The 288,358-nt window shown below is 42.0% G+C and overlaps 2 protein-coding genes, 1 long non-coding RNA gene and 1 pseudogene across 26 annotated transcripts; 2 read left to right on the forward strand and 2 right to left on the reverse strand.

Annotated features, from left to right (window-relative positions):
* Positions 1-45,621: 45,621 nt before the first annotated feature.
* Positions 45,622-49,192, forward strand: LOC101085321 (annotated as a pseudogene).
* An 18,790-nt stretch (positions 49,193-67,982) lies between these two features.
* On the reverse strand, positions 67,983-168,502 carry LOC102899458. 22 transcript variants are annotated; one of them, XR_002736804.2, is made up of 13 exons: positions 164,844-165,116; positions 130,606-130,747; positions 124,115-124,193; positions 122,681-122,853; positions 122,063-122,108; positions 121,846-121,982; positions 117,935-117,985; positions 113,711-113,891; positions 110,152-110,343; positions 106,471-106,536; positions 77,043-77,267; positions 72,697-72,870; positions 67,983-68,779 (listed from the first exon to the last, which is right to left on the reverse strand). It is a non-coding gene; the product is annotated as an uncharacterized LOC102899458 (long non-coding RNA). The 22 variants fall into 22 exon arrangements; XR_006586952.1 differs by adding an exon at positions 165,487-168,502 and having other exon boundaries at positions 121,846-122,853; positions 164,844-164,970; XR_006586960.1 differs by adding an exon at positions 121,565-121,716 and having other exon boundaries at positions 121,846-122,853; positions 164,844-165,120.
* A 2,665-nt stretch (positions 168,503-171,167) lies between these two features.
* On the forward strand, positions 171,168-173,786 carry ADO (2-aminoethanethiol dioxygenase). The gene has a single exon (XM_003993968.6). The coding sequence runs from the start codon at positions 171,531-171,533 to the stop codon at positions 172,341-172,343; it is 813 nt and encodes a 270-aa protein (XP_003994017.3). The 5' UTR covers positions 171,168-171,530; the 3' UTR covers positions 172,344-173,786.
* A 4,182-nt stretch (positions 173,787-177,968) lies between these two features.
* On the reverse strand, positions 177,969-184,561 carry EGR2 (early growth response 2). 3 transcript variants are annotated; one of them, XM_019813157.3, is made up of 3 exons: positions 184,441-184,561; positions 181,770-181,878; positions 177,969-180,447 (listed from the first exon to the last, which is right to left on the reverse strand). In XM_019813157.3, exons 1-3 carry the CDS (start codon positions 184,537-184,539, stop codon positions 179,195-179,197), a joined length of 1,461 nt encoding a protein of 486 aa, XP_019668716.1. In that variant the 5' UTR covers positions 184,540-184,561; the 3' UTR covers positions 177,969-179,194. The 3 variants fall into 3 exon arrangements, with proteins under 3 accessions (XP_019668716.1, XP_019668718.1, XP_019668717.1); XM_019813159.3 differs by lacking the exon at positions 184,441-184,561 and adding an exon at positions 183,515-183,597; XM_019813158.3 differs by lacking the exon at positions 184,441-184,561 and adding an exon at positions 181,979-182,502.
* Positions 184,562-288,358: the final 103,797 nt, after the last annotated feature.

Genomic DNA, 288,358 nt, shown 5'->3' on the forward strand with positions numbered 1-288,358 from the left:
GTAATCACATGTGATGCTCGCAGTTACCTGAACATAGCTCAGGTAACACAGAGAACAGAGTGAACAGCTCTGTTTTGATGAGGGAGGAGGGCTGCTGAGGAGTCACAGCTAGTCAGGGAGTTTTCCCAAAAGGACAGAATGCTTGAGTTGGGTCTTGGTGAATGAGTAATTCACCAGCCATGGAGGAACAGAAATAGCATTCCAGGGCAAGGGGACACAGCAGCAAAGACATGAGAAATGAGATAATGCAGCACACTCGAGCAGCTAAAATGACTTTGTTTGACTAGGGAGGAAAACACATGTGGGATGCGATGGGGAATAAAGTAGGAGATGTAGGAGCCAGGTCATTAAAAGACTTTGAGACCTCAGGCAAGTCACTGAACCACTTCATCCAGTTTCCTCAGGCATAAAAGGAGGGTGTTCACCTAGACGAGGAGATGACTACCAACAGGGGCTACCCTGCAGCCATCCCTTGCAGAGCTCCAGCTGGAGGTTCTGGCTCCTTTGCAGGACACGGAAGTTTCCACGGGAAGTACCACCCTGCCCAACCCCACCTCCCTCAGTTTCACACTGCATGGCGTATTCCAAGGACTGCGCTGGCATTTCAGTTTGAACACTAAGTGGTGACTCAGAATGAACAGAAGTGTGGACAACTGTTTACTAAGAAGGCAGCCTTTGGTGTGACAAATTAGAGTGGGCTGCTGGATTGTGCAGTACTCATGAGCTAGGCAGCTTGGAAATAGCACATACCATTGCACTGGGCAATTGATTCATTTCTTGTCCTGTCTTGCCAAGCAGGGTATCACATGCCAAGCCAGTCAGACCCACAGTCCAAACAGGCCAGAGAAAGCGTCTGTTCTTCTGGACAGTGCCCCAGATACCCTGGGATGTTCCCCCAGCATCCTTTGTATCTTACAATTCTATCATGCAGGAATACACCACTTTCTTGAGACTATTCATACTTTCCATTTACTTAACCTCTCAGAGCCAAGAGACTGCAGCCTGTAGAGAGCATCATTGTTTTAGAGTCAGCAAATGAGCTTCTACATCTTCAGACAATCTCAATACTGTTCCTACTAGAATGATTAAAACCAACAAATATTTTGGTATCTGTTAGTTACAAGGAAGCAAGGGGTTAGATACCACTGGAGACACAGATAATGAAGATATCACTCCTGTTCAAAATAGTCAAACTCAGGGCTCCTGGGTGGCTCAGTCCGATAAGCACCCGACTTCGGCTCAGGTCATGACCTTGCAATTCGTGACTTCAAGCCTCACATGAGCCCTTCATGAGCCCGCATGGGGCTCTCCGCTGTCAGCGTGAAGCCTGCTTTGGATCCGCTGTCTCCCTCTCTTTGACCCTCCCCCATGCGCGTGTGCATGCATGCTCTCTCTGTCTCAAAAATAAATAAACATTTAAAAAATAAAATAAAATAGTCAAACTCATGAAAACACAAGAGTAGAATGGTAGTTGCCAGGGACTGGGGGAGGGGGAATTGGGCAGATGTTGGTCAAAGAGTAGAGAGTTTCGGTTATGCAAGATGAATAAATCCTGGAGATCTAATGTACGTCATGGTGACTATAGGTAACCACACTGTATTGTATGCTCAAAATTTATTAAGAGGTATATTTTTAGTGTTCTCATGACAGAAAAAAAGGTAACTCTGTAAGGTGATGGCTATGTTAACTAGCTTGATCGTGGCAATCATATACCAATGTATGCATACATTCAAACATCAAGTTGGACATCTTAACCACATACATTTCTAATTGTCAGTTGTACCCCAATGACGCTAAAATAAAATTTTAAAATTATGATATATAGCAAAACCTGAAAAAAAGATGTGATTGCTGACCTTGAACTTAGCATAGCCATACAGCCTAAGTGTATGCTCTAGGCTAGGAGGCCAGCAAAGCCACACAGCAGGTGAATCAGGATTCAAATTCCAGCTCTAGCACTGACAACAGGTGCTAGCTTGACTGATCCCCTTAACCTGTCCCAGCTCCTGCTACCTCATCCCATAAAGAGGATAAGAGGACCTGCCTCCATGGAGGGTGTGATAATTAGACATAATATACGTACCCAACAACTGCAGGGTGGAGGGGTGGAGGGTAGTTGCTCATAAATGAGAGCCATTCCTATTACTCTTAAGTGGAAAAGTTAAAGAATTCAAAGCAAGTGCAAAAAAAGGCATCAAATGTGGCAGTGCAAGAGAACTGCTGAATTCGTGGCTTCTGTGCCTACACATTATTCCCGTAGGTCTCACTACCACTCTGTGACGAGTATCTCCCTTTCCAGATGAGGAAACAGGGTGGAGAGAATTGAAGTAGCTTGAAAACATCTGGTAAGAGGCAGAGCTAGGATTTGATTCTGTGTGCTTTCCATGCTGTGAGAGCTTCCTGCCAGGTGAGTGAGGGCTTCAGTTCAGATGATGGAGAAATCCAGAGGTGGACTGGGAAGGCTTCAGAGGGGTAAGCCCATCATTCCGTCCACCAGTCACTGCCTGGCACCTACTATTGGCAAAGCACTATTCTCAGCAAGACAGACAAGATTCCTGCCTCCATGGGGCTTGCCGGGGAGGATTCGAAGAGATTGGGGGAGGAAGAAGAGAAAGGACACCGCAGGTGTAGAGTGAGTACCCAGACTCTTCAGTGAACCTGTCCACCTCACACACCCGCCTCTCTGCCTCCAGTGTTGTCGGGGCCAGTTCCCAGTTGGCTATTCCACCACTCCTTACTTTGCTTGTCCTGGTTTCTTGACTCGCATTTTGCACCTTGCCCGCATGGCATTCTCATCCCGGCTCTGCCCCTGCAGGCTCTGAAGTATTGCACCTGAAGGAATAGACCCTCAGACAGTGTGCTCCCTTCCACCCCTGTGGAGGTCGCTGCGCTCACCCACCATATCACAGGGGAGAAGCAAGTAGGCAAAGAAAATGCCAGAAGTATTTGTTGAAGATGACAGAACCCACAGGCTTACAGATGTACACGGGCGCACCTATGCGCACTCGGAAATCAATCACCAAATTTGTGTTTGCCTGTGTGTACGGGTTAGATAAAACGTCGTTTTCCCCCGTTAGGAAGGAAGCTCCAAAGCAGAGATTTGTGTCTGTGTTGTTTTCCAGAAGAGTAGCCCAGCACAAGCTAGGCCTCCGACAAGCCCACGGTGAACGAGTGGATCTGTGCCGTCTATGCGGACGCCCTTCGCAGTCAGCCCTGCCGGGGCTGAGAAACGGGGTCTGCCTGGAGCAGAAGGAGCCTCGCGGGCTGAGTGCCAGGCTGACGCCCCTGTTCCATGAAGCAGTGGGAAACCTCTTCAGAGTAAAGGGGCAGGGCTTGGACGTTACAGGAAAACATCCAGAAGAGAAGGCGGGAGGAAGTGGGAGCTGAGCTGAGAACTGCTTTGGGGAAGAATAACGGGAAACGAAGGCCCCATTGAAGGCCCTGTGGTAAAGCCGTTGGGAGGAGAAGAAATTCGTCTAAGAGATCTCATGATCCAGATGCCTGGTACTGTGTGACGTAACTGACCCCATCCACCTGCCTTCGGAACCACCGGGCGCACCTCTCGCTGCTTCGCTCCACTCTGGAGCAGGTGGGGGTAACCCGCGGTGAGCAGGGAGAGCTCAGAGAGGAAGGCAGGGACTGCAGCCAGCTGTGGGTCCGCATACAGACTCACAGACGCCCCCTGCAGGGCCCGGCAGAACACACCCAGCCCTTCCAGAACACACTCCTCCATGGCCCCAGCTGGCCCTCTTCTTCCAGACTCTTCTATGTTCCACATCGTTCTTGTCCAGTGCTGGTGGACTGAAGTGGGTATCGTCCTTGTTTGGAGGCCCTTATGACTCTTTGAATTCATTATGTTCAGTCTCTGCTAATGTGGTTGCTGTCAGGTACCAAGCGTTTATCAGTTGGGTTTGTAGTTTCGTTGGTTCTCCAAATGAATTCTGAAGGACACAGGCTGCTGGTCTAGTACATAACCTAGAAATGGCTGTGCTAAGATGAATGCCCGCTGTCACTTTGGCAGGCTTCTGCCCCATTGCCTGCCTCCCTACAATGACCAGAGAGTCATTCCTGATTGGACTCCGGTGGGAACCTACATCCCCAACATATAACACCATAGCTCTTCCTGCTTAACGCCCTGAAATAGAAGTTCCTGCAGCAGAAGCCCAGGGACTTATCCAAGCCATTCCAGGCCAGGGAAGGAATAGGGCCTTCAGAACCTGCTTCAAAGAATACCTGAAGATCCACCAGTGTCCCCCCTGAGCAATTCTGTGAACCCTGGAACAGGATGCCAAGAAGTTGCCGAATAGAATGGCTGTAGTTATAAACTTAAGTTTGATGAACAGAGGAGCAAATGTTGAATTAATAGGTAACTTGGACTACAAGTTCTGTTATTCTTCGCTTTTAAATTTTAAATGTTGGCTTTTATTTTTCCAGTGAGCATGGGGAGTCATGGTCTGAGAGACTGTTGTATAAGGGGTCCCAGACTGCAACTTTCTGAATCTAGACCCCAAGCCAACCTTGCTTCGCTGCTCTAGGGGGCATTCTCAGAACCCATGTTCCAGACTCTTGGACATGATATAATCCTGCATGAAGGAGAAGGAAACCCAGAGGGAGCCACTTGGCTTTCCAAGTGTGGCTAAGTACCGTTCTGTGTTGGAAAAAATGGAGTGTCTTCCACAGAGAGACAACAAATGAGGTATCTGAATTTATCCTTCTTGTGTTCAAAGCTGTGAAATTCTTTTTTTATCCATCTTAAAGTTACTTAAATGGACTTTTATTTTCCAACTAGGCAGAGTCTGGCCTCCTCTTTTATTCGGCTAGATTATTGCATTGCCAGGACCCTGAACAGCAAGGTCACTTTGCAGTGTTAGTAATATACTGGCAGTGAGTGGAGATGTATGCATGGGGAGCCCAGAGCATCAGCTCATGAGGAACTCAGAGAGTGGGTTAATCTTCATTCCTGAGCTGCTGGTGCTTCCCTGCCTTGCAACTGACACAGAGCCTCAGGTGCATTGTCCGTTCCAGCTAGCGGCCTTCAGCTGAAGTTCATCTAAACCCCAGGAAGTCTGTGTGCATCTATGAAACTCCACCTAAGTTATCTTAGTGGCTAGGGAAATGTGCCATTCAGTAAACCATTTTATGCCAATTCTACGTGAAGAAATCAACCAGACCAACTCTTCTCTGCTATTGGGAAACACCTCTTGGTTCTGGGTCTCCTAGTCCATTCTTTTTCCTCCTTCCCCTTAGTTTAGGCAACATTTTCCATTCCTAAGGACTTGAGAACCACAGTTCACTGTAATGATACTGAATCATTACTAGAAAACCACTATCTTGGGTAGACAGCACTTCCAAAGAACTCAGGGAAGTTTGACAACATGAATAACGAACATGCATTGGGCCCGCTTCCTCTATGCCAGGTATAAATGCTCTATTTGAGCCATCTAATTTTCCTTTTTTTATAAAAAAAAAGTGTATTTATATTGAGAGAGAGAGAGAGAAAGAGAGAGGCAGGGAAGGGGCAGAGAGAAAGGGAGAGAGAGAATCCCAAGCAGACTTCACGCTGTCAGTGCAGAGCCGGATATGGGGCTCGATCCCTCAAACCATGAGATCATGACCTGAGCTGAAATCAAGAGTCAGATGCTTAACTGATTCACCCACACAGGTGCCCCTGAGCCATCTAATTTAATTGCCACAATTTAACTCACACAAACCACATTAGTTCAGTTTTTGCCTGAGCCTAAGAAAGGTTAAGTAGCTTGCACACAGTAGTCGCATAGCTATTACCTGGGACTCCAACACCTGACTTCTCGTATTCTAGCTCCTGCACTCCTGCGCCCGTTTCTGGGAGGCGAGCTGCTGCCACCATGGAGCCTCTTTTACTCAGAGGAAACTCGAATTAAATGACCTGCCCAAAAGCTCAGGTCAAAACTAGAGTCCCAGGCAGTGGTTACTAACCCTGGCTGCTTGTTAGAATCACCTGGAGAGTTAAAAACACAACCAAAAATAACGCCCAAGCTGCATCCTTAACAATCTAATTTAATTGTTCTGTGGAGAGGCCTCACCATTGGTATTTTTAGAAGGCTTCCCAGGGAATTCTAAAAAAATGCAGCCAGGTTTGAGAATCTCTGACAGATCTATCAACTCTCAGCCTAAATCTCAGCCAACCAAAATGCTTCACCTTATCTCACACACCAGCCCAGCCAGTCCAGCTAGGAAGTGCCTGCAGGTGGGCATCCGGGTTGCCCACCTACTCCCGTGGGAGCTGAGAACATTTGCCCAGTTTGCTGATCTGTAAAATGGGGACAAAGAGGTGGTGCCGAACTACTGATTCCGTCTGAGGCTGTAACGTGCCCTTCCTGGCACAGAGTCAGCACTTAGTGAATGCGCGTGGTGAAGACAGATGCCACAGCCTTAGGGGCAGTAGTTTTGTGAACCTCATCCAGATTCCACAGCCCAAGGCCAGCACTTGGTTAGCCACAGGCACTCGAAACAATTGCTACCGCTTTTGTGAACATTAAGTTCTTCGAGTCAGTCCTGAACACACACACACGCACCACATACCAGTCTTCACACCAGCATATGTGCCCAGGAAGTGGCCCCTTTAGCCACATTCTCTGTGGATGATCCCTGATGACAGATAAGTGAGGCATCCTGGGGTTATCAGTGCAAATCATGGCCGTTTTTACTGTTGGTCTGAGTGTGCTGAGGCACAGGCAGGACGTCCCAATACAGAGGAAATGCAGAGAGGAATCTCTTACTACTCGCTTGCTTAATCATTTCCATTTAACACACAGTGAAAGCAGAACTTTGTGACACACTTGCCCTGTCTGGGCAAAGGTTCTGCTTTTTCTGGGAGATCTGGAAAAAGAAAAAAAAAACCAAAAAACAAAAACCTTGTCCATGAGGGAGGGAGAGTATCTCAGCCTTTCATTCATTCCACTAGCATCCATGGGCCGTTTCCTCACGTGGGTGCCCTTGTGTGCACAGCGCTGTGGTGGGGGACAAAGACCTGAGCACAGGTTAGAGATGTCACTGCCCTGGAGTCAGCAGTAGTCCTGGAGAGAAGATGGAGGCATACAGGCAACCCCCAGTTTGAGCTGCTAGGACTCCTTTGCTTGGCTACCTGAGAGGACTTTCCATCCTGTCAGGGAACCTCCCGGCAATGCTGATATTTTGCAGTATGCACCAGGACAGCTGTATGGTTACCAAACTACTGAGATGCTTCTGGATCAGTGGGCAAATTGCTGCTGCCCTCCCTCCTCCCCTGCTACCCTCCACTGCTCCCTTGAAAATGCCGCACTGAAAGTGTTAACTCCTGACACACAAGAGGTCTTGGGACAATGTTCTGGCATTATCCCAGCCTTCTGATTGGGCAGTGCCCATGATGAGCAAGTTGTCTGACACTCCAAAATGTGCCCCTACCTCTTGATAAGCACAGCTGTGGGGTTTCCGTATAGAGAGATCTTAGGGTCCATAATCAGCTTGCAAGGTAGAGATTAGAAACCTGTCTTGAAGCTGCATATGGTTCAAGGGTTTTACTGCAACTGTATGTCTATTTGGGATAGCTTAGGGGAGCTGATGGCTATTTTAAGGGGCTAACATCCTTACCTCCACAAACCACTTCCTGGCAATTCTTCCACTCTCAGCTTAAAATGTTAGCATGCCTAACACATCCCCAAAGGCAAGGGAATTAAAAGCAAAAGTGAACTATTGGGACCTCATGAAGATAAAAAGCTTCTGCACTGCAAAGGAAACAATCGACAAAACTAAAAGGCAACTGACGGAATGGGAAAAGATATTTGCAAATGACATATCAGACAAAGGGCTAGTATCCAAAATCTATAAAGAACTCACCAAACTCCACACCTGAAAAACAAATAATCCAGTGAAGAAATGGGAAGAAAACATGAATAGACACTTCTCTAAAGAAGACATCCAGATGGTCAACAGGCACATGAGAACATGCTCAACGTCACTCCTCATCAGGGAAATACAGATCAAAACCACACTCAGATACCACCTCACGCCAGTCAGAGTGGCTAAAATGAACAAATCAGGAGACTATAGATGCTGGAGAGGATGTGGAGAAATGGGAACCCTCTTGCACTGTTGGTGGGAATGCAAACTGGTGCAGCCGCTCTGGAAAACAGTGTGGAGGTTCCTCAAAAAATTAAAAATAGATCTACCTTATGACCCAGCAATAGCACTGCTAGGAATCTACCCAAGGGATACAGGAGTGCTGATGCATAGGGGCACTTGTACCCCAATGTTTATAGCAGCACTTTCAACAATAGCCAAATTATGGAAAGAGCCTAAATGTCCATCAACTGGTGAATGGATAAAGAAATTGTGGTTTATATACACAATGGAATACTATGTGGCAATGAGAGAGAACAAAATATGGCCTTTTGTAGCAACGTGGATGGAATTGGAGAGTGTTATGCTAAGTGAAACAAGTCATACAGAGAAAGACAGATACCATATGTTTTCACTTCTATGTGGATCCTGAGAAACTTAACAGAGACCATGGGGAGGGGAAGGGGAAAAAAAAAAGGTTAGAGAGGGAGGGAGCCAAAACATAACAGACTCTTAAAAACTGAGAATAAACTGAGGGTTGACGGCGGGGGGGGGGGGTGATGGGCATTGAGAGCACCTGTTGAGCACTGGGTGTTGTATGGAAACCAATTTGACAATAAATTTCATATTAAAAAAAATGTTAGGATGCCTATATTTCCAGGAAGTCCCCCATCATAAAGAAAAAGAAGACCAACTCAAAATATGGAAATCCAAACAAATACATTTTTTTTTAAATTGCTATTCAGAAGGATTGATAATGGCGTTCCTTTGTGTGTGAGCCTTGGTCCGACTGGGAAACTTATCAGGAGTGCACTCACTGGCAAACTGTGGCACAGTCCCCATAGTTGATACATGACAGGCAGCTCTCATGCTTGCTAGCAAGAGATTAATGTGTTCTGCCAGGACAGCAGCACTGCCTACAGGGGCACCAAAGAAATGAGTATTTCATGATGGACAGCATGGTCACTGAGCCTTGTTCTTCCCCTGTTTTGGCATCTCTCATCCCCAATGTCTCCTGGCTTCTTGCTGGGTTTGACCAATGGGAGGGATTGAAAGGTGATTGGACAGTGGGAGTGAAGGCAAGCCAGGGTATTTCACCACCTTCCTCTCTGCCTCAGTCAGCATCCCAGGCTGCCATCTCTAACGTTGGCGGTACCAGTTCCCACAGGACAAGTCTTCCAGCATCTGCCAGGACAATGACTCTAGGCTCTCACAATTCCACCTCCTCCTTCCTTTCCTTCCAGCTGGGGTCATTGGCTTTCTGCTGTTGGTATTGTTGGGTTGCCTCACTAGCCTCTCTTGGCTTTTCCACATCCCCATCACCTGTGTAACCAATTCCTTGCATGAAATTCCCTCTGTTGGTGGTGGAAATTCTGTGTGGTGTCTCTTTGCCCAGTTGGACTGTTATTGATCCACTGACTAACTGTCCTCCTTAGAACATTCCTTCCCCTCCCTGGGCTTCAGTTTCCTTGTTTGTAAATGAAACTGGAGGAAGTATTCACCAAGCTTTAGTTAGCTTCTTGGCATCTATGGGTGTGGGACCCTGCCTGCTGGAGACCTACAACGATTGAAATGCCCTTCACACTTCAGAGTGGTCTGGGAACAAGAACTTCATTTTGTTTTTTCCAAAGCAGTTTTCATTTTAAGCTGCAGCTTCAAATCCTTTCTTTGGAAACAGGCAGGGTGTAAATAGCAAGGAATATATTTTAATTATGCCCTTTAATAAGCAATAGATACACTGTTTCTTTCTTACCCATTTCATAATTTGACATTTCCTTATCTTGCCTTTAAGTGCTGGAGGTTGAAATGGTTTCCCTCTATTCTCAATACTGTGCCATTTGGTGGTATGGCTTGTGTTTGCGACTGTTTTCTCAATTCCTTTTGCCTTTTTTTTTTTTTTTAGGTTTGTCGTTTTTGGCCATCTAAATCACCATTTTTCCAGGTTGAGAGATTCTCACCATTGAGTTTTTCCATAGAAGTTCTGCATGGATTGTGGTTTGGCTACAGAGTGGTTCTGTTGGCTTCCCATTTCCCCCCTCCAAGAACTAGGTTTTATGCAGTCCCTCACCTTCCTGCCCCACATACTCCCCCGGGGGCAGAAGTTCTGCTGCAATGGCAGGGAGCACCCCCTGCGGGTCTTGAGGAGCCCTCTTGTGCCATCCTGGTGGCAAGGCCCATGAACTTCCTCAGCTGCCCCCTGAGCTTGGGAGGAGGCAAAACCCAGGCAACTGGAGAGCTGGAAGCACATGTTCTTCATAGCCAGATCCGTCTCGGGAGTGATTCAGCAGGCAGTGACACATCCACTTCCTAGAACTCTGCTCTGAGAGGAAGGACAGGGATGGCCACACACATGGCCTCACAGATGCAGCCCAAAGGTTTTGGAATCAGTCAACATTCCATCACGTACTCACTTTGCAAACTTCTGTAATAATAATGATCAGCATTGTTTGTTAATCTCTAACAATGTGACATGTACCGAGTAAAGTTTTTCTGCTTGCATTATCTTGTTTGATCCATAGTCATATGGGATAGATTTTACAGGTGAGGAAGCAGGCTGAGAGCAATTAAGCAACTTGTCCAATACCATATAACTAGAAAGTGATGAAGCCAGGAAAAACCAAGGGTCTGGTCTACTTTCCTAGTCTCTTTGCCATACTGCAAATGAATTACATTTTCTAAGTGTCTGGTATCTTGTTACCTTGTCTTTCACATCAGGATATTAGTGCCTGTCTTGCAGCATTATTTCATTCTCTCTCTGTCTTTCTCTCTCACTTAGCATTTATTGAGCTACTATTTTATTTATGCCCTGACTTACATCTGGATAACAGTAGGACTCACTAGCCAAAACACACACACACACACACACACACACCACCACCACCACCAACAACAACAACAACAACAACAATAACAAAGAATGTAATTTCAATAATTCAATAAAGTATGCAAAATGTACCTGTTGAATGGGAGGTATTTGGGGAGTCTCTGTTAGGTGTTAACACAGACCTGGACTCTGGACTCAAGTGGGCCCTCAGAATGCACGTAAAGAATTCATAACATTGCATCAAAGCAATCTTCAAAACTGGAGTTATCACAGTCCCAGATTTCAAAATATACTACAAAACTACAGTAATCAAAACAATATGGCACTGCAAAAAAACAGACACATAGATCAGTGGGACAGAATAGAGACCCCAGAAATAAATCCACACTTTATATGGTCAATTAATCTATAATAAAGGAGGCAAGAATATACAATGAGGAAAATACAGTCTTGTCAATAAGTGGTTTTGGGAAAACTGGGCAGCAACATGCAAAAGAATAAAACTAGACCCCTTTCTTATACCATACACAACAATAAACATGAAATGGATTAAAGATCTAAATGTAAGACCTGAAACCATAAAACTCCTAGATGAAAACATAGGCAATAATTGCTTTGACATTAGCCTTAGCAATATTTTTCTAGATATGTTTCCTCAGGCAAGGGAAACAAAAACAAAAATAAACCATTGGGACTATACCAAAATAAAAAGCTTTTGCACAGTGAAGGAAACCATCAACAAAACAAAAAAGGTAACCTACTGAATGGAGGAAGATATTTGCAAGTGATATATCTGATAAGGGGTTAATATCCAAAATATATAAAGACTTTATACAACTCAATGCTAAAAAGAAAGAAAGAAAGAAAGAAAGAAAGAAAGAAAGAAAGAAAGAAAGAAAGAAAAACAGTTAAAAATGGGCAGAGGATCTGAATAAACATTTTTCCAAAGAAGACATACAGATGGCCAATAGACACGTGAAAAAATGCTCAACATCACTCATCATCAGGGAAATACAAATCAAAATCACAGTGAGATATCGCCTCATGAATGTCAGAATGGCTAGACTCAAAAACACAAGAAACAAGTGTTGGTAAGGATGTGGAGAAAAAGGAACCCTCATGCACTGTTGGTGGGAATGCAAGCTGGTACAACCACTGTGAAAAACAGTATGGAAGTTACTTAAAAAATTAAAAATAGAAATACCAAATGATCTAACAATCCCACTATTGAGTATTTACCCAAAGAAAACAAAAACACAAATTTGAAAAGATCTATGTACCCCTATGTTTATTGCAGCTTTATTTACAGTATCCAAGATATGGAAGCAGACCAAGTGTCCATCAATAGATAAATGGATAAATAAGATGTGATACACACACACACGCACACACACACACACACACACACACACACACACACACACACACTGGAATATTACTCAGCCATAAAAAATGAGATCTTGCCACTTGCAAAAACATGCATGGACCTAGGGGGTATTATGCTAAGTGAAATCAGTCAGACAACAAAAGATAAATACCATATGATTTCATTTATATGTACAATCTAAAAAAATAAAACAAACAAAAACTAGGCTCTTAAGTATAGAGAACAAACTGGTGGTTGCCAGAGGGGAGTTGTTGGGGGTGGAATGCACAAAATAAAGGGAAATAAGATACAAACTTCCAGTTATAAGACAAATAAGTCATGGAGATAAAAAGTACAGCATACGGACTATATTCGATCATATTGTAATAACATTGTGTGGTAAAAGATGGTGACTACACTTATGGAGAGCACTGAGTGATGTATAAAATCGTTGAGTCACTATGTTGTACACCTAAAACTAACAAAACACTGTATGTTATATATACTTCAATAAAAAAGGGAGAAAAAGAATTCATGACACTGTGAAACAATGGAGGCCCACACCCCATTTGCACATGTGGAGCATGGTCCAGCATAAGCAGAGAGCAACTTGCAGGGCACGTGGAGCCATCAGATCTTCTCTGTCTTTTTCTGTCCAAAGCTCTGATGGAGAACTAGCTGAGATCAGAGCCTGAGGCAGCGGGCTGGAACTGAGAAGCTATCTGGAGGTAGCTGGAACCAGGCATGGTGGCAACACAGCAGCCCCTTTCCATTTGGGAATTTAACATTCAAGGTCTCTATAGTTCAGCAGCATAGTGAGGGGTCTCTGAGAAAGAAGAAAAGGGGTCTCTGAGGAAGAGTGGGTAGGAAGATGGGTGGAGCGCAGATAGCAATATTTGCAGGGCCACCACCTGACTCACTTTCTCTAGAAGATAGTTGCATCTTAGCAGTAATGAGCTATCCTGCACTCCTGGTTGCTAGTGGAAGGAACCCTTTAGATACGTAAAACCAAACTTATGGGTTGGCGGGGAGGAGCCATCAAACAAAGAGATAACGGAATGAAGGACCTTCAAGCATCAGTTCATGTGAGGTGTTAATGGATCCATAGGCCCTGAGAGATGACTACAGAGGCACTAGCAGAACATTTCTGTACTTGACTTTCTAGGTTTTGCTGACTTACTAGACAACTGGGTGATCTGTGTACTGCTTTACGGGAGAATGAGGCGTTGCCTGGGTGCCTTCAGGAGAGTTGTGTCCTAGCTGGAGGTCATAGATCTGGACCATGGATTGTACATCCTTCCTGAGCCATGTCAGATATTAAAAGTTCCCCTTCTTGGGGCACCTGGGTGGCTCGGTTGAGCATCCAACTTCAGCTCAGGTCATGTTCTCACAGTTTTTGAGTTTGAGCCCTGCATTGGGCTCTGTGCTGACAGCTCAGAGCCTGGAGCCTGCTTCGGATTCTGTGTCTCCCTCTCTCTCTGCCCCTCCCCCACTGTGCTCTTTCTCTTTCTCTCTCTCTCTCAAAAATAAATAAACATTAAAAAAAATTTTTTTTAAGTTCCCCTTCTCTGACCTCTGGAGGTAGAATGCCTTTTAGGCAAAGAGCAATCAATTTGCAGCTTTGGATGCATAATTGCCACTATATATATAATATATATATATTATATATATAGTGGCAATTTTACATTCATCTTACAGTGGACAGCACCAACCACTTGGATTCCTTAAGCATTGTAACCACACAATCTGTGTCTTTGCTTTACATACAGCTCGAAGCAAACACGAACTAGAGGGGGAAGGATTTACAAACAACAACGACAACTTAATTGGCCCCCAGAGAGAGTAGATGCCAGAGAAAACACCATGTTAGGTAGGCCATAGCAACATTTAGACTACTATTTCCACCAGTCTGCAAAGGAAGCCATCTTTCTCCAACAGAGAATGGGAAGCCTGGGGAGAGAGGCAGAGAGGAGATACAAATGGGGAGATAATAAAAGAGGGAAAAGATGAGGAGGTGTGTTGTCTGGGGAAAATATTTCTAGAATAGCAAACATGCCTGTATTCACACCAATTCCTCCAAGGCCTCCCTCTCTGGGGAGACTTCTTGGAGCCTCTGGTCACTATTCCCTTCTCTAAAGGCCCAGAGCCCTCTCTACTCTACTCTGTTCTCTACTGCATTGAAATGATTTTTTCAACATGTGTCCTCACTGTTAGAATCTGAACTTCCTGAGAATAGAAAAATATGTCTTCCACGTGTTGGTGTTACCTGTGTGCATTGCTGTCCCTGACACAAGGGCTAAAACGTTGATCGCTCAGTGTGCTTTTGTCGCATATAGGACTCTGTTTGTGAATGACCCTGTGCCTGTACTGTAATCTGCTAGTGCAGAGCAGACAGGGCCATCTGTCCCTTAGCTATAGGGCTAGGTCCCCATAGCGAAGTGAGTAGTCTCACCCAGTTAGATCTTCTGTTCTCCCCAAGTTCTTATGTTTGTAACTTTAACTTCTATATTAATACAAGCTACAATTGTCCCACATCATTGTTACGTTTTAAGGATCAGTGGAAAGGTATTAGAAAGTTTGCTCAGAGCTTGAAGATTGTTTTCATCCTAACACTAAGTGAAACACAAAAGCCAACCTCCATCTTGCGTCTATAGAAGGTCACGTGTACATGATCACATCTGCTGAAGATTCCAAAATTGAAACTGATTGAGGAATTAGGATGGTGAGAATATACACTTGTAGTTTTTCTCTTTAGGAGAAATTGTCTTTGTGGTGTTTTCTGTATTTGTACAAAGATAAATGAATAAATATGCAAACAAAGAAGTGTACAACAGATACATCGGCAGAGGGGGGAAGACCAGGGTCATGCTTCACTGTCCAAACTTCTTTTCCTGGATTAGCAAGCAATGCTTTTTTTCTAGCTGCACAGAAAAGGGCAGATTATTTAGAATAGGACAGTTCCTGGGTGCAAGAGGTTTTAAGAGAAAGCATCTGAAATTCATGTCACTCCTCCCTTTGGGGTTGTGAACTACAGTTCTAGTGGTTGATTGCACTGGTTCACTCAGTATCAGGGAAAGGGCAAGAATTTTTCTATCCATTTCTGGTTGATGACATGCCCATTAGTCATCTCTTTTCTCTCTACTCAGAAACAGCGAATGTGCTGTGTTGCACAATGGCCTCTGGGAACTTGGGCAAGGCAACAGTCTAATGCTAGCTGGCCTGGTTCCGGGTGTGAATCTTGCTAAAAATCAAATGAACTTCATGAAACTTCTGTGGTTGCTAAGAGACATAGTATCTTTAAGTGTCAGTTACCATTTCCCTCGAAATTGCTCAAAAATCATCTATTGTTTGGCTTTAGAAGTTGCACGATATGCTACATTTTAAATGACATGGGTTAAAATCTTGACTTCACCATTTTCTGGCTGGTGACCTTGGCTGAGCTACTTCTCTCCAAGTCTCATTTTTCCTTCTCTGTTAACAGGGAGTGGTGATAGGGAGCAGTTTCATACACTGCAAAACACTCCACCTATTAAACAACTCAATTCACATCAGATATGGGAATGTACATGATAAAGGTTGAAAACAGAAAAGGCATCAAAATATAAATGATTATCATAGGAGTCCCTGTGCCTCATTGCTTGAATATTATTTCTACCATATTTGAGACAGTAGGGGATGTGAACAAGACGTGATCTGACACCTCAAGTTGATACTTAGGTTTCAAAAAGGAATTTGGGAATGATTTCATAATAATTCTTCACTTTACCGAATAATTAACAGTGGCTTGTTACTGTCATTATTATTATTTTGTATTGTTATATGTTGTTATAATTAATGTCCTTAAGGAACCAGCTGTCCTAGTTCATTTTAAGTATGATTTAATTCCCTAAATGTTGTTTCGAGCCCAATTTGCAAAGCCACAATATTGCAGCAGACCAGGTACATGCTAATCTTTCCAGTGGACATGGGTAAATGAGACTTCAAACGCCAGATGAAAAGGAATTGCATTTGCCCCCTCCGTGGTCTGTAATGTATACCTCTATCGTGTGTATGCTGATGTTGGCTGTGGAGCCCAGCCATGGTGTATGCAACTCTTTGCTCTGGGCAAATAGAAAAATCCCTTCCCTTGATCCTTTCCTCACTGAGCCCTTTCTGGGCTCATCCTCTGGGCTGCATCCCTCACACCTGTGTCAGGGAGCCTCTGGTGGTCCTGGAGGGCTGCCCAGCCTCTGCCCTGGTGCCTTTGTCTCGGTTCCAGTTACATGTTGTATTGACACACCCTGAGTCCATGCTTTAGAGGGTCCTTGTAGTGTTCCTCCTGCTTTTCCTGTCTGAGAACCATGACTTTAAGTCACTAAATAGCAAGCGACTTGGAATCCAGCTGCTGGGACTTTGGACTTCAACAACCTGGCTGTGATCCTGACAGTGACAGTCGTCAAGTACTCATCTGGGGACCCTGGGCAAGGTTACTTCAACATTTGAGAACTTGATTTTCCTCATCTGTAAATAGGGTAATAACATCTATCACATAATTTTTCCTATTATGAAGATAGGTGTTTTTAGCATGGTGCCTAAGAGTTAGCAAGCTAAGCAAGTAAGTTAGCAAGTAAACTATGAGTATCATTGCCGCTATTGTTATTATTACTATTATTATCATCATGTTAAGATCATCTTACAAGAACTATTATCAAGTAAATATCATTATGGTCTTGGTGCAAGGACTATTACATAGGATTTTGTGGCTAGAGATTTTGTAAGTTTACATACAAATGTGTATGATGTCCCCAAGGGCAAATGGATGACATCTATACTTACATAGAAACCCAAAGCAGGATAACTAACAATTTCTTTTTGACTTTGGAATGCCCTACACAAGTGTGTGTGTGGATGCACTGACAAGCATGGGCACACCCAGGCTTACCTCCAAACTACTTTTAGCTTGGTTTAACATAGAAGCAGATGAGATCTGTGTTCCCCAACATTCATCAGCAAACTTAGGGATGAGAGTGGTCCAGCCTAGCTGAGGGACAGAGAAGAAAATGTTATTGCATTTAGTTTACACACTTGGATTTAGTCCATATATGGAGAGTCAAGGCAGCTTGAAACAGAGAGAAAGAAGAGGAATGGCTGATAATGCTCATAAATAAATAAGTAGATAAACAAACAAACCAACCCCCAAAAAAGGAATTTAACTGAGCAAGACATCTGCACTTTTCTTGCGGCTCTGTGAGAGAGCTAAGAATGTTTGCCTGGAGAGACTTGAAGAACCCTGGTCTCTTTCTTCCAAAGTTTGAGGGCCATCATGCCCATCATGTAGAGGAAGGCGTTTGTTTTGTTTTGTTTTGTTATATTTCCTTACTGGATAAACAGGACCAATGAATGAGAGTAAGAGAGATCAAACTGGGCTCAATAGAAGGAATAACTTCTTAACTGTAATCAGTGATCCTCAAAATGGACTGAATTGCCTCTGGGCCTCTAGTTTTAAGTTTTGTTTTGTTTTATTTTTTCTAATGTTTATTCATTTTGTGAGAGACTGAGAGATACAGAGCATGAGGAGGGGAGGGGCAGAGAGAGAGGGAGACACAGAATCCGAAGCAGGCTCCAGACTCTGAGCTGTCAGCATAGAAGCCAATGCAGGGCTTGAACTCACAAACTGCGAGATCATGACCTGAGCCAAAGTAGGCCGCTAAACGAACTGAGCCACCCAGGCACCCCGGGATCCCTGGTTTTTGAAGGGTTCAAGCAGAAGTTGGGTGCCCATGTCTCAGGGATGTTGTAGATGAGTGGAGGAGGGGATGGTTGCAATAACCTCTCTGATCCTCTTTAAGATTAAATAAAATTTTACCTCGATATAGAATTTCTATGCTTTGTTTTCCTGAACATTAAAATAGATACGATGTCACTTAACAATCCCATCAAATGGGTTGTTCCTTATTAAAATGTGCAAGAAATGGAATTTGCAACTATGCTATATAAATAGATATTATCTTTGAATATTGAAAATACATAATGTACAGAAAACTAAATTATTTTCAACTTTCCAAAATAGGTTTGTAGGATCTACCTAGGAGAAGAATCTCTAAAAATATCTTTCAATTCTTTATAACTTAAAAAAATATATAATATAGGCCATCCCAAAGACATGACAGAATTACCGACTGTGAGTTGTATCAGCCAAATCTTTCAGAAATCCTGATTTATGATAAGGCATCCCTAATGATTTGTTCATAAAAAATCCCATGTGAGGATCTGTATATGTCTCATCTGATTCTAGCAGCTCCCCATGAGGTAGATATTTTTAGTGTTCCCATTTTACAGAGGAGAAAAACAAAGTTCAGAGAGACCAGGAAACTTGTTCAAGGTTACCCAGCTAAATGTGGAGCTGCCTGACTCCCTAGCCCCTGCTCTTTCCACTATGTCACACTTCGTGACCACTTCCTGTCTTGCCTGAACAAACACAGTTCAGGTCAAACATCCAAGCAACGATGACGTGCCCCTGTCACACCTCCCAATTAAACCCTATAATTTTGAAGTCTGAGTTGGAAATCCTTTGGCTCTGTGTTCTTGTCTGGCCTTCCCAGAAAAAAAAAAAGAAGTTTATTTTTGAGATATGCCTCTCTCAGAACGGCTAGATATTTTCAATGGCCATTCATACATGGACCATGTTGAATTGGAAATATAAGTCATCACTTCACCTCACAACAGAGACTGCCCCTTTGCCCCCTGCTCCCAATTTGGGGGTTTGTTTCAAGGAGGGGGTTAAGGCTATTAGTAGGTCCACGGAGGCTATAAATAGAGCCCTGGGCTTCAGCCAGCTCACCATGTTTATGTTTTGGGGTTGCACTGCAACCGTTGTTGGTAATTATAGACGCGTGGGTGAGGATGGGTACTGATGAATAGTTCCTCCTCTTGGTTTCCTTTTTGCACAAGCCCAACACTGGGGGTGTCTGAACTCACAATCCCATCATAAGGTCCCTCATGTCTATTCACTGCTGTTATTTCCTGGCCAACTCAAGGAACTAGAGAGGCTGAAAGATTTCAAGATAATCCGCAACACCATGGGCATCACAACCTGTGAAGTCAATGCCTTCCTAAAAAGAAATAATATGACACCAAAAGAAAATTGTTTCTCCTGCCTGCGGATAGTATAAACAAGATTTCCGCCTTTGTGATGACAAAGCATTTTCCAGATAAATGCGGATAAATGTGTAAAGAGGATTCACAGGTCTAACTGAAATGATGATCTGCAAGGGAACTCAGTGAATCATAGTGCTTTATGTCCAGTAAATTGTTATAATCTGTTATATCATTTCTTTGGGTACTCCAAGGGTACTTGCAACCTCTTAGCCAGTGAAGTGGGGAAGTTACCTTTTCCAGATATTCTCTTCGTTCTCTGGTGTGCCTAGAGAAAGGGTTGGTCATAGCTCCAGGATGCTCCCCAAGCCAACCACGAGGCTACCAGAATAGTCAGGCACATCTGATTCTAACCAGTGGTACATGGTTCTAACTGGTGGTAGATGAAGCCAAGAGGAAGATACTCATACAGTGTCCAAGGACAAGGTTCTGAGGTCAGGTCGTTAAATGATAGGTAAGCAGTGAAAGGAGCCAGTCACAAAGGACCACATATTGTGTGATTCCATGTGTATGAAGTGTCTCGAACAGGCAAATCTATACAGACAGGAAGTCGATTAGTGGTTGTCTGGAGCTGAGGGGCACAGGAGGTTGGAGCGTAATGGACAGCTAAGGAGTGTGGTTTTTCTTTTTGGGTGGTGAAATGTCCTAAAATTGATAGTGGTGATGGGCATACAACTCTGTGGATACACTAGATGCCACTGAAGTGGCTTTAATTGGGTGAATTGTGTGGTATGGGAAGTATATCTTAATAAAACTATTAAAAATAAAGGTAAGAAGTAATACATTTGGGGAGCCGAGCTGTGAAAAAACAGAAAAGTTGGATGAGGAGCAGTGAGATGGAGAGTGCTAACAGGAGGTGGTCTGCTGGGTGGTCTTGGGAGGGAGGTCAGGTTACTCTGGGCAGAGGGTTTATGCAGTTACAAGTACAGCTCGTGTGTTTTGAAAAGGACTGAGGTGGATACTGCCCTCATATAAAAGGCCTCTGGAGATCACACCAGGATTACTATAATCTACTTCTCCCATCCTAGAGGAATAAATCTGTTTAAAAATCATATCTGGTCAGCTTGGTGGATCTTACTCCTGTGATAGGATTGTGCCTATGGATAAATTAACTTCATTTTTTGGAGCCTGATTAGAAATCTAGTTTGTGCATCGTTATTTTCAAGGGGTTAATAGTTCTTCCAGATGGTGGTATTTTTCTGTTTTTATTTTATCAGAGAACTCAAAGAGTTCCCAAGTTAGCCCATCATTAGAGTAGGAAGGTTGTTTTAGTTACATTTGAGGGAAAATAAAAATTACTGCAGTATTTCAGCAATAAATAATGGCTGAGGAGCCATTTGTACACAGTCCAGTTCCAGATATGATGATTTGAGATTTTTTTCATGTAGTATTTAGCATGCCTTGGTCCTTCTGTAACCCTTCAACCTTGACTCCCACTCTGTCTCACAGAGATTCAGAACTGCAGCCCCATACGTTTATCTACATTTTTGCTTTTGTTGTTCATTCTATCTAAATCACCCTTTCTATTTCTCCATACTTGGCTAATTCCTACCTATTCTTTAGAAATCTTCCAAGAAGCATTCTCCAAATTTTCAGGATCGACTGGGAGTCCTTCCCTATATTCCCATAGTATCCTGTTTATACACATTAACTGAATTATAAAGGAATTATCTGTTTGTCTGTTTGTATCCACACTGGTCTGGAAGCTCCTTAGGGCACAATCACTATGTCTCTCTGTCCTTAGCCATTGGACTAATTCCCAGAACCTAATATATCTTAATAAATGTGAGCTGAACCCCTGTGCAATGGCCACCTGTGAAGTCTGGCCAAAAAAACTTGATGCCATCCCTCTTAATCCCAAAGATCACTCCAATAAATGGGCCCATTCAAAAGTCTCATGGGCTACAGGTCATTCTTAGTGTCCACAGGCCTAGCACAAGGCAAAGCACACAGTAGACCCTCCTTAAACATTCACTAAACTGATCTATTTATAGTCCTTGACTGTCATATGTTTAATGATCATACTGCCCACACTTTCAATATCTTAGACACTCCTACCCCTGAATTGTTTTCCGCATGCTGCGTTCAGATACTCATTCATTAGCTGACAAAACAACACTGGGAATTTTCCTGCCACGGAGCTGTGTAACTCTTCAGTTTTGACAGTGGTACCATCTTAGTAATGGAAGGTTCATGCAATTGTCTGATCATTCAAATATTCATTTATAAAAATGAGTGGGAAACAGAAAAAGAAAATGCTGATATTAGTAAAAATAAGCAGAGAGGTCCCATCAGTTTAATAAAATTAGGACAAAAATAGAAATGATTAGATATGCTAAAAGTGGCCAGTCTTTGGTCTCAATTAGATGTTCAATGAAGGATAGGTTGATTATATGTTCAGTTATGAAGAAAAAGAACAAATTAAACCGCACAGTGAATATGGATGTGTGGTGTCAAATATAGTATCTAGAAGGCAAGGCATAGTTGCATTTTTATAATTATTTTTTAAATCTCTGGGAGTCCTTCCACCCCTTAAACTAATATCTAAGTCTATTATTTGATATCCATCCTTTTGATTTTCATATGTTTTCATGAATGCATTATATATCAAAGAAGGAAGTGACTTATGTCAGATTAGAGATTCCTGAAGCTATGTCCAGTACCAGAAATCTTTGGGAGGAGTAGTAATACTTTAAGAGGAAATAGCCAACAGAGGACAAAACTCAAAGATGATATCTTGGCTATAGTCTTATTGCTAAGTGACTAAAAGCACAGACATAAGGAACGTAAATACATCTGGATTACCTAACAATGTGTCCTGATCAAGTTACTTAATCCCACAAACTTCAGTTTCTTCATCTATAAAATGGGAGTGGTAATAGTAGCTATCCAAGTAGATGGCTGTAAGATACAAATGAGTGAATATGTTCAATATGCTTGGTCCAGTACCTGGTACTTCCTCTGAGCTTATAATATAGAAACCATTGTGTAGGAGGGAGAGAGAATGGTGGAAGGAGCCATGGGAGGAACTAAACTTGGCCTACTTCACACACTGTCTAGGGCCCCGCTGGATCCTGAACTCTATTAAAAACTCGACATGGGAACACTTAACAACTTCTATTACTTCTCCCAATCTACCCACTGGGTCATTCTGGCTTCTGCTGGGTTGAGTGGGAGTGTGCTATTTATTCACCTAATGACTCCTTCCAAGTTAGAGAAGTTGGAAACCCTGACGGTTGTTCCACCCGTTACTTCTTTCAGTTCACCACCTCTGCACTCAGGAAGGTGTGTCTTCTGTGTTCTTGTCAATCTGTGTCTTGATTTTTCAGTTGTCTGAGGCTCCCAGTTCTTTGAAATAGGTGATTACGACTCCACAATTATACAAGTAGAAGAGGCGGGTTTAGGATATGCTGTTAATAACAACACAGGGCAGGCAAGCTCTGTGTGATGGGTACAGGGCACCATCACCTCCTGGGACACACATTCACCACCCTGACCCTCTGGCGTGTCGGGGCTATACCCTCGTTTCCACTCTGACAGAATTCTTGCCTAGGCTCTTCTTTCATGGCTTATTAGGGTTTAATTACATGACTTATTACTGTTCAACACTTATTATTATTTTTACCCCTGTAAAAGTCTTGGACTTCTCTGGTTGCATCTGGATCTGGAACGCCCTCAGGGAGCAAGTCCAGTTTCAGCAGAGATGGGGAGGGGAGCAGCAGCGGAAAACATGGAAGAAAATGAAAGACGAGATGAAAGAAAAATACTCAGGATTATGATGGCAAAGGAGCCAGCCCAGGGCCAAGAACACAGTGGAAAGTGCTCAGTGGTTTAAATGTTCACCTTTAAGTCTTTCTCCTCCCATCCAGCTGCCCTAGCCTTTTCGCTTGTGAAATAACTTGCAGACAAAAATCAGTAGTTCAAAATATTTTGGCGAAGGTCTCTCCTTTTCATAGGCAAGCCTTTCACATGCATTGTCAACACTCACAGTCTCCATTTACTCACCTCCCACCTGCTCTTCCCCCACATCTTGTCCTCCTTTCCTGGTGCCCCACTGTAGCCACTCTACCTCAACACCACTGATGGCCTTCTCCAGCAGGCTTCTCCTGTCCACACCTCAGTGGCCTCCCCCAAGTGTCTGACATTGTGGATCATGTCTTCATTTCAAAACCCTCTTCCCTGCCTTCTTGTATCCAGCTCGCCTTCCTTCTCTTCTATAGTTTCCCTTTCTGGGCCCTTTTTCTTTGCCCACTTCTTCCAGTTGATGAGTCCAAAGATCTGTCCCTGACTTTTGGTCCTTCTCATAGAACATGGCCATTCTCAGCCATGGTTTTAACCACCTACATGTAAACAACTTTCATGTTTTCTTCCTCACCTCTGACCTATTTTCTTGAGCATCAAACCCACTTAAGCAAGTGCACGCTGGGCCTCTCCACTTGGGCAGCCCACAAGCATCTCATATTGAGGAGGCACAAAACTGAGCTAGTTCTCTTACACTCTCTCCTCCCCATGTCATCTCTGGTCACTCAAACCAGAACCCTGGGCGTTGACTCGGCTCTCTCATCTTCCTTCACCTCCCAACCGCTCCTTCTACCACACGGCCATCAAGTCTTGGGGATTCCAGCTTTCAAAAACTTCTCTACCCCTTCTCTAACCCTTTCACTGTCACTGCCTCAGCTTCATCTCTCATGTCTTCTGTGAATTATTTTGATAGCCTCTCAGCTGGTTTTCCTGAGTCTTTCAGACCCATTCTCCTCTTGGTTACCCAAGAGACCGTTCTAAAATGAAGGTCTGTTAAGTCACTACCTTACTTAATGTCTAGCCAGTGGCTTCCATTGCTTACAGGGTAGAATAAAAACCCCTTTGCACGGTCTGCAAGGGGCTCTTTCACCTTGTCCCCATATTTCATCTCTAATCTTCTCCCTTTCCTCCCTCCAACTTAGACCCTAGCCGTCAAACTTTTAGAAGTTCCCCCAAAGCATCATGCTGTTCAACCTATTTGCAAATGTGTGTGTGTATATATATATATATATATATATATATATATATATATATATATTGCATGTGTACCTCATTGTCGCCTAGGCAAGTACCTATTTACTCTTGGAGACCCAGCCTATGCATTCTCTCTCTCTTGTCTTCTCTAACCACCTCCTTCCCCCCCCCCTCCTTAGAGAGCGGAGTACTTTCTCTGATCTGCACAGTCTATCTTTGTAAGGTATCTACCACACTTGTTTATCTGTCTGTCTCTCTGCTAGACTGAAAACTCCTTTGGGGTAAAGGTGATGTCTTACCAGTCATTAACCTCACCCTTGTGCCCAGGGCCTGCCATAAAACAGGCATTTTTTCCCATGTATGATCGATAAATGAACACAGTGCCTCATTATCCTTCTAATCAGCCAGAATGGAAAACTCAAGCAGCCACCTTTGACAGCTCCAGTTTCAGTCTTGGTTGCTCCGTCTGGGCAGCTGAGAGCAGCTTCCTGGGCCTTCCGCCAGTTCAGAGAGCATCCAACCTGCTACAGAGTGTGCACTGTCATTTGCTGAGCAGGAGTCAACAGTGATCCTGCTGATAGGGTGGCCTTTGCCTCCTTGCGCCTCAATCCCACACCCTACGGACTGCACATCTTTAAAGGTCATGGTCAGGGGCGGTCCTTATCAATCAAACATCAGTAGACAAAAAAATCCCACTCTGGGATATGGTGAGACACACTGGTTTCAAAACATTGCAGATCGTTAAATGAGTAATGTTAATGTGATCTCAGAATAGTAAACACACCCCCACATGGATAATGATATTAGTTGCATTATCTGAAAAGGAACAAAAAGCAACATTTGGCTGCAAGGACTATGAAAGAGATGTCTGTATGGGTAATTCAAGTTCAGTTAGGGCAGAAAAATTACATTTTTTTAACTCCCCACCACCCCTGGTGGGCACACAATCCAAAATCAAATCTTTTCTCTGGGATAGGTATATGATTTGGGGGAAGGGAAGTAAAGGAGGGAGCACATGCTTAGAGGAAGAAAACAAAGGCCTTCATTTTCTAAAACTGTCATTCACTCTGATTGGGAAAGAATTTCTCAAGAATTGTGAATGTCCTGCACAGGAAGTAACACTTCATCACACGGCTGATAATCAGCCTCGTGCTTGCCAGGGATTGGTTTTTCCCTTCTGTGGTGAAAGGATAGTCTCAGGCAAGCTTGGACATCTTCCCCACTGGCCTGATAGTCATTTAAACATATCTAGCACCTCTCTCCCAAAATGTTTGAGTGCATTGGTCCTGTGGCATCATATTCATATGGAAAACTCACAATAGCGGGTGGGGGTTGTCTGCAGTTTCAAAGGGTTTCCATGGAGCCAGACCAACACCGTCCCCCAAATAGCCTTTTCTAAACAGGGCAGCTTGCATGGAGCCTACGCATGTATCAAGTGTAACAAAATGTACTTCTTTCACCCTCCAGCTAACTTGCCTGTCCCCTTCTCTCTCTGATACTCAGTTCTTCCTCCCCCCAGAAGTCAGCATCTCAAAGGACTTTTATCCTTAAAGAAAACAACCCAGTCAGTTAATTCACTCTAAGATGCTGGCAACTCAATATGACTAATGTTTACGTTTAGAAAAAAGATAAGTACTTTATCCAAAGGAATGGCTTGCTAATGGTGAAGTTTCTCACCTTATCACGGGAACTGGTGGGGTTTTCCAGTGCCTCTCAAGCCTATTACATTGGTGGCCATCAATGATGAGGATACATAAGCATGACCCTCATGTCTGGGTCATACTTTATTCCCTAACAAGAGGCTGGTAGCTTTCTTCATGATTGTCAAGTTGCCTTCATACAGTGCCTGTTTTAGCTTTTTTCAGAAGCACAGAGCAGAGTAAGTTAAATCCCAAGTCTCCTTGCCCCATACCCAAAGATCCTTAGCATATTGCTACTCTATGCTAGACTTCTTTGATAGAGAGGACACTGACTAAGAAGGGATAAGGAAGTTGTCATCACATGAGCCCTTAGGTATGTCATTTTTAAGATGCCAGTCATATGGTAATCTTACAACAGATACATAAGGGTACTCATGCATCTATTTACTTACTAATCACTTAATAAGCTCTCCCTGAATGCCAGAAATTATTCCAGAAACGCACCAAAAACAAAATTGACAAAGTCCCTTCCCTGGTAGAGCTTAAAGCTAGAAATTGGTTTAAACTATTTCCATCTGTCTCCAAAAAGCAGAACTGAGACAAATGGGTAGGAGTCTCAGGGAATCAGATTTCTGTTTCATATACTATACGACCAAATATGGAATGGTAATGAGCTCCCCATCACTGGAGGGCTGTAGGAAGAAGCTACATGATTACTCGATACAGAGAGATTCATGCATGAAGCTGGACTAGATCCATTGCCTTCAGCTTTTTCTTTAGCAGCAGGGATCTGTTTTCAAACTAAATCTTGCCTTAATATATTCAAAAGCAGAGTTACTGTGATTGCAGTGGCAAATGTGGATCTAGAGGCCTCTCTGAATGCTCCTCTCTCCTCTAAAGCCTAGATACCCACATGAGATGAGATGGGATGATCGTGGAGCTCCCAGCTTACCCTAGTGTCATGGGGATCTGTGAAGCTAAGCAGGATGGCATAGGTTTCTCACCTCCTGCTTACTTACTTCCACTTTTTCCTGGGACTCTGGGGAAGCCAGATAAAAGGGTCAGAGATTCTGGGAACATAACAGGACACTTAATGAGTGCTGTTTAAGAATGTCAATATGAGCCAAAGACAGTGTTTTGAGTGGACCTGAAGATCACAGCATGGCTCCCTCAGCTCCAAGAACAGCACATTGCCTGGCATCCTGCACCTTAAGGAAAAGCCCACGGGTTCAAAAGGATGAAATAGACCTTGTGGGAAGAGCGTAAAAGACTGGAGAGAAAGAAGGCACTCACAGGCCACTTGCTGAAAGACATAAGAACTCGTTTGCACCATTCTCTGGTGGCCCCACGCATCCTCTTTATCTTCTAACGTAAGGCTTACTTTCTAGCAATGGACCCTATCATCTCATCCAGAGGTACCAGGTGTAACTACGGGCCTGCACAGTATTCTGCAATCTGGAGCAGGAAGTTGGAGAAGTGTTCTCCTTCAGGCTTCGTGCCTGGAAAGTCCCATCCCCTTTGGGCATAGTGTGCTTGGAAAGGAAAACCTAAAAACCTTCAGCAACTCAGAGTACTTGAGGCTGGCAGATTTTCACTGCTTGGGACTGGTGAAGGGATGTAGGATGTGGCAGAGGGGAATCTTGCAGCATGCAAGAGAGCTTGAGGGGGCACCTGGATGGCTCGGTCTGTGAAGTCTGGTTCGTGAGTTTGAGTTCTGTGTAGGGCTCTGCACTGCCAGTGCAGATCCTGCTTAGAATTCCTCTCTCCCTCTGTCTTTGCCCCTCCCCCATGCATGTGCGTGCTCTCTCTCTCTCTCTCTCTCTCTCTCAAAATAAGTAAATAAACTTCAAAGAGAGAGCTTGAAGTCTTCCCAAGCATATAACCATCACATAAAGCTTCGAGTTTGCCCAATCATACCTTATTATCCTTCCAACTAGAATTTTCCTGACAGTTCTAGAAAAGTTCATTGAAACTGGACTCACATCTTCTAGTTCACAGTCTACAAAACTGTGAGCAAAAGTGAGTCAGGTGAGCTTTTCTTAAACCCATGATTTTTTCAAGTGTGTAACATACCTGAAACATGATTTGGAAGGAGATGTTAATAGGTGTTAGTAGAATTCAGAAGAGTACCACTTCTGGAAACTCTGGTTGAAACAAAACTAAGCAGGTTTCCATGGAATGAATAAGTCACAGGAATGAAAGGCACAGCATAGGGAATACAATCAGTGATATTATAATAGCATTGTAAGGTGACAGATGGTAGCTACTCTTATAGTGAGCACAGCATAACGTATAGAGTGCTGAATCACTATGTTATACACCTAAAATTAATGTAACATTGTATATCAACCATACTTCAAAAAAATTGTGCAGATTCATTACTTTAGGAATTTTCAGACCCTTAAAAATGTAAATTGTGACTCTCCAAGAAGAGAAAGTATACAGGATTTCCCAATTTCATTTGAACTCCAAATACTTTTTCTCCCAGGGCAAGTTAAAGCACTCCAGTTTCCTGAAACACACTTTGGAAAATGCTCTGATAAGCCCAACACTTAACCAATTATATGAATTTAGAGTTTTATTTTTCATTAAAATAAGTCAGTATATCCAAAGTACATCAGTGTCTTATCCACCATCTTGGGAGACAGGACTGCATGTAGATGAATTGTTTACACAACTGAAGTTTCAAACACCCAAACCATTCAACAATTTTATATAAAAATCTTTCTAAAGTGTACTACATGCCCTCTCTACTTTTGATTGTTAAAAACAAAACAATACATTCTAAGCATAAAACTAAACACATGCTTATTTTCAAAAGCTTATAAATTTGGGAAAGAAAAAATAAGGCAAAAGTTAATCACAAATCCATAACTCTATTAACATTTGCTGTAATTTTTCTCATCTTATTCTGCATAAAGTGTATGCTGAAGTGTTTTTAAATGTCACAATTCACTTAATGTTTTCTATATCATTAAACATTCTTTGAAAATATGTTTTAATGGCTCTGTCTGACCATCATCTGTAATCATCACTTAACTATTACTTTCATTGGGTAAGTCTGTTGTTTTTATTATAAATAAGGATGGCATCTTTTTTGCAGAAATCTTTGTGTCTATTTTTATTTCTCTTGAATAAATAGCTGTAAGTGGAATTCATATGTCAAAATATATCTGTAGGCTCTTCATACATACAGTCAAACTGCCTTCTAAAAGATTTGTATCATTTATATATCCCCAGCAACGTAGAAGAGTGTTAATTTACAACACCCTTACCAACATTAAATATTATCATTTTTTTTTAAAAATCACTGTTAATTCGATAAGTTAAAACTGCCATGACTCTTTGACTTTTTACTACCATTAAATTTAAACATTTTAATATACTAATTTGCCACTAATATTTTCTACATAAAATATGCTCATTTTTTTTCTTGTGGGCTTAATATTTTTCTCATTGATTTGTGTGAATTCTATTAAGATTACTGACTATACTATTTCTGACAAATAATTTTCACAACTTGCTCCTTACCTTTTAATTTGTTTACAACGTGTAATTAAATAATGTGGTTTTAATGTGTAAATATTAACATCTATTTATATTAAAATATGGCTCCTTTTTCTTTTTTTATTTCTTCCTTCGTTTTCCTGCTTGGAAAATCCTGTCTCATTCGGAAGTCAGTGAATATTCGTTAGATTTCTGCTGGATGTTTTATGATTTCATTGTTTAAATCCTTTTTTAAAAAATGTGGTATCGGGGCGCCTGGGTGGCGCAGTCGTTAAGCGTCCGACTTCAGCCAGGTCACGATCTCGCGGTCCGTGAGTTCGAGCCCCACGTCGGGCTCTGGGCTGATGGCTCAGAGCCTGGAGCCTGTTTCCGATTCTGTGTCCCCCTCTCTCTCTGCCCCTCCCCCGTTCATGCTCTGTCTCTCTCTGTCCCAAAAATACAATGGAAACGTTGAAAAAAAAATTTAAAAAAAAAAATGTGGTATCAGGGTGCCTGGGTGGCTCAGTCAGTTAAGCATCCGACTTCAGCTCAGGTCATGATCTCATGGTTCGTGGGTTCTAGCCCCACATTGGGCTCTGTTCTCATAGTTCATAGCCTGGAGCCTGCTTCAGATTCTGTGTCTCTGTCTTTCTCTCTCTGCTCCTCCCCCACTTGTACTCTGTCTTTTTTTTTTCTCTGTCTCTCAAAAATAAATAAATATTAAAAAAAATTTTAATGTGGTATGCTGCTTGAGTTTTAAACATTTTATTAATGACTCAGGGTCACAATTTTGAAGTGTTTAAAGTTTTGTGCCATAAAACAGAACACCCCAAGGAGTCACTGAAGTGGACAGAAGTCTCTGTATTCTCTGTGACCTTAGACTCCTGCGATTTCCTGGTTCTGGGGCTGATTTTCGGTTTTAATCTCTTCTTTTGACATTAGACTCCCAGCTCTCATTTCCTATTGCAGACAGTTGTCTGTCACTCACAGTGTGCTCTCTGCTTTTAACAGCTCACACACCAAATAACCATATTTGTATTACTATGGACTAATGATGTGTGGAGTTGAGCCTGGGTGTGCAAGTCAGAATAATGTCCCTCCCCAAAGATGTTTATGTCTGAATCCCTAGAATCCTTGGATGTGTTATGTTACATGGGAAAGGGAATTCAGCTGACCTTGAGATATGGAGATCATTCTGGACTATGAGTTGGTCCCAATATAATCACAAAATTCCTTGTGAGTGAAAGAGAGAAGCAGGAGTGTTGGAGTGATTGGATATGAGGAAGACTCAACCAACCATTGCTGGCTTTGAAGATGGAAGGTGGCTGTAAACTAAGGAATTCAGGCAGCTGGAAGCTAGAAGCTGGAAAAGCAAAGCAAATGGAGTCTCCCCATGAGCCCCCACAAAGGAATATAACCCTCCTGACACCTTGATCTTAGCCTAGTGAGACCCATTTCAAACTTCTTATCTCCAAAATTGTAAGACAATACATTTACACTGTTTTAAACTACTAAATCAGGGGTGTGGGGAGGGGGTGGGATTTGTTACAGCAGCAACAGGCAGCTAACACACTGAGCCTACAAGTCTACATGGGCTTTAGCGCATGGCCTCAATGACTGCTATTTTGGTTGCTCTGAGGTTTTATTTCCCCCACTCCCCTTCCCAATTATTTCCAGGGTTTCTGGAAATCTAGCCTACATCTAGATCAGAGACTAAGTGGGGCATTATTATTTTACAGGAATTGGCTTTGACAAATTTTCAAACACTGGGTCAAAGGATGAAGTAGCTAGAGAGACAAACTTTAACAGGGTTTTCAGACAAATCACAAGGTGGACCTTCTGCCCAATTTGGAAGAAAGAATACCCAAGAAAAGGTCATGACCCCTGGGCTGGGTGAGAGCGTCACCGTTTAATCAATGCCTGTACTGGGTCAGATAACCATCACTGTCTGTAGATAAATTCCCCTATGTCTAAAAGACTGGGTAGTTCAAGGGTGTGAGACACAAGGAATCCACTCATCAGAAAGTCTCTGGGGAGTAGATTGGGAATTAAATGGATTTTGTGCCACCAAGAACCTTGGATCCAGACCAAGTGGTAGAGCATGAAGTAGCCCAATAAAAACTCAGGTAGTCCTCAAGAACAGTACACAAGTAAGAATAAGGGAGAATCAGGCAAGTTGGGGTCAGCACTGGGAAGAAGGAATCCGCCTCTAAAATACATCAGATAATTTGTCCAGTGAACTAAGTGGAACCTGCACGTAGGTAATTTACTGTAATGGACGTTGAAGAGGAATCTGAAGAGTGTGTATTCTTCATCCCTGTATCCCTAATGTCTACCACGGTGTCCTACATATCATAAGTGCTCAATAAATTCTTGTTATGAGAATGAACAAATGAATGATTAGTAACTCTGTCATCTTTAAATCCCATCCTGTGTCTAGTAATATAAATCTACTACTACTCCTTGATAAAAGTTTCTAGACTTAACATTAAAGACTCATTCATGCAGGCTTAGTTCAAGCTGACTTGGGAAGCCAAAAGAACAGTGAGGAAGTATTTTATTAATATATTAGAATTCTTTTTTTTTCTCCCAAGGGAGAAAAAAATACTGGCTTCCTCTAAGTTTTTCTTTTTTTAGAAAAAAAAAAACCAAAATGGTTCAAGATAAAGATGGAAAAATAATGATAGCTTAATGTCATAACTTCATAAGTAGTTTTAATAACCGAATGCATGTGTGGCCTTTAGAGAGCAGTGTCTGTTATCAATGCGCTCCATAGATGCTGGCTATCAATACGATCCTTCAACATTTTTACATGTTCTTCAATGATTAAAAAATAATACCCAGAGAAATAATAACTTAAAATCATATTTTATAACAAGACCAAAGAATATATGGGTTTGTCATTTTATGAGAAACGAAAGTAGCTAATGGATGATGACAAGACATATATATAGACTAGCATATATAGTCTAGCATATGTGACACGCAGTGAGTAAAACAAAAGCACAGATTTAAATATATTTTCTTGACTGTGTTCACTACCTAAAGGATCACATAGTGAACCCCCTGCTAAAGTAAAGAATACTTCTTCAAGGTTTTATCACTATTATAATTTTTTAATACATTGATTTTTACACAGAGGGTCTCATTCAAATCAGGAACCCTAGGATAAATGAGGCAAATAAAGGGTTTCACTCCATGAGCAAAAAGATGAAAAGTAACAAAGAGATCAGATACACTGGGCAATGTCAATTAAGCCACATCCTTAAGCAAATAAAATTCACTTTCAAAGTACTTGGCTGTGGCACATCAAGAGTCATAGGGAATTGACAATCACCCTCAACCCAAATGTAAGAGAAGATAACCTCATCTGAAAAACAAAATAAAATAAAAAACATAAAACAATTTAAAAAACAAACAAACCTCCCCTCTAATTAGGAACCTTGACTCCACGTTTGCTGTTATAGATGAGGGGAGAGGTCATGTGCACTTGCTGTCATCAAGGAAGCAATAGGATGGGTAGTGGGTCTGAGGTTGCCAGTGTAGACTAACTAAATGATCAACATTTAATATGAATGACTGTGTAGCTTTTGCCTTTCTTGATTATCAAAGAAAGATGGTAAATGTACAACTTCGAGACCACTATATTAGTTATTCCAGCACTTTCTTCCTGCCCTGATATACTGATAATCTGAGGACTTGTTCCTTTTTTTTTTAATGTTTATTTATATTTGAGACAGAGAGAGAGAGAAAGACAGAGGGATAGTGGGGGAGGGGCAGAGAGAGGGCAGACACAGAATCTGAAGCAGGTTCCAGGCTTGGAGCTGTCAGCAAAGAGCCTGATGCGGGGCTTGAACTCACAAACTGTGAGATCATGACCTGAGCTGAAGTCAGACGCTTAACAAACTGAGCCACCCAGGCAGCCCAAGATAATTTTAAAATTCTTGTTTTATTTTTGTCTACTTGATTCTTTTTTTTTAAGTTTATTTATTTTGAGGGGAGGGGTAGAGAGACAGAGGGAGAGAGAGAGAGAGTGTGAATCCCAAGCAATCTCTGCACTGTAAGCACAGAGCCCAAATATGTGGATTTGAACCCACAAACCGTGAGATCATGACCTGAGCCAAAGTCGGATGCTTAACTGAGCCACTCAGATGCCCCTTGAGCCCTTTTTCTTGATGGAAACGCAGTGTTAGGCCTAAGTGAGGCCCAAGTTGATTTTACTACTGATTGATGTGAGTACAATTTTCCAGCTCACATTTATGGAAACCTACCAAGAAGATAGTAGGTCCCTCTGTTTCTCAAAAAAATACTGCTAAGCCTTTGGAAATGAAGTTGCTAATCACTGGCAGTTAGTGTGGGCTCACTGATAAAGAGTTATGCCATTGTACTTTGTTGTGGGTGGGGCTTCTCGTGTGTGGAGTAAATGGAGCAGCATAGACATTTAATTACTTGATTTCAGCAAAGCGTTTGACGAGGTCTCTCTCATAACGTCCTTATAAAAGCTGTGGACTGTAGGATAGTACAGCTGATAGAATGTTCCTACAGTAGCCAAAGAACTCTGACTGATGGGCTGGCCAGGAGGAAGTCTCTCTTCTTAGTGCTTCAAGGCAACTAGACCTTGGCCTGTCCCAGGACTCGTATCGTATCAAAGTTGTTGTATGAAGCCTGGGTTAGATTACCCAGGAGGCCAACATCCATTTGGAAGATTTGTAATTCATGAGTCTGGTGGCAGCTGGGAAAAGGAAACAGAAGATCTCTGAGGTGCATTTGTTTGGGCCCTAGGAAGGTATCATCCAAACCCGGCTATACATCAGAAATACTTGAAGCCATGTTGAAAAATACAGACACTCAGGCCTTTCCCCAAACCCACTAAACTAGGACTCCAAGGGGTAAAGTCCTGGCTTTTTTTTTTTTAACTGCCCAGGTGATCCACGATCAGCCCAGCATCCCATCATTAAAACCATTGCATTGGTTGGATTTAGTCAAGAAGCTTTTCCAAGGTCATAATAGACCTGGTAATCTAAAGATATTCATGGGCTTTCAGACTATGAGGAAACGCTTGCCTACACTGTGGCTCAATCCAACCTTGACCCTTCCTCATGGGGACTGAGGAGGGCAGGTGAGAAGAGGAACCCAGTGCTTGACAAAGAGAACACTGGCTTTGATGTCAGCCACATTTGAAGTCAAGCCTGGCTTCTATGACCTATGAGCTACCAACCATGCAAGGGGGAGTCTGGCCCTCCACTGCATACATAAGTGGTCAACTGATGCCAGCTATTACTATTAAGACACTGTTCAGCAAACTGTCCAGTTCTGTGGGTCTTGAGTCTACAGTTTTACCAGAACATGTCTTTCATGCAGTTCTGCCCAGAGAAGGAAAGAAGCTGTCATCTGCTAACCATCCACTTTGTGCTGCACACTAGGTCCCTCACAGATCTAATCTCATTTCCTTTGTCACCCAAACCCTGGTTTTTGCACATGAGGAATCTGAGAGGTTAAATGACTTCCCCCAAGTCACTCAGTTAGAAAGGGACAGATAGACATCAAGAATTTGGCTAATAAACTTGCACTGAGGATTCCCCTTGGCACTTTTAAAATGGTTAATATAAGGAGTGGAGAAAGCTTTGCCCTTTAAAAAATCTAAAGAGAGACATTTTGAAACTGCGAGGGAGGGGGGAGATCACACCACCTACACTCCCCATCACCTGAACACTCAGCGCTTAGCCAGAGGAAAAGCCCTACAAATAGACAGTCATTGCTCTCTCTCTTTCCCTTCACACACACACACACACACACACACACACACACACACACCTGGCCACCTTATTTAAAAGTATAACACCTCCCCAATTACAGTCTTATTCCTTTCCCCTGTTTTATTTTTCTTCTTACCACTTAATCATTATCTAACACACTATCATTTGGGTTATTTATCTTGTTTATCATGACTCATCCCCACTAGAATGTTAGCCCCTTGAGGGAAAGAATCTGCATCCGTTTTCTTCATTTCAATATACACATTGTCTACAACAGTGTGAACATTGACATCCAATAAATATGTGTGGCATGGATAGAAAAAAATCTAGAAGTGTATCAATCATAAATGTTGAAAGTATTTATAATCCCTTTAAACAGCTACATGTTCTGGTTTTCCTATTATGTATTATATGTATTCTTTGTATTATATATGTACATTATTTCTATTATGTATTATAATATTATGCATTATTTCTATTATGTATTATCTATTATGAAATACTATTTGTATTTCTAATATGTATTATATTATGCATACCCTAGGACTTTTTAAAAATGTAACCTCAGTGGTCCAGGTTATTGGACCTGATCTAAAGCTGCAGTGAGAGGGAAAATAGGACTGGAGGGCGAACATGCTGGAACCTGCTTTCCACCTGTGCTCACTCTACTCTGGGCCCTGCTGTATTATCCTCTTTGAACTGAATCACCAGGCTCCCTTGACCTTTGGCTTCCATTTGGGAAAAGGATGAGGTTGGGCTATTTGTGCCCCCCATGCTCAGGCTGCTGCCCACAAGCTGGGTCCCTCTACCCAAAGCCAGTGCCTGTCGAGCGACTTCTGGGTGCCCCTCCTCCCTCGGCTTCTGGAACTGCTCCTGCCCTTGCCTCCTAAAGCCTGTGAGTGTAACAGCGCTCCATCTTTGTGTGACCTGGGGTGCTCCACTTCCTTTGATGGTCTTCTTAACTCCATCCATACTTTTTAAAGAGTCCCTTTGTTAACCTTTCTTCAATTACCTGATTGAGTACGCGGCCAATTTCTCGCTGGATTTTTGCCTGAGTGCAAAATGGGCTTACAGTTGGGAGGGCTGAGTTCTTTTTTATTTTATTTTATTTTTTTATTTTTTTTATTTTTTTATTATATGAAATTTATTGTCAAATTAGTTTCCATACAACACCCAGTGCTCATCCCAAAAGATGCCCTCTTCAATGTCCATCACCTACCCTGCCCTCCCTCCCACCCCCCCCCCCCCATCAACCCTCAGTTTGTTCTCAGGTTTTAAGAGTCTCTTATGCTTTGGCTCTCTCCCACTCTAACCTCTTTTTTTTTCCTTCCCCTCCCCCATGGGTTTCTGTTAAGTTTCTCAGGATCCACATAAGAGTGAGAACATATGGTATCTGTCTTTCTCTGTATGGCTTTTTTCACTTAGCATCACACTCTCCAGTTCTATCCACGTTGCTACAAAGGGCCATATTTCATTCTTTTTCATTGCCACATAGTACTCCATTGTGTATATAAACCACAATTTCTTTATCCATTCATCAGTTGATGGACATTTAGGCTCTTTCCATAATTTACCTGTTGTTGAGAGTGCTGCTATAAACACTGGGGTACAAGTGCCCCTATGCATCAGTATTCCTGTATCCCTTGGGTAAATTCCTAGCAGTGCTATTACTGGGTCATAGGGTAGGTCTATTTTTAATTTTTTGAGGAATCTCCACACTGTTTTCCAGAGTGGCTGCACCAGTTTGCATTCCCACCAACAGTGCAAGAGTGTTCCCGTTTCTCCACATCCTGGGAGAGCCGAGTTCTAGTGCCCAGTCTCATCACTGGCTTGTTCAAGGCCAAAGTCTCAAGCCTCTTTGGGCTCAAACCATCTGAAAACTAAGAAGATTGGGCAAGATGACCTCTAATATTCTGTGATTTCAAGAAACCCTTTGCTCAGAGAACAAAGTAGTTACTTCTCCATTAGCTCGAAAATGTTAACTTGATCCAGATTCTGCAAAGGGCCCAGTTTTCTAGGAACTGATCGACAAATTTTGTAGCCATTCCTCTGACAATGAAGCTGAGCTTGGCCATAACGCAGCCTTCACCTCACCTACAGATCAGTAATTTGCAGTAAAATTGGGGTTATCATGCAAGTAATGCATATTTACAAGAGAAAAATCAGAATTTGTAGCTATTAGTGAGATAATTACTTTTGACCTTTATAATTGATAACTTTCTAGATCTTTTTCCTTTTTTTTCTCGTCTTTTAAAAATGTTTATTTATTTATTTTTGAGGGAGGGAAGGAGAGAGAATCCCAAGCAGGCTTGGTGCTGTCCATGCAGAGCCCCACACAGGGCTGGATCTCACCAACCGTGCAATCATGACCTGAGCTGAAATCTAGCAGCGGACGCTTAGCCGACTGAGCCACCCAGGTGTCCCGAGATTCTTTCTTGTTCACACATTCATTTCACAAACATTTCAGTGCCAGTGTAATCCTGGCTCTTCTAGGTATGTGGATGTAGGAATAGTGTTGTATTATCGGGAAGTACTTGTCTCATTAAACCAGGACTCTGGACGCCACCTTAATTCTCTGCTTTGGCCAAGGATAATACTTGAAGAATTATGTAACCACTGCTCTTTGAGCAGTGTGTACACAGGACATCTAAGTTCCTGGAAGAGTGAATTGTTTTGTCCTTGAGGACCAACCAAACCTTTCTGCCATTTGACTTGGCCACTGTGTCTCAGACACAGCTTCCAGCTTCTGGTGAAGAGGCTTTGTCTGTCGTCCACCCAAAAATGTCAACAATAAAAATAGGCAGGGAATAAAGGGTCCCTTCCAGGAAGTGGGAATTGTTTAGCCAGATAACAGTGGAGGTTTTGTAGTCCTGTCTTGGAAAGTCAGAGCAGATTCAAAGCAGTGCATTCCTTCATCTGGCGTGACTGGAAAAATGGATCTGCCCAGGCAGACACAGTGGTTGTCAGAGAGGCCACACATACAGTACAGGGCTGTCTGACTCTTGCCTTTGTCACATCTCTCTCCATCCTCACACCAGTGAAGGAAGTTTTTGTGTGGTTTTGAGAAATGCGGCACCAACATTATGCTCTGAGAAGCATTAATATGAGCAAGAAATGGATTCTTATATCTTACCGACACCCTATTTTGAGGAATATCAAAGATCTCCCTACTTCAGGGAGGGCAAAAAAGAGCCAGCATGGTCTCCCTAGGATGAAATCAGGAAGTATCATCACCTCATCTTTGACCACTCAAGGCTTCCCGAGAAGGCAAATACATGTGCTGTTGGAGAAGCATCAGTCACATGATAATGGTTTGTGAAACTTTGCATATTTTACTATTTTCTATTTAGCAATATTTAACATCTATCAAATAATATTTTGGATTTATAAGGTACAAACAGAATGGGAGGGAAAAAGGAGAAAACTAAGGAGAAGGGGGTCCCAGAGCCCAGCGATTCAGACTGCATGGACCACAGGACACCAGATGCATCTCTAAAATGGGATAATAGTACCTTTCCCACAGGGTTGTTGTGTTAAATGAGTTAACGTATGTAAAATGCTTATAGTAGGGCCTGGCATGTGGTAAACTGTCAATAAATGTTACTAACACTCTCCTCTCCTCCTCTTCCTCCACCTCCTTCTCTACGCCCCAAAAGCTTTCCTGATCTGCCCCTAGGAATTCCGTCTTCTTTCTGGTAATTAACTATGCTTGGGTACCCTTCCATATTTTACAAGATAGACTGATGGCCTTTCACAGAACCTACTTTAGAGACATCTGAAGATTGCAAATAAACTTGACACTGAAATTAGCTTCTGTTAGCAATCGTTCCCCACTCAGACATTCCTCCAGTGCCAAATACTGTACCCGTGCAAAGAGAAAAACGAAGTAACATGGACCAACAGCCAATCTGGTGACTGAAAAGGCAATTTAGGTTCTTACTTCCATTTACCCAACAAATATTTATTTGATGCCTGCCATGTTCCAAGCCATGGCAGAAACCCCAGGATGAATCAAACATTTATGTTTTTTTAAAAGAAGTTTCTGTCAGAGGGTGGGGAAAGATCTGATAGAGGTTATCAAGACAGGCAGAAAGTGACATGGGCCACAGAGAAGCACAGCTGGGGTGCTGTGGATCTTCAGTGAGACTGGCTTCTGCTGGGGGCTGAAGAAAAGAGAGTATGATTCAGACAAATGCAGGTCACTAATGCTTGCTGTGGGCAGTGATTCAACTCGTCTTAAGACATTTACTTTAAGTGTGAGGATTTGGTCTATGTCCAGGGGGGTTTTGTTCTGCCAGGATCGTAATGCAGGTCACATTTATCAGGCCTTCTGCCTTCATATCAGCAGTGCCCCCACCCCACCCCCCACCATAACTCTCCTACCCACTGCAGCAATGCATCCAGACCTGGACCTTGACCTGTGCTCCTTAACATTCTCATATTGATCAAAAAGGCCCTTCTATATGTTTCTTGTTCTTCAGGGTCCCTAGATAGCAGTAGGCCAGTCCTCAGAGGAAAGCTTACCAGCACGATGGGCACCATATATGTGACACAAGGGACCTCTGAAGCCGTGAATAGATTCTGTCTGTGTAAGACAGGCCCATGGCACTGTGGATACTTAATCAAGGTAGTAACCAGTCAATGGGTTTTGACCAGCTCAATCACAGCAAACCTCAACAACTAGCTGGGAAACTTCAAAGGTTAATGCAGCTTCAGTTTAGTTATCACATTGACATCTCTATGAATGGCATCAGCTAAAATTGTGCTAAGTGCAATCTGCTCACCAAAACTTGGAGACCCTGACCAAGAAAGCCACACAGCTCTAACAGCTAAACTTGTCAGACAAAAGAATGAATGTTTTCAGATAAAACATATCACAAAGAAATGATGACATTTGTTTCATGTTTTAAGCACGCTAATGGCAAAGACATACACATGTGGCTTTGCAGATGTCTTGCCCAGTTGCATCTGTATCTTTGTCAATGTAACAACATCTTACCTTGGTATAACACTGTGTGATTTGGGTAACACATCGTTCTTTTACAAGATGGTATTCTGGAAAGGTCAGTACTGTGCCAACCCACCCCCAGCCTTTTCTGTGGGGATCCACCCTGCCCACATTTCCTACTGAAGGGGCAAGCCCAGATGGCCACATTAAGGACTCAGTGCCCCAACTCCTCTGCCCATAGATGACTGACTCTGGCCTAGGCACCTGGGCCAACTATACAGAATCCATAGCCCAGTCAGGGATTTACAGTCTGCACTAAAAGAGGAACTGGACCAATAAGATTCTCTCTTAAGGCCCTGAACTTGAAGCAAACATAGCCATTAATTGGTACTAGGGCCAGAAGTAGACATGTAGTGTGTTGCTTAGTCATAGAAATCAAAGATCCATGAGATCCTGCAGCTGAAACCCGGGAGCCTTTGTGAATCTAGAGTCACCTTTGAGCTCTGGGCTCTTTGAGGCCAAGACTTAACATGGCTCCTGTTCTAGGATTTCCATGAAAACTCCTTTATCTTTTAAAAATAATGTGACATACAGGCTCCTGGGTAGCTCAGTTGATTGAGCATCCAACTCTTGATTTTGGCTCACAGCATGTTACCAGGGTCATGGGATCGAGCCCCATGTCAGGCTCTGAGCTGACAGTGTGGAACCTGCTTGGAATTCTCTCTCTCCTCCTCTCTCTCCCTCTCTCTCTCTGCTCCTTCCCTGCTCACAGTCTCTCCCTCTCTCTCTCAAAATAAATAAACAATTAAAAAAATTTTAGGGGCACCTGGGTGGCTCAGTCAGTTAAGTGTCTGACTTAGGCTCAGGTCATGATCTCATAGTTCACGAGTTTGAGTCCCACATCTGGTTCTGTGCTGACAGCTCAGAGCCTGGAACCTATTTAGGATTCTATGTCTCCTCCTCTCTCTGCCCCTTCTCTACTTGCTCTCTCTCTCTCTCTCAAAAATAAATAAACATTAAAAACGATTTTTTAGATACATAATGTGACATAATACAGTATGCTGAAAGCCTTTGTCTTAAGCTGGCTTGAATGGCTTACTATCCGTCACAAGAAAAAGAGCCAGACTGAAAACAATGAGAAATTAAAACTGGGTCCCAGCTGAACTCCTGGGCCATGAAGCCTTCTAGAGAAATCATGAGAAGAAAGACAAACTGGCATTGTCTTAGCCACTACTGGGAAGGCAATAGAAACCAAAAACAGAGAAAAGGGAACTGAAAACCTTTAAAGATGATTTGTGAATGTGTGTGTGTGTGTGTGTGTGTGTGTGTGTGTATGAGCCCCCCTGTTGAGCACAGAGTGACTTACAGAACCAACACCATGAATGGGGAAGACACAACCTCCCCGAGTTCTCTCCCATGAGTGGGACCTAGCATTTGAACAACCAAACTTAAAATAGACAATGAATGGCTGACTGCTTGTTACGAGATATGCTAGGTGCACAGGAATCACAAGTGATGGAAGTCAATTCACAAGAAAAACAAGGATAATATCTGAGGCAGCCTCAAAAGCAGGTGCTCAGTGTAGGGTGTGTCTACATGGCCCTGCTGTTTGTTTCCATTCAGCTTTGGAAACTAAGTGACACTGCTCTCTATCTAAAAATGTAAATGTATTGGGTCATGTAGACTGTGTCTAAATAAAACCCAGTTTCCAAGTATCTCTTCAATGGTAATATTTCATGGCCAAAGATATTTCGTAGCTTAGAGTTAAATCCAATTTGGCCACTATCCAAATATTCCAATTGATTTAGAATTTGAATGATTATCAAGCATGATCCATGAACACATTCTAGTAGTTTAAAAATGAAACACCTGTATTATATAAATTATGTCTTCTTGCCATGGGGAAGCAGTGTGGTGATGTGGTTAAGTTATGGACTTTGGAGACAGATGGACCTGATTTCAAATCCACATTCAATGATTTTCTAGTCATGTGGCCTCGGGCAAGTTTCCTCTGCAGTTTCTTTATTTCTCAAGTAAGGATGATGACAATAATAGTACGCATCTTATAGGATGTTGTAAGACTTAAATGAATTAAGGTATGTTAAATGATTAAAGCTGCACCTCGCTCAGAGGAAATAATCTACAAATGTTTGCTACTATTATTTGTATTACTGTCATTAAACTCACAAAATAAATCATTAAGTACATGCAAGAATTGTGCTGGGTATACCCTTTTGTAATTTTGTTTGAAACTCACAACAGGAAGGTAGGAATTATCATCCCAATTTTACAGTTGCAGAAATGAGGCATAGAAAAAGTTAACTAATTTGTGAACGATTGCCTGGTTTTTGAATGGCAGAGTTAGGATGCATTAATTCACTCGCTAATTCATGCAACACTTTTTTATTGAGCACTGGATACATAGTATTCTAGGTGCTGGGATACACATCCAAACAGACAAAAATCCTTGCTTCACAGAGTTTACTTTCAGCAGGGCGAGACAGTCCAAAAACGGGAGAAGTCAGTAAAATGTATGGTAGATGGTATAGTGGGGTGTGCTGAGAAAACTGAAACAAGGAATGGGAGAGGGGTGTGTGTGTGTGTGTGTGTGTGTGTGTGTGTGTGTGTTGGTGTGTGTGTTGGTGTGGGGAGAGTGTTGGAGTTCAGAATGCAATTGTGGTTAGAATAGGTAACTAGGGAAGGTCTTGCTGAGAAGGAGATGTTTGAGGAAAGGTTTGAGATAGAGAAAACAAGTCATATCAAAGGATATCTAGGGGAAAACTTTCCAGGCAAAACAAAGCATGTGCAAAGGCCCTGAGGCAGGAATGTGCCTGACATGTTCTGGGAAGAGCAAAAGGGCGAGTGTGGTTGAAGCAGAGAAGATAAGAACAAGAGGAAATGAGGTCAGGGAGGGCTTGGTTGACACTGGTATTTGCTCCAGAGAATTCTGCCCCATGCTCGTGTTAACTGAGGTTCTGCCTCCACAAACACACCTTAAGAAGTCACTGATGGAAGAGTCTCCCCCTTGGAAAGACCATATCACCTCCCATCTTCTCCACTCGGTAGAGAGGAAACCCCAAGCTTGGCGTTGGCAGTCAGGAAGTTCATCGGAACTGGAAACCACCTAGGCAGCACCCCCCCCCCACCCGCCCAGCCAACTGGAAGCAACCATGACGGTGGTGCTCAGAGCCCTTGCAGAGATGTGCTGTGGTCTCTCTGAGCTCATCACGTCACCTTCCTATGCAAGAGTTTCAATTCAAGGTCATTTTTGGTTCCTTTTCAGTAGCAGACTCAGAACCAGATCTATTCAAGTGTAGGAACAGTGCAGACACATTAATAGCCAGACCCTAGTGGGAGTTGTATTTTCCATTTCCTCCTCCCTCATATTTATTTGTTTCTTTATCTCCTCTATGTGGTAAAGTTGACCTTGTGTGATATTTTCAGATGAAGTCTAAAAAAGGTAGGGTGGAGAATGGAAGGTGTCACCTTGTATTGGAACCCCTGCGGGCTCTAGAGTTTGGCTGCCTAGGTTCAAATTCCCATTCCACCACTTAGAATTGGGGGTGATGATAACATCTGCTTCTAGTGAGCATGGAATGAAATCATTTAATGTTATTTTAGAATTTAGCCAAAACTGGGGGCTGCCTCCTGTTCCTAGGGTGCTTTTCACTGCAATGAGAAGGATGTTGCAGGAGCCAGGTGTCCAAATGACGTGGTTGTCTCTGAGTTTCCACTCTGAGCATGATTCAGATATTTCCTACCTCTCTTCTTCTACCTCTCTACTGAACATTCTATTCTTCCCCTGTTGGGTGATCCTAGCTCCCCCCCACCCAAGCTGATGAGCCTTTTGAGTTCTTATAAGGAGCTATGTGGAGGTCTCAGCCCTGTCTGTGGTTTAGGGAAGCAATAGGTCCACTGCCTCCAATGAGGAAGGTACTCCAACTACACGTGTCACCTCTCCTGGAACAGACTCTGAGTTTTTCTTACCTCTCTAAGGGCATTGAAGGATGCTTGCAAACTCTCTGGAAGAAGTATGAAACATGAAGCAAGCACCCTTTCTAGATAAGGAGACTTTTAATGAAAGAATCTACAGGGGTTGCATTTTTTCCTCCTTTGGTGTAATGTATCTTTTGGGAAAAGGGCACGCAGAATTTGGTGAATGTTGTTCAATAGTCATAGCTTATTACCCTATGTGTTTCTGTTGATGGGGAAAAAAATCACTACAGGGTTATGTCAGAAAGTCTCCCCTGACTAGGATATAGCAAACAGTCAATTCTACTGCCCACTGTAGTATCAGTCAGCGAATCAAGGGCACATTAGTAAGTAACAGCTATAGCATTTTATAGGAACAGACAAAAACTATTGCCTTAGGATCACTGTATTTGAAAAACAGTGTCCTGGAAATGTTTCTGTGGGTCACTGATTTAAACAAAGAGTGGATTCTTATTAGCTGAGAGGTCCATTTCTGAGATGACTTAGGCTGCCTAGGCTTCAACTGGCAGAACCCCCTTCAGATTATGATGTTATGTTGCTCAGGCCTATCACATAGGGTCAGTGTCAAATAGTAAAATGACTTTGACACAAACCCTGGAAACACCCTTACAGCCACAGAAAGGATTCCTCGCAGGCAAGAAGCCTAGTGCACCCATGGCTTATCTCAGTTGTACGTTCAGATTGAGATGTGCCAGGATTTTTTGAAGGACATAAGACAAGAACATAGGACAAAAGAACCTTGTTTAAAGACAAAGATCCACCAACTCCACTCCTCATTCTATCCCCAGCAACAGGCTCACCAAAACATGTGTGCAATAATGTTCAAAGCAGCTTCACTCATGACAGCCCAAAGATGCAAACGGTGGAATGTCTGGCAATAGTAAAATGGATTAATTGTGGTGTATATGCTCAACAAAATAATACTCACTAATTAAGCAAAAGCAGAGTGAAACAAGGAAGTATCACTATACACAACAACTTGAGAGGATCTCAAAACATACTGAGGAGAAGAAGCCAGAAACAAGAAACATACACACCATATGATCCCATGTACATGAGGGTGTGAAGTAGACAAGGATAGCCTAGAGAGCTGGAAATCAGTGGATGTCAGCTCACCAGGCCAGGGAGAGCAGGGAGGGCGTTAGGGAACCAGAAGGGTACAAAGGAACCTACTGGATTCTGGGATGATCTTGTCTGGGGTGCTGGTTCCATGGATGTATACGAATGAAAAACTCACCATCTATGCATTTAATATTTATGCAGTTTACTCTGTGTTAAGTTATATGTCTCAATTTTAAAAAGAAAACTAAGGAAACAAAAAATTAAATATAGAGATAAACAGGATCTCAGTTTTCTGGGTGGCTTTTCGAAGATTCTGGGATTTGCAAACCTAAGAACTATGACCCATCTGTGAGGAGAAAAAATGCAAATTCCACCTTTTTCTGCGCTGCCCAGAGAGCAGCCCACAGGGCACGGTTCTGCATTCCCATTGTAACTTAAAGGGAACATTCATAGTGTCCAGAGCCCTTGACATCCTGCAAGCAGAGGAGGAACCCACAGCAGGAACCCACTCAGAGGCACCAACCTTGACTTCCAAATGGAACAGTACATCTGCAAAAGGAAAAGTGATGGCATCTACACCATAAATCTGAAGAGAGCCTGGGAGAAGCTTCTGCTGACAGCTCGTGCCATTGTTGCCATTGAAATCCCAGGTGGTGAGAGTGTCATATATTCCAGGAATACCCGCCCGTGGGCTGTACTGAAGTTTGCTGCTGCCACCAGAGCCATTCCTATCGTGGGCCGCTTCACTCCTGGAACCTTCACTAACCAGATGCAGGCAGCCTCCCCGGTGTCTTCTGATGGTTACTGATCCCAATATTGACCACCAGCCTCTCTCAGGGGTGTCTTCTGTTAACCCACCTACCACCGTTCTGGGTAACACAGACTCTCCTCTGCACTGTGTGGACATTGCCATCCTTTGCAATAGCAAGAAATCTCACTCAGTGGGTCGGACATGGTGGATGCTGGCCCAGAAAGTTCTGCACACACATGGCACCATCTCCCATGAACATCCACGGGAGGTCTGTCTGATCTGTACTTCTACAGAGAGCCTGAAGAGACTGAAAAGGAAGATCAGGCTACTACTAAAAGGCTGTGACCTGGGGCGCCTGGGTGGCTCAGTGGGTTAAGCATCCAACTCTTGATTTCAGCTCAGGTCACCATCTCATGGTTCGTGAGTTTGAGCCCCACGTCCGGCTTCACATCGCACTGACAGCTCAGAGCCTGCTTAGAATTCTCTCTCTCTTCTTCTTTCTCTGCCCCACCCCCTTCTCTCTCTCTCTCTCTCTCTCTCTCTCTCTCTCTCTCTCTTAGAATAAATAAATAAACTTAAAAAAAAAAAAAGGCTGTGACCAAGGAGGAATTTCTGGATGAATGGGCCATTCCAGCTCCTCAGTTCACATCTGAAGGCGGGCAGGTCTGCTCTGTACCTACTCAGCAGTTCCCTGTTGAAGACTCAGGTGCTCAGCCCCCCAGCTCCCACTGCTCAGGCCACCAGATGGATAGGAACAACCATTGAGTGGTCTTCAGCTGCCCTTCCACAAAGGCAAGCAAAATGGAAATAAGGTAGAAAGAAAATAAACAGTTTCTAAAAGTTGAAAAAAATGTGAATTCCATACAGTTAGATTTATCCCAGGATTATGATGTGGAATATTTACTCACCATTAACCAGCATTATGGAAACCTGTGTGTGTCCGGCAATGGGCTGGCTGCTGGCAATACAACAGGGAACAAGACTGTTGTGTTTCAGAAAGCAACTATTCACGTAACCCCATGATTCTGAAATGTGACACAGGCTCTAAGGAGAAGAGCAAAGAAGAGACCTTCCTTCAGAAAGAATAAGAGGTGGGCCTAGGAGGACAGCATTCCTGAGAAAATCACATATGAACAAAGATATGAAGGCTGTCAGAAGAATGAAGGAGAGAGGAAGGGAAGGAGGAAAGGGGCAGGGGGAGTAGGGGAGACAGAAGCATGGGCAAGGCTTTGGGCTCACTGATCCCGGATTCTGGGAGAATTCTGGTGGCTAACCTGTAATGAGTGAGGGGGGAGAAGAAGGAAATGAAGCTGAGGGGAGGAGGGGTAGACTGGGACCAGGACGATCAGATGCCAAGAATAATACAAAGAGTTAAAGTGTTCTCAGGGTTTTAAGTAAGATCTAATTTACATTTTCAAAAAGTTTCCAAAGTTTCCAAGAAGAGAACAAACTCAAAAGAAATAAGAATAAAATCAAAAGAACCAGGTAAGTCTATTGAAGTAATCCAGGACAGAGAGGATGACCTTGAATTAGGATAGTAGCAATGGCAGTAGAGAAAAGCAGATGGAAACAGTCCAGTTTTTTGAAATAATCTATTCATCTCTTCTTCTGGTGACCTTTCTCTCTTCTAAAACTCTCTCTCTCATCTCTGTCTCTGTCCCTGTCTCTCCCTCCCCTCCTACCCCATTGAAACACATGGACACACATTCCTAGCAAAACCTCACGCACTTCCCTGCTAGGTCCCAGCTGTGACGAGAACACAGTAATGGTGGCACACACCCAGCACCCTACCAAAAATTCCAGTGCACTACTCAGTTCACGGAAAGGGAATCCGTAGTAAATGCTAACATTCACTCAACATCACCTGTGTGCCAGGCATTGTGCCAGTTCCTTTTCACATTTGTTAGCTTCTATACTATGAGGGACTTGCATGCCTGTGTCCCCTGAAATTCATATGTTGAAATCCAAACCCCCATTGTGATGATATCAGGAGGTGGGGTCTCTGGGGGGATAGGAGGTGATGTGAAATAGAGCCCTCATGAATGAGATTAGTGTCCTATAAAAGGGCCCTTGGAGAGGTTCTTTGCCCCCTCCACCACATGAGGACACAGCAAGATGATGATCTGTGAACCAGGAAGCAGGACCTCACCAGACACAGAACCTGTCTGGATCTGGATCTTGGACTTCCCAGACTCCAGAATGTGAGAATAAATCTCTGTCGTTGATAAACCACTCAGTCAATGATATTTTTGTTATTATAGCCTAAACAGACTGACATACACCAAATTGGGTATTATTATTCCCATTTTAATAGGCAGAAACTGTTGAAGGGATTAGTAATTATTTTATCAAAGTCTCACAGCATTCAGAGCTAGATAATTCCAGAAATCATGTTCTTTCCACTGCATTCTGCAGATGATCCCTTTACCAAAGGTGTATGTCATTTTAATAACAAACATCAGGAGAGTAATCCAAAGGAATGACTCTCTAATGGTGAAATTTTAGACTTTAAAACACCTGGATGAAGGCAGATACCTTTGAGCATCAGTCTTCAGAGCCTCTGGGATCATAGCGCTTACTATAGGCAAGACCTTACTCTAGTCTGACTGTGACTAATCACAAGCCCAGCTCCATGCACAGCAGCTGGAGGCAAGTGACATCTGAGAGCAAACATAAAGGGGTGGGGGTAGCCACACAACCTCCAAAAGCAGTGAGAGCAGAGTTGAGTTCAGCTCAAGTTTGCTCAGGCAGATACAGCCCTGAGTAACTCTGTGGCCTTTTACACTGGGTTTCACTACGAGTCAGATCTGATCTAGCTCCTGCCTCCAGAAACAACACCACAGTCTTGTGGGGAGGAAATCAGAAAGGGTTATGAGGGGCTGGCCAATCTTAGGTTTCTTCCTGCTTTGATGGTGACTTTGCCCAATCTCCATGAACACATTTCTGTGGGGCAGCCACGTGACCAAGGACACTGGACCCTGGGGAGCTGGGACGATGACTGCAGCAGCTAGTTTGATCAGAGATGCTCTCGGTAACACAGAACGAGGCATTTGTCATAAAGGTTAGACCTTGCACAACTATGGGAACTGGAGGAGGCGATGGCAGGTTGTCGCCTCTGCATCTGCTGGGGGCCTCAGCTCACTGTTGGTCAGCAGCCCTAGTAATCAGGAGGGGACATGGGACTTCAAGTGGGGGAAGCTACCCAAACTAGAAGTGCGGGAAGCACTGGAACCAATGAGCATAGGCTGGAACCCATGGCTCTCATGGCCTCCAACTCGGACAGCATAGGGCTCCTGCAAAAGCTGGCACCTTCTCCGTGGGCCTGCATGCACAGCAAGCCTGTGGCTCATGGAGTCTGTAGGAGGGGCCTGGGTGGGAGCTGGAAGAGAAGCAGGCTCAGGTGCGGCTGCTGGCCAACAGGACGAGCCTCCGGGTGAGCGCGCTCAGGGGCCCGCCTGGCACTCCCCACCTGTCCTGTGTTGCCACTGCTTCCCCTCTGCCTTCTCAGTATCAAGTAAATGCCCCTTGTGGCCAGCCCTGACCTGGAGCCATGCAGGGCAAGGGATTCTGGGAAACACTACCAGCTTAGCCAAGTTGACACAAAACAAAGCCATAACAGGGGAGAGCTTCAAAGACAAGTAATTAGAAAAACTAAAGGTTTTAGAATATGGGGGGGGGGGGGGTGGCAAGGGAATTCCTATTCAATGCCAGCGAATAACCCTGTCCAGCTCCTCCTACAAGGAGCACTTGGAATTCAGACGTGGAGTGGGTGAGAGCTGGGAACCAATTAACAAACTATGGTGTGCAAGGCACCGTCCTTGGCATCACTGGGGGCATACAAAGAGCTTTAAGATAGTATCCTGCCCAGGGCGCATGGGTGGCTCAGTCGGTTGAGCGTCTGACTCTCAATTTTGGCTCAGGTCCTGATCCCAGGGTTGGGAGACTGAGCCCCGCACTGGGCTCCTTGCTGAGCATAGAGCCTGCTTAAGATTCTCTCTCTCCCTCTCTCTCTCTTCACCCCTCTCCCCAGCTCACGTTCTCTCTCTCTCTCTCTCTCTCTCTCAAATAAAATAGAAAATTAAAAAAAAAAGATAGTAACCTGCCTTCAGTAGGAGGAAGAGAAGTTAGACACAATCCACGCAGGCATTTACACATGGCAGAGCCCTGGAGACTTCCGAGGGCTGTCGGTATTTGGTTGGTAGAAGAGGCTTTCGCATCATCAGACTGGGTTCAAATTCAGCCTTGCCCCCAACCAGATGTATGATGTAGAACAATTTACTTGGTTGCTCTGGGCCTCTATTCCCTGATATACAAACAGTAACAATCCTTATTTCACAGGCGGATTATAAGCAAAGGAGCAGATCATGTGTGTGAAGTACTGGCACATAGTAGACACTCAATACATGGTCGACATTTTAAATTGTATTCTCATCATCCCCATCCTCGTATCATGGCCCCATTCCTTCTTAGACCCACTGCCCAACTAAATAAACATGCAGCAGCATTAGTGCCACAGACCCACTGAGATGCAGAATATACACAAGCACCCAATCCCTCAAAGAATCAGCAGTTTGAATAAGCCAATGTATTTTGTGTATTTACTTGTTCATTTAGTAAGTGATATGGGCCTCCTACCTTACAGGACACGTAGCCCCAACATTGATAGAAGCCTCAAATGACTAGGGTCAACAATGTCCTCAGGAGTTGAAGTTCACTTTGGCAAACATGTCCTGAGACTTCCTACAGGGCTCGAAAGGAGTGAAATATCACTGTGACTTGAGGTAGCCAGGGTTTCAGAAAGCAAGTAGCATTGGAGTCCAGCTCTGGAGAATAGGTGGTGTTCACCTGAGGAAGCAAGATGGGAGCCCCCCTGGGATGGGTAGGAGGTGAGTACTGGGCTGGAGGCTGGAAAGCCCCTGGTGTGGTCAGATGGGAGTGAGAGGGAAGAGCAGGTTCATCAGGGAATAAATAGGCCAAGAAGCAGACTGTATGTTGCTTTGAATGCCAAGATCAGGGTTCGGATTCTGTCTCATGGGCAGCAGAGAGTCGTGGAAGGTCATACAGAGAAGGGACAAAATGAAAGCCAAGTTTCAGGAAAGCTAATGTGGCAAAAGTCTTTAATGTGGCTGTCTTGCATTGGGGACAGACTGTAAAAAGGAAGGCCACTTGGAAATCCTGACACAGAAATTCAGGAGGCACAGGGGGCTCTGAACTGAGATGATAAGAGTGCAAAGAGGAACACAAGAAATATTTTGAAGGAGAGAAACAATGATTGGTGGTACCTGCTGACACATAGGAGCAGAGATGCTAAGAATGAGCCAGGGTTCCAAGCCTGGGCAGCATGAAGACAGACAGGGAAGCTGAGTGCTGGGAGCAGGAGAGAGGAGAGCAGCTGTGTCCCATGTGGACATTCCATGGGTCCCACCAAAGATCGGGGTAACCTGCCTGCAGGTGGTTGAGAGCAGAAGGGGTGAGTGCGAAGGAAGAACTGGCTGAATTTGGGAGTTCAAGTTCAAGCACAGGGAGTGACAGGAGGGACCAGAGAAAGAGCAGGCAGGGCCCTAGCCTCCCTTCAACTGACAGAAAGCATCTGGTTTACTGATGGGAAACAGCAAAGGCTTCCAAATCCCTATAATCCTTCAAGATCCAGTTGTACACATTTCTTCAGGACAGAATCCTTTTCGAAGACCTTCCCAGTGGCTAAAAACAAGAGAAGACACAGACTGCCTCAAACAAGAGAGATAATTCTTCATTCAGGAAAAGTTGAGTTAGTGTCCATATGGTGGTCATCATGGCCACAGTTAGGGTCCCTTGGGAATCAGATGGCACATTCAAAGAGCCAAAGAGTGATCATGAAGGGGCTGTTTACAGAGACAGGCATCAAGGATCAGCCATCCTCCTCAACGTGAAGAGGAGAAGAGGGAATGATGTTATACCAGTAAGGACCACAGGGCTGGAAGAGGTGTCCCATCAGAGCGGTGGCTATATGAGAACACAGCTCATGCCTCAACCTCCAATGGTCAAGGAGAGAGCAAGGGGAATACATACCCAGGCTTCTCTCTGGCCACATTTTCCCCATTTCCTATGAACAGCTCTCATTGGCCAAACCCAAGCAGAAGCCACAAGATAAGGAAGTATAGCTAGTGCAACACATAGTTGTTAGCCTCCCAAGGCACAGGGTGGGCCAGAAAAGGGTGGAGAGAAAATGGAGAATAAACAGAATATTGACCCAGTAGGATTTCTTAGTTCAGTGTCATCCTCTGAGCAAAAGTAGAAATGATTAATTTTTATCACTAATAATACATACTTGTGTAACATTTTATGCTTCATAGAGTGTCTTCACATAGATTGTCCCTTCTGAGCCACACCGTACCCCTGTATATCTCTTGTGAGGTAGACAAGACCTTGTCATTCAGGTCAGAGAAGCCCAGAGAAGTTAAATGATTTATTCAAAGTTAGTCACACAGTGAGTGAATGGTGAAGTTCATATTAGAAATAGGGCTCTTGGACTCCTAATCCAGTGCTCCTCCCCAGGTGTGAAATTAATTTACCTGGGAAGATAGCACTGCTGTGAAAGGCATTACAAAAAAGGCTGTCCTGAAGGTGGTACGACTTGTGGCCCCAGCCTGGCTGGGTGCTCAGGGCCTCCCTGAGTTGTTTTTCAATAAGCAAATATTCCTGACACTTCAATTATCCCAATCTAAACAATGAACACACTGTACAAGAAGCTTCATAAATTTCATTCAGTTGGAAGCAATGAGAAAGCTTTGTGTGTATTCCTTCAAAAAAAAAATTACCCAACAAAACAGAGATTGTTATAATGGAAACATCCAGGCTAGAAAAAAAAAAAAAAAGGCTCTGTGTTTTAGGAACCTGGCTCTGACTCTTTCAGCTTCACCTCTGTGTCTCAGTAGAGGCAGTGTCTCTTGTCAGGAGCTCCTGTCATCCCTTCCACAAATCAAAGCAAGGCCTTCCTACATGTGGACAACTCTGAAACCGTGTTTGGTTTGTTGAACTTCTCTATGTCTGATGTCTTGTCATTTCCACATACATCCTCCCAAGCCACTCCCTCTACCCCACTCTTATGAGTTGAATTATGTCCCCCAGTAAAAATATCTTGAATCCCTGACCCTCAGTACCTCAGAATGTGACCTTATTTAAATCAGGCCCATACTAGAGGTAATCAAGTTAAAATGAGGTCATTAGGATGGGCCCTAACCTAATATGACTGGTGTCCTTTCAGTGGCGCCTGGGTGGCGCAGTCGGTTAAGCGTCCGACTTCAGCCAGGTCACGATCTCGCGGTCCGTGAGTTCGAGCCCCGCGTCGGGCTCTGGGCTGATGGCTCAGAGCCTGGAGCCTGTTTCCGATTCTGTGTCTCCCTCTCTCTCTGCCCCTCCCCCGTTCATGCTCTGTCTCTCTCTGTCCCAAAAGTAAATAAACGTTGAAAAAAAAAATTAAAAATAAATAAATAAATAAATAAATAAAAAGGACAAATGTGGACACAGAGACAAACACCCAGAGAAGGAAAATGATCTGAAGAGACAGGGGCGAGATATCCATGTACAAGACAAAGAATGCCTGAGGCCACAAGAAGATAAGAGAGAGATAGGGAACAGATCTTTCCCTGGTGCTTTTACAATATATACACACTTACACCCAAGATGTAGCAAGAAATTGGTAGTTATGTCTTTGGCAACACTCAAGGCTTTATCAAAAAATGTCCAAAGAGAATGTTAGGAAATTTTATATAGATTAAATATTACTCCTCTCTTTGATCTCTGGAGAAGGGTTCTAGTATCAGTGGCTAATGTGTGGATACCTGAATCAATTTGGATACTTTTGGTTGCAAGTAATAGAAAATGCATACCAAAGTGGCTTAAACAATAAAGGTGACTTCTTGGCTCCTGCACCTGAAAATGCAGATGTAGTCTGGGCTTTGGGCATGGTTTGATCAAGGCTCTAGACTAATTTTTATGTGATTCTTTCAATATGCCTCTCTCTGTGTAGACTCCACCCTCAGTCTGGCTTCCCTCATGGGAGCAAAATGACTGCAGTGTGTCTATTGACGTCCCCACTTCCCAGAGGAAGGATGCTCCTATATCCTAGAATCCCGAGCAAAAGTCCTGGATATGGTGCTGATTACACCATCGCTAGCCAATCCCAAATGAAATCCAAATGCTGATTGGCTTATGCCTGACCTGTGTGGTCCAATCACCATGGACAGAAGCCTGGGATTCCCCAGTGGCTTAGATCATTCGGGGCCTGTTTCTGGAGCTGGAGGTGAGTGACCAGACAACCAGGCCCCTACTGGGTAGAAGTTGAACAAAACTGGTATTGAGGAATTAGCATGATGTGCAGTCCCAGACTAAACCTAACCTTTGCACACTACCCTTAACATTTCAGCCTTACATAAGAACCTTACCATATCAGCACTGTGGGGATCTGACTTTTAGGGAACATGAGCTTGGGCTATGACCATCTGCTAGACTATAGAATCCATAATATGAAAGTTTCCTTTCATATCTTAGGAGAGTTTGTGAGTAAAGGAGGTGAGACTTTATTTATTTTATTCAACAAGCACTGTTCCAGTTACTATGGTGACATAGGAAGTTATCTCAAAACTTAGTGTCTTAAAATAACAATAATCATCTATTATCTCTCACGGTTTCAATCTCTCCTGAATTTCTGAATTCAGGAATTCAGGCCCCGTGTCATTGGGCGTATCTGGCTCAGGGTCATTCTTGTGCTTGTAGTTTTTAGATGGCTGTGTCTTGGGTCATCTCAGAGGCTTCTCTGCTCCCCCACTGGACACCAGTTCTAGGATACCTCCAACAGTGGAGGCTTGATGGCCATCTCTCTGTTCCTATGTAGTCCCTTCATGTGATCTCTCCAGTGTGGCAGCCTCAGGGTAGGAATCCCAGGGTGCAGGCATGTGTGTGTACATGTGTATATGTGTGTGTATACATATACATATACAGTACATAAACATACACATACACATACACATTACATATACATATACACACAGAGAGAAAGACAGAGACAGAAAGATAGGCAGGCCTTCATGACCTAGCCTTGGAAGCCAGAGACTTCACTTCTGTATTGTGTTCATCAAGGTAGTCACCAAGTCCCACTGGTCCAGGAGGAGGAGGAACAGACTCTACTCCTTATCAGGGAATGGGAAGGTTCTTGAAGAGCATATGGGATCAGAAAACCACTGTGTCTGGGGGCAGTTGAGCACCTGACTCTTGATTTTAGCTCAGGTCATGATCTCATAGTTCGTGAGATCGAGCCCTGCAGAGGCCTCTGTGCTGACAGCTTGGAGCCTGCTTGGGATTCTCTCTCTCTCCCTCTCTCTCTACCTTGCTCTCTCTCTCTCTCTCAAAATAAATAAACAAACAAAAAAAGACAACTGTGTCTGTGTATGGACAGTATAATAAGCCACACTTACCCACAGCATTTGTGTACCCTACAGTGTTCTAAGTGCATTGCAAATAGCAACTCATTTAATGAATTGGGCACTAAACTTCCTTTCACAGATAGCAGATGCTATGTCCATATGTCCTTGGTCCTTACAATTTCAGCACCTAGTAGCTCAACTTCTAAATGCCAGGATGTGGCCCAAGACCTTCTGCCTGCTGTGTTCTGGCATGCCAGATATGTTGGGGAATTAACATACTCTAGGAGCAGTCACCAACCAGTAATTGACAGGAGGTGATGTACACATTCCCTGGCCTCCTCATCCCTTGGTTGACAGGGTGGGGATTTAATTATGAGGCATATGTTCTAGCATGATCTTCCAAGTTCCCCAGGGGGCCTAAGCTCCACTGGCCCACAGTGGTGATGTGTTTGGCAACACAATTTGATCGGCTGCCTTCCTTTCCCTGTCGTCTCCCCACCACCATACCGGCGTTTCCTGTACGGCCCAAATAAACTACTGAGATTTAAAACTTTTGGGGGGAACCCAAACTAAGGCTTTTAACTGGCCCAAGATTACTCAGGTAGGGCTTTGATTCCAGATTACAATTTAAGGTAGCTTTGACATGTGGTAGCTTTAAACTATGTGACATTAGAGAAAAGGCAGTGCTGACTAAAATAAAAAGCCCTGGGAAAGAAGATGGAATACATCCATTTCAGCCCGGGGATGCTCAAAGGTTACATCCACCAAACTTTTATCAAGCTGCTGCTGTGAGCCAGTCATTTTCCTAAATGCTAGAGAACCACGTTCTCTGATTCTGGGACGGGCATAGAAATTCCCGGCCAAACTCTCCCTCCAGGCCATGGTGGAAATCACAGTGAGATGTTTAGATGACAAAGCCCTTCTCAGTGTAAGACTTATTTTTGTAGCACTATTTCCGAGACTTCAGCATGAACCATTACAGATGGGCTCGAGTGATTGTAATAGTCAGCTCAGCCTGCTGTAACAAAATGCCACAGACTGAGTGGCTTACACAACAGAAACTATTTTCTCTCACAGTTCTGGAGGCTCAGTCCAAGAGCAAAGTGCCAGCCAATTCATTTCTGGTGAGGGATCTCTTCCTGGCTAACAGGCAGCCATCTTCTTGCTATGTCCTTACATAGTGGAAAGAGGGTGGTGGTGAGAGAGACAGAGACAGAGAGGGAGAGAGAGACAGAGAGGGTGAGAGAAAGAGCATACACAAGAGCTCTAGCTGTCTGTGTCTCTTAAGGACACTAATCTATCAGATCAGCCCCACCCCCACCCCCCATGATATCATTTAACCTTAGCTACTTCCTTATAGGCAGTATCTCCAAATACAGTCACATTAGGGGTTAGGGCTTGAACATAGTTTTGCAGGGACACAATTCAGTTCATAGCAGTGAGATTCTGGTATAGATTTCTACAAGTGTGCACACCTTTTGTTTTTTAAGTTTATTTATTTACTTTGAGAGAGAGAGTGCACAAGTGGGGGAGGGACACACAGAGAGGGAGAGAGAGAGAATCCCAAGCAGACTCCGCACCGTCAGCACAGAGCCTGATGTGGGGCTCAAACTCACGAACCACAAGATCATGACCTAAGCAGAAGTTAGATGCTTAGCCGACTGAGCCACCCAGATGCCCCAGAGTATACACCTTTGAAAGCATTTTGTGTTTGGTTTACTTAGCAATCATTATCATCACCTGTGGCAAGTTGAAGGTAGAAGCACTTTTGGCTACAAAAGATAGTTTTAAAATGCAAAGTGCATAAATACCTTGTGATGGGATAGCCCAGTACTGCATCTTTAAAAAGACCCTTCAACTGCCTCCGAGGGCAATCCATGCTGCTCTGTTTGTGATACAGGGAAAAGAGGTTTCATTAAGACATCCCCCACGTTTTCTCAGAACCCAAAGTTCTTCTTCTAGGAATATATTCTCTGGCCTTCTGAGTGATACCTGTGTGATAAAAAGGATCTAAATTAGAAGCATACTGTTTTGCTCCAACAGCTGGATTTCATAGCAGCTAATCAGACCAGCACAATCTTGGACTTGAAACCAGGAACTCCGATTGATGAATATCATGATTCTCCCTTTTCCCTCTCTTCATAGAGTAATCAACAATCATTTATTGTATAATGGTTGAACACTTTTTAGGTGTTTTTGCCATCTGCTTTTCACAGGGCTCTGTGCTTCACCTCTGAGAGGAGGTGAAAAGAAAACAGGACCAGGCATCTGCGGTGGACCTGTGGACACCTTGTCTGTACTCACCTGGCTGCGTCTGTGACAGTCTTGACCACATTCCGGCAGCTTTTTCACTCAGGTGTCTGTATCTCTCTGGTCTCCTCCTGAGGTTTGGGAGATTCTGAGGCAGACCATGATTGCGCACGCATGGTAGCCCATATTTTAACAGACACTTTCTTCCTTCACCTCTCTCCCTGCTTTGTCTCATCTTCCACACTCTGTCATTTGTGGGTTCTAGGATTCATTTCCCAAATTGACTACCTGAACCCAAGCCTTTGTCTCAGCATCTTTTTTTGGGGAACTCAAACTAAGACAATCATTCACTATGGTCAGCAAATAGCACATGCACCACCCTCTCCACTCCAGTGCTCTTGACAGACATGCATATTGACCATGGCTTCTTCCCATTGAATCTGGAAAACATCCTAGAATTCTCTGAGCAGTCATTGGGAGCTGACCAGTATCAGCATGTGGGATGAAGTCCACTTCCCATCCCAGCCATAAAGAATAAACGTGAAAAGAGCAGCAGTCAGGAAACACTTTAGGAGTTTAGGAGCAAGAGAGTTAGACTGTGGTGGGCTAGAGAGAGGAGAAAGTATTCACAGTGGTAGGACTTGAACAGGACCTTGAAAGATTGCCAGGATCCTGACAGAGCTTCCTGGATGGTGAAGAACAAATAGCATAAATAGGGGAATGTGCCCGGTATGTTTAAAAAGCAGAGGATCTGGGGCGCCTGGGTGGCGCAGTCAGTTAAGCGTCCAACTTCAGCTCAGGTCACGATCTCACGGTCCGTGAGTTCGAGCCCCGCGTCCGGCTCTGGGCTGATACCTCGGAGCCTGGAGCCTGCTTCCGGTTCTGTGTCTCCCTCTCTCTCTGCCCCTCCCCTGTTCATGCTCTGTCTCTCTCTGTCTCAAAAATAAATAAACGTTAAAAAAAATTTTTTTTTAAATAAAAAGCAGAGGATCTGGGCAATAGAGGAGTTCACGTTGGCTCCACCAAATGGATTATGTTGAAGGATCTAGAGAATTGTTTCCTAAAAAACAAGTGCAGGTTTTAGTTACTTGATCCTGGTAATTTTGACCATCACCCAACTTGATTCATCAACTTGTATCAAACTTTGAAACTGCCCCCTCTACAAACTTGAACTCTGAATGTTGTTTTTCTTCTTTTCCTCTCTGTGCTCTCTCTTTCAAAGGTCTTACTTTCTCCTATTTACCCCCATAAGGATAGGTATAAATTAATAAGATGGTTCAGAAATTTCTGTCTATTCCTCATTTCAGTTACCAGATGGGATATTTCCAACTGGCAGTCTTAATAGCTACTCAAAGTCAACATACAACATACCGAAAGTCAAACTTATCTTTACCCACGAGACACGCTGGCTTGCTGCTTCCCTGGTTCTCTGAAGGGCATCGGAGAACTACTCCCATCTCTCCCTCTAGCAACCATGCTCACAAAACCTGCGAGGGAAGAAAACTAATCTAAATAGAATGCCAGGTAGGCTACTTATCATCACCCCTTGTCCACCCTTGTTGGACTCCAAAGTTTGTGTTCTCATCGTCCTTCACCAAGATCTTTTATTTCCCCCCAAAATAACTCTTGGCATCTGTCTATCCCTACTATCTCCCTGCTACCACTCCTATCTAACATCAGACCCCCTGGGGGAGTCTCTAACACGTCTCCCTACTGATAACAGCCAAAGGTAGCAGCTGCACACAGCACAGGGAAACTGATGTATAACCTGCCTAATGCATGCCTTTGGCCTCAGAGGAATTTCCAACTCAGCAGAGACTATAGGAGAGAGGTGGTGGGAGGAAGGTGAGAGGAAAGGGTGGGAGGTGGACACGGGGGAGAAGGGAATTGGGTGTGGGCTATGGAGGGAATCTGCTAGTCTCATGGTTTGCCATGGAAACCTTTGGTCTGCTCTGCTCTAGGCTGTTTCTGGGCACTCCTCCTCACCCCTCCCTGCCATCCACACACATACAACATGGGCAACCATGATCATAGAATGGGACCCTCTTCCCCTAACATCATCCTAAATGCAAAACCAACCAGCCTCAAGAAGCACTTCTAGAGGGTGTTTGTAAATATTTGTTATATTTCTTTTTAACATTACTAGCTAACATAGTCAAACTCTTTCTTACTAATGGGCCAAAACGCTAAGCACTTTCTAGGCATTAAGTACATTATGTAATCCACACAACAACCACGCTCTGCAAAGAGGCAAGTTAGGCTCACAAAAATCTACCTGGGGTCCCAGGGTTGAGACTGCCAGCTCTAGAGCCCCCTACACTTCGCCACTATCTTAAACTGCCAACTTAGGATATCCTTTAAAAAAAAAGGGTTTTGTTACAAAAGTAACATAGTCATACTGTGTGTGTGTCTGTGTGTGTGTGTGTGTGGTCATTATAAAGTATAGATAAACAAAAGAAGGGGACCCTGGGTGGCTCAGTCGGTTGAATGTCTGACTCTTGATTTGGGCTCAGGTCATGAGATTGAGCCTTGTATCAGGTTCTGTGCAGAGCGTGAAGCCTGCCTGAGATTCTTTCTCTCTCTCTGTCCCTCCACCGCTCTCCTCTGCTCAGGCACACTCTCTCTAAGATAAATAAATAAATAAATAAATAAATAAATAAATAAATAATAAATATTTAAAAAATGAAAATTTCTACTACCTCACCATCCAGAAATAACTACTGTTAACATGTTGGTAAGTGTGCCCCCATACTTCTCTACGCCTATACACATTATTTTTCTTTAATGAAAATAGAATTGTACAGCACATATAGTTAACTTTTGTTCATAAAACATTGTATCTTGCATTTCTTTTTTATCATAAATTAGTCTTCTGTGCTACAGGAGGCTGTACAGAGCTGCTATATTCCTTTGAATGGATACCACAACTTATTTAACCAACCTTTATTGTTAGACATTTAGGGTTTGGGTATCATTTGGTTTTTCAGCTTTGCACTCTTGTAAGAAATTCTGTGATGGACATCCGTATGGTTGAAGCCTTCCAAGCAGGCTCCTCACAGCTTCCTCCAAATCCCCTGACACTCTGCAGCTGGAAGGAACATGGCCTTGGCATGTAGTGATTCACCTACTTGGAGCAATCCTTCTCGCTCTCCACTCTCAGCCTCTCAAGTCTCAGCCAAAATGTAGCTTCTTCAGGAAGCCTTCCAAGATTGTCCTGACTGGATTAGGTCCCCTGGTTGTTTGTGCTCATGGAGCCTACACAGCTCCTTTGTTGCATTCAACATATTTGTGATTCATTAATTGGTCATGTAATTCTTTGTCTAATGGTGAGCCTCCCTATTAGATGATCAGTTTTGCAAGGGCAGCATCTGTGACTCCATTTTCACTATGCTACCCCAGAGCATAGCAAGGGCACACAGTAGACATTTAGTGTCTTTGAAAAAATAAATGAATGAATCTTTGTGGACTTCCTTAACAATTTTCTTAAATAAAGCCAAAGCATGGCTCAAATACCAGGCACATTTTTATGATTTTTCATACATTGTTCAATTGTCCTCCAGAAAAGAAGTGATTCCTATTCCTGTCATTAGTATGTATGTAGAGTGAAGGACTTCCTTTTTCATGCCTTCAATCAAACCATCACATATTTGTTTAAATGTCTATTTATTTATTTTGAGAGAGAGCACACAAGCAGGGGAGGGGCAGAGAGAGAGGGAGAGGGAGAACCCCAAACAGGCTCCATGCTGTCAGCGCAAAGCCTGATGTGGGACTCGATCCCACAAACCATAAGATCATGACCTGAGCCGAAATCAAGAGTCAAATGGTCAACTTACTGAGGCACCCAGGCACCCCACCATCACTTATTTTCTAAAAGTCAATTGAAAACAACTGGCCAAATTACATCAACATTATGGGAGGAGTCCACCTGCCAAATCAAGTTATGTATAGGCAGGACTGTCAATGATATTTTACAAAATGTACTCTGAACCCACAGAGTAGATCTTTCTGCCTGCGTATTTATTATGACTGTATCATATTAGTTCTAACCTCAGACCCTAGGTTTCCTGATTCTTCCAATGATGATGAACATTTGCTGGGGATCTACTGCATCAATACACCATGCTCATGCCCTTCCTGCATTGTCTCATTTAATCCATGCACAGCCCTAATGAGATAAATGTCATGACTCTCAATCACAGATGAGTAACTGTGGTACAGAGGGGTTAGGTGACTTGCCTGAGGCCACACAGCTAACCAGTGATGGAGCTGATATTTGAATACACACAGTCTTGATTCTAGAACCTGGACTCTGAACTAAGCATTACACAGCTTCCAGTTTCAACAAATAGCTCTACCTTTTCAGATCCCACTTTCAAGCTGCCTTGAGTTAAAAATAACCTTGGATCCAACACCATTTCAAAATTGTCCTTTTAGAGATAATGTAAGTACCTAGTGTATGTTACACGTCTTACATCAACTCACTTTCAGTGTTTTTATTTCAGTGTTATTATTATTACCATTTTGCAGATGACAGACTGGGGCTCACATAAGTTCTGTAACTTGCCCACACAGCTAGGAAGCAGTAGAACCAAAATCCGAATCTACAACTTATAACTCCTTGCCACCTTCCCCAGCTGACTGCCAGCTATTACGTGTTGCTTATTCATTCACCACTTGTTTTTAGCCATGACTTTTATGAAATAAACTCATTGGCTGGAAAAAGTACTTGAATAAGAGATAGAAGATTCTAGTTCCAGTGTTGCCACTAACTTTGTGATCTCGGGCACAGAGGAATCACGAATTCTAAAGGCCTTTCCACTTCTAAACTCTGCAACCCCACACACTGGACAGCGGGAAGAACATAAACTGACAGCAGAAATACCTATTTTCAAAATATGGCCTGCTGCTTTCCAGCTGATGGATCTTAGTCACGATAGTTAAATGTTTTGAGCTTTCTTTTCCTCATCACCAAGATCACATGTTCCTTGCTGTACAAGAATTAGAGCTAGCACGTCGGACAACTCCTGGCACATAGCTGGCATCAATAAAGAAGAGTCACTCTGGTGCCAGCGCTGGTGACTTGACGGTGACTTCCCTCTGTCGCCTGTGGAAGCCTCAGTAGGACTCTACAAACACTCACACCTTTAAACTTTCCTGTGACTATGATACAAACTTTTCAATCTCTCTTCAGGTGACCTTCACTTGTATGGAAAGTCTGAAAATGTACAGTCAGAGTTGCGTAACTGAGAGGCTGGCCTGTAAAGGAAGCGGCTCTTCTCTTCCTCCTTCAATTTTTTTTTCAGCAACCTGAGGCATTCCCCTTGTGGGCGTGTGATCTCCCCAAAGGCAGCAATAGCTCAGGCAGCCACAACCACAGCCCTCAGCCTCTGCAAGTGAGCCTCAGAGCACCTGGACTCCTGCAGGCCCCAAGCTCTGAAGCGGTTCCACCTGGTGGCTGCCTGGGAAAAGACTGGCCGAGCCCAGAGGCCTCTGTGGGCCTGCAGGAACTGGCCGTCCTTCCCTGGTACAAAAGTGACTCTGGGGGAACCTCAGTCAAATCCCAATGACCAGGACCCCAAAGACATCAGAAGAACCAACACACTCAGATGACCCTCTGCCTGCTCAAAATGCGCCCTTGGCTATCGTCCAGGTAGGAAAGTGAAGTGTTACCGTGTCAGTGCACAGTCACGTTACAGGGATAGCAGACCATTTCAGAAATTGGACGAGAGCTACAGAAATGGCCTGTCTTCTATCCGGCGGCCCTTAGCCCTGGTCACACATCAATATCGCTGGGAGAGAAAAATGGGCAAAAGATGTGACCAAATATCATGACAGCTAATTCTTACATCAAGCTCACAATGCGCCAGGCACTTACCAATCTCTAAAACCCCAAAGGGTAGATAACATCATTATCCTCATTTCACACATGAAGAAGGGGGGGGGGGCAAGGGGTTAAATAACTTGCCTAAGTTCACACAGCCAATAGCGACAAAGATAGGGTTTGAATCCACATAGCAGCCTGGTTTCAAGCACTAAGCTCTAAACCACTATGTTTCACCAAAGAAAAATTACAAAGGACTGATAAAAATATGGAAAAAAAAATTCTTCACCTCACCAGTGACCAAGGAGACAATGTGGTCAAGTGGACATATGCTCAAATGCCCCTAGAGTATACAGTGGCTTTATCAGAGAGGTGATTTGTCAGGTCTGTCAGAGTATAAACTGTGAATTCCCCTTGGCCCAGGACCCCACTGCCAGGGATCTATGCTACTAGAATACGCAGAAAGCCCTGTGTACAAGGATGCTCCATCCGGCACTGTCATCTCTGTTTGTGACTCAGTAAAGCAACTGGCACTTGCTAGGTGTGCCAGAACTATTTACAAAAATATATGAACAATAAGTATTTATTTTGCTAAATAATGACATGTTTGTCCAAGTACTTCAATATTGCTACTAACAATTCCATACTACAATTCAACAGTACAAGTGTGACCAGGCCCAAGTTCCCCAAAAACTAAAAGAAATGAGAGAGGCTCTTCTCTTCCCAGCTGTTTGTGCTGGGAGGATGGCCACTACCCATTGTGTTATTGTGGCTCCCCTGCTCCCAGACTCCTGACTGAGTTCAGCCAGTGGGAGACATCAGCAGATCAGAAGGAGGAGTGAGGGGCTGAAGTGCTGATTCGCCTCTCCTCCCCTTCTGCGCCCACCCCCCTCAACTCCATGACAAGTTATAGTTTCCTCAGTGGCTGAAATTCCTTGCAGCCCCAGCTAATCTCAGCTGTCTCTGAATGGCACCTCTCTTTTATAGCTATGACTCACACTGGTTTGGTGACACCTTTCCTTCCCCTTTAGGTCAGTTTCCGTTGTTGCTAGTCTTCAGTTGCATCACTATCCCCAATGCTTCCACGCACCTGCTCCCACCTCTGTAGATACCCTCCACAAAACAGGCTTCAATTGAAGCCTACTATCTTGAGTTTACCGTCTTTTTTGCTAGGACCCTAAGTGATCCAACCTCAAATTTTCATCCAGTGCACATTCACTGAGCACCTACTATGCTCTAGAAGTCAATCTGGCACTGGTGTTACCAGCATGAGGAAGTCAGTCCTCCCCTGTTGGCTCAGGGGAGCACTTGTAGCATAGACATCCCATGAGACCATATAGGACCTCTTCCTCCAAATTTGGTCAGGGATTAGCTCTTTTCTAGGTGAACATGAATTAAGATGGTATACATTCTGGTAAATGAATTCTTGTTCAAGTGTCAGTATCAGATAAATCTGAACCCACTTAAAACATCTATGCCTCTAGAAAGCTGTTAAGAATTTTATCTAATAGGACAAATATAGTGAGTTCAAGGAGGCCATAAGAGAGCTAAGTAGAAGTAAACCTGCTTCTCCTCAAGTGTCCCCATTTCAGAGAAGGTCACCACCAACCACCTCATCCCAAACCCAGAGCCCTAACATTTTTTGCTCCAACTCTCTAAACCTCTCTCTGGTTCACCCTCTCATATCCATCATCATTTATACTGCCTTGGTCCAAGTCCTTACCTTTTCTTGTCTGGTTTGTGATGGGCATGAGGAGTGGATTGTGTCCTCTCTGTGAATTCCCAGCCTAGCACTGTGTCTGGCATATGGTGGTCCCTTCATAAGACTGAATGCTACTCACAAGTCTATCACAATAGCCTCCTACCCTTCCTCTCCCACCCATCTATCCTCCCTCATACCCCATGAAATCTTTCTAAATCAGAGATATTATGTTATTACTTAAAGTCCTTCAGTGGTCCATCATGGCTCAGCTAGGGGTCGCCAAACTTTCTCTGTAAAGAAAGAGCAGATACATATTTTTTTTAATGTTTTATTTGTTTTTGTTTTTTTTGAGAGACAGAGAAAGAGCATAAGTGGGGTAGGGGCAGAGAGAGAGGGGGACAGAGGATCCATAACGGGCTCTGCGCTGACAGGTTGATGGCAGTGAGCCCAATGCGGGGCTCGAACTCATGAACTGCGAGATCATGACCTGAGCTGAAGTCAGATGCTCAACTGACTGAGCCACCCAGGTGCCCCAGAGAGAGCAGGTATTTTAGGTTTGGCGGGCCATGTAGTCTGTTGCAACTCAACTCTGCTGTTGTAGTGTGAAAGCAGCCTTATATGACACATAATGAATGAGCTTGGTTGAAGTCTAATAAAACTTGGTTTACAAAAACAAAGGGCAGACTAGATTTAGCCCATGGGCCACAATTGCCAATCCTGTTCCAAGCATGTCCAAGCTGTCCAGCCTGGACTACGGGCAGCTTGTGGCCTGGCTTCCATGTAGCTTTATCTCCTGTCACTCCCACTTCCCACTTTACTCTCCATTTTCTTACAATCCTTCAAATGTGCTCTGTGATTTCAAGTATCTGTGACTTTGCACTTGCTGTTCTCCCTTTCTAGAACCCCCTTCTACCATCCATATGCCTCCAAAACATGTCTTTGAAAACTCCTTGCATTAACATCTTCCCTGTGCCCCCTTCCCACCCCTGCCCAGAGAGTAAACTTTCCCTCCTTTTGTTGCCTTTTGGTTTCTCCCCACTTCCACAATTGCATCTAATCTTCTATCCTGGCATTACTGGTTGACAGGTCCATGCCCAGTTGTGAAAGGGGATGATGACTGGTGCAGAGATGCTTAAGAAATGTTAAGTTGAATTGACACCAAGGTACCTTTAGGTACAGTGATTCCAGGTTTTCCAGATTCAACTCCATTTTTTTGCTTGTGGCCCCAACATAATTATTAATTAGTGCCCCTTTCCATGCTTATAAGTGATCCATGTTTACGACATATATGGTTGTGCCGCCTTTCAGTATCCTCTGAATCACAATGCATCTCCCTAGACTGCCTGCTCAGCCTGTCTATGGGGCCAACAATAGAAGGGCTCAGGTCTCCTTGCCAGTGTTGGCCAGCAGAGCAACATCCATGGCTTCCGCAGGCCCAGGTCTGCACAGCTGTGGGTCCAGGCCGAAGAGTGTGCCAATGCACGGTCCAATGCCTGTGTACACACAGCCCAGGGGGCTAGAGCCAGTCAAGGCATCCAGCAACGTAATGCTTTCAAGGAGGGCACAACCCCATGGTGGCCAGGTATCTCTGCCTTACCTATGACCCAGAACAACCCTAACCAAAGCCAGAACAGTGCAGAGAAAGTAATAGGACTTCATGCTCAGTGCAGGAAATGCTGCAAATCTGGTCCCACCAAGGGCAGGCCATTTATGGTGCCTCTATGTGCAAAGTGGGGATACTTTAGTGACCATCCCTCATCAAGGGTTAGAGGAGTGGCTCCTGGACAAGGTGCCCAGAAAAGAGAAAGAGAAACGCTGAATGACCATTTCCCTTTCACGTCTATTCCACTTGTTTGACAAGCAATCTGGTTACCCTAGCCTCTTTCCTGACCTTCCTCACTCTTCCCCCACACCTCAGACACTTCCATCTCTGTCCCCTAGGCCCCTCACAAGAATATGAAATGGCCACCTAGATGTGGGGCTGCATAAGGAGCCTCTGGTTCTCTGAAAGCCACCTCAAATCCAGGAGCACCAGCAGCTCAGAAATCAGAGCAAAAGGCAGATGAATGCATTTACCAAAATTGTGTCCCTCTGCATGTGAATCTTGAAGACTTCTCTATACAACCGTCTCCCCAAAGCTACCCTCCTAAAAGGTCAGCCTTATTATTTCCAAGAAAATTGAGCTCCTTCTCAACCCCATGGTTCTAACTCATGACCTTGAATCTATGCTCCTGACTTTCTGTTTAATAAATCATTTGAGTAGCTTTTGAATGATTCCTACACCAAGCCCAGCGACATTCAGTTTTTCCAAAGGGATGTGCCTCCCACATTGTGTCAGGCAATGCCCTGCTTTAAAAAATATATGCCTTGGGGCGCCTGGGTGGCGCAGTCGGTTAAGCGTCCGACTTCAGCCAGGTCACGATCTCGTGGTCCGTGAGTTCGAGCCCTGCGTCAGGCTCTGGGCTGATGGCTCAGAGCCTGGAGCCTGTTTCCGATTCTGTGTCTCCCTCTCTCTCTGCCCCTCCCCCGTTCATGCTCTGTCTCTCTCTGTCCCAAAAATAAATAAATGTTGAAAAAAAAAATTAAAAAAAAAATATATGCCAATAAGCAAAAATGCAAACTTTGAAAACAAAGGGATCACCAGCAGACACTCAGAAGGATTCTTTGCATTTTGAGCAGTTTCTTTACAATTTGAAAGTGTTCCTAAATTTGTTTGTAACTTCCTGAAGCAGAGACTTCAGGATCCCTCTCAAATAAAGACAGACCCTCTCTCAAACTATAACAGAAGGAAAACAGGAATCAATTTATTCCAAACTTCTTAGAAACACTTTTTTGCTCCCCATCTCGACTTACATTACATAGAACACAGGTGTATGCTTGATAGATAACAAAAAAAAATTTTAAATAAAATAAAATTCAGCACCAAAAAACATGACCAATTTGGTGGCAAAAGTTGTGAATTCTGAGACTCTTCAGCAAATTGGTGATTTACTGCCCACCATGCACAAGATACTCCATAGGCTTAGAATAGGGGTCACAGCTGAACAAAGAATGCTCCCTGATTTCAATTATCCATTTGGAGGATAAATAAAAGAGAATACAAATAATTTACATAAGACATAAAATGAGCTATGAGATTTTGAACAATTTATGTAACCTTACTAAGGCGGCTTACTCAGCAATACAAATAAAAGTTCATATTTCATAGGAGCTCCATGAGAGTTAAATGAGATAATGTGGGTCAAGAGTGTATACAGTGCTGGGGAGCAGAATAGACCATTCTCAGGTGTTAGCTTAGCTGTATTGCTCCTATAGTTATCATCACCATCTACATGTGACTTAAATGGTCATTTCAGAAAGTAAAAAGAAGAGGTTCTTCAGTTAGGAGAATTAAAGGAAGGCTGAGTGGAGGAAGTGGAACATGAGAGTGTCTCTAGGGAGAGGAGATAGGGTTGGGGAGGAGGAGTCCATGATAAGGCGGTATGTGAGCTGCAGCAGGAGGAAAGCCAGGTTCAGCAGGAGTGTAGGCCAGGCTCTAGTGGCTGTGGACAGGTCTGGCTGGCATGAAGAACACCTAAAAGAGAGAAGCAGGACAGAGGTTGAGAACAAATTTTGAAGGAAGTTTACCTTTCCACCTGAGATATTTGACTGTTACCCTGTAGGGCATTCTGAGGAAAGAAGCAATATTATGAGTTCCATTTGAGATATGTTTTTCTGGTAGGAGTGGACCAAATAGATAACAGCAGAAAGACTAATCACAAGGCTATTTTAATAGCGTGGGCAAGAGATAAAGAGGGCCTAACAAAACTCAGAGACTATAGAACACAAATCAAGGAGACATTATGGAGTAAGATCAGCAGACCTAATTTAAGAGAGAAAGTCAGACAGAGTCATCTTTTAGTAATTCATAGATTTTGAACATGGGTAAGGATGTCATTAAAAAAGTTAGGGGACACAGGAAGAGAAATCAGTTCATTAGGGTCCAGGTGAGAAGACATTTGTAACTATAGTGGCTGACTTGAAGCCTTCTACTGGCAAGAAGTCCTTGCATGGAAATTACTCTGTTTCCTCATCTGTGAAATAGGGATATCTGAGTATATTCCATAACTTCACACAAATAGCTTTACTAATTTCTAAGTCTGGGCTTCTCAGAGGCTGGAGTCTCTCTAGTCATGATTCACTATAGTTTGGGAAATAAATGAATCACCCCCCGTGAGCCTATTTATATCTCTTAGTAGTTAGCCAGAAAGCCTTATACAGACTGGCAAAGTCAACTATGGCCCCAACATTCTAAAAGCATCAACTTGGGAACCAGAAGGTGGGTTTCAATTCTTTGTTAAATGTCAGTTCCTTTGGCATATAAAATTCCAATAGCAGTTATTGAAACCCTATAATGTCTTGGCAACTTGGATGAAAGTTATGATACTGTATCTATCAGGGCCAGTCAGAAAAACAAACCATGCTAGGTATTTTAACAGAGAGAATATAATATAGGGGTTTGGTTAAATATGTGTTGGAGGACTGAAAAAGCAAAATGAAAACACTGAACTAACACCAAGGTAATAACTGCAGGCAATTGCCACCAGCACTAAGGAGAATGAAGAGAAGAATGGAGTGATCAGAACCTACAAGCTTAGAGAAAGATCCCATGGGGCTGGGCTCAGACCTCCATGAAGGGAATACCACCCAGCTAGTGCCGCTCTCTGAGGAGTATAATGAGGCTGGCTCTAGAAGTGCTGGAAGAAGCTGAACCAGAACCAACTGTCACTGCTGGGTGAAGGGGAGATGCCAGCATGAGCAGCCAAATAGGAAGGAACAAGTTTCCTCTCCTGCTCCTCCCCTCTTCCCCTTATCGGAAGAACCTAACAGGAAGCCAGCTAACAAAGGGGAAATACAGTTTGCAGAGTCCCATTGTCACAGGGACTTGGAGCTGAGAACCAATAGTTGAATAATTAACACAAAGACTTTTATATAGCATGTTATTTGATAAATATCAGATCACTGTATTTTTCTGGACAAGCAACTACAAAATATAGAAACTGATTCAAATAATAGAGCACATACTAGAAATAGTAAGCTATTCTCCCGCAAGCCTCAAAGAAAAGAAACAAGTTTTTGTTTTGTTTTGTTTTTTGGAGTTTTTTTTGGAATGAAAATTCTTGTCCTAGTGGAATTAGTTATACATAGAGATTGAGGTAGATAGACCCTGAGCTTGCCCCCTCCCCTGGTTTATACCCTGAATAATCCCATCTCCTGAGTGTAAGCAAGACCTGGGAATCACTTTTAGCTAATAGAGTAGGCAAGGGTGAGGAGATGTCACTCCTTTAATTATGTTATGCTATGTGGATTCCATCCTAGCCAGTTACAGTGAGAAAGATTCTCCTGCCAGCCTTCAAGATGCAAACATCCATGTTGTAAATTGCTGGTGGCTTCTAGGACCTAAGGGTGGCTTCCAGCCAACAGCCAGTAAGAAAGAAGCAGGGACCACATCAGTCAACCACAAGGAAATGAATTCTTAACAAAACCTCAATGAGCTTGGAAACAGATCATCCCTCAGAGCCCCCAGGTGAGACTGCAGCCCAGGTCAACGCCTGATTGCAGCCCTTCTGAGACCTTGAGCAGAGGACTCACCTAAGCTGTGCCCTGACTCCTGATGCAGGGAAACTGCGTTAGTGAATTAAACTGTGTTAATAAGTGTGTGCTGTTTTAAGCCACTCGATTTGTGGTAATTTGTTACATGGCAATACAAAACTAATAAAGAGATGATCCTTATTTCTCTATATCCCAACCATATTCAACATTGACCTAATGTTTATTGAGCATTTAACATGGGCTAGGTGTTTTTAGTCTTCAAGAAGCCAGTTTAGTAGAGAAAGCAGGCAAGTAATCAGGCCTTTGGAGCCTGGCGATGTGGTCATGACGTACGTGTGCCTGAGGGGCCTCAGAGCCTGGACGAGGGCAGGCTGACAAGAACAGGGGTCTAGGGAACCTTCAAAGGAGGAAGTCTTCATTAAAGGAAGATTAATTACTTAATTAGGAAAGGGGGCTTGAGGCAGAAGTCCAAAAAATCAAATCATTCTGGATTGCTGATCAATTTTCTCCAACTTCATACATGTAACAGGAATCAGAAATGGTTCTTCCGTAAATTGTTTTGCTTCCATTGGATTTACACTCATATTCCAGCATTCAATTGAAAATCCAGAATCCAGAAGAGGCAAAAAAAAAAAAAAAATGTGCTTGAACTTAAATATGTCTCTTGATAGAGATTAGATTAGCAATTGTTTGTCTTAATAAACCGGCACTTCCTCTTGAAACTGTGCCCAAAACAACCTTAAAAAGCTCCGATTTCACGAAACGTGTCACTTCCTCTCCACTCACGGCCCCCTTTTTCCTTCCTTCCCCTGGGTCTCACTTTTTTTTTTTTTAACGTAATGCTTTCGCGTTTGAAATAATACCCCTCTTTGGCAGGCTGATATGCTATAACTCCCATTTTTCTGGGGAGGGTTTTGATCTCAGCCAAGGTCACAAAAACAACAGAGCTAAGATTCAATTCCTCACCCCAGGAGCTCTAGAAGGGCTCCATGGCAGCTTTCTTGTCATGGTCTGCACTTGGACCAGCCTCCCACCCACACCAGGACCTCTAGAGCACCTCCCTGCCTTGCCATAACTTCACCAAGCCAGTTCTTCAGGATTCACACAAGTGACTGGCTCAGCCACACTGCTCACTTTCATGATAGTCGGGGAAACTTTGGGGCAGAATGGAGACAGTGGGGACAAACCCCTCTCAGCTCACTCTGGACCTGATTACATGGCACAAAGAAGTAGAGGATGGAGCAAATGAAAGAACAGAGGGAAAGGAAAAGTGACCATGGTTGCTTCCAACCACACCTGGGGAACCAGTTGAGGGATCTCTTGAATGTTTGGGCAAAGATGTAAGTCCCTGTTGTCACTCCTGTCTATTTCGCGCCAAGTTCTCAAACATCTGCTGGTAAACCTCTTACCCATCTCAAGTCATCATGGAAGCTGCTGGGGAGGAACCCTGTCTTCTGGGAGTTCTCCAAAGTGCCATGTACTCCTCCTCCCACTAGGGCAGTATAATTAGCAACGTAAAAGCGCTGCGGGGCTACCATCTCCTTTAAGGTGGGCTATTAACTTTTCAGAGAGCATGAAGAGCTACTACTCTATTTTAAATAAAGCTAATGCCAAGGGACCCACATTCAAAGTTCTAAAACAGCAGCTACTCACCCACCACCACCCGCAGATCAAACAATTGAGTTTTGGTTTTTTTTCAGCTTGGCCTATTATTTATTTAGAATCAGAACTGGTTTCTATCTGGATGATGCTGTCATTCAAGCTGACATCTCAAAAAAGCTGACATCTCAAAAAATATACCAGGGAGGTCCTGCAACAGTGCCCTCAGTAACTGTGAACAGACTTCTCCCAAGTACAAGAGGGCTCATGCATGGCCCGGAATCACCTGCTTCTCCGTACTTTGCCAGGACCATGCTCCGGTCAGAAACGTCTCAGCTGGAGGTGTAAGAGATGGGAGCCCAGGAGGCAAGGACTCATTTCTTTTGAAGCCCTGGCCTTGGATTGGTAGCCACTGGCAGCGACTCTGAAGCGAAAATTGTGACTTAATACTTGGTCCAGTCTTCCTTTTCATTTCTGGAATGGAAATTGTGGGGAGGGAATCGGGGTGGGAAATGGATGAGTAGAGGAAAAATAAAAATAGAGCCTCTCTTTTAAAAAATACAATTAACTTAAAAATTAAAAATTAGATTAAAAAAAAAAAACAGGCAGTAGGAGAAAAGTTTCCTTAAAGAACATCTTTGCTGTATGTCAATTAGTGAGCCTGTTCTCGCGGTAGGTTTTCTCTGCCGCCTCAGAGCCAAATCTTCAGCCTCCCACACAGATCTGTGAAACCAATTGTCTTCCCCAAACATGTGGTAACCACAGAGAAGTGAAATTAATAAAACTGCTCCAAAAGATGATTTCTAAAGATGACATTCCTACTCTAGTTTTAGGCTTTCTTTCCTGCAGCCAAGTAGGGGCCTGAAGGGGGAGTAGGAGTGGTTTGGTAGGGATCTGGGGCCTTTTCTTTTTAAGAGTTTTTAGCTTAACATAGTTGTTTTTTATTGGGGGTTTGGGGAGGCAGAGTGGGTGGAAGGTAAAAGACCCCAAAGCCAGCAGTTATGAACAGATCCAGAGAGGCCTGTCATTCCTGACAAACATGCATGTCAAAGCCAAGGGGGGTTGAGGCCTGCGCTCAACACCCCCACAAACCCCCTCTGTTTGCTTCTCCCATCCCCCACCCCTTGGTTGAAGACTACCACTGAGGGCATCATGGACGACATACCCAACCTGCCACTGCATGAGGAAGGCCCGGCTCAGCCCCAGTCCTAACAATGCCAGGAAGACAAGCAAAGGCCATCAGTCTCCATTACGAAGACAGTATTTTCCTCCCATATTATCCCGTCTGTCATGTCTTCCTTGGACTCCAAAGCATCACTGTCTCATACATCATCATCATTTTCTCCCCACAAAGATGGAAAACCCCGGGGGTGGGGTACGTTTTGCCTCCCATCCAGCCCTGGATGGCCAAGGGCCTTCCCGGAGTGACAGAAGCAATGCTCAGCTACCAGGGGAGACATTTGCATTCCAATTAGGCCCAGGGCTTTGAAGAATGGGGGAGGACAGCCAGTTTGTAAATCCGAAGTTTAAATAAACTTCCACAATCTCTGGAGGCTGGGAGAGGGCTCCGATGACACTAGCAGGGAGGCAGAGGGAAAAAAAAAACCCAAATCAGAAGAGCTCATGGAATATGGATACACCGAGTCTTGACAGAGCAAAGACACATTGTCTCTGAGAATTGGAATATGTATTAATAGTTGTATTTAATTAAACACGGGGTGTACTCTTTTATTAAATTCTCACAACAGTCTTGTTTTACATTTACAGGACATTTTTTTAAGGGATAAAATTTAGGCCTAGAGGATCACCCAAAAGTAGAAGAAACCTATTTGTCTGATTCTAGATTTTGACACTGCAGTGTTACTAATTGGTCAGCTATGGAACACTCCAGAACTTGTGCCTATTTCCTAACTAATAATATTAATAGTTACTATTCATTGAGTCCTACTATGTGTCAGGCATTGTTCTAAACATTTTGTGTGCATATTTTCATTTAATCTGCACCTTGAGAGAGAGATGTCATTACCATCATTATCTAGGGTTTAGAGAAATAAAGTAACTCACCAGATCCCCCACTAGCAGTTGCTGGAGTTAGGATTCAGACTCAGACTCTAGTGTCGATATAGAGCCAACATAAATACTGATTTGCTGTCCAGTAGTCTGGACTATCATAGTAGAAGGAAACAACCATGAAGCATAGGAGCATTCATTAATGGATTCCTCACCAGTGTTAATGTGGATGAAATCAGTTGAAAATGAACCTCAAGGCAAGTCTCGAAGGAGAAAACATGGCACCAGAGTGAGTGAGAAAGACCCAGGCCTTTCCTTGGTTTTGAGAGGGAAAGCTTATCGGCTGATGGTGAGTATGAGTTTGGTTTTCTTGGTGTCAGCTTGTAGAGCCAGAGCTTGCTCTTCGCCACTGGGCAGAGAGAGGAGCACCTGGGACTGCCTGCCTGGTGACAAACCAGCATGTAGGGGTCTGGTTCCTAGGCCTGCCAGTAGGGCAGGGCAGCGCACCCTTTCAGCCCTGTCTCTGCTTGCACTAGCTTGTCCTGGGTTCCTAAAAGTTTGAACTGAGTAATTCTACCACGTGGATTTCAACCCACTTGCTTAGAAAATGGCTGCTATCATGCCCAGTGGTAAGGCAGCAGCAACAGAAACTCAACCCAGCTCAAAATGGTTGTAAGAGACCCTGTGGTTTCCTACCTGTCAGTCATCCCCTTTCTTTCTGTTAATAGAACCCGGATCTTGTTCAGCTAACCCTCCTCCTCACAGTCCAGTGTTTCACTATACCCATATGGTAACTCCATTCCCCTTGACAGTGAGCAACTAAAGAATGGACAAATGACATAATTGCAGCCAATCAGGTGCAAAGGGATGTATGCAGGAGGGCTCTGGAAAGGTTTCTGCACTGAATTAAAAAAGAGAGAGACACACACACACACACACAAAGTAATAATGTGATGGCCAGAACTACAACAGCCATGTTGCTACCTCAGGCTGCCTCCCCTGAGAACTATTCCAACCACCCTGAAAAGGAGAGTCTAGAATGATGGAAAGAACTTGAGTCCTTGAAGGCACTGTGAAGTCACCAAATCAACCAACCCCAGAGCTCTCCTACCTTGGAGTTTTGATTATGTAAGATATATATTTTTCATCATGTATATCAATAGAGTATCGTGCAGGAAACACTGGTAAAATGAGATTAAATAAGATAGTCCACACTAAGCATTTTTGACAGTGCCTGCCAGGTAGGAAATTTTAGCTATGATTATATCCTTCATATGTGTTTAAATTCCCAACTCTGTCTTCTCTCTTGCCCTTTGAGTAAAGAGGCAAATAATGAAGGTAACTGGTCTATGTAATCCATTTCAGGTCTTCAGGAAGTCTCAGAAATATTCAACCTAAAACATGTATGTTGAACTATAGCAACAGTCTGAACAGAATCTATGCAAAGCAAAGGAGTATAGAGGTTCGAGCTAAGACTACCACCTTATCTCACCTGACTACAAAATCATAAAAACCCACAATAAAGGGATATAGTTTAGAGATTTACTGTGAATTTCCTGGTCATTAACTGAATCAAAACTGAAAGTGGTGTCTCTCCTCTTCCTTGTAAACTGCACACTTTATGAAGAAAAAGCAATATTCCCAGCCAACATGTGCCTGTTATGTAATAAATACATATTAGAGATTCTTTGAAAAGGGTGTGATTTATAGTTGGATCCTGACAGCTACTTTGAAAGCATACCATTTTTCATGTAAAGCTAATTAGAGGATTCTTAATTAGCAAATCTTCCATTCAATAGATAGACAATGAAGATTTTTCACAACAATTGTAATATTTAGTTCTCTTTTTCTCATTTTAACAAAGCAAACTAGAAAGATACCATTTATAAAAATCTCTGTTCGGGGCGCCTGGGTGGCTCAGTCGGTTGGGCGTCCGACTTCGGCTCAGGTCACGATCTCGCGGTCCGTGAGTTCGAGCCCCTCGTCGGGCTCTGGGCTGATGGCTCAGAGCCTGGAGCCTGCTTCGGATCCTGTGTCTCCCTCTCTCTCTGCCCCTCCCCCGCTCATGCTCTGTCTCTCTCTGTCTCTCTCTGTCTCAAAAATAAATAAAACGTTAAAAAAAATTTAAAAAAAATCTCTCTTCAAGGCCTGCAAAGCTTATAACCTGGAAATGGTCAGGGAGAAGTGAGATATGTGGACCCTCCCACCCTTGACTTTGACTTGCTTTGGGATCTGGAGCAACTCATGTCCTTTCTAGTCTTTTTTCCCACCTATGAAATGGGGATGTTAAATCCAATGGGTGTCACCCAACCTCAGCATTTTGGAGCACATAATTCTTTAGGTGTTTGGCAGCATGCCTGACATTTACCCACTAGACACCAGTAGCACCCCCATCCCCAGTCCACCCCAGTTAGGACCATCAAATATATCTTCAGACATTGCCAAATGTCCCCTGCGGTGGGGAGGCAAAATCACCCCAGCTGAGAACAACTGAATTAGATCAGGGGTAATAAATGCAGACAAAGGTCAAGCTATTATACAAATGAGAGAACTAGGCTAGATTAAAGAAAGGCAAATTTGAGAACATGTATCCAATCAAAAGGGGAGAACACTCTTCACCTCCAGTGGACACTCACCATATGTTACAACTGTTCAAGAGAGGGCATGAATCCCATGATTCCGTGAAATCGCTTGACTTTTTTTTTTTTTTTTTTTTTTTTAATGTTGGCAATTCCTTCCTTGTAGCAGTTAGGAAAGTAGGTTCTGGAACTATGCTTTCTGAGTTCAGACCCCAGGTTTACCTCTTACTGATTCCAATATTTGGCAAGTTCCTTAAAATCACTAGTTCTTGGTTTTATCACCTGTAAAATAAAGACAATAATAATACTCATAAAATAATTGTCAGGATTAAATAACACAACATATGTGAAGGGATAAGAGCTTAATACATATTAGCCATAATTATTCCTAAGATATAAAAATACTATAAACGGGGCACCTGGGTGGCTCAGTCGGTTAAGCGGCTGAGTCTTGATTTCAGCTCAGGTCATGACCTCATGGTTCATGAGACTGAGCCCCTCAGTGGGCTCCACGCTAACAACAGAGAGCCTGTTTGGGATTTTCTCTCTCTCCCTCTTTCTCTGCCCCTCTCGCGCTCTTTCTCTCTCTCTTCCTCTCTCTCAAAATAAATAAAAACTATTGAGAGGATCATAGGGTTCTTGTCCTTTCTTTTATTGATATGATGAATCATGTTAATTTTTTTGCAGATATTGAACCAGCCCTGCATCCCAGGTATAAATCCCACTTGGTCGCAGTGAATAATTTTTTGAATGTATTATTGGATCAGGTTGGCTAATACCTTGTTGAGGATTTTTGCATCCATGTTCACCAGGGAAATTGGTCTATAGTTCTCCTTTTTAGTGGGGTCTCTGGTTTTGGAATCAAGGTAATGCTGGCTTCATAGAAAGAGTTTGGAGGTTTTCCTTCCATTTCTATTTTTTGGAACAGTTTCAAGAGAATAGGTGTTAATTCTTCCTTAAATGTTTGGTAGAATTCCCCTGGAAAGCCATCTGGCCCTGGACTCTTGTTTTTTGGCAGATTTTTGTATTACTATGACTGTTGGGAAAAACTATGTTGGCAGCCAAGTTACCATGCTTGATACAATGGCTATTTTCTAAAGCAATTAAAATAAAGGTGTAACAATTTGGTATATCAAAGAAAGAAAGAAAGAAAGAAAGAAAGAAAGAAAGAAAGAAAGAAAGAAAGAAAGAAAACTAAATAAAAATAACTTTAAAAAATACTATAAACTAAACTAAATATAGCTATAAGTCAGATTCAGCCTAACGGCTACAGGTTTACAACTCTGAACTACAGGATTCCAAGGATTTCTTCAGGTTCCCTAAAGTTTTATGATTTCATTTCATGGAAGCAAGGATACTGATTAGCTTCTGATTATTTCTATAGACTCTAGGTGAGGAGATAGAGCTCTTACACTAGCAAAGATCAGGTAGTCAGAACAGAATTCTAATTAAATGGCAAAACATATGTTGTTGGAGATCAGAAAGAGAGGTTGAAGAGCCATCTACATTTTTCATTTAAGAAAAGATTGGGTTTTGTTTCTCTTTTTAAAAAATGTACACAAAGGAGAAGAGCATCAAATTTGGAAACTGACATCCTCATCAGTATCCTCTTAACAGATGCCTTGACAATACAATGAGTTATTGCCTACTTTCTAGCTAAAACAAATTGACAATTATAAGTTGGTATCATTAGCTCAATCGCTTTTCAGTGAGATAGCTGATAGAGGCAATAATAGATTGGCTTCTCCATCCTTATCCTCCCACTGGAAAACAACATATCCACTCCTGATCAATACTTTGATCTGAGTTACTTATAATGCTGTCAGACATGAGTGTCTGCTTCACTCCAGGGTGAAGAAATAAGATAGTTGTGCAAAATTTAGGCCAGATATTACATTGTCTTGGGTGAGCTGTTCTTCTGGTCTAGAGCCACATAACCAAATCAGCACTGTAGAGGATTACAGAAAGTAAAGGGGCAGTTGCCTTTAATAATAATAATAATAATAATAATAATAATGTGCCACTGCTTTTATTAAAACTATGTCAGGGAGACATGGAGTAGAATGAACTCATGGTAGCCCATGTATTTGAACAACATCTCAGGAAAATGATTTGAGAACGTGCCTTAAATGCTTTAAAATAAAAACTTTAACCATTTGATCCATAATTAACCTCCCATGAATCTGTCACAAGGAAGTTAAGAACCTAGAATCAAAATGTATGCATAGAGATGTTCCACATAATGTTATTTATAATAGAAAAAGTAGGTACCAAACCAAATGACCAGTATTAGAAAAATGCAAAATTTATTAAGGAATAGCCCTATGATGAACTATTATGCAATTAATTAGAAATGGTGTTTCAAGGAATATTTCACTTCATGAGAACATTCTTAATATATAATGCTATGCCAAAAAAAGTGATAAAAAATTGGATATGCAATGTGATGCCAATTGTGTGTATGTATGTGTGTATAGTACGTCAAAATGTGAACTCTAGTTATTTTTAGGTGGAATTATAAGTAATCTTTATTTCCATTTATAAACTTCTCTGCATTTTCTAAATTCTTTGATGGACCTCAGGTTGCCACATGCAGTTGTGCAGTTGTGCACTGAAGAAGGGAACCAAGCTCACAGAGCACTCCATGTCATGGACCCATGCACTGCCTCTGTTCAGAGAGGATGACTTTTAATTTAAAATTTTTTTAAGTATATTTATTTATTTTGAGAGAGAGAGAGAGCATGAGAATGAGAGGGAGAGGGGCAGAGAGAGAGGGAGAGAGAGAATATCCCAAGCAGCCTCCACATTGTCAGTGCAGAGTCCAGTCCAACACGGGGCTTGATCTCACGAACTGTGAGATCGTGACCTGAGCTGAGATCAAGAGTCAGACGCTTAACCAACTGAGCCCCCTCAGATACCCTGAGAGGATGACTTTTTAAACTCATACAATGGCACCATGAAGGATACTGTTCCATAATCATAGTTTTATGGTCAGAAAAAAAAGTAATATAAAAAATGAATAATACCATCAATACCAGGGGTGGATAAGAGTCTATGTGAAGCTTGAGGCTCATATAGTTTAGGAGGCTTCTTTGTAAAAAGAATATAAACTTTTAATTATAAAATTAGTGACTGATGTGTATTTCAATTTAGAATGAGAAAATAAGTCACACACACATACACGCGCACACACACACACACACACACACACACACACACATCCTGGAGCTTTAGAGATTAGTTCTTTTCTCTTGTAACTTAGCAGAAATGCTTATATGGAAGTGCGCTCAGGTTGCAGTCTGGCTCCCCTGCCCATGACACTCTACTACCCTCAGCAACACTCAGCTGTCTTGGGGGTCCACTCAAGTGAAAGACCCTGGATGAAGCTTGTGTTTCACTTGTGCCATAGTAAATCTGGCTCTGATCTTTAGAGAAAGAAAAAGCAGATAAACTCAGAGCCAGATACTATTTTCACAAGTAAATTTACATAAATAACATGGCTCCAAATCAAACAATCTAAAAAGTAACTTAAGTATCCAACACTACAAAATTTAGCACGGGCATTTGATAAATGCCCATTAATGTTTATTAACATTTGGGAAGTTTTCTGCTTTATCCACCTTATGTTTAATATTAATTCATTTTTTTAAGTTTTATAATTTTAAAAAAGTTAATCTCAAGGTCCTCTGCCATACCTAGAGCTCTCCATGGGCAGGAGAGCTAAGAAAAAAATCTTTGAGAGTCCACGACAGCTTCTTAAGGCAGAGAAATGGTATAGGATTCAGAGCAGGTCTGTCCCTAGTGAGCCACAGAGAATATTGAACTAAGTTCCTATCATAGAAAGGTAATAGCAAAAGAGTGCTCCTTCAGTTAAAACAAAACAAAACTAAAGCCCAAACAACAATCAGAACAGACTTTCATATAAATACTACCAGTCAAAACCAAATTGCCAGAGTATCATCTAGATCAGTGGTTTTGCAACAATTTTAGAAAGCGAATTTTTTGAACCAAAACTTAAGCTGAACTCTAATATATAAATGAATAAGTATTTTTAATGTTACCCAAAATGTATAAAAACACCTAGAGCTACAACTACCTTCAACATGTCATTACAACATGGCATGCTATGTGTTCATAACTCAACTGACAAACTATTTTAAAGTTGACAATGGCATTTGCAGGCTACCCAATTTTACATGTTGTACATAATGCCCAAATCGCCAAAAAAAGACCAGTACAGAGTTATAATGTTCTTATTCAGTGACATCCATATAAGATATTCAAATTTATGCACAGAATGGGGAAAAACACCGTAAATAAGATTGGAAGACAAATTATATAGTCTGGAGGGAAATATTCACACACATATAACAGATTGTATATATATAATTGGGATTCCAGAAAGAGAAAAAAAAGAAAGGGACTGAAGAAGTATTTGAAGAGATAATGGCTGAAATTTTTTCAAAATTGTTGAAAGATATCAACCCACAGATACAAGATCAGCAAACCCCAAACAATCTAAAAACAACAACAACAACAAATCCACACTTAGGCACATTATAGTCAAACAGTTGAAAACAAACAACAAACCAAATCAGAAAATCTTGAAAACAAATGGAGGCTTCAAAAGGTGGGATGAGGCACATATTTTATATAAGGAAAGAATAATAAGGATGAGAACTAGCTTCTCATCAAAAATAGTGGCCAGAAGACAATGGCATGACATCTCTAAGTACTAAAAGAAAAAACCTGCCAACTCTGAAATTCTATATCCAGTGAATATATCTTTCAAAACTGGAGATGAAATAAAAACATTCTTAGACAAAAGTTGAAAGAATTTTTCTCCACAGACCGTACCACATGAAATGCAAAGAGAAGGTTTTTTGTTTTGGGGGTTTTTTTATTAATTTTTTTAATTAATGCTTTTTATTTATTTTTGAGAGGAAGAGAGAGACAGAGTGTGAGTGGGGGAAGGGCAGAGAGAGAGAGGGAGACACAGAATCGGAAACAGGCTCCAGGCTCTGAGCTGTCAGCACAGAGCCTGACACAGGGCTTGAACTCACAAACCATGAGATCATGACCCGAGCTGAAGTCAATGCTTAACTGACTGAGCCACCCAGGTGCCCCAGTTTTTTTTTTTTAAGTAGACTTCACATCAGCATGGAGCCCAGTGCAGAGCCCGAACTCAAGACCCTGAGATCAAGGCCTAAGCTGAGATCAAGAGTTCGATGTTCAACTGACTGAGCCACCCAGGAGCCCCAACAAAGACAAGTTCTGCAGGCTGAACAGAAATTGTACCAGATGAAAACTTGGCTGTGCAAGAAGGAATTAAGCACTCCAGAAAGGAAAATATGTCAGTATACCAATATTATTTTGAACGTTTTCATATATGTGCATTATGTCTAAATTTCCTTAAAATAACTTTAATCATTTACCATAAAAATAACAATGCATTGTGGGATGTATAGAATAGGCATAAGTACAATGAAATGGCAAGAACAAGAGCACACAAGACTAAAGGATGATACTTGGGAAGTTTACTGTTCTGAGAATAGAGAGAATGGAAGACAGGCAATGTTTGAAGAAATTATCACCAAGAAACTGCCAGAACCAAAAAAAAAAAAAAGATAAGCATCCTCAGATCGAATGAGTGCCACTACTCATATACACAACAAAATTTTTAAATCAGTCTCTAGACATCATAGTGAAATTTTAGAAACTCAAGAACACATATAAAATACTGAAAGAAAACTATGCTTTAAGAAAGAAAACAAATATCTTCAGAGATTCAAATCTCAGAAGATTTAGCATTCACTGGTGATCTTCTAAAGGAATACTCCAGAATGTACTCCAACAGAGAAACAAATGAACATAGTAGGAAGGAGTGGGAGATAAGAAACATTTATTTATTTTTAAGTTTATTTATTTATTTTGAGAAAGAGAGAAAGTGAGAGTAGGGGAGGAGTAGAGAGAGAGAGAGGGAGAGGGAGAGAGGGAGAGACAGAGGATCCCAAGCAGGCTCTATGCTGACAGCGCAGAGCCTGATGTGGGGCTTGAACTCGTGAACCGTGAGATCATGACCTGAGCCGAAATCAGATGCTTAAACCAACTGAGCCACCCAGGCGCCCCAAGAAATATTTATAAGCAAAGAATACAATGAATGGATTAGTTCTAAATAAGTATTTATTTAAAAGGACAGTCAGAGCAATTTAGAAGTAACATTCTAGATCATATGAACATTGAAAGCAGAGGAAGCACAAAGAGAAGTAAATGTTCTTGTCTTGACCTAGAGAGGGACACAGACTGATTATAACTCTTGTCTTTATTACAAAAATATATTCATGGATATGTAACAAAAACTACAATGTTAAAAAAAACCCTTAACCAATAAAAGAATAGAAATGGAACATATAATTTTAAACCAACAGAAGGGAAAATGGAACAAAGAGCACTTCCTAACTTTATGTTTTTAACAGCACAGAAAATTGCATAGAAGGATAATACCAAACTTACCTGTGTGTTTCTATGTGTGTATGTTTCTGTGTAAACACTATGTGCATCTGTGTGTATATTTGGTATGAGTCTTTGTGTGTATATCTGGTGTGTGTCTATGTGTATAATCTTGTGTGTGTGTGGATGTAAAGATTATTATATACCATTTTTCTTCACAAAAATAAGATCCCACTGTACTGTTTTTTTCCTTTTCTACCTAGCATGCCATAAATGTTACAGGCAACCTAGCAATCAACAGCACTGAGGGCAACAAAGCCAGGAAGCTCGATCATCTCGGGACCCATGGCTCACTATGAATGGTCCTGGAAAAAATGGTGGGAACTGGGAGACCTGATTCATTTTCCCTAAGGAACAACATTGTAGGTGGGTTTCGAAAATTGAGTGCAAATCCAGAGCTGAAATACCAATAGTTCTAGCCCTGAGTGCTCCCATGGGGAGCAGAGGAAAAGAAGGCGGCTCAAATTCCCAAATCTTGATCAGCTGAACAGTATAGTGGTTCAGAGTATTTTCTCCAGAGACAGGCTGCCTGGGTTCAAGTGCTTACTAGCTGTACGACTGTGGGCAAGTCACTTAATCTTTCTTTGCCTCTGTTTTGTTGTCTATAAAATGGAGATCATAATGAGGCCTCCCTAATAGGGGTGTGGTGAGGATTAAATGAGCTAATATATAGCAATCACTCAAATGATGCCTGCCTCATAGATAGCATTCTGTAATTGTTGTGATATCTAGGATTCCAGGGAAATAGACAGAGGTATGAATGGAGCAGAACCAGCCATGGGCTAATGTTTGCTGGGGTTGAGTGATGAGCACATAGGGCTCTACTTCTAGGATACTTTCACATTCTCTATAATAAAAATGCTTTGTAAAATAAACACTCTATAAATATTAGCTGCTGTGATAGAAAGTGCCAAAAAGAAATGTATCTTCACTTCGGTCACAACTGTGCTACAATGAGAAACACAAGGTGTCCGTATACAAAGAGGCTGTTAGACAAAGGTATGTCATCAATGATGTCATTGATGTCATCAATTCTTGTTATGTGATGTGACCTTAGAGGCTTTATCAAGGTGCTGACCCTCCTGACCCTCCTCCAACCCCTAAAATTTGTCTCTCAGGCAGCCTCATGGATACCTGAAATATTCCCATGAAAACCCCAGCTTAAGTTTTTATAACCTAGTCAAAAAGGTGGGGGTGGGGGTAGGGAGAAGGGTGTGAGGGAACAGAAATAAATAGTTAAAGCAAAGCTGCTGTCATTGTCCTCATAAAACACTCTTACATGTTTATTCTCTTCAGAGATAATATTTTGATGAGAATAAAAGAGCCAGAATATAAGAAGGCAAAAGAGAGGTAGGGAGGCAGGAAGGGAGGAGGACCTAGATGGAGAAGCAGACCTCTCTGTCCAAACGGACTGTGTGTCAACCCTGAAGGAAGCCCAAGAAATTGCTGCAGGACAGAGGAAAAGAACCTTCTTAGTCTTGTTATTCAAATTGTGGTCTCTAGGCCTGCAGTTCCAGTATCACCTGGAAATTTGTAGGACACACAGAAACTCAGCCTCACCCTAGACCTAGTGAACCAGACTATTTTTACAAGGTTCCAGGTAATTCTCAAGCACATGAAATTGTGAGAACTAACCCAAGACCTAGATATACTGGCCCTTAGCAAATGTCTGGATAAATGGCTTTTCTGAACAGATGGAGGAGAACAGTGCCAGCTTTGCTTTTATTCAGCAACTTTGCATTCATTCTGTATCCACAGGGTGTATAGAATTATGTAATGCTGTGGTTCTTTGGTTCTTAGCCATTGGTATAAGTTAGAATCACCTGGGGTACTACTAACACTAGTTGTCCAGGTCCCGTCCTCAGAAATTCTGATTCAATTGTTCTGGGAGGGACTCAGTCTAAAATGGTAGCAGCTGACTTTGTTGTTTTGCAAGATACTTTGTACCAAGTAATAGGACTCCTGGTGAGGATCCATGGATGAGCCATTGAGCCTACCTACCCTCGCTGAAGACAAAGGCAGTGAAGATGCCAGGAGTCAATGCCATAGAAGAAGGAAAAATTTATCCCAACCTTGTATTGTCTTTTTCCTTTTACAGATGCCCCAGAATCTATGAACCTCTTGCTGGTTAGTGTGGGTGGTTGGATGGGAAGGAGGCTGATGTATCTGTGATGGATTTTATAGGGTTTGACCTTTCTCCAAATAGATTAACCTGTTGCCTGAGTCATGACCCCTTTGGAGATATGTTTCCTCTGGCCTCTTTTTCTCCTCTTCCTCCTTCCCCCAACACACACATGCAATAGGGGTCAAAAATTGTCATATAGAACCTGGGTGGCCTCAAATTCTGCTGAATCTCGTTTCTTTGGCTTCCTTGACCTTAGGGAGGTTAAGCAGAGCAAAGCTGTCAATCAGCCTTGAAGCTGGACTTTACATGGCTATTCCTGATCCAACCACCAATGTGTAGATTCTAGTCAACCCCTTTCTGGTTGGGAATCACTTACTTCTGACCCACCCCGTCAATAAGGAGGTTCCCGTTAGCATAACTGGCCCAGTTGCATCCCTCAGTCTCCACTACCAGAAAATTTAATACAGTAATTGTGTCCTCTGCCTCTCTGTCTTTAACTTTGTTTAATTAAAATTATGCCCCATTGCAAGGTAAAGGCAATGGGAAGGTAAGACTTGGGCCATGGCCTATCTGGGCATTGTTTTCTCATTAAAAACTTTCAGCAAAACTTAAATGTCTTCACAATAACTCAGAATTCATCAAGCAAATTCAGGCTTTCAATTCCCTTTCCTTTGTCTTCAAGTGTCTCATTCAGGGATAAGAGAAATGGGAAAATGAAGGATTCATGAATAACCAAAGCTAAATCCAAGTGAAGAAGAAGTGAATTAATACATGAAAAGCACAGCTTGTGATGAAGGAAAGGGTGTAGGTGAAATTAGTTCTGACTTCCAAATGCTTCGATCAGTGTGAGCATTTAAAACTTCTAAGGGCAGGAAATGCCTATGCTGAGGTGGTGCTATGGAAAGGAGAGGCGTCATTAAACTCCAGGCTGCCTGTCAGAGATGCTCCAGTCTCCTAACTTGCGACACATCTGTGGAGTTTTTGCAGGAGAGCAGGCTGTCACGTTCAGGAAGAGACGGCACCCTCAAACTAACTCCTCCTCCCTTTGATGCCTGTAGAACTTGGCCATTAAAATCTGCCTTGGGCTAAAACTCAGCAGGCAAGTTTCCAGTCCAGGAACGGCTTTGACAAAATTTTAATAAAATTAGAACCAGATTGGCATTGGGGGATTTGAGTAGGAGAAAAGTTGATCTATATATGTAGATTGACATGAGAACGGCCAGACTCTCACTGTGGAATGCCACATAGCAGTAACTCTTGGCCTGCTGGCATTCAGCACACAACTACTAGTGTCCTTGATCCATGAATTTTCTTAGACATTGTTAAGGCATTTAAAAGGCCCTATGCTTAAAAACAACAACAACAACAACAACAACAACAACAACTATGTTTGGGCAAAGTTCACTCACTTCAGTATTGTTCTGTACTAGCTGGCTAAAAAAGATGAAAGCTTTAAGAAGAACAAAAGTATCTCAAGTCATTTGAGGCATGTGGTTAAGTTTTGTTGTAAAGCGATAGAATAATTGCATTGCTTGAAAATGCAAAAGTATTTTCTTTTGAAAACTTAATTTTGTAATATTAGCCTTTCTATAGGATTCTTGGTCCTTGAAGCAAAGAAGATTGGCTTACTTCTGGATATGGGCAGCACACATACCTCTATGTTTATTGTAAGGGATGTAATAATGGCTGCATTTCACTCAAAAACAGAAAGAAAGATCAGAGAACTTCAAAATATGTATTCAATCCATTCCATTCCTTTTGCCATTCTCTTTCCACATGTCTACACCACACAAGGGAACTGCAAGTTACAGTCCTGTCCCTTGCCATTTGTTAGGAACTGTAGCTACTCATAGTGACAGAATCTTGCCATCACTTTGACTTCTGTAGTACATACTCAGTATGTTACCAACACTTTACGGAGAAACACTGGAAGATTTTTCTCTAACACTTAGCCTTGTCTAAGTTTATTAAATAGAAAAGCAACCACTTCGCATACACAGTAAGGACTCTCCAAGTAATTTTTCAAGTATACCTTATAGATGTATTATGCCAGCAAAGACTGAAAGATCCCCACTAAAATGCCTCATCTGTATCCTGTTCTCCTTGGTCCAATTGCTCATTTCATGAAAGTCAAAGAGAAGACCATGTTCTAAGAATGCTATGTAAATTCTCTAAAATTAGTGTGAGACTATTTTCACCCTGCCCACCCCTACTCTACTGATGCTGAAGAAGAAGAAGAAGAAGAAGAAGAAATACAAATCCGAGACTATAAATGGTTGGCTCCCATGGATGCCTGTAGCCTAATACCAATGGAAAAAACTACGTTTGCTAAATATTCATCTTTTCATAACTAGAATCACTCTCAACCACCATTTGATCCTTTGGGGATTCAAACTGGCAATAATAACATTAAAATGGAATTCTGTTGTTGGGTTTTGTTTTGTTTTGTTTTATTTTTAACACACAAAGAAACCAACTCTATGAGGGTTTAATCATCTATGTTTTCTTGCTGCACCAGCAGATTGATTTTATGTATTTATGTGCTTTTTCGCCATTTTTCCTGAGGTCATGATTATAGGCAGTGTGTTTAACCTGTGCATGAATTCCAATGCCAGAGCTAAATAGCAGTGAAGGCTTCCAGGACAAGTTCTCCTAAAAGCACATCCTTGCTAAGTTAGCTCTTCTCTTTAAAAATGTAACCCTTTTAAGTGCTCCTAACTGAAAATTTATGTTTAATGTTTTCTTGGGTTTCATGTCCAGGAGATCCTTTTGGATGAATGCCATAACTACTTTGGGCCAGGATCAGGAAAATCTTTATTGTGAACATTTTAAGAATGTTTCATTTCTTGGATATATGTTCAGAGCTGACTAGTTGTTCTGCTTTGACAAAAGCCTATCAGTTGGTTGGGTTTTTTTTTCCCATTTTATTTTGGATCAGAACCCTCAAGATCTCATGTGCCCATTAGTCCCTGGCTAGGGCCAAAGATCAGATGACTTCCCACAGAGCCAAATATGGAGAAAACAAAACGAAACTCACTGGGTGGTATAGCAGGAGGAAGAAGAGGGATGTTCCACTTTCAAAACAGCTTAAACTAGACTGTATTCCCATGATGCAGGAAGAATCCCTCCCACATCATGCACATGTTTGATAGGCTATGGCAGTTAGTATTTTGCCCTCAGTATGCTCAGCTCATGTCCAATAGTAGGTAATGTGTGATCCCTGATCTTACATTACCTTCAATCTAGTTGAAGAATAAGCTGCTGACACCTAAAATGACTAGTAAATTGCTGGCAAACAGGTGCTAAAATAATGTCTGAAGACTAGTTAGTAAAACATACCAAATCTGTTTTTCAAAAATGTCTCAGTTCATAATAATTCTTATGTGGCTATCGACCATAAAAATGGCATCCCTAATAATAGCCCTTGTTTCCAATTTTAATTCAAGACTTCTAACCATTGCTAATTTATCATTAAACTTCTCTAGTCAGTGAGATTCTGTTAGAGATTGATAGAATGATTTTTTTTTAACGATAGAATGGTGGGACCCCAAAAGATACTAGCAGCTGTCAGTAAACCGTGTTCTAGTTATTTTGACCTAGAGATGATTATTATGACTCAATAAATCTATTATTGGAATCAAAACTTTTTTTTAAGTAACTTACTGTTGTAACTGAACAAACCCCACAAATCCAAAAAGTCATGTGGCCACAGTATCACATGAGGTGGTGAAATGTCAGCCACAGACATCCACCCAAAAACACTGTAGTGTTCACTTGCACAATCAAAACAAACTTATTAAGCAGTACACTATGCCAAGCAAAGTACAGAGATGAATGAAAACAAATGGTTAAGTAATATACCAAGGAACAAATTAATAAAATTCAGTGTGATAATTACTATTAGCAAAAGAATCTAAAAGTATTACAGGAACACTTATAGGAAAGAAAAACTCTTTTTAGAAGGAATCAGGAAAGGCATCACAGAGGAGGTAACTTTTGACATGTGTCTTCAAGGATGAATAGGAACCATGAGCATAGCATGAGTAGCAGGCACAGCATATATACATACATGTAACATATATAACAACTATATTTACCATTTTGAACAAAATGAAGGTTAGAAGCTTGAGACACACATTTCCAAGAGACTGGCTTGGCATAGTTGGAAAAAAGGGCATGGGGGAGGCACGGGGCCAAGGCTAGGAAACTATATTGCAGGATTGTGAAGATTATGTACATATGGAGATATGTATATACCCTGTTAAAGAGCCAGGAGGAAAACTACTAAATGCTTTTAAACAGAAGAATAATTTGATTAATAAGTAAAGGATATATAGAAGGAGAGATATGAGGTGGGCAAGGAAGGCCAATATTACAATAACCAGGGAAAAACATAATGAGAACCTAGACTATTTATATATTTGTTTTCACCATATTCTAGAGAAAAAAGGAAGTTAACATCCAAAGATACATAAATATAAGGGGCATAAAATAAATGTGGAGCCAATGAAAAATGAAAAACAAGGATCAAAAGGCTCCATTTGGGGTGGAGCCACAAATCAAGAGTTAAAAATAAATTGCTCTATATATTTGTTACTGATTGCTTAAGGGAAGTACAACTCACTCTTCTCGGTATTGACACGAGACAGGAACATCTCACAGAGCAAAAGGAGGTCTCTGTGAAGTCATGAGTAACACCCTTGATAATCTCTTTTCAACTAGCTCTCTGAAGATCTGGTTTGATACAGGGTTAGATTTCATCTTCAAGCCATCCTTCACTCCCTTTTCTGAGCTGAACTCTTAATAAAAACTGGATGTCCAAAGCTGGAAAGGGCTTCAACTAACAAGAGTCTCAAATTACTCTATGTTGCCATTAATCACAAGTCTTTTTGTCTTAGTAGATAATCAAGTTGAAGAAAGGACTGATATCTCTTCTAAAGGTTGAGGATGGCTCTTCATAAGAATGGAGAAAACATAAGAGAAAACCTTCTCTATAAAAGTGAGTCAAGGGAGGGTATATACAGGTAAGGGAGGTCCTAATAGAGGCAGAGGTAATGAGGATGGAGAAAAGAGCCGATGTTTGAGAAATATTTTCAAGGCACAAATTAATAGAGCTATTCACCAACTGGATATGAAAAACGGGGGGAAAATACAGTAGAGTTGAAGTTGCCTTCAAAGTCTTTGCTTGGACACTTGGATAAATGGTGGTGACAAAAGAAACAAAATAGGATAGAATAGGTAGGATTTCTGTAGAATCCAGAATCTGTAGAATCCAGTTTTGATAAAATAATATTTAAAATAAGGTGTTCTGGAAGCAATTAGAAATAGGCATCTATAACTCTAGTGAGAGGTCTAGAATGAAATGATACACTTATATATTGCTGACCTTTTGGAAGCAGGTAGAAACCTAGTAGCATATGAAACCATCTTGGGGAAACCTAGAGAGTGAAAGACGAGAAGATGGGAGTGGAGGAAAAATAGGGTGAGAGGACCAAGGGGAGTATACTAAAGAAGAAACAGTGAGGGTTAGGCAGATGACAAGGAGCTATGAAAAGGGTCAAGAAAATAATTCAGAAGTTGAGAACTTCTACTAGGGAAGCGTCATATTGCAGAAGCCCAAGGAGGAAGAGGAGGAGGAAATGGCCAATTGAGCCATCCCTACAAAGGTTTCAAGGGGGATAAGGATCAAAAAACAAAATGCCACAGGGTCATCAGTAATGTTAGTTATAACAGTTTCCATCGAAGTTATCTAGAGATCAACTCTACAGGCCTGATATACGGTAGAATGCAAAAGAGTGGAGAAAGCGTGTGTGGGCTATTCATACAATAAATCTGACTGAGAAATGAGGATAAGGCAGTAACCTGAAGAAGAGGAAGACTCAAGCAAACATTTTGGTCGACAGATGTTATCAAAATAAGGTTACTCACAAATAAGTCTGTGAAATTCCCTCTTAAATCCAACTGTCTAGAATTTCTATCTTCACAAGAAAGTCGCTTTATGAGTTAGGGAAGCAGCAAGTTGCAAAAACAACAAACAAACAAAGCTAATGCGCTGGCTTCAAGGAAGAGGGATTTGTCTTACATGACAAGAATTCCAGAGGTAATAGTTAGGGCTGGGGCAGTGGCTGCACAGTGGAATCAGGAACTCAGACTCTTACTATCTTTCTGTTCTGCCATTTGTCACTCATGGTTACAAGATGATTGTTGCACCTTGGGTCTGCCTATCCACTTTGCAGAAAAGAAAACAAAAAACAAGGGCAAAGAGTAAAAGGGAAATGACTATTGAGTCTGTCTCTTTTTCTCAGGAAAGGAAAAACTTTCTCAGAAACCTCACTCAATTACTTCTGCTTGTATTTCACTGGCCAGAATAGTGTCACATCGCCATCACTAGCTAGAAGTTGACTAGGCAAAAGGCAGTTGTGGATAAAAGTTAGGTTATCCCTCACCATCACCCACAAAGAGTGTCTGTCACCCTAGTAAATGATGAAAAAAGTAGGTGAACAACCAAAATTAAAATGAAAAAATATATAAAATCTGCCTGAAAAAAAAAAAAAGACAAGCGTTAATTATATGCTTCCTCCAGCTACCTACTCAATGAAGAGAGCTCCCAGAGATAGAGTTGAGGCAAGTTTGTGTTAAAAAGATCATTGTCATTGCCTTGACCCTGGCAAATGGAAGATCACTATTCCAGACCCCAGCTTTAAATCATATACAATTAGACAATGAGGCATTGTCTATTCTTGTAGCAGATACGGTTGCCACCATTGCTATTTCATGAAGATTTTATCCCCAGGCTTACTTACTATCATTGTCAACATTACTCCTTACCTAATTTTTAGTGATTTAAATATCCAAGTAGATTATCTTTCCAAGAGGCTGGACTCTTGGTTCCTTAACCTCCTTCCCTCTGATGACCTTACTCTCCACCCTAACTCAGCTTCTCTTTCTCAAGGTCAAACTTTAACCTACTCCTTACCAAAAGCCACATCACTCCCATAATCTCTATTCTATGTTCTCTGTCCTCCACCTCCTATCTTTTCACCTCTCTCCCTCTAGTGCCTTGACTCTGAGAATTGTTCCACAGCACTAGAATCTACAATCTATTGGTTCTACCACCTTTTTACTGTCCACACCACCCTCACAGCCTCAGTTCTTTACATAAATTCCATAATCAGTTATTCCCTTGGGTCAGCCATCAGTTCTCTTGCTCTGTCCTCCCTTCAACTTACATGACAAAACCCAATCTTGATTGACTCTCTACCTACTTCAGGTCTGTATCCAACGAGTTTAATATGACTGAAGAAAAATATAACATTTTGAATAGATTCATTTGAAATTCTTACTCACTAATTAGCAAGAGAGTCCTGAATGCTTCTTGGCACTCCTACTGCATTTTGCTGTTCCATTCACGTTTCCACCACACTAGACAACCATTCAACACCTTTCCTCTCGTTTCAAATTTCCAACCTCTTATCCCTATCCATTCTCATTTTTAGTTGATTATCATGCTTCTTATTTCTTGTAAAAAAAATGGTGAAAACCAAAAGAGAAATTCCATGTTTCACTGTCACTTCTCCCCATAATACTCTGCTCTTATATCTGCCTTCCCACCTGTTACTATGGGTGAACTCCACAGGTCATGTTTAAGGTCAACCCCTCTGTTCTCCCTCTAGTTGTCTACTCTAAGTTGTCTGATCTTGTCTACTCTAAGACATTGCTTCAATGATGGCCTCCAACTCACCTGAGTAATCTGTGTGATCTCTTTTTAAAATCATTTCTATCAGTGTTCAAATATGCCGAAATTTCTTCCAGCTCAAAAAAAATTGTTGGATCCTCATACCCCCTCCAGCTATCACCTAAATTTTCTGTTTCCCTTTGAAGGAAATATTGGAAAGGAGTTTCCTCTTCCCATTTTCTCCAACTTCCCTCTCCTTATTCTTTCTTGAACCTATTTCAATAGGACTTCCATTCCAGTCATTTGGCTAAAACTCTCTTCTAGGTCACCAACAACTTCCAAGTTACTAAATCCATGCTCAACTCAGGCCTCATATTACTTGACCGATCAGCAGCATGTAACAGGTAATCACTCCTCTTTGACATTTTCTTCCCTTGGGTTTAGGGACATCAAATCCTCCTAATTTCCTCCTAAGTCACTGGTTGCTCTCCTGGCTGATTCCTCTCCTCTTTGCAAATTCTAAACATTAGGTCACCCCAGGTAACCGCCATCAAAACTCATCTCGTTTCCATGTGTACCACTTTGCAAGATAAAAATTCTTATCTGGTCACACAGCTTTAACTCCAGGTATATACTGATAATTCCCAACTTTGTGTTTCCAGCCTGGACTGCCCTCCACACTTCTAGACTTCTACCTCTAGCTGCCTATACGATATTTCCACTGGGCTATCTAGTAGGCATTTCAAACAAGATATCCAAAAACGAAATATGGTCTTCCCCATCCCTCCTCCCTGGCTCCTCTGCATACTTCCCTACCTCAAAAGAAAGCAGCAGCATCCTTCCAGTTGCTAAGGACTAAAATCTCATGATCACTTTTGACTCTGTTTCCCTCTAAGCTCATATCCAACCCATCAGCAAATCCTGTTGGCTCTACCTTTAAAATCTCTCTAGGAATTAGCCTCTCCCCACTACCTCCACTGCTACTACTCTGGTACAAGCTGCCATCATGTCTTGCCTGAATCACTGTCATAGCTTCCTAACTTATCTCCTGCCACCACCCTTGTCCATCTTTAGCCTACACTCAACATGGCAGCCAGAGTGATCATTCATTATATCTCTCAGAGGAAAAGCTGAAGTACTGCAGTAGCATCCGGAATTCTTAACCTTCTTTGTGAAGTGAATCTCTCTGGCAGACAGTTGAAGTCTATAGATTCCTTCTCAAAATAACATTTTTAAATACGTAAAAGACATGGGGTTAAAAAAGAAACCAACCATATTGAAACACAGTGAAAAAAAATTAAGTCCAAATTTGTAATATGTGAATACATGAGCTTCTTTATTACCTTAAATAATAATATCTAGTAGACCCTGAGTACGAGTTTTTGCTCTGGACAATCTGGTCCTTGCTACCTCTCTGACCTCAGTTCCTACCACTCCCCCCAGTCATTTGGCTCAAGCCACCCTGGCCATTTTTTTGGTCCATCAAGCATGCTTCTTCCCCAGAGACTTGTCATTTTCTGTTCCCCAAATATCTACATCCTGTCCCCCATTCAGGTCTCTGATCAAACATCACCTTCCCAGTGATGCCTTCCCTGGCCACTATGTTTAAAATGGCAACTCTCCTCCTATACCCATACCTTGGCACAACCTTTCCTGCTATATTTTCTTCATAATATTTATCACCACCTAAAAGATAGGGCAGCTAGACAAACAGATACATAATTCCCTGGGTAATTTTTTTATTGTCTTTTCACACATGCACACACACACACACACACACACACACACACAATTTCTATAAGGGCAGGGATTTTTATCAGTTTTGTTTATTGTTGTATTTATAGCACCTGCACTTAATAAATATTTGTTGAAAGGAAAAATAAATAAGGTGAATTTCTGCCTCCTAGATGAGTGCCTCTGAGGGCTGCCTCCTCTGAGCCAGGCTTCAGGCAGTAGTCTTGCTCAGGGAAGTGATTGCCAACTTTGCCAAGTGTTTTGTAACGTCAAAATATCCATTGTCATATAGTCCCCCAAATGAAATTGATTACCTTTAAAGCCACACCCTAGCTGCACAGGCACTACACTGAGTTCTTGACTTGGGTGTCTGACCACTTGGCCACTTTCCTTGGTGCTAAAAGAGAATGGCCTGGCCATGGCCATTCTTTCTCATGTCAGGGCCTTTTAAATAAAGTTCCACTCCATAGACCCAATATGAAAGGAGAGGAAAGAAAACTCAGTGATAGATAAGATACTATAAGAGACTGTCAGAATCTTCACAACAGAATAAAATAATGCTCAGGGTACTATCGATGAACGCAATCATAAAAGAGCACACCATTTTCTTAACTGGGGCACCATCCAATCTATGCATAGTGGCACAACATATTTCTCCTCCAAAAATGCCAATTTCAAACTATGACTATTGATCTCTATCTAACCCTGAAAATTAATGATCCCAAAGAGAAAAAGTGACATTGAATCGTTAGAGAATTTCAGACAATAAAAATAAAACTAAAGGGGTTGTGGCAAGTTCGAGACTTAATAAGTGTGTTACAGTTTTTAATCTATTGTGTCTGGCATGACATATAGAATTAGAACAAATGGGCTTTGTTTGTTTTAGCTTAGTGGGCTTTTGTTTTGTTTTACTTTGAACCACTTCCATGTGAAGGCTCCATGGAGCCACCCTGTTTTTCAATGTATCTTTTAGTGATTACAGGGTAAGGGGCCAGAAATGAAAAACAATGAATGAATCTCCATAGAGTACACTTTACTCTCCAAGAAGCATATGTCAGCATAATGGATGTGTAGTTCACTGGAAAAAGAGGTAACTTCTACCAGAAGGTATTAGGAATATCCAGGAATATAATATCATTAGGGAGAGATCTTTCTTCTTTTCTTTCTGTAGGCCCATATTCCTGCAAGAATTCAAGTTTCTCTTTTGCTATGTCTTCTGCTTCTACAAGATTTCCTTTGATATTCATTTAATTTAATCCAACACAATGGATTTACTCCAGTGGAGTCATAGGATTTACTCCAGATCCTACAGTTTTCTAAGAATATCTTTAAAACTTTAGGCCAGAGGCATATCTTATACAGGAACATATATGATATAAGGTGTGAAATATTCCTTGAGACTCCTTCTTTCTCCCCCAGGTTACCTGACTAGCCTGTCAGCCCTTCACCCACTGGCCAAGCAGAAGTTATAGAAGTTACTGAAGACAGATGCCCCAGGGACAAATCCACCTAATCCTCACTGAGGTGTGAACAAGGCACAACTGGTTTGGCAGCTCTTGTGCCTGAAAAAGAAGAGCACTTTAGGAGGGAGAGAGAGTTGAAGGAGAACATTTGGGGAGCTTTCAGCACTCTGTCCTTCCTTCCTAGCATACTGTGTAGTGGGATGGGAAGCTGCAATTTCTGGACATTTCTCCACTGAATTTTAGGGGGTTTGTAAAGTACAGGGACTGGAACCAGTTACTCATCTGGAGTTTCCTGGGTGGTAGGATCTGCCAACCTGCCCTGGCTAGGTGGCATAGTGAGTGAGAGTTGGCACAGATCACCCTTGAACTGTTCACAGAGCCAAGGTAGGTATGGAGGGGGTTCCTAAGGCTCCCATTGATCTAGGCCAGGCTGGGCCTTGGGAAACAGAAAAACAGAATCTACTTAAGTATGCATTATAGAAGGAATTTAGGGCAAAGAATTGGTTATACAGGTGATGAAGGAGCCAAGAGTCAAACAGGGAATGATGAAACAACCCAGAAATTAGCAAAGTAGGAATGAATATTAGCTCTAGGATGGAAAGACAAAGGATGGAGGTAGTACTGGAATGCAAGGGCCAAAGACCATGGAGAACCCATCCGGTGGGAGCTGGAGCCACAGAGGACACCCCATGGCTGCCAGTAATGCCACCTACAATCTCTTGCCAATCCTCCTATTTGCTGGTTCTGGACAAAACCCAGCTGACCTGGCAGCCTGGACAACATAGCCTGTAGGATCAGCCCCTTGTGATAACAAAGGGTAGCAGGGGAAGGATGACAAATGAGCTCAAGAGTAAAATGCCTGAGACTGGCAGAGTAGCAGAAGCCAGATAGCCACACCCCAGAAACTTCCACTGTTGGAAGGAAGAACGTGGTGGGACCCCTGGAGACTGTTCTCCAAGGATGAAGGTGAGGAAGCAGTGCTATACAATGCTGCCCTGACATGTTCAGGCTAGAGAGTGCCATCCAACATGCCCCATGAGAAAGCAGCACCAGGTACTATCCAGGCCAAGAGAGCCACCTATCAGGACGGCTGGCATCACCAGCACCTGACAGCAGACCAACAAGAAACCAGTAGCTGGGCTCTGCTGGAAAGTCCTTGACTTCATCCCAGATGATCAATTTTCTTCCCACGCATGTACCCTCACCTGCAGGAGATCTTCCTCCCCTCCCTGCAATGGAGGCACACAGGCAAGCTCAAGGTCGCAGGGGGAGGGAAGAAAAATCCTTGAGAAACAGACAGAAACCATGAAATTGATGTTTTAAATTAGACAGCGGCTAAGGGTCACAGCACCTGATTTGGACTGAATATTCATTTGAAATGAGACTATTCTAAACCATAAGTGACTTAAAATATTTAGAATCAAACCTAATTTCACAGTTTGGGTGAAATTGAGTATCCTCTCTTCCAAGAGGGAATGGGAACTTGTCAAAGAAACATAAGTGCTCCCACAAAGAAAATTAAGCATTGTTTGCACACAGCAGGGAGGCAACTATTCAGTAATTCCCAGTATACCAAATGCACAGGACATGCTTATACCACAAGGGAAAAGCAGCTGGAGAGATGGATTTTCATCACTGTAGATGTTAGCAGGCACAGCTGGAGAGCAGTGTGGGCAGCATGGTGGGCAAGAACTGCTCTCCTTCCTGTGATCAATCCAGGAAGATCTCATGGAGAAAACAGACCCTTGGATTTTTTGTAAGTAGGGCTAATGACCCGGCAGAGTTGGGGAATGGAAATTCTGGGCAAATAATGCTCCTTGCAGAAAGTTCAAAGACAGTGGTGAGAGTGAATGGGTCAGAGGTGTGTGTTTATTAAGCTCTTGTCTCTTAGCTGCAAGGCACTCTTCCATGCTCTGCTTTGTGATGCTGGGGTTGGGAATTCAGCAAACCTATTTCACTTTTGCCAGCTGATCCTTTTAGGTGCTCCCGGGGGCAAAATAAAGAGACTGAAGGGGAAGGGAAAAGGGACTTGCTCATTCCTGTTTTGGTTTTTGCTTATACTGTTTCTATTCCAAGACCTTTATCTTGGCAGTAGGTATTGGTCCCAGTTCCCTGAGTTTTTCCAAGGCTACTAGACCTTCCTCAGAGTTCCCCACACCAGTTGGCCATGGCCTTAGCTCTCTGTATACCCCCTTCTCCAAGATTCTAGATTCCTAATCACCCCAACCTCTTCCCTCTGTTCCCTTAGCTACTTTCTGTGATGCCTCAGTATTCCCTTTTGTGTATTTTCAGTCCTCCAGCACCTGTTTCCCTACTTCCTTATTAAATTCTATTTAAATGAGGAAAGATATACTGTGCTTGCCTTAACTTGATGACAAAAATCTGTATACCAAAGTTCAAAATATTTATAAAAGTTTCTATAGCAGGTTTACAATGGGACAGAGGATCATGGATTTGTGTATCAAGTGCTCTTGTTGGGTGACCTTTAGGCAAAAGTCAGGTCATTTATAAAAAATCTCGAGATTTGAACCTGTTGAGGGCATACTGAACACACAGAAACAAGTGGAACTGCTCAGGGTCTTGATCTGTCATTAACACAGTCATCAACCCCAAACAAAATACGAAGGGTCTCCTGCCAATTGTAAGAAGTGTCTTAGAAACGACCTGGAAGAGAAGACAGCCCAGCAGTGATGCTATTGCTTGTTTGAGAGGATTTAGAGCATAGAAGCGGCCCACTGGATCAAGCACCACGGAGACCAGAAAGAGTCACAGAGAAGAATTTCCGTGTGGGTTTAGGAGCAAGAGGATCTTCAGTGATCTTAGTAAGTGTGGTCTCTGTGGAGCGGGGGTGGCAGAGGCTGGCGTGGACAGACTACAGTAGTGAGTCAGGGCGGCTTTTTGATGCATCATTTCATTAGTGCTTGGGAGTAGCTGCTAGGTGGAAAGCCACGTGGTGTCTGCTAATGCTGACCTCCAGCACTCTTGTCGGCACTGATTGCAGTTTGTGCACAACCTGGTGCATGAATTGAATCTGATAAGAAGACTGGGAAATCATATTCTCCTCTACTCAAAACTCATTGTTAAGTAGACTACAAAGCATTTTTCCCTCCGCTCCCAGTGGCCCAAATCCAGCTGATGCTCCGGAATTGTTTAGTACTATTCTCCCTTTCCTACTACAAAAAGTATAAAAATGCATCCTAACACTGCAGAGAGATTTTCTCATCTCTGTTGCTCCATTAGGGAAGGGAGATGGATTTTCTCCGTCATGTGTAATTTCAAAGGATGGGCAATGCCTGGGGCTCTGGGGTCTGGGGTTGAACAGGGGGTGCTTGAATCCTAGCTGGGTCCAGAAACTTACTTAAGCTCTCTGACCTACAGTTTCTTCATTTGGATTGTAATAGAGACGATGATATTTTCCCCAGAGTGCTGCTGTGGGAAATAATTAACCAAGCATCTAGAACTGAGTCTGGCATAGAGTAGGTCTTTGGTTAATGGGAGTCTTGTTATTTTCAGGGAGGATCCTATTTAAAATCATTAGATTGCTTAGTTATATCTCTCAAAATTCCTTCATAGAAAATAAATATTTAAACTCTGTTTCATATGCTTTGGGGATATTTGCAAGTAATTGGAAGATCTTATCTTTCAGGAAAACCTTCTGATTATGCATTAGTTCATTCTCCATCACCCCCTCACAACAGGATTATGACTGTGCCAGCTCTCCATAGATTTCTGGGTCTAGAATAATTTCAGAATTTTGGGAGTTAACTGAAAGAAATGAGGGCAACGCTTTGGCGTAGAGGCCCCACTCCTTCTGCCATCCTTGGGGACTACATTTAGAGATGCCCACACTAAAGAGGTGTGAGGGACATGTGCAATTTTCCTCTCCAGAAACTATTCCCCTCTCCTCCTGCAAAGGCACTGATTTATTGGGATTGTTTACTTGGGGTTTGCTTGTGGTGATCCATTCTCCTTGACTCAGCCCCACAGGCTGTGAGATTCCACCCATACCTTATGTTTAACCCAGTAGGATCATGGCCCTCCATTGGCCACAGAGATCATTCAAGAGTGTGCATGTGACCTAAGTTGGTCCAATATGGTGAATTTCAAGGATTTGACAAGAAACCCTCAGACAACCTATTGCTCTTCTCTGATGGGTTTTGCCTTGTGGTGGAATAAGCCTGGAGTTTCTGGGGGTATGACGTGGAACCTGGAAATAAATCTATTCAAGAAGAGAGAAACTTCAACTCTAAATCAAGTCAAAGCCAAATCAGCATCTTAGTTTTCAATGGCCAGAGACAGTAAATTCCCCATTGTGCTTAAGTCAGCTCAAGCCAGGATTTTGTCACTGGAAAAATTTGTGACTGATACTAGAGGCAACCTGAGAGTATTTGAATCAGTACTCATCAGAAGAGATAAAATCCCGATTTTTCCAGAGCTGCTACAGAATTTATGATTGATTGCTTTCTCTCAGACACGACATCCTATATATCTGCCAAAGGAAATTCTCCATTGGCTGCCTCCAACAGAGAAATGGTAAAGAAAGCAAAAATTTAATTTAAGTAAAAATTCACATAAATTCATAAAGTACTTCCCTGCAGACTAAACTCCCATGATCATTTTGCGGATAAATTCTGATAACAGCAATATACACAATAATGAAGATAACAAATAAAGGCTTCTAACTATCAATAATATTCCAGGGGGTGTCAGAGCCCAAGTATTTTCAGTAAGACGCCTCATCTATGAAGAGTATAACCCTCCCCCTGTTCCTGCCTTGAGTAAAAGCCTCTTCCTTATGAGTCTCCAGCTTCCTGAGAGCACCCAGTGATACCCCTTTATAACCTAAAAAGGGTCTCCTTGGTGGCAGTCCAGATGCTAACTGCCTGGAATAGTGAGTTATAATTTGTACCAGAGATGTTGCTGTAATTACAATACAATGAAAAAGTCAGAGGTTTTAATTGTTTCCACTTTAATATAGACTTCGGGCTTGCAGACTAGAACCTAAGAAACTCAGCCAGCAGCAGTCTGAAAATCTGACATCCTTGGCTCATTGTCATCTTCATTTTTGCCCTGAGGGCCAACAAGGTAAATTGTCTCCGGATGCAGAGCAGTCTCTGGCAGATTCCAGCTGGGCTCTGTGTGAAGCAGCATCAAACTGTTCCTTTTCTCCTGCATGTTGTATGTAACAGCCAGTCCAGGGAGTAAGAGACCAAGGCTGGCCAGGGGCAGGAGTTTAAATGATGCCGATGGGGTCCACCCTGCAAACGCAGCCATCCTCAGGAATGTACCTTCCCATCACACCATATAGGAAGGTGCTTGGTCATGGTATGATAAAGAAATCTTTTTTTTTTTTCCTTCTTCCTTTCCCCTTCCTTCTTTCCTTCTTTCCTTCCTTCCATTTCTCTTTCTCTTCTTTCTTTCTTATTCTTCTTTTATTTTCTTTTAGTTTCATTTCATTCCCTTTTCTTTCTTTCTTTCTTTCTTTCTTTCTTTCTTTCTTTCTTTCTTTCTTTCTTTCTTTCTTTCTTTCTCTCCTTCCCATCTCTGAAGCATTTGGAAATTTTCCTTAAGGAGTTCTGGTAGATAATAAGTAGACTTCTTAGATTGCTACTAATAGCTTCCACCATTGATTTTTTTTCTTGTATCACTTCGGGTTTTCAGTTGTAAGCAACATACACTGATTCTGGATAACAAGCAAAACAGATTTTACTGTAAGGATATGAGATAGCTCACAGAATTGAAGGAAAAACTAAAGAATCAAGCATGGAAAAATCTGAGAACCAGAACAAGTCTGGGATCTAGGCAGGAACTATGAACATTATTTTTAGGTCTCTGCAACAACCATTTTCCTTCATTGCAATAATTGGGCTAAAGAGTCAGATTCCTGGGTAAGAGAATTCCATGAGCCTAGCTTGGCTCAACTGCCTAGAGCTTGGATCTCAGAGTCCCTTGATTGACAGCTCCACCAAGACTGCTCTCAGTAGAGGGGGAGTTCCCAAAGGGTCATCAGGAAAAGAAAACGTTGTTCTGGGTGAACAACAACAACAAAAACCAGATGTCATATATAGTGCCTTGGATCACGCTGCCTCCTCTACCTGAATGTCCTTCCCCACTGCAGACTCTAATCCAGCTCAGACATCACCTCCCCCAGGAAGTCTGCAGTGACACAAACACATGCCCTCAACCAGCTGCTGAGTTAGACATGCCAGTCTCCTGGATTCCCTTCTCTTACTGCTCTTAAAACACTGAAGTGTAATTCTTTGAATGTCTGGCTTCCTTGAGGAAAGAAGATTATTCAATCTTCTATCCTTAGCACCTAGCACACTTAAACCAAGTATTACAAATCCAGGAGGTACTATAGGGAATAAATAGACCCCCATCACACAATATCTTATCAGAGAGCTAACTGATAAAACCATGAGGCACTCAAGACTCATGTGTCTTGGATGATTAGTTGAAAGGAAAAACGCGCCAGTGATGAATCTTATACTTTACAGAATCTGAACTATTTTGACTTTAAGTTATAGTTGTATCTTTATTCAGACAGGATTCAACAATAATATATCAATCCAATAACTATCATCCTCAAAGCAGTATCAATACAAATTTTTTAAGGATTTGTTGTAACTTTTGGAGCACAGAATATAAATACCTGTTTATTTTGTACTCAATACCTAGAAAGCAGATGCTAAGTAAACACACCAGGTGAAATAAATTAAATCAGAAAATTCACCTCAAATAAATGCTGACACCTAAGTTTGCCTTCCCATTGAAGATCTAATTCACACATCAATCACACCTTCCCATTCAAAGTCGTAAGAAAATGCCCACAAATTTATAAAAGAAGTTGCCAAGTGATATTCATGTGGGTGCTTCTTGGTGAGGAGGGGGCAGGTCTGCAGGACCTGGTTGGCTCCCATGTGCTGTGGACTTAGAACATGTTGGGAAACAACTGGTGAGTGATTTGGATCCTCCTTCAGCCTCTCTCTGGCTGTCCCATGCAGGATAAACATGTTTCCAACCGTCTTCTCAAAGACTGGGTGAATACCTACCCCAATAAGCCTAGGAAACCCTGGCTGTGGCCTTAATATCCTAGGTCAGGTCTGCTTTTCCACTAGAGTGTGCCTTTGAGCAAATAGAAACAGGCACTGCCTATTACATGGTCAGATTAGAAAGACTCTTCCTCAGACACCTGAATTAGCAAAAGGCCCCTACACGGCCATGCAAGGGTGCAGTCTTGTATCAGGGCCATCGCTTGGGGAGCAGAGCATGGACTGTGTTTCAGACCCCACCTGGCCAGCACCTTTGTACAGTGAAGGGACTGCACACCTACACATGGCATCCCTGCCCTAGATAAGCCCTTTCTCCAAAGAAGAGAACATGAGGTAGACTCAAACCAAGTATTACAAATCCAGGAGGTACTATAGGGAATAAATAGACCCCCATCACACAATATCTTATCAGAGAGCTAACTGATAAAACCATAAGGAAGGCCAGTCTCAGCATCAAGAAAGGGAACTGGTTCTTTTAATTTTAAAATGCCAAACATATGGAAAAGTATAAACATCTTTCAACAACCGAGATTTAATAATAGCATTTTTATCATATTTCATCCAAATCTTATTGAAGACTTTCCCCACCAAAGTACTACTGTCCCCTTCTCCTTCTTCCATCTCCAAACTGTCTTCAGGTTGATATTTGTTCTGCCCATGTTCATTTCTGATACTTTCCAGTATTTTTACACAAACAACATATACGTGTTTAAAAAACAAAAAAAAAAACGAAAAACAACAACAACAACAAAACATGTGATTTAGGGGTGCCTGGGTGGCTCCAACTCTTGATTTCGGCTCAGGTCATGATCTCAATAGTTCATGAGTTCAAGCCCTGCATCAGGCTCTGCACTGACAGTGCAGAACCTGCTTGGGATTCTCTCTCTCCCTCCCTCTCTGCCCCTCCACTGCTTGCTCTCTCTCTCTCTCTCAAAATACATAAACTTTAGGGGTGCCTGGGGGGTTCAGCCGGTTGGGCGTCCAACTTCAGCTCAGGTCATGATCTCACGGTTCATGGGTTCAGGCCCCGCGTCAGGCTCTGTGCTGACAGCTCGGAGCCTGGAGCCTGCTTCGGATTCTGTGTCTCCCTCTCTCTCTGCCTCTTCCCTATTCACTCTCTCTCTCTCTCTCAAAAATAAATAAATATTAAAAAAAATTTTTAAAAATACATAAACTTTAATAAAATAAATAAACATATGATTTAGATGTACATATATAATAAATACATATAAGCTACATATATTTTATGTAAACATATAATAAACCCAGTATAATATAACATATAATAAACATATAATGTGAACAGTATAAAGTTTGGTGTGTTTGTATATTTTTATCTGAAAGGTATCATATAATTTAGATCCTTCTGTAGTTTGCTATTTGTATGTCAATGTTATCCTTCAGAGATTGATTGATCCATATTGGTACATGTAGCTCTATCTCATTCATTTTACGTGCTGTATAAGATTACATTATATGACTAATTCACAACTTACTTATCTATCCTGCTACAGATGGACCTTAATTCGTCCCAGTTTTTTGCCTTTCCAATAATGAAAATATCATTCTTTGTATACATGTGCAAGAGATTTTCTAGGATATATACTTACAAGTGGAATTTCTAGGTCTTAGGTTATGCACTTCTTCGATTTGATAGATATTGCCAATGTGCTCTCCAGAGTAATGTTGCCGACACACTCTAACCAGCAATATGTGAGATGTGTCTCCCCACAGCCTCATCAAAACTGGGTTTACCAGATATTATCATTTTGGCCAGGCTCAGGGTGTAAAATAGTATCACACTATGGTTTTAATTTGAATTTTCGTTGTTATTAATGAGATTAAGTTTATTTTTCTGTGAGGGTCCAGTTCATATTATTCGCCCACTTTTCTTTGATTATCTTTTTATTGATCCATAGGAATTTTTTAAAATAAAATTTTTATTAAGAATTCTTGGTTGGTTATAGGCATTATAATATCTTTTCTAAGTCTGAAGCTTATACTTTGTTTATTGTGTCTTTGTTGGTACAGATACCAAGCTCCTTCGTTACTTTCAGAAAAGGCAGTTTTACTGATAACCTGAAATGATGCCATTCTTTGGGTGAGATGAGAACACCTCCAGGAAGGGCAATGCTCTAAATCAGTGACAATGTGACATACATATCTTGCTTGGATTCATTCCAATCTACCAATGCACTGAGAGAAGCATCGACAGAGAAAATCAGAGAAAGATCCAGGGCACTCAGGGCTTCCAGAAAGGGGAAAGAAGATAGATTTGGATAGAGAGGGTCTTGGACAGGAAAGGAAAAAAAATGTAATCTCCAATTACTCAAGTTTTTTTATGGGCTTAGTCTTGAATATAAATACATTTGTCTAGAAACACGGTATTTTGATATATAAATGTACCCCCACACCATTGTCTACCAACTCTTACCATAAAATCATAACCAGAATCATAGCTTACATTTACTGACACATAGGCTAAACACTTGATAGGCATTATTTTATTAAATCCCCTAACATGGGTAATGTCCTGGAAATATACATGAGAAAATTCAAATGCAGAGAAAGGAAGTGACTTGTACAAGATCACACAGTCTAGTGAGTGGCAGCAGCTTACATTCCTTGCTACTAGATTACGTTGTCCTCCACGTTGCAAAATGTTCCACACTAGAATGAGATTATCTACTTTTGAGGGGAGGGAGTTAATCTTACTTTACCATTACATCCTCAAAAACCAAGTACTGTGTTAGTCACACAATAGGCTTTCAATCAATATTTGTAGACAAGAATGAATAGATGCATGTTGGCTGTGGGGTCTGTGGTTTCTGAGTCATGAAAGGCCTAAGTGGTTTACTTAGGCTGGGAGAGAAGAATCTTCACCTTACTTCCTCTGAAAGCCACGCCAAACCTCTTTTCTACTTACCCTCAAATGATGGGCGGAGCTACAAACACACAGCAATGTACTTCTTTCTACATAGATCCTGGAAGCCTACAAACACAGTTGAAGATGGGGACACACAAAGATCAGTACAAGCCACACTTCCAGCTTGGAGATTTGCTTCCAACCTCTGGATATCTTCCCATTTCCCATATATGTCAACATCACTGGCTTTGTTTCTCGTCAGAGGCAATACAACTTTGTCTCCTCACAAGGCTTCGTGCTAAATCTGAAAAGTAGCTTGCAGCTCAACCCCGAAAAGGCTGCTGCTGCAGTGGGGATTCCCAGCCAGTGCAGAGGCCCCTGCTGCTGAGTGGAGTTCCCCAATGTGAGATGTAAGTGGGCCACTGAACTCATTGGTCTCTGGCCTCTTGGGGATCATCAGCACAGTGACATCTCCCTTGAAGAATTGGTTTCTGGGACAGCATCTGCAAGGAGGTGGCAGCCATGGTGCATTAGGAGCTGATTGTGTCTCTCCCCAGACTCTGTAGAATTCAGTGGATTGATTAACCTGTTTGCCATCTCTGAACTAAGCTCTACTTCAGACTCTACTCAGGCCCTACACTGTGGTCCCTGTTCTGGGCATAAGTGTTTAGGAAGCCTTCCATCTGAGAAAGTGTCTCAATGTTAATGTCTTCGTGCTAGGAACTCTTGTCTGCTGTCACAATCATTTTCTTGAATTCTGACACTGACTCACAATTCCCTGGAAGCTCTGTACTTTCTGACTGTTCCCCTGCTACGAGGCTCCCCAATCAGCCCTTAGTTAGACCACCAGTTAGCTGGTCCTGCCACTCAGGCACCACTCCTTGCCATGGATTTGCACATTGTCTTGATCCTCCACATGATTTGACATGCAACCGCATGGCCTAGTGAAGACGCTTCACTTTCAAAATCCATGCATCCATTTGATAAATATTTCCTGAATACGTACTATGTTCTAGATATTCTTCTAAATACTATGACAATAAACAAGATCCTGCCCTCAAAGACTTACATTCCAGGGAGGAGGAAAGAAAACTCTATACATAAATAATGATTTAACATGGTATCCACTAGTAATGAGCAGCACCAAGAAGAAAAAATAAAGGTTAGAGAACAGGGAGTAACCTGGGGAGGAGGTGTCACTTCAGATAAAGGAGTCAAGAAAGGAGGTAACACTTGAAAGAGACCTGAAAGAACGAGAGAGAAAGCCACATCAAGATTTGGGGGGAGAACATACCCAGCAAAGGGGCAGAGATGGAAATGAACTTGGCAAGATGGAGGAACAGAAGGTAGGCCAGGATGGCTGGAAGAGAGGGAGAGAGAAAGAGAACGGGGGGGATGAGGCCAGAGAAACCAGAGCACAGGGATCAGACCACAGATCACACGGATATCTGAGGCCATGGTGAGGCCTTCTGATTATACTCCGGTGTGCTAGTAAGCTGTTGGACAGTGGTAAGCAGAAGAATGATGTAACCTGGTTTACGTTTTTAAAAACGTGTGAGGAGACAGACTGCAAAGCACAAGAGTGAAAGCAGGGAGCCAGACAGGAACCTATGCCATCAGACCAGAGGAGAGATGGACTGAAGTGGCAGTGGTAGGGGTGAGAATTGCATCATATGAGCACATATTCTGTCAGCTCTTACCGATACATTAGATGGAGAATGTGAGGGAACGAGAGGAGTCAAGGATGACTCCTAGGGCTTCCTGCAGTCCTGACCTGGTGTAGAGGTATGGAACGAGAAAACAAGCATATGAAGATATGTTCCTCACCAGTCATTCCTTTTGGAGACGATTCTTCCTGGCCTGTTATACCCCAGCCTGAATCCCCAAACCATCATCTGGCATCTAGCCCAAATAACAGATTTTATCATAGGAAGAAATGAAAAGTTTCATGCATATACTCTTTGTAAACTGATCCAGTGACAGGAAATCCCCAGGAAGGTGGTACTAGGGATTCCTGAAGCCTGTCTAAGGCCCCCCAAAACCCAGCAATCACATTGATTATGGAATAAAGCAGAAAAAGACCCTTGGTAGGCCTAGCAAATGTGTGGCACATGTATCACCTCCCCTTGCCTCCAAGTCCAAGCCCACACTCATAAGCCCACTGTAACCAACAATGTCATTCTTATTCATTGTGACTAGATGCCACCTCACACTCCTTAACTGCACTTCAGGCAGTCACTACCAATTAATCACAGTCAGCCTGATAGATGATTGCCATTCTGGCTCCTGATTTATCATAATGGTCTAGTTCTTCAAGCTCTGACACATCCTTAGGTATCCTTTGACAATCTCCTGCCTGGGACAGCTTTCAGCCACATTATGAGTGGCACAGAAAAGGAAATCTATTTATTAAGCTTTGACCCAAACACTTTACATGGACCGTATTTTCACGTTTCAGCACAGTTGATGACAGTGTTAGTCATACCCAGGCACACTCAGGCACCTCAGTGGCCCCTGTACTCACTAACTCACCACTGTGTTCTCCCTAACAGGTCTAGTTCCTGAGTGATTCTGTAAGCCTCACACCTTTGTTTACCTCCTTCCCAACCAGGACCCTTATCTTCCCATTCTCTCTACAAATGATGCCAGGAGGCGATAGTTACATTTCGTTCTGCCAAGACATCAACCAGCTGATGTGCAATGTCCTTATCCCACAAAACAATGCCTTAACCCAGTAAAACAGATCACTCTGTAATACCCTTAAGGTAACATGTTCATAATGGGAATTTTTGGAATTGTGACAGAACTTCTGGGAAGAAAGGTATTTCTGAGCAGGGAGTTTTTAGCACTTTTACACGCTTTACACCAGATAGACAAGGGTCCAGGTGGGTCTCCGTCTGTCACTGCATGCCATAGAAAGCCGGCCTTTTACTGCTTGTGACCAAAATAAAGGAAAGGAGTCCTACCAAGAACCATTTTTATCAGTCTTTGGGAGAGGAGAAAATTAATATGCTATCCTGACTCTTCCAAAGCTCTTCAACTAATACTGTACATATAACACCTCAACTTCTAGGTATTACTTGGAATTGATTTCATCCACACCAAACTGCATGAACAAACAGCCCCAAAGGGAAATTTCTTAGCCGTGTATAGTACTCTGACCACATCCTGCCCAGAAAGGAGGGGCTGAGTTGTGGGTCACTGTCCAAGGCATTTAAACGCACAGTCCTTTTTTTTTTTTTTTTTTTTCAGTTGTTTATTTTATTTGGGGCTATGCACTTGGACTTTTGAGAAAATTCTTAAATTTTTTTAACAAACCCCACCCACACAAATAGAATGACTCACCCCAGAGGGGTCTGAGTTGATGTCTGGTAAGGCAGTGAGATTAAAGAACTGCTTTAAAAAAGCAATGTCCTAAATTATCCCTGTAGCAATGGCTTCTAGGAAGAAAGGCCCAGAGAGAGGACATCCAGATACTCTTTCATAGATATATCAAAGTCCCACCAGAAAATAACGGCACACTCAATTTGTGAAATATGAGGAGAGTTCATGATAAAGAGGCTCTTTTCAGAGAACTGGCCAGGGTATGGGGAAACAAGAAATAGTGTAGCATCTGGGGCAGCAAAAACAGTACTCCCTTTACTGTCCCTAGGCCTCAAGAGGCCATGAGAAAGAGCTGTTTCCAAGGAAAGAGAATTGTGAGGAGAGGGTCCCTAACAGGTGACAGGAGCTATGACTCACAGTATTAGGATCCAGACAGTCCACATTGTCCTCACAGGAAGGGAGCAGAATAAATACCCCAATTTCACTCTTATTTGATTGCCAGATCTGCTGGTGCGTCCAACTGGCCAATTTCAACTGGAAGCCCAGTGATCAGTCCACAGGTCAGCCTTCCAGGGCACACATCTGGGTGGAGAAGGGTGGGCACTGGATCTGGGGGGAGGGTGGGTTGGAGGTGGTAATCAGAAGACACGCAGCAGATATGGTACATTTGTGTATAGGAAAATAGAGCAAGGCCAAGAAAAATATAACAATGTTTTGAGCCTTCTCTGGCTCTAAAATTATATAACTATTTATTTTTTAGTATATAATTTACAAATCTCTTTCCAGATTACCCAAGCACTCCTTAAAAAAATGTTTTTAAATCCAGGGTGGGAAATAGGCTGTGTCTCACATGTCAATTCCAATCAGTGGGTTGTACCTTCCTACATGGTCTTGTTGAGGACTGGGAGGCCCAAATGGGCTTGGCAGTGCTACAAGCATGCCACTATGAAAGTATGCACACCATGGACTGTGGAAGGGCAAAAGCAGAGAAGTCCTCATATCCAGATCCATATTCATATTCATATTCATTCAGTGAACCAAAGCAGAAGGAGAAATTGGAAATAATTATCCAGGTAATCTGATTTAAAATAAATTTATCCAAAATATTCCCTTTAAAGTGTGTGCATGTTTATGTATTTGCATATAATTTCAATCTATCTGCTTTCTCTAGTACAAAATTTTTCTTATATGAGTATAGCATACACTATTATCATGTCAGCTTCTGGGAGCATGAACAGTTGATACTTCTGACTGTATCCGACTGATAGCTTTTATGACCACATGTCCAAATGGCACAGGTGATCTTACAAAATGACTTGTTACTTTTATGTTTATTCTCCTGACCTACCGTTTACCATAGTCCACTATGGTAGTCATGAGCCATATGTGGCCATTTCAATTTAATTAGAATTAAATAAAATTGAAAATTCAGCTAGCCACATTTCAAGTATTCAATAGGTGTATATTAGTGCAAATATAGAACAGTTTCATTACTGCAGAAAGTTCTATGGGAAGCTTCTGTTCTAGAATCCAAGGCTTATTGCTGGACACAATTAAAATGATGTCTGTAAGCCTCACTTAGGTATTTTTTATTAAGCTTTTTTTATTTTAATGCCAGTGTAATATTAGTTTCAGGTGTGATTCAACAATTCCATGAGCATCACCTGGTGCTAATCCCATCACCTATTTCACCCATCCCCCACCCATCTCCCCTCTGGTAGCCATCAGTTTGCTGTCTATAATTAAGAGTCTGATTCTTGGTTTGTCTCTCTCTCCCTGCCTTTTTTTCCTTTGCCCATTTGTTTCTAAAACTCCATAAATGAGTGAAATCATATGGTATTTGTCTTTCTCTGAGTGACTCTTTTCACTTAGCATTATAGTCTCCAGCCCCATCCATGTTGTTCCAAATGGGAAGAATTCTTTTTTTTTATGGTTTAATAATATTCCATTGTGTGTATGTATGTATGTATGTGTGTGTGTGTGTGTGTGTGTGTGTGTGATACACACACACACACACACACACACACACATATATATATACATATATATATATATATATATGTATATACCACATCTTCTTTATCTATTCCTCTATCAGTGAACACTTGGGCTGCTCTCATTATTTGGATATTGTAAATAATGCGGTAATAAGCACAGAGATGCCTTATCCCTTTAAATTGGTGTTTTTTTGCATTTTGGGGGGAAATACCTACTTAGGCATTTTAATATTCCTATTATGTATCAGGCAACAAATTAAGTGTTTTATAAATATTATCTTCTGTGTGTGTGTGTGTGTGTGTGTGTGTGTGTGCGTGTGTGTGGTGAGATACTTAAGATCTGTCAGGATATTTCAAGTATAAAATATGGTGTTATTTACTTACAGTCACCATTCTATACATTAGATCCTCAGAACTTATTCATCTTGTAAGTGAAATTCGGTATCCTTTGACTTACATCTTCCTATTTTCCCCTCCCCCAGACACCAACAACCACCATTTTACTCTCTGTTTATATGAAATTGGCTTTTTAAAAAAATTTTTTAATGTTTATTTATTTTTGAGAGAGAGACAGAGCATGAACGGGGGAGGGTCAGAGAGAGAGGGAGACACAGAATCCGAAACAGGCTCCAGGCTCTGAGCAGTCAGCACAGAGCCCAACGCGGGGCTCGAACTCACGGACAGTGAGATCGTGACCTGAGCCGAAGTCGGATGCTTAACCAACTGAGCCACCCAGGCGCCCCGAAATTGGCTTTTTTAAAAAGATTCCACATATAAGTGATACCATACAATATATATCCTGCTCTGTGTGGTTTGTTTCACTTAACATAATGCCCTCCAGATTCATCTTCACTGTTGTAAATGGCAGGATTTCTTTCTTTTTCGTGGCTGAATAATATTCCATTGTATAAACACCACATTCATCCTTTGCCAGACATGCAGGTTGTTTCCACATTCTGGCTATTGTGAATAATGTTGCAATGAATGTGGGAGTGCAGATACTTCTCTTTCAGATCCTGCTTTCATATCCTTCAGATATATACGCAGGAGTGGGATTGCTGGATGATATGGCAGTTCTATTTTTTTAATTTTCTGAGGAACCGCCATACTGTTTTCTAGAGGGGCCGCACCAATTTACATTCCTACCAATACTGTACAAGGGTTCCCTTTTCTCCACATCCTCCCCAAAATTTGTTAGCTCTTGTCTTTTTAATAATAGTCATCCTAACAAGTATGAGGTGATATCTCTTCATGGTTTTGATTTTCATTTCCCTGATGACTAGGGATGTACCTATTGGCCATTTGTATATTTTCTTTGGAAAAATGTCTATTCAGGTCCTCTACCTGATATCTCACCTAACTGTCACAACCACTGTGTGAGGGAGGAATTATCATTCACATATTATAGATAAGGCCACGGGAAGCAACTTATCCCTTAACCACAAGGAAGTAACTAAAAGAGCTCAGATTCAAAACTAAATCTTCCTGACATCAAAACTCATGTTCTTTACCATTATATCTGCACCTGCAGAAAAAAAAAGGCAACTCTCTTGAATAATTCACTTGTTTTGTGTTTAACACCTGAGACACCCTAGAGATATTAACTAAGTTGAAATGCAGTTTATTTTCCAAACCAACGTATTTTCCTACATAATAGTCATCTGTTGTTCAAAATGTATAATAGAGTGAAGTATGACCTTGAATTAGCTTTTCCTCCATCTTTAGTATTGTAAATAGAAATTAACAAGCAAATAAATTATTGTTGTGATACTTGTTTTATCTGCATCAGTCAGGATCCCATCAAGAAATAAATGGTACACTTCAGGAGAGTTTAATAAAGTGATGACTGTTTATCAAGGTGTGGGCAGTATTTAGGAAAAACAACCAGGAAAAATGCATATCCTATGGCAAGCAAGAGTGGGGAGCCATTACTACCCAAAGCCTGCGGCAGGGGAGGACCAAGGGAAGGAAGCACTTACTGGAACTAGAGGGCTGCTATAAGGAAAAGGTGATTGATGAAAGCTGTAGACTTTTGTAGAGGGACACAGTGAACTTAGAGTGACTCGGCTGGGACAGAGCCACCTCACTGACCAACTGCCCTCCAAAGTGACGGTAAGGTTGTCCACTGAGACTGTCCATACAGTGCAGGCTCCTGGATACCTAGCAAGATGGAAAAGTAGAGAAGAGGGACACATACAAGATACCATGCATATTATATTATCTATTAGTCTTATTTGAAAAAAGACTAAGGACAGCAAAGCATGAGGTTAATGTTAACAGGAATAAGGCTGCAGACTCCTTTTTACATCACAGAGAGTCACCATGGCCAGTTAGATCCTCAAGGTATATGAAATGCTCAGCCTCAGGCCCAAGAAGGCATGGGTCTCTTTCCCATCAGTAGTTCAAGAACAGTAAGTGAATATTAGACTTCACTATGGGATTTCTTTCATGCCATGGTGTAGGACATGCCAACTCTATCATGAAACTAACCTGAAGCAAACAGGCGATTAGTTTCCAAGAACATTTGCTTGACTGAAAAGGCTGCAAGGTTAATGGCCCAAGCACTGGCAGTTAGAGTCACAGTACTGAGCACAAGGATCTTGTGTGGTCTTAATTCTAGCGCCACTTCTAAAGAGCTATCGAATTTAGCCTTTGGGGCAAATCTCTGGATCACTGTTTATCAAGTGCCTACTGTGTCCCAGATACCAGTGCACCAATCACCCAGCTTATCTCTCTGTTCCTGGGCACACCATCCCCTTTTCTTTTCTTTTTTTAAAATGTTTATTTATTTTGAGAGAGAGAAAGAGAAAGAGAGCCCACGTGAACACACGAACTGGAGAGAGGCAGAGAGAGAGAGAGGCAGAGAGAGAGAGAGGCAGAGAGAGAGAGAGAGAGAGAGAGAGAGAGAGAGAGAGAGATTCCCAAGCAGGCTTCGCACTGTCAGTGCAGAGCCCAATTTGGGCTCAATCCCGTGAACTGCGAGATCATGAACTGAGCCAAAATCAAGAGCCCGAGGCTCAAAGAACTGAGCCACTCAGGCGTCGCTCCCTTTTCTTTAGATATGACTCCACGCATGCTATTCCCTTCCCTCGCCTTGTCTATCAATTCCTACCCATACTTCAAATCTCACCTTGGGGATCACATCCTTTGGGAAGCCTTTCCAGTTTGCATCCTGGAGGCCGAGGGGCTCCCTCCCTGAGACCCCCGCAGCTCTTGATTCACCCTGCCACTAGTGGGAATCAGAATATAGTGAAATGAATCTGTTTACATGTCTGCCTCCTCAGCCTTGGTGGGAGCTAGTGCCTAGCCTGAAAGAGGGTGGTTTTCATTAAATTTAGTACCTAAGTGTCTTTGAAAGGCACAGTTAGGTGCTGTGGGGCTGCGTGTGGGAGTGACAGTGACGTGGGAGGAAAGAGGTAGATAAATAAAGAGTAAAGTACCTGATCCCTGCCCTCAAAAGAGGAGTAATCAGAAAAATTACAGGATGTCCAGTTAAATCAGAATTTCAGATAAGCAATAAACAATTCTTCATGTAACTTTTTAAATATATCTCATACAAATAGATTCAAATATTGCATGGTACATACATGAACTAAAAAAGCATTTATTTGAAATTCAAATTTAACTGGGCATCTTGCATGTTAACTTGTTAAATCTGGAAACCCTATTCAAAGGATTCATACTCCAGCTGCTGAAATAAGATGTGACCGCATGGGCCCTTAGCACTGCCAGGTTTAGCAGAGAACACAAGAGTGCTGCAATCTAGGTGCCTGGGTGGCTCAGTGGGTTAAGTGTCTTGATTTCGGCTCAGGTCATGATCTCACGGTTGGTGAGTTTGAGCCCTGTGAGGGGCTCTGTACTAACAGTGCAGAGTCTGCCAGGGATTCTCTCTCTCTCCCTTTCTCTATTTCTCTCTCTTTCTCTCACAAAATAAATAAACTTGGGAAAAAAAAAAAAAAGCCCATTTCAATTAAAAAAAAAAAAAAGAGTGGTGTGATCTGGGAGCGCTAGTGGAGGCCTGGTGGCCGCCTCCCCTGCTTCAGTACAGAGGCTTCCCGCCAGCAGCCCTGGCTTCACCCAGGCTGCCCAGCTTGCAGAAGAAGCACGGTGTGCTTCAAGCACCCTGCATTGAACGTAAACTCCTGGGCTTAAGTCACAGGCAGACCACTGACTGGGTGCACAGCTTTCAGAAAGTCACTGAACTTTTCTAAGTGTCGTTTTCCTTTCCCATAACTGAAAACCTCAGAATTGATTTTTAAAAGGGGAGTGGGGTCCTTTGATATACTTAGGGATTCATACAGGCCCTAGTCTGAGAAAAATTAGAATCTTCCTGTAGCTTCTCCACTGCCCCACCCTTTTCTGCCTCCCATTGCTGACAGACGCGGGCCCCAGGCATGAGCCAAAAAACTAATACTTATTTCATGGCTCATCCCTCAGAATCTTCTATATCAGGGGTCAGTGAGCTTTTTCTATAAAAGGCACTATGGTGAATATTTTAGGCTTTGCAGGGCATCTAATTTACAAATTATAAACTATTTTAGGCTTTTCAAGTTTCTGTTGCAACCACTCAACTCTTCCATTGTAGCATGAAAGCAGCCAAAGACAATATGTAAACAAACAAGTGTGGCTGTGTTCCAGCACAACTGTATCTATGGACATGAAACTGATTTCATCTAATTTTTGTGTGTTGTGAAATATCCTTCTTCTTTTGATTTTTAAAACTCTAAAATTCTTACCTTGAGGACCGTAAAAAAACCGACAGCAGGCCGGATTTGGCCCTTGGCTATGGTTTGCCCACCCGTGTCCTATAAGACCAAATTGTTAATCTCTGATAAAGTCTTCACCCTGGAAGGCTGGTCTGTCTCCTACTATTTGTGCCCAAGAGCAGAGCTAGGAAAAGGGCTGGTGCTAAGTTCTTACACAGCCCTGGCCTCTGCCGTTAACTTGCAGTGTGAATCCAGGGAAATTATATCACTACTTCCTGTCTCATCCTTCATCTGTTGAAAAAAGGACCTAGGGTGAAGGGGCATTATATTTAGCAAGCTGCTAAACAAAGTGATTGGGAAATACAAATGAGGTCAAAAAGGACAGACACTTAGCAGGGATGGTCCAAGTGTTGAGTAATATTGAAAATCATATGGCAAGAGAAATAGAGAAATTAAATTGTTTTCCTTGTAAATTTTCCACGATGATTTTTTTACTTCATGGAAAGCAGAGTAATTTGTGAGGTCATTTTTCCTTCACACACAATTCACTTTCATGAAGTTTATTTAAAAAAAAAAAAAAAAAAGGGAGGGGGAATTTCTCTGAGAAACAGAGAAGTCCCAATGCCTGGCTGAGCCCAGAGGGAAGTATTTTCTCAGGAAGGCCATTTCTGTCCCTCCCCTCCCCCTTTCTTCCTATACTTCTTCCCATCCACATCTGGTATATCCCATTTTTCCTAGTTACAGAGAATCCCCATCTCTATTCCTTTTTCCTGCAAGACTGTGGTGCTAACAAATACCAGGTATATTGTAAAGCCAGAAACCCAAAAAAAAACCTACCATGCTTAGAGGCGTCAGAAAGGTAAAAAAAATTAACAAAAATCCTTAAAAATTAAAGAGCACAAATGGTCAGGTAAACAATGATATAAAACCCCAAGTATAGAGAAGAAGGTGCTTGTTTCAATAACCTGGGAATTTTTTGCTAGTGAGACATGGCAATCACCTTTAAATGACAAATCCTTCGGAGTTTAGAAAAAAGGGCCTTGCAGGTGACATGAGGGGAAAAGATCAGGTTTTGATAAAAGTAGAAAGCATCCACCAGAATGGAATGATAATTAGAGATAATTATAGTCAAGTACGAGGGTGCCAGAATATGGTGTCTACCCAGCAAGTTACAGTAGGGTCGAACCTCCTTTTTAATCACTTTGAACTTGCCATTTTTATTTCTTGGCTGATGAATTGTTCACAGACAATCTTGGTGTATTTACAGAGTATTAAGTTCAACCAAGGTCAAAGACAGAGATACATTCTCCTTAGAGCCTCATTCCCTCTCAGATGTTTAAGTAAATGGCTTAAGAGAAGCGACCTGGAACACAAAGGGGAACACGAGAATTCAGGGTCTGGTCTTGCCCCTTTTGAGCCAAGGGAGTGAGCACCTAAACTTCTTTGAGCCTCGCTCCCTTCATCCACAGAACGGGGCTAATGCTTTGTTCTACTTACCACAGAGCCCTGTTGTGTGAAGCTCGGACAACACGATGCATAGAAAGGGCTCTGCAAATAATAAAAATAGAAGTGCTATTTATGATTATTATTGTGACTGAAGAAGGAGCCGTTGTTGAAATCAACGGCTAAGTTACTGAAGCGCCACTTTGGTTACTTGAACAGATGACTTACAAGGGTTAATAAGCACATGTCTTGGTCACCACTTAGGCCTGGTGAGTCAGAGCCCTGGAGCACGAGGCCCAGGTCATGGGCTCCATGAGACCTGCTCATCTGATTTGGACAGCAGAAGCTTCTAAGTTAAAGAAATCTGGGATTGAATCCCATCTTTACCCCTTACTCACCAGGCAAGTCCCTTATTCCATCCAAGCCTCAGTTTCCCTATCCCTAAAACTAGTACATTAATACTGCCTTGCAGGGTTGTTGTAGGCTCAGAGAGAACACACATAATCTCTAATACCTAGTAGGACATACTCTCTGTTCACCTAGGAACAAGTATTCGAAAGTGAAGAGGCAATCTCTTTAACCCTTACCAGCTATTTTGTAAATGCATGTGGAGATTGCTTATGTAGACAATCCTCTCAGATCTATCCCTGTTTCCTGAAAAACTTTTTTAAAAACTATGGTTCACTAATATGGGATTTGCATCTCAAAATGACAGTACATTATAAACCGACTTCTTTCAGTTACTTTTCTCATTATAATATGGTCCCTGAGATATACCACAAAAATTTTTGGTAATTTGACCTAAATTGGCCATAAGGTTGCCCTGTGCTCAAAACTGAAGATCCTCACCACCCCCCAGACCTGCCCCTTTGCCACATTTCTATCTCACCTGCCCCTACATTCAACACAACACCCCAGCCAACTGGACATCTCGACTGTTTCCCAAAGCCACCCTCTGCCTGGAAAGCCTGTTACTATCTTACATCAGGCATCCTGGAAACCGACAGTGAGATGCTGAGATCTGCATGCAGGGCTTACTGGGGAGCTCTCAGGAAGCCCCTTGAGGGAGCAAGGGGTGCGGGACTGGGCAAAGGGGGAAGGTGAACCATGATGCGTCCACAACTCAGGCCTCAGTGGATCCCATCTGAAGCTCTGGAGCTGGGGTGGCCCTTCAGGATGTCAGAAATTATGTCAAGGTGCTGTGCCCTCCACCCCCCTTTGACCAGGCACCAGAGGTGGGCTTCCTCCCAGGAAGGAGGTATAACCTTTGGCAAAAGGCAGTTCTCAGAGAGGGATTCAGCTGAGATCCATCAGCAGCCAGCTCTCCTTGCACCTGGGCGATGTCTGTCTGTCTCCTCCTGAAGGGGCATCTGGGCAGCACCTCACCACATCCACTACTGCAATTTCCAAACCACTGCCCAGCCCTTGAGGCCCATATGCACCACTGCCTCACCCTGCAGCCCACTCTGCCCCTGTACTGACTCCCTCTTCGAACCTGAGATGTGGCCACCAAACCAGGAGCCTCTTGCATTGCCACTGAGTTCAGAGTGCACAAAGCTCACAACATATACTTGGCACTACTTCTCAAAATCCCAGTGAATGTAGAGAATGAGAAAGCTATACCCCTTAAGCACGGTGCAGTGATACACGTTCTTACAGTTACAATTTCCAAGACCTCAGCATATTTAAGCATACTTAATACTTCTTAGTCTGGTTCCTCATTTTGTTTATAGGAAAGAAAATTTCATTGGTAATGATACAATCCTATTCTTACACAACATCCATTGGGGTTTTCATTTCCTTTATTTGCTGAATATTTTTTCTTTATAAAGTATTCTTTTGAAAATATAACAAGAAGTACTATATACTGAAAGGAAAAAGACTAGAGAAGCAGGGTCAAATTAGTAAGAAATCTCCCAACTTATACAAAATTACACAAAAGTATCAGCCATAAAGAAAATATGGTTGTAAAGAGAAACCAAGGTGCCATAAGTGTATCTATCCAGCTCCCTTAAGAAGTGAAGAAATGGGCTCCTGGCTGGTTCAGTGAGTAGAGCATGCGACTCTTGGAGACACAGAATCTGAAGCAGGCTCCAGGTTCCCAGCTGTCAGCACAGAGCCCGACGTGGGGCTTGAACTCACAAACCGCAAGGCCATGACCCAAAGGAAGTCGGACGCTTAACCGACTGGGCCACCCAGGCGCCCAAGAGCGTGAGACTCTTGATCTCAGGGTTGTAAATCTGAGCCCCATGTTGGGCCTAGAGATTATTTTAAAAACAAATGAAGGGGCGCCTGGATGGCTCAGTCGGTTAAGCGTCCGACTTCAGCTCAGGTCACGATCTCGTGGTCCGTGAGTTCGAGCCCCGGTCGGGCTCTTGGCTGATGGCTCAGAGCCTGGAGCCTGCTTCTGATTCTGTGTCTCCCTCTCTCTCTGACCCTCCCCCGTTCATGCTCTGTCTCTCTCTGTCTCAAAAATAAATAAACGTTAAAAAAAATTAAAAAAAAAAAGAAATGAAGATTAATGTCATATTAGTGTCATCATTTCACATATTGGAATACTTTATTGGATCAAAAACATGCAAATGGTTGCTTTGCAATAAATAGGTTACATGAATGAAAAAATCAATTAAAATGAATTAATGAAGCCAAATTCTTCTATCAAATGAAAGAGATATACATGTGAAAGACATATACATGTTTATGTTTATACCTGTTTATAAAAAAGTATAAATTATGTGCTTATATATTTTTATATGAATGTATATACAAATGTATATATGTGACCACATGCATGTGTTAGGGGAATACACACACATATATACGCTTCCCTAACAAATTATTATACAGGTGTTGTTTTTTGGAAAACTACCCCTGCACTCTGACAGACCATTGCAAACTGAAGGGTTAACATGTATCCAGCTCTGAGTCAACAGTATGGCCCTCTACATATGATCCCTGCATGCTTCCAGATCTACGACAAAACACCCTACACGGCACCAACCTTAGGTCCAGGCAAGTGGCCCAATCCCATCAGAGCACCTGTGCAAATGTTTCTAAGTCTTCCTCAGATGCCTGGGATCTCCCAGGGCTGGCTAGCAGTGCCATCCAGGTCTGGCAGCCCCATCCCAGACCAGTGCCTGCAGGGGTGCTAGCCTCCACTTCTTTTCAGGGCACTCTCCAACCCTCTGTCCCAGGGTGGCTTCAATCAGATGCCCCAAGGAACCCCTGACCTCACACCTTTTGGTTTTCTGGGGCCTGTGGTCCAGATGTGTTCCAGGAGGTTAGCCTGGCAAACAGGTCCCCTCCCCCTCAATAGCCAGCATGCTGTTTCCTTGCATACGACTGGGCTGCCAGCGTGGGTGCTGGCATATTGACTTTGGGTGACTCACTCACATCGGACATAGGATTATTCAGGGCAATGGGTGAAGTAACCACTTTTGGACCTGAGCCTGGCATTTGTGGGCTTGTCAGTGTTCCCACTGCAGTGCTGCCTCCAATCTACAAAACCCCAGGGTAGCGGGGTGGCAGTGGGGGTCCTTCAACATCAGGACGCCCCACCCTCATTGCTGGCCTAAGGGTAGCCACTGTCCCCTGACACACTCCTCACCACATGTCAGTCTACAGGAATGCCTGAGTCCCTCATCTCCTCCAAGGTTTTTGGAGACTGTTAACTGTATCACATACCCTTGTAACACATGTCCCCTTGTCTCTGATCAATGTGCTAACACTGCATTTTCTCATGTTGGCTTTTTTGTAGGTATGGAACCACTCTTCTGCTGGGCCCGCAGGACCCTCTCCCACTGTCAACACTGAGGGAGATCACTAGTCTTCAGCACCTGAGAGAAGACATACTTGAAGATGTGTTATTCTACATTTACGCTATGTAATTGCAAGCAGTCAATTTAACATGACCAAAAAAATAAATGACTGTTCCCACTTTTCTGCATTGTACGGGTAAAACTCACCCTTGCGGTCATCGGCAAAGAAGCTTGGTTAATGATGCTTATGAGTCACTGGAGGCCCATATTCACGGGCAGCGCAAAGAGGATGAGGTGTCATGAGTACCGACCTGACCAGCACTGAACAGAGGACTGTGGGAGAGCTGAAGAGGTAAAATCAGTCCATACTGCTTTAATATCAACAGGCTCCAAAGAGTGTGAGGACTAATAATGTATTTCTTACCTTTTTCCCACAGTGGGAGATATGAAGTTAGCCAGGAATGGTGCATCTGACAAAAAGGAGAAGAGAGAGAAGGTCCCTGGACCTAAACAGGAAGAGCTAGTGCCCAGAGAGCATGAGGACCTTCACAGGTGCTGACTGGACACATAACAAACACAGAAGTAACACTTGTCCATCCATTATTCTAAATCTTCACTGATAAATGATTATACCTCACAAGGGTCCATTGACTTTATGTTTTTTAATCAAAGTGTTTCTATAAACAGGGCCCTGCAAAAAAAAATATATTTCTAGAGCTCCGTACAACATAGAGGTGGCCCTGATCCTATGAGTTTTTTTTTTAAATCACCCTGAAACCTAGAGATACTGAATTAACAATACCTTTCTCAAGCCTTTTTTTTTTTTTAGCATAGCAAATCCTCTGAAGGCTTTCCAGATTGTTACCAGTATCAGTATGAGAGTCACTTGGTGACACTTTGTAGCAATAATGGAATGCCTTCTAATGGAATTCTGAAAAATAGATGGACTCAAAATCAAAATAAATGTTGAGACCAATAAGACCATTTCCCTTGACCCTTGTCAGTAATATTCCCCCATGATCTTCATTCTTACCATTCTTACCTATGTTTGTTATCCACTATTTTAAGTGAAAATTCTATGATGGTTTTAAGTTTCAAATATACATAATTAATATTTGAAGACAACCTAGTATTGCACTGGCTCAGGATGCTCACTACATTGGACTCAGCTGCTTCATCTTCTTTTCTTCCTCTTACTCTGAAGAAGTTTAAAACCTAAACAGACCAATAAAAATGTTTCCTGATTTTCATAACCTCTGAGAAAAGACTCCCTCACTCTGTCTAGTCACCCATTCCAATACCTAACAATGTCCACACTGCTCCCATATGAGGAACTCATCCTTGATCTGATGAACATATCTCTCAACCAGGGTCCTAACCAGAGACATCCAATGGCCCCATCCTAGTCTACCCAGGCAAATACAACATTTTTTAAGGGGCAAGTAACTTTTCTACAAATACCATGCCTTAAATCCCTTTGAATTTACCTGCTACTTTCAAACATAGACTCAAAACATTTATTTCTTTTAAAATTTCATTCTTAGACATGCTGATAAATCTCTTCCCTCCAAGAACATTTAAGCCCCTTTGATTAACTCTGTGGTAAGCTATGAACATCAGCTCATTTCCTTTCTGGTATTTTTGTTTTGGTTTGGTTTTTTACTCTTCCTCCAGTTGATTTTTTTTCCTATTTGATATCGAGCTCTCCTGGTTTTAGCCCATGTGAAAGAAACACATCCTTTAACCTCATATCTGTTGTGGGGTTTACTTGACAGATTCTTCTCAATGCCTACATGGTAGAAAAATAAAGTTCCACTATGCCAGCTTGGAAGTCCAACTCCACTGTGGTAACACACTACCACTGAGCCCTCTTTCCCACTCCTTAAAACTGCAGAAGAACATGTTTCCCCTTCGACCTCCCCAACCTAATGCCCAATGGCTTTAGAGGCTTTGACATCTAGAGATGAGAAGCAAAAGCTAGAATACAGTGATTCACATTTGTAGCAGTATTGAAATTTACATGTTAAAAATGGAGCTTTTTATTCACTGTAAATGAACTTAAATTTGTTCACAAACTGATAGTGGAAAACTTAAGTTTGACAATCAAGGTGAGCTTAGTCATGGGTTCATTCTGGTCTCCTTAGGACAGGATCATCATCATTTCAGGATGTTTCCATCCCTTTCTTTTATTGTATCCCTATGGGGTGATCCACATCAGGGGAAGGGGCTTTTGAAACTTCCTGATATTAGGCCAAGGTCATCAGTAGGTGTGATATTCAAAATATTTAACAAGCAATAGGGTACAGGCACCAACCAATCACCAGAATAGGCACCAAGTGACACAAGTGATAGGGCCTTGCTGGTGAGTACCAGATGATGTCAACCCTGTCCATCAGCATCCATCCAACACTGACTTCTAGTGGAACTTGTTCTATGACCTTGTGACCTACCACTATGGCATCCATGGTTGACAAACCTGCATCCTACTGCTCTGTTCTCAGGTTGATGGGTCTTTGAAGGTCACACAGATGACTCCAGAGACTTTGGGTTGACATCTAGACATGAGAAAGGAAAATCAGACTGCAGTGACTCACTTGTAGCCATTACGAATTTTGTGTGTTAAAAAATGGTAAATGTAAATGGCCACACTCATCTCAGGGGAATGGGGATTTTTGAATCTGGCATCTCTAGGGGCTGCAGGCTTATTGGGGTGCTACTTAAGACTTTCTCTGCCTAGACCTTCCTGTCACCTTTTATACTTTGCTACTGCAAAACCATGCTGGAATGGACTTACCTACAAGAATTGCTTTCTTTCTCTTGACCTTCATCAGGAATCAAGGTACAGGGCCCCAAATCTATCCTATCCTATCCTATCCTATCCTATCCTATCCTATCCTATCCTATCCCATCCTATCCTCAGGTTCCCCAAAGGCTCTGTAGGAGGGAAGCAGAGCACTAAAAACTTGCGTCAGCTCCTCATTAGCCTCTAACTTCTGTTTTTCCCCCTGGGTACCTGCTGCTCAAACCTGATCTCTTTTGGGCAGCAAAATACTCATGTGGTTTGGTATAAACTCTGGGCATTGAAACTTCCAAAATCTTAAGCTTTCCAGCTCAGGCTTTTATACTAAAAGTCTCAGCTTTCAAAAAGTATTCTCTCTTTGAGAACTTTAAAAAATAAGTTCAGAAACTCAATTGACTTTTTGGGATCAGCTATTTTAGCTTTCTCCTAAAGTAATAAATTCCACTGAAACAATGGGTAGAAGGCTGCAAAGAAGTAAGGAAATTGTGAAAAAAAAGAAAACATATACACACACCTGTCATTATCTCCAAACTGTATATTTTGCATACATTTTGGGAGAGGTTCTTTCGGTATCCAAGACAGAAACCCAGAGGCCCATAAAATAATTTATGTGGATAAAAAACAACCAATCCTTTACAGTTTGTTGTAATTAAGATGTGCATACCAATAGTTACTCAATAAGATGTGATGAAGATATTTAAAATGTAAAACATCTTCATTATGGAAATTCTACTCCATTTAATACACTACGTGTTCAATAACCTCAACTCAAGAAAAATTCAAGATGGTACTCTTTTTGTCCCTCTGCTTTCTTTCCCCAAACAAAATATTTCGAGAGACCACACTCTTCACATATGTATCATCATATTCTAAAAGCCCTCCAAATATATATATATATATATGTATACATATATATGTATATATATGTATACATATATATGTATGTATATGTATATATATATGTGTGTGTATATATATATATATATATATATATATATATATATATGTATATATATATATGTAATAAATATTCTGTCCCTGAGGGAAAATTGAAAACAATGTTCAGTTTCCTAGTTAACACAGGCATTAGCATGGGTCTTCCTTATAGTCAGGTAGATACAACATATCATCCTGGCAGTAAAAGTGGAATCTCCAAAGAGGAGAAGGAGGAGGAAAGCAAAGGGTACTTATTTTTGTAAAGTAGCTTACAGGGTACAATAAACTCTTCCTTTGATCTTGTTTGACCCTGAAAACAACCTATGCAGTAGGTGAGGCCGATAATACTATCATTCCTATTTTAAAGTTAATGAAACTGATGCTCTGGAAGATTATGTCTTGTGCAAGGTCACATAGCTAACAAGTGATGAGCTAGGACAAATACAAATCTAGGTATTCCGATTTTGAAAATATATAAAAGGTATACCTTCCCCTATACAAGCTGACATGAGAAGAAATGTCACATGAAAAGAAGTGAGAAAACTGGAGAGGGAAGAGTGATCTTAACTGACTATAATTAAAATATCTAGAAATTCTCCCTAGAGGTGAATGTTTTAACTCAGGCTGATGTCCACAGTTAGCATGATCCATGGCTTTTGGGATTAAATGGCCCACTCCCAAATTGCAAATGTCATTCAGGAAATCCTAAATCAGCTTCTTTTACTGAAATGGGTCCAGTCATGTCCCAGAGAGCTCTCTCTCATTGCAACACAGTCTCACAGTTACACTGAATTTTGTGACCACTCACAGGAGGCAAGACCATGTAACAAGGTACTTCACATAAAGATAGACACTGTCTATTGGCACACAAAGGTTTTGAAGCAGTCACATTACCTAAAATAAGACCCTTTGAATTTTGTAATTACTCAAATGGATTGAAAGGGAAGGTGGGTTAGAAGTTGGGTGGAACTAATCTGGAAATCCTGGGGGAGATGTGTCATTTGGGGTATTACAGGATAGTGGTGAAGCTGCATGAGTGCATGGACTTTGTCTTCTGTGTTCACTGTCACCCCACGTGCCTATACTACTACTCAGCACACTTTAAGGGCTCAACTAGACTTGGATGGATGGATGGATGGATGGATGGATGGATGGATGGATGGATGGGTGGGTGGAAGGAAGGAAGGAAGGAAGGAAGGAAGGAAGGAAGGAGATGGACAGGGGAGGAAAAGGGGGGGGGTCTAGAGAGGGGAAAAGGGAGCGGAGGAAGGAAAGAAGAGAAAGGAAGTGGTGGGAAGGGGAAGGAAAAAATAGGGTAGGGGAGGTAAAAAAAGGAAGGGGAGGAAGGCCTATGCCTCAGGTTAATCACAAATCAGTATGTATCTGTTTCCTCACCTATAAAATGAGGGGAAAAAAACATAGCCCTTCCCTCTGAAAGTTATTGTGAGGATTAAAAGAGCTAATACACATAAATCACTTATAAGAGGGCCTAATACTCAGTTACTGGTACTTAGTTACTACAACGAATATTTGATCTTCGTTAGTTCCTTCAAGTAATTAGCCAAGGTAGCCAACAAAAGGGGATATTGTTACTGACTGGCACAGAGAGAAGGGAGCTAAATTAGAAGAATAATTCATGGGAAATTGGTCAGAAGGCCTGAAATCTCTATCATAAAAATTCTCGATTTCATGGGAGAGTCCAGAAGATCTGGGATCAGGCTCTCAGGCAGGAATGAGAAGACTGTGTGGTGTGTTATGGCAGGGCCTCATCTCAAGCCTCAGTTGGGTAAATGCAATCAATAACATCCTGTCAGTAACTTTTGTGGTCTCCTGTAAATATAAGGTACCTGAATAAAAGATAAAAACTGTCATTTCCTCTCTCAAGTTTAGCTTGATGATTTATCTATTCCTTTGAAAGAACCAAACCAAAGCAAGCAATTGCTTAAACTTTCCTGGTTATACATGCCCATTGTGAAATATGAGGGGGAAAGTGGTGCAAGATGGTATGATATTCTTAGGACATTTGCCAGGAGGAACACTAGAAAGAATGAGGACTAATTAACTCAATCCAATGGGCAGGTCATTATAATTACTCCTAAGACAGCCTACAAGGGAAAAAGTGTCATGGGCTGTTTAATCAACCCTGAACTGCGGGGGTGACTAGTTATAATTTAGGTGTTTTCCAATTAGCTAATACAAAACAGTAATAAATGGCCAGCTGCATTCTCAACAGATGCTTCCACATACTTAAAGAGAGTAGAGTTCTTTTCAAACTTCAAACTTGGCTTGGGATGCTTAAGAAGAATTTTATTTTTCAAAATTATTATTATCAAACCCACGATCTTCAAAGAAACTCAGGCTCACAAAAGCAATATGAAAAATCAATGAGGTGGAAAGTGAGTATTGTTTTAGTATATAGGCAAGCTTTTGTGAATAATGAATCCTTTAAATGGGGACAAGGTTCAGGTTCAGGCATAAAAGACCAATTCACAACTGGTCTCCCACCATTTGCAATATGCTCTCACTCTGATGGGTGGGGAGTATCATATTCAACACTGTCTACATTAAAATCTACATAAGACATGTGACCGAGAACTTGGTGTTTCAGATGACCCCATGGAGAAACATGAAAACACTCTGGGCAGGCAACATAGAAGCAGCGAGGGCTTCCCAACTCAGGCTCAGACCAAAGGTTCCTCTTACCTCTGTCAGCAAGGTGAAAACAAAGTTTGACACCGTCTAGCCCAGACCTTCAGAACCAAGTCCTTCAGACACACACATAATAATCTTACTGTGATCAAATATAAGAGTGGGATAAATACTGTTTTTCCTATGCCTCATCCTAATATTTGAAAAATCTATACTCCAGCTCATTTGTGTAAACAACACTAAGCATTATTTTCAAAGACATCTTTCTGAAGTCACTGGCTGATTATCTGAGAATAATCTTTACTTGTTTATCATTTGGGTAAATATTCAATAAAAATTAAAGTAAAATTATATCCCCTCAAGCCCCAATAACTAATGAGAAAGAAGCATGCAGAAAAGAACTTGACCCTTAAAGTCAGACAAAGCTAGAGTAAGATCTCAACTTATTAGATAGAAATAGAACCTGGAATAAGTTACTTGACCTGGAAGAGACTGGGTTTCCTCAACTATAAATGGAATTAGGAAGCCTCACCTTATAAGGTAGCTGTGAGAAACAGTACATATGCCAAAGAAATAGTAGGGGATCGATAAATACTCCATTATTGTTGTGATCAACATGAAGATTTTGTAGTAATTCAACAAAGACAGGGCATCAGAAGACCTAAGCAAAAAGGCCCAAGACTTAGCAGTCTGATACTAGGTAAATCAGTCAAGTTCAATTTCCTCATCCTTAAATGAAAATAACAGTTGGAATCCTTGTAGAGTATATCATTTTAATGGTGAAAAATAAAAATGTAAAAATGTTTACAAAATTAAGAGCACTACATAAAGTATTATTCATATAACTCATGTAATTCAAATACCTTTTGTGTGTGTGCATGTGTCTGTTGCTGCTTTCTCTGTCCTGTTGTCCGCTGGATGCCTAAGAGTTCTGTTCTCACGTGGTTGGATTCTGCCAGTGTGGTGGTGGCAGCACCAAACCACCTTTGCTCCCTAACCAGTTGAAATAGGACATTTTTCCAAACTGAGATTTGACAATTCTAGATAGGATGTGACAGGTGCTTTTGAGAAAAAGTCTGCTCCTGGAAATCTCAACCTACTGAGGGTTTAGAACTTGTCCACCACCACTGTGACTGTCTCTGATCCTTTCTAGATGTGTCCTCTCTCCCTAACTATGAAGTACTCTTCTTGAGGCCAGGATCTGTATCTTGATTATCTTTGAACCTTCCCATCATTTCCTATATTCTCTTTACACGCTGTTGATTAATTCTAATCTCAGATAAATCCTTCTTTTTAAGTACTTATTACCTGTTTGAGTTTAGCAAAATGACTGTCCAGCCAAAAAAAACGGAGGACCTTGAGTTTCTTCATCTTATTAATGGGATAACCATACTTCATGATGATGATAATAATACTAATTATAACAACATGTATTGGACATTTTACCATAGCAGAGACATTCTACCAAGTGCTTTACAAATAGGACTTCACTTAGTTCTCCCAGTAACCTGATGAGGTAGCTTTCATCATCTCTCGTTTACAGAGATGGAAGCCAAGAATGAGGAATAAAATAACTTACTCCAGGAGTAAAGTAGGCTGCCTGAGTTTGTGGGTAGTGGAACCAGGATTCTGACCCAAGGCCATGCCACCTTAATATTTCTAACACTTCTGGTTTTTACTTCTAAACCAAGGTTTCAAAATTTACTTCAAAATGTCAAAGGCCTGTATACAAGCCTATTGCTAATTGTGAGAACTTGGTTTGTGGATTTGTACACACATTTAATTAATCTCTCTCTTTTTATGACCCAAACCCACTTATCATTTGCACTGTCATTAAAAAAATTTTTTTTTTTTAATTTTAGAGAGAGAGAGAGCAGACACACAAGAAGGAAAGAGGGGCAGAGGAAGAGAAAGAATCTCAAGCAGGCTCCACGCTCAGCATAGAGCCCAATGCAGGCCTCGATCACCTGACCCTGGGATCATGACCTGAGCCGAAATCAAGAGTCCTAGGCTCAACCTACTGAGCCACCCAGATGCCCCAGCATTGTCATTCAAAGTAATGAAACTGGCCTAATTCATAAATAGTCAGTTTCTCCAGTTTGTGCCAAGGAAGCTTCCTGTTGGTAGGGCTCATTTATCCACTAGGTACAACAGGCACAGTGCCTCCACCCAAAAAAACTTTCAGGGGACCACAAAAATCTTTTACTTTCCTCTAAAGTAAGAAGAAATAAATGAACCTTTAGGCTGAAAGAAATGTTGTGATAGATAACATTAACATGTTGTCTTATACCAACGCAGTCATGAAATTTAATGATTTACTTGCTTATTTAATTTTCATGGAAGAAGCAGCCACAATGGCAAAAACATTGAGGGCCCCCTGAAAGTCTGACTATGGCCCTGCCTGTTGTCTCTGCAGGATTTTCAGGCACTCTGTGTTATTGATGCAATTTTTCATGTGTCTCTCCCATTGCCCCCAAGGTCACACTACCACAGCTTGTCACTTCAGGCTCTGTGGATGTCAAGTGTGACAGAGTCTGGCTTGTAAAAAGCACGACAGCAGCTCTTTAGCATAAACAGCATACCCTGGGAGACTGGTGCGAGTTGTTAGAAGGTGGTTTCCTTCTCCCTTTCAGCATGATGAGGAAACACTGCTACCAGGGTGTCTGCATCACCCATTGGAGGAGGGTTTTCTGGCCACAAAGTGTCTAGCCACGAGAAAACAGTCTACGGCAAAAGGATATTACAGAGAGGAAACAAAATGTCAGGAAAACCCATCTTAACTGCTCAATGGGAGCACTCAAATCTGGGGTTCTAAGAAATGTACCTGTCACAACCAATAATAGTAACAGTTCTAGATCGCCTGGCAGCCAAGGCTCTAGAAGGGGAGACTTTCCCCAACTTGAGGCTGTTTTGTGGCCATTCTTCCCCTCTCCCTGTGCCCATCATCTTGAGCTCTTTTTAGCAAGCTCAGATTCCAAATGTCAGCCCAATATATTTGCAAAGCTTAAGGCGAACCTCGGGTTGAGACAGCACCCTAAGGACAGGATGAGGACTATTTGACCCCAGTTGGGCTGAGGATCCATTGAGACCTGTGGATTTTCACTTTTGTTACACTTGAACTGTAATGACCTTTATCCTCAAGTCTGGCTTGTGAGTAATGAATACGAAGCCCTCCTCTCAGCCTCTTAGTTTAAAGAAAGAGGAAGGAAATGGTCCATTGTTTTTCTAACCTTGTAGTTTCCTAGTGTGAGATGGAAAACTGTGGATGGCAAGTGAAAGCAGCAGGCGTCTCTATAGAAGGACATCCGGTGAGGCCCAACCTGCTCCTGAGGGGCACGTGTTGATTGTGGGGCAATGGGGGACAGGGCTAAAAACAAACTGGAGCAAGTTTCCTTAGCAAACATGTCTGAATACTCACGACAACCAACTCTTTACTCTGAAGCCTAGTGTACAGTCTGTCCATTCTGTATCTTAAACCCAGGGAAAGAATACCTCCTTGCGTTTATAACAAAGTGGGAACATGCATCAGAGTAGCAATTTTCTCCAGCTCTGAGAGAGATTGTGTTGTACCCAGAAGAGCTAAGAGGGGTGACCAAAAGAGTTGGAGGGTTTTTTTTAATATTGTTCTGTTCATCCACTACTTTGTTCAAAAATAGCTCTCAAGTTTGTTCAGCACAATTTGACCTTCATAATCATGCGGGTGATTATGAAGCCCCATTAGAGTTTTCAAAGCCCTTTGTACATAAGGGGTCTTTAAACATTCTACTATAATAAAAACAAGCTCATAAAAATCCCACACGTTTCACACAGACCTTTGATAACCCATCACATGATAATGACCCTGAGTAACTAACAGTCTGTACTACATACAAACGAGTAGCTCAGAAGTAAAGTTTTTGTATCTTATCATCTCTGGCTAGAGTCGTTTAGATCCTTACAAGAAAGAAAGAAACACACACACACACACACACACACACACACACACACACACACACGCACACGCTTTGCCCATAGATGAAAAAATTCCATGACTCATCAAAAATAACCCCTGCCTTCTCTGGCTACCACCTTCTCCCAAGTAAGTTTGTCAGATTAGATGAGGTTTGTCAGCACTCACATGACAGGAGTGCTTCAACCCTGGTCCTACCTATCTGGGGGATCCTTGCTCCCTTCCTCTGTCTGGGTCTTAGTATAGAATCAGTGGAATTCTGTGCATGTCTCTAGCACTTTGAGGTTGGGGAAAGCTGAGCAGGGATGTGCTGCCTACCTCCTCTCAATCAGGGCATTGCCCCTTTTGTGTTATAGGTAGTGTCCTGAATTATCTTTCAGTTGAAAGAAAAAAAGGTTCAACACCATCGTACTAGATGATCTCTAAGGCACCTTTTATTCTGGACACACTGAGAATCTGTGACTACCAGCAGTTTACCTTGCGTCAACTGTCCCTTCAGTCAAGCAACTGCCAAGTTTGGGGGGATTTTTTTAACCCATTAATATCTATTAATGAATTAATAGAGATTATTTTATCCTACTTAGTAGATAGAAAGTTGAGTTCTGAAGAAACAGGATATAGGGCAGGTAAGTCTTGATAGAGACATCTAAAGAGAAAACTGGGGAAAAGATTAGAGGAGACTGAGTGCACAGTAAGGCTTTGCCTGGGGACAGCGGCCTCAGTGGGGCAGCAAAACAGATGGTAGTGGACACCCATGGGGCCCCAGAGACGGCATTTGGCAATAGCTACAGCCACAAGACTTTACTGGACAGTGCCTTTCACATATGCCATCTTACTCCATCTTTATAAGCAAGTAATAATATCCCCCTTTTCCAGCTGCAGTCAGAATCCTGGCACAAGGGAAGGACAAATGTGCCAAATGGGAGGGGAAAAGAAAGTCAAGTTCACTGGTTCTCTTTCCCATTTTTTTTTCCAGCCACATACTAAGCTCTGTAGGCAGCCAGCTGCCTAACATGTATCACTTTCTTACTGCCGGCTGGTGCTGAAAGACAGACAGGGGAACAAGTCAGTGTCTTTACCTTCAAGAAGTTTATGGTTGGCAAGACATGTATGTAAATGTGGTAGTATTCGTGCTGGTCACCCAACATCTCTGCTCTCTAGCCAAACACATGGTACAACTGTACTTTTATGCTTCCTTATAATCGAGTGTGTCCACTCGAAAGGGATGTGTACCATTTCCAGGTGGGAGCTTTAAGACCCTGGGCTCAATCCACTACTGTTTCTCTGGGCCATGCTAACTGGCAACATGCCCCATGGTGGCTGCTCCATCAACCTGGGTCCGCAGCTTGGAGCACAGCCCTAGACAAACTGATATGGGCATGTCTCACGAGGAAGAAATAAATCTTGTTCAAGCCACCCAGAGTTTTTGGAGTTATTTGTTACCTCAGCATTACCTGACCTAACCTGACTAGTAAATATCCACCATGGCAGAAGCATTATGCAGCCAGAGGTTTACATCAGTCATCACCCAAATTAGTTAACCTAAAGCAGCAATTCTTTTAAAGACAGTTAGTAGTTTTTTTCCTTCACTTTGAAACATAGCAGAATACATTTCACTTGCCTACTATATAGTGGCCAGTGGGCTTCGATTATTTAATTAAATAGTATAAATGCTAACCCTCTTGCACTGTTGGTGGGAATGCAAACTAGTGCAGCCACTCTGGAAAACAGTGTGGAGGTTCTTCAAAAAATTAAAAATAGACCTACCCTATGACCCAGCAGTAGCACTGCTAGGAATTTACCCAAGGGATACAGGAGTACTGATGCATAGGGGCACTTGTACCCCAATGTTTATAGCAGCACCCTCAACAATAGCCAAATTATGGAAAGAGCCTAAATATCCATCAACTGACTAATGGATAAAGAAATTGTGGTCTATATACACAATGTAATACTACATGGCAATGAGAAAGAATGAAATATGGCCTTTTGTAGCAACATGGATGGAACTGGAGAGTGTTATGCTAAGTGAAATAAGTCATACAGAGAAGGACAGATTCCATATGTTTTCACTCCTATGTGGATTCTGAGAAACTTAATAGAAGACCATGGGGGAGGGGAAGGAAAAAAAATGGTTAGAGAGGGAGGGAGCTAAAACATAAGAGACTCTTAAAAACTGAGAACAAACTGAGGGTTTATGGGGGGTGGGAGGGAGGGGTGGGTGGGTGATGGGTACTGAGGAGGGCACCTGTTGGGATGAGCACTGGGGCTGTATGGAAACCAATTTGACAATAAATTTCATATTAAACAAAAATAAATAAATAAAATAGTATAAATGCTAATAATAAATTCTACTGATATAATTTATTGTTAATTAAAAGTTCTTTCGAAGTTCATTGTGCAAAGTACAATGTACTTTCAAAGTACATTGTAGGCTAATAAACATGGATAGAAACTTCCGGCAAATTTATTTTTACACCAATTTCTTAAATACCCATAACCATCCCTGAGGAGAAGTAGGCATATGGGGGGATGGGGAGAACCTCACAAAGCAGTGAAGTATGGAAAGCACTTCCAATTTTTCCTTTGCAAAGCTACTGCCAACTTTTTTTAACTTGCCCACCAATGGCTATACAATATTTTCAACCAATTCTCAATTTCAGCCTTACCTTTCTATGATATTCAAAATCCTATTGCATTACTCATTACAAATGAAAATTCTCTGTTCTGATTTTTGTCCCCTCCCTTGAGAAGTTCTCTATATCCTAATTATGCTCGAAATTCATGAAACATCATTAAAAGTTAACCAAAAGCAATTACTTGTAGACTGTGGGCCAGGTTTTTTGATGTGTGTGAATCTCCTCACTGACCCTCACAACAACCCTGTGAAGTAGGCTTGTTGTAGATTTTACAGATGAGGAAACTGAGGATTTTTTCCAAGGGCAAGTAACTAATTCAAGCCCCATTGCCAGTAAGTGGTAGAAAGAGGCAGTGTGCCTTCATAACACTCACACTTTACTCCCACATTTCCCAGGCCTCCTGATTTTCTCACAATTGAGGAGTGTTCCCCTACAAAGTGGCTCTGGCAACTGTGGCCTCAGTCCCCCTTTCACACCACCATGTGGTTTAGGAGCAGTGAGGAGCCAGTAGTGCCGGGCCCTGCGGGGCACAGACAGATGGCCAGCCAGAGCACAGAAGCCACACGTCCCTGAGAACAGACTGTCCGGCTGGAGGCATCCAGCCAGAGCTCATTGTTCCGGGGCCCTTCTGAAAGGTCTTAAAATAGCATTTGACAACGTGGAAACACACAGGTATTTCATGTGCTTGATCTCTGGAACCCCACGGACACCACAGAAAATGTGGAGTCGGAAAGTTGGGGCCTGGGCCTGGCTCTGTCATTAATGAGCTCTATGACTGTAGCTACTAATAACGGTAAACAGCACGTCAACGAGGAGTGTCAAGCGGTGTGCTCAGCATGTCCTGTGCATGCTCTCATTTCATTTACTCCTCCCCAAAGCTACAAAAAGTCGGCATCACTGTGACAAATAACAAGCAAGTGACATGTCCAAGAATACACAGAGAGGGAGCAGCAGAGCCGGGATCTATCCAGCCACTTCCTTTCTCTGGGCCTCAGTTTATCCATCTATATAAGAAGGTTGGGTTGATGAACTCAAAGCTCCATTTCAACTCTAACATCCCAGCTCTTCCACTCCATTGTGAAGTTCTGTTTACACAGGCACAAATATCCTCAGAAAGTGACCTATGCAATCTTTACCACATTGAATTGTAGGGCACCATTTGTACCTCTCTCCCCTTTGTTCATTTTGTTAGAATTGGTCAAAATGGGCCAAACTCAGATCAACACAACTCATTTTCTGCAGCTCCTAAACTACTTAGAGAGTAGTTAGCAAATCTATTATGAGATTAATCCTAATGACAGAGGTAATAAAAAAATATTGATGTTTAAACATATCCCCTTTTCTTGTAATATGATGCAACCCTTTCCCCATCCTCATGGGTGGGTTTAGAACATGGGGACGTGGTTTGGAATTAAGACTAGCTTCATATTCTTTTCACAGTGCTGACTGAGATTAATTCTACCCCTGGGATCAGTCCACTGGTCCAAGTTCTGAATGTGTGTGTGACTTTAAATCAAACTAACAACATTCTCCAAATAAGGAACTTTATCTAGGGCCTTAGTGTTTCCTTGATACTAAGTATCTAATCCCAGATATCTTCAAACTTTAGGGTACAGCAGAATTTCCTGGGCAACTTGCTAAATATGCCAAGATATGGGTCCATTTTCTGAGAATGATTTTGGGGTCTGGGATAGAGACCCAGAATCTGTATTTTAAGCTCTATGCCCCAACCTTCATCTCCTACTCCAAGCAAATGCCCACACTTTCAGATGTATAGCCTGGTCCTTATACTAGATTTATTTACCTTCATTTTCCTCAAAAGAGATATAGATTGTCCTTGCCATTTTGGCCAGACACAAACCAATTAGGTCAATTTAGATGACCAATTCAATTGTGGTTGTTTGTTTGGTTGGTTGGTGAGATTTTATTGTTTGTTTTTGTCAATTCATTTTTAATTGTGGCACACAGTTGACGCCCAATAAACATTCACTTAGTTGAACAAAATCACAAATTGACTCTTTTGCTCTACAGTGAATGGACAAGTTTTTCCATTAAAATAACACACTCTGCTACTTGTTTGGGGCCATTAGTTACTGCCTTCATGCCACTTCAATAGTGCTTCACCCTATTACCTTAAAAAAGTTCAATTTGAAGGTGACCATGCAATTTATCGTCCAAAACAGGATATCTGTGACACTAAAAAGAGGTGCTATTAATAATTTCCCTGGGACAACAAGCACAAAACAAAACTGTCTGGGAGAAGTGGGAGATATGGTCCCTCCTACTTTGGCCAGTTAGAAAGAAGATCACCAGGAGGCCACTTACTTGCCCAAGACTCCAAAGTGACCCCTTCCCTCTGTGAAGGTTCACAGTACTGGATCAGACACTGCCTTGTGTTGCTTGTATCTTCCCATAGGACTTACAGCTGACTAGCCACCAAAATACTTATCACTGCTACAAAGGCAGGGGCCGTGTCTCTCTTTTCATCTCCCTCACAGCTCCTGGCCCTGGTGCTCATCAAGGGTGCCATCTGATGGAGAGGTAAGTTAGGCAGAAGAATTCACTGTTCATATGATACTGCAGTGGCCCCCACCCAGCCTAGGGAAGACTCATGTGGTTGGGGAAATCCTTTGAACTATAGAGCCACAAAAATTAGGTTTGCTTTCTAGTTGTGTGACCTTAGGGAAATCATTTAACCTCTCTGAGCCTTGGTTCTCTATACAATAGAGTTGATAATGTTAATTTCACAATGTCATGAGGAAGATCAAATGAGATAATATATGTAAATCACCTGAAAAGGCCCTCTAAAAAATGATAATTCCCTTCCTCCCTTCTTTACAACAATGATCCTGCTGAGCAGAGAGATAACTGCAAAAGGTCATCAGTGTTTACTGTTTATTTTCTTCTTTATGTTCTAGTTACTACCACAGCAAACAAATTACCCCAACCTAGCTTCATACAATAACCATTTTATTATGCTTACTGATTCTGTGTGCCAGGAATTTGGAAAGGGCAGAGTGGGGGTGATTTATTCTGCTCTTTGACATCTGGGACCTCAGCAAGAAGGACTTCTAGGCTTGGAGTGATTTAACTTCCAGGACCAAGAATCATCTGGAGACATTGTTCACTCACATTTCTGGTCGCTGATGTTGACTGCCAACCAGAAGTGACCTGGGCTTCCTCACAGCATGGAGATCCTTGACTTCCTCCACTGAGGTTTACAGTTCCAAAGGCAAACATCCAAAGAAAACTAGGAGGAAGGTGCTTGGCCTTTTATGACCCAGCCTAGGGAGGAGAACACGATCCCACCACTTGACAAGAGGAAAGTCAAGATAACTATGTAATAAGATTGTGTGGGATGACAGAACTTGATTTGGTCATTTATGGAAAATGCAATCTGCCACATCTACCCTGTAAGTGACCACATGATAAAGATGAATAAATCTTAAAAACAAGAAAAAAAAACACCCCACACAACATCTTAGAATCCCAAAGTGCTCTGTGATAATCTGAACCTCATATATAATCCAGGCTTTGGTTAACTTGGCCAAGCTCCTGCCTTTAAGACACTAAAAGATGGTTTAGCAAAGTACAGTTGTGCCTCTTCTTTCAGAAGGTTTAGCAAAGTACAATCGTGCCTCTTCTTTAAGAAAACATTTGTTGATAAAAAATCAATCCTTATCAACCAGAAATTTTAGGAGATGGACATTCATATTGGTAAGTTGTGTGAGGAGTTTACTTACATACCAACTAAAATCTTAACCTGGCATTCATGGCCTCTTATAACCTGCCTTCTACCTCTACACCCATTTTATCATTCCAGCTACACTGAATCACATATCATTCCTGGAACAGGTTTGTATTTTTTGCCATGACACCTTTGGGCCATTTTTCTCTTCCTGGAATGTTCTTCCAGCCATGCCTTTTGAAACCTTACCCATCCTTCCACACTCAGTTTCAATGTCACTTCCTCTCTGAAGACTTACTTGCCTGGCTGCCCATGAAGGTAATCTCTCCTTCAGAACTTCTAGAAATATTTATTTCTATCCTTCCTTTATTGGTATCACATCCACCTCACATAAACTTTGCCATTTCCCAAGGCCCACGTTGAAATTCCATCTCATTCTTTCCCTCTGTCCTGATCCACACCCTTAACCATTGTAAAGAAGAAAGCAAGATTAAAGTGTTTCATCCATTTTCGAAGTAACTGAGTGCTCACCTAGGCAGAAAGTGTTGGCATCGAAAGGCGGTGAGAAGTCAGAGTGCTAATGAAGAAGCAGAGAAAAATTAGGAGGATCACCCCTAGCCAACGGATCTCCTTCCTCTGTCTCTCATTGTTTCTTCTTTTCTTACTACCCTGTGCTTTGTGACACACACACACACACACACACACACACACACACACACACAAACCCAGCCACTTAAAAGCATTATGAATCTCTACAAGCCGTGCTATATTCTTTTCAGTCACTTTTACATTATCATTTATCTCAGAAATGTGGAGCTCCATTTTTTTAATGAGAAAATTTGTTTACTTATTGATTTCTATTTGACAAGAATCTCTTCAATCCTTAGATTCCTATTCCTTCTTCAAAACCACATTCATCTAATTTACCATGGACATTCCCATACACACATAATTATATTTTAAATTACATTGATTTAGACTTCAAGTTACATTGTGTTTCTTTTTATTGGACCAAAGGGTAAATTTGAGCAACTAATCTCTTGCTAAATACAGCCATCAAAAGCAAGAAAAGCCTCCCCTTTATAATTTTAAACTAATTTGAAGAAGACAACTCTCATCAATTGAAGCACAAAAGCTCTCTTGCACTACTTGGCCTGACCTTTGTGCCAGAATTATTACTCTCATATCTCATTACTTGTTTCCTCTAATCTTCATTGTACTTAGGACTTTTCGAATTTCACATCTTAAATTTCAGCTAGAATTTACTTAAGCTCCTACAGCGGTGTCATTAATTGCTACTAAATATCCATGATTTAGGCCACAGATTCACTCTATGACACAGCACTCACCAGATTGAGTCAGAACTGGGAGTCTCTCCTGTCCCTCTTTACCCCATCAGCTAAATTGTCTCTTTCTTTATGCATGTTCTCCTTCAAAATTCCAGCAACTAATAGCTGAAAACAATCACTACTTTACCAAAGACAACAGCACTATTTTATAGACTAAATGCCATAAAAGAGACTGCCAGCACTTAAGTAGACAGACTGTCTACTCTGTTGAATAGTCAAGATGGCCCAATTTGCCATGCATATGTGGAACTCAGCCTGCCTCTGCAATAAGCTTTCAAGAGATATCAAAGAAAGGTAAGCAAGCAGTGAATATTTAAGCCCTTACTTTTATGTGATACAATTCATGTTTCATTTAATCATTCATTCAATATAACTATAAATATTTCTTGACTACCTACTCTACCCAATCTAGGACACTATAATACAATAGTTTCCCAATATTTAGATTTTACAGACCAATAAAATTCCAAAAATGTTTGATGGACTAACAAATGCTGACAACTTTTTATTTTATTTATTTTATTTTGCAAAAAAATAAATAAACTTTTTATTTTATTTAGGCCACAGGATGAAGATCAGTGGGGTCTCCCAGTGAGACTGGAAATGAACTGACTGATGGTACAGGAGTGGCAGGTTTAAAGGTAACTGTATATAAGTGGACAAAATCCACAAGATGAGAGAAGTGCAAAAGTAAAGAATATTCTCTAGTTTCAGAGTTAATGAGCTACGAGGATTTGAAAATGATAATTCACCATACCCTTAGCCAAGTTACTAACGCGTTGATGAGAGATTGAACCAGAGTTGTACCTACTAGGCAGTCTTTGCCTAGCTCTCTCTTTCCCACCAGATTCCCAGAGACAGATTCACACTGCCCTACCTGATGGATGGGAAAATCTTGCTGAGTAATCCTGAGCCCATTCAAATCAGCTCTAACCCTAGTTTTGGTTATTGGGCTTCTTTGTGACCTGGCCTGCACCTTCTAACCCAGGCCTAGTTACTCTCTTCTTATATGAGTCCAGATGCCTTCTCTTGGCTCCTTTCTCAGTAGTCCAAGAGTCTCCATATCGTCATTATACCTTTAAATCTCAGTCCCCATGCTTAGGCTTTGACACCTATAAGTAGACATACCCAGCACCAGCTCCAACCTCAATGAAATATAATTTGTTGTTTGCTCCCTTCCTACGGTTGGGAAAATCCACTAGGTTATCTCTGAACTTCCTGCCAGCCATCCTCTCTGCCTGGACCTAGAAGTGTTGCCTATTACCAGACTTTTCAGATGCCACATTCTACCAACCTAACACTGACTCCAGGAGCTGGTAACCCCAGAAGTTGTGTGTAACCGTTTGCATGCATATATGTGTGTGTATCTTCCTTGAGAGATAGCCCATAGTACTTACTTCTCAGTAAGTACTGATGCTGAAAAGACAAAAAAAGACAAAACAAAACAAAATCACTGCCCTAGAGCCATTTGCTAACTGAGAAATCTGAATTGTATATTCCAGACTGTTTTCATTCTTATTTTGTAACCAAACCAGGCTTAAGTAAGGAGGAAGTATTTACCAAGGATTCTCAGTGTCTGGAGAAACCCAGACTTAAGTCTACTTTTCCTATTTATTTTCTAGTTCACCTTTGGCCTATGGCTCCACCTTCCATCAAACTACATTTATATTTCCTACCCACTGGCATCTCTGTTTTTAAACAAGACGATACAGTGCTGGCACATCATAAGCACCCAACACAAAATGTTAGCCGTTAACCTTATTTCTCAGTCACGCAGGGCCTCTTAGTTTGGGAATGTTTTCATGCATTTTTATGAAGTTCATAAAATTTCATGGCAGTTCTCCCTGGAAAACATTATCAATTTAATTCCTTTTCCCAAGGAAAGGTAAACTCCTCCAGATGTGTCCTTAGTTTCCACAAGCCTAAGAGGCCAAAGGGAAGGTGCAGGCTGGCTTCCCAGGTGATGCATGCCACAAGTGTAAAGATGTGAGGGGATGGCCAAATCCCGGGTAAAACTGAGGTTGGTGTGTAAAGTTTGTGGGAGACACTGCCTTCACCCTGGAAGCCTTCCTTCATATTTTCTTGTCTCCCTCTCTCATCGCAATGGATATCTGCCCAAGCATTCGGTGGTAAATGAGGAGCTGACAAAGGTGAGGTATGAGAATTCATCAGCACTCTCAAAGGGAACCTCAAGGTTTGTGCTGAGCTTTTCCCAGATCTTCAAGTTGACACAACAGCCTGCATGGCTCGTGAAGGAGCAGCCCACAGTGTCCAGCATCCTGGAACCTGATCCCTGAGGCATCTCAACTTTACCTCTGGAAACTGACTCTGCCAGGTGGGTTTTCTCCTGTGTGGTGCCACCAGGGTGGCTCTGGCTTCCCACTGGATGAGCCTTGGCATACTACCTCAGAAATATCGAAGGCCTTAGACCTTAGATCCAAATCCTTCTGCAAGGATCTCTGACCCATAGTCATTCCAAATGTGTGTATCTTGACATTCTAGAGGGAGCTCTCTCACAATTTGATTTCTAATTTTTACTCAATTTCTTTTCCTTTATTTATACATATTCTGCCAAGATATGTCTCCCACTCCTACCTTGAATTAAGTCTGTCACTTAAGTCTTTAAAGAAATAGTGAAACTGACAGGGTACAGAGGTGGTCCAAATAGTTCTTGTCATATGCAAAACCTCAGACTCAACTTGGGAATCTCAAGAAAATTCTTGAGCAAGTTTCCATCATGGGAATTCTAATCATAAAGCAATTCCTACCAATTTCTGGAAATTTTTTAACCCCATGATGCAGTAATAAACCTAGCTTATCAAGGATTTTTTTTTGCATTTGATAACAACCATGATATTTAATCTTTACCATCATTCAAAATGGAAACTATCCTTATTTCAATACAATAAAGTAAATCTAATTTAAATAGCGGGGCCTTTCAGAAAACAGAGACTCACCTCTCAATGCAAAGAACAAATATTTGCATTACCTATTTATATTAAAATATGCAGAAATTTCTCAAGCATTTAGCCAACTTATAAATTTTTATAACTTCTTTGAATTGTTAGCATTTTTTTTAACACACTGCATTATTTCAGCTTTGTGAAGGGCTCAATAACAATCTTTCTGGTCAGGAAAAAGGAAAGGACATTAGAATAAAGAATGCAGAATAAATAAAAACAAAACAGTACAGCCCGTACATCCACTCATACAAAGACAACTTTCATGGGGAGCTATAAGCAATTATAATAACACAATGTCCTTCATGTTGATTTCAGCAGTGAAAAGAATTTCTCTAGTTATTAAAGACTTTCCTGGCCAAGATTCAGAAAAAAATCTGATTCTATCCCAATCTGACTTCTGTGCAATGCAAGTTATGCACATTTTAAACACTGATATATAATGCTGCCATTCTTCTATGAACTGTTAACAGCTGTAGAAACTATTATAGCCAGCTTCAAAACATGTCTGTGTAGTCAGTGCTCTCCAGACACTTAGCAATCCCAAAGCTATTCCTGGACTCACTCGGATTGCAGTGCGAACACAAAGTTTTGATTTATGTTGGTAATGAAACAACAAACTTCTGATCTTTCCTCTAAATGGCCATTCAGATTACATGAACAGCATGTGCTTCAGGGGAAAGCGGAGGGCAGAATTTACAGAAACAAAAAGGAAGCAAGAAAATAAATGGAAGGGCCACCCACAGTTACCTTAAGGAAAACCCACAGTCGTCAGTATAAAGCACTGTATTGGAGTTACATCTCATGGCCACAGAAAGCACTTGTGCTTGTAGCGAAATAAATAGCAACGGAGGCTTTGGACGAAAAGGTGACCCAGTGAGAGCCATGTGCCATAAGCAGGGACATGTGCAAAGCTGGTGAGGGGCATCTATACTCACAAGGTGCCACCCTGGCTATAAGCAAGGATACACAAAGGCCATGAGATTCCCATTTGAACTGAAAAGTTCCACTTCACTGAATCATGACCAAAATCCCCTGAAACTGACAAACTCATGCAAGGGAATTTTTTCGTTGTAGCAATCCAAACGCCCCCAAAGGAACAATGTCCATTGAAGATCTTCCTTAAGCTAAGAAGTTCCCTTATTCCACATTTGCCAACTAGAACTCAAATACTTGCGGGTTCTTCCCTAAAATGCTTTGTTACAAGCTAACCATTACAGGATGGTTACAGACTGAACCCTGCATCTACATTGTTCATAAAGAATAGAAATATTGATATGTAACCAAAATTCAAATAGCATCCACTTCCTAGGATTAGAGATGTAACCTGAAATAATCTCCACAGGATATTCCAGGGTTTCTGCTTTCCAATTTAGAGACCAAAAAGGTGGTAAGTTTGTATCTTCTTACGTTGTTTGCTTACTTCCCTCACTACTGGCTGAGATAAAGAAGCAAAGTCACAGTATTCATTCATTTCCCTGTCACTGAGAATCCCCTCCTCTACCCTGAGTACAGGAATTAACACCAAAAGAGTAAGAGGCCCAGAGTCTCTTCTGAAGGAGTTTCAAATCTTACTGGGAAAGAAAACATGAAGGGATATAGAAAGGAAGTAGAGAATAGAGTAGATCCTAAAGTGTTAAAGGTATATGAGAACGAAGTGACCTGAGTGAGAGGGAGTTGAAGGGCTATATAGCTGTGGGCAAGCTATTCAGGCTGTCGGAAGCCAGAGTCAAAGTAAAACTAACATGGAAGGGAGCTGGGGGCAGAGAGGTGAGAGGATAGCTGTAGAAACGACATAAGATACTCTTCACTTCTTTTGTGCCAGTTAGTATGCATTAAGTTGCAAGAAACGGAATACTCAACTCTAGTAATTTAAGCAACAAGGCCGTTAAGTTACCTCACATAACCAGAAACTTGAAAGTAGGTAGTTCCAGGTTTGGTCTTGTGAGTCGGAATTTTTTCTTTTTTTATATATATTTGTGTTCTACCGTTTGCTAACATGATGTTTTTTCCCCATGACTGCTATCCCATCTTGTCAAGAGAGTTGCTATAGCACCTGACATCCCATTTACATTTATGGCAGGAAGAAGAGGGATGGGGAGGGCCCAGTTAGTCCTCTTCTAACACTTGTCCTTCTTATCAAGGACACAAAAGCTTTCCTAGAAGCCTCACCTCTACTGGATTTCTAATTGTTGACCAGAACTATCTCATATGGCTACTACTGCCACCGAGGCAAGCTGGAAATGTGTGCCTTTGGTTATGAGAGTACTGTGATCAGCCTGGATAATCATGATTCAGCCCCAGCAGTCAGTCAGTACAACGCTTCCAGAAGAAGTCAAGTTTCATCAGCAAGGAGGAAAAAGCAAAGAAGGTGAAAACGGCAGCTGAGTAGTCAAAGAATAGTGTCTTAAGTGTTCCCTCATTTTTATTTTCCATCTTGATGAAAATCTTAAGGTTTTCTTTTTGCTGCTACAGAGAAGCAAAAAATATGACTTCTATTTTCCTTGCAGAGTTCTTCTAAATTATTTCCAATGATGGCATGGCAGAAAATGCATTACCCTTTCACTTCTGGTGTCCTAGAATCATTTTATTAAGTGAGATAGGAGGTATACTGTTCAAAGAGAAAGCACTTGTAACAGATAACATTGGTTGCCCACGCCACAACAATTTGCCCCAGTTCTCCTTTGTTAATTAAACCCTGTTATTGATCACCCTCTGTGTGACCATATAGTCAATGAAGATGCCCCTTTTAATATCTAGGGGTGAGTCTTAATCTACTCCAATCATAATAATTCTACTGCCTAAATCAGGAATTGGTTTAAGAATGAGGATGCAACATAATTCTGGCCAATGATTCATGAGGAAAAGTCTGCTAAGGACCCTCTAGGAAAAGTTTTCTTCCTTCATAAGACACAAATTGTCCTTTTCTTCATTTCAAAGAAAATAGATGACGATAGGATGCATGGAGCATTAGCACTCATCTTGCAACCATGAGGGAATAAATCTAGGAAAAGGTCAACATGTTGAGAATAGCAAAAGAGGAACTAGTGTCATGATACCATTGTTGAAACACTGAATTGACCAACCCTGAAAGTGCCCTACCTCTAAGCATTTTATTATGTGAGATAATAAATCCCTCCTTATTTAAGAGACTTACAGTTTGTGAGCCCAAAGCATTGTCACTGATATGCATTGTGTCCCGGTTTCTAAATTTACATTAATAAGCTTATTTAGCCATCAGCAGCATCAAGCTCTTATCAATTCCCAGTTATCTGTAGGACACTATGCAGCTCTTTGATAAGCTCAAGCTGATTTATCAGTACTCCACACTGCTAGATCAGCCTTAGCAGAACCAGATATTCTGAAATCCACGTGGTCAGAAAATCCAACCTCAGTCGTGGTGAAAGAAGGTTTTGAGGCTCTGCAGGTTCACCACTTAAAGATTCTCTATTTCCCCTCAGTCACCCACAACTGCCTATGAGGATGTCCCTCATTAATTGTAAGAGGGTACACAATACTGCTCCTAAAGTCACAGGCAAAGGAGCATCAGAAACTTAAAGAAAAATAATTATGAAAATCATAAAATAGTTTGAAAAAAAAGTGATTTGTCTGAAAAAAATGACTATAACTTGGGGCTTTTATTCCTATAAACTAAGATATTATATGTCTTGTGCACAAATTTTATAGAGAGATGAAAAAAATTGGAAAAAAAGTATTTGGTTCTATTAAACAGTTTAATCATAAATTATCTTTTCATAGAAATGATTTAAAATGTAGTTAAGTATCTAAAATATCAACTGATACACACACTTTTTCTTTTCCAGAAACAAAGTTGTGGTGCACAGCTGCCTGCTTGTTATATAAGAAAATCTTGCAAAAGAAAATCATGTATCGTTCTTAATATCCAGGACTCCCAGAGCTACACTCTCTCTTCTGATGATCTGCAACCATGCCTTCTCTGAACCCCATTTCAGGGTTGCTATAAAAATGCCCCCTCACTTACTCCTTCTTGCATGAGGACAACATCCTAAAAGGACTCTAAATAAATACTTTCTACTGTGGCAAGGGGAAAAAGTACACTGCAAATTTTTGAACCAAGTATATCATGCCTCCAGGGCCCTAGAAAGACTTAGCATCAGGACTTCTGATAAGATTCCCAACTAGATGGGGCAAACTACTTTATTTATATCTTTATGACATAGTTTTCCATGCATTTCTAAAATTTAGGATTTCGTATTTACATTTCAAATCTGTTTTCTAGACCAAAATCTTCTGAAACCAAATGAGATTGTCAAAGATACCTAGAATCATGCAGTCTGGGAAGGGACTGGTTCCCAAAGAAGCCAATTAAGGCCCAATCTGTTCAGTGACACCTTCAGATCAAATGACTGAGGTCAGAACTGATTCAGTCAAAAGCAGTGTGGAAACTAAACCTGCTCCTAGCAGTCAAGTGCTGTTTTCCAGACCAAGTAAAAGAGCAGAGTCAGCGACTGTAGCTCAGGATGCTCTGGGAGATCAATGGAAAGCACCACCACTGGTTTTTAAACAAACATAACAAAACCTTTCAACCTAGAAAGGGTTCTAGGTAGGCAGTTTGGAAAGTATACATTTATCCTAAGGATGCTGCTATTGTTTAAAACATGAAGGACTCTTTTGTCATTTCCTTCAGAGCCTTCAGCAAGTTCTTTAGAATATCCTCGATAGTAGTGAACCTTTATCATTTAACTGTTTCTTCTGTTCGGTGGTGGGTGGGCAGAGTTTAGAGAAATTGTGAGGAGACTGAAGTAGCCAAAAATCTTTTGAAATATACTCTAGTGAATGAGGTCACTTACCAACTTAGGTTAGTGCTGTTTTACATTCACCTATTCACCAAAAAGAACAATTTTCAAATGGGAAAAGATAAAGCAGTTACTATTAAGAGGGTACTAAGTGACCTGAAACCATAAAAATCCTAGAAAATAACACAGACGGTAACCTTTTTGACATTGGCCATCAAAACTTCTTACTTGATATGCCTTCTGAGGCAAGGGAAACAAAAGCAAAAATAAATTAGTGGGACTATATCAAAATAAAAAGCTTCTGCACAACAAAGAAAACAGTCAACAAAACTATGAGGCAACCTATGGAATGGGAGAAGATATTTGCAAATGACATATCCAATAAAGGGTTAGTATCCAAAACCTAGAAAGAATATATAAAGCTCAACACCCCAAAAGAGAATAATCCAATTAGAAAATGGCAGAAGACATGACAGACACTTGTCAAAAGAAGGCATCCAGATGGCTAACAGACACATGAAAAAATGCTCAATATCACTCATCATCAGGGAAATGCAAAATGAAAGTACAGTGAGGTATCACCTCACACCTGTCAGAATGGCTAAAGTCAACAACACAAGAAATGCAGGTGTTGGTGAGGATGTGGAGAAAGAGGGAACCCTCGTGCACTGTTGATGGGAATGCAAACCGGTGCAGCCACTCTGAAAAACAGTATGGAGTTTCCTCAGAAAGTTAAAAATAGAACTACCTACCCTACGACCCAGCAATTGCACTACTAGGTATTTGCCCAAAGTATACAAAAATACTAATTCAAAAGGACACATGCACCCTGATGTTTATAGCAGCATAATCTGTAATAGCCAAATTATGGAAACAGCCAAAATGTCCACTGATGGATGAATGGATAAAGAAGATGTGGTGAATACATATAGTGGAGTATTATTCAGCCATAAAAAAGAACAGAATCTTGCCATTTGCAATGACATGATGGAGCTAGAGAGTATAATGCTAAAGAAAATAAGTCAGTCGGAGAAAGACAAATACCATACACAAATTTCACTCATGTGTGGAATTTAAGAAACAAAACAAATAAGCAAAGGGGGAGAAAGGAGACAGAGAGGCAAACCAGGGAACAGTCTTCTAACTACAGAGGTGGATGGGGGGATGGGCTAAACAAGTGATGGGGATTAAAGAATGCATTTGTTGTGAGGAACACTGGGTGATGTATGGAAGTGCTGAATCACTATATTGTACAGCTGAAACTAATATAACACTGTACTAACTGGAATTTAAATAAAAACTTTTAAAACAACAACAACAACAACAACAACAACAACAAGAGGGCACTGAAGTTTAAGACAGATGTTAGAAAATAATTACTAACTTAAATGAGAAGTATTATCTCCCGCGTGTCTCCCCCACCACACACACAAAGAAAGGTAAAAAGCAATCCAAATGTAATCAGAGAACCATAGTCAGTGACATTTAAGAAATCAAGGAGAAAGACTGGGAATAGATCAAAGCCTCTGATTTCAAAGGGAAGGTACAGTAGAGGAAAATGTGGAATCCAGAAACTACATTGTTTCTAGAAAAATTCTAAAACAGGGTGTTAAACAGATGACTCCAAATTATAAAATTCTAAAAATAATCAAGGTTATAGTTTTACAGGTTTAAAAAAAAAACAGAGGGTAAAGGAGACAAATTGACTTGCCTACCATCATAAAACTAAGCATAATGGGGGAAATCAAGATAATAACTTGGGTTATGTACTGATGTTTTCTTAGAACACTTAAAAAATCAAGTTATGGTCACTAAAGGAATTTGGTTCAGAAAAGGACCAATAGAATCCACAAAGTCACAACAAATTCCATCTTTAATAAACAATTAGACCGAGAAACACCACAGAGACCATGTATCTTCACTCCACAAAATGCATTTTAACACTACTACTGACAGCCTTGTAGACAAGTTGGAAAAATATAGCAGCATGCTGGTAACAGCCCGGAGGATATAAAAGAGTTGGGTGGTTTAACAGCTATAGCAAATAAAGGACTGAATATCACCTGTTGTGTGCTGCATGCCTCCCATCGACACAGCTATATTAATGACTTGGGGTAGAAATAGCAAACATGTTTATCAAATCTGCACTTCATAATGCTAAAAAGGGAAACTTAAAAATTGACCTAGAATTCAACATCATACATTATATATATTAAATATATGTATATATTAATATATATTCAATACATATATGTACATAATACATAAATACATATATGTACATATATGTACACAATAAAATATGAACACAATAATTTTTAATTGCATATATAGTGTGAAAAGCTGGCTTATAATAGTTTATATTAAAATAAATTAACAAATAAATAACAACAGCAAGTAAGTCTTACTTGACACGTTCAATATAAAGTAAGTCTTACTTGACAAGTTCAATATAAGCCACTAGGGCAGTATTGGTATCTAAAAAGGCAAATAAACTTCCAGTTTCTGATTCCATATGTAAGGAGCTTAGAAGTCATCACTCCATCCTAACAATAAGGAAAAAGATGAGCAGACTGAAAAATCAACAACTCTTCTTGGATCATTAAGAGGTAGGAGGACATAGGATAAACCACTGTCCCAGGACTGGAGAGAGAGAGAGAGAGAGAGAGAGAGAGAGAGAGGAGGAAAGGAACCATTCAGAAATACACCAGAGCACTCTGTGCTTCTTAATAAGGCCAGTGCTCAGGAGAAACTAGTCAACCAGAGCCTAACCTTATGGATTATTATCCAAGTTTCACTGATCTGGGGGAAAATACCCAATTCTAGCCTACTCTAGTCATCCTATCATCCTATCCCACCTAAGGGGATAGGAAGAAACTGAGAAACACTTCTGACGTTCACTGTCTAGAAGCATGGGCTCACTAGAAGACTGAGACCTAATCTCTCTACAGATCACTTCCCCTCTCCCTACACTTCACCACATTACTAAGGCCTATTTACAGCAGTTTCTTTGACCCTGTATATCATGTGCAGTTATCAAGAAAAAATTCCAAGGCATACTAAAAGGCAAACATAATAATAATAATAATAATTTGAAGAAATAAAGTTAAGCATCAGAACCAGACATGCAGGGATGTTGGAATTATCAGACCAGGAATTTAAAACAACCATGATTAATATGCTAAGAGATATGCTAGATAAAGTAGATTGCATGTAAGAATAGATGGGCAGTTTAAGAAGAGAGGTGGAAATCCTAAAAGCCAAAAAGAAATGCTTCAGAGCAAAAACACTGTAACAAACAAAGAATGTCTTCAATGGGCTTATTAGTAGACGGGACATGGCTGAGGAAAGAATCTCTAAGCTTGAGGATATCTTTTTAAAAATTTTTTTTAACGTTTGTTTATTTTTGAGAGACACAGAGAGACACAGCACATGTGAGGAAGGAGCAGAGGGAGAGGGAGACATAGAATCCGAAGCAGGCTCCATGTTCTGAGCTGTGAGCACAGACCCTGACACGGCCTTGAACCAACAAACTATGAGATCATGACCTGAACTGAAGTCAGACACTTAACTGACTTAAAATCAAGAGTTGGATGCTTAACTGACAGAGCCACCCAGGTGTCCCATAAGCTTGAGGATATCTTAATAGAAACCTCCAGGGGCACTTTGGGTGCCTCTGTCAGTTAAACATCCAACTCTTGATTTTGGCTTAGGTCATAATCCCAGTGTCAAGGGATCGAGCGCCGTGTTGGGTATCCACACTAAGCAGGGAGTCTGCTTAAGATTCTCTCTCGCTCTCTCAAAAAAAAAAAAAAAAAAAGAGAGAGAGAGAGAGAGAGAGAGAGAGAAACCTCCAAAACTGGTGGTGGGGAGGGGGGACAGAATTTCCAAGGACTGGGAGACAACTAAAAATGTGTAATAAATTTGTGATGGGAATACTAGAAGGAGATGAAAGAAAGAAAGAGAAGAAATACTTGGAACAATAATGACAGAACATTACCCAAATTAATGTCAGACATGAAACCACAGACCCCGAAAGCTCAAAGAACCCTAAGCAGGATAAATTTCAAACAGAAAAAAAAATGAGAAAAAAAAAACCAAACTCAACACACAGTCATATAATTTTAAAACTATAGAAAATAAAAGATAAAGAAAAATTCTGAAAGAAGCTAGAGGGGAAAAGCACCTTACCTATAGAGGAAAAAAGATAAGAATTACACCCAACTTCTCCTCAGAAACCACGCAAGCAACAAGACAGTGGAGTAACATATTTAAAATATTGAGAGAACAATACAACCAACCTAGAATCTCGTACCCTGTGAAATTATCTCTCAGAAATGAAGGAGTGTGTCTACGGCCATACCACCCTGAACGCGCCCGATCTCGTCTGATCTCGGAAGCTAAGCAGGGTCGGGCCTGGTTAGTACTTGGATGGGAGAAATGAAGAAGAGAAAAAGACCTTCTCAGAAAAACAAAAATTGAGGAAATTTTTTGCCAGTAAGTCATGGCTGCATTTCAGGAAATATTAAATGAAGTTCTTTAGAGAGAAGGAAAATATATAGGTCACTCAGATCTATCTATACAAAGAAAGGAAGAACATCAAAAAAGAAATGTGAATATAAGAACTTTCATTTTTTTATTCTTCACTGATCTAACAGATAACAGTTTATTCAAAATAATAATATATTAATTATAATAATTATTATTAGCAACAATATATTCAATTATGTATGCTTATGTGTCCAATGTATAAGAAATGAGAGGGAGGAATTCGGATTCTTTTGCTATTGTAAGGTAGTCACACTACCTGTGAAGTGGTATAGCATTGTTTGAAAGTGGACTTCAGTTGGTGGTATATGTATACTGGAATCTGTAAGGCAATTACTAAAATAAGAAGTATAAATGAAATGCTAATAAAGGACATAAAATGAAATTCTATAAAATGCTCAATTTTAACCACAAAAAGCAGAAAAAGAGTAGAAGACAAAAATAGGAACAAAGAATAGGGCAAGAAATAAAAAATAGTAACAACTATGGTAGACATTAATCCAAATATATCAATAATCACTTTAAACATCAGTGGTCTAAATGCAGGAGATTAAAGGAGATTATCAGAATGGCTTAAACACAAAACCCAACTATATGTTGTCTACAAGAAACCCACCTTAAATATAAAAACATATAGATTCCAAGTATATGGATAGACAAAAATATACATGCTGTCACTAATCAAAAGATAGCAGAAGTAGCTATGTTAATTTCAGACAGAGTAGACTTCAAAGCAAGGAAAGTAATCAGGGATACAGAGGGGCATTACATATAACAAAAGGATCAATTCTCCAAGAAGACATAACAATCTTTAACATGTATGTGCCTAACAATACAGCATCAAACTACATAAGGCAAAAACACATAACTGCACAGAGAAACAGATGAAACCACTCTCAAAGACTTCAACACCCCTCTATCAGAAATGGACAGGTCCAGCAGACAGAAAATCAGTTAAGGACATAGTTGAACTCAATAGCATCATCAATCAACTGGATATAACAGACACCTATAGACTACTTCATCCAACAACAGCAATATACACATTCTTCTCAAGCTGGCATGGCACATTTACCAAGATAAACCACATCCTGTGCCATAAAAAGACAAATAGTCTTCACCTGAAGTGACCCTATCCAGAGGATTATGTTCTACTCCCCGCCCCAGGTTTCATGAAGGACCTCCACAAACTAAATGAGTCTAGAAAAGGATGACTAGAACAATGAGAGCTATAAACATGAAAACAGCTGAAGCATCTGACATGCTTAGCATGCAGAAGAGAAAACTTAGAAGTTATAAGATGGTTAATTGACCTCAAATTCTTGGAATAAGTCATGAGAAAAGGAGAGAAGACATGTAGTATGTCAAAGGAAGAACTCTGGCTGCAGATAAGAAGAAGGTAATCTCATCTTGACATGAGAACTTTCTTGCCAACTGTATTAGCCAGCCAAGGAATGGCTGTGTCACCCATGTATGTCCAGCAATAGGCATTCCAGAACCACAAAGGCCAGATGGAAGTCAGGTGACCATCAGTTAGGGAGCTCCTGAAAGATGTTCCTGCACCTGGAGTCAGAGGATAAACCAGATGTTTTCCAAGAGCCCCTTCCATAGTTAGAGCTGGTTTTGTTCCTAAGTGCTGTGACCATGAGGTTTTGAGAATGATTTTCTCTCACAGCTCATATACCATCTCTTTGAGTCATTTAAAATAAATGGCCTTATCTTCTCCCAAAGATTGTTACCCATGAAATTCCCTTTACATATGCAAACTAGTATCTTTTCCCAATCTGCACATGGCCTCATTCACCAATCCCCATGCCTCTAAGATATTAAGATAACTGTTAACTTGGCCAGAGTGCCAGCTTCAGGTATTGTTTCCCTGTATTTGTCTTCTTCCTCTAATTGTCTCTTTGCAGCTCCTTAGATTCTGAATCCCCTTAATGAGCTGCTAGGTCTAAAATTGGCCCTTTGCCCAGTGTGGGGTTTCCCCAGCCCAAATGTGTGAAAAGGCACATCACAACCTGTAGCAGCGGGGAAGTCCCAAGGCCCCCGGAGAGCTAAACTATTTTATTTTAAATATTAAATAGAAGAGAAGCCTGACTAGTGAGTGTGAAAGAGAGGGGGATTTTCAGTTGTGAAATAGTGACTAGGTACTATTTTCACAGTAAAAGATCATTTATCTTCATTGACTCACATATACACACCTCCTCGATCAATTCATTCTTTTATCACAACTGTCAGATATTCTGGCAGCACCATCAAGAGGAGTCAGGTCCAGGGGTATTAGCATTACAACTACATTATACATTAGCATCTGAACAAAGCAGGAAACCTTTCTTTTTAAATTTTTTTTAATGTTTATTTTCGAGAGAGATGCACACAGAGTGCCAGCGGGAGAGGGACAGAGAGAGAGAGGGAGATACAGAATCTGAAGCAGGTTCCAGGCTCGGAGCTGTCAGCACAGAGCCCGATGCAGGGCCCAAACTCACAAACTGTGAGATCATGACCTGAGCCAAAGTCAGATGCTTAACCGACTGAGCCATCCAGGCGCCCCAGAGCAGAAAACTTTTGATTGCTTTTTAAAATATTGAAGAAACCTTAGTTGCAGGCAACGCCCAAATGTTTACCACGTATCAAAGGTCTTGGAAAAACTTCCGAATAGCTTTCATCCACTAACATTTCACCAGAAAATGCCAGTGAATTTTGGAATAAATTTTCTCACTTTCTACGGATTAAAATATGACACTCATCAAGTCACCAGGTCCTTTTAAATATCTTTCATGGTAACAGTCCCTTAACAAACCAGAAGAGAAGAAAAATCTGGGACAGAATCTACATGTACTCAAAACTATGTCTACTTATAGTCCAAGTGCATGGTGTAATGAAACAGAAGCAGCTTGTATGGCTCTACTCATCTTAACTATTAACCAGCTGGGATGAAGAACCAGAAGTAAGTCATTTCGTCTAAAAACTAGCAAAGGAAAATGCCTGGCCAAAGAAATTGGCATGAGAAGATGGAGGACACAGGAGGTAGGAAATGTTGACTCCAAACATGTAGACCCATACCTCAGTGCTGAAGTTTAAAATCCAGGCAAGGAGAAAGGAATGGGACCCACACAGTTTAGCACTCTAAGAACCCATAGCTTCCTCTTTGCTTCCTCAGCACTATTTGTAATGTGTGTATAAACTGAGTCTGTCAATTTATAAACCTGTCTATCTGGGACTGCTTTGTTTCTTCCTAGGCTATACCAAGAAGGGATGGAGGGCTTCTCTGAGGATGACCCACTGAGACGGTCAACAGAATAAGACCACCACCAGGAAAAGACAGAGGGTCTGAAGGACAGGAGGTAAGAATTGTTAATAAAAAACTATATTTAATGTACACTACAGAAGTATACTCCAAAACTAGTTTATACAAACTACCAAGCTTATTCCAGCCTAGAACCTCTGCCAGGAATGTTTTACCCAGATCTTAGGATGCCTGGCTCCTTCTTATCCTTCATGTCCCTCTCAAAAGCTACATTCACCAAGAGAGATTCTCTGTTTCCAGACTAAGGCAGTTGTCCAGTCATAGTCACTATGTGATCTTTATCTCAGTACTTAGGGTGTTTTGAAATTATCTTGTTCCTTTGTTTTCTTTCTTTGTCCATTTCTCTCTTCTAGAATGTAAGTTCTACGCAAATAGGACTCTTGCCCATAGAAGAGTACCTAACACATGGGTGGGTTCATACAGCTTTGTTGGATGAATGAACGAATGAATGAATGAACAAATCAATGGTGGATTTTCTTGTTTGTTTTTTTTTTAATTAATTTATTTTTTTTTTCAACGTTTATTTATTTTTGGGACAGAGAGAGACAGAGCATGAACGGGGGAGGGGCAGAGAGAGAGGGAGACACAGAATCGGAAACAGGCTCCAGGCTCTGAGCCATCAGCCCAGAGCCCGACGCGGGGCTCGAACTCACTGACCTCGAGATCGTGACCTGGCTGAAGTCGGACGCTTAACCGACTGCGCCACCCAGGCGCCCCTGGATTTTCTTGTTTTTAATGGATTTTCTAATAAATGTTCTTGTGAGGAGAATTTCATTTCCCAGTGGTACCTGGCAAATGAAGCATGTAAATGGGAAAAACTGTTGTCGCTGAGACTATCTAAACAATTTAAGGAATAAAATTTCTAAGTCCATGCTATTATTAGAGAATAGAACTACCAGACTATGAATCACAATAGTAAAACAGAATTATTCCTTACTTTTTCTTACTGATATATACCATCACTTCATCTTTCTTCTGACTCCCAGGGAGCTGCTGCACCCAAGGACCACCTCTTTATTTTAAAGCAACTTGGTATGAGTAAAATCATTAACTTTGAAAAGCCCACCAAGAGCTTTACTTTGCACTCTGAGCGTCTTTTTCAGTACCTATGCTGTACAAAATGATTTCTGTTTTATCCACGTCCCTGCATCCTCCTTACCTCCACTCCTTCTGTGAAATCTAAGCAGAGCCCCAAATCCTACATCTGGAAACACTAGAAGTCAGATGCTACATAAATCTATTATCCCCACCAACAGTATTTCTGGCTATGCCAATGTGATTCTACCATGCTGAAAAAGTCACCTGCTAAGCTAAAAATTCCACAACCAGTAAGAAATATCAAGAAGATTTGTGTTTGCAGATAAAATAAACATTGCAGTATTTAGCGTACTTTGCGAATTAAATAATTAGAAGCTGGATGCCAAAGGGCCAAGGTAAAAATATCTGCATCCTCCAGGCTTCCTACATTCTTTATGATGGACTAAAAACATACAGTGAGACTACGGCTAAACGGAAAATTCATTTTCACTAATCCTGTTCACTTAGGCAGAAAATTCTCTGTTTTAGTTTTAGAGCAAGAAAACTGCACTACTACCAAAAGTCCACTTCATACATTTGGTACATTTAAAGAGAAAACATGACAAACTGGGATCTGCTGCTTGTGTCTGGCTTTCAGCTACAGTGCATCGCTGTGGGCTTCCCCAAACAGGAGAACAAAAGCCCAGGTGGGAGAGAACACACATTGCTGACTGTATCAGGGGAGAAGCTAGAAGAGAGGAGATGCTCTTATGGGAAAGTTCGGGCAGGATTACCAGATTGTTGGAGAGAATTCCATTAAGCAAGCCAGACTCCATGCCTCCATGGGATACACCATGCACACAAAGCCAAACAGAAAAATGTGGGACTCTTGCACATACAGACAAGTGGGAAGATTCAGGCTGTGCCTTCCCTCTGAGTTTGTCTGCCTGGAGTTCTCTGCTCTATCCTTTCCATCAAGTTGTTCCCAATTCTTTCGTGGAAATCTGGGTCAGGTTGCACATCTTCAGCAAAGCTTTTTCTAATACATCTTGCCTAGGGTTGACTTTGATGGATTTTGTGAGCCCCTACCTGTCTTTACTAATGTGTAATAGACACTATCCAAATCCCCCTAATCTGCTGTTTTCATTCAAGCCACTTTGTGTCCTGTCCTGAGGTAGACTATAATCTCCCCACCATGAGGGATGTACGTCCCCTATCTCCCCACAGTTTGGTACAGTATTCTCGCAAATCGGTTATTTAATAAAAGCTGGCAGAATGACTTAGCAAATTATTTTCTCACAGGATTCATTCCTGAAGACCAGGGGGCACTTGCATAAGAACTGGACTTTGGGGAACACTGGAGTATGACTGGAGGAAGACAAAGTATTAAACACATTAGGCTAAGGAGGAAGAGGTAAAGAAGACTGGCATTCACCCAGGAGAAGGCAAGGAAAGACCTCGGAACCAAACAGTACAATTTAAGGGCCAAGGAGAGGACAGGAAGCACTGAGGGGACCCAGAAGGAGCAAAGACTCAAGGTCAGGAGAGAATGGTGGCACTAAAACCAAAATGAGAAGAGGGTTTCCAGAAAAAAAATGTGCCAAATGCTGAGCCAAGAGTGAAACAAAGTGAACATTTCTGGGTGTGTGTGGGTGAGGGGGGTACTGAGGTAGGAGAAAGGTGAATGGGAGAACAGTCCACAGTTACAGCACAACCAAGTTCATCTGCCAGATATAGAATTGTTAGGCAAAGGTTTCCCCTAAGATGCTTTCCAGTGCCAGATACGCTCCCAGGATATTATCTCCCAAGCCACACCCAGCTCTCATGAATCTCATGATTCATGACTGAAACCTGAGAGTTTCCAAGGTCTCCCCCCTGATTAAGGTGTTCATTTCCATGCTGATACTTTCTGGCACTTCATTTCTCTTTCAAGGTAGTATAAGAAATAGTTAGATAAAGCCTCTCAGGAAATCAAAGTTGTCATGGCTGGGGCTCAGTTCTCCGAGTGTCCACTGCTGGCCATTCGGGGCAGCCTTCCCAGATCACCTGACTACTCAGTACAAGGGCCCAGGAGAGGACCAGCTTCCCTGTGGGACTCAAAAAAACAGCTGAAGATATGAGAGGCAGAGGCAGTCTCCTAATGGGACCCTTTCCAGCCTCAGGTAAAACTTGTTCTCTAGCAGTAACACACATGGATCAACAGTGCTCTCGTCTTGGCCAAAGTCTGCAGCCAGAGTCATACATGCTGCCCAACTTACGCCTCATGCCAGGGAAAGGAGAGGAGGAAAAGTGACAGCGCCATCACTAATCACAAATTCTTTTTTTTTTTTTAAGTTTATTTATTTATTTATTTATTTGAGAGAAAGAGGGAGAGACAGAAGGAGAGACAGAAAAAGAGAGAGCAGGGAAGGGGCAGAGAGAGAAGGAGAGGGAGGATCCCAAGCAAGCTCCGAGATGTTAGCACAGAGCCCAACACAAGACTCGAACTCAACAGCCACAAGATCATGACCTGAGCCGAAACCAAGAGTCAGACGCTTAACCAACTGGGTCACCCAGGTGCCCCTTTAATCACAAATTCTTAGATTGACTTATTATGTCTTTGACCATTCATTTTAATGCTTCATACCTGATGCTCAAAAATCTAAAATAGACTGTTTATCCCTCCTCCCAACTTTTTTTCTTAATAGAAAGAGGAAAGTAATTCAGAATCTAACCCTCTGTCACTTGGGCAAATTACACATTAAAGCAACTTTCTGCACCAGATTTTCTTTCTTCCTTTGCAGTGCTGTCCTCACTTTCCCAGAAAATTCCCAATTACTATTCCTTCTGGGAGTGTATTCCAGAACGTGCCTTGATTTAAAAAGTGCAAAAGGAATAAGCCCCACAGTCATTAACGTGTGCTAAGATATTCATGGTACCATTCTGAATTCTGCTAAAAATATGTCAATTAGATGTATGTAGTCTTTGTCCTCAAGAAATGTACAAGCCAATCCATGAATTCCCCCTGCCATCCCTGCCCCCAACAGTGAGGAGATGGCCCAGGTGGCACCATGTTGGATTCCCATCCTCTGGCTGCGCTCTGGGGCTTCTGCCATTTTACCTCTTAGGGTTTTGGTGACTATATTCATCAACTCCAGTAAGACACACAGCCTGAAGTGGGAGTTTCTCAAAAGGAACTAAATTGCGCAGATTTGTGCAAAATCTTAAGACAAATATATTTCCATCTAATGTTGCCTTATAAAATGTTTATAGGATGGTTCTTTGGTTGAAAACTTATTAACTAAAGTATTTTCTATCAGTAATATAATTCAGGGAATTGCTGCAAAATCCATGGAGTTTCAAGACAGTTAACAGACCACTTGTTCTGGTCTACGGTATCTCATGGTTGTTTGCTGACAACACCAAACAATTTCTGTAGTAAGTTTCTCTAAACTGTGTTTGTTCAGAGAAATATAATCTAAGGAGAGCTGGGTGGCATGATTCTTACTGTCCTGGATGTGGACATCAGTTTTCATATCCTGTCCCTGGATTTCTACTCACCTTTGTCTGTTGGTAGTAGTTTACAAATGTCTGTCTGAATAAGTGGGGGCCAGGATAGCTAACAATAAAGAATAAATGGTAATTTAAGTAAGGATAACATGAATTCAGAATCATTAAGGATTTTTTTCCTAGAGTTCCTAAAATCCTTTAAGAATTTTATTCTTTTGGAACAATTTAAACTTTCAGTCCGTGTTTCACCTTGTCTGTAACTTTCACTCTATGAAATCATGCATATGTTAGAGTTAGAAATGCTATAGAAAATGTCTAGTATTGCAAAAACAAACAAAACCTTAAGGGAAACATGCAACAACATTTGAAAGCAGGATTGGGATCATTTTCAGAGACACTTATATTTTAAGGAGAAAAAAGGCTAGAGCAAATTACTCAAAGGTGAACACTCATATGACCATCAGTGTTAATGTACTATTGCTATTATTATCAATAATAAAAACCCTATGTCTATGTGAAACCTTGTAGGAAAATCTTGAGCTGAGAAACGAAAGGTAAAAACATAATGCTAGATTGGAAAAATTATGCCAAAAGGGATAATGTGAAACTTGCCAGTGGGGTATAATATTAAGACAACTGCTTACATAGTATGTATAAGTCAAAACTAAAAACAGGAACCATTTAGTCCAGTTTGAGGCAAGGAACCTAAAAAACACAGTGAGGTCAATGCAGAATGCTACACTATACAGCCTGAAAGTAAAAACTTGTGAACAAATGAGAATATTTTACTTCAATGTTCAGTTTTGAAAGCATGTTGGATTAACCACTAGAAGATATAAGACCAGTAACTAGTCAAGGAATCTATAATCTTTTTTTTTTAAATTTTTTTTTAACGTTTATTTACTTTGGAGACAGAGAGAGACAGAGCATGAACGGGGGAGGGTCAGAGAGAGAGGGAGACACAGAATCTGAAGCAGGCTCCAGGCTCTGAGCTGTCAGCACAGAGCCCGACACGGGGCTCGAACTCACAAACCGCGAGATCATGACCTGAGCCGAAGTCGACCGCTTAACCGACTGAGCCACCCAGGCGCCCCAAGGAATCTGTAATCTTACATAGTGAGCAGTAAAATGTTTACATAAATTAATCAGGCTCTGTGCAAGTTCCTGCAAAGCAGATGCCTGTTGTCTAAATCCAGCTGTAATCTGTGATGTATTCTGGCCTCACTTTAGGAAGAAATCAGGAAATGAAGAGGCAAGTGACACTGGATGGGAAAAACAAAAATACACAGAACCTATACTTAGAAGTTTGGCCATGGTCCAAGTGCCATGATACAGTAATTCCCTAAAAAAAAGCCAACCAGACAAATACCCAGCATGAAAAACTGAAAGCCTAGAGCTACATGGAAGCTCAGTGTGGGGAGCTATATTAAGACTTTTATGCAGATACCCTGGGATCAGTTTCAGCATGCTGGCCTTCAGGTATCCATGTCTCTCCCATGTTTTAGAAAGCTCCTTTAAATGGAGAGTTATTTTAATCATTAGTTTTGCTTGTTTTGTTTTTTGGGTTTTTTTGGTTTTTGTTTTTGTTTTTTTTTTAGCTGAATATCAGCCTGAATACCTACTTATGAGAGGTTGTAAACTGTACAAGCAGGGCCATCCATTATGGTCTCCACTGAGTGGTGCTAAAAGGTCCAGGCAGCCACCTTATAGGCCTGAAACTACCAGTCACTGATGTGTTGGACAACAAAGGAAGAAAACAGGCTTCACCTGGCTCAGATCTCCTCTATCAGCATGGATGATAGGTTTAGATGCTAGATAATGTAGTCAATCCTTCTGTCGACTTTTAGATTTCATTTACTTCTAACTTTTCAGAATTAACTTGGGATACCCAACACAAAGTGGCAAAGAAAGTACATTAAAAAACAACTACCATACAATCTACTATAGACTTTGCTACAGTATAAAAAGTTTGGGGTGGGGGGACGGTACTACACCTGGGTGGTTCAGTAGGTTAAGCATCCACTCTGGATTTAGGCTCAGGTCATGATCTCACAGTTCATGAGTTTGAGCTGCAAGTCGAGCTCTACACTGGCAGCTCGAGGTCTGCTTGGGATTCTCCCCCGCCCCCTCATGCTCAGGCATGCACTCACCCATGCTCTCTTTCTCTCTCTCAAAAACAAACAAACTTAAAAAAATTTTTAGATTAATGTAAAAAAGAGGGCGGGGGCAGGGATTTAAAGATACAGGAAGTAGTAGAAAAAACAAACTGAAACAAGGCAAGAGCAACTCAGGGTGACCCAGTAAAAATGTGGTCTAAAGGATCTTTTTAGTACTTCCCACCTCCCTTTCATCCTTCCTTTTCCCAGACGTGGTGCTTGCTTCCCATACACCTACCAGCTCTCAATTCCTGAGGAAATTTTCTTCGGGGTTCTCTTCCCGAAGGACCTTTTTCATAAAGAAAAAGGTAGGTAGATATACGTTAAAACATGCTAGTTTTTAGCTGAAAACTAAAGTTTCAGTTTTAATGTAAAAAATTATCCTTTTAGGAATATTTACATTTTAATAGAAGGAGCAACTTCCAATATTATAGCAGGCCATTTGGAAAATTCAAGTAGAATTTGAGAGCAAGAGTATTCTTTCAGTGCCCCCAAAACCACTCCAAACTGGAAGATCAGCAAGGCTCATTTGTTTTATCTCTACTAACACTTCACTTACTAAACACTATCTAGATGTTCAAATTCAACACACTTTATTTTTTTTTTTTCATGTTTTAATACTTGTACAGGAAGAAATTGCCATGGTCTTATTCTACATCATTGATTATCAACCTGGAGTGACTTTGCTCCCTAGCCTGGGGACTAGTCAACATCTGGAGATATTTACTGTTATCCCAGGGTGGAGGGAAATGGGGGACAGTTGGTGCTACTGTCATCTAGAGGGTAGAGGCCAGGATGTTGCACAGGACAACCCCCACAACAATGAATTAGCCAATCTAAAACGTCAATAGTGCTAAAGTTGAGAAAACCTGCTTCATATGAACTAACTGCTATACAGTTGCTATCTGGAGGGTGTAAACATTAATGCGGGTGAAATTACTATACCATGGTAAGAGTAAAAATGACCATAATTTGGAAAGACTATTTTCTTAACATTTCTGTAACATCTTAATTCTGGCTCCGAATTATTTAAATTACTTTTTCAAAACAGTCAATTGAATAAAATGAAGAGGCTTTATATAGTTCATGTAAGTTTTTCTATTTTGGAAATAAGAGTTTTGATTAAAATTGGCATTTCTGAAACTCTAATTGCTAGTTATTGCTGGGGAAAGAAAGAAAAAAATTATTTCCAAGACCGACCAGATGGGAAGTCTCAAGATAAGAAATTATAAGCCAATGCTCCTATTCCAATCACAAGAAAATTGCTGTTTATACATTTTTAGTTCTGCTTAAAAGCAATATATTTATTCAAATGGTTAGCTCACTAATTTTTTAACACTGAATTTAATCCCCTAAATCTTGTTAAATTATTAATAAGTAGAACAGCAATGTTTATAAGAACATTCTGTATATTAAGGATTCCATAAACTCGAATAGAATCAAAATGGTTTCTGATGTGGCAAAGGATATCTCTTTGTAAATGTATACTCTGCCCATAGAAATGTTTAATGTCCAATTTTCAAAACCCATTTCTGGCTGAAATGTAATGGATGTTTCAGTTCATATGCACCAAACCAGAGCACCCCAAATGTCTTCTTAACATTTATACTTTAGTATCATTAATTCTTAGCACCTGCGCACTTTGGTAACTTCTGCTTTTCCACGTTGGAAAACACTCTCTCCTAACTTTATCACTCCCCTCACTTCTTCCTTTTTCTGCCATTCCCCCCATGTGAGGAAAAACCATGATGGTTCCTTCTGTCATTCATGAGATTGAAAACTGTTCCCAAATAGGAAAAGATGGCCAAGTAAGGACTTTCACTTACTGAAATGCATCTCAAGCACTTGCAAGGGTTTCCAAACAGAAGAATCTCCAAGCTACTAAAAAAAAGCAGGTGGGTCTTTTTTGAGGGTCTTGTTTTAGGTAGATTTATGGAACTGTTTCCTTTCATTCAAGTCTGCTCAAAGCCACTAAGAAAGAACTCCAAATTGCAGTACATCTCTTACTAGTTGCTTGGATTTGACAAATAAAGCAATCATCAAAATCAAGAAGTGTGCACTGCTTTCAAAAACCCTATTTGTTTGACATAATATAGCAGTGGGATGGCTAGGGAAATAAACGGCATTACTTAACATAATCACTTAATGTTGTGCAACCAACAGTCAGGTCTCATTGCTTTATCGCTTACAAAGAGTTTGATGATAATAAAGTTGATTGTTAGTGTGAAGATATAAATTGTTCAGTAGTTAGAGTTGTTAATGAAAGGGAAGAAACACAAAAGAGGAAAAATAGGTTTTAGCAGCTCAAATTCATTGCTAATTGCTTGTGCATTCATTATAGGCTGACCAGGGCTAATTATCTAATTAAACTAAAGTTCTGCTGCCTTAGAGGAATTTCGCCCGCTATGATGTTGGTTGTCAATTACCTCAGCAGGTCCTGTGGAAATGTGCAGTTAACTCAAGGAGTGTTTTGCTTTTCCCAATAGCAATACATGGTGCTCTTGGTGCATGATAATTTATGTTTAGAATTTTTTTTTAAGTTTTCCCTTAAAAAATACCGTGGAAACTTAATAACAATGGTAAATATTATTTAAGCAAGAGTCTTGTTCATTTTATTCAATGATTCATATTCAAGAAATGTCTATATAATCTGCTTTAGGTAGAGACAACACAGGTACAAAGGAGAAGTCAAATATCATTGTATGCATGTTACTAAGTGTTCTTTTCACAAGTTGCTTTTAAAAATACATTTTCAAAGTGTCTTTTGTGGTGCTCTGCAGTATTTCACAGTATGAAATTATATTACTTATTGTCATATAATTATAATTTTTAAAATTCATAGTTTTTTTTTAAGCTAGAAGGAAAGCGGTAAACCATGGGAACTAAATTCTTCGCTTTATAAATAAGAGAAACGAGGTGCCAAGAAGTGAAATGACTTACCCAAAGTCACACAATGGGTTGCTACAACCAGGAAAAGAACTGGTATCCTCTCAGGTATGCTTTCTTCCTTGATTCCGCTGTTCCACTTTCAAATTATACTGTCACTTTTCATGCTTTCTCTAAAATACTGTAATAGAGCATCTAGTTGGACAAGGTTTTTGGTGTTTGTTTATTTGTTGAGTGGCTTTTTAAAAGAAGGTTGGGGCGCCTGGGTGGAGCAGTCGGTTGAGCATCTGACTTCAGCCAGGTCATGATCTCGCGGTCCGTGAGTTCGAGCCCCGCGTCAGGCTCTGGGCTGATGGCTCAGAGCCTGGAGCCTGTTTCCGATTCTGTGTCTCCCTCTCTCTCTGCCCCTCTCCCGCTCATGCTCTGTCTCTCTCTGTCCCAAAAATAAAATAAAAAAAAAAGTTGAAAAAAAAAATTAAAAAAAAATAAAAATAAAAAAAAAATAAAAGAAGGCTGTATAGCATTTCACTCCTCCAAGGAAAAGTATAATTATACTATACCTATTTATTTCAAATCAGTCAAATGCCCTAGGATGTGTTTTGTTCCTAGGGAATTTGATCCCCAATTGGTGGGACCATAAACCATCAAGCAATATTTACTATGCATCCTTTGAGAAAGACATTTCCCAAGAAAGTACCATTTCATTCTAAAGAGTTTTTCCCATCTTCATTTCTCTTGATCCTGGGACATGATATCTGTTCCCTGCACCAACACAGAACTCTGGAACCTTCTTCCCCTTCTCCTTCCACAGTCACTTCTCAGGCAGGCAGCAGCAATGAACATACAGTTCTTTTCTGCCAAGTTAGAGAAGATGATTTTCCTTTTTACTGCCTCTTGAAGATGAACATCAACTGTTTCACCACTTGTGATTCAAATCCATTAATTAAAATAAATATAAAGTAAAAATCTTTCTTTCAGCCAAGAGGAAAAGGACAGATGGGGAAGCGGAGGAGGTGGAGACAGCTGATGTCTTCTTAGAGGGGGAAAAAGGGAAAGAAAAACAAAAAGCATGAAATTGGGGGGAAAAGTTAATTAAGAGAGGTAAAAGGTGTTTGGATTTAATTTACAGTTCAGAACTATTTTGGTTCTCATAATTGCACTCCTTCAAGAAGAAGAGGAAAACCTCTCTAATATGAAATTGGTAGGGGAGTGTTCTCTTAAATCACCTCCAAAAATAGTAATACCTGGCCTTTGGCAGTATTGGCAGACTGAGCACAGCAAAAGCTTCTCCTCATTCATTCTCTTTTATTGCAAAAGCCACACCTTTTTCCCCCCTCTACCTTCTCTCTGCACGCTCCTAATTTTTTACTTCTTTCTCCCTTGCCTCCCCTTGCCTGAAATAAGACATTGGCAAGGAAGAAAAAAGATGAACCAGTTTTAAGTCCTTCTCCATCTCAGTGCTACATGCAGTGGTCTACAGAAATCACACAGTTAGAAAACAATGTCCTATACCTTATATCACACAACACAACCCCTGCAATTTTTTGGTGCCATGTGCACACCAAAAGTCTAACCTGAACACTAAAAATTCCCGAGCTTAGCATATTTAACTGAACAGCCCATACATACAAATGATTTGATTTCAGATAACCACACAAAGTTAAATCAGAGTAGAGTGGAGCAGTTACTTTTAAGATGTTAGTGGAGATGGAAAGAGCCAAGAGAGTTATGGTGCAATAATTTCAGATAAGTAAAACAAAATACATGGTTTTGTCTGAATTGTCCTTATAATTGTCTCCATCATCGATGATGAGCCAATGAGATGCTGGAAGGAATCTTAGAGATCATATCCCAGAACCACTAAGAAACTAGGATCTAGTGAGGACAAATGACTTGCTCAATAACACACAGCTAGTTAGTAGGAAAGCCCTGCCTAGAATCAGCTCTTCTGCCTTCAGAAGTATTCTTTTTTTTTTTTTTTTTTACAACCTGACATTCATGATAATAGATGAGAGATATGTGCTAACATTTTCTAAGAACTGAAAGGAAAACCACAATATAAACCCCAAATATTCAAATATAATTAAGCGTGAGTAAGTTAGTCTAAAAGTAGGAAAAATTTTTTACCAATTTAGTTACCATGTTCTATACTAACATAGAAGACAGATCTAGGAATAAGGTGGCAAGAGCTAAAGAAACTTCCTGCCTGCCTTTAAACAAACAAACAACTGCAGGCTAGGAACTCTGAGCATTTGAGAATGTCAACACTTTGGTACTCTTTTGACCGGGCCCTAGTATGACCAAAATAGATGGACAAAATGAATCCTGAGGAAGGATTTGAGGGAAAAAAAAAAAAATCAGGATGTAATCTATCTCATGAATTAAGGAAAATAAGTCCTCATGAAGAGGAAGGCCAGGGGAAAAGATAAAATACAAGCCTATTCCCAAAGAATGAAGAGATCAGAGAACTGTGGAGTTAAGAGGGGTGTGTGTGTGGGGGGTGTATTTGGGGTTTTTTCCAGTTCTTCTTGCTTCCTGGTTAATTGACTATTTAAAAAGAAATTCAGCCTTACTCATGCTTCTGTGTGCCTTGCCCATTCCTAAATTTAATAGTTAAATGTGGACAAGAGGTGAGATTTAAGTTTTGTCAGTCTCACCCATCACTACATCGCTGTGAACTCATGAAAAAAAATGTGGAGAGAATACACTTTAAGAAATAGGTCATCAAAGCAACAGTTCATCAGCAAGCCCTGTCAGATCCACCTACACAACAGATTCCCAATCTTTACACTAGTTCTTGTCTTTCCTCTGGATTACGGCCTCCAATCAAGGTTTCTTTGCTGTTACACACTTCCCCCACCAGTCTCTCAGAAATGTAAAACAGATAAGTCATTCTCCTGACCAAAGCTCTCCAAAAGCTCACTGTACTTACTTGTGACAAAATCCACCTCCCCATCATGGGCCTCAATTCCCATAACCCCCTAACCATGTCCTAGAAGGCCTATAAAATATGGCCCTTGCCTACCTCCCCAACTTCATCTCCCTGCAGGAATCTCATAGCCCTTCATTCTTGTCCCCAGTTATACCAAGCTCCTTCCCAATGAGTCAAAGTCATAATATCCTATACCCTGGTTAACAACCTTAAGGCTGTTTCCTGGTCTTGGAATGTTCTGACCCCACATTGTTCCATAGCTGACTCCTTAATATTCAGGAGCAGCTCAAATGTTACCTTCTGATCACCCCTGACAACCCAGTTTAAAGTAACACATCATACACACACACAAATATCACACCATCCTATCATCCTGTTTTGTCTTCATAAGTTTTATCTCTGTCTGAAATTATGCTGCTCACTGATTTATACTGGGTAACGACCTCCACCCCAAAATACACACACACACACACACACACACACACACACACACACACAAACACACACACACAGGTAAATTCCTTGCGAAAGCAGATATTCCTTGCTGAAACCCCAAAACCTAGCACAATGCCTGGTATCCAGAATCTATCAAATGATAGATTCTGTCCATCCCAAACTTTTCCAAAATCTTGTGTCTGTCTTGTATTTCTATCACTTGTTCACTGTCACTTCTCCTTTGTTCCCTTTTTTGACTTTCTTTTGATCTTCATTTTGCTTGCTCCAACACAAAGGAAAACAGAACAAGGAGCATAAAAAAGGACATTAATGGTAATAGAAACCTACTCACCCAATGCTACTAGCAGTGGTGCAGGTCAAGTGAAGTGCTTCTTAAAGGCAAAAGCTCTTAGGATTGACCTCATCCATTAGTGCAGCTCTTAAGGACAGCATCAAAAGGAATTATGGAGGTAGCCTGTCTGTGGCCTAAAAAAAGTACTATATACCCTGTGGACACTCAGTAGTTATTAAAACTTTTAATGTGCAAAAGATTCAGATTCAGTAGGTATAGACAGGATCTAGGAATCTGCACTTTCAACAAATGTCCCCAAGTTATTCTGATACAACCAGTCTTTGAAAATTTTCAACTCTTTCGCCAAACAATAATAGCAAGGACCTGAAGGATGGCATCACCAGGTAAATGGTTTAACCAATAAAAAGTTTTTATCTCTACCTTGAAATTGATTCTCAAGTCAAATTCCATCTCAATATTTGCTGAGTATTATTTAAATTCATTGGTGTTAACTACTTTTTAAATCGCTTTTAACCATTTAAAAAACATAATAATAGCTACTATTATAGGATAGCTACTATGTTCCATATGCTATTATGACATTTCTACACATGTCTCTTATTATCCCATTTTACAGATGAGTTTCAGTTAAATAAGTATAGGTAACAATCAAGAAGTGATAGATTTGAAAATCAAATACATCTATATGTTACTAAAGTCTGAGTTCTATCGAGTCTATCTATATCTCCCACTAATTATATCTTAATAAAAGCAAAACCAGTAAATAAAAATCCAGATTTGTAAATAAAGACAGGGATTCTTTCTCTTAAATTAAATATTCCTCACTTTAGAAAAAGACTGGGTGGCTTAGTCAGTTAAGCATCCAACTTCAGCTCAGGTCATGATCTCACAGTCTGTGGGTTTGAGCCCCGCATCCGGCTCTGTGCTGACAGCTCAGAGCCTGGAGCCTGCTTCTGATTCTGTCTCCCTCGCTCTCTGCCCCTCCCCCACTCGCGCTCTGTCTCTGTCTCTCAAAAATAAATTTAGAAAAAGACTGCATGGGATTTCATTACATGATGAACTTTGACAGTACAATTTAAATACCTTAACAATGGCATGGCAATCTGAAAAGCAAATATTAGGAGTCCTTTCCAAAGCAAATAATCACTGTCTTAATCAAAATCACCAAATATTAAGAACTGCTTCAGAATTTACAGATCTAGCAGTGATTCTCAAACTGGGCTGAAAATTAAGAATCACTTGCATAGCATCTTTAAAAAAAAAAAAAATCTAGGCTTCACACGAGTTCTTCTGTATCACAATCTCTGGGGTATGACCTCCAAATCTTTATTTTTATAAAGCTCCCAGGGGCTTCTGATGAGTAACTAGTGTTCAAAAGGACTGTTCTCCTAACCCCAACATTTTACAAGTAAATAAATTGAGGACCGAAAGGGTACGATCCACCTAAAACATACAACTTGTTATTAGCACAACAGGTTGGAAAAAACAATTTCCTAACTCCACATTTAGTGCTTGTAATACCAACTCAAACGTTTGTTTTTTTTTTTGTTTTTTGTTTTTTGTTTTTTTTTTTGTAAAACTGTACTTTTTTCTTCACTACTGATTAGGCCCTGCTGATTACTATCCTTGAGCAACTTATTCGCTCATCTGCAAACTGGGATTAATAACAGAGTCCATCTTTTAAGAGTTGCTATGAGGATTAAATAGTATAATATTGCCTCGCATATATCAAGTGTTCATTAGATAGGTTACACAGCCCACTAAAAAAGCATGCCTTTTTTAGCTGGAGAGTATTTATGGAACCACTATAATTACAAAATGAGCAAAAAACTCATGTTTAGCTTTGGAAGCCCAAAAGGATTTTAAACTCAGGGTAAGGTGATGATCGAGAGCGTGCCTCGTTCTCGCACACCATTGTTTCTCATAAGATGCCCCAGAATCATCTAGTGAATCAGTTTCTACACGACAACCAGTAATTTGTATTTTTTTTAAGCTCCTCCCTACCTCCCCCTTACAACCAGGTGCTTCTCAGGCAAACCATGGTTTAATAACCTTTAGTATACACAATCCTTGGCCACAGCAAATGGCCTCTCGAATCCCAGCAAAACTATCCGGCTCTTTAACCGGAAGAGCAGCGTCATCACACCCTGATGCAAACAACAGCTGGGGACGGCTGTGCAGAGGAATCCTGATCGCTAGGGACGGCCTCGACCCTCTCATCTCCCAAGAAACTTGGAAAATTACGAAAGTGCTGTCCCGTAATCCCCGTGGGTAGACTGTGCTGCCTAGGTGGCCAGGAAGACATGAAGTTAACTCAACAGCCTCCTTCCCAAAGGTAGGCGCCAGAGAAGAGCGACCCTGGCTGGCTGAACAGGCCGACCGGCGCCAGAAAGGTTAACGACCCTCTTGCCCCGTTCCTAGCGATGGCCAAGAGCCTCCACCACGCCTCAGGCCAGCTGCCGGAAGTGCGCCACTCCGGCCTGCTGAGGATGCCGGGAGTTGTAGTTAACTGGCTACTTCTCTTGCGTCCCAATTCACCTTCTCAAGCAAGCAAATACCTTGAAACAGTTAAAGATAGGCTCTTTATAAGAAACAAATCCAATCTTTCCTTTTCCAGCTGGCAAAGGAAACTCTGTCAGAGCGCATCCGTAATATCGGACTACAACTCCCAGCATGCTCTGTAAGGCGGCCAGCGCGCCCGGCCACCGTCGTAGGTGTGGGCTGCTTGAATGGAACGTCGGGCGTAACGCAAAGCCTTACACCGTCCGCGCGGCCGGTACCTGCTCCTCTGGCGTGAGTGCGGCGCGTGGGTCGTGCGCGTGCGCGCTCGCCGGAGGCGCTGGGCGGGTGCGCCGGGCCGTTGCGGGCGCTGGGCTGTTGCGGGCGCTGGGCTGCTGAGGTTGGCGGCAGCGGTGCCGCGCGCCCGTAAGACCGGTAGTTGCGGGGCCTCTCGCTTCGCCCCGGGCTGCTGGCAGCCGTGGCGGCCACCGGAGACCGCAAGGGGCGGAGGAAAGCAGGGGGCGGTGGGGGCCAGCCTCGACACGCAGAGGATCAGCCGAGCATGCCCCGAGACAACATGGCCTCCCTGATCCAACGGATCGCCCGCCAGGCGTGTCTCACCTTCCGGGGCAGCGGGGGCTGCCGCAGCGCTTCCGACCACGGCGCGGCGCCGGGCTCCGAGGCCCCTATGCCTCAGGGCTTCCCGGAGAACCTGAGCAAGCTGAAGAACCTGCTGACCCAAGTCCGCGCGGAGGACCTGAACATCGCCCCGCGCAAGGCCACGGTGCAGCCGTTGCCGCCCAACCTACCACCGGTCACCTATATGCACATTTACGAAACCGACGGCTTCAGCCTCGGCGTGTTCCTGCTCAAGAGCGGCACGTCCATTCCGCTTCATGACCACCCGGGCATGCACGGCATGCTCAAGGTGCTCTACGGCACCGTGCGCATCAGCTGCATGGACAAGCTGGAGGCGGGCGGCGGGCAGCGGCCACGGGCCCCGCCGCCAGAGCAGCAGTTCGAGCCGCCGCTGAAAGCCCGGGAGCGGGACGCCGTGCGGCTGGGCGTGCTGCGCTCGAGGGCCGAGTACACCGAGGCCAGCGGCCCCTGCGTCCTCACCCCACACCAGGACAACCTGCACCAGATCGACGCTGTGGACGGGCCCGCCGCCTTCCTGGACATTCTGGCCCCGCCCTATGACCCGGACGATGGCCGGGACTGCCACTATTACCGGGTGCTGGAGCCTGTCAGGGACAAGGAGCTTTCCGGCTCGGCTTGCGACCTGCCCAGAGAGGTGTGGCTCCTGGAGACCCCTCAAGCCGATGACTTCTGGTGCGAGGGGGAGCCCTATCCAGGTCCCAAGGTCTTCCCTTGAAGCCGCCAGTGCCCGGTTGCCGTGGGGCGAAGACGTGCCCTGTTCACATCTGGGCCTGGCTACCCGCGACCCACCATAAGGGCTCTCTCTCCCTACCCGCAGGCCTGGGCTTTGGATCTACTGGAATGGGCTGTAGCTGCTTTCTCCGGAGCCGTGGGAAGCACTGGCGACTGGAGTGCAGCCGCGGGGTCGGGTTAAGGGGCGGGGAAGGCTAGTAGACTAGGTTGTTTTCTGGCTCTGTCACTGCCATTGGGGTTTTGATTTGGGGGAAAGGGGGGCAGGGGACTATCTGAAGCGCTTCCATCCTAAAGCCATAATGAAAATAGTCTTTTCTCTGTTCTTTATACTATACAAAATACATTAAAAGCCCCCACACCCCCTACCCCGGGTAAATAGGATTTGTTTTCCACCTATGTCCCTTTTACTCCTTACTGTTATAATTCTAATTTATTGATTGCATGACCCAGTGGTTTGAATTGTTTTTAGTTCAAGTCACTGGTAAAAACTAGGTTTAACAAGATGAGCTACTATGTAAAGTGAAAATTAGATCATTTTTCCAGAGTTGGAGTATCACCCCCAAAGCATAACTGCATGTAGAGGACAAGATTTGTTTTCTTTCCTCCTCTTGCCCGGTAGCCACATCTGGTTTACTCTGGCAGCATCTACCAAGAAATCCAGCGCCTGCATATCTCAGTGACAGATGATCACTTAGAGCTTATTGTCCCCTTGAGTCTCCAGATCTGGGAGTTAAGCAGATTTCTTGTTGCAGATTCACCTTTAATGCAAAAACTATATTACCTTCAAATGACTTTTTTCATTTTGAGGGGAGGGTCTTCGTGAGCTTTAAGAGGTGATAGGTTAATTCTGGGTTTTCTAACCAGAAGATTCAAAGGAGCTGAATCGCCATGCTTCCAAACAACTGAATGTAAAACACTTCTAGCCAGTTGTTGAATTCCATGCCCCTGTTTACTTCCAGTATTTTCCTGCAAAAATAGAGAAAAATGTTGATGACTGTTTCAAATTCTCAGGAGCTCTAATGTTCCAGAAGGCTGCTGGTTCCAGCTGTGTTGTTTTGATGGCAGTGTTCTCCCAACAGTAGTGAGCCAGAGCTTGCCTCATCTGGTGTGGTTTCTATAGGAAGAGAGAAGGCACACATGATCAAGGCTACAGAATAGAGAATTACCTATACTGCTGGCCATTTTAGGGCACCAGAACGAGGGACAAAACACTAACCAACCTCTTAAACAGTTGTGCTATCTGTAACTAGTTTTATTTTTGTCCTTTCGGTAAGCTCAGCAACTTTACCTTGTTTACAAATGTATTTACACCATTTGCTTCAGGCTATGGAGCACTATTGTTTCCCTCTTTTTACTATTTATAGGATTCCTTTTTCACAACACTTTTAATAAAAACAAACTGTAGAAATAAACACATTAAAATCTGCCCAGCTGTTGTCTAAGCCCTCTTGATTGACTTGCCCAAATGGCAATCGAGTTCTAAGGTCTGTATGTAATAAAGGGAGACTTGCTATTGGTGGAAAGTGTTGACACTGGAGAGACAGTATGTGCCTTTGCCTCTTTATGCATACTGGGTTACTGTGGCCCAGAGTGAAGGAATATTTGTTCCCAATTTTTTAAATAGATTAAGAAAGCAAATTCTTGTTTTTTTTTTAAACAAAAAAGACGCTTATTCCATGTGAAATGCCACCCTTGTAAAACCTGAAACAGGCATAATGCCAAGCCTTTCCTCCAAGGTTGCTAACGTTTTATGGTGGCTTCACATGATGCTATAGTTTAATATGCCTTGGGGCAGTTTGAAGCAGTTCATAATGCCATTCAATTTAAAACTAAATCCTAGATATGCAAATGATGATTTTCTTAGAAAAATGTTCACAAAATGGGTTTTTTAATAGCACAGTAATGAATGTGGTTATCAATCACATGCCTACCCGTTCTGAATTAGAGCAAAAAGTTGATGAATTTATAAAATTATTGACAGTGACGTATATGCTATAATACACCCTAGAATGCATTAAAACTACAAAAACATTCTAGCAATAGAACAGTAAGCAAGAAGGAATTGTTATTCCAAACTTTATTGTGAAAAGTTTTAAAGTTCTCAAGTGCAAACAAGCTGACTGAAAAAAAAACTAAGGTGCTTTTCAAAAGAACTGAAATTGTTGCAGGCCAAAATAGCAATATGGTATCTCTCTAATTTAGTTCAGTAAGGACAGTGAAACTTGTGGTTCACTAATATATTGAGTAAATTAATGGTGAAAACAACTTGTTTTAGCCACTAAGAAGAATATTCTTACTACAAAGACAAAATGTCGTGCAGCAAAACCTGGCACCTCTGCGCTTAAACTGTTCGTCATGACTGACTTCATGTGCTGCTATTGCGTTTCCGTATATTACTGCGATACAGACTATTTTAGTAACGACTGAGGAGAAAAGTCGTCTTCCCCTACACAGACTGATGAGCACAATGATACTGATCACTTTCCTGTTGAATAACAAACGCAATAATTGCCTCTCCCGAGTGAGAAGTCTGTCTCAATATTTCCAAAGCGTTTTAATTCCCTGATATATCAAAAGCCAGTTTTATTAATGGTGTGTATTGTGTACCTACCTACTAGTCTGAGAATTGATTTTTTTTACTAAGCCTGATTCACGTGGATTGAGGTTACACTAACTGCTGTTTGTGAATGAAAATCATGGGCCCATTTTTAAAGTACTAGTTGTCAATAGGAGTGGGTTCTCTGAACTTTCAAGGCTAATAGCTGTTAAATTCTTCCAGAGTCCACACCTTTTATTCCTCCTTTTTCATTGTCCCCTTGTAGATGCCTCTGCCTTGGCATCTCAGGTAGACTGTTACTGATTCCAAATGACTTTGTATCTTGTGCGCTAGCTCTACTGCTCAACGTAGAAGCAATATGTCTTTAATTCAGGGTTCAGCCTGTTACTATTCAACTCTAACCTGAGGGTAGTGCCACTCCTGTAACCCTCTTCATCTGAATTCTGAGAGCCAGGTTACAAACAGAAACCAACCACTGATTATTTCAGTGTAATGAAGCATCTACTGTCAAGGCAATCCTTTGTTAAGGCCCCTACATACTGAATCTTCAGATCCAGAAATTAAAATCCGTGTACTTATGGAAAATAAAAGCATGTTTGAAATTGTTAAAGAGGTAAATCTTATTTGATTATTGCAAAATGAAAAATACTATGATGTCCAATTACTATTAAACATTCATTCTATAAGATTATGTTGTACTGAAAACTGGTGGCTTTCTGCAGATTCCAAAGTCCAAGTAGTAGAAACTTACATAGTCCATTTCTTTGTGAGCTTTTTGAAACAATCTGATTGAAAACACATCTGAAATTAATGTGGAATCATGTTATTTTGCTACAACAGAAAATAGTTCCCCTTTATGTTTAACCTAAAGAAAATAAACTAGTGCAAGAAAAGAAAAATACTTTTATCCATGAAGGAAAGAATGTTTGGACTTAAATATTTGTCTTTTTCTGTAAAGTTTGTTTAATTATAGTTTGGACTAGCAGCATTTTAGGTACTTGATGATGCTGACTATTCTATACACACACACACACACACACACACACACACACATACATATATCAGGGACAGTTAAAATATCACTACAGCCATTTTCAATATATACCAAACAATTTGGCTTAATTTCATTAGCAATTGATACTTAAATACACTCATTTATGAATAATTGAAAACCTTGTTTAGTTTAATAGACCTACTTATTCTCCAGAAGTTTATTTTTAAACAGGTTTACTATCAGAAATACTGTTCAATAAGGCATACTGAATATAAGAAGGATCAGACTTAGCTTTATATACTTTATTTCTTGAGCAAAGTAAAAAATGAAACACCTGGATGAAAGTACCCTGAATGTTGCAAGCTGAGAGTGAAATCTGGTGAAAGATTGACCTAACATGTTAAAATCAAGAAGTAAAAGCCACCAAGCTGTCTCTGAAAAAACACCAAGATATGTTCCTGATGGTATGTTGTCTCTTCACCAAGCCCACCTCAAGGTGAAAGTGATTATGTAACCAATTTGACTATCATCAAAATACATTTAATTAACATTAACTTACTCTTTTAAAAAGGACTTCTTAAAAAGCTATTTTAGTCCCGCTTTGTGAACAATTGTTTATATTATCTTGATTGAAGGTGTTCCGAAATTTAAGTTGGCAGGACAAATTACTGTATTTTAATATTATGAAATTTTGCTAGGAGGAGAGTATTCATTAAAACACAATTACCAAAATGTGGCATTGTTGTATACATGTTTTAACAAAATTAGCCAAGTAAGGATGATAATAAGCTGACAAACTACGAAATATGAATCTAATGGAATAACATCAGTCACTAGAACAATCTGGCACTGGGGTTTAGAAAATTTCTATTTAGTAGTTACTGAAAGAGGTATTCTGCATCTTTGAAATACAGAAAAAGAGGAAATAAAAGGATTAATTACCTCCACAAGTTAGATCTAAAAATTCCAGCCCTCTGAAGAGCAAAAAGTTTTGAGGAGTAGTTACTTGCTGTCTGCTGTTCTAAAATACAGGCCAATTACCGACCACATATGAAGGAGGCTGACAGTGGCAAAGGACAGATGACAGTTTTCAGATGATACAGCTGAACGGTTTCTGCTCCAACATGTTATACTTATGTGAGGATCCAGAAGCAATGGGTGAACTTCAATGATATTGAGGCCCAATTCTTCACAGAGGCCCAACCCATTTGCTTTGTATGACAGGTAGATAACTCTTTCTTGGTGAAATTTATATTTTAAAATTGCTACAAAAGGCTCACAGTAAAATGAACCCTATAGAGTATTCTTTTGCAAACTATTATCAAGTAAAATGGAGAACCGTATTTGCCTATTTGATTCAGAATGTCTTTCTTTGAGATTTTATTAAGCTGGTGTGCAACTATTTTATCTAATGAGCTGGGTATTTTGATAGTCTCTAGGCCCACCAAACATGGCAGGTTAGTGATCCTTCCAAATAGGGGCAACCAGGGAGAGAAGACTAGAGAGAAATGAGTCCTGGGGTAATTCCTTTGGCAAACCATGAATGCTGTTTTCAGCAGTGTCTGAGTGCATTTTTGATTTGAAGAGGCGATAGCATTTTTCAAAAAGTTTTCTGTGGTCATGAGACTAATCCTGGAACCTAAAAGTCATTTCCAGCTTGACCACGCCACCACACTTTCCACAAAGCCACATCTCGTCTGAGTTCCTGGCCTTGGTCAGAGTTCTGAAAGCAGCCACAAATGTGTAGTCTCCGAGTGGGCACTTGTTTGTAAGTATTTATTTTCCGGAGCCCACTCAGGAGTCGAGAGAAGCTATAGGCTGTTAGAGAGGACGGAACAATGAGTCAAAACAACGCCTCCCCACTTTTACACTAATGCATGGGGGAAATCCCCGGAACGCTAGCATTTGATTATGAATGGAGATTGCTTGGGGGGTGAGAGGGCTGGTGTTGAAAGGCCAGCAAAGAAAACCTGGGAGATCCTAGCTTGGTCAAAGCACTGGATAACTTTTGAACTCCCACCAAGTAAATCTTTCATGAACGATTTCTGCAGCAAAAATATTGTTGAAAAGTATTTATTTACACTATAGTCATAAACCATCCATTATCTGAATTTCGGTTAGTGGTTTTGCGTTAGAATAAATCATTTCTATTTCCACAACTATTAAGAGCTAATAACCAAACAAGTCAGCTCCAGTAATATTATTTACATTCTTATCTGCAATTCAACTACAAAGGTAACACTTTTAAGTCACAAAACAGAGCATACAAAAATATACTTTCTAAAAAAAAAATCCAAATATTAATAGGCAGAAATATACAGCCATACTAAACCCAGGGAGTGATTTTTTTTTCCATAGTAAGGCAACCCATTTACATGCAGACCCTTTAACATTGTCTACATCACACAAGGCACCAAGGACACTTCCAACACAACTGCATGCATCCTAGTTTCAGAGAATATATGTACATCCCCTTTAAATAAGTTAATCTCTGACTCATTTCAGGAGATCATAAATGCTTTTTTTCCCGAAGGTTCAGAACTTGGAGAACAGTGCACATCAAAAATACACAAAATCTGAGTGGATATACACTGAAAAAATAGTCTTTACACTTCTCAAACAACTCAAAAAGGAGCAGATATTGCTATGTCCCTCCCATCACATTGCACTTCCGTTCTCTGAGTTTATAATACATATTGCTTAAAGGGTTGGAACGACTAGATAAGCTTTGATTCACTGTTCTAGGGCCACAGAATGCAGCATAAAGGCCATGCTTCATTCACTGTACAGCATCCCCAAATCAGTCCCAAGCCATAAAGTGCACATCAGCTTTGCTTCTTTTTGCTGCCCCCACCTGAAGGGATCAGCATCTCCCAACCTACTATTGTAGAAAAAGTCTCAAATCAACTCTGACATCCAGAGTCAAAACCTGTAATGGGACAAGATATGAGAGAAGGGAAGCAAAACCTAGTCAAACAACCCTTTAAAGCAGGGTCAGGCCTCAGCCCTCTAGGCCAGGGACCCCACCCAACACCCTTCTGCACCTCCCCATTATCTTAGGGTGATAGTCAACCCACCTAAGAGACACTAAAGTGGGCTAAGTTTTAGGAAGGACCTGTTTCTAAGTGAAAAGGGGGCAGTGCTGGGCTCCACCAAGGCCCTTCGCCCAGGAAGGGAGAGGGGGGCAGGAAAGGGTGGTAGTGTTTGTTGTGCAGTTGAAGTGGACCAGTGGACGAAGGGCCTCCGGGGCCTCAAGGAGCTGGTGTGTCAGCCTGAGTCTCATTCAAGGTGTCCGGGTCCGAGAGGAGCAAGGGGCGAGGGACCCGCCGCCGATAGTGCCACTGTTGCTGCTGCACAGGGCCCCCCCAGCCTGCGTGCCTCCAGTGCAAGAGGCTGCGGAGGCAGCTGGCACGGATGAGGAAGGCGCACTGCTTTTGCGCTCCTTCTGTCTCAGGTGGATCTTGGTGTGGCGCTTCCTCTCGTCACTCCGGGCGAACTTGCGGCCGCAGTAGTCACAGGCAAAGGGCTTCTCGCCAGTGTGGGTGCGGATGTGGGTAGTGAGATGGTCACTGCGGCTGAAGTTGCGCATGCAAATCCGACACTGGAAGGGTTTGTGTCCCGTGTGGATGCGGATGTGTCTGGTCAGCTCATCAGAGCGGGAGAAGCGCCGGTCACAGCCTTCTGCTGGGCACGGGTAGGGCCTCTCATGCACTGGGGTCTTGCTAGGCCTGTTGGGGTACTTGCGAGGCCTCAGAATGGGCCGCAGCGGCAGGTGGTGCGGGTTATAGGCGGCGGCAGCGGCTGCTGCCGAGCTGCTGCCAGGCAGCCGGGGTCCCTCACTGCCTCCACTGGCCCCTGGCCCCGCGGCCCCAGCACTGGGACCCGCCAGGGTAAAGTTGCGAATGGTGGAGAGCGGAGTGAGTGGAGGAGGGACTCGCAAGGAGTCCAGGGGGCAGGGAAAGGGTTTGCGGTCTGGGCCAGCTGTACCATGTAGGTCTCTCTGGCACTGTGATGGGAAGAATCCAGGATAGTCCGGGATCATGGGAAAGAGACCCGGGTCCGTGGCTGGCTTAGGGGAGGGGTAGGAAGGAGGCGGTGGGTAGGCCAGGGAGGAGGATGTGGAGGTGGTGGCTGCTGACAGGAATGCCGAGGGGTCCTGGTAGAGGTCTCCTGCGCAGCCAGAATAAGGAGGAGGTGGTGGCGGTGGAGAGTAGAGATGGTCCAGGTCAGGCTGGGTCTGAGACATGGTGCACACACCCAGGGGTCCTGTGGCCAGTGGGTTGGGGGAGGCAGAGGTGACGCTGGACGAGGCTGTGGTCGAAGCTGGGGAGGTAACCCCTTGCAGGATGCCTGCACTCACAATATTGATGATGCCTTCTGGGTAGCAGCTGGCACCAGGGTACTGGGGGTCAATGGAGAACTTGCCCATGTACGTGAAGGTCTGGTTTCTAGGTGCAGAGACAGGAGCAAAGCTGCTGGGATATGGGAGATCCAAGGACCTCTTCTCTCCAGTCATGTCAATGTTGATCATGCCATCTGGGGAGGGAAAAGAAAGAATGGAGGTGGAGCAATGAGAATGCAGCCAAGAATCCCTTCTCACCCACTCTCACACAGGTCCATTCCCAAAGCCCAGGATTCTAGCATAGTAGAGCTGGGGCAGAGCCCAACAGGTGGAAAAATTGAAGCCTAGGGGACAGTAAGAAGAGGGTAGCCCAGGATCCCACTGTGGCAGCCAATGACAGTCTAGGACTCAAACTACCTCCAGAAAAGCAGGATGAACTACTCCCAACCCCCACACACAACCATCTGTGGCTCTCCTCCCCAATAAAAACACCCAATAATAGCAACAACAATATTAAAAATTCCCCATCTGCCTGGAACTTCTCTGCCTCTCCTTTGCCTGGGGGTCCCACGGCTGGGGCTCCAGGGCAGACCGTAACCAGAAGACTGATCCCAGTCAGTGCCTCCCGAGAGGGGAGCCTGAGAAAGAGATCAGAGATTTCCTGGATGCTCCCCATCCCCAGCGCTTCCGTCCCTCCCTCTCCCGCTGCGCTACAGCTGACGGCTGCTGGAGGGTATGGGGCTCTGCAGTGGAAGGAATCTATAGGTTTCCTTTCCCTTCCAACCTTCCCGGCCATGCCCAACACCCGCACGCCCTAGCCGGAGGCCGGTGGTGGAGCTTCGAGGAAGGAGCGGGGGCCGCGGGAGACCACTTTCCCCTACATCGCCAAGGAAACCAGCGGCTCCGGTGCCCCCGCGGGCCTCCTTCGCCACCGGGGGGCTGCTTCCCGCCGTTGCTCGCCCTCCACCTCCTCCTCCTCCTTCCCGCCTCGCCAACCCCCTCAACTTGGCGGGCGGCGCGCAGGTGGGGGCGCTCCTTCTGGCCGCACCCGGAACGCGCTCGGAGATTTTCCCCGGGTCGGCTCTGCCCGGGAGGGAGCGGCGGACGCTTTCCTCTGGCGCTTCGCCGCCGCTCGGCTCTCCAGCTCTCCTCCGGAGCCCCGAACTTTCCCGTCACTTTGTCCCTGCCCCGGGAGAGGAAAGGCCGAGGTTCCGCCGGCCCAAGGGCCAGCACAAGCCTGGCGGGGCACCTCTTCTACTCTTATCCCTGCGCCCGCAGGGGGCTGGGCGCGCCGCGGCGCACGCCCGCCCGCTCGCTGACGACCTGGTGCATCTGCCCGCGCGCCCAGCTCCAGCGATCTGGTCCTTGCTCCCGCGGGCTCCTCCTGCATCCCGTTCAGTCAACACCATCCACCTCGCACCCAACCCTCTCCTCCAAGTCCTGCACACGCACCGTACCCCACCCACCACTTTCGAGCCGCTTGGGTCCCGGCCCGCGAAGGGGACATGGGGCTTACCTCCGGCCACTCCGTTCATCTGATCAAAGGGGCCTCCCAGTTCGGCATTGGGGAAGATGGTCACCGACGTGGCGGCGAGGTCCTCCACCGGGTAGATGTTGTCAGACAGCTGGTGCACAAAACCACTGAGAGTTACTGGGATTTTGTCTACGGCCTTGGCGGTCATCATTTGCTCCTCGCACAACCTGGAGACCCAACTCCCTCTCTACCTGGAGTGTCAGAGAAGCCGTTTTGGAGAGGGATTGGACTGAGTCTAAGTTGGTACCTCCTTTTGCCCTCCACACTTAAAAGCAACCACAAAAAAAAAAAAAAATCCAACAGAAATAAAACTAGCAAAACAAGTTGCTGTTTTTCTAAGAAGAAAAATGACTATTTGCCACTGACTCTTCTCCTGTGTTCCGGCTGGGAAGGCAGGAGTTGCTGGTGTAGTGTTATTATAACAGTCAGTGTGTCCCCTCGCCGAGCTATTAATCAATTGCTGCTCTCTCGGTTAGACGGAAAGTGTTGCTGTAAGTATTTATGGGCAGGTTCTCAATGCCCGTGACGTCGCTGCCCATATATGGACTGAGGAACAGGGCTGGGCCAGGCGGCTTCTTGCCGTCACATGGCCGATTTGCATACGGTCTCGGCAGCGCGGACTCCGCCGGGCTCGCGACTCCCGGCTCTCAGACCGCGGGGAATCGCGGGGGTCTAGGACGCGCAGGCCGAGCCGCAGTCCGGTCCAGGGCGCCGAGCCTAGCGGGGAGCCGGCGCCCCGCGAGTCCGGCTCAGGCCACGGGGGAAGAGCGTGCGGGTCCTAGCTACGGCGCTGCCTCCCGGAGCGGGGAGGAATTCCGGTTCTCCGAGGCTTTCCAAAAAAGGCGAAGATCCGGTGCCGGCGGCTCCGCCTCCCCAGCCCTTGTTTGGGAGCCATTCCGGAAAATTAAACTTCGGAAAGAAACCGAGCGGAGCCGAGACACTACAGTCAAACCCCTACTCACTTTCTTGGCAACTCAAAACCGCAAGCAAAAGGAGGCAGCGAAGAAAAAAAAAAAAAGCTGCATGCATTCACGGAAGCTGACTGCTTTTTTCTGAATTACTTGGTGGAAAGAAGTGGCTGGTGATAAGAGTGAATGCGGTATTGCTTTTTTGGAAAGTCTGTTCTATTTATACAGGAGCGAAAACGGAACAGGTTTGGGGTTGTTTGTTTGTTTAAGTATTTCGGGCACCTTGGGGGCTGGTGGGGGTAGACCCTAGGAAGAACAGAATAACTGCGGCGAGCTTCGAGAGAAATCCTCAGCCGGAGACACCCCCCTTCCTCTGCCCGCGCGCTCCCCACCCCCCTTCAGCTGCTGCGCGGAGCGGGCGCCCTTCCCGGCGCGTCTGGGCGGTCGGCTGTGTGGGGGCGTCCAGATGGAGGCTTGGACACTCACCCTGCCCCGCCACGCACGCACACACACACACACACACACACACACTGCTACACTCACACACGCTCCACTTCCGCTACACACACTCCCGCCCCCGCTGCCTTCTTCACACACCCACTCGCACACCTTACGCTACACACCTCCCTGTTGACAGCGCGCCGGGGCGCCCGCCCCGCCGAGCCGGCGCTGGGCTTTGCCGGACAGGATGCTCTGCCAAGACACCCCACCTCACCTTCTCCGGCCGTATGGCCGCCACCGCTGCCCCTGACCCCCGAAAGCCTACACTCTCGGGAAGTGCGCCCTGCCCTCACCCGAGCCCTACTCCACAACACGCACATTTGGAAGAATCTTCTTGCTTTGCCTCGCCAAGAGCCACCTCGGTGAGCTCAGCGAGGTCCTGAGGGACAGCAAACAGCGTCGCTAATGCCAATTTCAGGCCGCCATGACCCCACACGCGTTTCCCTTTTCGAGTAAAAACAAAAAAAAAAACAAAAAAACAAACAAAAAACACTGACCCCGATGGAAACCTTTCTGGTTAGTTCTCAAAGCAATTTTTTAAAACTTTTCAGAGGTCCAGACAGCGGTGGGTTCTGGCTCGCTGCACGCACCGCTCCTGCCTCCCGGTCCATAGCCGGAGCGCTCCGGGCTTGGCCCGGGCTCCGCGGGAGGCTGGTCCCAGGTGCCCGAGCCGGCGCACCGCCTCCTGCCTGGCTCTCTGTACCGCCCAAAGCCACCACGACCTGGGATGGAGAGCGGGGGCAGCCTCTAGGGCCTGGCCCGGCCCGGCCCTTTCCCGCCCCCGGCCCGGGACGGCCGCAGCCTCGTGGGGGCCCGCGCGGGCGAGAGCCACGACGCCACGCCGTGGAGGAAGCGCGGCGCTGCAGGCGGCTCTCCCGCCGCCGCTCACCTGCCGCGGCCGCCGCCGCAGCCGGCCCGCTCTCACCCGGCCCCGCGCGCGGCCGTCAGGGTCCGGGGGCGACTGGGAGCGGGCTCTGCTTCTCCACCCAAGGGTCACGTTTCCCCCTGCCCGCCGTGAAATCTTCTCCGGCGGCCGGCCACCTTCCGGACTTCAAACGCCCAGTAAAATTTTGGGAAAGTTTGTCACTCTCACTGTGCGCTCTTTTCCAATTGGAGATAAAAATAAAAAGAGAAAGAAAGAAAATCGCGGCGAGGTTGGCGCCCTTGTAGATACCCCACCCTCGGCATAAACGTGCAAAGTCCCATTTCGTAAAAAAGAAAAAGAAAGAAAGCTGCGCTCTTACCACGTGCGCCAGCCCGCTCCGCCTGCGCTCGGGCAGGTCCCGCGGCCCCCGCGCTGACCACCGGCAAGACGACGCCTCGGAGGGGAGCCCGACTCGCATCTCCAGCCTTGAATCCGAAAGGGGGGGGGAGCCAAATTATGCAAATGTAGTTCCTGGCAGCGGGACTCGGGTTACGGCCCCCGCCGGCCTCCGAGGTGAGGCACCCACACGCAGCAGGCGCGGGCCCGGCGACTGCTAGAGCTTCGCTCCTCTCCACGCACATGGGCGGGCGGGCGGGCTAGTCTTCGGGGCCGCCCCGCAGCGGGCGCTGCTGCCAACCCTGCCGGCGGTCACCTCGCGCCGCCCGGAGGGGGAGCTCCTGGACGCCCGAGTGCAGGCAGAGCTGTGCGCGGAGGGCAGGACTCAGGCTGGGGACGGCCCGCGCGTAGGGGAGCTTTGCGGTCCTCGGCTGCTACGTTCCCGAAGGAGGAGGCTGACTTTGGGGAAGGGGGCCCCACCGAGGAGAGGTGGGCTTGCCTGGCCCGTCTGGCAAGCACTTTACAGTAAGTGGGAGTGACTGACCCTCTGGAATTATTCGGAGCTTTCTAACAACTCACACCCCACTTCCGAGCTGGGTGTCAGGGCCGCGGTGGGCCTGGGGTTGACTGGGGCAGGGCAACCAATAATCGCAGCGAGGCTGGGCGGGCTCCCGGGAGGGTGCCTGGGGCCAGTCCTGGGAGGCCGTCCCTGAACCGCTGCTGGAAACCGGTCAGTAGATACTTCCTGTAACCACCTTCTTCTTTTTCTTCTTTTTTAAAAGAGTAATAAGGGAACGAAGTCTAGGTACATTCACTTCAAGCCAGCCACTCTGCGGTAGGTAATAAGAAAGCTAACGTGACTTGCCTAAAGTGATGAATGGTGGAATCCAAACTTGAAACCGGATCTTCTGACTCCAAGTACAGTGCTCTTGGTCGCTACATCATTCTCTCAGGAAAAGCCCGTTCCGGAAGGGGAACAACTCTTTGAGGATTGAAAGCCTGGTTCCGCCCACTAGAGCAGAAACAGGTCACCTTCGCCAACTTCATCTCTTTTCTTTGGCATTTCTGAGGAGAGGAAAGCTGAGGTCAGGGCTTTCAACGGGCAAGGGCTGCACGACTGTCAGGGACACACACCCCTCCCCGGGGTGAAGGCAGAATTTGAGTTCTTGGGCTCTCCAGACTGTGTTATGGATGGAGTAACTGGGTTGGCACAAAGTCAGCATACTAATAGGCCCTGTAATAGGAGAAGTCAACCCCACAGTATCCTTCCTGGAGGGAGTCAGTGAGAAAACAAGGAGGTAGAGACAATAAAAACTCCGAAGGTGTTTACAGAGTTCTGTACTGTGCTGGGGAGGAGAGTGAGGAAGGAAGGGGGAATGTGGCAGTTGAATACAGAGATGTACCATGGTCTCTACTTTTAGGCACTTGAACTTATTCTGATCAAAAAACTGAAAGAGCCAACCCTTGCAAATGCACTGATCCTTAAGTTTCCAAACACAAACAAAAACAAAAAACCCTGAACAAACCAATGCCTTTCTTGAAAACAGAGTTGTCAAAATGCCCAAGTAAACGGGGCACTCCAAGATGAGTCAGGGTTATTAATACCAGTTTCTGATTTGCTTTGTCCTAAATTCCAAACCCAAAAAGTAAAAGAGAAAGGAAAGAGAGGAACATTTAGTAGACTTGCCCCTGCGAGGGGGGGATTAGATGGGAGCAAGGGTGACAGCTTGAGGCTTCTGGCCAGCCCTGAGACTCTTCTGTACGTGGCTTCCAGCTTTTTCCCCATGATGTGGACTGAGAATCAAAATCAGCCATAAGGCATATCACAAATAATGTGTTAAGATTTGAATCTTGGTTTATTAAGAAACATGTGTAACATCAGTAGAGGTTATTCCTATTGTGATGTCGTTTTAATTCACTTCCATTCTGATACTGCTCTGGAGTGGGAAACAGAGTGTCAGAATTGCCCGGAACTGTGGACACACAGGACATTATGGATCCGAACTCGAATGGCATAGGGCATGTGCATCTCAATGAAAATCAGGCTAATGGCAACTCTGCCATCCAGCCACGCCTTTCTTAAAGGTGCCCCTGTGTGCTGAGCAAACTGATAAATGGTTCTCTACATTCAGCATCTCACTGGGCATCTGGTAATCTCAGAGTTTATAAACCAAGCCCAGATTATGTCAATCAGAGCTGTTGTGAAGCCTGACAGAAGCATTGCTTCACACCAGTCCAGTGTGCAACTGAAATTGTGTTCTGTTGGCACAAATAACCTGGAGAGGAGGAAATAAGACCCCTATGATTTTATTTTGTAGCAGCGGCCAGCAGCGGCTGCACTGGCTTAAGCAGGGGATGCTCAGTTCATACTAAAGGGTGAGTCAACTTCTTGAACATCTACTATGTATCAAGTGCTATGCCAAATCTTGCGCATACAGTGGTGCCTAAAACCAGGCCTGCTTGCAGTCAATCACACAAATATACAATTGCAAACAATGGCAATATTTGACCCCAATGAAGGAAAAGGACATAGAACCCAATCGAATCTGGAAGGTTGAGGAAGGCTTCTCTGAACCAAGGTCTGAAGGATGAGCAATGACTGAGGAAAGGTCAATGGATAGAGCATTCCCAGGAGAAAGAGCAGGTGTGGAAAGGCCCCAAGGTGGGAGGAGCAAAGCATATTTCCAGAATAAAGAAAGTCCAGCGTGGGTGGAAACCTCCAGGCTGCCTTCCATACCTAGTACAGTGGAACTGAGGGCAACCAATACAAGCAGACTCCTTGGAAGCCTCTCTTTAACCTCTCAGGGTCTCTCCTTTTTCTCTGCCATTATCTTTTCTGACTAATGACAATGGCATTATAATTTTAACATTTGAGATTTTTTTTACCACTCAACTTCTGCAAAGGAATGAGAACATGCCAACAAGATTTCAGCAAGAAGAGAGAACATATACAGAAGTGCTTATTGACATCAGTATTACGTTTTAGTGACAGTCTTAATGAAATAACATTCCTTAGTTGTCTATTTCTCAATAAGGAAATGACAGACAAAGTGAATTTTGTTCCACTTAAAATGAATAGACTGGAGAAGTGCAGCCCTTCTAGTAGAAACACATCATGTCAAACCTACTGATCACGATACCATTGCTGGCAAAAAATAAAAAGTAAATGAATGCATCATTTATCACAATTGTTGAAAACAAGGCACATATCAACCTAGGGTCCAGGTTAATAAGTGATGGTCTGTCAGTCTGGTCACAAAGGCTCGAAGCAAAATCTTCACTCCAAATCACCCTTTTGAATGCCTTTAAATTTTACCTCTTTCAGCTTACACATTTAAATGTATGAAAAATGAAGTTCACTATAATTTGAGAATTCCTGGATTTTTTATTGTACATCTCTCTAGCCTGCTTACATCACCAGGTTATGGAAAGCAATTTTCTTTTTTCCAAATAACATCAGACTTCCTATAGAAGCTTTGCTTTTATGTTGAAAAACAGGAGGAAAAGTCATTGCATCCAGTTGTCAGAACATTTGTTTTGCAGCATTTAAACCAAAAAAAAGAGAAAAATATCAAACATTTCATATTTCAACTGAATAATCTTGGCAAGAATGGTCACTATTTCTTGTGGTTAAGATTAAGAGCTCTGGAGGCCCAGATGGCCTGGATTCAAACCCTAGGTGCTAGATTTATATCCTAATTCTGACAGTACCTGGATGTGTGTTCTTAGGCAATTTATGTAACTTCTCTGTGCCTCAGTTTCCTCATCTATAAAGTGGACAGAATGATTACATGTATCTCATAGGGTATATTGAGGATTAAACGTAGCGATATACATAAAGCACATAGCATACTGTTAGGTGCATAGTAAGTATTCATTGTTAGCTTTTAAATTACTACTGTTACTGAACATCTACTGTGTAGACAAACAATGTACCATGTTCTTATAGTTTCATTGCCTTATTCCCCACAATCACCTTGCAAAATAGGGCTGTTTATACCTATTTCACAGATGAGGGAACTAAGGCTCAGGAAGATACAGAGCTTACCCAAATTCACACAGTTGGGAAGTTACCGAGCCAGAATACAAACTTTATTTTGTCAGTTGCCAAAGCCCACATCCCTCAAATGCATCATGTGATACAGAGAATCTTGCAGCGGATAAAAGCAAAAGAGTAGCTATACTTTCAATACTGATATATGAAGCATTTGTTATATTTATTTCCAAATTCCAGAGTTTCAGCTTCCAAGAATAATGATGTCAGCATTACTGAGGAGTTTCAGGTTAGGTTGTAAGGAGAAAAAGGAATCCAGAGAGCAGCGGCTATTGGCATGCAATTTATAACAAGCTATGCCTTTGTGGAGAATGTCATCTAAACTTTAAAAGCCAAGATCCACATTGATAACCTAAATGAGATAACACCTTTTTTCCCCCAGAAAGATCAAAATGCATAATGATAACACTGTTGTTTTTCCAAGGAGGTTTGGAAGTATGGGGTAGATATTTAAAATTTAGGAAGAATGGGTTAGTGAGTGACTGGCAAAATCTGGTGACGGTGCTCCATAAGAAATAGTCCTAGTCCTCGTATAACCTGTGTATGGGACTTGCCTTGTGCTTTGTCTCATGTAGCCTCTAAACTCCCTGAAGGCAGGGACCCCCAAGTGCACTCCCTGTCTGTATTCCAGCAAGCAGAGTTTCTGGAAAAGAGCCTGCCTGATAAGTCCTCCCAGCAGTGAGAGGAATGAGACCTGGCCCGTCTGAGATTTTCATATGCGATCTTGTCAGAGAGCTCCTAATTAACTAATTCTACCCAGCTCGTGGTGTGGTATGTCTAATGATTTCTCCAGGAGATGTTGGACATCGGAGCAAGGGCAAGGACCCCAGAAAACATCCTCTGAAGGGCTTCTTTTCAGCTATGCCCTTTTGGGAAAGTTTAAATCATGAAGTTCCAAGCTGCCACCATCTGTCCTCAGCATAGTGAGTGCCACTGATGTGGTGGCAGCCAGGAGCAAGGATCACTGTGGAGACATCTACCCAGAAGCCCTTTTCAGGCCAGCCTCCCTCCTTCCTGACCCTGCCCTCCCATGGAGGATAATACATGAAGCTGGGGAATGGAGAGGACTCAGGGCAAGGAGCCCCAAGACCCTCCTCGTGGAGGGTGGAACACCATTGCGGCAGACTGATGGCATTATCTTGGGTTGGCGGTTGATGCTAGGAGGAAGCAACAGTGCCTCCTCTAGTGACATCACTCAAGCCCTGGGAGATAGGCTATTCTTTCCCTGTATCTAATGATACTTCTCATCCATATGTCACAAAGATGTAGAGACATCACATCCCCTCATGCTTGCCCAGAATTTTAAATGGCAACCAGAAAGGCCACAGTGTTTGGAAAGAGAGTTTGAGTTTTCACTGTCTTGAGTGAGGAGGGTGGTGAGGGCAAAGGGAAAGGATTCAAGGGAGGGAGAATGCCAGACCCCGATGCTGAGTGCATCACTGTATGGAAATGCACTAGATTAGGAATCAGGCTCCATGGTGTCTCTTCATCATAATAATATTCCTAATAATAATGATGACTATAAGAGACTCTTAAATACAGAGAACAAACTGAGGGTTGATAGGGGTGGAGGGATGGGGTAAATGGGTGATGGGCATTGAGGAGGGCACTTGTTGGCATAAGCACTGAGTGTTGTATGTAAGTGATAAATCACGGGAATATACTCCCGAAGCCAAGAGTATACTATATACACTGTATGTTAGCTAACTTGACAATAAATTATATTCAAAAAAAAAAAAAAGAAAACCTAAATAAATGGAAGATAGACCAAAAAAAACTAAAAAAAAAAAAAAAAGACTAATATTTACTGGACATTCAAGGATAACAAGCACTCTGCTGACTATGTTGCATTGTCTCTTAGCTTAGCAGCCACACCATGAAGCAGGTATCATTACTCTTTTCACTTTACAGATGAAGAAACTGAGTCACCAAAACCCAAGCCACAGTTAATTGAGCAGAAGTACCAAGATGTAAACCCGAGCAGTCTGACTCCATCCCTTGTCAGCAGGTGCTCTCAGTTCCTACCCTAGCCTGTGTAACTAGACAAGCTACTCAACCTTTCTGAGCCTCAGTTTCCTCATCTTTACAATGGGCCTGAGCATCCCTGCTTTGGCTGCCCTGGGCTGGAATACTGTGGTGAGTCAAAGGGAGAGGATTAAGAACATGTTCTGAAAAGCAGGACATGTACTGCAAATCCATTCACTGTCTTCCAGAGCAATTGTGCAAGTTGCTGGGCCTTGAGTGATAGAGGTGAATATAGATTGGGGTAGGATAGGAGGTGACATTTATGATTCCGGCTCAGGTACAAGGCATCAACAATTGAACTGAACTACTACTTGTTCACTTGCTGACCAATAGTGACTCTTCAAAGTGGTCTATTCTCCCACTCCTTCACACTGCAAGGTGGTCCAGATCTGTGTCCTCCTTTTCACTGGAGGATGGGATTGGGGAATATGTCTCCCAGGGCTCAGGGCCTTTGAGATGAGTGTTTGGCAGATCTGCTTCTCCTGATGCTAAAAAAAAAAAAAAACAGGCCTAGACACATGGGCACACGACTGCTTGGATCCTAATAATTACTAGAATGTACACTTCTGCTCAAGGGCTGCTGTGCCTGAGAGAATATGGTGGTTCCAATGTGATCACCACCACAGGGTAACAGAACAATTTCAGTCGATGGCCTTGTAAGCACACAATCAGAAAACGTCCCCAGAGACCTGGCAACTCCCAGCCTTCTAGAATTAGAAAGTTTGCTCTTTAAAAATAGGATTATTTACGCAACAGCCCATGGAAACTTCAAAAAGAGGAAAACTAGAACAACTTAGATTCTTTCTTCTCTCTGTTTAGACTTTATGAAACAAACACCAAAGACCTTTTTAGCCCCTTCATTTGTGACTCAGAAATCCTCAGGGTGAAGGTGCCTTATTTCCTTGCTTTTCCCTGTGCTTATTTCGTTGCTTTTCCCTGTGCTTCAGGCTTTTCATCACAGCACTCATATAATGGCAGCTCAAATACAACATTACCAAAACAATGGAAAATGATATCTGGAAGCCATATATATATATATATTAGGTAAAAGTGTGGTGGTGCCAGTTGAACTGGAGTGGGCTTGACTCCCCCCACTCTGCAAATTCTCTAGGGTCTGAAAGCCACTGCTGTGACTTATGAAACTGGCCCACAACACTGGGGTTGCTTAGGCTGGGGCTGCTTAGGCAGGTGAATCAGGGAGCAAGTGAATACATAGGGATGGGCTTTCAAATGCCAGGACAAGCTCATGATGTTCTGTTTATGCATTCAGTGAATATTTATTAAGTACCTACATTGCATCAGGTACTGTGCTTGGTGCTTGGGGTGCAGCAGTGAACAAAATCCCCTGTCTTCATGTATCTTACCACCTGGAAATTCTTGTGAATTTAATTCCAAGAACCAAAAACATGGGAAATCTCTGTTGGTAGTGTAGTATCTTCCCTTATCTACAGCCGGAATCACATTTAAGCCACGTACACTCAGGTACAAATCTCTTATAAGGCCAATAGAGAAAAAATAACCAAACTTGCTTTAGTAACACATTCTGGTATTTACCATGCTTGCAAGACTTCCTTCAGAGATAGAAAATACCCCTTTTTTATTATGCATTTTATTTTGTTTTCTCTTCAGGAGACATGAAAGAAGTTAGTCATGATGTTCTGAATAAGAACCAGTCACAGGCTGGAATATAGCACTCGACCTTTCCTGCTTAACATGGTAAAATGTCAGTTCCTATAGCCTGTCCTCAGAATTTTTGCCTTTTGATCCTTCCACCATCTATATCAACTCTTACATGAACTTCCTGATTCCCCACACTTCCCAGAGCTTGTAAAGCCTTAGAAGACATTTTATGTGGCTCCCCATCCTTCCCAAATATTTTTCACACACATGACTGCCTTTAGGACTCAAAATAACAATCCTGTGATGTTGGCAAGGCCAAGCTGATCTTTCACACTGCCCAGAGAAGCCAAGTGAGACCCAGAGAGACCAAGGTACTTACATAAGTTCACACAGCTAGTAAGAGGGTAGAGCCAGAACTCCCATTCAGGTCTCGTGGTGCTGATGTTGAGAGCTCTGTCTGTCTAATGTGACCCTCAACTACTGGTTGGGAAGGCCCAGGCATGTGAATGCTTTTGTAATCTCTACGACACTATGATGGCTGGTGGCCAGTTAACATTTAGGTCATGTGTTTTCTTCCCAAGGTGTGTGCTGACCTTGTTCTGTACCCCCATGTCATTTTACCCCCAGTGGGAAAGGCTGATAGCATAAGGCTAAACAACAACTATCAACAATCAGTGGATCCTGGACTTCTAGGTCACTGAAGGCAACTTAGGGCCACCAGCTCCAGGTCCATCCCGTGTAGTCCTCATTTGTCCCATTTCTGTGAGGTTGGCACTGACTCACTATTTGCCACCCTCTGGGTTATCAGCTTGTGGTGCAATCAGAAAAGATACTCATCTGTGTGGGGTGGCTTAAGTGTGGTTGGGTCTACCCTACTGGGGTGACCAGCCTGACCAGGGGGAGGAGACAGATTCATCAGCTTCATCGACAGAAGGCTCTGATGGTTTCATTTTGTCCAAACTTAGCTAGCATATGCCACAAGACTGTGGCAATGAGTGCTTAGTGTTTTTAGGTGACATTTTTTTGTGTGTTTGTGGCTAAAACGTGGTCAATTTTAACTTGTTTGTCTAGTGGGTAACACTTCCCCCCACTTCCATGTTTGCCCAGAGGGTTGTGAGAGGGACGTTAAATACAGTGGAAGGAGCTGACTTGCAGACCAGGGAACTGGCCAGTAACTACAGTGGTCCATCTTCAGATCTGAGAAGCCTAGTCCCAATAATCTATATTAAAACAATAAAAACAACAAAGAAAATGACAAAGTTAAATTTGATGATAAGCTGACATCCTGATACAATTTTTAAAAAATTCATATTCCTGGGGTGCCTAGGGGCCTTAGTTGGTTGAGTGTCAAACTTCGGCTCAGGTCATGATCTCATCATGGTCCATGAGTTGGAGCCCCACATCAGGCTGTCTGTTGTCAGTGCAGAGCCTGCTTAGGGTCCTCTGTCCCCTGCTTTCTGCCCCTCCCTTGCCTATGTTCTTTCTCTTTGTCTCTCTCTTTGTCTCTCTCAAAAATAAATAAACATTGAAAAAATTTAATTTAAAAATAAAATAAAAAAATAAAAGTCCATACTCCTATTCATGACCTGTAAGTCTTTACATGTCCTGGCCTTGTCCTACCCTTTCAACCATAGTTCTGCTGTCTCCCCAAGCTCACTGTGCTGGGCCACCTCTTAAACATCCCAAGCTCCTTTCAATCTTAGAGACTGTGATCTCACTGCTCCCTTTGTCTGGAATGGTTCCTGCCCCCACCCTTTGATCATCCCACATCTAGTCCTATAGACCAAATGTCGTATGCCCCTACAATGTGTATGTTGAAATCTATTCCCCAGTGTGATAGTATTTGGAGGTGGGGCCTTTGGATGGTTAGGTCACAAGGGTGGGGACTTCATGAATGAGACTAGTGCCCTTTTAAATGGGCCCCAGAGAGATCCTGGGTCCCTTCTGCCATGTGAGGACACAGGGAAAAGATAGCCACCTGTGAACCAGAAAGTGGGATCTTACCATATACAAAATCTGCTAGTGCCTTGATCATGGACTCCCCAGCCTCCAGGACAGTGAGATATAAATTACTGCTGTTTATCAACTCCCCAGTTTATGGTACTCTGTTCCAGCGGCCCAAATGGACACCTCCTTCAGATCTCAGTGAAAGCCTTTCTTTCCCAGACTTTCCCACTCTTCCCCGGTTAGTTCTCTTATCCATCACTGTGAAATGTTCTTGGTGTTGGGCATATACGACAGTAAGGACCATCGCTGTCACAACATCACTGTGTGCCCAACACCAAGAGTAGTATTAGCATAAGGTGTGCAGCAAGCACTCGCTGAATGAATGAAATGAAAGAGCAGTGATCAGCCAGGTTTGGGATCCCCTGCCATAGTATGGTCCCTTTCCCTCCCTGGGTCCAGGTGCTCTGTTTGCAAGCAGAAGTATTAACCTATGCAGCATCCAAGGCCCTTTGCAGCTTCACCATTGTACTAACTGGCCCTGAAGACCTGGAGGGTGCCCAAGGGCTGCATCCTTAACATCCCCCAAAACTGGACTGTGCTTTTCTTTAAATTTTTTTTTAACGTTTATTTATTTTGGAGACAGAGAGAGACAGAGCATGAATGGGGGAGGGTTAGAGAGAGGGGGAGACACAGAATCCGAAACAGGCTCCAGGCTCTGAGCTGTCAGCACAGAGCCCGACGCGGGGCTTGAACTCACGGACCGTGAGATCATGACCTGAGCTGAAGTCAGCCGCTTAACCGACTGAGCCACCCAGGCGCCCCAGGACTGTGCTTTTCTATGTAAGGTGGCATCTCAAGTCATGATACAGCAAAACAGATTAGGTCTGTAGAAGAGGCCTTCTCTCTTCTACAAAGAAAAAAATTAGGCTCTGCTTTTTCCTAGGAAGAGATCAGATAATTGTCACAGAAATTGTTCTGTATGAAATCTTTTTGATTGAATCCTGTTCCCTTGCTTGTGCCAAGGCATTTGTAAGTGGATGGAGCAAACCAATTTTCAGTTATACATGTGGGTCATGCTTAGAAGGTAGACTGAGTCTGTAACTACGACATCCCTTTTTACTTTTATAAATAAAGGTGATTTATTCTTTCTCAAACTTCAGGTAAGATCCCAGGATTTCATTAATTCTTTCAAATGGATGTTCTGCTTAAAATGATATAGATATAATGGAAAGGAGACAGTAAGAAGAAATCAAATGATTTTTCTATCTAATTAGAATACAGAAATTTAAAGCAATTTGTATTCTTTGGTCTGGGCAGTTAGGGCTGGATGCTATTTTTTTTTTAATGAATACAGTTAAGTTACAGTTAGTAAATACCATTATTATCAACATTTTGTTTTGAATACACTAAAGACACCCCCGTGGGCTTACTTTAATTTCAGTGATGTATTTTACTTTGGGCTATTGAAATGAAACTACAGTTTATATAATTTTTAAAAAATCAAGAATAGGTTGGCTTCATTGGGGCCTGGTTATTTAAAAATACACACACACAAATCAATGAATGATATAAAGAGAAAACAGATGTGCAGAGAAAGAAGTCAATTTTTTTATTGTCATGTTCCAAAAGACTCAGAAATGTCAGGTGTAAATTACACCCGACGGTGAAACAAATGTCATCTGTTAGAATTGGGGGGAGGGGGTGCTGATGAAATAATCTGCTAAGTATTTTGAGACCTAGTGAGTGTTAGGCCTGTGCCAGAGGTTACAGAGAATGGAAGATGAATTAGACAGAGTCTCTGCCTCCTAGAGCCAGTAGTCCAGGAAAGAAATAAAGCTAATGCACACACAAATAGAATGCATGAAAGACAGGGTACATACTGCCAGACATGTTCAAAAATGTCAGGGTCCCAAGAAGTGAAGGACAATCACAAGTGTGGGAGTGGTGACTGGATAAAGCAAAGCACAGGAAAGCCACTCATTTCTTCAGATTTAGGTGGAACTGTGTCCTTCATAGCTTAGTACATCTCTTTATCCTACATCTAAGACTGGCATGGCTCTGAGAGATGATCAATAAATACCGATAGATCAATCAATTGGTTGATTCTTAATAAAAGATAAAGGAGTCTGTCTTATGGTCTGCCTCCCTCTCTTCTGTTTTTCCTTTCTATTATGTTCATCTGTTTTGTTTCTTAAATTCCACATATGAGTGAAATCATATGGTATTTGTCTCTCTTTGACTGACTTCACTTATAATAAACTCTAGCTCCAACCATGCCATTGTAAATGGCAAGATTTCATTCTTTTTGATGGCTGAGTTATACACACACATACACACACATACACACACACACACACACATGCACACACATCTCACATCTTCTTTATTCATTCATCTGTCAATGGACGTTTGGTCTCTTTCCATAATTTGACTATTATTTGATATTATTCGACTATTATTTGATGTATCGACTATTGTTGATAGTGCTGTTATAAACATTGGGATGCATGTACCCCTTCAAATCAGTATTTTGTATCCTTTGGGTAAATACCTAGTAGTACAAATACTGGGTTGCTGGGTCATAAGGGAGTTCTGATTTTTAACTATTTTTAACTTTTTAACTTTGAGGAACCTCCATACTGTTTTCTACAATGGCTGCACCAGTTTGCATTCCCACCAACAGTGTAAGAAGGTTCCCTTTTTTCCACATCTTCACCAACATCTGTCCTTTCCTGTGTTGTTAATTTTAGCCATTCTGAGAGGTGTGAGTTGGTGTCTCATTGCAGTTTTGATTTGTATTTCCCTAATGATGAGTGATGTTGAGCATCTTTTCATGTGTCTGTTAGCCATCTGGATGTCTTCTTTGGAAAAATGTTTATTCACGTCTTCTGCCCATTTCCTAACTGGATTATTTGTTTTTTGGGGCATTGAATTTTGTAAGTTCTTTATAGATTTGGATACTAACCCTCTCTCAGATATGTCATTTGCAAACCATAAGAGAGACTCTTAACTAGAGACAACAACTATAGACAACAACCATTTGTTGGAGGGGAAATGGGCCGGGGGAGGGGCTAAAACGGTGATGGGTATTAAAGAGGAAACCTATTGTGAAGAGCACCAGGTGTTATGTGTAAATGATGAATCACTAAATCCTACTCCTGAAACTAATATTACACTGTATGTTAACTAACTAGAATTTAAATCAAAACTTGAAACATTAATAAATAAATAGTCAAAAACAAAGGAAACATATTCCAAACATATACCATATACCAATTGATAGAATTAATGGACCCTGGGGACTTAACCTGAAGATTGATAAAAAGTTTGGCTACTGTATTTGCAGACCCATAAACATAAGTTAGATATGTGTTTATCAGTGTTTATCAGTTTTTTGGGTGAAGATTATTGAACCCAGTCAAAAAAGGAGAAATATGCTTTTGTGCAGCCTACTTAAAAAATGAACAAGGCTGCATTTAGCAGCAGCTACACATTCTTTCCCCATCAGAATGCTCTGAGAATTACTTCACAGACACCTCACCAAAGGGTGGTTATGAGGCTCTGTGAGGGAAGAAGCTGGGCCCTGAATTATGCAGGCTTGGTTTAAAATAGAATAATAGAGAAAAAAAAAAAGATAAACTTTGGCCTGTGCATGGGACTGGCAGTCTAGAGGACACCCCTCCCCCCGCCCCCAGGACCTGGCAGGCCACGAAAGACAGAGTTTCGCCATTCTCTCCCAGGCCCTGGTCCCTGAACTCTCCCACCTGCAACCCCCATCACCTGATCAGCTTGGGTCCCCATGCACTGTGCCAACAGCTCCCCTGGGATCCACAGCCCCTGCTAGAAATGAACCATGAGGAACACGATTGCACATTTTAGTGTGTGGCCTCTATTTGGTCTTTAGCAGGGCTCCTGGACAGAATAGGAACTGAGAACTCACTTGATCTATAGCTGCAGAGTTTGAGAGCTGGGGGAAAGCCCATTCCTTCCAGGGGTAAAGGGTCCAGAAGTCAGGAACTTGGGGGACACAGGACAAAATTCCTACTCTGTCACTGTTTTTTATGTAGACTCTGCCTTAGTGAGAGCCATGGGGAGTTTGGCAATGAGAGTCTCATCCTAAGGCAGTTGACAGGAAAGAAAGACACCTGTCTCTGGCCCTGGTTCTCAAAGTTTCCATTTGGAGTAAATTTTCATAATGGAAAATTGATTGTTTAAACTTCAGTGAATTAAAAAAAAAAGAATGGACTTTTGTTGGTTCTGTCTCAGTGGTTTTAATTAACTTTCAAAAGTCTGCAGCAATAACTGTTACCTACGATGCTGTTACAGATAAAATGTGATGGGATAGATAAAATGAAATGCTAATTGGCATAATTACCCAGTTAATATTGTAAGATTTGTTATCTACATTTCCCCGCATTTACCTCCCTGTACATTGCAGCTCCATACAAAGATTTAAAAAAAAAAAAAAAAAACTTTCTCTGCATCTCCACTGAGTTATTTTTCACTTTGACTTTGCTAGTTATTAGTCAGAGATGGTAATAATAATTTTTCTTAAAGGGAGGGCTGCAGCTGAGAATTTCCAAATTGCAGTGAGTCACCTCTGGAGTCGTCAAGTCATTTATCCCCAAACCTCAGACTCAGACGTTGTGCCAGGAAGGGGATCCAGGATTCCCCATCCTTAACACTGAACATCAGTACATGACCCCTTCACCACGTGGGATGGCTGTCCTCACCTAGTGAATTTATGCGAGCAGGCCTCAGAGAAGGTCTCTAACTTCTGTGTCTCTCAAACTCGTTGCTTTCATGCTCTCTACCTCAACATCACTGGACACATGACACCCCAAACCTGTGCCCTGCTGCCAAACAGTGACAGACAACCATTAGCTTCACAGAAAAATCTACACATGTTACTCTGAAAAAAAAATAAATAAACCAAACCAAAACAAAACAAAGCCCCGTATAAGGACCTGGACCATTAGAAGATCCAGCTTCTAGTCCCTGTTCCACCAGTAACATTTGAATTATGGAACCTCAGTGTCATGCAGTGATGGCTCTCTCAAACTTCAGTCATTTTTATTGCATTCTGCTCTGTTATTAATTTTATATTTTTGAGGAGGAGGGACAGAGGGAAAGAAAGAGAGAGAGAGAGAGAGAGAGAGAGAGAGAGACTCTTAAGCAGGCTCCATGCCCAGCACAGAGCGCTATGTGGGACTCAATCTCATGACTGTGAGATCATGACCTGAACTGAAATCAAGAGTTGGACACTTAACCAACTGACCCACCCAGACATCCCTAACTTTACTTTTATTTAAGTGATTTATTTTCAGACATAAATATATTTTATATATAAAATATATATAAATATATTTTAATAGAGAAAACTTTTTATAAAACTGCAAAATAGAAACATGTATCATTTTACATAAATAAAAATAAATCATAAGGCTAAATATATTGGGCTTTCTAACTAACACGGTGAAGCGGCTGATGAAGTTCAGCTTCTGGGAATAAAAAAGATTAAATATGGGGAACAGGAACAGTCTCAGTGCTTAAGACCAAGGGCTAAGGCGGGGGTGCCTGGGTTGCTTCGTCAGTTGAGCGTCCGAGGTTGAGCATCCAACTTCGGCTCAGGTCACGATCTCAAGATTCATGAGTTCGAGCCCCAAGTCAGGCTTTGCACTGATAGTGAGGAGCCTGCTTCTGATTCTTTGTCTCCCTGTCTCTCTGCACCTCCCCTGCTAGCTTGCTCTCTCTCTCTCTCTTAAAAAATTTTTTAAGACCGGGGCGCCTGGGTGGCTCAGTCAGTTGAGCGGCCAGCTTCGGCTCAGGTCATGATCTCACGGTCGTGAGTTCGAGCCCTGCGTCGGGCTCTGTGCTGACAGCTTAGAGCCTGGAACCTGTTTCAGATTCTGTGTCTCCCTCTCTCTGACCCTCCCCCGTTCATGTTCTGTCTCTCTCTGTCTCAAAAATAAATAAACGTTAAAAAAAAATTTTTTTTTAAGACCAAGGGCCGAGGCAAGCTCTTCACTACCGTTTTATATAAAATGATGCATTAAAAAAAATTGTTGACTCACTGTCTGAGGTTATGGCTTAAAGAAATGTGTGAAGATAGACCAGTCTTAAGACTAGGACTTTAACCAAGCCACCAGCTGACAAGTTGCATGTGGTTTGGTGTGTTGGCGGAGGTGTGTGGCGAGCTGTGAGTGAAGGTGAGAGGCTTGAAGATGAAGTAAAAGGAAAGTTGAAGCAAGACTGGCCAGGTCTTTCACTTCGTCCTAAAGGACCTAAGCTTTAACCTAGAAGCCAGTCAGTGCTCTCCAACCTTTTTTTTAATTAAGCACTCCCATTATTTAAACGTTTGTAAGTCCATACTAACAAATAAATGTTATCTATTTATAAATCATGTAAATATATGATAAATAAATATAAATGTCATTACTAATATCCAAGGCACAAATATAGCTTTAAGATAGCATTCTTATTAAATAATATGTAAATTTATATATCAAATAGTCTGTTTAGCAATCTGGCCAGTAATTGTTGTATAAGATATAAGATTATAAGTAGTAATATAAGAGCATATTTAGCTACTCTTTTCAAATCATAAGCAATCAAGCATCTAAAGGCATTTTTAAGCTATTAAATTGAATGCAATTAATAAACTACTGAAGGGTCACAAGTCAACACAAGTTCCAATAGTTAATGATGCCCCATTTTTTCAACACAAAACCATATATTCAGGCTAGGGGTTCCTATCTAGACTATAATAAGTGTTCATCCTGTTGGACAAAAATTAAAAGACACTGTTTTCCCTCACAAAGTCAACAAAGTTTTCAGTTGCCTGAAGAGTTAACAAAGTTAAAGATGAGCAATAAAATGTAATAGCAAACATTTATTAAGCATTTAATTTTGCCAGACATTATTATAAGCAGCCTACATACATTAGCTCGCTTAATCCTCCTGGCCATCCTATGAATTATCATTGTCCCCACCTCAGCCCCAAGTATCCAAGGTCACATAGGGAGCCAGTACATGAGCCCAGGCACTCTGGTACCATGGCCTGTGCTCCTAACTAATCTATTACAAGAATACTCACCCAAGAATTATTTAAAATAGAGAGAATCTAAATATAAATATCCATAAATTATGGTAAATTTCCAATATGGAAGAGTACATACCCACTAAAAACATGTTGTTTCAGAAATATTTAATGACATAGGAAATGCTCATGCAACTATCAAACTAAAAGATAAACATGATAAGTGACATCTATTCGGTGATTACTATGTTCCAGGTTCATTTTAAATGATTTATAATGGGTTATCTCAATTAATTCTCACACTAACTTTGTGAAATAGACATTATTTTTATCCCCATTTTACAGATGAGAAAAAGCTTCCAGAAGTTAAATAATCTGGGGATGCCTGGGTGGCTCAGTTGGTTAAGCATCTGACTCTTGGTTTCAGCTCAGGTCATGATCTTGCAGTTCATGAGTTCAAGCCCTGCATCTGCACTGACAGTGTTGGGCCTCCTTGGGATTTTCTCTCTCTCCCTCTCTCTCTGCCCCTACCCTGTTTGTGCTCTCTCTCTCTCTCTCTCTCTCTCAAAATAAATAAATAAACTTAAAAAAAAGAAGTTAAAAAATCTGTGCACCACTACACAATGTTGGATTCAAAGGTGAGTAGTCTGAGTCCAGAAGCAAATGATCTTAAATAATATTCTATGCAGCTTCCCCTTTACTCCCTTACAAAATCGAGTATCATTATGAGCAACCATTAATTCATTCATTCAACCAATATTTATTAAGCACTTCTATTATCCAGATACTTCTTAGCAATGGGCTACAACAGTGAACAGGCAAAGATCCTACATTATATTCTAGTGGGAAATAGACATCAAACCACTCATTACAATAGAGTTCAATGAGAACTAAGACAAGGGAAGTTCTAGAGTACCTTGGGAACCAATAGTCTAATTAATTCCTGGTGTGACAAACCTCTTCTTAATCCCATTATGTTTATATATTAGACTGGTCAGAGCACAGTTCAGATGATCAATGAGAGCTCCACACATCCACCTCATGAAAGAAGCAATCTCTGGTTGCTACTTATTCGATGGCTGATATAACCAGCCACCTTGGCCACAGATTGCACCAGGACCTGCCCAAAGTAGCTATCTTATGCAATGGTTGTCATGCCCCTGGCACATGGTGAGAGAGAGACAGAGAGAGCTGAGAATTCACAGAGATACTCCAGAAAAGACTTAAAGCAAATCCATCAAAATGCTACCTCCAGATAACCTGATTAGTTAGTTATCTCCAGATAGGAGTTGGGTGATACTATTTTCTTTTTGTACTTTTGTATTTTCCATATTTTCTACAGTGAATAATGCATTGCGTTTGTATTTTATAAATTTTCTACAGGTGATGGTTTTGTTTCTGTAGGTTTTAAAATTCCAGACCACTTGTGCAATGACAGTCACTTGTAGAAAAGATAGAATAACCAGTTAAAGAGATTTAGCATCTTTCTGACTACAGGAACCAAAATTCTATATCCTGCTGGGTTCTTTTAAATTGTGGTGAAATAAATACATAATATAAATTTACCATCAAAACCACTTTTAAGTGTACAGTTTAGTGGCATCAAGTACATTCACATTGTTGTGCAACCATCACCAAGAGCCAACTCCAGACTCTCCTTCTTGCAACTTCTTGAAACTCTGAAGCCATTAAACAATAACTCCCTGTTGCCCTCCCCATAACCCTGGAAACCACCATTCTACCTTCTGTTTCTATGAATTTGAGTATTGTAGGAACTTCATGTAAGTGGTACCTCATACAGGATTTGTCTTTTCGTAACTGGCTTATTTCACTCAGCCCAATGTCTTCTAATGTTTTTATCCATTTTGTAGCATGGGTCAGAATTTCCTTCCTTTTTAAGACTGAATAGTATTCCACTGTATGTATGAACCACATTTTGTTTACCCATTTATAATCCAAGTGTTTGTTTCCACCTCTTGGAATTGTGAAGAATATTGTTATGAGCACTGATGTACAAATATCTGTTTGAGTCCCTGCTTTCAATCCTTTTGGGTATGTATCCAAAAGTAGAATTGCTGGATCATATGGTAATTCTATGTTTAATTTTTTTAGGAACTTCCATATAGTTTTCCATAGTGGCTGCATCATTTTACATTCCCATCGACAGTGCACAAGGGTTCCAAATTCTTCACATACTCTCCAACACTTTTTATTTTTTATTTCTTTTTTTAATGCTTATTTATTATTTTTGAGAGAGAGAACAAGCGAGGAAAGGGCAGAAAGAGAGGGGGACAGAGGATCTGGAGCAGGCCCTGAGCTGACAGCAGAGAGCCTGATGTGGGGCTTAAACTCACAAACCATGAGATCATGACCTGAGCCAAAGTCAGATGCTTAACCAACTGAGCCACCCAGGTGCCCCTTTGGTTCCTTGATAAAAGCCATGATGATGGGTGTGATGAGGTATCTCCTTGTGGCTTTGATTTACATTACCCTGATGACTACTGATGTTGAGCATCTTTTCATGTGCTTATTGGTCGCTGGTCACACTTTTTCAGAAAAATATCTATTCAAGTCCTTTATCCATTTGTTTGTTTTTGCGTGTGTATTGAGTTGTAGGTGTTCTTTGTATATTCTGGATATTATCCCTTATCAGATATATTATCTGCAATTATGTTCTCTCACTTCATGGGTTGTCTTTTTACTCTGTTGATTGTATTACATCCCATTTTAAATTGGATATTTTCGTGAGGAGTAGGGGGCATGGAGTGAACTGATTTTTTTTTCCTCAGGCCAGCAACATATGCTGAGCCACTAAATAGGAATGGTCTCAGTGTGTGTGACCAGCTATTCAGAGGGCAGGATTTGATGCTTACAATTTTTGGTATGAAGAAACATAGCAGAAGTAAGGAAGTCTCAGTCTTTGACACATCTCTGTCTCTTGACTCCACACCCAAACAACATGGCAAGCCCTCTCAATACTTCCTTCTCCAATATGGTTGCAGCCTTATTTTTTTCCCCATTGTTCTGCTGCCACCCCCATTCAGACTTTTATGATTCTGCTGTAAGAAGATTTCCAAAGAGGGGCACCTGGGTGGCTCAGTCAGTTAAGCATCCAACTTTGGCTCAGGTCATGATCTCATGGTTCATGAGTTCATGCTCTGCATCAGGCTCTCTGCTGTCAACGTGAAGCCTGATTTGGATCCTCTGTTCCCTCCTCTCTGTGTCCCTCTCCTACTCTCTCTCTCTTTCTCAAAAATAAATAAACATTAACAATTTTTTTTTAATATTTCCAAAGAGCTTGCTGCTGTTCAGACTGCCATTGCAAAAAATACAGGCTACAAGCGAAATGTTCTGTGTCCAAATAAATTTGAGAAATATTAGGTTAATAAAAATTAAATACATTTATGGGGCGCCTGGGTGGCGCAGTCGGTTAAGCGTCGGACTTCAGCCAGGTCACGATCTCGCGGTCCGTGAGTTCGAGCCCCGCGTCGGGCTCTGGGCTGATGGCTCGGAGCCTGGAGCCTGTTTCCGATTCTGTCTCCCTCTCTCTCTGCCCCTCCCCCGTTCATGCTCTGTCTCTCTCTGTCCCAAAAATAAATAAACGTTGAAAAAAAAATTAAATACATTTTGATTGCAGGACTTCTCAGGGCTTATATTATGCTAAGGGTATTGCAGATCTTCAAGAAGAGATTTAATGGGCAAGTTTTCCAAGAGTACTTAGCTATTGAACTTATTTAGGAAGGCGGATGGGGGAAGCACTACTAACTTTGAATAGAACGTGGAAAAATGCTGATGTATATACAGCAATAGCTTCCTAAATGGTCTCTTGGCCTCCAGTCTCATTTTTCCTCAAAGTTCTGATATTACCATAGTTGCATTAATCTACCTAAGATACTGCCCAGGGATATTTCCCATAGGCTACCAAAAGAAACACATCAAAGGCTACTTGAGTTCTAACCCGGCTTACCCTTCTAGACTTTTTGCTGACTGTGCCTCAAACAAATCCTACACTTCCAACACACTAGACTGAACATCGTACCAAGAGATGGTGCAAACTTTCTCACCTTCCTACAAAACCCCCTCAATGCTAGCCCCTGTCAAAATCCTGCCATCCACTGGACTCTACCTATTGTCCTTTTCTCCTCTCTACAGGCACAGGGAATCTCTTTTTAATCTGGATTCCCTAACATTTTCCATGGCATCATACCATCGTTACCTATGTATTGTCTTATCCCTTCTATTTAATTTTATTTTGTTTTGAGGGAAGGAGATAGCACCTTATCCGTGTTTGAATTCTTTGTCTTTCCCAATATTTGCTTGGGATATATTTCCTCTTTTAGAAAATTTTTAAAAATCATACAAGTAATAAATGAATACATGCTTGTAAAAATCGAAATACCACCTACCCTCATCTTTCTTTTTTTTAAGTGTGTGTGTGTGTGTGTGTTCTAATGTTTGTTTGTTTGTTTATAGAAAGAGATCTGAGGAGGGACAGAGAAAAGGATAAACAGAATTCCAAACAGGCTTTGCACTGACAGCACAGAGCCCAATGCAGGGCTTAAACTCACAAACCATGAGTCATGACCTGAGCAGAAATCAAAAGTTGGCTGCTTAACTGACTGAGCCACCCACGCCCCCTACCTTCCTCTTTCTAATTTCTTCTAATAGGAAACTTTCATGAATAGTTGACTATATATATTTCAAACTCATATATATATATATATATACATATATATATATATACATATATACACACACACACATACATATATATATATACATACTTTTTAAATATACTTTAGGTTGTTAACATATAAATGATATTAAAGTATACCTACAGTGCTATGACTTGCATTTTTTACTTTACAATACATCTTTAAGGTCTTCCTGTGTTGTTGCATATAGATCTAACTTATGGTTTTAATGGCTTCATGATACTCCACTTATGCAGGCACTGTTCTATATTTAACCATTCCTCTTGGAAATTGAGTTTGCTTATTTTTTCATAATTAAATTAATGCTGCAGTTAACATCCTTGTTTAAATACCTTTATGTTCAGGGGCATCTGGGTGGCTCAGTCGGTTAAGTGTCCGACTTTGGCTGAGGTCATGATCTCACAGTTCGTGGGTTCGAGCCCCATGTTGGGCTCTGTGCTGACAGCTCAGAGCCTGGAACCTGCTTTGGCTTCTGTGTCTCCCTCTCTCTCTCTGCCCCTCCCCTGCTCACGGTCTGTCTTTGTCTCTCTCTTTCAAAAATAAATAAACATTAAAATTAAAAAAAATAAATAGCTTTATGTTCATTACATGAGCGATCTGGTCTGTAAAATAAGGGTATAATGTTGGACAAATACTAGGAACATATAAAATTTTGATGCTGACAAATTGTCCACTAAAAATCCAGTACTAACAATAAGTAAGTGTTGAATAAATACATTTCAAATTAAAATTCTCTAAAGGCCTTATCTCTCCGGTTCTGTGCCCAGCACAGGACCACACACACATCGGTAGTCAATGCACATTCTGCTTAGCAACAGTGGTAACCAGTTTTACAAATTCCTATCAGTTGAATATAGGATGGGTAGTAATTTATGTAAAAGCAATCTAAGGGTCTTAACTGACTACGAGCTTAACACAAGGCAAGGTGAAGCAGAATGTTTAAAAAACCAATTCTTTGATTACATAAATAGAAGGACAATTTCAAGATCACAGGATCAAATAATGAACTCAATTCAACCAGCATCTATCCCATAGACGTGTACAAGTCACACTACATATTTTTCACTTTGGAGCACTAGTCATAAAACAGTCACTGACAACCTGGGGGTTACTCAAGATGATGAAAGGTCTAATGCCATGTCACATGAGGCAGAGTCAAAAAACTGATATATTTAGCTTGGAGAAGAGAAAAACTAGGAGCACATGATAGCCATCTTAAACAACTTGAAAGGCTGACACGGGGGAAGAGGAAGCAGACATGCTCTGTGAACCAGCACTAATGGGTGGACTTGTCAAGCAGAGAGATTTCAACCTAGTGTGCGCTGACCACTTTCTAACCACTTAGGTCATTCAACAATGAAATGAGCTGTCTCATGAGGTAATGAGGTTCCCATCACTAAGGAGGTTGCAGGAGGAATGTGGACTTTTAAGGACTTTGCAAAGGCTATCCTGAGGAGTATGGCATCTCCTGGTGTCCCATAAGCAGCTTCCTCAGGACAAAGGAATGAGCTCCTGGTCTGCTTTCCATTTATTCCAGCAGCTCCATCAGCAGTACCCTGAACAGTTCTCTGTTAACATTCTAACCCTGATAGGGAGGAGCACATGACATAGACTTGATAACCTGGTACTAGGATGTGAGCCCTTGCAAATCCCTGAGGAGGAATGAAATATTTTTACTAGCAGTCTATGGGAAGAGAGCAATGTTTAATCCAAAAGGGGGCTTAATAATAGTGGAGACTATAAGCACTGTGGCATTTTAGTGGAGGCCACATCTGAGGGGGAAGAAGTAACTCCTGGCACCCCTATAACCCTATCATAGAGGTGGCCGCCAATTTCCTGTTGGACAGGCTCTGGGGGCCAAAGGGAGAAAGTGAACATCAACATTTTCTGTATCAAGTGTTTCTAACGTAAGGCCCAGAAATAAAGGTGGATGGATTTTTGCCTAGAGAGATCATGCCCATCTTCCCCTTCCACCTTCTATTCCAAGACCCAAACCAAGGGACTGAAGAGGATAAATGATTTCCCAAATTCTACACACCTTCCTCCTGTCTTTGGATTCATGGCTGTCTGTCTCCTGAAAGTTTGAGAGCCCATGAGCCTCTCTCCAGCATCCCTGCTGCTCCTGGGCCAGACCTAGGCCCTCCATCCCTTCACCAGGTAACTCTGCCCACTCCCTGAGGCTCCCACCCACCTCTCAGAGGTCCGTTCCAAGTATTATGGTGATGTCAGTGGTTTCTGGCTCCCTGCCTGCAGCCCACGCTTTCCTCCACAACAAAAAATGCTTCAATTCTTCTGCCCCCATTGCCTTTCAAGTTGTCGGTCCCTGGTCTGGCCACAAAGGACTCTGTTCTCCTCCTGGTGTCTCCTCAGCACAGACTCAAGACTGCCCCAGGGCAATGGTTGGGGTTGGTGGGGATGAGTGCAGAGACACTCAGGGCCTCACACATACCCCTTTCACTGCATGGTAAGGAAACTCAGGCTCAGAGAGGAGAAGAAACTTGCTCAGGGTAATACAGAGTAGGTGGTGGAGGTGGGACTGGAACCCAGATTACTCCCTATGGTGTTCAGCCTTTCCACCCCACGAGCCTCTAGAAGGCTGGCACTGCTTGATTTGATTTTTACTTTTTATACTATAAAAACAAAGCTCCCCATCCTCCTCCTCCCCCTCCTCCCTTGCCCTCCTTCTCCATCCCCCCCCCCCCCCGCCCCACATCTTTTTCTCCTTCTCTCCTTCTTGTTCCACTTTCTGGCTCTTCTCTTCCCCTCCTTTCATTGTCACTCATCTTCTGTTCTCTCTATCTCAGCTTATCTTCCCTTCTTTTCCTTCTCTACTCTTCTCCTTACCCCTTTCCTACTTAAATTCCTTCTCTCTCTCTCTCTCTCTCTCTCTCTCTCTCTCTCTCTGACAAAGACTAAAGAAGAGCTGCTTTCCCACTCAAGTTTAGTGTCTTCCACAGGCTGGGAAGGGGACAAGCACTGAGGTATCCACCCCCTTCGATTAACTGGGTCACATTCCTCCAGGCTCCATTGTCTGACCCTACAATCTGCTCAGTCTGTCTACTTTTTTTTAAAGGGGTGTGATTTTTCCTTTATTTCTTCCTTGACTACATATAGAAGCAGTCATGCCAAGTAAAGGAGGCATGCTTTGCTGTTAATCGAAGTGTTCCCCTTGTTGAATTTTTGGGGGGAGTGGGGAGAGGGACAACCAAGAGAGAGGGTGGAAGTCACCTGGAAAGGGAGCACTTGCTGAAATGCCGATGTTATCTGATGAAGCAGGTCAGTGTGTTCTGCTTCAAACGTTGTTAACAATGAGAGAGGAGTAGGAGTGCAGGTTTTGCAACCAGATACCTGGATAATGTGTAATAAATAAGGAACACAGATGAGATGGCCTTTTATTGTTTTTCTAATCTATGCTGTCAGGTTTCACTTGTGAAATGGAAGAGAGACAAAGCAGACATATTTCTCTATGGAGTCCCCTCAAGATGGGCCTGTGGCTCCTCCTTCCCTTGAAGACTTATGATTTAGAGTTGGCTGGGCCACTGGGAGGTTGACAGAATATTCCCCAAACCCACAAGTGTTGGACTCGTGGAAAGAACTCTAGATCAGGGGTCAGGAGATGGGAGTTCCTTGCACCAGCACAACCTTATCTGTTCCGTATAATCCTGAGTAAACCATTTTACTTTCCAATGCCTGCATTCTCTCATATCTGGACTGAAGAAATCGAAGATCAGTGGTTTTCTAATAAAATTCCTTGCATCCCCAGAGCTCACTACAAATGTTTCCAGGTTTCTATGCACAAATAAATGGTGTCTTGAAAACAGTGAAGACTGAGACTTCCAGAGACCTGCCTGTTACTCTTATTTGTTCAATATATTGAAGTTATAAGTAAGACTTAGTTTGGAAAAAATAAAAAGAGTTCCCCTAAAGTATGAAAATTGCTAGCAAAGTTTATTATTTTCCTTATACAGGGGCTATAGAGAGGTGTCCAAGTCTGGTCAATAAAATAATCCTCTGGGAGAGAAAAGATAAGTCAGCTCAAAATGATTAGACAGCCATCTCAAAGACACTGGCTCACTCTCAGACCTGCAGCACCTAACTGTGACCTGACTAAACATATCCACAGAAAGGATGGGCTAGTCAGAAGAAAGATCCATGACACAAGGAAGCACTGAAAATGGATGTTGGCGGTTGCCAGCCAAGCACTGCCCAGGGTACCTGAGCCCCCAGTCCTAATGGTATTGTACGTGTGTGTGTGTGTGTGTGTGTGTGTGCATGTGTCTGTGTGTCTATGAATTCATAAGGCTATCTGTGATGGCTTTACACTAGGGATGACTCAATAGAGCACACATGTCACTTACTCTTGATCTTGTGTCCATGGCAGACATTGCTAATCAACTGTCGCTTTCCCACCAACTCTAAATGTGGCCTCATACTTCTCAACACTCAGCCCTTAACAATCAATAAGAATTGCTCATGAAACGAAATCTATCTTTCATCCTCTCATTTAAACATTTGAATCATATAAGTAAGTCCTTTTGTTTAGATCTCTGACTCACCAAGCAACCTTCCAATTATAACATAGTTTCCCATGGAGGTTACAGAAACCAAATGGACTTTTCAGAAGACAGGAGTGTCTAGTCCTCTTACTAGTTATATTTTTCACTAGATCTATACACAAGATGCATTAATTCAGTTATAGACAATTTTTCCTCTAAAACAAATCCTCTTTCTTTCAATATATGACAAGTTAGGTATCTTGACACCTTAAGGTCTGGAGACGAAATCCTGGACCCTGGCAGATCCACAAAGATAATGTCTCTCAGTGGAGGTCTATTTGGATCACCAGCCTTCTCCAGATAACTTATTCACCATCTCTGTTTAATATAATAACCTTAGTTCCTTTCAAATTACTGTAATGACTCCTAAAATAACTCCAAACTGAGGATTCTATGACCTAAGAGATATTTGCACTTGCGGATGGAGTTAAGGTCAAAGAACAAGAGTGTTTACCTAGGATTCACGAGAATATGTCCAGCCAGCTTAATGAAAAAGTGAGGATGTGGAAGTCTCAACACAAACCTATACCCCTCCCGTAGCCCTTGTCTGTCAGACCACACTCAAATTCTCAGTCAGAATTCCTACACACAGCTAGCCACAGGGCATCTAACCAGGAATGTCTTCTTTTCTTGCCTGGTTTCTGAGATCATCTCAGAGTCATCATGAGAAAATAAGAACTGAATGCTTACCAAGTGAGACCCTTTCAGAATGTACCATACACTGGCCAGAGAACCATCTGTCCTTCAGTCAGCTTTCCTACTTGCCTTTGTTAGTCTGTTAATTAGAGAACCCACTAAGGCCCCAGTTGGCTTTGTCTCCCATGTAAGTGAGTGCTATAGGCACATTCTGCACCCAACTCAGACCTAGGTCTTGCCTATAGTGGGTTTCATAAATTTGCACAGAAAGTCAACTCCAAAACATATAAGCGTCCCTTGCAGAATTACCTAAATGTTCTAAGATATCAGTCTTTGACTTGAGCAATGAGACCATCCCACCTGTCATGAACTGAATATTGTCTCTACCCCCACCTTCGAAATTCATATGTTGAAGTCCTCACTTTTAGTCCCTCAGAACATGACTGTGTTTGGAGATAGGTGTGATTAAGTTAAAAAGAAGCCATTAGGGTGGGCCACCATCCAATCTGACTGCTGTCCTTTTAAAAAGAGGACATTTGGATACAGAGAGACATCAGGATGCCTAGAAAAAAGGGCAGGTGAGGACAGGGGGAGAAGATAATCATATATATGAAGCCTGTCGACCTTGATCTTGGACTTATAGCTTCTAGAACTGTGAGAAAATAAATTTCTGTTGTTTTAACCACTCAGTCTCTGGTATTATGTTATGGCAGCCCTAGCAAACTAATACACCATCTGTTCCTCTTTCTTGTTAAGGTGAGTTATACCAACCCATATAAAAACTGTTAGCTTTCCAAGCCCTCAGCTACATCTATTGAACACCCAGAGCACTATATATCACTCTCAGATTTTACTTTACTCTTTAGGTCTAGAGATAATGGATTAAGAAACTTAAATTTTCTATTTAGAAACCACCACTTTCTACCCTCTCCCCTATAGCTACACAGCCTTCTTGGAGAACAATGTGTTGGGAATCCAGCACTTTCTAGAAATCCAGCACAATTTAGAATTAGAATTCATCTGCTCATCACACATGACCATCAAAATGGAACATTATTCCAAGCAAGGATCCTCAACAACAACAACAAAAAACACTGATTATTTCAAGAGAAGAAATAAGCATCTGACATATTTTAGAGAGATATATCACCTTGAGATCAAGTATCTGAATTTTCTCTTTGGGCACTATAGGAGAGGACAGAAACCACATCTTGTCTACCTTTGTATCTTTGACTGTCATACTCTGTGATTAGCATCGGATTTTGCATAAGATGGTAACTTTTAAAATTTTAATGGAGTGGTTGAAAAAGAACAAGGGCTCTAAGAAAGCCTGGAGGAACGGTCTTGTCTAATACAAATGTGGATACAATGGTTATTTCAATTAAGCTCATAACAGCACATCCACAGTGACATTTTGGAAGTAGAATCCAAATGCTTTTTTTGAATGTGGTATCTTGTGAATCTTCTCAGGGAAGTGTCTTGTTATCAGGTTTCACCTGATCGAATTTACCAGGCAGCCTAGGTTTGTCTGGAACATTGTCCATTCACAACACCAAGATCAAAGTAATCCTTTTTAAATATATGCCAAATTGTGTCACTTCTTTGTGCAAAACTCTGCCATGGCTCTCCTTATTACTCAGAGTAAAGCCTGCCCAACCCCCTATGACCTTCTTTTTCCCACCTCCTTTCTTCCTGCTCCCTCACCACTAACTCCACTCCAGCCACCCAGGTATCCTTGCTACTTCTCAAACAAGACTGGCCCATTTCCACAGACCTTTGTACTCACTATTCCCTCTTCCAGGAATGCTCTTATCCCAAGTATCTGCTTGTCTAACTCTCTAACCTCTTTCAGATCTTAGTTTAGGGATGCCTGGGTGGCTCTGATGGTTACCGACTTTTGATTTCACCTCAGGTCATGATCTCATGGCTTGTGGGTTCGAGCCCCTCATCAAGCTCTGCTGACAGTGTAGAGCCTGCTTGGGATTCTCTCCTTCTCTCTCTCTACCCCTCTCCCACTCTCTCACTCTCTCGCTCTCTTTCTCAAAATAAATAAACGAACTTCTTAAAAAAATCTTTGCTTAGATAACACTATCTCAGTGAGACCCATCCTGACCATCCTGAGCACCTACTGCCACCTTCCTAGTCCCTTTCCCTTCATTATATAATTCCCTTTACTGTGATTTACCTTTCCTTTTCTCCACAACACCTGTCATTCTCTAACATATTAGATTTTGTTTAACTTTTTAAAATGTTTATTTATTTATTTTGAGAGAGAGCAAGCAGGGAGGGGCAGAGAGAGAAGGAGAGAGAGAATCCCAAGCAGGCTCTGTGCTGTCAGTCCAGAGCCAGATGCAGGACTCAAACCCATGACCTGTGAGATCATGACCTGAGGTGAGATCAACAGCCAGACACTTAACCAACTGAGCCACCCAGGTGCCCCTAACATATTAGATTATTTATTTATTTACTACCTGTGTTGTTTACTGCCTGTCCTGTCTTCTTCCAGCATAGAATGTGAGCACCACAATGGCAGAGGTCTCTGTTTGCTTCACTGGTTTACCTCAGACACCTACAACAGCACCTGGCACATAGTAGATGCTTAACAAATATTTCTTGATAGAATGAATTGTGTTTTGCATAAACTAGATGTTTATATTTTTCCAAAACCAGGATAAAATAACTAGAATCACATTTTCCCATCAGTCATCAAAAGTACACTAACATCTCTCATAACTTTGTTATGCTGTGTAGAAATCTAGATGAGATAACTGTCTAGTTCTAAAGCCCTTGTTAAGATTATTCTAATATTCTATCAGAATACTTCATGGTAAACAGTCCTCTGGTGGACAGACAGCACAAATGCATCTCATCTTATGGGCAGTGACCCCAATGTTATCAATGTCAAAAACACCAACCAGTTCAGTCACACTAGAGAAAAGTTTAATAAATAGGTTAGTATCATAAGGTCAAAATAGTTGACTACCGTTTCCACCTTCTGACAGCAGAGGGTCTGGAAACTCTGCCTTATCCATCAAGAAGATGAGAACCAGAATTTTTGAAGGTTTTTGAGATCTTTGAAGACCGTGTGAGCCAAAAACGTTTTAACAGTTAAGCTGAGACACCTGTTGACCACCAGGTTGGATGGGGACAGACTTCCAGCAGAGATAATATCTGAATTTTTCTGGCCATGCTATTCCCTGGGTAATCCCATGACATCTAATTCTCAGAACAGATTGTTCTCCCCAAGCAAGTGTTATTAGTTATGCCTAGGCTTAGCATAATACCCTCCAGTTCCATCCACATTGTTACAAATGGCAAGATTTCATTCTTTTCCATTGCCAAGTAATATTCCATTTATTCAATCATCAGTTGATGGACATTTGGGCTCTTTCCATAATTTGACTACCATTGATAGTGCTGCTATAAACATTGGGGTACACATGTCCCTTCAAATCAACACTCCTGTATCCTTTGGATAAATTCCTAGTAGTACAGAAGGACAGATATCATATGATTTCACTCATACATGGACTTTGAAAACTTAACAGATGGGGCACCTGGGTGTCTCAGTCAGTTAAGCGTCTGACTTCAGCTCAGGCCATGATCTCACGGTTTGTGAGTTCAAGCCCCGCATCAGGGTCTGTGCTGACAGCTCAGAGCCTGGAGCCTGTTTCAGATTCTGTGTCTCCCTCCCTCTCCGCCCCTCCCCCCACTTGCACTGTGTGTCTCTCTCTATATATAAATAAGTAAACATTTAAAAAAAAAAAAAGCTTAACAGATGTCCATAGGGGACTAGAAGGAAAAATAAGACAAAAACATAGAGGGAGGCAAAGCACAAGGGACTCTTAAATACAGACAACAAACCAAAGGTTGATGAGGGTGGGGAAAATGGGTGGAGGACGTTGAGGAGGGTACTTATTGGGATGAGCACTGGGTGTTGTATGCAAGAGATGAATCATGGGAATTTACTCCTAAAGCCAAGCCTACACTGTATATTAGCTAACTTGAAAAAAAAAATTATGCCTAGGCTGAGATTTCAGACAAGTCCCCAATCCCAGAGAAGAAGCAATTCTGAATGCAGTGATTCTTTTATGTTTTTATTCTCTGAAAAAGTGTAGAGGTGAGTTCTGTCGGAATAGAATACTGTCTCTTGGGGCGCCTAGGTGGCGGTTGAGCATCCGACTCTTGATTTTGGCTCAGGTAATGATCTCATGGTTCATGGGATCGAACCCCACGTGGAACTCTGTGCTGACAGTGCACAGCCTGCTTGGAATTCTCTCTCCTTCTCTTGCTGTCCCTCCCCGACTCATGTGCATGCATGCAGCACAGACTCTCTCAAAATAAATAAATAAACTTAAAAAAAATAAAAAAACCATCTCTTGTAGATATTTGACAAAGTTAAAGTTACTGCATTTTTTCCTCAAAATCTCTGCCTCTCCTAATGAACAACTTCAGACACCCAAAGACAAGCTATAGAGAAGACATGTAAGGGGGAGCAAGAGAAAACAGACCACTCAGCAGTACTTTGCCTAGTTGGTTTTCTTCTTACTTCACTATCAAAAAAATTTCCAAAATTTTCCATTAATTCTTCCCTCTGTATCCTCCTCCTGTTCTCCTTTGTTAAGGAGTCCTCAAAAACAGTTACTTCTAGGCAGAGGTACACATGAAGTGGGTCTTAGGCCCTCAGGGACTCCTAGCAGATGACAAATAACCCCTCCACAAGGTGATAAATGGCAGGATAGAGATGGGTACACAGCACCTGAGATGTGCAGAGGAGAGAGGATGTGAATTCCTCTACCTGAGGAAGAAGTGTCATCAACAAATGCTTCCCAGAGGAGGAGCTATTTGAGCTTTGCTTTAAAGTTATAAGGCAAAGTTTGCCAGGCAGAAAAGAAATGAAAGGCACTTGATCTAAGTGGTCTTTGCAGAAAGAGATGGTTGAAATTGAGTTTTCCATAGGTTGAATGCATATGGCATCAAAACAGCTGGTGAATGAAGAGAGAAGTTAGCCAAAACAATGATTTGACCTTGGGCAGATATTTTTTTAAAAACATTCAACTGATTTTTTTCACACATGTTGACAGTTGGAGTCAAGTATAATGGAAACATGATCCGGACAATCCAGCCAAATGCAGAAGGATTCTCTTGGCCCTCCCAACAGTACAATCAAATAGTGGAACATTCCACCTCCTGCCTGTGTTTCCTATATGACACATCTCCAGAGAAACTGTGCAGAAGGACAAGCTCCAGGAAAGTGTGGTCTCTGGATCTGACATCAGTTGTAGAGATCCAGGAGGGCTGGAGGTCCTGGGACCTTATTTCTTTCTCTCTGAAACAGATTCCAAGATCCAGAGCTGCATTTTGAACCCCGGCAGGCTGACTCCAGAGTCTAAAGTTCTAGACATAACATTGCAGGGCCGGCTTGAGTGCATGAACTGTTGTGTTAAACAGGCGGGGAGCTCATGATGGAAGATGCTTTAGTTTAGTCCATTTCTTAAGAGGATCATAGCATCTGAGAGGTGGAAGTGACCTCCAACATCATCCTAACTAGTGTTTTCATTTTACTCTGGGGAACCTGAGTCCCAGAGACTTGAAAGAGGTCACACAAAGTTAGTCAACACCAGAACAAAGTTATCTTTATTTCTAAGGAATAGCTCTATTTAGGAAACTTCTCTCTACATTCTCATGGCTTTTTTCGTACTCCATTTTCACAGAGAAAAGGAGCAAATGGGAGTGAATGAAGATGAAATACCAATATACAAAGATGGTATTCTGGTAGAGTAAAGCTATAAAGTAAATACTCTGCCTTGGTCAACTTGACTTTTGAAAATATCTCAATCAGACACCCCGCTGCGGACCTGCAGACTCTCTCTCAACAAGTCCAATGCCACCAAAGTTCCCATCTAGTGTTGGAAAGATGTGCTGCTTCTTTAGCTGAGCACAACTAAGGTATTTAGCTTACGTCTAGGGGCTGTGTGGAATGAAAACTACACACGCAGAATGGGTTAACGTCAGCTGGTACAGGACTGAAAGCTGCAACCCTAATTCTCCTAACCACACAGGAACCACGTTGCCCTCCTACTTCTCTAAGTAGTTCCACTTTCTACCCCAGTCAAATTTCACCTTTGCAAGATTTCCTGCAGAACCTCTGTAGAGTCAGCCTTTCCCCTTTCTGTGGTCCTCATTACTCATCCTTTTAGATTCTGTTTCTAGTACTTCATCAAAGTATTTGAAAATATTTCCATATAATCTGAGCAGATACAGTCATGTGTATTTCCAAAGCCACTTATGAAATGGGAGTATAAAGGAAGGAGCACTGGACAGGAGTCAGAAGACCTAGACTCAAATGTGTGTGGCCAGAGTCTGGGTAAGAAACCCATGATATATTCATTGACTATTCAAGAGAAGGAAACCATATAGCAAAGGCAGGGCAGGGTTAAGTAGAGCCAGCCATGTCTGGTGAAGCACTCTGAGGCTAGCAACAACTGGAAGGCTTATCATCCTTAGGTCTAAAGGGACAAGGAGAGGCAATGGTTCCTAGAATTGGAGAGACGGCAGCCAGCAGGATCTGTGGCCTTAGGTGAATGAATGCAATCTTGGCCAATGAGGCTGGTAGGGGGGTTGTTGAAGGAATAAGTATCACAGACTTGTCCTCCTTCATCCCCCAATCTCTTACCCTTGCCTCCCACTCAGCAAATAAAAGGGGAAGCTAGAAAGCAAGAGTTGCAGAGCAGGTTGGAAAAGGAGGGGCAGGGACTCTTGAGGGGCAACTAAAGATTACCTGGCACAATATTTGAGTTTGGTCTTTTTGGATGAGTCTCTTACTCTTCGATCCTCAGAATCTGCATTAGTAACAATGAGTGGGTTGATTATTACACAGTCTCTGTGTTACCTCCCTGTACAACACTCGGTCAATGAAGCTATGACTTTAAATAAAATAATACACACGTGTTGATATTTTAGATTCCCAGAGGCAGATACTCTCAATAGACTAGGACACAGCATCTATTATAAAATACTTCTTAAAACAGTATGTGGAATTAAAAATCCATGCCTCTGTAACATAATTCAGTGCTTAATAAATTTCTAAGAAAAACAAGCTATTTCTATTTATTATTTCTCAGTTTTAAAAAATGTTACCTATGCAGCTCTGTTTCTACAACATACTAATGTATGCACTGATAATTATTCAGTTGTGTTTTATGGTGAGGCTTCTTAGCCCTTGCTCTCTAAATGTCCTCAGTTACCTTATCTGACCTCTTTGGGGCTTCTTTCAATCATTTGTGAAAATATATATAATTGACCTGCCAAAACCCTTTCAAAAAGTTTTAGTGCCCAGAGGTGGTGGAACTCTAAGATATCTTAAGAAAACCCAATGTCTACAACCAAGGGTCCCTTAGTGACTTAGTTCCAGAGATGGGGACTGACTGTCACAGGCCATCAGGTGTACTTCTCTTTCAACCAATCTGTACTGAGCATGTGCCAGCACTGTTCTAAGTACAAGGGAACAACTGAAGCAAAATAAAACCTCTGCTTCTAAAGGAAGAAGAATCATGGTCCTGAAACACATGCATACAAAACACATAGATACGTAAGATACATTTATATACTAAGAGCAATGAAGAACATAATATAGGATAATGGGATAGAATGATGGGGTAAGGGACAGGGTTGGGGGGGCGGGGGACCACTTGATCCAGGACCTCAGAGGAGGTTGACTTTGATATGAAACTTTTATTTCAAATATTGTGTTTCTTTTTATTTTTTTGCATAAATGTAAAAATGTTCCAAAACTTCCAAGATCTTAGAATATCGCAACTGCAAGAATCAAATCAGTGACACCATTTTAAAGGATTAAGAAATGTGAGGTCCCTGGGTGGCTCAGTTGGTTGGGCATCTGACATCAGCTCAGGTCATGATCTCGCGGTTTGTGAGTTCAAGCCCCACGTTGGGCTTTGTGCTGACAGCTCAGAGCCTGGAGCCTATTTCAGATTCTGTGTCTCCTCCTCTCTCTGCCCCTCCCATGTTTGTGCTCTGTCTCTCTCTGTCTCTCAATAACAAATAAACCTAAAAAAAATTTAAATATTAAGAAATATAAGACTGAGAACTGCAAAAGGTGAAGATCCTAAGCTGAATAATTTATTACAATAACTTGTAATTATGTAAAATGTCTCATAAGGGTTTATTGTTGTGTCTCTGGGCACCTGGGGGTGAGGGATGGGGGGAAGACCCAAGGAGCTCGACATCTTGGAAGGAAAGAAAGCTAGCATTAGACTAGATATTGAGGGAGAAAGAGGAGCAGAGAGGGAGAAGCTGGTTCCTGTGGACCCTGAGATGGGTACTAGCCTGTGCTATGTAAACCTGAAGCCACCTACATATTTATAAGTGTCAGACAAAGCAGATTCCTGTGATACGGTATGATAAGGTTAATGCTGTTTGTTACCTATATTCAGAGACATTTGAGGTTTGTCTACAATTATTTAAACAGTTTTATTTTAGTACAAAAAAGTTACAAAGGTAGAGATCAGGGAGGAAATAAAACACTTAATTGCAAAAGGAGTTGCAAAATAAATACTCTTTTATAAAATAAAATGTCAATCCACAAGTAGAATTTTGCTTCTTAAGTGGCAGTGAGATAAACATTGAGGCCCAATTTGCTTTTTTTTTTTTTTTTTTTTTTTTTTTTTGCCTTTTCAATTTGAGGAAATAGGCATTATCTGTCAGATCTGGAGCTTCCATGATTCAATGATGAAATAGCTCAAAAAACATGTTCAGAAGAGAAGCGGTAATTCCATATAATGCCACAGAACACAGTCATGGCTTCAGATCTTCAGATTGTACTTCTGAGCTAAGTTCCATGGTATTTGAACTTAAATTTCCATCAGCACAAAACAAACGTATAAAGTAAAAAAAAAAAAAAAAAATTGCTCCAGGACCTCAAATGATTTAACAACACGAACTGGTAAGACCTTTAAGTATCAGCAGTATGACAGCTTCAGCTAACCACAAAAATCAAAAGGTTGTCCCTATATTAGTAAGTTATTTTAATGAAATTCCTGGAGATAACGTAAAAGTTCTTGAACTTGATGTCCTGCCAGGTGAGACAAGTGACCAATTAAATGAATATACTTTCTCTGTTCTGAGTACAGTACACTGATCGATAAGATGATTAGCATGTCAGCTGATAACATTAATATTAACTACAGAGATGGAAAATTCTACCAGTTCAGAGACATTTTTTTCTAGAAGCTGATGACTAACTTCATCAAAACATCAATGAGGATTGATTCTAACAGTAGACTCATATTGACTCTATGAATAACACATCTGATGATTTTCCAGTCTTTGAGGAAAGTTGTTCTTGTAAAAATATTTTTATATTGATATAATATAGTCACTATAATAATTTGATTAGGTCCAGGTGTGGCACAAATAGTATTATATTAAATCCAAGATATCTGAGACAGATGCCTTTTTTTGAAAGAAGATTAAAATGTTTTGAAGAGCTTGTGAGTTTAAGAAAAGTAGAAAAATTCAAGGTTCTAATTCAAACCATTCATTCAAGACATTTTACGTGATGCTCTTTGTTTTTTTTTTTTTATTTTTTTTAAAGTATATTTATTTATTTTGAGAGAGAGAGAGAGAAACAGAGAGCAAGGGAAGGGCAGTGAAAGACAGAGAGACAGAATCCCAAGCAGGCGCCACACTGTCAGCGCAGAGCCCCACATGGGGCTCAATCTTACGGACTGTGAGACCATAACCTGAGCCGAAATCAAAGTCAGACACTTAACCAACTGAACCACTCAGGCACCCCTTAGGTGATGCTCTTTCTAAAAGAAGGGGCAAAACATATCACCGAAGAGTGTGCTTTTCTAGCAGTGTGCAAAAGTCATAAATAATTCTAAGTATCCACTTTCATTTCAAACCAAGGGAATTGTGAAAGAACATCACTAACAGTGGTTTTCACTCTAGTTTATCTGCTGCTAACAGATAAACTACATAAACTGTGTTATGTAGAAACTGTCTAAATCACAGAACTTTGGGAAAGGTAAGGCTAAATAGGGTCCATCATTAATGCTGGATTCAGCTGGGGGAGAAATTATAAATAACATCATACAGAAGAACCATAAATCCCTTTCAAAGTGCCATTCCTTCTTTATCATGCAATGATCTTTTTTAATGAACACCATGCCCTTAAATTATAGTTTAAAGAGAACTGACTAGCCTAACGGGTAAGGAGAGAGTATCTACAAATGAGAAACAACTGAATATGTGGAAAGACTATTTTTGTCCTGTGTATATTACTATTCTAGTCTTAGATTTCAAAGTAAAAATTCATCCCCCTTCCTGGGTACACCATGGTGGAGAGGCAAATTTCAACAAATAACAATTTTAGAGATCATGAAATATCTTCAGTGAGCGTTGAACCTTCAGATTCTCTCTTAGTAACTCAAATTAATTCTTGGTTAGAGATATTTGAGAAAATTAGGCAAAACGCACAATTATTGAACAAGCTGAGTTCTTTAGAAAATGCAAGTAAAATAATTTGCTATTAGCATTAGCACTAGATAAATGATAAAACTAAAAAAGCAAATATTACATTAAATTATAAAATATATGTTTTAACTTTCCAAAGTATGATTCACTGGAAAAAATTTTCTCTGGACTTTTTTTCCAACACAACAGTCAATTTTACTTTTCTTTATTTTTTAACTAAATAGGCTTTACTTTTTCAAACAGTTTTAAGTTAACAGAAAATTGAACAGCTATAGAGAGTCCCCATGTACTCTCTTTCTCCCAAGTTCATGGTTTCCCCTACTATGAACACCTTGCATTACCGTGGTACATTTGTTATAACTGATTAATCAAAACTGATACATTCTTGTTAACTGAAATTGGTACTTTAGGTTTCACTCCTTGTGTTATATAGTTCTATGGATTTTATCGTACACATTTATCTAATTCAATTCTTTTATATAAAGAATAAAAATCTATGCACAAATGTAATGTAATGTACTATCTGTATTTTGTAACTCTTTTCTTGTAAATGAATTCTAGGAAAAAAGTCCTTGGTTTCTAGTTTGGGTTCAGAATAAGAGGACACTGCAGATAGCATCAGAAAGAACATGAGTAGTTCTGGGAAAAGAAACTTCAGAATGTGAAGACAGAAACTACTTTGACCTGGGTTTTGAGCACCACAGTGTCATACATCCCTAACTCTTAGCAGTGAGGTGCAGGCCTGGCTTTTTCAATGCACATCCGACACGAGACAGCCTGGTCACAGAATCCTCTTCTGCAGCCAGGCCTCCACTGGCCACTCAACATCCCATCAGCCTTGCTGGCTTCCATTCCATAGTGGGGACTGGTGTCTCTCCCACTTTGCTCCAGGGACCACCTTCCAGCTTTATCATGTGCCTCTCTCTGCCTGTTGCTTTCACAGCCTGTGCTCCAGCAGGATCACAACCACTTAGCTTTTACCCAGCAGAGATGGAGAACACATATTTCTTTTGCTCAAGGAATTCACAGTGGAGTTAGTAGCAGGGGTTACATGTAGCAGGTGGCCCCTGAACCACTTCCAGCCTCTTGATGTATTCGGTTTTGTAGCATAGTGTTGGCTCGTGTGCTGTTTTAAATTTGAATTTAGTTGCCAACAATTAAAATTGGAAAATTTCACACACACACACACACACACACACACATTTGACTTGTAGCTTCTTTTGAAAAATCAGAAGCAACACTGCACTCACATTACTAACAATCGACTGGAGATGAGTGGTATTTACTCCCTCATTTGGCACATTCCCCACCTCTCTCCATTATACTGCACTCAGGTCACTTACTACATTTACGTGATCTACCTGGACTCTGTAGACAGTTGAGTTTGCAACTCTTAGAGTAGGAGGGAGAATCTAAAACATAACCCTACACCAAGCCCCACCCCTCACCATCCATCGATGGAAGAAACTAATGTCCAAATATGGTCACTCATGCATTTTTGTGCCAAGAAAACTGCAAGGCCACATTTCTCTTGTTGTACCTCTTATTTTAAAAATCCAGCTGGTTCAATGAAATGCACCTTTACGGGAAAGGAACTCCTGACCACTAAGCCAAATGTATGGTCTATAAGCATTATCTGGAGGGTCTCTTGAACCTAGATATGATCAAAATGGATCCAGTGTACTTGGACTTTGAGTACCTTAGCCACTTAAGGGATTCTTTGTTCTAAGGATTTCACAATTCTCCTTACAAATTCTGATTTATACCTTGAATGGTCTTCATCATTGGAGGTGTCATTTCTTTACTTCTCAGACTGACGTACAGGAGAAAGTAGCAAAGATTCTTCTCCATGCCTGCCCTCTTCATCCTCTGCCACTTGCTCCCAGCATCACAGAAGCACATGCTTCATGCCCCACTGGGTTCACTTTAGCCAAGCCCCAAAGGACCATCCAACCTTTCCCCATTTTGCCTCCACAATAATAATAAAAGCATCAAAAAGATGATTCAGGGGCTCCTGGGTGGCTCAGTTAAGCATCCGAGTCTTCATTTCAGCTCAGGTCATGAAATCACAGTTCATGGATTTGAGCCCTACATTGGGCTCCACATAGTCAGTGCAGAACTTGCTTAAGATTCTCTCCCTCTGTCTCTGGCCCTTCCCCACCTGTGCCCTCTCTCTCTCTCTCTCTCTCTCTCTCAAAATAAATAAATAAACTTAAAAAAAAAGATGATTCAAACCATAGATTTGCTTGTCTCTTTCACCTGGTGATTGGGATAAGTTGAAGTTCAAAAGTTGGATTTGCAAGCAGGCATTCATGCACCCAGAGCACCTGACTTTATCTGGTGTGAAGAGAAGGGCTACCTAAGGGGACAGGAGATGCACCAGAAGCACCGTTAAGGTAGAACGCCATGTGAGCACACACTGGGAACAGCCTTTAATAGACATGCCTTTGTCCATCCCGTATTCCCAATGCCTGGAATGGTTCCTAGCATATTATAAACATTCAGCAAGGAATTCTAAAATAAATAAGCAACATTCATTTTCTGTAGCCTTATTTGTCCCTGATCCTTGGCTTCTGGTTTTTTCCTCACACTTTGCCTTTGGCATCTTTCACTGACAGACTGACATAAGACTGACCTCCCAACATTTTAGATGTAACATTTACTTTTTCCTTCGCCATTATGGTTCATGACTACCTCTGTTTTTAGTGTTTTGTGCTCTGTATTTCTCCAAATTTAAAAAGCTGGGGACGCCAAGTTGTTTGGCTTCTGGTTCTTGTTCTGACCGAGGGCAAGTCTTGCAACCTCCCTGGGCTTCCTGTGAAAATGGGTTGGGTGACCCAAGTGTGGGAAATGGGTGTGATATCTCCTACTTGCCATGTAGGAATGTTGGAAGTTCAGGGGAGTCTTGCAGTAATGAAAACCCATCCAATATTGTTTAAATGTAACATTTCCCAACATTCTCTTGATTAAGGACACTCTTCTTTTCTTCCCCACATAATATCTATTGACATACATGGGACTAGGATTCCACCTAATAGACACACTTTGGGAATTGCTAGAGTAGAGACTCTGGAGTCTGTTAGAGGACTTAACACAATCTGATTAAATTCATTTGCATTAACATGAAGGGCGAGGACAACTCATCAGCAAACGAATGGTATAAAATTAAGAGAATGACAGGTCTGAAAGCATTCTCTAAAAGGAAACTATCATGTTCCTCTTTGCCAATTTCCTTTTGTGGGCCCTGTCTCATAAGTCTGTCATTTATCAGCAATTAATGAGACCAAGTGGAGTCAGAGCCTCCACCTTCCTTATAGGGGGGATCTAAGTTGGATTGAGAGTGGGGGTGGAGGACCCAGCTGCAGCTTTTTATCTTTGGTGACAACAAGCAGTTGTGTTCCTTCTTGGGCAGTCACCGGGTTCATGAATAGTGCCACAGTCTTTTAAAGCCAGGCCTGCTCTTTTGATCTACAAGTTCATGTGACTCCACCATGGGCAAGGCCTTCTGTCCCATTCCACCCCCTCCCCTTTCCTGCATTTGTCTCTGCCCTTGCAAGGGTCTAGGCTCCCAGCCAGAATGAAAGCAGTGAGTTGCCCAATTCAGAGAAATAAAGGAAAACATCCCCCTCCCCAATTTGATGGTCAATAGCTGTAGGGAAGATATAATAAACCTCTTCATTAAGCAAATGCAGCAAATTAGATAAGTGAAGAGCTACAACTCTAAAGCTACACTTCAAAACTGTGACGGTTCCACATGGTCAGAGGCTGTCATGCTGCCATGGAGATGGAGTTTAAGTATAGAATTTGAGGGGCTTTAGCCTACATGGTTTTCTTCTTCCCAGCCCCACCTTGCAGTTTGGTATATATTAAAAAAAAAAAAAGTAAACTGTAAACTAAATGCAACTTCTGATGCAAAGAATTAAACAAAGAACATGGATACTTTTTTAGTGTAACTTATTTTTATTTTTTGGGATCTATCCATTTTGAGTAATATTGATGTGTATCAGCCTTGCAAAGACTGCTGGGAAGACCCAGGCCTCCTGCCAGCCACAATAGCGCAAGAGGTGGGGTGAGGGACCCTTCATCACTGGTGTTGCCTCTACCAAAGGGAACAAGAGCTTTGATGTTTCCTGACCAAAACCTCTCTTTTCCTTCCTGTGACTGGACATTTACTTGATTCTTTGCAGAGCAAGCCCCGCCCGTAAATAAAAGATGGCCAAGTACATCTTCTTCCCAATGACTCAATTCCCATATTTAGGGCCACTCTGTAGGATTTCGGCATCATCTCCAGAAGATCCCAGCTAATTACTTTCCACATATCCTGCTGCACACTCTCTCTCTCCCTCATTCTGCTCCATCCCTGCTGGCCTCCTTACTACTCTTCAAAGGCTCCAGGCATGCATCCAGCTCTGAGTTTTTTGCATTTGCTGTTCCCTCCAACTGGAATGCTCTTGCCTGGATATACACATGGCTCACCCTCTCCTCTCCCACAAGTCTTTACTCAAATGTCATTTTGTCAGTGAGGCTGTCCTAACCACCTTATTTAAGACAGCAGTTTTCCCACCCACCAATTCCCAGCCTCTTTCCTTGTTTTGTTTTTCTCTACAGCATTTACCACTATCTAATATATTTCTTTGCTTATTTGTTTTATTCATGATCTGCCACCCCCACTAGAATGCTCGTCCATGAGAATAAGGATTTTGTCTGCTTTATTTGTTACTATAATCTTAGCAGTAAAATTTCTATAACAGTGCCTGGCCATGGTAGACATTCAGTGACTATTTGTTGAATGAATGAATGATGGCCTAGCTAACTGCCATCTAATAGAGACCAAGGCCCTGAGACAAGAGGCATTAGGGCTGGTATGATTTGACCATTGGTGTACAGATCGAGGAAGAGAATCTGAAATCAGAGGGCTCTGGGCACAGGGATATAGGTGTTGAAGACACTAATTTCTCAACTCCCAAGAATAATACCTAGTCGTGTTTTAAGCATTTTCACAAGTACTCCTCCCTACCATCTATAAGTTTCTTCTCATCACCCCCAAATTTTAACTGTCTGCTATTAACCATTAGCACCCCTGTTCCTCTAGGCACAGCCAGTGATGTATGGTTCCTTCAAAAATGGGCACTGTTTTGTCTAAACCAATGCATAGATGAAGGAGACTCCCAAATACTCCCTATAAACCAGCAATTTTGCCTCAATTAGTGGCACTTCTACTCTCTTCCAACCTCCATATTAAGACCACTTTCCAATTCTCTCTCTTCTTCTATAGCCAACCAGTTGAAAGGCTGTGGCAATTTTATTTCCAGAATGCCTCTTACATCTTCTACCTCCATCTCATTCTCATCACCACTGCCCTAACCTGGTCCTTGTTAGCTCTTACCTGGCTATGGCAATAGCTGCCCAACTGGTTTCCTGTCTCTGGTTTTTTTTCCTCCAACCCATGCTTTGCACAGCTGCCACAATAATATTCCCAAAGAACAAATATAGTATCACTCTCACTATTTTTACAAAATGCCAATACCTCCCCATCACCTTTGAGCTCCCCTACCTTCCAAGCTTCCCACCCACTAGCCTCCTAAATGAGCCTTCCACCATAGCCTTGTCTACTCATGGACCCAAGCACACCTTGTCTCCCAAACAAAATGTATGCTTTCCACTCTTCACATCTTGGCTTTTCCCCTCCCCATGCTGTCTACTAGCCATATGCCCCCATTTCCTACCTGTGTCTGTTTGAAGCCTATCCAAGGATCCCTCAAAGCCCATCTGTTGATTCAGTAAGTCAGTCAGAAAAGAGATTGGGACAGCTCAAACCTCTTTTCTTCGCAGATCTCCTAGATCAGAAATGATCTTTCTTCAGTGTGTCTCCTGTGAACTTATTGCACACTCCCTTGGTTGGGATTATTATTGTCATATAAATCATCATTTCTCCAGCCAGTCTTTGTGCATGGTCCTTGAGGGCACAGACTTTTGTGTCTCTATTTTATTCCCAGAGCATTTTACAGACAGCTTGCTCATAGCAGGTGCCCACACCAGTTTGGGGCTGTTAACAATACATCTTACAGGTCCTCTAAGGGTCGCTACAATCCTCCCAAGACCATGTTTTTGGTTATAACTGGTGAACCATCACCCAGAATTATTTGTCCTTCCCCCATCCCTACAGTCATCAGGGCTCATAGTTTCAAGGTGGCTGGTTGTTATTCAAAGCTGGGTGAGTTAGAAGCCCAGGGTGGAAAATAAATGTTACACAACTTCCTCCAAGATGAATTTTAAAAAGGAAATCATCAGGGTGAGAAGAACAGAGACTTGATTTACCAGTTGAGGCTGTTGTACCAGGTGCACACACATAATTTACCTGCCTGATGCCCTATGGCACACACCTAGATATCCTCAGTGCCACGCTTTGGGGGCAGGCAATTTGGTGGCATATAAAACAAATCTGAAATTAGAGATGTAGTATGAGAGAATAAGGAGAAGAAGAAGAAAAATGGAAGGATAGAAAGAAAGAGGAAGAATTTAGTTTCATCTTGCCTGACAAGAATATTGTGAGTGGAAACAGGAAGAAAAGATACCTGTAATGTGCCAGTGTGTGGCCTCTGCTATTGACTTTCATTCTAACTCATCACTGTTGTCTATGATTTCTGACTGCCTGCTGTGTGCCCTGCCTCACCATCAGTACAGACTTCGCACATTTCCCAGTTCATAGGTTTTCTCTTGTCTTAACTGTGAACTCTTAGAAGATACATCTCTGTATCCATGGTACTGAGCATAGCATCTGGCACATAGTGAGCATTCAAGATAGGTGTACTGATGATGGTACAGTAAAGCTGTGTTTCCAAAACTTCAACCACCAACATTCCAACTTTGGGCTTTTTGTCCTAGCCAAGGACTACCATCTGTGCTATTATTTTCTTCTTTCAACTGATCCATGCTTTTTAAAAATATTTTGTGCCATTATTTGCACACATCTTTGCACAATCATATCTGTGAATTCATACACATCACAGATTGATGAGAAGGTTATATTTTTCTTAATATCTATTAAGATAAGTAGATAACTGTTAAACAGTATTCATCCAGGTAGCACCTAAATCAGTACACCTGTGGTAGGCAGAGGATTTTTTTTTTTTTTTAGGGTAATACAGATTAGCCTTTCTTCCCTAAAACTGTGGCACAATTGAGTGTATCAATTCTGTACTTCAGGTCTTTCAGTAGAAATCTTGCACACACTCACCAATACTGTCTTTCTTTAGAAGAACATTAACACTCCGTGTTTAAACCTTTTATATATCAATTACTTAATTTGTGGAGCACAATTTGTAACTGAGAAAGAGGTGTTACTTTATTATCTTCTCGGATGCTAAAGTTAGGTGGATTCTGATCTGGAGAAGGCGTGTGACCATTTTAGCAATCAATGCTAGAGATTTTCTCAAATTCTGACTTTTCTCTCTCACTCATCCTTTCATCCCAATGTCTTTCTCAAATCTGGAAAGTCTACCTGGAAAATGACTCCTAAAAATTCTCCAGAAGATAAATGGGTGAAGTGGACAAGCAGATAACTCACAAAAGAGGAAATGCAATTAATCAACAGCATATGGGAAAATATACAACCCTACTAGTAATCAAATGAACGCAGATCAAAATTACACATAATGTATCATTTTAAGCCATTAAAATAGAAGGGATTTTTCTAAAATAATGTTTAATGCAAGTGAAGGTGGGCTGTGATTGCTACTCTTGTATTTGTATGTGGCCATAGAATGCACAGCAATTATGTGAACTGGTAAAACATTGCCAACACAATTTGGCAATGCTAATTAAGGGTTCACAATCGCCATGAGGCTTGCATCCAATGGTAATTCTGTTTCTAGAAACTTAGTCTATGGAAATAACTCTATATGGAAAATATTATACACAAGAGAATGTTTATTATTGCATTGGGTATACTAGTGAAAACTGATGAAGGACCACAATACCAAGAATGAAGATAGTAAGTAACATCAGTTATCTACATCCACTCAGTGGATGATCGTGTATTCGTTAAAATTAGATTTATGAAAACGTTTTGTGACATGGCAGTACGCTTTGGGTAAAACGAGATGTAAAATTTTATGGATAATCATGATACATATGTAAAAATATATGCATGTAAGACTGCAGGGAAATGCCCTTGTTCCTGGCAGGGCAGTGTGCATAGTGGCCAAGTACATTAACTCTAGCATCAGATCGTCTGTGTTCGCAACTCAACTCTGCTGCTTATTAGCTCTGTGACCTTGGGCAAGTTGCTTAACCTCTCCAAGAAGTGCTTAGTTTTTCTCATTTGTAAAATATAATAGCTATCTCCCCATGTTGTTGTGAGAATTAAGATAATTTATGTAAAACATTCAGCACAGGGCTGGCACATGGTGGCACTGACTAAGCAATTATTCATCCTGCAAATATTTATCAGTCATTGACTATGTGGAAGACACCCAATATGCTGGTAAATCATGGGGAAATTTCATCTTTTTTTTTCTGTTTTCTGCAATATACTTATACTATCTTTGTAAGGGATAATAAAGCACTGTGCCCGCTTTGGTGGCCAACCCTATCTACAAGCCACTTAACAGTATGCTAATCACTCTTTCCAGGTTTTCCTCATCCACCCATTCCAAATCAAGGATTTAATCATGTCATATCTTTGCTTCAGCATTTTCGCTGGGTCCCTATAGTTTGCAAGATAAAGTCCAACATCTTTACTTGGAGATTTTCAAAATTGGCCCCAACCTACCCTTAATGTACCATGTCTTGTCATTTGCTCTCTGCATTCTCTGTTCCAAACACTCTACCTTTTCCATCCCAAATCTGCACTGGACAGCCACTGTCAGAGCCCTCGATTTATGCAGTAGGACATTGCAATTCACAAATCGTAGCCTCCCTTAAAATGGTGATTCTATGACCACACTCCCAAGGATGCAGATTCAAACGTCTGGAGTGGGGCCGTTGTATCTCAGGGCTGTCATCTGAGAAACATCTCTGCCTGGTAGGCCTGTTCTGCCTGATATGCACTCTGCCAAACACAGCTGAAAGGTTTGCTATGTTTTCTTGCCTTCCTTGGGCAAAGATGGTCTCTAGTCTCCATACTTCCAAGGTATTTCATCCAAACTTCTACTAAGGCCTGTCATTTCCTTGTGTTTGCTTTGCTTACTTACTTCTCTGGCTGTCTCCCTCCACTGCATTATGAGCTCCTAGATGTTAGGGACTATGTCTTCTTTATATTTGCAGTCTGCTACCAGACACGATGACTGGCACTTGGGAGACATTTACATGTCTATGAGATGTATTTATGTACCCATTTATTGGCACTAGTCGTGGAAAATTGGATCATTCCATTGGCTACGCTGAGCTCCAGTTCATTTGTAATTACTAAGGCTGACCTTACTTAACACTGATTATTGGCTCTGTTCAATTTAGCATATAACCTGCAACCACAGAGCTAGGAGGGAGAGAGAAGGAAACTGAGCCAGGCACCACGAGGTTGAAAATGGATGGAATGTGAACTTCAATCTGGAGGAGGTTAACCAAGCTTGGGAAATCACACTGCAGACAGGTGAGCAGGGCAGGGACCCAGCTGGGTGTTGTCCTATGCCCAGATCCCAACAGACTTACCATGAGCTTTCCTGCCTAAATGCTAGAATAGAATGGTGGTTACTCACATGGGCCCTAAAGTCAAACTGCCTTGGCTAAAATGACAACTCTACTGGCTGTGTGGCTCTAGACATGTCCTATAAGCTCTCTGTGCTTCAGTTTCTCCATCTGTATAATGGGGCTAATAATAGTATCTAGCTCATGGAGTTGTTTTGACAAGTAAATGAACTAAAATATATATATATATATATATATATATATATATATATATATATAAAATCATTAGCCTTACACTTGGTACATGGTAACTGCTCAATAAATGGTAACTCTTACAATTAGATTTCTAAATTATAACAGTAATTCAATGCATACTTTAGATTGTAAGTTTTGCTCTTGCCTTTTTTTTTCTTTTCAAACACACCCTAAAATTTTCTTTGATAATCTTGGTCCTTGCTTAATTCCAGTGGACTGATTACCTATCAGGTTGGCTTCAATTCCACAAGACTTTCAAAAACCAGGGTAACATCACATTAACAGAGTCACTAATTCATGCATTGGAAATAAATATGAAGTTGAAAAAAATATGGCAGAAGAGAATGCAAGTGTTGCATTTGTGGGGGGATGGGGAATATTAAGCATCCCAAAAATGGTAGGATGAAGAGAGGCTTTAGAAAAAAAATAAGACGGGGCACCTGGGTGGCTCAGTCGGTTAAGCACCGACTTCCGCTCAGGTCACGATCTCACAGTTCGTGGGTTGGAGCCCGGCGCCAGGCTCTGTGCTGACAGCTCAGAGCCTGGAGCCTGCTTCGGATTCCGTGTTTCCCTCTCTCTGCCTCTCCCCCACTCATGCTCTGTCCCTCTGTGTCCCAAAAATAAATAAATGTTAAAAAATAATAATAATAAAAAATAAAAAAAATAGTAAGAAACAAAGTCCATATATTCAAAATTGCTAGCAATATCTTGCATGAAAAGATGCCTCTTACCTTTATCACTTTGAGAAAACTGAGGCATAAGGCTGTTCTTAGTGTGGAGAGCCTATTCCAGGCCAAGGATGGAGCTCAGCATAAATTGTCTTTTTTAATACCCATTTGCAATCACTATTTTTCTGATTTTATAGAGGGGAAACTAAACAGTTATTTTACTAGTAATGACAAAACTGGATTCACACCCAGCTCTGAGATAGCCCCAAAGCTCTAGAGTTTGACGTTTTACCCTATTGCTTCTTCATTGTTCCTAATTATGCCTCTTTTAGTGGATGGTGTTTTGTAGCTTAGAGATTAATAGCAAATATTTATCCAAAGCCAGTTTCTGGTTCTAGCTCTGTATCCCCAAAGCCTGTGAGGAGGAAATGCCTCTGATGACTTCCTGTTGAGGTTCTAACCTCCAGTACTTCAGAATGTGACCTTATTGGAAGTACGGTCATTGTAAGTAGTCAAGCTAAGATAAAGTCATACTAGAGTAAGGTGGACCCCTAATTCAGTATGCCTGGTGTCCTTGGAAGAGAAAAAGAAATACTGAACACACCCATGAGAGGCAGTGGCATGTGAGCTATACTGTAAGCCAAGGAGCCAAGGAACACCCAGGACCACCAGCCAACACCAGAAGCTGGGAGGGGAGAGGGGGGATCTTCCCCTACAGGTCTGAGAAGAAGCATGAACTGGTGACACCTTGACTTCAGGCCTCTAGCCTCCAGAAAACCATGAGACAACAAATACTGCCTGTTGTTTGAAGCCACCCAGTTTATGGCAATTTGTTATAGCAGCCCTAAAAAACAAATACGTTCCCCCCCACTGGAGTTGCGCATGGGGAGGAGGGGTGTTCTTTTCCACCCATGAAAATAAATAGATGACATATTTTATGGGTTTTTACCACTTCAGCCCCTGAGAGCTGAGCTGTCTGTTGTCACTGTGATTACGTTAGGGCAATAATGTCAATGACATTATGGCAGACACTGTTGAGTTTCCCTCAACAGCCATACTTCCCTACTTTTGCTAACAGACCCTGTTTTACTCAGGTGTTAGCCTTGCATCCTTCATGGGGCCATTTAGTTCTGTAACCACGTGGGCTTAATACCCTTGAGAGAATGTCCTGATTGGATCCATCAAACTGAATTAGCTTCTTACAGCCCATTTTGTTAGTGACACCATGTTGGAGCTCAAGAATCTGTCAGGCTTTACCATTCTGCATGCAAAGACCAAATGGGGCTTCTCCTTTCTGCCTTGCCAGACTCAAAGGATAGAGTGAACGACTCATCCACAACTCAAAGGATGAATAGGTTTGGTGACCTGTGTGGCCTAATTACCAGCACTTAGTAATCACCGGCGAATCCAGAGATGTAAGAAGTCATATTTCTGTGCTTCTTCTCCTTACCTTCCCTCAAAACAAACTAGTGGATAGGCCCCTTTTTAAATGTTTCTTCTTATTCAAATAGAACTTGGTAATTTTATTTTTTAACTTTTTTTTATACACTGTATGATTTCATTTGCATAAAGTATAAAAACAGTCAAAAGAATGTATGCTTTTCGAAGCACAGAGAAAGGTTACCACTGGAGTGGAGGGGAGGGTGGGTATTGGGAGGGGACATGAGGGAGTTTCAGGGGTGCTGGTAATGGTGTCCTTCCTGAGCCGGGTGCTGGTCACACAGGTGTGTTCATTTTATAACACTTGTGATTTGTGCACTTTTCTGAAACTATGTTGCATTTCATTGATTTTTTTTTAAAGCTCATATTTTGGCTCCCACTACTCTAATGTCTTTTCTTCCATAGTACTATTCCAATTCAAGTTCATACTAAAACAACACATCTCAGAAGGCTGACTCAATAGAGGATCCCAGATTAAGCAGGATCAGGGCGGTAACCTGGGCCCCATCGCTAGGTATTATCCCTGGCCAGGTCTGGCTCTCCCACCAAGTCACTTCGTTCTAGGAGGTAAGAGCCACTTCCTAACTCACTTCTTTTAAAAGACTTTTTCCAGTTTTATTTCTAGAAAACGTTCTTACTGAAGAGATCTTCGAATTTCACATGAAGTGTTGAACGGCCTGTTTCCCTATGAGCTAGGTTCTTTAAATTATGCAGCTTATATCTTACATAATATCCTGCTCCCCCAAATCACACCTGATCATTTACGTGAGCAAGGGTATTGCTTTCAAACTGAGCGGTAAGCAAACGGCTGCTTCCCCATCTGCTTGCCTTGCGCACTGGCTTTCAGGGAAGTTTACCTAATACATCGAAAGCAGTTGTGAATAAACAAAATACAGTTTTCCGAGCAATTGTCATTATACTTTACATCCCATTACACTTCCATCTTACTACAAGAAGAAAAAAAAAAAGACAAAAAAAACCAACAAAAAACAACAAAAAAACAACAAGCCCTGCACACCAATTCCACTTAGGCTGAATGTCAATTTGTTCACCTGTGATCGCCAGGACATATCAAATATTGACAGAATAAATGTGCAAGATTTCATCCAAGGCTTTCAATTTCTTTTGAGATTTTTGGTTAAAGATCAAAAATAGCAAAAGTTTCTCTGTTTCCCATTGAGGACCTCTTCTGTAAAGAAAGCTTCATTTATTCGGCAAACTCATTATCTACTACAGGCTAAGTCTCTGGCTGGTTTTAAAAATATGTATCATTCTGAGGAGCCTGGGTGGCTCAGTTGGTTAAATGTCTGACTTCTGCTCAGGTCATGATCTCATGGTTCATGAGTTCGAGCCCCATGTCGGGCTCTGTGCTGACGGCTCAGAGCCTGGAGACTGCTTCGGATTCTGTATCTCCCTCTCTCTTTCTGCCCCTATCCTGCTCACATTCTCTCTCTCTCTCTCTCTCTCTCTCTCTCGAAAATAAACATCAATATATATATATATATATATATACATATATATATGTATATATGTATATATATATTTGTGTCATTCAGGGTTGCCTGGGTGGCTCAGCAGTTGAGTGTCCGACCTCAGTCTCAGGTCATGATCTCATGGTTCATGAGTTTGAGCCTCGAACCGGGCTCTCTGCTGTCAACGTGGAGCCTGCTTTGAATCCTCTGCCTCCCTCTCTCTCTGCCCGTCCCCTGCTTGTGCTCCCTCTCCCTCTCTCTCTCCCTCTCAAAAATAAAAAAAACGTTTAAAAATATGTTTCATTCAGAGTGTTTAAAATTTATCAAGGGAGATAAAAATGGGGAAGAATCCTAACAAAGCATAGTGAAAATTACCAAAATAGAGGCACTGAGGTCACAACCCTGAAGGAGGTTAACACTGACTCTTAGAGAATGGATGGGATTTAAACATGAAGATGGAAAGAAGTCAGGTCATTCCAGGTGAAGAGGGCACACTTAGAAAATGCAAAAGAGCAAAGGACAGGGCAGGGACGAACTGGAAAAGAGCAATGAAATGCAAAAGAGCTTCAGGTGGAAGAGGACGTTAGGAACCAATACAGTCCTGAGAAGGGGGTGGAAGCCAGATTTTGAAGAGTTTGAACTGAAGTCTTGAGGAATCTCTGAAGCAAACTAGAGTGAAGAAGTACTGTTAACAGTCTGGTGTGTGTGTGTGTGTGTGTGTGTGTGTGTTAAAATACAAAGAATGTGAAATTTGCTGTTTTAACCATTTTTAAGTGTACGGTTCAGTGACATTAAGCACATTCACACTGCTGTGCAACTACCAACCATCTCCAGAACTCGCTCACCTTCCCCAGGTGAACTCCTTACCCATTAAACACTAACTCCCATTCCACCTGCTCCAGCCCCGGCATCTGCCATTCCACTTTGTGTCGCCATGATTTTCACCCTTCAGGTATCTCAAATAAGTGGTATTATATATCATGTTTGTTCTTTTGCATCGGTCTTGTTTGGCTTAGCATAATGTTTTCAGTTTCATCTATGTGTCAGAAGTTCCTTCCTTTTTTAAGGTTGAATAACAATCCATTGTAAGTATAGACCACATTTTGTTTACCCATTCATAATGCAAGAGTCAATGGACACTTTGGTTGCATGATACTGCTGTGATGATGAGTGTATAAACACGTGTTCAAGTCCCTGCATTTGGGTCTTTGGAGTGTATTCCATAAGTGGAATTGCTGGATCATATGACAATTCTGCTTAATTTTTTGAAGCATCTCCATTATCGTTTTCCATAGAGACCATACCAATTTACGCTCCCACCAGCAATGTGACAAGAGATTCAGTGTCTCCATATCGTCACCAACACTTATTTTCTGCTTTATTTTTTTAATAACAGCCATCCCAATAGGTGTGAATTGATTTGATTGCCATTTCCCTAATGACAAGTAATATTGACCATTTTTTGCATGCTTATTGGTCATTTACATACCTTCTTTGAAAAAATGTCTCTTTGAATCTTTTGCCCAGTTTTGAATTGGGTTGTCTTAGTTTTGTTGAGGTGTAAGAATTCTTTATTTATTCTAGATACATATCTTTTATCAGATCTATGATTCTTAAATATTTTCTCCCATTCTGTGGGCTGCCTTTTTCACTCTGTTGATCATGTCCTTTGATGTGCAAGTCTTTAATTTTGATGAAATCCAATTTACTTAATTTTTTTTTATTACCTATGCTTTTGGTGTCAGTATCTAAAAAGTTATTGACAAATCCAGTGGCTTTTCCTATATGATTTCCTCTAAGAGTTTAACAGTTTCAGCTTTTACATTTAGGACTTTGGTCCATTTGGAGTTGATTTTCTATATGGTGTAAAGGTCCAACTTCATTTTTCTGCATGTGGATGTCCAGTTTTCCCCAACTTTTCAACATTTGTTGAAAAGACTGTCCTTTCCCTATTGAATGGTCTTGGCTCCCTTATTGAAAATCATTTGACCATAGGCTCTCTACTCTGCTTCATTGGTTTGTAGGTCTGTCGTTATGCCAGTGCCATACTATTTTAATTGCTGTAGCCTTGTGTCATGTTTTGAAATCAGGAAATGTGAGGCCTTCAATTTCGTTCTTCTTTTTCAAGATTGCTTTGGCTATTCAGAGTCCTTGAGATTCTAGATGAATTTTAGGAGAGATTTTTCTATTTCTGCAAAAAACATCATTGAGATTTTAATAGGGATTGCATTGAATCTGTATATAGCTTTGGGTAGTCTGGCATTTTAGCAATATCAAGTCTTCCAGTCTATGAAAAAAGGATATCTTTCCATTGATTTGTATATCAGACTTTTACATTCTTAAGTGACATTTTATTTTTAATTAACACTTTAATTCTGTGCTTTTAGCTTGAGACAAATGGTGCTGCAAAATGTCACATAGCAGATGCATAAAAGTGAAGGTTGCTGAATAAAAAACAAACAAAAGGCAGAACAACAGTTGCATAAGCAATGCTCACCAACATTAACATCACACACCTAGCTTTCCCTAAGTAAGATGGTGAGGCTGGTCATTCATTTCTTCCCCTCTCCCCTTCAGAAACTCCCTTTCTTTCCATAATTTCTCCTTTGCTGTATCCATCTCAAGCCTCCACTAAGGAGTCTGCCCTCCTGTACAAGAAGGTTATGTCTTTAAAGTCTAGTTTATTGACTTATAATTGCTTGGAGTGACATTCACCATTTAAAAAATGCACACTTTGATGGGGTGCCTGGGTGGCTCCGTTAGTTAAGCATCCAACTTCGGCTCAGGTCCTGATCTCATGGGCCGGTCCATGAGTTCAAGTCCTGCCTCGGACTCTGTGCTGACAGCTCAGAACCTGGAGCCTGCTTCAGATTCTGTGTCTCCCTCTCTCTCTCTCTCTGCGCCTCCCCCACTCACACTCTGTCTCTCAAAAATGAATAAATGTTAAAAAAAATTTTTTTAATGCACACTTTGATGAGTTTTGACAAATGTTTATAGTCGTTTAATGTTGAGAGCCAGGCTTTAGAAAGTGGACTCAAGGACAGCTTCGTTCATCACGCACGGAAAAAGTTGGTTTGCTGCTTGGCAGTTCCTCAAAAAATTAAGCATAAAATTACCATATGTCCCATCAATTCCACTTCTAAGTATAGACCCAAAAAATTCAAAGCAAGGACTTAAGCAGATATTTGTATTCCAATGTACATAGCAGTATTAGTCACAAGAGCACAAGGTAGGAATAACTCAAATGTCCATCAGCAGATGAATAGATAAAGAATATGTGGTATATATGTACAATGCAATATTTTCAACCATAAAAAAGAAGGATGTTCTGACACATGCTATGACATAGTCGTAGTCCATGTATAATGGAAACATTATACAAAGTGAAATAAGCCAGATACAAAAGGACAAATATTGCATTATTCCATTTACATGAGGGGCCTGGAATAGGCAACATAAAGACAGAAAGTAGAATAGAAAATACTAGAGAAAAACAAATGTTGTATGATCTCAAGTACTTGTGAAATCTAAAAAACATCAATCTCATAGAAACAGAGAACCGACCAGTGGTTGCCAGGGGCAGGACATGGGAGAGAACGAAGGGAAATGAAGTCAGTCAAAGGGTACAAACCTCCAGTTATGAGATAAATTCTGGGCATGGAATGGTGACTAAACAATGTTGTATATTTTAAAGCTGCCAAGAGAGTAGATCTTAAAAGTTCACACACACGCACACACCCCGTCGCTGTGTGAAGTGAGGGATGTTACCTAACCTTATTGTGGTAATCATTTCCTAATATATACACATATCAAATCATTATGATGCACACATTAAACTTACACAATGTTGCATGTCAATTATATCTGCATAAATCTATAGAAAAAAGAAAAAAAGAAGACAACAGAGGCTGGGGGGAGAGGTGATGGGGGAATTATAGCTTCAGAGTCACAGAGTTCCCGTCTCCAGTGATGAAAACATTTTGGAAGTAGATAGTGGTGATGGTACCACCACACTGAAAATGTACTTAATGCCACTGACTGTATACTTAGAGGTGGTCAAAATGATAAACCCCATGTATCACCAATTTTAATAATTCATTTTTAAAAAAATGGGTTGGCCACTCCAAACACTCTGGCCAAATACATAACATATATACAACCATGAGAACAAATACAATATCATAAAAATATAAAATAAATAGAAACAGACCAAAGAGTGTTGCAAGTTGGGAGAAGGTTGGAAAGAGAGAGGGAAGCTGAAGGCAGGGTCACCAGAGAGGAAGCTACTGCAATAGTTCCAGCATGGCCCAGGTTACAATGTTGGCAGAAGCACTGGGAAGATGGCACATACGTAAGACGCAGGGAGAACACAGGCACTAAACGAATGTGGCACAAAGCAGAAGGGAAAGTGGAAAAGGCCAGGCCAGGGACACATTACATCTTTCCTGGTCCCTTGGCACTTTTGCCTTGAAGGATCTTCTCCCCCATTAAAAAAAAAAAAAAAAAAAAAAGAATACTAAAATTATATTTTACAATCACATAGTTTTAAGAGTGAATATATCAGTAGTATGCATTAAAATATTTTTGTTCTGGGCGCCTGGGTGGCTCAGTCGGTTAAGCGTCCGACTTCAGCTCAGGTCATGATCTCACAGTTTGTGAGTTCGAGCCCCGCGTCGGGCTCTGTGCTGACAGCTCAGGGCCTGGAGCCTGTTTCGGATTCTGTGTGTGTGTGTGTGTGTGTGTGTGTGTGTGTATGTGTGTCTGCCCCTCCCCCTCTCATACTCTGGCTGTCTGTCTCTCTCTCAAAAATAAATAAACATTTTTAAGCATTTTTTAAAAGAGAAAGATCAAAACATTTTTGTGGACTCCTAAACACACATATTATGAGCCCTTGGAGCTGCCTGGAGGAGGGGGCCCTGGGCCAGCCCCGAGCGAAGAATTGACAGTCTCCTACCTGAGACCTTCCACTCTCCCTCTCCTTCCCTGTGGCCTTCCCTGTCTGACTACTCTGTTCAAAGTACTAAGGAGTTTGTTACTACAAATGTATAATTGGGCAAAACAAGGGCATTCAGAGACTGTTGGCTCAGTGTGGGGGTTAAGACTGGAGATTCCAGAATCAGAACACTTTGGGTCTGAATCCCGGTTCTGCCTGCCTGGCTGTGTGAATTGGAGCAAGTTACTTAACCTTTCTGAGCCACAGTTTCTAGGTGTAAAATGTGGGTAAGAATCCCAAACATCACAGAGGTCTTATGAGGCTTACATGTGGTGAGAACACAATCACGTTAGCACGCCTCCTGAGACGTGGCTGGCAAGTGCTGGCAAAGCTCGGCTCTCCTTCAGTCTGGCACTTACCCATCACCTCTTCTGACTTGGTGTAAACAGGCACAGAGATCTGGAGTTTGGTATGAGGGGGAGGAGGAAAAGCATAATGACGCCTGGTGAGGGGAGCACAAAAGGGGTGAAGGAGTCCAGAGAGTAATAACAGGAACAGGAACCACCTCACTCTTTTGACCAGGACGAGCCCAATTACCCTGCAATCCCCCACCCACAGTGTCTGTAATGTCACCTCTTCTGAGCACACAGCGGCTCCTGTCACTCCTACAGACACCCTTACAATGTTCCCCCCAGCTCTCTGTCTCATTTCCCTGTATCCCCTTCTCTTCCTTCCCCCCCACCCTCCCCCACTCTAGACTTCCGTTCCTCACACTGTCTTGCTTTTAATTTATGCAGTGTCTTTTGCCTAGAATGCCTTTTTAGGTAAATGTATCCTGCAAGACTCCACCCCAATGTCTCCTCCTTCTGCAACTGCCTGGACAGAATGAATCTCTCCCTCTCCTGGGCTCCCACAGCACCTGTATCACTGTGCTTATCATATCACTGTGTTTGATAATCATTTGTTTACATTTCTTCCCAGCTGAAAGGTGTGTCTCCGAAGGGGAGGGCTGATGGGCTCTCATTCACAGGCTACCTCCACCACTAGGTTCCCACCCCAACCGCTGCCCCACCTCCCGCACTTGTTGGCAGCCCATGAATGAGGGAAGGAAGGCTTCTTCATGTTTATATGCTTTTGAAATCTCCCTTCTCACACCTGTTCCAACACAGGACACTGGTTTATGCAGCAAAGTCACAATGAGGCATGAAGTAGCAAGAAACTAACAGAACTGCTTCCAAGATGGGAACATATGAGGGGGATTCATTTCATGATTATACCTGGGTCTTCAGGTGGTTATTCCTGAAGGAATAGGGGGTGGAGGGAGTCTATGGCACCCCCAAAATCCTGGGATTCATCGATATGATCAGTACCCAATGGGTAATATAGAATTAGGTGCTGGACAGTGGCCCCTAACATCAGCCTCCCCCTCCTTGTACATTTCTTGCCAATATCCCCACCCTCTCCACAGAAAGCTCTTGGCCTCCTCTTTTCCTTCAAGGTCATTCCCTTCAAGGTCATCACTACTCCCAGTTTCTACTGACACTGAGCTCATCCAGATGAAAATACTGGGATTGGGACATGTCTGTCCCTAGTCCCTAGGAAGGGCCCTTCCAACTGCTTTACGGAAACCGCCTTTTTGCTGTGGGAAAAGCAAACTGCCAGATCCCCGGTGTCCACTCTGGCAATAAGTGCTCAGTAGTGCCAAAAGGGTAGACTCCAATGCTACCAATTTGTTCTGGATTGCTCTTTTATCCCCATCTGACTCCTCCATCACCTGGAGCCTGTGGCAGCAGCTTTGTTTCAGAATCCACTGGCCATCCCAAGAGCCACAGAAGGGTTGGGGCATTGTTATTCTCAGCATCACTGGGACGGCCAGTGAACGAAGATTGCAGAACCTTTCCTGAATCAAGTTGGCTGGGGGGCACTGTCTCTCTAACTGGAACAAGCCGGAGCTCTGGAGGGCAGCACACACCCGTTAACAGTCTGTCTTCACCGGTTTGTTCCCGAGGAGCAACTCAGCATCTCTACCTGCCATCCTTATCATCTGCTGCCTCCTTCCCATTCCCACGGCCGCCACCGAGGCTCAAAGCCCTCATTTCCCATCTCACCCAGGCTCTGGCGAGAATCCCCTTCTCCTCACTTAAACCTTTCTGCACATTGCTGCCGATGAAGTTCCCTAAGGGATGTTCTGCAGGAGCCTATTTACGTGGAGTTTAACAACAGGCAAAGCTGGTACAGGTGAAGGAAGTCAAAAGCAACAATTACTTGTGTATGTGGAGACAGGCTTCAGTGTTGTCCAGGAGGACAACAGGAAAATGAGGGAGACTTTTGGTTCAAATTGCTCTGCATTTTCCCCAGGATGGTTGTTATGTATGTAAAAAGTCGTGGAGCCTTGCACTTAAGACTTGTGTACTTGATACATGTTAAGCCTCAGTAAGAAAGAAAAAAACAATGAAGTAGAATAAGTCTACCTTTATTTGGCAAACATCTTGGGAGTGTCAAATGTGCTGGGGAGTCAGGGATGGAACACAAACACTGCTACTCAACCTTCCCTCCACTTGCCTTCCAGACTCTTCCAGATGAACACAACTCAACTATCACCTAATACCCCCTAGATTCATCCTTTTACCACTTCAGGCCCCTCTGAAACCCCGTGGGGCCTCGCTCCCATCACCACCTCCTCCTATTCCCAATCCCCCTGTGCTGAACCCTCCCTGTGGCTCAAAGCTGAGGCCAGCTCCCAGATGAGGCTTCCTAAACCTGGGGAGGCCTGTGCGCCTTCCTCTCTGCAACCCTGCATTTCTCGGTGCCTCTCCCGGTGCCTCCTATTTGGAAGTTCTGTTTCTCCTGCCCAACCTTTCCCAGTAGACACGAGCTCCTTGAGGCAAGAGCCCCACCTCTGATTCACCTGTGCTGCAAAAGCACCTGCTGAGCCCACAGATCAGGAGAAAGGGAAGAGCACCTCACACAGCCTGACAGCCTGCCTAGTGGTTGAGGGGCACTCAGAGTAAGCTGAAGCCTTGGTTACCATCACCACCACTCCCCTACCAACTCTGAGATCTCCACCCACTAGCATGAGGGGGATGGCTGCAAATGGCTTGTTAAACAAGACATTCAATGCTCCAACCAATCTCCAGAGACCTCATCAGAAAAACGGAAAAGGTAGTGCAGAAGAAGAGAGAAGGACAGAGAAGTGTGTAAGTACACCCACTAGCAAGCCTCCTTCTGGGGACAGAACCTACTTATTTATGTTTACTTTTGACTCCCCCATCATAGAAGTCACCACTTATCCAGAGAAAAGTGCCTTAAAACCTTCTGCCTCAGTGGATGGGGTGCCGGGGTGACTCAGTGGATTAAGCATCCCACTCTTGGTTTTGGCTCAGGTCATGATCTCATGGTTTGTGGGTTCAAGCCCTGTGTCGTACTCTGCACTGACAGCTTGGAGGCTGCTGGGGTTCTCTCTCTCTCTTTCTCTCTCTTCCTCCTACCCCACTCACTCTGCCTCTCTCTCAAATTAAATTAATTAAAAAAAAAAAAAAAACTTCTGTGTCAAAGGAAAGAATGACCCCAATTTCTAGGCATCACATGAGTTAGACCCTGATGCCCAGAAAGCTTTCCACTATGAATTTGTGCTTCCATTTAGAATATCACTTCAAAACATGACTTTGGTTATTAGTTTACATATACATACATTTCACAAAGTATGTATTAATAAACATATTGGTTATCTGCCATTGGCAGGGCTCTGTGCTAAGGAGAACAGAGGATTCAAAAGTTCTAATTCACCATTCCTGTCTCCCACAGGGTTTAAAAGAAGATTGGCATATATATAGGATGTTCACTGAAGCATTATTTAAAACAAGAAAAGATTAGAAACAACTTAAATATCCACCATGAGAAGAGACAAATAAAATACAGCACACTGTTTCATAGAATATAATAGAGTAATTGAACATAACTAACTAGGAATAGCACATGTCAGTGTTAACAGATCTCAAAAATACAATGCTTAGATTGTAGAATGATGCCTATTGTACAATACCACTTATGCAAACACATATACAGGGGCATCTGCGTGGTTCAGTCGGTTAAGCATCCAACTCTTGATTTTGACTCAGGTCATGATCTCACAGTTCATGGATTTGAGCCCTGTGTCGGGCTGTGCACTGACATTGTGGAGACTGCCTGGGATTCTCTCCCTATCTTTGCCCCTCCCCTGCTCACTCTCCATCTCTCTCTCTCTCTCAAAATAAACATTTATATATATACATAAATATATATATATACATAAATATATATATTGAGTTAAATATATACATATATATACATACATATATACATATATATATTGAGTTAAAAGCTTAGATTGTGGAATGATGCATATAGTACTATACCCCTTATGCGAACTCAGATGTAATGAAAATAATACTCTATATAATCCATGAATTCATAATATGTCTGCAAGTTAAAGTATGCTTTTTAAATAATATGAAGGACAGATCAGGTGTCTCTCTGGAAAGGGGCAGACACAGGATGGGCTAGATCCTGCTTTTTCCATAATTGCTCTCATTTTTTAAGAGAAATTAGGAAGTCATGGCCTAAATCCACAAGAAGCTAAGTAATGATTTCATCGATAACCAAGACAACAATGCAAGCAACACCACGAGGCAGAATGGATTTATTGCCCAATGATCAGCATGTGCAATCATGGCCAGCTTAGAAGAGGAAGAGCTTGCTGGGCACCAGGAGCTCTAAGAAGGAGCTAAGGGGTTAGCACTTCCTTGGAAGTCTTTGGGAAATGGAATGTTGCAACAAAGGTGGATTTTGTAAAGATTCATCTGGCCACAGGTGTGCAATATAAAAATTTGCATAATGAGAGTATGTGGGGGTTTTTTCCTCATACTTGTCAGGCCCTAGGAAATTGAAGAACATGGTATTACACAAGCTGAGCTCTGAGAGGAAATCAGGTTAGGAAATGAGAGATGCATTGGTAGAAAACTTGAGCCAAATGAGCAAGTGATCAGGGACTCTCAGGGGCATGTGGAGGCCAGAAAAGTTTACTCATTAGTTTCCTTCATTGAGTTGTGAGCCCCTCAGGCACTGGGCTGTGATGTTTTCCTTCCTAAAGCCCCAGTACACAGAATAGTGCATGATGTTGAGTAACAGGAAAGCATAATGAAAGAAGGAAGTAAGGAAGGAAGAAGGAAGGAAGGAAGGAAGGAAGGAAGGAAGGAAGGAAGGAAGGAACAAACGAACACTGCAGAAAGTTCAAAGAGGATAAGGACTTCAATGAGGTTTGTTGCTTGAATAGCTAACTCTAGCTCTGTGGCACATCTCTCCTTCTCCATTCTCTCCTCCAAGACCCCTCTCTTGGAGTATGACTTTGACTTGCTTCTTGGTCACCCCCACCTCCCCTCCACAACTCCGTCCCTAAACACAGGGGTCCTTCTTTAGGATGAGAGTGGGGAGTGGCTGTCAACTCTCAGGGAGGCATAGGATGTTGATGTCAGAAGAGGATAATATAAAAAATCATTTGGAGGGTTGAGCTGGGAAGATGCTCACTGAAATTGGGTTGGTGGGGGGAAGCAATACACATTGGTGGGTTGATGGGGGAGGATGGGATTCTAACCTAAGACAGAGATGATATGAATCGACAGAAAAGGGGATAAGGCAGGTAGAAGGACTGGGGCCAGATTTCACAAAATTGAATGAGGAACTGATTCATGCAGAAGTTTTCAAATGTGGAGCTCAGAATGTCAAGATTCCACAGACAACCTCCAAGGGGTTCCCAAACAATAAGACTGCTTTTGCCAAGGAGAGAGGATTAAAACTGGCAGAAAGACCTGTTCATCTATTATCTGTCTTACATCAGAACCTGGGTTTTGAGTAAGATTTCATTTGAAGGAAGGAGACAAGGGTGGGGAGTAAAGAGGGAGAAGGAGAGAGAGAGAGAGAGAACTGAATAACTGGATGTTCTTTCGAATGTTTTAGTTACAATGACTTCTCTCTCTCTTTCATAAAATGAGATCTTCTATAAAAAGTATTCTAGGTGGAAAAGGCTCCCCATGAATATTAGTGTTGGGCAAGACTCAGGGAAAGAATTCAACCGAAAGACAAATTCATTTGGAATCACTGTCAATTGCCCACCCCGTCTCCTTCTTGGAATTGGGATTACCCCCAGAATGTCAAAGTTAAGAGACTCCAAGCCCAGAGAATGGGAAGCAGGGAGGTGTAGATGATTGGGGTTTGGTTCTTGTTAATAATCACTAACATGCTCTCAAGCATTTCTCAGGAGTTCTACTACCCTTACACATGTACTCTTATTAATTCTCACAATAGGCTGTGAAGTAGGCCCTATCACCATCTCTACTGAGCCCAGAAAGGTTGGGCACCTTGCCCCACATCACACCAGATGGCAGGCAGCAGAGCTGGGCTTTGAGTCCAGGCAGCCTGACACTGAAGTCTCTGAGCTTCAGCCCGGTGTGGCAGTACCTCCCAAAGTCAAAGCCCTGAGCGAGTGTGGACGAGGTAAGGTGCATTTTCCTGTGGCAAAGGTCCCACAGGAGAAAGAGCAACACTTCTGTTTCTGAGAGGGGCCCATGTGACACAATCCTCCACAGAATATTCCAGAAACCCTGATTCTATTAGGGCAGCTGACTTCTTGGGCCCTTGGATGGACTGACCACCAGGTGTGGTTCATTCCCATCTGGATACCACATCTTTGGAGAGCTAAAAGCTTTCTTCCCTTTATTCACTGAATAGGAAGATGACAGATGTGGCCAAACATGAGGGGAAGAGAAGGCATTTAATTCTAAAAAGAGGATTAGAAGGGGAGGAGAGAGCTATCTCAAACACTCAGAAAGCTTTCTCGAGGAAGAGTGACCAAACTTGTTTTGTGCAGTTCTAGGTGGCAGGACTAGGGTCAATGGGGAAGTAAGGGGGAGGTCAATTTCAAATCAAGAATACAAATTATTGGGACACCTGGGTGGTTAGGTGTCTGACTCTTGATCAGCTCAGGTCATGATCTCACAGTTCATGAGTTCAAGCCCCACTTTGGGTTCTGCACTGACAGCATGGAGCTTGCTTAGGATTCTCTCTCCCTCTCTCTCTGCCTCTCCCCTGCTTGTGTGCTCACCCACTCTCTCTCAAATAAATAAACTTAAAAAAAAAGAAAGAAATTGGCCACACCTGATGTAGTGAGCATTTTGACAAAGTAAGCAATCAAAGACAGAGAATCAGGAATCTTGACTGCTGAGAAAGAACTTATATGTTGGAGAGAAGATTAAATGACTACTAAAGCCTCTTCTGACATGAAGATTCCACAAGTTTTTAATTATGATGTTTCTTTTCATTTTCAAGATTTCTCACTGAGCCAAAGACTTAAGAATGAACTCAATGGACATTCCAGACACTGAAAGCATATTGTCTTATAAGTTACTATATTCTTCATGTCTGTGCAAAGAAAGCCCCACCTATGACAGAGGTCTATACGTCTGTCATCAGGGGCAACATATTTCACACTAATAGTACAAGTCAGAATAAATTCCATCTCCATTTGGGAGACAGTCCTCGACAGAAGAGAATTGGCCTCCTTGATTAGGAATATATGTCAGGCGCTGGTAATAGGGAAATCCTTCTGAGCCGAGCCCCAGAACCTGAGCAGTCATAATGAGACCGATTTAATGAGCCTCCTGTTCTACAATATTAATTACAACCCTGTCACAGAAGGCAGCCAGCTCAAAATAAAATAGGTAAAATGCACAGGAATTGGATCACATTCAGAATCTTTCTCCCAGATACAAATAGGCTTGCAGGCATGTACATATGTCTACAGAAAGTGAATGGATTTACCGCCTTCTTGAAGTTGTTTGGAAGAAATATTCTGGAGTCGCTCTATACAGCAGAAATGCCTCTGAACTTTGGGTTTCTCTCTCAGGACGCATCTACCCCAAACTTGTCTTGTAAGCCTGATCAGTCCCAATTTGTTGCTACCCTAGAAAGAAAACTTAAAGAGGGCAGCAAAGACCTTTCATGTCAAGCAGGTAGGCATACCTCCAAGCCTTTGTTTGGTCAAGTCTCACATATCTTTCATCTCAAAGAAATGGAATTTCTTCAGGTAAAATTTTAGCTGGAAATCATCATCAGTCCAGTTTAATAAACCATCACAAGGGGCCTATTACTGCTAATATGTATGGAGCACTACCAGATGCCAGGCTCTGTTTTAAGTATTTTAGCTCATGTGATCATCACAAAACACCTGTGGTCACAATTGACCATCTTCCCTTTACAAGAAGCCCAGAGATGTTAAGCAGCTTACTGAAGGGCACACGGCAGTTCAGTGAAGCCAGCATTCAAACCCAGGTTGACTGATTCCAGAGCCAGGGTGCTGAACCACCATGCCATGCTGTGCACTGTGTTTGCAGGCAGCTTGTTCATCCAGCAAGTGTTAACTGAGCACCTCCTATGTGCCAGGCACTGGGCAGAGATGAATCAGACACAAGCCCTGTCCAGAGAACTTGGGCAATTCCCGCAGATCATGGCAAACTGTCCCATTCCCTGGGGTTCAGCAAGAGCTTTTGGAAATGGTGAAGTGTAACCAGAGACCTGAAGAGGGAACAAGAGTTATGGAGTGAATGGAGATGGGGGGGCTGGAGGAGAGCGGATTACAGCGCAGCCCTGACACCAGAGTGTCAGAGCACAGGCACTGTGCAAATGTTGACAGGTTACATGACAGAGAGGTGCCAGACCACCCTGAGAGGAAGAAGATGGAAGGACGCAAAACTTGAGGTGGGTCCTTAAAATTAGACACAGTGAGGGGCACCTGGCTGGCTCAGTGGGTGGGGTGTGTGACTCTTGACCTCAGGGTTGTGGGTTTGAGCCCCATGCTGGGTGGAGAGATTACTTAAAAACAAAATATTAAAAAAGAAAAGAGAAAAAAGCTAGACACAGTGGAAGAAGATAGACAATGTATACAATGGATGCTTTAAATCCGTCAAAATTTTCTCATATATCCCTGACCTTCTCTCACTGTAACTCAGACCCAGAGAACTTGCCACGTGGACAAAGGGCTGACTCCAAGGGGTTAGTCGCCTGCCAGTCAAAAGACACCACTGTGTTCTCTTCTCTTTTCTGAGCTTGATGGTGCAAAGATCAGGAGCAGGGGATGAAGGAGACATGGGAGAAGACAAACCTAGGATCCTGAGCCTCGACCTGGACAGGCTGTGGTTACCCAGAATCTGACACAGGGAAGTGGAAATAGTGAAGCAAAGCCTGTGTCCACATATGCTGAATTTCCTTAGGCTTGTAAGCTCACACTGACCTCTGACCCCAGGTCCCATGGACCTGTGAACCCATTAAAGCAACCATCCCAGCTCCCCACCACCAGTGCACAGGCCACACTGCCGGGACCACCAGGCTGGCCCCATCTCGGTGCTGCCTGTCTCTGCAGTGCTTCTCCAATGTCAGCACCCGCTGGAATCACCTGCAGGGCCAGTTGAACCACACACTGTAGGCACCCCCTCCAGAGTTTCTGATTCAGTAAGGATGGTGCCAAGAATTTGCATTTCTAACAAGCTCCTGGGTGATGCTGATGCTGGTGGTCCCACACTTGGAGAAATGCTCCTCTGTGGCACCAGGCAAGTTGCATCTCTCCAGGAAGGCCTGCCCTGGCACACCATCCCCTCTGGCTTCTCTCCCCAGTCTTGTGCACATTACAGTTAATACATCCTGCAGAGATAAACCCACTGCCTCAGAGAAGGAGCTAGGGAGGCAATGGGACACCAGGGAATTGGACGAGCTCAGAAGCATAGGCACGCATGAGAGATGGGAATTATGGAGAACTGGGACATTCAGGCTCCAATGAAAGTGGGCAAACTCACTCAGCTCTGGCCAGCTTTGGCTGGGTGCCGTTGCAAGCCCAGCACTGCCAGGTCTTGCTCTCAAGAGAAGACAGAAACCCCAATTTTTGTATAAAATACCCCAAGTTTTCAAAGTTGGTTCAAGAATTTTATTTTTATTTGTTTTTCATTTTGTTTAATGTTTATTTGGTTCTAAGAGAGAGAGACAGAGCATGAGCAGGGGAGGGGCAGAGAGAGAGGGAGACACAGAATCTGAAGCAGGCTCCAGACTCTGAGCTGTCATAACAGAGCCCAACATGGAGCTCAATCCCACGAACCGTGAGATTATGACCTGAGCCAAAGTTGGCCGCTCAACTGACTGGGCCACCCAGGAGCCCCAAGTTTTAAGAATTTAAAAAAACACAGCCTCTTGTCAGATGGCCTCTTATAGCTTTAATAATGGGAGTTTTGGCTTATAGTAAAGTGTTCCAATGATGTGTGCTGGCCTCTCATAGGGAGAAGATAAGAAACATGTCTATGAGGGCCACTCACCCCTGTCGTATTCTTTCCAAAACCCATAACCCCAGTCTCCTCATGAGAAAAACAACCCTGCAAACCCAGACTGGGGCCATTCTGCATGATACCTAACTAGCATTCCTTAAGACTCTCAAGGTGATGAAAAAATAAGGGAAGACCGAGAGACTGGAACAGACCAGAGGAGATTGGAGAGAGACTGAATTGGATCCTGAAGCAAAAGGAAGGCATGGAAAAACTGTCAAATCCAGGCTAAGTCTGGAGTTTAATGAATAGTAATGTACCAATATCAGTTTCTTAGTCTTGACAAATGTACCATAGTAATGTAAAATAGGGGAAACTGATAGAGGGTATATATCAGTTTTGTTCCAGCTTTGCAACCTGTCTCTAAATCTAAAAATTATTCTAAAATTAAAAAATTAAAAAAATAATTAATTCTTGGGGTGTCTGGGTGGCTCAGTAAGTTAAGCATCCAACTCTTAGTTTCAGTTCAGGTCATGATCTCATGGTCTGTGGGACTGAGTCCTGTGTCAGGCTCCACACTGAGACTGTGAAGCCTACTTTGTATTCTCTCTCTCTCTCTCTCTCTTTCTCTCTCTCAGTCTCTCTCTCTCTGAAAATAAATAAATAAACTTCAAAAAATAAATAAATAAAAATAAAAATCATTAATTCTTAAAAGCTAAAAAAAAAAAAAGTCTATGGGCAAAATTGGTTCATGGGCCACCAGTTTTCAGCCTTTAATTTTTTTTTTAAAAAAGTATTCTACCTTGTAGACTCCTAGATGCGCTCTTTGGGGTCTCTGGCTTTAAACCTCCTGGTTTTAACCAAGCAAAGTTGGAGTTCCAGAAACCTTAAATCAGTTGTCTGATATGTCACAATGGAGGGAGATAATCTCTGTGTCTCCCGCCCTGTCCACACCTCCTACTGTCCTCTGTTGGCTTGAGGTGTGAAAACACCTTGCTTCCTCCACCACATTATAAGCAATGTGAAAGCATCATTCATACATTTTTAGTATTTGTAATTTATCATCTCTCACATAAGAGTTATTTAATAAATAGTCCCATTTTAATTAATACATTGAAGAGGAATGGTTTTTAACTCTCGTATCTTCCTCACTGTATTCAGGAAATGGCTGTCTAACGATTAACTGTGTAAGTCGCTTAACGACTCTGGGACATAGAATTCTTATCTGTAAAATGAGAAGGTTGGACTGGGTCCTTTCCACCAGAAATATGGTCCATAGAAGCCTGTTAGGAACACAAACTCCCAGGCCCCAGCCCATACCCACTGCATCAGAATCTGCATCTTAACAAGATTCCCTGAGGTGATTTGTATGCATTAAAATTTGAGAAGGACTGGACTAGCTCTCAAATTTTCACCTGGGGTGCTTAAAAATGCAGCCCATCTATACCCCAGGACAGACCAATGAAACAAGAATCTCTGGGCATGGAGGGTGACCATTAGCGTGTCTAATGAGCTCCTTGGGGGCCTCACTTTGAGAAACACTACACAGCTGTGCCCTCTCAAGTCCCTCCCACCTCCCCCCCGCCCCCACTGGACATTGTGTTTCCCCTCACCTGACAGCCTGCTCCCTGGCCCCAGAGTCCAGGGCTGCTCCTCTCTTTCCAGATCAGCAGTGCTGGCCTGGTGTTCTGGCAAATTCCCTCCCAGGGAGAGGAAGGAGAACCATGGTTTGTAGTGTTAGCATGGTGAGAGTGCTTCCACCACAGCTGATCTCAGGCACCCCATGCGGTGTCACTGACCACAGAACTGGGGAGAGATGGGCACAAATAGTTCCAGAGTGGGTGGCAGCACACCGCAGCTGTGGCTCTTGTGTCACCACTCTCGTCCTCAACAAGCCAGCCCTGCCTTCGGCTGATCCTGATGCCCAGCATGTACTCACAGTCTACTGAAGCAAAGGGGGATAGAAGATAAGGCCACAGGGGAGAGTGATTAAGCGCTCAGGCTCTAAGACAGGCCTGACTTCAAATCTGGATCTGTCTCTTATGACTGTAGCCTTGGTCAGATTGCTTAACCTCTTTAGGCAACTTATTTCATATAAATAAATAAATGTGTGTGTGTGTGTACATGTAATATATATATACGTATGTGATATTTGCCAAATAGGCCATACACACACAATAAACACATACACTTATATATGATATATTGTATACATGCTCACAGCCTCAAGGAGCTTTGGTCTGGCCCAGATAAGGAAACAGTAACATGAAAAGTTGGGTGAAAGGTACATGGGTATCCATTTTATTATTTGTCTTTTAATTACACATATATAGTATATAATCTTTTGAGTGTGTTATTTATTTCACAATTTAAAAAAGGACAATACAACCTAAATGAGGTTAATCACTAAAATGTGTCATCCCATTATCTCCCCAGCTGATCCGTGTTGCCATCTTGAGAAGTGAGGTCATGACCCACTGAGAAGCTGAGAACTTGGCTCTGTTCAGATGTCAGCTGGATGTGCGATGAAGCTAAGGGCTTCTAATTCTCTTTGGAGCTTGTGGAGGCCAAACTTGCAGAGACATGAGAAGACCCCATTCAACTAAGGAAGCACTTCCTTTATGCTTTGTGGGGACCTGAACCAGCAATTCTCTCCCTGCCACCACTGCCACCAGGGCAGACACACCAAATTCCTGTAAACCAGTAGGCAGGCTCAGATATAGGGCTCAGGGGGAAGGGCAGCATGATTCAGAAAAGACACAGACCATTTCCCCCTTCCACTGAAACACTCTTCAGCTGAAAGTTTTTCCAATAACTGAAATAAGTTATTCATGCTCCCATCTCCCTCTTTTCCAGGTAGATACCTTGTCTTAATGTGTTGAGTGACCAGTATGGCATGGCAGGGCTGCTGGGGGGCAGCCAGCATTTGACCCTGATAGTCAAGGTCATAGGCCTTTTTCTGGGCCTCCAGTTCTTTCCTAAACCAGCAGGAGGGTCAGGTGATCTCTGAAGTCTTTTGAAGCTTTAATACTCAATGGTGTGGGCCATGTGGTCATGCTATCAGGGGGAGGAAGGAACCAACATCTTCACATCACATCATCCCCTTGATTTCTTGTGTTTTTTCTGCTTTGTTCCTTAGAAGATATTTTTAGGTAGGAAATAAATAGAGCAGGCAGTTAATTGCATTTAGCCAAATATGTTATAAAAATAGCTAATGTGTAATACAGGCACCACTCAAAGTGCTTTATAATATATATTGATTCAACTGAGGAAGACACCATTATTATCATTATCCCCAATTTACAGATGGGTAAACTGAGGCATGGAGCAATTAAGTGGTTTGTCTAGGGTGACACAACTCATATGTGGCAAAGCCAAGAACATGGATCCAAGTAGTTTGGTGCTAGAATCCATGCTGTGCTACACTGCCTTCAGATTGTATGGTATCCACATCTATGCCTAATAAAGTGGCTTTTCTTCCAGGAGGTAAAGCCAGGTGATCTCATTTTATCAAGCTTGGAAACCACTAAGCATCCAGAAGTTTGAAGTCTTTATTTAGAATTGTTTTTGTCCCAGATTCTAAAAACAATTCTCTGATTTGGCCTGAAAAGGTATTCAAAGATTTGCCTTAAAATTTATCAATCACTTCTTAACAGATCAGCAGTGGGATGGTTTTAAAACACAGGACAAATCAAGGCAGTAGAGAACCCACTTAACAGAAGCAGCAAAGCAGGGTTCACCCACCCCTGAGCCAAGAAGCTGTATACTTGGGGAAGGTGCTTTTCCTCTCTGGATCTCAGGTGTCTCACTTATAAGACAAAGAAGTGAAGATAGATGACTTAGGAGGGCCTTTGCCTCTTTAAAAGAGACTGTGAATCTCTATTCTTCCCCCAACTACATGGGTTGCTGGCGATGAAGAGATAAGGCAAATGACAAGCAAGTTTCGACGGTGCTCTGAAAGCAGACACCAGACATGTAAATTCAGATCCCAGGAATGTAAGAGAAAGCTCTGGCATGGCCTTCCTATTTGAATGAACAACTAATCAATGCAGAAACAGCCAGATAATTAAAGGCCACCTATTCATTTCCAGACTGTTCATCACAGACTCATCCTTCCAACTACCTGTTTTTACCAAAGTTCATCTCAGGCACAGAAAACATAGACAAGGAGGGACCTTTCCCCTCCACAATCTCTCTTCACACTCTACTTTTCACATTTGATGACAGAAACAAATCCTTTCAAATATTCAACACAAAATGTTTGAGACTTCCAAAGTTTGTGAATCATAACATATCATCAATCTGTCCAAAACATAACAAATAGATTAGGAGTTCCTTTGTTATACCTCAGTATCTGATGAAGAGCAGGCACTCAACAAATATTTGTTGATTAATAACAAACGTGTTGATGCAAAGTTCTAATTGTTACCAGTGAAAAATCAGGCTCCATATGTGCTGATTCTGTCCCAGTATGTATCCCCTGCGTTAATCGCACGTCGATTCATCATCAGACCAGGCAGTGAGACCTCCTCAGAATCTACCTTAGAAACTAAGATTTTACTAGAACATCCAATGCCCAGACTGCCATCCCATGCATTTCACTGAGGAATGGGTGAGAGAGACTCAGCACACAGACACCAATACTTGAAGTCCCTGATGCTTAGGAAACCCTGAGTTTAGGACTTGATGAGGGTTTGGTGGATTATTCCCCACCCTCTTACCCATTTGGTTTTGTAATCTCCAGAGGTCAGAGCCAAAGGGGTTGGTGAATAAGTGAAAGTGCCTGGGGGAAGGAGGAAGGGCAGGATCCTTGGTGAATTTAGGAAGCCACGGTACAGCGGCCAGAGCTACTTTCTCTTAAGAACCCAGTGTTCTTACTTTGAGGGACACTGTATTTCAATGGTGTTGCCACTTGATCTAGGAAAAGCCTGCCTTGTGCAAGGCAAGGACCTTGAATCAATTGTCTTGGACTGTGTCTTTGCTATCTTGACACTGGGGCAGAGTAACCTGAGGGTCTTTTCTATAAGACCTTTCCTTGAACAGCGGCAAACATCCACAGCAGGCTTGATCCATGAATTAATGAGACTGAGGTCTGATAGGATCTATGGATTGCACAGGGAGATTATTGGTTATCTAAAGAAACTCTGTGCTTAGTTATCAATGTCACTATCTGAAGGTTCTGAGTGACCCTGGACCGCTATTAGGATGTGGGGGCAGATGATCTTTACTTTCTGGGAGTTTAAACACTTCTTACTTATTCTCAGCAGTCATTAGCCTTACAAAGAAGACAGGGCTCCTCACTTGAAAAATTCTAACTGGAAATGAGACCCAGCCAAGGCTTGGAGGGTCTAGTCCCAGAATTTCAATTCTGATGAGTAGAGAAGGCACATAGCCACTGGCTAAGTTTTCACCCTCAGCTGAACATGCTTCCTCTCTTAGAACTAATCACAATAACTGGCATAATTCCCCCTATTCTTGTATAGTTCTTTACAATTTCTCAAAGACCTTCCCAGCAATATGTCATTTGAATCAACTGAATTTCAAATCTGTTTACTTAAACTTGGCATTCTGTTAAAAGTTCTCTCTCTTTTTGGCCAATTATGGAGTCCCTCTCAACTCTCTATTGTCAAGCACTCCATGGCCTCCTCTAAGCTTCCTGGCTTAAGATGACAATGGGTCAAGAGCAGTGCTGTCCAGGGGAACTTTCTGCAGTGATGGAAATACTCTATCCTTACACTGTCCAGTAGGGTAGCCACTAGCTCCGTATGGCTATTGAACACTTGAAATGTGGCTAGTGTAACTGAGGAATTGAATATTAACTTTTGTTTCATTTTAATTAATTTAAATGAAAATAGCCACACAGGACGAGTGGTGCCATATTGCCTGGTGCAATTCTGGGGAGTTGTCACAGTACAAGATAGAAAAGTTTAAATTGTTGGTCATCATCACTTAACCTCCTTTCATTTCCAACTGATGCTCATTTCCACACATAGAAATTCAAACATTTTTTCAAACCTTAAAACAAATTTCCATATAGTCTACACGGCTTACTGCTGGTGTTGTCTGCTCTCCCCCGAAATGCAAATATGGTTCAACACAATGTGCAGCAGTAGCAACTTTATTCTTCTGTAGGGTCTAGGAACCTTCACATCCCTGCTGGGAGGGCTCCATGCTCTCAGGCTTGTGAATTCCCCACCCTGCACCCACACAGCTCGGGGCTTCTAAAGAGCGCCCTTTGTCTCTTTGCCTTGTGTGTCAAGGAGGCAAAGGGTTCTGCTGCATGGCAATTAATCAAATGGCCCACTTCTACCTTTGATCTGAGAGAAAATAGTCAAGATAACATTGACGAGGAGAAAGTGAGAGACACTAACAGAAATGGGGGGGGGGGAGAAACTGCTAGAGACAAGGGGGAAAGGGAAGGTGGAAAGGAGACGAGAGAGATGGTAGCAAAAGGCATGGGTATTTCATTCTCTGTTCTATATTCTTAGAAAAATAAAAATGTCCCATACCACTGTGGCAAGTCCCTTTTCTGCTATTGGTCATATTCAAGCCACAAGACATGCTAAGTCAGAGAAGAGGTCTGATAGAGCCTTATTGGGAAGAAATAGGTTTTGATAATACCTATTAACTTCTTACTCCAGGATCTCAATGACTAGTCTTCACCCAAGTCAACAAGAGGTGTACCTAAAGGCAGCACTCAGGGAGAGCTTGACTAAGAGTGCGCTCCAAGGAAAATACAGTAAGCCTGCAGGTCTCTGAGAGCTGCTACAGACATTTAAACTTTCTTTAACCTGATTGAAAAACCAGAAATCCACGATTAACTGCAGAGAAGGCAAGAACTAGTAATCATTGGTGATTAAATACAATTGCTTGGTAGCAAAACCCTTCTCAAGGTCTTGCAGGGTTTACCTTTAAATGCAGCTCTTTAGACAATGGCTGGGTGGAGGGCAGCCCTGGAAAAGAGGATTGAAAAAGAATGGCATCATTTTGTTTGACTAAAGAGGAATGAAGTATTCAAAAACAAGGGTTATGTTGGCATTTGTTTTGCTTTCCTTAAAAAAAAAAAAAGAGAAGAAAAGAAAAAGAAAAAGAGCTATAATATGTGTTCCTTTTGTACATCTTAAAAACATGTTAGGTACACACTGAGCTGATAGATATGAAAAATTATGAATATTCTGCTCAATAATTAAGCATGTCTTCTTTTCTTGGCCCTTTTGATGACAGCATTTCCTGCAAAATCCATTTGAATCCAATTCTTTGATATTTAAAAAAATGGAGATTCCTCTAATTGATTCATAGAGCCAGTTTATTTATCCAAAGGAATTGAGAAAAGTTAGGTTTGGAGATAACTGCTTCCTTATGAGGTTACTAGCTGGCATTTTTCAGAGATGCAAGAAACTGATCTGCAGTTTTTCTAAAGAGCACACTTGATGATTTCACTCAATCGTATAAACACACAGACCCAAACATACTTACCCTCTTCACTGCTGTGAGCTTGGCTGGATTGGAGGCCAGGCTATAACGTTATAAATGTTCTAAATGAGGAGCCCCACTCTCTCGTGTTCTGTAAAACACGTCCAGTTTTCTGTCACCAGACATTGGAGTCAGGTTATATCTGTCACAGGTGAATGGGTTCGTTCTCAGCCTATCCAACTCAAACCCTCTAGGAATCTTTTTGAAAACCACAGAATATCATTCCATGCTTGATTTTGCACTAAGATCTTTCAATGGGTTGAAACATACAGCACGTAAGAGCAGGTGTTCTCAGCTCCTGGCCCACCTCCACGCCTGAAGAGGCTGCAAAGGGCATGCCATTCTCATTAAAGCTGGACCATCTCCATCCATGTCTCTTCCTAAAACAGGCTCACCTTGTTTCAGACAGGAGGAAGAAGACAAAGGCCGGCAATATCTTGACCACTTCATCTTCCAGGAGAATGCTTACTTGTACAGGAAAGACATAAATGAATATTAATACATGACTGCTCTCTAGAAACCTCCAGAAGGCTCCTAAAGTGTCTTGAAAGACACATCTGGGCCTTAACGTTTATCCATTCACACCTACATTGATCCAAACATGGAGGCAAACCCAACGAGTAACTCTAGTTCTTCTGAATTGCCAACTGAAATTTTAAAGATTACATTGTGTAAATGGTTGGAATGGTAGGGAAGATGTCCAGTTTTGGAGGGCTCAGAGACTCATTCTACTTTCCTAATTTACAAAATGAAGTACAAATTTTGGGGCATCGATGACTTCCACAAGCTGACAAAATAATGCCCTATTCCAAACAGCTTGCCCCATCAGCTCTGCACAGTAGCTAATCTAAAGTGCAAAGTAACAATGAAACATTGCAAAATCACAAAGACTCACTCTGTCCATTTGACTGGGATGTCACGTACAGGGCTGAGAAAGAATACCTCCTGTCAGAGGTCCACCCACAGCCCTCACTGCAGACTTGAGGGTGGGGGGTGGGGGTGATTGTGCAGCCATGGAGCCCTGAACCCTCCACACCCAACTTGCTCACACCATAAGCATTTCTTCACATTGGCCTGGCTAGCTGGCTCCAGGCCTTCAAAAAAGGAGGGGGAGACAAGTATCATTTTTGTCAAAAGAAGCACATAGTGTTATTTCCAAATACTTCCTTCCTTTTGCACTTCATAGTTGCTGTAACAAAAACAAAAAACAACAGGAAAAAAAAAAAAAGGAAAGAGGCTTGCTCCACTAAGGACATATAGAAGAAAATGAAAAGAACCACATGAAGGCAAGAAGTTAGAAGGCACAAAATTCATGGATGGAGCCAAAATGTATTATGCTAAGCAAAGTAAGTCAATCAAAGAAAGACAAATACTATATGATTTCACTCATATGTGGAATTTAAGAAACAAAACAGATGAACATATGCCAAGGGGAGAAAAAGAGAAGAGAGGAAAACAAACCACAAGAGACTCTTAATGATAGAGAATAAGCTGAGGGTTGATGGAGAGAGGTGAGTGGGGGATGGGCATGATGGGTGATGGGTACTAAGGAGGGCACTTGTGATGAGCATTGGGTGTCATATGTAAGTGATGAATCACTGGGTTTTACTCCTGAAACCAATATTGCACTCTGTGTTTACTAAAATATAAATTTTTAAAAAAGAAAAAAAAGAATAAATAAATAAATAAATAAATAATATTTTTTTAAAAAATAAAGGTTGTAGGAAACATCTTTATGAAAAAAAAGAAGGCACAAAAGTCTTTGTGGCTTGATGAATATTATTTGTTCTAAAAAACAATCATAACACTTATCAAGTGCTTATTATGTAACAGGTATGGGCATCCATTATTTCATTACCTCAAATACATATTGCCCTGTGAGGCAGGCATTTGGTCTCCCTTTTATAGTTGAGGAAAGTCAAGCTTTTGTCCAAAGTTGCCAAGATGGTAACAGAGAAATGCAGGGTTTGTACCCAGGCAATCTGGCCCTCAGGCCTGGCTCTCTGGTACCCTACTGGAACAGCCAGACAGTCCTGAGGCTTCCTCTAACCCAGCTTACATTTTCTGAGCAAGAGAAAAATCTTTTCCATGTGACATTTCATAATTTACCCACCATGACATTTGAGGAAGCCCATCTTCCAAAGGCTTTTTACTGGCTCCCTTCCCAGGGTGGAGAGCAAGGATCATATCAAGGGGACTCCTATGGACAAGAAATTAGACATGAGTCACAGGTGGCCAGCACAGTTTCATAAGGACCAAGTCAGGCCAGACAAAAGCCAACCACATTTTCCTTCTAATAAGGCTATTAGTATGCTCAACCAAGGGACACGGTATATCTGATTTTCAACAAGATGTTTGGCCACATCTCTCAAGATATTGTGTGGACAGGAAGGAAAAATGCAGGCACTAGAGTTGGGATAAGAGTCCTCCCCAAGGATGGCTGGTGGATGGATTGGTGTCAGTCTCAGACATCACTGCCCAAAATTTGCATCAACAGCCCGCCAGACAGACTGAAACCACACAGGTGTTCCCTTCCCCTGATATCTGTCTCTGCCAGTCCCATCCACACATACACATGACCCACCCCCAGGCTGTGCTTTCTTTGTCTCTGGTCCTGGACTTGTGTGATTCCCCACCTGGAACTCTCTTCTTTCTCTGATGTCATGGCTCTAACATCTCACTTCCAAAAGGAAGCTTTCCCCAACACTGCCCACCAAGACTAGACTAGATGTTAACCTCTGGACCTCTCTCCCTCTTCCACCTGTGCCCACAACATGCCATACTACCCTCATCACAACTGGTAAGACACACATTGTTGGTGACTCGTTTATATACCTCCTTAGACTATAAACTCCACAAGGGAAGGGATAGGTCTATCTTAGCCATAATATCCAGTATCATGATTGGCATATAATAGGTTTCCAATAAATATTTGTGGAATGAATGATCTAATAAAATCAAATAATCTTGGATTAATGACACACTCAGAATCCAAAAAAAGGTACCATAATCTGGGATAGTGGGTTAAGTCCAGAAAGATTAATTTCAACGGGCATAAATGGAAAGTGTTAAAGGGGTTAAAAAGAAGTCACGACCAAAAACAAGGTGAGGGATGCATGATTTTAGAAGCACATGTGAAAAAAAATTTTTTTTTTATTTGACTGTAAGTTGAATGTGATTGGGCCACCTAAAATATCACGCATTTTTAGTCTTTATGAGTAGGAGCTAAGTGTCTAGAAGTAATTAATTTCAAACTGGTCAAACCACACTGAGCACTATAACTATTCCAAGTGCCATTCATATCAAGTCAGAATGAAGAGAGCATTTAAAGCTAAGTTCTACAAAGAATGGACAAAGAACCTTGGGTTGTTCAGCCTAGACCAAAAAAAAGAAAAAAAAAGGTTTAAGTAGAGGACATGTTCACTGTCACGTGGAAGGAAAATTAGACTTCTTTTCTCTTGAAAGTAGCACCAGCATCATTGGTAGGAGCTACAAGTAAGCAGGAGAGATTTTTTTTGTAATGTTTGTTTATTTTGAGAGAGAGAAAATGTGTGTGTGCTTACACATGAAAGCCTGCACGCACAACCAGAGGAGGAGCAGAGAGAGAATCCCAAGCAGGTTCAGAGCTCTCAGAGAAAAGCCCCACTCTGGCCTCGATCCCACAAACCACCATGAGATCATGACCTGAGCCTAAACCAAGAGCCAGACACTTAACCGACAGAGCCACCCAGGCTCCCCCAGGAGAGATTTTTCTATTTCAGTGCAGAACTAACTATAATGGGATCAGAGCTGGTAGAGAATGGGTGGGGCTGGGGTTCAGGAAGTTTTTAAGAAACTCCATTCCCAGAAGCCTTCAATTAAACAAGTCTTCAGCCACTTGGCCAGGATGTCATATTGGGGACTTTAAGAGCCAGGTGCAAGTTTAAAATTGACAACATCCACCAAATCTCTTCCAGATCATTCAGAGAAGAACCTGTGTCAGGGTGCCTGGGTGGTTCAGTGGGTTAAGCATCCAACTTCAGCTCAGGTCATGATCTCATGGTTTGTGAGTTCAAGCCCGACATTGGGCTCTATGCTGACAGCTCAGACTGGAGCCTGTTTTGGATTCTGTGTCTCCCTCTCTCTCTGCTCCCCCCCCCCCACCCGACTCACGATCTGTCTCTCTCTGTCTCTCAAAAATAAATAAATGTTAAAAAAAATTAAAAGAAACTGTGTGGGCCCCCTATTTCTGCATTTCAGTAACATCCTCAGTCTCACATGTGGGAAGCAGCCACATTGGTCAATCCCACAAACCCTGAGCTGTTTTACTTCTGTATTGCTATATCTCCCCTTACAACTTAGAGCTTCATTGACTAAAAGTTAGGACACCTGGTTTCTACTTCCAGATATGCTGTTGATTAGCTGTGGGCTTATTTTGTTTAAGCTCAATTTCTTCATCTGTAAAGTTTGGACTCATCAGTCACTTAGTTATTTCCACATTAAAGTTCAAAAATGTTAATGTTTGGGGCACCTGGGTGGCTCAGTCAGTTAAGCATCTGACTTCAGCTCAGGTCATGATCTCGCAGTTCGTGAGCTTGAGCCTCGTCAGGCTCTGTGCTGACAGCTCAGAGTCTGGAGCCTGCTTCAGGTTCTGTGTCTCCCTCTCTCTCTGCCCCTCCCCTGCTTGTGCTCTGTCTCTCTCTCTCAAAAATAAATGAACATTAAAAAAATTTTTTTAAATGTTAATGTTTCTCAGACTTGGTTCTTGGACCATAATCATCAGAATCATCAAGGGAACCTGTTTAACATATAGATACTTGGACTCTATCCTAAAATCTGGGAGTGAAAACCAAGAATATGAATTTTTTAATGACGTACCATAAATTGTTAACATGCCCATTGAAGATTCTGAAACATAAGAGTTTGTGTTCCCTTGAGATCAGGACAACAAATAAGCAGAATTTGGGCACAGCAATGTTGACTCAGTTGCCTACACCTCATAGTAAAATCAGAATTATTCCTAGAAGAAAATAATCAAATTATTTCCTGTTCTCTTTGAGGACCTGAAGACTGAAATAAGGAGGTGGGTAGAGAACCAGAATAACCTCTAAGACATGTCCTAGTCTGATAAGGAAGGATCCAGATCTTTGAGACAAGAGGCAAAGACTCCAGAACAGGTGAGTACAGCAGCAGGCACAAAAGTGAGACCTATCAGCAATCTCTCCCTTCACCCTTTTATCCCTTGGGAGCAATATGACTCAGGGTTTGAAAATCTGGTAAAATGGGAAAAGCAAGGGGAGGTCTTAATTACCTGAAAACCATCTATGCCAAGCCTAGGAAAGCAAGACTTTCACAGGGAGCAATGGCTCTATCATTATGTAGAAGTAGCTCTACAAACTCTTTTTATTTTTCTTCCCCAATTTCAAAGTCCCAGAGAGCTATTTTCCCAAACTTGCCATGAAACTTTCCTGGTTTAAAGAACTAGTGAAATTAGTAAGAGTTCCTTATTTGAATTAGTTTGAAAGCCTTTTGGCTGCCGATCCTACAAAGATTTAAGACTATCACCACTAACAAGTCGACTGTCTTATATATTTTTTCATTGAGGTTTTCCCAATACTGAAAACCATAATGTAAGTTTCCCTTAATCTCCATATAAAAAACACATGACATCACTGACTTTGAAAATTCTGGTTTTGTCCTATATCTTATCACCCAGGCAAGCACCCTAAAATAACAAACAGTTTTACTTAGTCAGTTGCTTGCATAAGGCTCCCTCTCTGATATTTAAGCTGAAAACTCCCATATGCTGGCACATTCAATATTTATACATTTAGCAACCACTTCAGACTCTGCCCTACTCCCTCCCCCAAAGCAAATCCATGAATGCTCATCATAAATGTAAATATTATCTAATTTAGGGTGTCCAGCTGTTCAGATGAAACACATTGAATCAGGTATGACCAGAGGTTCATGATTAAGACCACGAATGTGTCAAGTATTGGGGTCTTATACAAATCAAAGCCACTTTGATGTCCCTCTCCCCTTGAGAACTATGGAAAGGCTTTACTTATAAATCATGGACATAAGTCAGTCACTACTAAGTCATGATCATACTGAAACCTCGGGTAGCATTTCCTTATATGATACCTTCTACCTTTCAGCTCTAAAAGTCACTTAAATGTCTCTACCAAATCAGCTCTGAAGCAAATAAACTCTAGAAAGACACCTCAACATAACACAAATATTCCTAATGCTGAGAAGTATAAAGAATAAATCTTGCCTATGAGAAAAGCTAATTTCATATTCCTATCAGAGAGTCATCAAGTAATACTGCTAGAAAAATAAAAAGTACCTTACCCAGAAACAGTTGAATTAAGCAGATGGATTTTGACAGGATCTACATAATTAAAGTTTCCACTGCAGCTTTAGAAACTCCTGTTCTGAAACCCATTTTGTCAGCCAATGCTAAAGAATGTTTTTGGCTCAGGAACATAAAATCCAAATAGTCCCAGAGGAGAAGCTGCCTCTCAGCCTGGACATCCTCAGACAATGCCTTTCAAAGAACAACTCTTTTGCCTGGAAATGGATCTTGTCACTGACATTGTCATGTTAATTGGCCAAATTCAGGCACAAGTCATCTCCTGAACCAGCAATAGGGAGATCTTGGGTGGACTGTTGTAAAACTTTTTCCTAAAGGAAAAGAGACATGCTAGTAAAAAGTCAACCTTGGCATTTTAGTCCTTAACAACTAAGAACCCAAGACCAAGCGTGCCTGGCTGGCCCAGTTGGTATAGCATGTAAGTCTCAATCTCCTGGTTGAGTCAAAGCCCACATTGGCATGAAGCCCACTTAAAACACACACACGAAAGACAGAAGAAAGAAAGAAAGAAAGAAAGAAAGAAAGAAAGAAAGAAAGAAAGAAAGAAAGAAAAGAAAGAAATTACCAATCAAAAATGGGGATTGAGGCACCTGAGTGGCTCAGTTGGTTGAGCATACGACTTCGGCTCAGGTAATAATCTCATGGTTCACGAGTTTGAGCCCAGAGTAGGGCTCTGTGCTAACAGCTCAGAGCCTGGATACTGCTTTGGATTCTGTGTCTCCCTCTCTCTCTGTCTCTCCCCAACTCACACTCTGTCTCTCTCTGTCTCTGTCTTTCAAAAATAAATAGAAACAGTAAAAAAATAAAAAAAAAAAGAATGCAAGAACCCAAGACCAAAATGCTTTTTTGTTAGCAGCTGCAAACCAGGGTCTTCTTTGCATTCTTTGCTGAGCACTAAGAAAAAGCACCCAGACATCAAAACTCCGTATGATAATAAGTGATTGGAGGAGGTAAGAATAGATCGCCATCTACATGTAACCCAAAACTTTATATAAACCTTCAGATTTCTTCTGAAGCAAATTTCATTTCACATCTGTTCACAGGGAGCAGAGGTCTTTAAGGGGGAGAGACTTGGGAATGCAACCTGGTGCAGCCACTCTGGAAAACAGTATAGAGGTTCCTCAAAAAACTAAAAATAGAACTACCCTAGGACCCAGCAATTGCACTACTAGGCATTTATCCACGGGATACAGGTGTGCTGGTTCGAAGGGACACATGCACACCTATGTTTATAGCAGCACTATCAACAATAGCCAAAGTATGGAAAGAGCCCAAATGTCCATAGATGGATGAATGGATACAGAAAATGTGGTGTATATATGTACAATGGAGTATTACTCGGCAATCAAAAAGAATGAAATCTTGCCATTTGCAACTATGTAGATGGAAATGGAGGGTGTTATGCTAAGTGAAATTAGTCAGAGAAAGACAAAAATCATATGCTTTCACTCATATGAGGACTTTTAAGAGACAAAACAGATGAACATAAGGGAAGGGAAACAAAAATAATATAAAAACAGGGAGGGGGACAAAACAGAAGAGACTGATAAATATGGAGAACAAACTGAGGGTTACTGGAGGGGTTGTGGGAGGGGGGATGGGCTAAATGGGTAAGGGGCACTAAGGAATCTCCTCCTGAAATCATTGCTGCACTATATACTAACTAATTATACTAACTAATTTGGATGTAAATTTTAAAAAAATAAAAAATAAAATTTAAATAAATAAATAAAGGGGAGAGACTGAGGGTCACAGAAAGCCTGGTTCCTGAGCTGTAGGCTCTATATAAAGGCAATGAACTGAAGGGTACTGAGAACAAATGCAGAAGGCAAAGACCTCTTCGACAGATAAAAGGTGCAATGCCCCCATCTCTACTCTTCCAACCCACAAAAACAAAGCTATGTGAACCACCTTCTTGAAATGGGATTTGGATTTGTGGGCCTGAAGGTAGGGCGTTGTGCTGCGGAAACAGGTGCCATTTCTGACTCATTCCTTTCCTGGCTCTGGAAACGACCCTGACAGAGCCCAAGGAGGATGACTTGGTTTCTGGGGTTCCATAGCTGGAAACCCGAAGGCTCTGTGTTGCTATTTATTATTTTTGACAGACATTTTCTGCCTGGTTTGGATCTACTACTGAGGCCATAACCTTAAAATTGGTTAAAAGAAATAAATTGTGTAATTAGGAAGAATAACTGGAAATGTCTATTCCATTTGTAAAGAGATTTGAAATACCTGAAAACATGTAATGCTGACTGCATTACTGCTTCTGTGACACTTGCCCCATTGGTTTGAAACCCCTAAGCATCTGTTTGGAAGAGTCACTAAAATATTCTCTTACCCAACTGCTTGCAAGGACCTGGTGCTGGCAAGTATGCAATGTATCTTTTTGATTTAGAAATCAGACTTTGCTGGGCTACTAGTGTTGTGAAAGAACCTTACATCTTAGGAATCAACCTGGAGACACAATCAGTGCATACCTGAGAGCTATAAAAGCCTAGGAAATTGACTCCCTCCCCAGAAATGAGCAATGAGCAGAAATCAAGATTTAATTAAGTGACCTGGAAGCCAGCACTGGCTTACCTTGGGGAAGCTGATGGGGCTCTGTAACCAGGTCTAGAATGACAGGTGCTTTGGACAGTCCTGAGAGGGCAGCCACATAGGCCTCTTGCAAGGGGTGGGCACATGGTGGCACTGCCCCCTCCTCATAGATTGGGGGCCCAGGAAGGAAGGAGCAGAGAAAATTCTTCAAGGTTTGGGAAGGCTATAAAATCTGCTTGATCCACAAGTATTTATAATAGGAAAAAAACATTGTGTTCTGAGTTGGGTACAATACAACTAATGTAGAAACAGAAATGTGAATACAGAACTCTACCTCAGCACTAGTTTTATGCATTGTTAGAAGAAACCAGTAATTCCCAAGGGCTGGTCCAATTTTAAAATTCACTCTCCCTTATCCTACCACCCTGTGCCCCTATACACACAGATGCACACACACATACATATATATTCTATACAAGTAAAATCAAGTTGAAGAACTGTAGGTCCAGTCCTACTCTGAAGCCCTCAGAGGACACCTGATCTTATCTGCTTATGTGACCAATGAGAAAGTTGAGGTTAGAGACTTATTGTGACTTACTCAAGATCTAGGTACCCAGTCTCCTAATCCAGCTTTTTTTCCATCATACTGGATAAGATGTTGGACAAAGGGCCTCAGCACAGTATTAGGCATCATGACAAACCATCCTCCCAACCCCATCACTGACAGCACGTTTCTCACCAGCCAGTACTTCAAAGGCTTCAACCCCCCTGTACTCCATCCTTTCCACACCCTCACCTCCAGCCTAAGGTTTGTCAACTAACAAGCCAAGGGTCTCTCAGCTCATTTCAGCAAAGCCACAGAAACATAAAACTGAGTGGCCCATGAATGGTAATCAGGGTCCAGTGGGGTCAGAACACTGCAGTCCCCTCCCACACTATAGGAGGAGGGGAGGGGACTATCAGAGATGGATGCTGATGGAAGATGTTTTGAGGGTAGATTGCAATGGGTCTTGAATGTCCTGATGAGAGGCAGGGAACAAAAAAGATTAGGAACCTTTTTAATGAATGGGCTCAGCCTGCTTAAAAAAAGACTTATCTTATCCATCATGACAATTGCGTTTGTTTCTTTCCGCATTTAATGTGTATAATCCCACTAGTGTGGATGCTCCTTGAAGGCAGGGACGATTACTATCATGTTCAATACCACCTCCCCAGTGGCCAGCCAAGTGACTGGCATACACAAGTCCTACAAAGATAGGGGTTACTGAAGGAATACAAACACAACTACAGACATGCAACTCCCCCTTACTCTTGTTCCATGTGAGCTCTCTTGGCTGTGGCCAACATTTATATTTTAGGAAATTTAGGCACTCTTCCTGTAGAGTTCTATATTCATATTTCTGTCTCTGCATCAGTTATATGGCACCCAAAACTAGGATGCAACGCATTCTCCCCATTGTAAACACTTCGGGTTCAAGCAGCTTCTATAGCCTTCCCAAACCTGAAGAGAGTATGAGGAGAACAGAACAATGGGCTGGGAATGAACGAGCTTCTCTTGCTGGCTCAGTCTCTGACTCACACCTGACCAAGGACAAATCATTTAACCTCAGCTTGCCTTGTTTTTACTGTATGCAAAATAGAGGTGATAACAATATAAGCCTCCTCCTTCCCTTGGAGGGATATTCTGAGAATTGAGGAGATGCTATCTGGGAAGTGATTAGAGCTCTTAAGAACTGGGCTCTCCATACAGAAGCAGTGTTGTTCTCAGGTTGTGCTACAGCTGCTGTTTTTCATCATGAAAGGTTGATATTGTGAGGCCTTGTTGGCAAGGAGGGGAAACTGTTGCTATGTGTTGACACAACGATACAACAAGCAGAAGGGCAGGCACCTCAAAAGTTTAATGGTTCTGCTTTCATTCATTGAATACCTCCTTTCTCACCTCAAACCTCCATCTCCATTATTCTTTATGGATAGGTGTTGGTTTTTTGCTTTTCAACTTTCCCTAGCTGCCAGGACATCTGGAGAAAAACAAAGCTGGTCCAAGATGTATATAATCATAGAACCACAGAAAGGGAATGGTGTTTCTTCAAGAGTCACCCAGTTCATTCAATTTAACAATCAAACAGTTTCTGAGCATTTTCTGTAATAAGGCAATGTAAGGACTATGTTTTCTGAACAGGTGTATGGTCAGATGACTATGTATGTACTTAGGAGAGCAACAAGACAGAAAAGTCTCTGCCCTGGAAAATTAAGATCATATAGAGATTATATAAACACACAATTCACTAAAGGCAAATTGTAAGTAACTTGTAAGTAAACTTGCCTGAGCATACAGAGCAGAGAATATGTAATTCTGAATCTGAGGATTAAGAAGTGGTATTAAAAAGAGAGCCATCTAGGATCTCAGGGAAGGCAAGTCTGTCAGCAATGAAATAGGGTACGCAAAGTCCCAGAAATGTTAAACTGAGTAAAACAGGGACGGTGATCAGAATTCAAGTCATAGGAGCAACATGGGTTTGGGTGAAGTGCTACATGGGATTAGAGATGGAAGGGATTTTGAGACAGCTTGTCAAGAGTGGATTACTTTGCTGACTTGCTGAGAGACTGGGAATTCATATGAGCAGTGGGAGGCATCGCACATCTGGACTTGGCCAGCAGGATACAAACTAAACTTTGGGAAATGTAAGTCCTATAATCTGGGAGAAGCGTTGGATGGGAGCAGGGTGTAAAAGAGCCTCTGTAAGTGGCTAAAGATACAGAAGAGGGAAGATGGGTCAAATCAACCATGGTTGCCTACAAACTGGTGGAGTTCTTGAAGCAGAAGGAAAGGAGGACTATGGTCAAACCATTCCATTCCACTCTCAGTCCAAATGGCCACTTTCTTATGCCAAGACTGGCGACCTCAGGAAGAACCACTTTTTTTGTGTGTGTAGCATTTTCTTTCTTTTTTTTTTAATGAAATTTATTGTCAGATTGGTTTCCATACAACACCCAGTGCTCATCCCCAAAAATGCCCTCTTCAATACCCATCACCCACCCTCCCCTCCCTCCCACTCCCCATCAACCCTCAGTTTGGAAGAACCACTTTATGAGTTTTAGCATGAAATCCTTCCTTCCACCAGAGCAAGAATAGGTTCCTATTTATTTTTTTAGGGATTTGTTCCTCTTTAGATTGAATCATCATAACCAAACCATTGGGTCACAGAATGTCACTAGCAGGAAAGATGTAAACAGGAGATGAAACAAAGAAGGATAGAGAAAATAAAAGGGGAATAAAAAGGGAGGAAGAACAGTGAACATCTGCCAATAACGATGCCTCACTCTGGTTGCCTTTTCCATGTTTAGGGCTTAGAACGTCATGTAAAGGAATACCCCCAGTTTCCACAGCCTAGAGACAAATGGCTGTTGCTCTTGGCCTCTTTCCGTGGATAATAATCTTTTGGGACTTAACTGATTAGAGCAAAGACCCCTGTAAGTGCCATCACAACCTCTCTCACCTGGAATTGTTGGTGATGGTAGCCCTAACTCCAACATTTGAAATATCTTAGTAATAAATAAATTCACTCATTAATTCATTCATTCTACACATGGTTTGACTGCCCATTATGATTATAAGTTCCTCAAATGAATTAGTTTATTCAACATTCAACCAAGTTTGTTATATGGCTACTGTGTACTAAGTCCTATGCTAGGCTTTAGAACAACCAAGATGAACAAGACAGGTGTTACTGTCATAATCCCTGATTCCATGTAGCTTCCAGTCTAACAGGGAAAATAAACATTAAAGAAATATTTAAATATTTCAATTACAATTCTTCCTTGAGGGAATAGCACTATATGAGCATACAGATTTGGTCCCATCGATCCCCATAGACTTGAAGGGTGAGAGGGATTTGCCCAGCAGAAAATGGAGGGAAGAGTTTTCCAGATAGAGTCAATAACTACATGAGTGCCTAAGATGGGCCTCTGACAGGACAGAGATCAGAAGGGACGTGCGGCCAGAACCTAGTAAGCAAGGCAGAGAGGAGCAGCAGGAGAGTTGGCAACTCACAGAGATAACCCTTCTCCATTTCCTACAATTACTACCTTAGCACCTAGCAGAGCAGACTTCCAGAACATTTGGAAAATGCAAATTAGAGTACTAAATTATACTCACCTACTAGCAACAAGATGTCCCCCAGCATGGAATTCATCTTTACCAAGTAGTATGAGGTTGTGAAATGGCTTCTGCAACTTTGCTTATACCAAGAACAGCCATGTAGAACTAGGAAATTTGCAGTGAAGATATGATACGATCTCTCTTACCCACTTTATTATTCATCTATTTCATGGCAGTAAAACCAATATTGGGATTGCTATTGAGGTGAAGACTTATGGAAGATTCCATAAGGACCAATTATAGGTTAGAAATTTGGTTTCGAGGTATTGAGTTGCAATAACATAATGTATTTCTTTTTTTTTTTTAATTTTTTTTAACATAATGTATTTCTTATGCAACTTCATTCTATTGAATAGCAGGAGAAAATAAAATCAAACATTGTATTACAACTCAACTTTCTCAAAAGCATAATTTCCAAGTAAGTTTATAGATATGAAAAGAAAAAGGTAGGGGTGCCTGGGTGGCTCAGTCGGTTAAGCATCCAACTTCAGCTCAGATCATGATATTGTGGTTCATGAGTTCGAGCCCTGCATTAGGCTCTGTGCTGATGGTCAGAGCCTAGAGCCTGCTTCAGATTCTATGTCTCCCTCTCTCTCTGGCCCTCCCCACTTGCTGTCTCTCTCTCTCTCTCTCTGGCCCTCTCCCACTTGCTGTCTCTCTCTCTCTCTCTCTCTCTCTCTCTCAAAAATAAATAAACACTCAAAAAATTTTTTTAAGAAAAAGGTAAACAAAGGAGTGGAGAATTGTATTAACACAAATTCCAGCAAGAAACAGAATACGCTCCCAGATGATTCAGATGAAGAGACATGCATGACAGAAATAGAGATACACAGTTGAAGGCAGGGTTAAGGGAAGAAATAAACAAGGGATGTTGAGACTGCCAGGGATAGAAAGCATGGAAGCAGTTCCCCTCAGACTAGGGCTGAAGTGATACAGAGAGGGAACTGGTGTCCAGGGCAGAAGCTATAGTCATGCAGGAAAGAAGGTGGGAAGGAGCAGAAAAGACACATCCTGAGACCTCTCTCTCTCTCCAGAGTCCCTGCAGTGCCTCCAGTTGCTGAACCCAACTGCAAGTCAGCCACCAAAGGACCTGGGGTAACACGGTCCTCAGAGTCAGCTTCCAGAGCACAGACCAGGGAGGGAAGGGGGAAACGAATGGATCCTGAAAGGGAAACAGAGCAAATGGAGAACAGTCAGCATAAGTATGATGAGAAAATATGGTGTTGTTGTAACAGGAAAGAGAGGAAAAATTTCTGGTTATAAATACTCTAAAAAGTAACATATAATATATAGTATAATATATAATGTCCTATACTTTATAATCAAATCACAAATATATCTATTTTCTAATTTTATTATAATGTGCCAACTATTATATATATTGGGTACATTGTACAAATGTAAAATGCATACATATACATACATGTATGTATTTATGTATATAAATATATAATATTTAATATTTATTAAAAATTATTTATTAAAATAATTAATAAATAATAAAATATATAATATTGAAATATAAAATAATAAAAATAATTAAAATAAAATATTTATTTAAAATTAATATAATATTTAATATAATATTTATAAATATAAAAAATATATATATATATTTAGTGTATGTATTTTCATATGTAGTTAGGTTGAAGATAAGTCTCCAAGGGCAAGATTTTCTGGCCACACAATTGCTGCTGCAGAAAACAAAAGGGGCACTGACCTTCTTTGCTCTGATTGCTGTTATTTCCCTGTGTCTGGCACTAGCAAAGGGCTGTTTCCATAGAGAAAGTGCTGTAAACTGACTCTAAAGTCAGTCCTGTGTGAGGTGAATGCGGTAGACACCTTGTGAAGTGCACAAGGGCCCCCTCTCTGGAAACAACATCCTGATTGGCAAGAAGTGGTTCTCAACAGCCGTGTTGAGATGACAGATGCTGTTTTTTAGGGCAGATGCCCTTCTGTACCACCTCTATGCACCAAGCACTTTCCTTTGTTTCAGGACCCAGTTCAAATGTGATCTCTCCTGTAGAACATGACCAGCTCTCCACAGTCATGTACTTTATGTCTCACACTGATCTGTCTCCTCAGGGAGCTAGGACATGTCTTATATTCATTTATGTTTCCTCCTAATGGTTGGCATAAATGAAAACAAATGAATGAGGTGAACTTGTTATTTTAAATGTTCATGAATGTTTAAATCATGAATCATGATTAATCATGAATGTTTAAATCTGTGAGCACCAAAATGCTACAGCTCAAATGAAAGGGACATTCTTATCCAGCTAGAGCTTCTCTCTGACTTTTTAGGGTCAGAATCCTTATTGGGTTTATAGTCTTATTTCCCTTTGAGGGTGAGAACGGTAGGAGAGGATAAAGGGTGGAAAGAACTCCCAATTCTTAAAGTATACAACTCCAGTTCTAGATTCAAATGAAATCAGGAATACAGGGAAAGACACAGATGAATGCAGACAAGCATAAAAGTGGTGAGGAATACAATGCCACTCTTTCCATCCATCAGTGACTGGGCAACAAGCCCAGGACTGAACCAAGGGCAGAGAACTTCTCAGTCATGGATACACCTCCTTACCTGGTAGCTAGAGAAGGAGATGCCAGGTGCTGAGTGTCGTTTGAGGCCAGCAGTCCATAGGGAGATCACTAATCTATAGCGGTGCCATAACAAAATGTGATCCTACCCAACTGATGTCAAAAAGGACTCTTAATCTCTATTTTCACATGCATAAGTAACTGTACGCTGCATGTCAATGAGTTTTCCCTAAGCAGCCAGGCCATTGAAAACCATTTATGTAGTACTGGGTATGTATTTTACTGGCATTAGTCTAAAGGTCAAGCAATGCAAAGACAAGCAGCCAGGAAGCAGGCAACAGCTCAGGCAGGTAATTGAGCGTGCAAAAGCACTCCTCTACCATAGGGGTTAGTCACATTTTTGTTTATTTCTCCACTGCATGGTGTGGAAATGCAGTGGAAAAATTCTTTTATTTTCTCTTCTCTGTTTATGCTAGAAAGCAATTATCAAGGTAAGGATTATCCTTCTAGAAATAATATTGTTATTGTTGATAGTCTACTAGCAAAAATTGGGCTTTCACTGTCAAAGAGAATCAGAGAGAATCAGGTATCAGCTCTCAGAACAAACCTCAAGGATCACAATGAAGATTGGAACTAAACTGAGAATGGAGGTGGAGGTTTAAAAATATGGGAATTCCCAACCCCTAATTCCAGTTTAGAAACCTGGCAGACCAGGGGAACCCGGGTGTCTCAGTCAGTTGAGCGTCTGACTTCGGCCCAGGTCATGATCTCACAGTTCGTGAGTTCGAGCCCTGCGACAGGCTCTGTGCTGACAGCTCAGAGCCTGGAGCCTGCTTCAGATTCTGTGTCTCCCTCTTTCTCTCTGCCCCATCCCCACTCATGCTCTGTCTCTCTCTGTCTTAAAAATAAATAAAACATTAAAAAAAAAAAAAAGAAACCTAGCAGACCAGAAGTGGGGAAATACTTCTGTAGATTATTGCAATGGCTACTTCCTGCAGCTATAGAGAATGACATCCCTCCATGCTTCTGTCCATCTGTCCATTTATCCAAAAGAACATATTTTTTTTAATATATGAAATTTATTCTCAAATTGGTTTCCATACAACACCCAGTGCTCATCCCAAAAGGTGCCCTCCTCAATACCCATCACCCACCCTCCCCTCCTTCCCACCCCCCATCAACCCTCAGTTTGTTCTCAGTTTTTAACAGTCTCTTATGCTTTGGCTCTCTCCCACTCTAACCTCTTTTTTTTTTCCTTCCCCTCCCCCATGGGTTTCTGTTAAGTTTCTCAGGATCCACATAAGAGTGAAACCATATGGTATCTGTCTTTCTCTGTATGGCTTATTTCACTTAGCATCACACTCTCCAGTTCCATCCACGTTGCTACAAAAGGCCAGATTTCATTTTTTCTCATTGACACATAGTATTCTATTGTGTATATAAACCACAATTTCTTTATCCATTCATCAGTTGATGGACATTTAGGCTCTTTCCATAATTTGGCTATTGTTGAGAGTGCTGCTATAAACATTGGGGTACAAGTGCCCCTATGCATCAGTACTCCTGTATCCCTTGGGTAAATTCCTAGCAGTGCTATTGCTGGGTCATAGGGTAGGTCTATTTTTAATTTTCTGAGGAACCTCCACACTACTTTCCAGAGCGGCTGCACCAATTTGCATTCCCACCAACAGTGCAAGAGGGTTCCCGCAAAAGAACATATATTTAGCACATGAATAATAGTGATAATACATAGCTAGAATATCATTTATTTCTCATTACATTCCAGGAACTGAACCCACTGATTTAGATTACCTCATGCAATGCTTATAACAACCCGAATATTCCTATTTAACAAAAGTAGAAACTGAGACCTAGAAGAGACTAATTAAGGCTTCCCAAAGGGTCAGAAAGTAGAGACTGGATGTAACACAGACCTGACTGCCAAGTCCAAGCTCTTAAGCCTGACACTGGTCTGCTATCTTCTTTCATGCAAAACCCTGCTAGGTCTCATGGAGGACGCTAAACAGAGAAAGACACTGCCCTCAAGGTACTTACAGTCTAGTAGAGGAACAGAGCCACAAAAGTAACTAGGAAATATTAATGAAAAAAAGGCATCTTTCCCAAGGTTCCCAAAGCTCAACAGGTTTTGGAAAGACTTTGTAGAAGGAGCATCTGAATAAATTCTTTCTTATGCATGTTATTAAGCCAAAAGGATGTATAAAGAACTTTTTAGAAATTAGAAATTTATCTCCAGTGGCACACATGCATGCACATACACACACACACACACACACACACACACACACATCCTGGAACTTTGAAAATGACTAGAAACTATTTCTCTGTAAAAGTTTTGCAGAGCTAGAGCTTGGGAATGCAAGCCGGTGCAGCCACTCTGGAAAACAGTATGGAGGTTCCTCAAAAAACTAAAAATAGAACTACCCTACAACCCAGCAATTGCACTACTAGGCATTTATCCATGGGATATAAGTGTGCTGGTTCGAAGGGACACATGCACACCCATGTTTATAGCAGCATTATCAACAATAGCCAAAGTATGGAAAGAGCCCAAATGTCCATCGATGGATGAATGGATACAGAAGATGTGGTATATATATATATATATATATATATATATATATATATATATACACACACACACACACATACATACACAGTGGAGTATTACTCGGCAGTCAAAAAGAATGAAATCTTACCATTTGCAACTATGTGGATGGAACTGGAGGGTGTTATGCTAATGAAATTAGTCAGTCAGAGAAAGACAAAAATCATATGCCTTCACTCATATGAAGACTTTTAAGATACAAAACAGATGGACATAAGGGAAGGGAAACAAAAATAATATAAAAATAGGGAGGGGGACAAAACAGAAGAGACTCATAAATATGGAGAACAAATTGAGGGTTGCTGGAGGGGTTGTGGGAGGGGGGATGGGCTAAATGGGTAAGGGGCACTAAGGAATCTCCTCCTGAAATCATTGTTGCACTATATGCTAACTAATTTGGATGTAAATTTTTAAAAATTAAAAATTAAATTATATTAAAAAAATAATAATAATTAAGATGATAGTTCCAAGGTTATAGCTGTTTTTACCCTTCATCAAAGTGTACACCTAAAATCTATGTGCTTTTTATGGAAATTATACCACAATAATGTTAATTATTTTTACTTTCAAAATACAAGATAATGGGATGCTATTTTTTTGTGGCACAATCTTACAAATATAAAATCAAATGTTTACCGTGTTGTGTTTTGGAAATGTGAATATATTATTGCATTGGTTTATATACTATTAAAACTGAAAAAAATATTTAAAAAAAGTTTTGCAGAGCTAATTTCAGAATGGCTCTGTATTCCTTCAGAATACATCAGCTCACTGTGAGTCCAGGTTAGAAGCATGTTAGAGGGACAGATAGGGGAAGAACATTCAAGATTTTTTAAATTCCCTCAGAGAACCATCCACTTGACCTAGGCACTACAGATCAAGTACTTGTGATGTCCCAGGCTTTGTGCTATAGATCCTATATAAATTACCCTCAATTTTATGAAGCCATTTCTTATTCTCCATTTAATGATGAAAAAGCTGAGGCTCTGAGAAGGTAAATAATTTTCCCAAGTTCGTGGAGCTGTAAGCATCATGCCAGCGTTTGAGCACCAAGCAGTTCTCTTTGATATGCAACTACTAACTAAGCAGTATTAGTCATGAATCTGCAGCTTTCATTCTAACTACGGGGTAGCTCGGCCTTCAAGTAAGCACTAAGAGATTGCTGAAATGGGACATTTTCCCAAACTCTTCCTTGTCCCCAAGGGAATTGAATTGTTTTTGTTTTTTAAAGAAGAATAAAAAGAAGAAGTGGGAGGAGGAAAGAACATGAATTAATTTAGGGTCTGGAATATGCCAGTCATTCATTGTGCTAATTTATTTCACAAAAGTAATGTGCAGGCAACATTTGTCAAAATTACCTACCTGTAAAGAGTCAAGTGTCAGTCTTTCAGGAACTCTGCTAGAGATAGAAAGGGGGAATAGAGACGGCAAAGATACAAGATTAACAGAGGCAAACACCAAAGGTCCATAAGAAAAACCAACTATCACCCCAAACTTCCCTCAATGTATGGAAAGCTGAGGGCATTTGCCCCTCTTCTCTCTATTGAGTCACTGGGGATACTGTCATTGCTTATCAGAAAAACAAGCTGAAGGCAAAAGTTTCCTCATGCAGAAGGGATAGACTAGATGCTCAGATGTGGAAGAGGCCATGGGTGCCTGATGACATTTAGCCCAGAGTAACTCAGAGGGAAGCTCAGGCCCATATGCCTCAGCACTGTAGACAGACTTACACTATCTTTGGAATAAAGTTCTATGACTGGTAGCCAAGAGCTTCTGAGTCCTCAAATAAGAGATTGTGGAAAAGACAACTGTTCTCTGGGCTATGTAAACCTCTTCCTGGAAATCAAAAATCTTCTAGACTAAGATTTCTAAGATATTTGCAGTTGATAACAACTGGAAGACAAACCTGCAATGATTCAGAGGGGATTAACTTGGGCTCGTCTCTTCAAGAATGCAGGGAAGTGTTCAAGAACTTCCTTTAAGGAAGCAGAAAGCTTCTCCCAAACAAGAATACCAACCCCTAGGAATCTGAGCTGAGACAGGGGAAAAGATGCAATCCAAAGGTGTATGCATTTCACTCTGGTGAGGGAGAAAAAGAGAATTTGGAATGTTCCCACAAGATCCCAATTAATAAAGTTCATCCAAAACCAGCATCTTACAGGCCCCCATACTGAAGGGGTCTCAAGGTGGTCAGAAAAGAGAGACCCCATCTGATAATCAGCCAGGACTAGGAAAACACCGTATTGAAAAAATATCATATGTGAATTGTTTCTCTCTTCTTGGGGAGACAGACTCAGAGGTCAAAATGAACTTGAGTCATCATTAAATTATCCCAGATCAGACACACTGAGCAAGTATCAGCCCGGCCTGAAAAGGCCTACCTATTGAACAGTCCAGGGAGAAAACCAGAGAGGTACCCATTGACCTGCAGATATTTCAGAAGAAGGTCCGCTGGCACAATTCTCTCTTTCTTGGTTCCTCTATGGTGGTCTTTCCAGCAGAGTGAAGCTGCAGGTGGCCAGGGCCCAGGCTGCAGTTCACTCCAGCCTTCGAAGCTTCATCCTGAGTCTCCCTCCATTTGCATGCCCAGTGAGTGGATATGTGGCAGCCAGAAATCAATAAGGATATTTCTGGACATGACCCTGTTGTTGCTCTGCTCACACTGTTCTGCCCTGGGCACTGCTAGAAACAGTCTCAGAAGATAAGAAAGACACAACAAGGAAGAGTCTGCCTAACTAGCCAGGACACCTCATTCCTTCTGCTACTCCCTTCCCTACACATTCAGTACATACCTTTGCAGGGTACAGGCCTCTGGCAACTGACTGTTCTACTGGGACCCTTGGCACTACTTCCTTCACTCACTCTGCTGAAGAACCGGAAAACAGAACGAAGCAAAAATGCTTGTCATCTGGGGGCAGATAAGAAAACTCTGTCTTTATTTCATGAAACCTCACATATGGGTGAGAAGAGACACAGGATGCCACATGAGAACCAGGAAAACACCCCTGGGTAAGACCCGGCTTCTAATACCAGCTTGGTTCTTAAACTCTTGGCATCTCTCTGAGATGAAAGTGGATGGCATTCAGAAATGGGGGTTCCCAAAGACTGAGAAAGAAGTGTGGGCTTTTATTAGTTATTACTGAATAGTTATGTCCCATTTATCACTGATTGTTGGCTATGAAAAAGCCAGATAAAGAAATTTGGCCTGGGGCTCTCACCAGTAACATGCCAGCCAATCAGAGGTCCCATTTCTGAGGGCTCCCATTGAGACAAAGGTCCTTTGTAAACTCTAAGCATGGAGCTGTGTTGATGCAAACAGAAGGAAGAGGGAGAGAAAAAAGGAAAAGAAGATCTTTTGCTTTTCTCAGCAGAAACTTGGTATTGACAGCAAGGACTTGTTAGAGGAAAGGGCTGCTGGGGAATGATGAGGACCAGGACATGCTAGAATGTCTTTCACAGATATCCTCCCTGCACTTATAATCCAGCTCTGACTGGACTGTATGCTTTAGACTGGAAATCTCCAAAATCGGTAATTACTTGGAAATCTCCAAAATCAATAATTATTTGGAAATCCCCAAATAAAGGTACAGAGCCGGATATGAATTTCCAACTCTACTGTTTTGGTGGACCTTTGTTATTGTCCTCTCCCAGATATGGAGAGGTTGAAGTCCTTTCTTTCTCTTTTTTGGAGGGGAATGAGTAGAGGGGAAGAAAGAAACTGGAGGAGGGTATGTGCAAAATAAATCGAGATCTCTGGTGATTGCTCTTTGTCTGGAGAGAGAGCCATTCTTTATAGAACTAGTGCTCACTTAAACAGTTTCCCCTGATTTCCGGGATTCCAGGAAAGGCAAATGATCTGCTTGTGACATTTTAACCGCTCTGTTCAGGATCTTCTTTTTTCCCTGAGGTGATGGACCTTCTAGAATGAAAATTGAGCAAATTCAGGCCAGAGAATTGGGAGCTGACAAGAGAATTAGAAACTCAAGTCCCGGACCATAAAATTAAGAACTCTCTAAGATGGATTTGACTTTATCATTTTCTCACATTTATCATTTTTAATTAGCACCTTGCTGTTTCCTTGTAAAGAGTTTTGGAGCTTCTTTCCTCAGGGTTGTCAACAAGGCAAGGAGCTAGAAAGACTGCTTCCCATGCTCCCCTGGACCAAGTGGAGGGAAGAGCCCCATATGGAAGGCTAGAGCAGTGTTCACAGGAAAGGAACATGAGCAGGCTGAGTTTGGGGGCCAGCAGGGAGGTGAGAAAGGAGGATGTAGGGAGCCAGCCTGACTGAGAAACAACCTCATAAACTCCCAGAAAACCACTCTGGGGTCCCCATCAAAGGCAGCAAAATGGATCCAAGTGTTCTGTCTTACTTAGTCGCTCAAATCATCACCCACTGGACTGTTTCCCTGAACAAGTATCAGGCGATTAGACTTTTATTTTTCTTTTTGTTGAAAACTATAACACTGTACTTGCATAGTTCTTAAATTCACATAGTAGAATTCCAATTAGCAGTCCTCCAACCCACTTCAGCGCTGTCCTTTTGCTCCCACCCTCAACCCATTGAGCTCTTGCTTTCTAGGCACTGCTGTATTGGTAAGCAATATGCTTGTAATGCTTTTTCTTGATTTATTAATGTTAAGCATTATTTATTGGTTTCCTGCCAAAGAAGATTGGAACTTTGCTATTTTATATACACACATCCACCTTTCCTTCTCCCATCACCCCCAAATAGCAATATTATAACATCATTTGGTTAATAGCCAATGGTCAGTGTCCACATTATAACTATGCAAATATAGTTCACCATTGATACAAGTAGTACCCTGAGCTGATGCCTCTTTTCTTGTGCACCTCTCATATCTCCCAGACAACCAACTTTGGGAACTTTTCTAAACTCTGGGAAAAGAGACGTCCACTTTTGTCTCTTCGCTTCCGCATAAACACGACAGTTCCTTCCTAAAATTCTGCCTTTGTTTGCGTTGCTCTCCTGCCTAGCTCTCTTCCACTCTTCCAAATCCCAACCATAATAATACCTCATGTTCCATTTCCTCCAAGAAGCTTCACCCCTTTGCTGCTCTCCTTCTCTTCTAAATGTCTGTATAATTCACAGCCTGCACTACATGATTGGGCTGTGTTATTTCTTTGGGTTATTCTTGCCTCCCTACTTTAAGTTCTGTGAAGGCTGGTCTTCTGCCTTGTAACTCCTCTGTGTCCATCACCCTCAAGAAAGTCCCTCTATAGTATAGTCCTCAATACATTCTTTGAGGCTGTTTCTCAGGTATTACTGAATTCTTTCTTTGGAGATCGTTATTTCTACCAGGTATTAGCCTTCAACATATACTTCGTGACAATCTATTTTCTCTTAAGCCCTCCTCCCTAAATAGAAATGGTTTGATCATAACCCAGAAGGAATTGCAACCAAGCTGAAAATCCTCAAAGCTATCATTGACTGTGTGTTCTGCTTTAACTGCCCCACATCTAATCAGTTACCATTTTATCCCACAGTGTCTCCTATATCTGCCTTCTCATTTCATTCTTACTTGCTTCTCTCTCTCTCTCTCTCTCTTTCTCTCTCTCTCTCTCTCCTCTCTCTCTCCCTGTCCCCCATTCAGGTTTTCATGTTCTGTGGTCTGGACTATTGTAATAGCTTCCTAAATCTCCTCCTCCTTCCTGTCTTTCACTCCTAAACACAACTGCCAGATAAATTTTTCTACAGCGTGGTTGTTTCTGCAGTGGCTCTTCATTGCTCTCCTGTCTTGCAGTCCAGGTTTCTTGCCTGGCACTTAAAAGCTTCCATTCAGCCTTAGCTCTATTACTCTTATCTCACTCTACATTGCCTCCAGCTGGAGGACTAACTATTATCCAAACATACTTCCATGCTTTTTGGTCTTAATGTCTTTTCACATGATGTTCACCACCTGGCATGCTTCTCTTCACCATGCCTGCTTTCTTCTCCACCACGAAGCCTTCTCTGTTCTCTCCAGATCAGCCAGATCTTTCTCAACTCTGAATTCCTCTAACTTTTCATTCTTATCTTTCTACAGGAGCTTGTTACATTCCACTTTTTATAATTATTTGTGGGTCTATCTTCTCTTTCCAACTAACATGAAAGATCATGAAGGGCCAAGACTTGGTCATTTCATATTCTATTCTCCACAAACATAGCAAGTTATACAGATCAGGAGAGGCAAATAAATAAACAAATAAATATTTATTAAGTAAATGAATGAATGAAATAAAACTCCATCTTCTCTCTTGAATCTATAGCTCCTTCAAAAGACCATCCTGATACTCTTTACTCTCTCTGTAGTAAATGGCAGAGATGAGTCTCAACATCCAACTTCTGGTGAGAAGAGTCTAGCTAAATTTCTGTGGCTTGCAAAAAATTATGTTCCAGTATAAAGTCGAGTGCCTCCTACACTAATCCATGGCATAGGAAGGCACAATATTTCCCGATCCAAAGACCCTCCTGGGGATGGGGTTTAAACTTAGGGAGACCATAACTCAGAGCTGTCAACACTCAGCTTGCCTCAATCTCACAACTCAGTTCAAACTGTAGTGCTCTTCCCTGTGTGAGTGGAAAAAAGGAAGTCTGTGTCTATTTTTACAGAACTGAGGGGGAGGCAAGAGGAAGCATTTCATTTAATTTCTATTTCTTCTCTTGGCCTCTAACTTTCTGGCCAGGGTTTTCTATTTCCAAAGCTTTGTATTATGTAAACATAGGAGGGCCTTCTCAAAAACAGAAGCAAGCTCTGCTAATTTCCAGTCTGCCTTGTGGCATTCTCAGAAGGTTCTTCTAAGCATCTTGATCCTAGGCAAATATGTCTTTGGCTACAAGTCACTTACAAGCAAATGATGGCCAATCCCGGGCCAATAGATTCATTTGATTCTGTGTACCCATGATATTTACAGTACTCTTTAGTTGAAAACTTTTCTAGAGAAAAATGATGTTGTCCATGACATTTCTGTTAGGCCCATTTACACAAAGCAAAACATGTTTCCATTGAACTAAGCCTGCCAAAGCCAAGAATAATTCTTAGGGAAGCTTCTTGTAATGCATCTCACAATTACACAAATAATTCAGGCAAAAGATGACTTGAGAACTACATCATCCACATCTTGATGCTGTATAGATTATGTAGCCTGAACTCATTTTAAATGGTAGACTCTCCCTACCTGCCTCCCCTATTAAGGAGATGTGGCAGAAAGTAGACAAACACACAGGTGCAAGCTCCAATGAAGACTATGTCATTTTTCATATCATCCAACACAAACATGCCTTTGAGATTGCTACCAAAGCTGGACAGCCTTCATAGTTCTGTATCAAACAAGGAAGGCTGAGCCCATGCCCTAGAGATCTAAGATCTGAGATTAGAAGGCTCACCTTGATGCAATGATGAATCAGATGAAATTATAAGAAAACAAGAATTATTTTTATATTCCCTACCTTTATCCCACATTACTCTACCCTCAGGGAGAGAATTTCTGGAACAAGCATACTATAATGTAGATGAAGTGCATTAGACACCTTGGAACTATTCTAGATTCTTAGTCTTCCAATCTACTAAGGGTAGTAGCAGATGGCACAGGACCCAATCTGTTTTCAAACATTGCAGTTGTGAGTGGAAACAGGCACTTTGGACAGATTCCAGTTGGTAGATTCAATGAAGAATAACATAAGCCTCAGACTCCCCATTGGTAAAACAACGGAGGTTGGGTGAGATATTCTTTAAAGTCCCTTCCAGCTCTAATATTTTATGATTTTCAGTGGTAAAAATGCAAGGATTTGAAATGACCAGTCTCATTTCTCCCATTAAGCTCCGGGTGAATCGAGGGCCAGTATTACATTGCATCATCTCTTGTACAGTAATATGTGAATGACATTACACAATGCCTGCTTTTATTAATGGGAACACTCTTCCAGCAATAATGCAATACCCTTGAGCTCATTCTGGCCTTCTTTGTTAGTACCCAACCCAGTTGCATTGTCAGGAGCTACAAGAACATGACATAGATGTTGGAAACAGGAGCAGTTGAAGAGGGCAGGCACATCAGAGAATGACACAAACTAACAGCCCATAGTCTTGTTCATGCTCACAGTGGATGCTTAGTGAATGCCTGGTGACTAAGAGTGAGTAATGTAGAAACACTAGTGGACTTGTTAACTGCCTAGAGTCAACACCTTTGCACCTTGCTATTTAGCTGGGGCTGAGTCTCAGCGGGGGTGGAAGAAAGGGAATTTAGATTTAGGACTAGTTTTAGAGTTCCTTTATCCTGCGGGTTCTCATCTATTGGTGTTCCAACTCCTAATTATATAGGATAGATTCCCTTTCATTAAATATATATATTTAATTTAAATAAATAATTAAATTAATTATATATAATTAAATACAATAATTAATAAATCATAAATAAATAATACATATAGATATAGATATCTCATTCCTAAGAGATCTGATACGGCCAAACGTTGAGTCAAATATACACACTTGATTCCTGATTTGGATTTTTGTCCTAAGTCCCTGTCAGCTCTCTCATTGAGGATGCACTACAACAAAAAGCAGAGATCCTCAAGTATCTCATCATGTCTCTTCCCTGGATGGCTCTAAGCAGCTTTTTGTGCTTCTCTCCATTGGAAACTCCCTAGCCCCCTGAAACTATCTGCAAACACCCCACCTTACCCCCCCCCACACACACACACACTGCCCTCAGCAAAGAGCACCAACTTACAGCTCTGAAAGGAGAGAAGGAGCAGTCTTAAACAGTATGATCTTCCTCCTGCTCTTTACAAATGTCTCACCTCCTGACCCTGACCTCAATAAGGGGTTGAGCTCAGTATTGTCTTTTAATAGCCCCATTATGCTATTTGTCTTTGGAAAACACAAGTAGCCAACGCCTATCCTATGTGTGATACTTTTCTCATATAAAAATGAATCCTCTATGGACACATTTTCACAAGACCCATCTTTGAACTGCCTTACTAGAATTGACTCACTATTATTTACTGGGGCCTTCATTTTTCCTTTGGTCCCTAAGTGCCAAGTAGCAGGATAAGGGTAAGAGTCAGGCTGGGACCAAGGGGCAACAAAAACCAATTGGCCATGTAGAAACTATGTTTGAGGAGAAATAAACTTTGATAATAAGCCACTTGCCATATGGAGAAAGAAGAATGTTAGGCTAGAATAAATTTTCTGTCCATTTTGCCCTACTGACTCTCCAAATCCTATCAGATTCATAATGTCAGAGGAAGAGCTAGTTAACATTTACACGGTGTGACACCCAGCACTGTTCTTCCTCTGAGGCTGACTGATTTCTCTCTGTGCTCCTTCCCTCTTTGTGGATATTCTTCTCCTCTTGTCAACTCATATTTCACTATTTTCCCTTTAAGCATATTGAGCAGGTTGAGATCCCTCAGCTATAAAGGTGTGGGATGCACTTGGCCTTGGACAAGCTTGGGGGACTTTTCTTTTTAGGGAACTTAAAGCTGACATCTTCCATGGAGCCAGTCATTTGTGAATCTTTCACTTCATCTACAACTGAAAAGTAGTTAACACTGAACCAAAGTCTCTGCTTAGAAGTTCTTACAGATTGCCTCATTAAGAGGTATTTGAATCTCTATACAGCTAGATATTTAAATAATCTTCAAGAAGTAGAAACACAAAACATAGAATGGCCACTTATATGATGAGGCTGAGGTGAAGCACTCAGATGAGAATTCTTATAATTTTACAAGTTGCACAAATTCTTAGAAATTCCACAGAGGTGTGTGAAGAAATGGACCTCAATAAGTCCTTTATAAATAACTAAGGTGTAAGTTATGGTTGTTTTTCAGGGAACAGGTCATGGAGAGAGAACTGAGTTGGTGATACCAGTGCTTTCCAGAAGGTTCAGAGCCTTGTCATTATCTTTGGACATTTGATCTTTTCTGTCCCAAAATAGTTTTTAGAATCATTCCAAGGAAATGTCAAATGTGCATGATCACTAGGCTTCAAGATATGACTTTGGAACCAAGTGATAGAAGCTGACCTTGATATGAGGAAGGTGGTCTAGCCAGCTTACACTTGAAGACATGTGACAAATCTGACAGAGTTGTTTTGGCTTTTGGTTTAAAGGATTCTTCATTTTAACATGACTACAAAAAACATTAAACTCTCTGGTGTTTCTTCTTACCAGGGAAGATGAACCCCACCCTTTTTCACCCCATTCCTCAGGTTAACCTCTTCCCTGTGCTGTTATTGTTCCTCCCATCCTTCCTGGATCACTAGGTCTTGAGTGTGGTGACAGAGACAGGAGTAAGACAGTGACAGAGTATAATGTGGGGATAGGGAAATGCTGCTTGTCTTACTCGATTAACAAAATATTTGTAAAAATTACTTCTTTTTAATTTTTTAAATGTTCATTAAGTTTTGAGAGAGAGAGAGAGAGAGAGAGAGAGCATGGACATGATTGGGGGAGGGGCAGGGAGAGCAAAAGACACACAGAATCTGAAACAGGCTCCAGGCCCTGAGCTGTCAGCACAGAGCCCAATGCAGAGCTTGGACTCGGAAACAGCAAGATCATGACCCAAACCAAAGTGGGATGCTTAGCCAACTGAGCCACCCAGGCACCCCTTGTAAATATTACTTCTTAATAGAAAGCAGTATTTTACAATTTTTGCTACACCCAAATGGGCAGCATTAAGATGTTCTGCTTCTTGCTAAACAATCTGTGGTGCCAACACAGTGTTCAGGGTCAGCACTTTATGAGACAAGAAAAGCTGGTTCCAGGCAATATCCCCTTCTCCACACCACACTCTGTAGGACTTTGAGCAATCCAATTAAAAACACTTCTCTCTTGTTCTCCCAAATTTGGAATGGATAGAAATATAGACTGGAGTCTGGGGAGTTTTTTTTGTTTTTTTTGTTTTTTTGTTTGTTTGTTTGTTTTACAAATTAAAGCTAGTCTGGGAAGTGTGAATTAAATGGGCAGCCACAATGGTTTCCTAATTCATCTAAGTAAATCAGACTTATCCAACCAGGCACTGGTAGAACTGGACAACCCAAGCAGACACAGGTGGCTCACCTCCTGGGAGTGGAGGAAACCAGATTGAACTGAGAACAGATGCTCTGAGAAAGTGTGGGAAAAAATATACCATGCTTATACTAATCAAAAGAAAGCTGGAGTAACTATCTTAATAATAGAAAAAGTAGATTTCAGATTAAAGATTACCAGGAATAAAAAAGGACTTTCCTAATTATAAAGGGATCAATTCATCAAGAGGATATAACAATCCTAAATATTTACGTATCTAATAACAGAGTTTCAAATTATATGAAACAAAAGCTGATAGAACTTAAAGGAGAAATCTACAGTTATAGCCGGGGACTACAGTGCTCATAATTCAATAATTGACAGAACAAATAGAGTGAAAATCTATAAGGATATAAAACAGGCATCAGCAAATGAGTCTTTGGACAAAATCCATTTCATGGTGGGTCAAATATAGCAACTCCCATTTATGTATTTTCCTGATAAAACTCCAGATTTCAAGAGTTGCGACAGGGAATGTATGTCTCACAAAAATGAAAATATTTACTATCTGACCCTTTAGAGAGAAAGTTTATGGACCTCTAGACCTCTGATATATAAGACTTGACAACACTCTGAACCAACATGACATAATTGACATTTATAGAAATCTCCATAACACTGAGGAACACACATGTTTTTCAAGTGCATATGGAACATTTACCAAGATACATGATATTTGGACCATAAAACAGGTCTCAATACATTTTAAAGGATTCAAGTATACAAAGTATATTCTCTGACCATAATGGAATTACATCCAAAATTAATAATAGAAAGCTCTCTGGGAAATCTTCAAATATTTGAAAACTAAAATATACTCACTTCAAATATCTCATGAGTCAAAGAAAAAATCAAAAGGAAAAATATAACATAATTTCAATTATACTCAAATGAAAAACACAACAAAATTTGTAGACTACTGCTAAAAAAGTACTTAGGAGGAAATATATTGCAAAAGATGCCTAAGTTAGAAAATTTAAAAGGTCTTAAATCAATGACAAGCTTTCACATTAAAGAGCTAGAAAAAACAATAAATCAAACTTAAATTAAACGGAAAAATAAAATAATAACAGAATAAGTGAAGTAGAAAACAACAGCAAAATGAAAGCTCATTCTTTGAGAAAAATCAATAAAATTTATAAATCTCCTTCCTGACTGATAAGGAAAAAGAAAAAGAAGTTACAAAGTATCAGTGTCAGAAATGAGAGAAGTGACATCACTACAGATTTTACAGATATTAAAAAGATAGTAAGGGAATAGCTTGAACAACTTAATGCCTACAAATTCAAGAACTTAGATAAAATGCACAAATTCCTTG

Source organism: Felis catus, chromosome D2, assembly GCF_018350175.1.
Source record: "Felis catus isolate Fca126 chromosome D2, F.catus_Fca126_mat1.0, whole genome shotgun sequence".
Classification (NCBI taxonomy): domain Eukaryota; kingdom Metazoa; phylum Chordata; class Mammalia; order Carnivora; family Felidae; genus Felis; species Felis catus.

What these genes read in the sequence shown, in the direction of transcription:
- ADO (XM_003993968.6), top strand. Translation starts at nt 171,531, where the DNA reads ATGCCCCGAGACAACATGGCCTCCCTGATCCAACGGATCGCCCGCCAG.
- EGR2 (XM_019813157.3), bottom strand. Translation starts at nt 184,539, where the DNA reads ATGCGAGTCGGGCTCCCCTCCGAGGCGTCGTCTTGCCGGTGGTCAGCG. An exon ending in GGAGCGGGCTGGCGCACGTG is followed by an intron (nt 181,879 to 184,440) that starts GTAAGAGCGCAG and finishes TTTGTGCACCAG; the next exon opens with CTGTCTGACAACATCTACCC. An exon ending in GATGAACGGAGTGGCCGGAG is followed by an intron (nt 180,448 to 181,769) that starts GTAAGCCCCATG and finishes TTCCCTCCCCAG; the next exon opens with ATGGCATGATCAACATTGAC.